Source organism: Protomyctophum bolini, assembly GCF_963924005.1.
Source record: "Protomyctophum bolini genome assembly, chromosome: 18".
Classification (NCBI taxonomy): domain Eukaryota; kingdom Metazoa; phylum Chordata; class Actinopteri; order Myctophiformes; family Myctophidae; genus Protomyctophum; species Protomyctophum bolini.
In genome coordinates this window covers 11112677-11401034 of record NC_137879.1, presented here as the reverse complement: position 1 = coordinate 11401034, position 288358 = coordinate 11112677, and the positions used below count along the sequence as shown (strand labels likewise).

The following is a 288358-nucleotide window of genomic DNA, read 5'->3' as shown; positions in this document are numbered from 1 at the left end:
GCTGTGACTACATTAAATTGTGCACGTGTGCGCGCGCATGTGTGTGTGTTTGCATTTGTTTGAGTTTTGAAGAGAGAAAAATCCTGTGTGTGTGCGTGCGTGTGTGCGTGCGTGTGTGTGTGCGGGTGCGTGTGCGTGCGTATTTGCGTGCGAGTACGTGCCAGCACAGCCACGCTATTCAGACCGAGCCAAAGAGAGTTGTCTCGGGAACAACAATGGTGGCGTAACATGATCTTTCATTACACATTGTGTAAACAGTGTAACCTATCACTGCTGCCAATCAAGATGATTGATTGTGGCCTGTCACAGGAGAAGAGTGACACGTCAGAAAAAAGTTTTTTCCCCTCCTCCTTCCCCCTAACAAAGGCCAGCGCATTCAGGCTGCCACAGAAAGTGGTGATTAATGTGTTCTCACTGGGTAATCCCACACCCCTGGCTAATGAAGGAGGAATCTATCATCTGAGCACTGGGGTGGCAGATGTCGCGAGGACAGCAATCCAAGTGCCTGGGAACAATTTGGTTTCTTTTCTCTAATTGTTCCTGAGGAGTGTGACAGGGCCTGGAAAGAAACACTCCAGTATACGACAGCTCCTTGGGGCAAACACAGGAACGAGACGAACGACTGCCACTTCAGCACGAGACGACACGGTTCTGCATTCTCTCTACCTGAAGTCACCGCTCAGCCCCGTACCGTACACGCCGCAGCCTCTCGAGAGGACGACAATCACGTTGTCTTGTTTATTGCTGCTTTCTAGTACCTAAAAGGCTCTAATCCACAATGTAAGAGATATAGCAGAACATAGACCCCACTAAATATATTACAACAGGAAGAGAGAGAGAGAGTGGGAGCTCATAAACAAGCCATATGCGCTTAATTAAGTCAGCTACGTGACTACGTCTTATGATCAACAGAGAAAAGCCATAAATGTAAATTTGTAATTAGACAATAAGAGCCCGAAAACTGAGGAATTATTCTCCCCAGAAGAACGCTGTGTTTCGCCCCAAACAGCAAGCGGTGCAACGGCTCACAATATGAGCAGAGCACTTGAAAACACAGCCTTGGACTCTTTGTTATGCCGTTTCTGTCGTCGCGTGTTCCGCTGAAAGTACCCGTCGTTTCATTAAAAATAAAATGTTGTTGACTAGGCCACAGTCCATAGTGTTCTTTAATGTTGGGAATCATGTGGCACGATTAGCAGCCGGAGCGCCAGCGTCCAAATGCTTCACAGCTGTCAGTGCACACATCATTTGATTTAATCTGGGTTTCATGCCTGTTCGTATTACAGGGCCGATAAAACTGCAACACTTTGGGAACATCTGCTTCCTCGCGGAGGGAGCCTGTTGATTATTCATTCAGCTGGAGGTCAGATGCATGGCGCTCCCCTCGCACAGCCTCGACACCCAAGCTAATAAATCAATTTCTGGAGCAATTATGAGTAATCGCGTGTGCTTTTAAGTTTTACGGTCTGTTTTTTATGAGGTGCTGCTTCGTGTGAATTAATGCGAACAAGGAAGAGTCATCACTCTAATTGCACTTGTTGTTGTGAACGCTGCCCTGGACATGACCTCATCCCCGCAGAGCCCATACACATACGCTGGCACTGACAGAGATGCAGAGATTGCACCTCTACGCACGTACAGTATATATACTGTAGCCACCCCCCCCCATCTACTGTAAACCATATGTGGTGAAGATTGTAGCTATACCATGTCACCCACCATAACTAAAGGATATGCCTCCACATAAATGCACTGCAGTTTCAATTTAATAGTGTAAAATTGAACCCGTAGTCAACTTTAGTCTCATGCTTTGATTTACAATTAGTATACACACAGTTATTAGTATAACTGTGTTAATTTTGACAGCAAATTTATATTTAGTTTTACTCATACTTTTGTCATCTGATTTATTTTTTAGTTTTAGTCGAATACATTCGTGCCGTGGCCCTTTGCAATTTGGAGGCTTCCCATTGGCCATTTGGCGATCACTTTCATCAACCCCTACTGTCTGCTATAAGTGTCACTGGACTGGCATTCTGAGAACTCATCGTCTTTAACGGCCTGTCTCGAGAGACAAACTACTGCACTGGTGATAGCTGGTTGTGACGTGTGCACTAGGGTACTCAAGCGCGGAATCCCACGTCTGGTGTTCAGAGCATGTGTGGCGAGCTGCTACGCAACTGGCTGCATGGTGCCTTCATGGACAAAATGCACCCTCTCCCTTTCCATGGGAATTGTCCCCTCATGCTTCAAGTCAGCATTCATTGTGAAGAAGTGAAGAAGACACAGCAACGACACTGACAGGCAATGCTGTTAGGCTGGCCTGCTTAGACCTTCTTTTTGCTCTTCCTGAACCTACTGTGGATTATACCAGCTGGGACTAGTTGACTTGGACTGTAGCTCTTCTTGAATGATCTATACGCCCCTTGGACAATGTTGCACCTTGAATAACGTGGCACCTTGAATAATGTCCTGCACCTGACCACCTTATAAATACATACAAAAATAAATAAATAAATACATATATTGCACAGTAATATATACTGTGTGTGTGTGTGTGTGTGTGTGTGTGTGTGTGTGTGTATTAATTATCCCCTTAGTTGTATTGTAAATAAGATAAGAGAGACCCTACGAGTGTGCTGTTTGTAAATGAGATAAGTGAGACCCTACGAGTGTGCCGTTTGTGGAACAAGCTTCTAAGTTTTCTTTCCTGCCTTGATCTCCTTACAAAGCCCCCCTCCCTTCTTCCCTTTCTTTGGAGTAATAACACGCTGGGATGCAAAAACTAATTTCACCCACTTTTTTACTGTAAAACTGTGATGTGACAATAAAGGTGATTCTGATTCAATGCCTCTGTCATCTTGCTGTAGGTGGCTGAAGACGTTTTATTATATGATGGTGTCACACCTCGCTCCTCTGCCTTTGCATTTGAACAGTGACTTAGGTCTTAACCACTGGAATAATATTTGGCTTGACCTTAATAGTTATGTGTTTGATTTATGTTCTGTTTTTGCTTAAGTCAAGAAAGGAAGTTATTAGTATTGCCTTTGTAGATGATGTAATACTGCAGTCCTAATACTGCAGAGGTTTTGGACTTAATTCTGTTATTTTCTGTATGTTCAGTATTTTGCCTTGTCTTTTCTGTTCTGTTTGGTTTTGTGTATCTTATTTTGTAGTATTGTTCTGTGCCTTCCTGCCTCCTCTTGTTGGTGTTTCCTGTTTTGTCTTACCTACCTGATTATTGTTGCCTTTAGTCACCTGTGTTCTGTTTGCCTGTAGCCTATCCTGTGTTTGATTGTATTTTGAGTTCACCTGTGTCTTGTTACCCCAGTCTATTTAAGCCCTGTGTTTGGAGCGTGTTCTTGTTGGTTTGTAAACCTGTCAAGTGAGTGTATGTGATATTGGTGTAAGCCTTTGTTTTGCCCCATCTTGGAAGAACCTTGGTTTAGTTAAATAAACACTTTGAAGATAGTGTTTGCTTTGCATCCATGGAGTCCAAGTAGGGACGGGGACGACGACGACGGGGGAGATATGGTGATGAATATCGTCGGGACGAAACAATGTCTCCACGATAGGCCGTTTCAGAGATATAGTACAGTGAATGCACATTCTATGATTTGCAGTTCTATACCTAATTTATACTTCCTATGTAGAACAAGGATTTCGGTCTAAATCGTCTTACTCCTTTTTCTTTTCGTTTTTGTTACATTGTAGGTGGTTTTACTGTTAAGTAACTTGAAAAATAACCATAAAAACAGATTGAAAAAATATCGTGATAATATTGTGTAGGATTGTGATACTGCTTGAAAGCAATATCGTGATATAATATTTTTCCATATCGCCCATCCTTAGGTCAAAGATCCTACGTGTCTTCCACGGATGGCGGAGACACCAATGAGTGCATCCTGACCAGCTGCGTCACCACTTGCTGTGGGAACTGTACCGCAATGTGCTGCCTAGGGTAGTACAGGCAGCCCAGAGCATCAGTGGACGTGAGGTTCCCTCCGGCCGTTGTGTGTGAGTAAAGCTGGTTGGATTTTCTCAAGCAATATCCTTTTTGACTGACTGATTGAAAATGTTACTCACACATCACATAGAATGGGTACATTTCAAACGAAAGCGGGTGCAGTACTTAGTTTAGACAGTTTTTGGTTTAGACTAGTCATTGGTTAGACCAGTCATTAGTCCTACAACTACAACCAATCTCAAACTCTCACCCTATAAACCTAACCTCCCACGGGGCAGCACACCTAAACCTAACCTTAACCCATGTCTAACCAATGACTAGTCTAAACTAAGTATGCACCCCACGAAAGCACAAGTCAATACAAAAACTGTTATGAGGATGAAACCAGAGAAGTACTAAGACTTGTTTACTTCAGGGTCCTCCACATTTAAAGATGGGTTCTCTTTGAGACCGGTTTTGAAGGAGTCGAGGGATTCACATTTCTTAATGGCTGTTGGTAGGGCATTCCACATTTTAGTTAGCCTGACACATTTCGTTTCACTTCATTATTCAGACTGAAAGCCCTCCCCACGGCAGCAGTTTATGGGATGGGTGTCATAGGGAGAGACTCCAGACCTGAATCGCCAGAACATATTTTCTTAATGGGTGTGGCTAGCCATTCAGGGCTGGAGCCAGGCTACATTTTAGTGGCATAGGAGCGAAATGACTGTTTTAGCTGCTACTGTCTGGCAAGCGGTTCTGCATTTTCAAGCAGAATATGTTAACGATTCGACCTGACATCAGGTTGACTGACTGAAATGTGTTCTTGTTCGCGGATGACTCTGCACTCCTGGTCTCGGACAAGGACAAATACATTGCTGGTTGAAAAAGCCTCGGTAAAATCTGCACATGGCTCGCTGATGACAAACCGTAAACCTGGGCAAAACGGAATACATCATTTTTTACTGCAAAATTAACCTCAGTATAAGGCCTAAGTCAGAGTGGGTGACACGGTTTGATGTGAGAACATTCTTTCCAGTGAAAAAATGGCCAAAAAGGTATTCAAGAAAGTCAACCAAAGAACACGATTTTGGGGCAGGATCTCCTCGTTTTGATTGATTGATTGATTGATTACTTTATTAGACAGAAATGTAAAGCACAAGGTACAGTCCGACAGTTTCCATTGCTTTCATTGTGGTCCTATAAATATAACGTTGGTCAGTAGGAATGCACTGAAGACACTATAGCTGGAGCACTTCATTTTAGACTATGCATGGTATCCCACTCTAGCACCTCAAAGGCATTAAAAGCAAAACTTCAGACCTCTCAAAACAAACTGATCGGGTTGCTGCTAAACCTCACACCTATAGGACTCTCCTAACCCCTGCTCATAGGGTGGATGGCTCATGCAGGGTAAGGACAGAGTACAGCAACTTGGGCAATGGGCCTATACGTGAGAGACAACACCAGAGCTCCACTGAGCTCGTTCAACCCAGATTCGGCACAAACACGGGGTTAAATTCGTTAACCGTTATGCCACCAAAGTGTGGAATGCCCCACCAACAGCCAGCCATCAAAAAGTGTGACTCCCTTTACCCTCCTTCAAAACCGACATAAAAGAGCGCCTGTCTGCAATTTGCAACTGGTCTTCTAAGCTTGACACCATAAATTACACCCCTACCCCAATCAATATCTTATATTCATAGTTTTATTGCTCCTAGTGTTGATGTTATGCGTCTTTAAATGTCTTGATGAATTGAATACATAGGACGACAATGGAAATAAGGGCTTTTTTCCCCCCTCACGGCAAAATCTTGCGTCCCCTGCCGACAGAAGGTAGAAAGTAGAAACGTATACACTGTAATACACTAAACCATATGCACACATGGATGTGCATGCACATAATGTAAATATATGCTGTTGTATAGAATATATTTAAAGCATACCGTATGCATATGGACACGCGCACGCACACTCGCACACAAACACACACCGAAAATAGCCTCCAAGTCACACTTTTCATGGGGTCAGTCAGAGTGGTTAGTGGTGAGGTCTATACTGTCAAAGAAGATGGACTGTATGTATTTGCAGAGAACGGCTTTTCCACAGTGTGGACTGCTGTCAGTTTAAAATAACTTCATCCTGCATTGACATTTATTGCCTTGTTTATTCCAAATGGTGGTTTATACCAGGTCTGTGTTTATATTTGCCTGAACCTTTGAGCACGTCTAAAAATGGTTTCGAGTACAAACCGCCGCCATGTTGACTCGCTCACGGGGACATAATGCTATTATTTGGCAGTAGTACGTGGCACATGCAGTGGAGGAGTAGTATTGATTTAGTTAGACTAAAACTATGACAAAAAAATGTTAGCCGACTAATCTTTTTTTCATGATTTGTTTTAGGCTTTTGTGCCTTTGATATAGTTACAGTGAAGACGGACAGGAAAGAGGGAGAGAGAGACATGCAGCAAAGGTCGTCATGAACAGGCCAGAGCCTTTTTTCAAGGTAAGCTATGGTGGCTAAGACTAAATATATTTTCAAATGACCGAAATGAAGTGGCAAATGTATGTTTTGTAATAATAATCAAAATCTACAAAGTAACTAGTAACTAAACTAAAAAAGTTTTCAAATAAATGTAGTGGAGTAAAAGTACAATATTTGCATTCGAGATGTGTAGCGGAGTAATGGTAAAAGTAATGGAAATTGGAAATACTCCCAGTAAAGTAAAAGTACCTTAAAATGTTACTTATGTACAGTACTTGAGTAAATATACTTTGTTGCGTTCCACCGCTGACCATGAGCGTGTCGTAACATGGTTTTGAGCACTACAAACCGCCATGTTGACTCACTGGCGCGGACATAATGCTATTATTTGGCAGCAGCCGCACATGGCAGTGCAGGAGCCTCTTCCTTCCTTGTGGGCATGAAGGGATAAAATGGATTATCTTACATCTTCTGAGTGTCAGTGGTGTCTATAGCTGTCCTCTTCTGGTGACACGCTCTATTCAGAGCGCTAGAACTGCATATCCCCACCCCCCCCCCACCCCCCCAATCATTTGATACAGTGAAGTAGCTGTCTGACCCAAATGAAGGTGTGATGCTGATACGTCCTTCCAGACTTCAGACAGCCACGGAGATTGGGTTTTGCGGAAATCTGATGAGGCGACATAAACCCCACGAACTCATTGTCCCCTTTAGTTCTTGCAGAAAAGCTTTGTGTTGGAGTCAGACCGCTGTCCACGTCTCGCACGCTGCCCGGTAACCATTTATTCCAGTATCTAGATGAGCTTTCATTTTGTTGTCCACTGCGGTGCGGAAATATGGCCTCCTCTTGAACCCAGACTAGTGCATTATGCATTTTGTATCATATAGCATCATTCTTACTATACCTTTTAAGACCCTTTCAAACTGCAAGCAAAGCACACACAGTAAAATCCAGTGTGTTCGTTTACCGGATTTTTTTGTTTGTTGAGAAATTCTCATGTCCAACAACCTCTCGACTTCAGAGTCAAGATGTTGAGAGACCTTTTATCTGACTGCATGGCTAACTGACCGGACTGTCTTTTTATATACCTCCTCACGCAGCGTTGGGCTGTACATTTAAGCCGTGTGTGTGTCTCACGTTTTATGGCCTGGCATATTCGTCCATGGAGAGATTAGAGTCCACGAGACAGGTTTGGAAAGTGACTCCGTACTAGCCGAGGGGGGGGAGGGAGATAAGAGGTACCGGGGGCCGTATGAAATAAACCCAGCTCGTTCCCACACACATGGCCGCAGGGACAATCATCAATTCGCGCCTGTCATCCTCGCCCTCCGGTATACTGTCTCATTATGATTATCTCTCAAATACACATAGTGCATAAAAGTGCCAGTAAATCAGATGCACTTCTTTATGGCTGTATAGGTTTCAGGCTTTCACGGCGTAATGAAATTCAGTGATCCTTCATGGAGAGGAGACGGGGCGCCGGCGCGGAGTCATCGAGACTGTTTGAATTATCTCTGGGTATACATAGAGATGATTATTATTATATATTTCTTGACCCATTTAACAACAGACAGCATAATATTCAAGTACGGATTAACCGCGTTGAAAGTGCGCAGTAAAACCCGGAGCGTCAATTTAACTCATTTCAGGGTTTAACCACTTAAGCCCTATATATTGCACTTTGTTGCACAGCGGTGTTGCGTGATAAGAATAGCAGACCTACAAGCTCACAACGCATCGCATCGAGATGCGTTGTGAGCTTGTATATCTGCTGTTTTCCCATAGTAGGGAGACCAGGTTGAGAAAGTAGTTGAATCGACGCTCCGGAAATTGATAGTGTGGTTGTGACAAGTGGGAAGACCTTCCCTCTCACCGATCTTGGGTGGTCTCCACTCTTCCTGTTACATTGCACTCTTCCGTCACCCCCCCCCCCCCTCTCTCTACTATACTATTAAACTATACCCTCTGCCTTGACGGCCATTTGTAAAACTTCAACGGAGCACGACAGAGAGACGTGCGCTGCCGAGCAGAGAGCAACAAAAACGCACGCGGAGGCTCGAAGATCTCACTCCTCTAAAGAGACTGTTAAATATGAGTCAGCTGTTGTGCTTGGGAGTCCGACAACAACTTTAATTCCTGGTCTCCAAGCCGCCTCCCCTCCCCCCCCCCCCCACCCATCCCCACGTCATCCCCCGCCCCTCCTCCTCCTCCTCCTCCGCTTAAAAGGGGGCTTTGTGGCTGCAGGGCCCCCATCAGTTACCTGCTGACAGGCCGAGCATGAATGATGAGCCGCCCGAGGCGCCCCAGCATACTATGTCAGCTGCTCATAATTTATACATCTTATCTCCGTCAGAACAAAAGACAGAGCGTGGCTTTATGGAAATGAAAACAGAGACTTGTTTAGACTCCAGCGTGTGGAGTGAAGTGGAGTGATCCCATTGATAGCCCTCCCTCCATCCCTCTCTCTCTCTCTCTCTCCTTCTGTCTCTCCTTATAGCCTAACCTCTCTTTCTCCCTCTCTCTTCCTATCCTTCTTTCTCTCTCTCTCTCTCTCTCTCTCTCTCTCTCTCTCTCTCTCTCTCTCTCTGTCTCTCTGTCTCTCTCTCTCTCTCTCTCTCTCTCTCTCTCAGGGCTAGGTTCTCTGCCTCGTCTGGCACTGAGTTCCCCACACCCAGTATGTCTGCCTCACCTTGAGCCTGTGGCGTGCGTGCATGTATGTGTGTGTGTGTGTGTGTGTGTGTGTGTGCGTGCATGCGTGCGGTGAGTGGTGACCCTCAGTCATGTTAGCTCACGCTGCTTGTGTGCGTGTGTACGCGTGCGTGCGTACGTGTGTGCGTGCATGCGCATGTGTGAGTGGTGACCCTCAGTCATGTTAGCTCGCACTGCATAGTGCGTGCGTGCGTGCGTGCGTGCGTGCGTGCGGTTCTGTCTCTGGGAGGGAGGTGACAGAGACATGATACAGAGAGGCGTAGATGAAGCAGCTCATGTTATTCTTTGATATCCAGGTTGCTTTACATGTGAGACTATTTATTTTCACAACCTCTGACCTGGAAAATTAAACCACTCCGCGGCGTGCGTGCTCACAGACCGTGAAAGCATACGTATTGCTACTCGCCGTGCACTGTTGGCAGTGCGGAAAGAAGGGAAAAATAATACGTTGAGGATGGGGAAAATATTCATAGAGTGCCTCTTATTTCCTGGCAGCTTGTCCTTTAAAAAAGAATAACTAGGTAAGATATGATAGCTTAAGTGCGGGGGATATTTAGTTTCCTCACATTCTCTCATGGAGAGGGATGATTTGTTATTAGGGGCGGAAGATCAGTTGAAAACATTCTGAAATGTACATTAAGGATACCTGTAATGCGAGTCACAATGGATGGGATATTGATGAGAAGCATGTGGACGGCAGCCGCGGTGAGGAGCAATTTATCACCGCCGTCGGAATGCTCCCCTACCGAGAGAGAGACGATTCCTCTCCATCGGCTGTGCTTTGGTCCGTAATATCCCGAGTGATTCATTCACTGACTCATCCTCGGCCGCTTTGTCAGATTCAAATTGTCCTCCTGGCCCTTTTGTTTTGCTTTTCTCATGGCCTCGAATCAACAGGGTCCGCGGGGGCGGGGGGGGGGGAGGGAGGGAGGGGGGGGGGGGGGGTGTGGTACTTGCAGCAATTGACATAACTGCCATAACACAACATTCATCACAGCACGAAATATATTTGTTCTGCTTGTCAAAAGTAAGGAGATACTCTGAGTATCTCGTGAGTGCAGCGATAGCTTTTGTGTCGTTCAGCCCCACGGTCTTTATAGTTGTGTGCAACAACATAGGCCTGCAAAGCACATAATCCTTGGCATGGGGATGTTCTTACACACGATATAGACTTTAAGCTAAAAACAACAACAACACTGCGCGCACACACACACACACACACACACACACACACACACACACACACACTACTATTGGCTTTCCCATTTCCTACACACACACGCGCGCACAGACACACGCACACGCACGTCTTTTGCTGTCCGCGCTGATTCCACGGAGGGTTAAACATAAGCAGGAAACAAAACGCTCTAAACACACAAAAGGATGATACCCAAATCTGGTGTGTAATGAGAGAGAGATAAGTCCTGAACAAACAGTGACTCTGACTGAGAGGCCTTGCCCAGACAGGTGTGTCTGGTGAGGCGATGAGAGACTATTACCCACCTTCCTTCCCCCCCCTCTCTCCCTCTTCTCTTCTCTTTTTTTTTTTGCATGTTATCTCCAGCCAGCCCGTTGTGTATGAGTACACCTCTCATAGTTTCCTGGTTCATGACTGCAACAAACAAGCCAACTGTAACTATCAAGGTGAGGAACACGAGCGGATATCTAAAACGGTTGGGCTGATATCCATATCTTTGTGTGTGCGGTCGGGTCGTCTATTCATTGCACTTTGGAAAAACGGGTCGGGCTGGCAGTGGATCATTTGCACTCCAATGACAAGTACATCATCATCCTGCCTGTAACCTTAGCTCTGAGAGACGATGCCGGCTTTGTTCTTTGCCAGGCTCACTTGGGGATGTTTGGCAGCGTGCTGATAGATATGATTATCCTTAATGTCAGTGCATAGCACCGTCCCTGATAACAGATTCTCTCAGTAGAACCCAGCCCGCTTATCTCGGCTGTTATGCCGTCAGGCGCTCAGCGCTAGTCACATTCTGTGTGGGGAGATGTTATGCAGACTACGCTGGTTTAAAAAGAACATTTCTATTTGATTTTTTTGGTATCTTTATGCCAGTGGCCCCTAGAAAACAAACAAACAAACAAAAAAGGGGGGCATGTGTCATTCAAATGGTTAGCAGCAAGTTTCCTGGCAATCCACCCAATAGGTTTTGAGATATCTTCTATGCAACTAGAAATGTTAAAACTCAATCTAAAATCGGCGAAAGTGGCCATTTTCAAGAGGTTTTGGCCATTATCTCTGGAACAGAAGGTCCAATCTGTTCAGTTCAAAGCTTGTTGGATGCATGACTTTGAGGACATATTTGGGGCCTCTAGCAACTCCCGTGGCTCTATAGGCATATTACTGTAGTTTGCGTATATTGTGGGCCGGCACTGTACTGTGGTTGCTTGCAACTACATGCAACTACTCACAACCGTTTGGTTGCAACTAGCAAGGAGTTGCGACTAGTTGCATTGGTGTGGTTTGGGCCTTAGAGCCGCGTCACTCGTTGGGCTGCATAATCCATGAGTAGTACATTACGTTAGGTCTATCTAGAGTTTAGCTCAACACGACAGGCGTCATGTCAAAATGTCCACAACAGGGTCGCGAAGGTTTGACAGTGGTTAAATAGTGTATAACTACCCTGGCAGGAGATAGTCAAAATCCTCACCTGACTCACGGTCAAAATCCTCACCTGACTCACACTGGTGACAGGGAGGGACGGTATGGGGGTGGGTGTGGTGATTGTAGTGGCCGACGGGGGTAGTTGGGGGGGGGGGAGTAGTGTGGGCCCCCAAAGGGGCCACAGGATCCTATTCAGCTCCACTCAGCAGCAAAGTGATGATCCTTGAGGGAGGGGACTGTATCTGCAGATTATGGCTAGGAGATGAGACAGGGCCAGGAAGAGGTGTGTGTGTGTGGGTTTGTGTGTGTGGGTGTGTGTGTGGGGCGGGGGGGATGCAGACGCGGGAATGCCAGCTGCCAGACAGTTCCCCATGTGCAACACATGTCTCTCAGCACCTACTGTTCCGCTATGCGAAGCCCCCCCTTTTCGCCATTAGGATGACAGAACAGTTCATATCCTGTGCTGGGATGATAGATATGTCATATCTCTGAAAACCTCTGTTTGTCTTCCACAGGTGTGTGTGAGTGAGCGCCCCTTTTTTCTCCCCGGCAGACAGACAGCGCAGTATAAAGCGCACATGGCGCTTTCCCCCCCTATAGTGATTTGGCATGCAGAGACAGTATCAAAGGGGAGATCTTTCCCATGCAATTATGTCAGAGAATAAAGGTGATGAGGTGTGTCACACAGGGGATCAAACAGTCTGCAGTGAAAGCTGATTACAATAAGGGGCAAAGCTTCCGCACACTGAATGGCATGGCTTAAAGGTAGATTCAGTGATTTCACTTAATTCAAATATCACTTTTTATTTTATAATCCTCCCTACTATAGAGTGTGCTGACCATATAATTAGTTCCTCCCTATCCCCAGTGAACCGCAGGGGTCAAAAAACCCTAGTTTCGGCTTTGGTGGTGGGTGAGAAAGCCTTCATCCAATCAGGATAGAGGAGGCGGGCCTTGGTGCGCGTGCTGTTGGCCTGTTGTGAAAGTACTTGCGCGCTCTGCTTGCGCACTAGTTGGCCATTTATGGCCTACTAGTGTGCAAGTATGCACTCGACAGAGTGCAGTTCTAGTTTCATTATATTTCTTTTCAATATATAATATATCTACATCGATAAAACTGTATTTCTTATATAGATAGAAACTTGAACCATACTTAATAATACTAGGTGTTTATATGCATAAAGTAGGTAGGTAGCAAATAGTTACACCTAATAATTAGACATTTCAAACGTTCCTTCACAGAGATACTGAGATTTGACAGTTTACAGCGGTCGAAAGTACTTGCGCGCTCTGCACTCGACAGAGTGCATTTCTAGTTTCATTATATTTCTTTTCATATTCCATCTGAATTAGTTAAGTCCCGATCCCGACGGCCTTTACTGCATGTCACTCCCCCATCTCTCTCCCCATTTCCTGTCAGCCTACTGTCTGTCCCACTATACAAAATATAAAATAAAGCCACAAAAAAACACAAAGAGAATAATGTTTGTTTTGGCACCGTTTGTTCTTCTTCACCATTACATCACCTAATCATAGAAACATGAGTTAGACTTTAATAGCGCCCCTCACTTCACACGGGTGTGATTTTTAAGGTTATTGTAGCTGCCAGTTTGTATTTGGTGCGTTTTCATATATGTGCAAAATAGGGATGCCAGGTTGATAGCAGTTAAAATGTAATTAGTTATTGTTTTTGTATTTTTTATAACTACTGTTCATTTGTATGTTCACTAATAACATTGATAAGGCATAAAGGCATACTGTTCTTATAGCACTGGGAAGCTGTTGATAATGATAGCACAAATACAGAATAGCACACATAACGTAGCTACAGTATTGCACAGCTGCTGGTCTGTTCCACAAGTTGATATTATTGTATTACACGTCCCAGCTGCCTACGACTCAAAGGCTAATCCTTGTAATGATATTGTACACTGTGAATGAAGACAGTCTGATTGTGACCTGGAAATACTCATTCTCAACGTTTGTTGCCGTTTAATAAGCAGTGAAGGTAAACATGAAATGGAATCTGGAAGAGGATTGCTGGCCATTATTCCCGGCTGCCATAATACGGCTAATTGGTAATGAGTGGCCTCTCTGAAATGTTTCCTCCTGATAATGTGTGATTGTTCCCCGTTTCTCTTTCATCTCGACGATGAGATAAGTAAAAAGGAGATTTGTCGGCCAGGCGGCCACGCTTAGGCAGCTCAGCACTCTCAAAGGGATTGTTGTTATGTTGCAGTTATGACTAATTCTCTGTGGATTACATTCCCTGTGGAATATTGAGTTAGTGAGAGGTCACTGCTGTTTTCTCTGAGTGGGACCATTTCAGCGCTTTCGCTCTCACGCAGCACTGAAAAGTCCTGTGTGTTGAAATTACGAATGATGGTGTGCGCGCGGGTGACATGCAATCACGGTACAGTGTCCAACTTCAACCTCAACGCAGGTTTACACCAGATATAAAGGAGTGGGTCTTTTGTGCAAGGTTCCAACAAATTCCAAATACATTAAATTACTCTGGAATGATGCTGGGGAATCTATGGTCCATGCAGTTATGCAATACCCATTGTGTATCCGTTTCAACTTGAATACCCGGTGCGGTACCCTTTACCATACTATGTAGAGGTCTGGTAGAGGTTAGTCTCTGATGTCATATAGAGATGACATAAGAGACCTTGACTGTGGCTCAGGAGGCTCAGGAGGTAGAGCAGGTCATCCAATGATCCATGGCGGTTGGAATCCCGGGTCCTCCTGTCTACATGTCGAAGTGTCCTTTGGCAAGACACTGAACCCCAAATTGCTCCCGATGTGCTAGTTGGTACCTTGCATGGCTTCCGCCGCAATCGGTGTATGAATGGGTGAATGTAATGCACTAATGCACTATGTAAAGCACCTTGGATAAAGGCGCTATATAAATGCACCATTTACCATTTAGATCTCCATATACGTATGGTTGTTCAGTCTGACGGTTTTGTGCATGTATGCACTGTCCAGCGTAACATTGGTCAACTATATGGCTCTGTATAGTAAAATAATGGATGGAGTTGTATTGTACACGCTATTATCAGACTGACATGCAGACAGGCAAGACATACTGTACATCCGTGGATTCTGGATAAAACGCCTGGCGGACCGAATTGTCACATGTATGAATGTATTTATTACTGTACTGTATCTTGTATTTTGATGAGGTGGTACTAAATTATAGGCTACTAGTTGTTTAGTTGTTTCTAAGGGCAAACTAGACTGTAGTATACTGTATGCATACAACAGATCAGTTTATTTGATGCATATCAAGGATTGATGCATATCAAGGATTTTACTATTTAGATTGGGGTACATTAAAAACAACTTGGGATCCGTGGTCTAAATGCATATCAAACTGGGTGTCCTGGAAATTAAAATATTACTGCTTTAACTCAAAGCAGGAAAACTAGACTTGCTGAAGTAATGAGTGAGGCTGATGGACAGAATCATAACGCTCTGGCTTCCACGCCGCCGTCCGATGACGCACATGGCTCCATTGCTCCTGAGCGTTCTCTGTGATTTAGCACCTCGCCAGGGAAAGATGAAGGACCTGAATTTATTCACAGGAAGGTGACGGCTATAGCAGTGACTCACTGCCGCGATGCGGTGAAGCAAGAGCTAATTTATCAATGAGCGCGTCCTCCCTCGGAAAGGGCGGAGGAGGCTAGGTTCATAGATTACAAGCGGTTACTTATTTGTGAAATTGTGAAGACGACAGATTTAGAGATGTTGGTGTCCCATTAGATAATAACAAACTATACAAAATAAGCTTAACTGAATGGACTGTACTGTAATTCACATTGCACTGCAGTTGTCGGTCTCCCGCAGTTTGCTGGATTCTTCGCCGACAATTTGTTGCTTCATGCCGTCTAATCATCATGAATTCTCGGAGTGGTGTCGGCAGAGTGTAGTTTCTGGCCTCCGGTAACCCTCTTAGCCCCTCTCTCGAAAAACAGTCAAGTCCTTTAAGGGCTGATAGGTTGTGGGCCGATGCTTAGCAACAGCATTCCTGCGCCTTAAGTAGTAATAAGCCCTTGGCTGCACCCTTTGATGTGGCTGTCAAGGCAGATTTATTTCCTCTTAGCACATTGTCTTCTTGTCCCACATGCATAATGATATGAAAGGAAGTAGTGTTTACACTTTTTTTTGGGGTTGTAATTAAATTGTGTTCCTCATGATTGTGCAGGTGATGTGAGCCATGTATACGGGTGGACTGTGAGTGAGGCGCCCTGCTAAAGCGTGCTTAATGTGATTCTACCGGCTGACATTTCGATAACTGTCACCCTGATGGATGTCTAATCTCATTTTAGGGCAACAGGTCTTTTTCTGCTGTCACAATGACTGAGATATTAGCCTAATTTCCGAATGGTTTATAATAATTAATAAAGCTAATGATTGTATATACTTTTTGAGTAATAACAAACTACACGAAATAAGCTTAATTGAACGGACTGTAATTCACATTGCACTGCAGTCGTCGATGATTATAGTAATTGCCCGACTTTATTATAGAGTGACCCCAAAAAGTCTGCTCGACTACTTGTCTCACAGGTTCTGTGGCATGCACCCGAGCCATAATGTAAAATCAGGGTCCATGCGACTTCATGTGGGTCAATACATCATCATCATCATCATCATCATCATCATCATCATCATCATCATCATCATCATCATACATCATCATCATGCTGTACTTAGCGAGGAGCCCACACTGTTTCCCATTCCTTGAAATACACAGATATGAACCATGATTATTTATTTATGGCTTGGCTTGACTTGTCAACATATTATGCAGTTTAGCAAAATTGCGTATTTTCCAGTATATTATATTTGTGCCCCGTTTTGGGCATGTCATCATCGGCGTACAATACATTTTCAAAAACAATGGTACAGTATCACGTGAAGAAGAACACAGTTTGCTGGCCACTGCTACAGAGCTGATCATGAGGTTATATATCTTCCCTTCTTCTCTGGAATCCTGCCTCAAAGCAGACCAGAGGAAAACTGTCGTTCCCTGATGTCATCGCTAGGGACATATGCATCAGTAAGCAGGAACTGGGGATGGCAATGAAGGACCAGGAAGTCTGGCATCCGCGGACCAGCCTGTGATGTCATGTGACCAGCCTGTGACGTCAGTCATCTAGATTAGAATGACTTCATGTGACCAGCCTGTGACGTCAGTCATCTACATTAGAATGACATAAATGTATGACTTATTATGACTCCAACTTGAGTTTGAGATAAGGTTTCAGCCCTGATCAAAGCCCCCGCATTGATTTCCAGTATTCCAACTTTCCAAGTATATTAACTATTTACAATTTAGGCTTTCTCGTCTCCGCGCGGCCGGAGACCGTGTGTGAGCCCGTTGGAACTGTTTGGAATAAAGTGTTTGTTCCATGCGTTAAGTCCTACCAGGGAATCTCTCCCCCGACTCCCATACACTTTAAATTAGATTAGATTAAATTTATTGTCACTGCACATAGTATACAGATTACTTTGACAATGAAATTAATAGTGGCGTCTAGCCAGAGTGCAATACACTAATGCAGTAATGGGAATAATACACTTTTGTTTTGAATGTACAGAATGTACAGTATGTACAGTAGTATATAAATAATAGTATATAATAATAATAGTAAATTGGTAAATAAATAAATAAGTATAAATATAAATAAGGAGTATGAGAAGAACAATATCCTGTACAAGTGCAAGCAATGCATGAAGATATAATCTAGAATCTGATTTATAGTCAAAATAATCACCTGTGTGAAGTGAGGGGCGCTAATATATTAAAGTCTAACTCATGTTGATTAGGTGATGTAATGGTGATGTAAAACAAACGGTGCCAGCACAAACATTAAACGCCATTAACAATAAAGAGCCAATATGACGTAATGAGGGACAATATGACATTGATGATATTTTCCCTTCATTGTCAATAGCGTCTTTAAAACAAACATTGAACTAAAAACAAAAACACAACTTTTGGTTTGAGGGGCTTTGTCTGTTTGTGTGTACCCCATTGCGATGAATTGATTGGCTGAGCACCCCCTTGCGATGATTTGATTGGCTGAGCACCCCATAGCAATTATTTCATTGGCTGAGCAATGTACGTACTATTGAGGATAAAAAGTGAGGACAGAAAAGTGAGGATGTGATTGGCCGGAATGTGATGATGTATGACGAAGGAACGGAAAGGAAAGGTTCTATGTTTACCCAGGGTAACTGGACTAAGCTCAAGAACTTGTTTACAGCCAGGCCCTGCTCATAGAACATTTCATGGTAGAGGTTCAATGCCTTGTCCAAAGGCACTTCAGCGGTGGTCATTTTAACGTGCCGGTCCGGGGATACGAACTAGCGACCTTCCGATATCAAGACCGCTCCGCAAACCGTTCGGCCACCGCTGCCTTTCATAATGGCTCAGTTATTTTTTACTGATATTTTGGGTCTTTTTTATGCCTTTTTATTGGTAGGTAGACAGTAGTGTGACAGGTAATGAGGAGAGAGATGGTGGAGTGACACGCAGCAAAGGTCGTCGGGATCGGGACTCGAACCCCCGACATGCTGTCAGGCTGGATTACCAGACTAGGTGCCCCGAGTTAAAGTTAAACTTTATTTAATAATAATCCCGTGTGGGAAATTCTGTTTCAGCTTCACAAGCTGATGGCTACTCAGACAGTCATGATGACTGAGCGCACATGGGGGAGCTGTCGGGGTGAGTGTCTCAGTGACAGTTCCGACACGTATACGGTCCCGGGATGCGAACCGGTGACCTTCTGATTAGCAGACGTAACATAACCCCCCTGTAACCACTAAGCTACGGCGGCCCCACATGCTTTGACTTACACTTAATACATTCGGGACAACAGGACTCTTCCTCCCAGTGTGGAGATGATTGAACGTTTTCATATCTGTTGTATTGTTGCAAACAGGCCACCAGTTACCACATCTGTACACGCCAGTTGTTGTTAGCCATGTGGATCGCTTTTGAGTCATATTTTTAGTACACATGACAAAATTGTGGGTGCTTGATCGAGACAAGTGGTGGGGGTTTGCAAAAGGCCTTCAAAGATTGTTCCGCTTGAAGCACATTGCACTGGCAGTGTCTCTTGAGTATCTCTTTTTTTTGTGAAGTACAATGATTATATTCAGTAGAGAAATGAGCCTGGCTTGGATTTTAACATATTAGATATGGAGATCAGAGCGAGAGGTGGTATTGGCGTGTTGTATATTACTTTCTGACTATACTTGGAGGCCTAACCTCTTTCCTTGAAACAAGTAGCCATGATGTTTTATTTTATTTTGATATCTTTTATATTTTGTCTATGCAAAAGTCATCAAGATCAGAGCATGAACTATTCTTTTCAATATGCTACCAAACGGGGACCTTCCAAATCCCCCCATAGTACACAAAACAACAGGTGGTTGTGTGAGCAGCAAGTCCTGGAAGGGCAGCAGCGGCGTGGATAAAAGACAAACAACCAAATGAGCAATGCAAACTTCCCCATTTAAATAGAGAGAAGTGGATACTGTATGTGAATGGCTGAGAATAGAAGCATGCAGAGTTGAGGCTTAACCGCCCACCATGCAACGGCAATGAGTTTCCTGACTGAACACTTGCTCTGCACATATCATGTGTGACATTCATATAGATCTGACTCAGTTTGCAAATAAACGTTGTTCTGCGTGTAGCTGAAAACCCTGCCTGCTCCAATGTGCTTCATGGCCCATCAGCTGATTCATGGATTCAAGTCGAACATCCTAATCAGCTAGCTGATCTCCTGATTGATCTGCTATGTTGCCTGACAAGTTGATAGTGTGTTCAGCCAAAGATGAGAGCATCATGTCATGCCATCTGGAGTTACTAGTGGACCTCAACAGAAACCACAACTGAGAACACATGCAAATGCATTAGTTGCAGAGAAACCACAACCAGGACTACATGTGCAAATGCATTAGTTGCAGATCAACATCATGCAACCACTCCTATAGACAGCTATGTGTGTCCCTGGGCCCTGGATTGACAAAACCAGAAGGCAATCACCTTTTCCGCCGCTCACAATGCATATCAACGCAAATCATCTACTACTGTATCTGTGCAATTTTTTTCAACAAATAAAATAAAATAATAATAATTACAATGACATGCCCAAAATATAGGGTTAATCATTGTAATGAGAAAATAGCACGTTTTATTTAGTATTTTTTTATAATTTTGTAATTAACAACATGCAATGTGCTTTCTATAGGAGAGTTCCTGTCAGTGAGTCTTCGTGGGTCGGCCATAATCAGAGCCGTATAGTTTGAGAGCGCGTTGTCTTGCTTCAGCTGGAACATCCCCTGTCATTTCTCACCACTAACAAAGCGCCCGGTCCCCTTCTACCCTGAGTGAAGCCTTTAACATTCACATCTTCTAAAGGCCTTATTTGAAAGTGCTGGTCATGCATGCAAACAAGGGGCTGCTATGAAACCATGTCCTTTGTCCGACTCACAATAGCATTTCAACCAGCGGGTAACAGCTGGGATCTCCATAGAACTGGCATTACTTTCATGTCAAGTGTCACCGAGGGCAATGGAGTGGCCAAATCTTAGAAGAAAAAGAAAGAAATCTCTACATGTTCAGATCCTGTTTATCCTGTTCATCCTTGCCTCTACACTTTTTCCAGTTTAGCCCTGGTTAACTATTTTGGGCATGTTGGTATGGATTCTAAATTGTTCAAAATAATAATAATAAAAAACAATAGCCAAAATAACAGTTCTACAAGATACCAATGCATTGCATATGTACTTCGTCATACAACAAATAGCTAAAATAGCAGATCAGCGATCTCAAACTGGTTGATTGCGTAGTCGTTTTGACATCATTTCATGTTCTTTCAAAGTCAGGCTATAAAGCTATGCTGTCTGTAGGGCTTTGCAAAGGATACTAGGTTGTGTCTCTGCTTCGCAAGAGAAAGGCTGAGCCTAGCAAAGCTAACACCAAAAGATGAGTAATCACCTGTCTTTAAAACAACAAAACCAGACTGTGGGTTTGTCTGTGTTTACATGACAGATGATTCAGTGTCCTCCTATAAGCACAAAGCAGCCGATGGGGTTTTTTATTATTTCTGTTTTAAAAATCTCAAAGGGCACGTTCCAAGCTGTGTGAAGTCCTACACGACTTGACATAAAAATAAATGGTTCAGCCTTCATCTCGCTATATTACTCTTAATGAGCAGGCCTCTTCCTTCCTGGTTAAGACGATGGGTCATTGGAGAGAGGGAGGGGGGGGGGGGGGGGGGAGGGAGGAGGAAGGGAGGCCTTCACTGAGGAGCGAAAGTATAGAGATAAACAAAACCCTAACGTAACCCTAACCCACAGAGGTAAAAGCGGAAAAAAGAAGCACAGAAGCACAGAAGAGTAAAGACAGGAAGTGAAGACGGAGAGAGAACCATGGAAGAAGTAGAGATAGAGGAGGGATATGCGAGGGGGGGGGGGGGTGGGGGGGGGCGGCAGAGAATAGGGAGGGGAGGATAGGGGGGGGTGGGGGGTGTCCTGGAGGTCTAGGTTGTTTGATCAGCAGACAGAAGGGTGGATGAAAGGCCCTCGATGCTGATAGTGGAACGCAGACTGAGCCCCCGGAGTGATTGACATCCTCGCTGCTCCGCTGTAGGCCGAGGGGAGGGGCGGTGAGGGAGGGAGGGGGGTCACTCACGCATGCACATGTGCACACACACACACACGCACACGCACACGCACACGCACACGCACACACACATATACACACACACAGAAGCCTGTGCCTGGTTTTTACGTTTGCATCCTCTGCTGCCCGTGGGTGGTTGTGTTAATAATGTGGCAACTGGGAAGATTAATTGTGGACAAGCAGCAGGATTACGAGGGTCTTTGTGGGAGCAAAGGGAGCGCTGGGTGGGAAAGGCCTGTGATCTGTGAGGCTCAGAGGAAATTAGTCAGGGCAGACTGGAGCTGCCTTTTAACAGGGTACTTAGGAAATGAAAGCCCTGCGCAAAGAGGATATTGAAATAAGTATAAGCAGGAAGAATTGTTGACATTCTCGAGGAGCCAAAATGCGGTTTAAATGCACGGCGTCCGGCCCGGACACAACACAAACATCTCCACGGGTGACGCAAATGTGTCCAATCAATCGGTACCTTTTCAATGATGTTTTAAACAAAACATAAACCGAGTATTAATTACATAACATCAACAAATGAAATAGAACAATGCCCCCCCCCCCCCCCCCCCCCTCCGTTTTCCCTAAAGAGAAATAGAATAGAAAGAACAAGTTGGCTCTTGTCTTGTTAACACTGAATGTGGTGGTAGAGCAGGGGTTGCTAACATTAGCTTGCTAAACTAACACAACAAAAGCATCATGGCACAGCTGCAGCTGTCCTCACAGCAGCATCATCCACCATGCTCTGTGGAAAGTAACTAAGTACATTTACTCAAGTACTGTACTTAAGTACTTCACTGGAGTATTAACAATTTCCAATACTTTTACTTCTACTCCACTACATCCCGGATCCAAATATTGCACCTTTACTCCACTACGTTTATTGAACACTTTAGTTACTATAGTAGTTATACTTTGTAGATTTTGATTAGTTTTTGCAAAACATACATTAGCCACTTAATTTTGGCCATTTGAAAATAGCCGATCTACAAGCTCACCGTGTGTTATACATCTGAAAACTAAATGGCACATTCTGCATAATGACTACTTTCTACTTTTGGTACTTTAAGTAGACTATACATTTTGAATTCCGGACTTTTACCGGTTCTACATTGCAGTATTGATACTTTTATTTGTGAGTACTTTTCCCCACCAGTACTGCTCTGCCTGTGAAGGAAGGTTTGAGCAGCAGGAAGGGTAGAAGTCTCATGTGAAGGAAGGTAGAAGGGTAGAAGTCTCATGCCACCTGTTGGATCGTCCTCACATAGCAACAAAGCACACATAGGAACTCATCTGCTGCATGACCCTCGTGTGACCCTCGCACCACATGGCCACATGTGGCAGTGTCAGCGGTTCAAAGAAAAGAGATGATTTAACACAACGTTATTTTTCTGTGTATCATTATCACCTACTGTAGCAGACGGTTACTGTAAAACCTCGGTGTAACTGTATGAAATGCTGGCCAAACCGTTAAAAAGAATTACAGTTATTTAATGGGAACAGGGGAGTGGAGAAAGCCTAGTCAAGCGATGCACGGCTCCGATAACTGCGTTTCAAACTGCATACAGTCGTGGAGCCAAATGACTTAATTGTGTAAAATTGTGTGGCCCCAATGCAGACGAAAGACCCGTGACAGTCAATTTCCAGCACAAACGCAAGAGAATTCACTTTGGCTTCATCGATGTTTCGAGCCTTTTTGCACATGGCTCTCTCCATCAGTAATCATTTAAATAATAGGCAAGCATCTGGACATTTAGGCCTCTTAATTGAAACAGTGGTTGTTTTCCAGAAGAAGAGAAATCATGAAAAATGGGCCTGTCAGCGTGGAACTCGGCGGCCAAAAGACAAAGCGGCGGAGCCGTTACAAACATAAACATGTAGGTTAGTTTGTAATGATGTCAATTATGAAATAATGATGCTCTGAAACTGAAGACAAAGAACTAGAACCCTTGATCCTACAAATAAATTCATGTAATAATATGCATCTAACATAATTATCTACTACAACTTTATTCCTCGCGTTAAGAAGGAAAATAATCATACAGTTTAATTTGACCTCTGTGCCAGATGGGAGAATAAAAATAAAATAAAAAGCCATATATCAAAAACATGTTGGTTACGAGGCCATTCTAATTCAAGATGTGGTGTTGCAATGTAAGCCACTTGATCTATGTGAGCCTTAGCAGATTCCCAGTATCGCTTGCCAATATCTGGAAAGATATACAATTGCAAATGTGTGTGTGTCATGATGTGCTTTGTAAGAAATTCCTAATGCTCTGAGCCGTGTGTGATTTGTGGTCTCAGAATTGAGCATCTGAAATATTGTCTTGTATTTCAAGTATGTTTTTAGTTGTGCCAAGATGTTGCAGCGCTCATTATTCTCCTCTTGACTTTTGAAGCTCCACGATCGTTTATCAGTGAGATTTACTGGCAGACGGGCTTCCAGATGTTTTACGTATCTTTTATCGTGGACTCATAATCCTCTTTGCAAAGTTGGGTCACGACGGTTGTTGCAGACGTTATCTGGTTGTTTTAAATCATTAAACAATAGAGCCGCTACTCTACGAAGGACTGGGCATGACGCTAATTTAAAGATCATCAGGGCTCTATATGTCATTGGCTCCTTTCTTCCCTCTGCACGGAATCTGTTTGCTCAAAGAAAACCGCTCTACAAGCTTGAAGATTGTCTATTTTCGCCAAATGTTAGCGAATGGACGCTGTGGTTCGTGTGGTTGAATCCAGTCATTTACATCTGATTCCTCTCTGCAGTTGGCCATCCAGCACTATAAGTAATAATAGACTATTGGGACCGAACCCATTTTTTTCCACCGCGTGGAACAAAGATTTCTCTACTGCTGTCCTATTGCATTAAGACAACTCTTCTCGCTGTCATAACTTATATATAAATAAACCATAAAAAAGCATAAATTATGGAGAAAAAAAGTATTCTGTTATCAATCCACTTCATCTTCATCATAACCGGAAGTTATGCGGGAGCCGGGAACGCGTACTCAGTGGCAAAAAACTACTTTCTGGCATTGACATCCAAACAGAAAAGTATCTGATTGCATTAAACGATGTTAAAGGACGTTTAACTTACTTGGCCACTCACTTTGCCACTCGATTTACCACTCGCTTTATGCATGTGCATAGGCATACCCTCTACAGGGATGCTAGGGTTCGTGCGGTTTAAAAACGTTGGACGGGGCAGTACAGTAAGAACCTGGAGACCACTGGTAAAAATAGTCTTAATCATGGGAGTATAAGTGCATGCATATTACATTAATAGGTTCTTTAAGCAATGAATCACTGCAAATGAGCGGGAAAAACCATCGCTTCTGCATGACTCTATTAACTCATTTTGGACTGAGGTCGATTAAAAAAAAATGCTTCTAAAAACCCATGTTTCTATATGTCAGTGGTGTTCATGTCAAGCACCCCCAGAATTATCTCTATTGGGCCACGGACCCCCATCTCAAAATATGTAGTTCTAGGGACCCCCCCAGAAGCAAATATTTTAGTTAAAAATGTTCGCTCTGAAATATATATTCAATGATTTGCGCCTCATTTTAACGGTTTTTCAAAAATAGCAGACCTACAAGCTCGCAGCGTGCCACTCGGTGGCGCGCTATGAGCTTGTAGATCTGCTATTTTTCAATGGCTAAAGCATTACATAATGCTAACACCAAAAGGTGTTCCCGCCCAGAATGGATTAAACCAACGCTAACTGCGCTGACCCCGGGGATTGCTCACAAATCGCAGTTACTCGCAGCACTTATCATGAACCCTTGATGAGATTATAATACTCTGCCATGGCCGGATTCTGGGGGGGAAATGTGCTGTGAGGAAAATGGGAGAACTGGCACGACAAATGAGCGAGAGCAGATGTCGGGAGTGTCATTGATTTCATCTCGTTATCTTCGCTGGGGGGGGGGGGGACGCACAACGTCGGAGCTCTTTTCAAGTTCTGGTCATTGTTGTGTCACTTGTCCTCTATGTGGATAATGCATCACTGTTTTGGCATAAGTGACTGAAGGAGAAGGAGGACGTATACTGATTCCAGGAGAGATATAGCAGAAATATAGAAGCTTTTCCGCTTGTGTCTGGTGATAGCGAGATACCGTAGCCATGGGAATGCAGATAAAAAAAAGAAATCCGCCCCGCCCCCGCCCCCCTACTGTTGCTGCGAACAGCACATGGGATTTTGGATATTAGAGCTGTTTCCAAACATCAGTGGGTATTTGGACAACTGTGTTCACACTGACTTTTCTTGAGTGCTCATGCTTTCAGTGAGAGTAGAAACCTGTGTGGCGCGGCGATGCTCGCGGTGAACACATCCATAAATGATCGCCTGCGCACTGCGCACGCCTCTTACATCCATTCTACAGCCTGAGCCACTCCACATTAACTTTCATATCATGTTCCTCTCTTCTCCCCATATCTCAGCTGCGACTTTGTCATGCAGCCAAGCACATAATATGCTCTGAGCCCCTGTATCATGTCCAATTATAATTAGCTTTGTCAGTCCTGAGCCCTACAACCCTCATGCAGATAATATGATAATATGTCTTCATAACCGAGTGACCTTACATGCGCAATATTTCTCCCCTTCTTAAGATTGCATGTCAATAAAGTAATGGAGTCTGGGCGGAGGTGGCGGGGGATGATTTAGATGATTGGCTCTCTCAGGTGCAGTGATGTATAACCGTTATTATTCTACCTGTCAGTGTTGTATACACAGCTGGGCACCGCATGGTGGTGGCCAGGGAGGGAGGGAGAGAGAGAGAGAGAGAGAGAGAGAGACGGCCTTTCAAGGGAGTTCTTTGTTAATAAGCCTTTTATTCTCGTTAACCACTTAAGCCCCTGAAACACAGTCCGATTTCTCAAAACGAGCGTGCGCTTCTCTATGACCTGTCGTTGCACACCTACTCCATAATTGTCGTCCGATGAGTGGCTGGGATGAGGCATCCTGCAATCTGTGTGCAAGCAGGGCCTTAAAACCAAATTACACTCCGGTAGAGTTTGGGGTTTTGTTGTTACCTTGCCATGATGTCCTGCAACAACAATATTGGTTAGATTCCTTCAATAGGTTCTTGGTCGAGAAAAATATATACAGTATTTGATGACGGCAAAATATTTATATGACGGCGGATATATACATATTACATTTGTTTATTACTAGAGCTTCACACGACTTCGGCACGCTCACATCTAGCTGTAAAAAAATCGTTTTCCCATCATGCACCTGTAACCCAACATGCCTTGCACTGCGTTGATGTGCGTGTCACGTGATCGGCCATAGCCAATCGGAAGAAGGAAACACAGCAGTCCAGTTCCTGTTTCTGGGCCGTTTTAAAAGGCTGTTTTCTCTGAATATAGGCTGCATCCGCGGTGATTGAACAGAACGCATTCTGCTAGATGTGCAGCAGGGAACTCTATCAATGTGTTAAATACATAAACTACACAGTGATCTACGTATCTATGGTGTTACATTTATACTTCAAGTAATAGTTAGGACATAAAGAGAGGGTAACATAGATGCAGTGTGTCAGGGAGTGTGTGCGCGTGCGTGCGCACTCTGTTCTTTTGGGCACATAGCGGAGGCACAGCGATATGTACATCCGATATGTACTGTACTCCCATTGATGATCTGATCATCATATAATATTATTATGCATGTGACATGTTAAAGCTACAGTTACATAGATCATGCTGAGCTAAACACATTTGTTTAATTTTGAAGTATTTATATAGAAAGTCCCCACTCTCCACACACAGTGACAGCGCTCCATGTTTACGCACAGACAGACACAATATTCTGTACACTGCAGTGTGTTATGTGTTTCCTTAAGCAATTGATTAATGTGCTCGTCTGACTATATTTCGATGAGGGCTTCGGTCTCCTCATTCAACTACATCTATCCACGGTAACGGGACATCTTTGCGCTGCGTAAATTATGCCTTCTCCGCCCCTAACTGTGTTTACTCCTCTCATTCATCCGCCACTTTGTTTGCTTAATTTCCTTTATTTTATGCGTATTGCATTCACTTAGTGAATTGAAGTCAGGTGCGCTTGGAAGCAAAGCGAAACCCGCGTTTTTTGGCGAATAAGAATGTGATTGATGTGATTGTTTGCCAGAATTCAAATGTTGCATTGTCAGAATCCACTTTGTCATTCTTTGTGTGCTAAGAGTGACTTTGAGACCTGTTTCACTGTGCAATGCCAATAGGGAGAATATTTTGAACTATATTCCTTATGTAAAGAAATCTCGCCAATATTCTACCCAAAAGTCTACCAATTTTCGTTTAAAGCCCTATTTTATACTTTGTCATGCGATGGTATGGATTGTAGATCCACAGTTTTTTTGGACAAGTTTTGCCGTTAATTCCCTGCGATGCAAGGTTTAAAGTGGTTAATAGAGCAAGCCAACAAGCAATGCTCTCTCATTTTCTCTGTCCCGTATGCACAGATCTTGGCTTTCCTGAATGGACAGCGGTGTCATGGTTTCAGTTAGATCATGTCAGCAATATTAATGACCATACTACCGTTCATTATTTGGGATGTCAGCAATGCACGCATGCATGTCATTTGGAGCAGAAATGCGGGCCTTTATGTCACAGCGTAATAGCGGGCCTTTGTCATGAGTGATTGGCTCAGAGTATTTGCCCCTGGCTTATGGGTGTTGATGTGTGCAGCCATGCAGATGCTTTGCGTTTTGGGAAGAAGCAGCGGTCAGCGAAAAACACCAAACATATCCATGTGCAGTAGCTCGGAAAAACCTCCACACACAATTGCATCGCACGACACTGTTCTCGCCCATGCTGTACCACGCCGCGCCTCCTCCGTAGCAGGAAACGGACCTATTTAGTGTGGACTAAATAGTGGACTTAAATCCTTGACAGAGCGGGGTTTCTCTAACACTGACGCACCATAATGAGAGAGCCAGAGGTGAGGCCTATCTCGCTGCGTCAGTGCGGATTACGCTGAGTGATTGATGTGTTCCAGTCAAATGAAGCACCGAGCTGAGTGATATGACACTTGTCTCACTGTGACACGCGTGTTCGCGGCTAACGGTTATTGGTGTTGATGGGCCCCACTCCACTCAGCGAGCTAGGCACGGGTTATTTTGATCCCTTGTTCTTTTATTTCTGTCCCCCTCCTTCCCTGTTTTCTGTCTCCTTGCCACATCAAATCACATGTGTGGCAGGCAGAGGCAGGACCCTCAGGTATTGCTTTATCAAGCGTCAGGAGCCAAGACAAGATGAAAGTAATAATGGCGACCAGACAGTAGAGGCGATAATAACGGGGACCAGACTGCAGTGGTGGGCAGCTAGCATGTCATGCAGGAAGTGACACCCTATATATGCGTTGGCATCTTCGCCGAAAGTAGCCGATCTGCAGTACAACGCAACACGTTGTGTGCTTGTAGATCTGTTTAAACCCTATATAAGGGTGCGCAGAGTTAGTCCGACGACCGAGTAATCTGACATTACTAAACCTACCTCTAACCCTAACCGAACGTGTGAGTCTTAGCCGGTCACATATGTCGGCCTATTGGTACTTCGGACTAACGTATGCTCCCCATATATATATATATAGGCCTACTTCATTGACCCGGAGTCCACCGGGTCTATTAGTATGCTTTTTTCCCCCTCACATCTTTGCCAAAATTAGCCCGTCTACAATTGTCAGCTTGTAGATCGGCTAGCCTATTATTTCACTGAATGTTTTTACCAGAATAGGGATAGTGTTCACGTGGCTAACAGAATGTAAATGTTTTAAATTTGAGATATAAGCAAGTATTGTCAGTATTCTTTATTCCTCAATGGAATTGAATTCATGTCTTGAAAGAAAAGCTTTGTCTTTTCATTTGTGGTTTTCTTGTCCCTGTGAGCCCTCGAGACAAGAGGCCTTTGATTTGATTTTATAAATCCACAATAGGTTTCAGTTTTACATGAAAGTAATCAGCACTTAGCGCTTACACACACATTTTGATAACAATCATCATCATAATCTCTCTTACTTCAAGAGGATTAGCCCTGCAAAAGACATTGTTAGCCAATTGGTGGAGTTTATCATTTAATTGATTAATTACTGAGTTCTATACGAGACACTGGTGTGCTGAAACGAGTTTAAGGACAACCAGGCTCATTTTCTTCATAGATGTAAGCATACATTTATATCTCCATGATCAAACTGACTGAAAACATTTCAGTTTACCCTCATATCAGCTCTATGAATTAAATCGCAATATACTCTAATGCTCTATGGATTAAAAACATAATTACATGAATGGTTCTACATTGATTGTCTTTTTAGGACGGCTGTGAACATGAACTCTTTTTTCTATATATTATTTTTCCTTTTTTTCTTTTTGAGGACATGTTCCAGTGGTCACAAGATGGCCGCACAAACATCAGCCATTCCGGGGCCTCTGTGACAGCTCTCATTATTGGAGGCTGGCAACTAGCTACCCAACTGATAAAGGCATATCGCGCCACGGAGGAAATTGAATTCTGGAGGACATAAGTTCTGACTGCGAGAGATCACAGTTGGAAGCTAATTTAAGGAAGATTAAATTAATTTCAATGACATCCATTCTATCTTGACAAAGTCTTTACATAACGCAGTGTCGCTCTGTTGCCTGGAGATAAGAGGATAGTCATTTTAGACTGGGCACAGCACTAGCTAAGGATCAAGGCCTAATCCCATTGCTGCAGCCATTTTACAGAACATCATGGCGGATACAGAATGTCTGACAGCTATTATTCAGTAAGGGGATTTTCAAACTCTTTTTACTGTGTGATAATTTAATTGACTGTTGACCCAGAGCCTCAGGACACACATTGCCGTTTCATCCAGCTCAGTTTGTATTTTACACTCCTGTCATGGCTGGCTTGTTTCCTGCGTTTCCTTTCCTGAACACTTTATAGGTACTTCAACTTGTAGTTGTAGCATCAAATGCTGCCTTTGAACGATAGAAAGGAATCGCATGTAGTGTGACAGAGTTGTCCTATAATCTCTTGCCTCGGCCATGGGGATATTCCTCTTTGCCTGAGCAGTACTGCAAAGGTTTGACTCCAGGTGATGCATGCTGTACACATGCACTCATGATAAAGCTTTTTCAACACGGATTAAAACGCCTCTGCATGCTATTGTAGATGCATGTGTTTGTTAGCTACAGTACAGTATGTAGCCTACCTAAATAGCACACAGACATGCAAATAATGGTATATAGTTGATCTATTATTAAGTCATATGAAAGTGTAGAATAGACATGATGAATCACATTTAACAAGTCTGAGAATGCATGTCATAGAATGCTGCATTACACATTTTACACACGGGATAGTCCAGATCTGCAGTACATTAGTTTTGTTTTAATGAAAAGTCATTTACATTCTGCCGCTACACACAAGTACACAATGCACATTAATTCAGCTGAATTTAATTGTTATTAGTATGTAGTTTGCTTTTCAGTCTCCATCCTCCACAGAGCTCCACAGAGTGAAAAATGGCCCGTTCCTTCAAGATATAGCCCATGTGGTTGTGCTGTCTAAATGGCTAATGAATTACAGATGAACATTGACGCAAATTAATCTCCCAGAAGTCCCTGGGTAATATGGCAACCATTTAAAACTTTAATCAATAACCCTGTAGTTGAAAGCATGCAGGCACTGCACTTGTTTGGTCACAATAAACAGAGCGGGGACCGCGGCCCACTCTAAATCATGGTGACAGGCACAGTCACACTAAATCATTGGAATTGAAAAGTAAATGTTCGCATAACTTTATCAGCTGTGCTTCTTGGTTTCCTCTGAGAGCAGAGGATGAATGTTTGGCAAACAAAAATAAAGAATACAGTATGTACTGTATATATTGTCGGGCGGAAACCTTGTATCTCCCCCATTTCCCCTCACTGTATATGTATCTTTTCCCTTTTTGCTTCCCATATGATGAATTCCTGTTCTGTTCTTTAGCTACATAGAAGTGTCTATTTGTATGTCTCTGAATGTTTTGATGAATTGAACAATGTGGACCCTGTTGTAAACAAGTGTAATGCTTAATTGGGTCGTCCACTCACAGTTAACATTCTTTGTATTGAGTTTGTGCTTGAAATGTACTGTAATTCTGCAAACTGTTAATACATATTTCAATCAATCAATCAATCCACATTTAAACGTATTATGTTGTTGTTTTTTTCTCTGTGAATTAATGCCTTTTACGTCGTCATACTGCAGTGGCAGAAGAATAGCTGATGTACAAGCCCACAATGTGTCGCATTGTGACACGTTGTGCACTTGTAGATTGGCTCATTTTGCTATCTTTGTGTTCTGATTTTCTTTTTTAAACTAAACTGAAGCTGGTTAAGTCTTTCTGTGGATATTATAAATATAGGCTGTGTTTCCGGTAGGAGACTCAAACAGTCTATACTTTGAGTCTCCTACTACAGTACCAGAAACACAGCCGGTCATCACATTATTTGCCTCGGAAACCGCAGGCATTTTGTTTTCAAAGGAGAGGAAAAAAAAGCCTGGGCGAGCAGGAAAAGTGTCATAGGAGTGGGAGTGAATTAACCTTGTATTTTGCTAAACCAATAACGGTGCAGAGGGGCGTCGCTCCATTATTTGGCAACGTTAGCGTTCTCCACTGCTGCGTTCTACTGGGAAGGGGAGGAGGACGACAGCGTGGGTAGGGGAGGCGGGCTCATAGGTTGGTGAACCAATAGGACGTTTTCAACAAACCAAAAAATACCTTCACCGCTTCACGGGTTGTTTAATTGATAGAAAATAATATTTTTGACTGTGAACTATTCCTTTAACAAGAGCTGGTGACCAAATAATAACGCCTGCTGCTAACTGGTGTGTTTTGTCTTTCCTAATAATGAAACAATGTGTCTCTCCACCATATCTGGACATGACACATTGTGGAACTGTACTGTAACATCATCATTATGATGGAACCCACCCACTCCTCTGCTGTACGTGACGATCACCACATGTAAAAACACTGTCAACTTTATGACTAAGCATCGCATTACATTAGAGCAAACATTTTTTCCACTGAGCAAACGTTTTTCATACACGTCGAGGCCTGTCACTGTTTAAATATTTACCAACTTGTAATGGTTAAAGGTTGTAAATTCAACGGCATGTCCATTAACGGAATGAATATTGACATTTGGCGATGTGAAAATCTTCTAAACAGATTGAACCACTGTCAGTTTTTGAAGTAGCACCATGACTAACGCTATCAAAGGCAACTCATAATTCTTTCCCTGTTACAGTAACGTTATGCACTGCCTTTGAGGGACCAGTATATCTCTTCTCCATATGGACGCTGCTTAAGCTGTTAGTGACGATAACAAAAGTGTAATTGCGTTGTTAATTGATTTTTTGCACACCATTATGACCCCCATTGATTGTTCTGCTACCCACAAGGAGAAAGTAGACCACGCAAAGAGCAAGGGGTGTTGCAGCCGATAGATAACCTTGGTTCCAACCAAGCATTATATCCTTTGGCTATGTCATCCCTTGACATATTGATAGCCCTTGAAAGGCTAAAAGCTGATTGTATGCATAATGTAATTATTAGGACTCACCGTTGTTTGTCCTGTCTCACAGGTCTGCGGGGCTGCGTCGTTACGTTGACAGCTTTGTTTTTCTCACGCAGGCTACAGCAGAGTGCATGTATAGATCATAAGATGCACGATAGTTAACCAATTAAGCCCCATACACTTGAAGTGAGGGGCGCTCATCATCACATTCCGTGCTCAGCAAATCAAATCATCACATTCCGGTATACGGACACACAAAGCTGTGCATAGGAGGGGTTAGCGCCCCTCAAAAAAAAACTAGACCAAACTAGTGCCACTGGCCTACTCAGGATGTCTATCTGTGCCCCTTTTACACCTATTTATGGAGTTCTGTGTCAGTCATGCCCATTGTCGCGTTATATCCGTACACCCATATACAGTATGGAGTATAGATAGATAGATAGATAGATACTTTATTGATCCCTGAGGGGAAATTCAGATGATCCCATAGCTCATACAGGCATACAATCTTACGCCATAGATGTTGTTTTATTTTTATATAATTATTATCTTTTTTGGATATATCCGCTGATCTGACCGGCTTCCCACTCGGCTCATACCCTCTCCGTCAATTTTGAAGTTGGCCGGGCCCATATATGGACATGCCAGTGATGCGCACACCGAGTCCATAGATCAGATGTTTCTCGAGATATGTAAACTATAGTACAGATGGACGGACAGAGATTTTGCACTTTTATAGTATATAGGATAAAAGAATTACAAAACAGGGACACCAGGGTTAATGTGTTTATTATGCTTCATGTCATTTGTTTGTGGCGTTATGCAAGCAAGCATTTAATACTATTTGTCAGTGTTGAGTTTAAGAACTATTAGTTGTTCAGACACATAGGATATAACTTAACATTGCCTTGCTTGCACCTGTGCAATTTTATTGCACTGATGACAGAACAGTATATCACTTGAACGTTTTCTTAATCTCCAGCCTGTAACTGTAAAAAAAAGAAGAAAAAAAAAAAGAAGAGAGAAAAAGATCCAAATTGCATCCAAATTGCCTCCATCCTATTCTAATGGCTCTTTAATTGTCCGCAGACCTTCACATGAATGTCAGAGAAGAGCGCTCACTTTTTCCTTTATGGGCTCAGACAGCCCTGGAATGCTCAACACACTGACACAACTGCGTTTTATTGCCCTCTCATCTTCCAGCTCCTTCCCATGGATTTGGACATGATCCTCCATTCCACCTCCAGACGGATGATGATGTGTGGAGGCCAGGTATGCACTTCCCTCATCGCTCTTCTCCTCCCACCATCCCCTTTCCTGTGCTCCATCTTTCACAACTGTAACTTGGGTCGCCAGCTGCGCGGGGAGCCCCAGAGTGTATTTATGGTGAGCTGCACTTTATCACGCGCACACACACACACACACACACACACACACACACACACACACACACACACACACACACACACACACTCGGAGCATATACTCCAGCCTCTGGCCACGTCTTTGTGGTACGCTGTGATACAGGCTCCACCGCATGGATGCCACTTCTGTGTATACCCAGCAGGCTCTCTGGTGGAGAGGCGAAGGGAACTGTTAACTGCCTGGAGTGAAGTTGAACGCAGAACGGTGCCTGGTGCCGCTGGGCAGCTAGACCCCCGCGGGCCCCACCCTGCTTCCAATAAACACATGTAGCTAGTATAGCTAAAAACAACAATACTGCACTGACAGAAAACACCAGGCGAATTAGTGGATTTGAATGTCATCAATCCATAATCACCAGGTTACTTATCAAGGCCATGCAATGGAGCCTACTGGACATTTCCTACCGTTGTTGCTTGTTTTTTTATGGGTTTTTTTGTTGCTGCTTTCGCCTTTATTTTATCATTTATTTTTAGACGGACAGACCGTTAGCTGACAGGAAATGGGGGAGAGAGATGGGTGAGTGACATGCAGTAAAGGCCGACGGGATCAGGAATCGAGCCTGCGTCACACTGCCAGACTCGGACTACCGGCCAAGGTGCCTGGACCGCTGAGCCACGGCCCAGGCCCCGTTGTTGTTGTTGTTGTCAGCCATTGTCCGATTGGCGTTTGGCGCGTTGTCCGACTACTAGTGGGTGGGTGAATTATAGCTCAGACTTAAGTCTAATTACTGATTAGACTGCTAATTACTAAGTTGTATACCTTTCAATGAAAACGTTATAGCCATTGCTGAATGTTATTCAATGCCTGAATGCCTGTCGATATTATGATTATTGAAATGTTTGGCTCTTGTCTGGCCTCGTGACAGCATAGATCTATGATCTGTCCTGGCCTGGGACATTATGCTGCAGCGAGAGAGGGCTGGTGATGAGCTGCCCTCTGGGTGGAATACACCCCATCCCCCCCTGCCTCCTATCGGGTCCCCAGTGTCCGCATGGCCTATCAGGACCCGCCCCGCCTCCCGCCTCCCAACATGATGAGGATTGAGCCATGCGTCCTCTGCCGGCGGAGAGCTTTATGCAAGGTGACAGCCTCTCACACTTCAGTGTTCAGATCACCTCAAGTAGCTCCGATATCGGAAAAAATGAGCACACTTCCCACCACGGCGACCAAATGTAGATTGACTGAGGGTATCCGCAGGCCCATGCATGTGCCCCATGTCCTCGTCTCCTGACAGAACAGGCCTGCTGGTAACTCTCTTCATAAGAGAGACTCGAGTCTGGAGAGACATCAGAGAGGAATGCTGGCTGCAAACAAGAGGAGTGGGTGGGTGGCGTGGGGGGGGGGGGGGGGGGGGGGGGGGGATGAACACTTTGAAGCCATTGGAGGTGATGTCAAGTTTACTTACACTCAAGGTTGGTGTTTGAATATGCTGGCCACTAATATGGCACCAGTATCTCTGTCCTCATCTCTGGTTTCTGTCACCATGTACAATTCTGGGCCCTGTCTCCGTCGTCCTCGGCTCCTGACAATGTCCTTTCACATCACGTTATTGCACACTCGGAGCTGCAGTCAGCAAAGCCGTCACTCAGCTGCTTTGTCTAAAAGTGAGGGTCTGTTTGTTTTGCCATTATTGGACCAGGTTTCTGTTAAAACGAGCGACGTGAAGAAATCTGCTATCTGCTGTGCTGTCAGGGGATCATTGGACAGTGGCGTTGTTCACCACTCACTTGGTTTGCACTCCGAGATTCTGACAGGTGGCAGCCATTGCTCAGGGAGTTTAATATATACTGTATGTAAAAGCCATAGCCTGCTTTACAAAATACCTCCATTTCCACAACAGTGCATTTTAAGGTTTACTGCCAACATATTTTCACGGCGATGCCTTGCCATCTATGAGAGAGTGGTCTGTCTGTGACTCTGCGTGTCTGTTTTTTGTCCAGAGCTAATCTCGCAAACCGCTGGACCGATCAGTGCCACGCACATTTTGTACGCACACTACCAGTAGGCCACAGTATTTTAACTGAACACATTTATTCCACATGTTTTAGATAGGGTTGTCACGAACAGATCACATGATCAGAAATCGTGGTCGATCACGTCATTTTCAAATGATCGGAATTGGATCAGGAGCAAAAAAATGTGATCGTCATCGTCATCTCTAGTATGAATATTATTTATATCCATATGATATTCGACTGGATATTCTCTGTGATTTTGGATATTGTACTATTGTGATATGGCATAAGTCTTCTATAAAAATATAAATATAGGATTGGGAAAAATCGGTATCGGCAGATACTCAAAATCAAATGATCTAAATCGGATCGGGAGCCAAAACTGGCTAAAATGTGATCGGACATTTTAGACCTTTTGAAATGTTAACTGTAATTAATGTAAGTCAATGGTAGTCTGATCAGGCTGAAACCTAAGTTGGAGTGCTATGTCATAGATATGTCACATAGATCAGTGGTTCCCAAAGTGGGGTCCGGGGACCCCCAGGGCTCCTTGAGGGAGTTCCAGGGGGTCCCCAGCTAAATAGTTAGGAACTAAATGGACCCTTATGGCTCTGTAACTCAGAGTGTACAAATGGAACCAAATGGACCCTAACCCTGACAACCAAATGGACATTTGGTTCCATTTGTACACTCTCAGAGGAATTGTCCAATATAAATTGGGTTCTCAGAGATAGAAATGCCATTAATTGGGGGTCCGCAGACTAATACATGTCAAACTGAGGGTCCTTGAAATTAAATCACTGCTAGAGCCACAGAGTCTGTCTGTGTGCCCTTTGTGCCCATATATGGAGCTGAGTGAAACACACTCCATATTTGGACGTATAGCTGCTTTGGGGACTCCTTATATGGTTATGGCTAAGTTAAAAACATAACTTAAAAATAACTTAACTTAAAAAAAGAATAACTTTTAAAAAAATCTTAAAAAAACCCAAATATGTACGAGCTGCGTTCGCTTCCCGCGTTTGCGCGTCTTACTGGTGTATGACATCCACACTGTTCCTGTGTGGAGCCAGAGTTCCACATGATTACATTTTTAATGTACAGTATATACTGTATGGTACAGTTCATCAGACCCATTGCATGCCCTGAGGAAAAACGCACTCATCCACCAAATTTTCCCGAGCATGTAAATGTGTTTTATTCCCACTGGGGTATTCTAATTTTCATTGTACCTATGTAAGGTGGAAGGTCGGCTCAATTTTAAAGCATGCACTAGACTAGAACGACATCTGAAATAATTGAATACTCCAGATTACATGGCGAAGGTGCCGTTCTTCCCTATGGCTATTCAGTCAGTGAGTTTACAGAATATATTGATGATCGCTTGTGAATGTCAGACCTTTACGGTTCTATTGATCGGCATCTAACAAACAGACCTCCAACCTGGAGTTCTAGACATTATTGTCCTTATTTTATTTGTTTAAGCTCAGGCTCAGGGAATAGTTCATGTCTGTAGTTGTTATACCTTACACTACAGCATGTGTACACATTGTACAATATCTGAGTGTTACACAAAGGCATTCCTTTCATCAAATCACACATAAACATTTCAAGCGAGTATTTTTCCATGTAGGGGGAAAAGCCAGAAATGTAACCATAAAACACTAAACCTGTGTGATTTTCACCCGGACAATTATGTTTATGTGATTTTCATAATGCTGATGTCTGAAGTGGGTGGGTCCTTGGGTAGTTTCATGATGCTCAGTGACATCATAGAAGGTAGGTTTGTTTCCCTGATTTTTTCTACAGACAGGTGTTCGGGTGAATTCTCACATGTCCAAGGAATGGGTGGACCAAAGGAGAAATTCTCAGTTTTTAAGGAATACTTAAATAAATAATATCCACATTTCGGATTTCGGCTATTGGCTATTCTAATTTAGTTCGTGAAATTTCATGATGAAATATTAATCATCAAAAATTGCCATGTATTGCTGTACTGTTAGCAACATAACATTTCAGTCCTAAATGGATTAATATATGTTGATGAGAAAAAATTTATTTTTATGAATATATTACATCGGTTAAAATATACATGGGTTTAGTGATGGTTTGACAAAAGTTGGGTTTACTTTTAGCGACTTAAACCCATATGCTATAGGGACGCAATGTTCTGCCTCAAACTAAGGATGCTAGGGTTCATATGTTAACAGACAAGCAAATCTGAGCCTTTGCTGAATCCTTTCCCTCAGTCGGAATATTCCACTTGTTCACAGAGGATGAAACCAGCCATCACTCCGTGGCCGTGGAGCAGCAATCAGACACAGCCCTCCAGTGTGTTCAGCCGACTCTTCTGGCCCTGTCAAGTCCTTCTTCAGTCGGGGAGTGTGAGCAGTCGCGTGGAGGTTGACATGATTGCCTTTAAGCAGCCCCTCTTAGCCGGTGACACGCAGCTGCAGCCAGGCACCTCCTCTGACAGTAAGAGCACCATGATGGATTGCCTTGCCAAAACTGCTGATCAAAGGGGTCGAAGTTCAGATCTGTGGCTGGCTCGCACTAGGCATGTGCAATCACCAGAGATGGCTTTTCCTGTCCAAACATCACGAGGTATGAGCTTGGATTCCTGCTCCGGCACGAACCGACCGGGTTCAGCGTAATTACGTTGGTTAATTTCTGTAATTTGTCGAGCATAAAGAATGGCTTGCCCGCGTAATAAAAAAATATGAAAGTGAGTTAATTGATTTTTAGGTGTTGCAACGAACGCAACCCCCAAGTGATGGATTACCTCGTCAGACAAGACGCAGAGTGCAAGCTCTTGTTCTGGCCCCGTGTATTTTCAATGTATAATGTATTTACAGTAAATACTGCAGTTCTGTTTCTCTGCTACACTCATACAAATTATAATGCACACTAAATGCCAGCATCTTTTCTCCAATACGTCCGGGCTGCAGTGAGTGCAGCAGAGGTGCTCTGCTGAAAAGAGCAGACATTTAAAAGTTTCTGACATGTGTCAAACTACTATTGAGACACTGCCACTGATGTAGGCGGAGTTGACAGCGTCGCAGCCGCTGAAGATGGCTTTGGGACATTCCACGTTTGGTCCAGTGTCAGCTCCCATTGTCGTCAAGATGCATCTCTCTGTGAAGCTGGGATATGTAAACAGCATCATTAAAGGGAGACTGGTTTTAGCTGAAACATTTTGTAGTTGTGTGGACTACACAAATATATTGGATTAAAATAAGTGGAATATACTATATTTAATACAGGGCAGCACGCACCTCACTCTCGAAGTGGAACAGAAAATACATAGTGTCTGTTTATACGGTAGCCTATGGAATCTTGCTTTTTTCGTCACTCAAAATCCCCATACATGGGGCGCTTTTTGTCACTCAAAATCCCCATACATGGGGAAAGCCCCCATATATTGTGCCCAGGTCTCGTGACATCAGGTCATCAGGCATGATAGTAAATTAGGGATCATAGCATACTGTAGTATATGCGACCTGCTGTCTGTTGCAATTAAGACCATATACTGTATGGAGTTATATTGGTATATGGATATATGTCAGAACGAGAACCTTTTCTGACATTCCATATGTTGATCCTTCCCCATCCATCCTTCCTCTTTGATGTCTCCCTTTTGACTGATACCTGTCCATTCAAACTCTAGACGGGCCTTCCCAAAAGTTATTAGTGCAGCCACGCCCGGCAGACTGGCGAAAACTAGAGTTCTCAACAGGCCTGGAAATGAAGGCCCGGCCCTACCTGGGCCCTCATCAAACCCCGTACACTCAAGACACTGCCACCGCTGCCACCCTTAGATCTCCATATATGGAGCTGACCTGACATTCCATATGTTGATCTGACCTCATCAAACCCTGTACACTGAGTCAAGACACGCTCCATATATGGTTTAGGGCGAGGTCGCTCCTCGCCCTCAGTGGCCTTACAAATGAAAGACGCCCGCCGAGGTCCATAGTGGAGGGTGATTTCATGATTAAGGGGTTGATGGGATTCTGTAATTCTGACTTAATTTAAGTGGAAATGCAGAATTACAGAATCCCAAGCATCTAATGGTGCTCCCTATCTGTGGATATTGGCTGGAATGAGGTACATTCGAGGTTGGGGAGTCTTATTTCAGGACTAGCTTCAGATTAGCCACATTTTTCATTGAGAGGGAAGATGGTATAATTATCTTGTCAGTAGTTTCGGCTGAGCTAGCGCTCTGAGCGGGGAAAGAAGGATGGACCACATGCCAAAGGAACTGACAGCCAGTCGATAATGTGGCAATTAATGTCATAAATAATTCTAAAACCAATTATATCAAAATGGACCTCACACTCTAAAACAGCACTGCATTTCTTCTCATTTTATGGTAGGGGAACCCCTATCAAACAGCAGGAGCAGATTAAATTCTTTATTTCAACATATGGCAAACGCATATGGCAAAGCCATTGCACCAGGCATAAAAACTAGTACGGTTCTTGCAGCATGTTTTTATTTGTTGATTTAGTTTGCATTTGACTTACGAACACCTTCCCTTTTTCTGTGCCGAAGCATCATCCTTGGTAAAAGGCAAACAAAGTGCAAAACCACTTTTAATCAAAGTTATATTGCTTTCATGTTGCTAGCCATATAAAATGGCAACAGCTCATAAAGAATGTAAGTAATTTAACGGCAATAGTGGTTAAATATATCAAATGTGCCTACTGGCCTTCGAAGGGTCAAGCCCCATGTAATATATAGAGCGGACTGTGATGGCTGAAGGTCATGTCATCTTCTTTTACATAATACATGAATCCTGTAAGTCTTTCTGACTCCAGTCTTCTGAACCCGAACCTTGGGACGAACATTTTACTAAGTAAATCAGCAAGCATGCTGGCATTTCTATTAACCTCCAATGTGCAACTGACAGAAACATGAATCACGGTCAATAATATCTTGCAAATTATAAATCATGTTTACAACTCGGGCTGAGAGCGGTAATGTTGTTGCATACTGCCATATGTTTGTGGTTATGGATTATTATAATCTATTTTATTTTTTAAGGGAAGTATTCAAAAAAATAGGGTTTAATATGAATAAAAGACAGCGGAAAAATGCAATTATAATTTTACTGAAAATTGGTGTTTGGGTAACAGAATCATACCACATTTAAAAAACAAACAAAAAAACTATCTTGGCTACAATTTAGACATTGACTATGAATATACTATTTCAGTATAGTTATTGAACTTCTACACTTAATATTTTAGTCTCAAGATACAGTAGGACTTTTACAGTGTTGATTCTGTTTTGATCTTTAGTAATATTGCAGCATATTCCGTTTCAAGCATTGAAATACCCACCAGCTTTGATGTATGCATGCGTGGAGTGAAACAAATTAAAAGACAATGTTGACATTTACTAAGAATAAAGGGTAATGCAGCAAGCATGCCTTAAAGGCTAATTGCCTCCCAGCGAAGCATCTTCCCTGGCCACATTAGAATTGCTTATCGTTTGCCACTGGTTTGGTAACAAAATAATAGCAAAATGGACACTTCACAGGCAGTATAATGTTCAAATGGGGGAAAACATATCAACAAAATGTAAGTAGTCAGTGAATTTTTTTACATGACCACACTTGTAATCTTGTCTTTGTTCAAACCCTGCGTGCAAGTCTGTGGGTTCCTCTGCCCACATTCATTTCTGTATCAAAGGGTAATCTAATGCAAAATGTATGTGGCCCTTGGCGCAAAAGATGGCATACAGCGTGGCACAGAAAGATCTGTGTTCTAAAAGCTTTGAAACATCTGTGTCAACACATGGCCTTTTTCCAACCATGTAGGCAATATTCTCATAGCCTTAAGATAGATGTCCAAGGAAATGTACCTTGCCCTGGGGCCATGCTGGGATGGCTTATTTGAACATCTGAAAACCCTGGCTGAACTTCATCTGATACCCACAGTCAATGTTCAAGCTTTGAAGTAGAGCAAAGATGAGTCAAATTTTATGGTCAAAGTTGTATGTTAACCCATTTAGGAATTTGGACTGAGGCCAATTCTAAAAACAACTTCTAAATCCTGACCTCAGTTTTCTGAAAACCTTGAAATATTTAATCGTCATGATGTTTGGCTGTGCTTTTGTAGCATTAGGATTAGGCTATAGAATCAGACCTGTAATGAGAAAGAGCACATACTGTACTGTATCTCCACCGGGATGGGTGGTCTAAACAGGACTGTGTAAGAGGCAGAATGTGACATTGACAGTAATGACACAAAACGGCACAATACGGTTACTGAAAAATGTATTGTCCACTGGATTTTGTAGAAATGCTAATGTGTGCCAGTTTCTGGCACTATCTGACGAGATGGCGTGTGCAAAATCTAAACCAAATGTAAATAAAATAGTATGAGACGTTGTTACCAACTGTGCTACTAATACACAGAACTGGCAGTGCCTGGTATCAAACACGGAACCTTTTTCGTGATTCAAAGGGGAGTGCTTTACCAACTGCTACCAAGGCACACAACACAACCTAGTAGCTACTGTAAAAGAATAAGAAAATAGTGCTGCTGACAACAGAAACATACACCACAATGAGCACCTGTCATTTCTGATTTATGTTCTACCCGGGATTCAAACCCTGTGTTTCTTACGTGCCGAACTACGTCGTGTAGCTGGTGTAGGTAGAGCCACCACGAAGCCAATTGGGTGAACTGGCTTCCTTGGGAGTAGTAGTTTTTGAGACAGACAGACATTGCACAGACTGGAGTGCAGGGTCACATTGTGCCCCTTACACAGACATCTAGAAATAATTATATGGCAACCAAAAGTAAATGAACAGAGCGGAGTGCTCCCTACCCCACTGACGGCCCGCCTCACACAATCACAAGCCGCGGTGCTCCTTCCAGCACCTCCCTTCGTGTGGCAGAAGTGAGGCAGAAAACGGGGTCGCTTAATTGACATCTTTCTATATATACCACAGCCCCCGAATTACTGGCCACACCCATTCACACCAGAATTAAATAATTTTGTAGTGAATAATGGAGTGAAACAAAATGGAAATATAGGCGGCTAATGCTATCTATGCTGTAAAGAAAAGGTAGTGGAACAATCAAAATAGCCGATCATAATAACAAACAAAAGGATCTTCTCCCATTCTTTTAATTCTGTTAATAGCCCAAGGTGAAAGATGTATCTGCTCTTGTCAATTTACCTCAACTCCAATATAAAAGCACCAAGGTCACTTTTCCTCGCCTGGCCCACAGGATTAAATTGTCATGTTGCTCTAATAGGCAGCACAGGGAATCATTAGTCCAGCTCAGCTGCCTGACTGATAGGCATTTCAGTCCAATCATGGCAGTGTTCCGCCACAGGCCAGCCACTATTGACACTGTGTCAGGACCGAGGGGGGACACCTTAATCAGCCAAGACACTCTCAACATTGATTTGACAAGCTGCTGTAATGACCCCCTTGTTTTGGTAAAGGATCACTGTTTATCCACACTGGCATTGATGCACTCAATGGAGTGCTGCATTGTCATGGAAACTATTATCACTGGCCCAGCCTTCGCAACTGGGGATCTCTCTCTCTCTCTCTCTCTCTCTCTCTCTCTCTCTCTCTACTGCATAATGTGGGTATAGTGTGTGCGTGGTCATAATCTTTTGGGATTGTTGTTGTTTTTTACTAATAATGTTATCCTTTTCTTATGTGCCCTCCCCTGGCCCCCACACATGTAAAGCGTCTTTGAGTACCATGAAAAGTGCCAATCAATTCGTTTTTGAGCACAGTTTCCAGCATTGCGCTCCAAAATCACACCTGTGTGAAGTAATTGCATTCCAAAGCAATACACCTTGTGCAACCCAGATTCGGCACAAACAAGGGACTAAATTAATTTCGCTCCTATACCACCAAAATGTGGAACGCCCTACCAACAGTCATTAAGACATGTGAATCCCTAGACTCCTTCAAAACTGCTCTCAAAGGGCTGCAATTTGAAACTGGCCCCTGTAAAATCTGAATCCCCCACCCACCCCTTTTTTCCCTTTTTACCTCCTATGACGATTTCCTGTTTTTGGCTATATAGAAGTGTGTATTTGTACGTCTCTAAATGTTTTGATGAATTGAAAATGGTGGGCCCTATTGTAAACAAGTGTAATGCTTTATGGTGTCGTCCAGTCACAGTTAACAGTTTTTGTATTGAGTTGTACTTGAAATGTTCTGTAATTCTGCAAACTGTCAATCAATCAATCAATCAGTGTTGCATGAATAGACCATTTTCTAACATGACAATCCAAACGTTTGATGATGTATGAGATGTTCTGGTGAGTTTGTGAACACAGAGGATTGTTTATTATATCAAACTTGGATTTTATAATAGGCTATAAGTTGTGTGCTTCTGTGCTATCTCTAACAGATTGTCCATGCTAGACAAAATAGCCTAATAATCGAATCTACAAGCTTCATTGTAGATCAGCACATAGCTGATTTTGTCTAAACTCATTCCCCGCCACCAGGGGGCACCAAAGGTCCCAGACCACCTATATATATATATATATATATATATTTTTTTTTTTTTCATATTTTTTTTTTCAATTTTGTCAAATCATCAAAAATGATGAGAAACGGCGCGCTATAGTATGCCGTACGATATAGGCTATAGCCCATGGTCCAAAATGATGAGAAACGAGGATAACTTTTTTTTCAAAATTTCAAAAAACATGGGCTATAACCCATCGTTTTTTTCATTTTTTCATTTTTGTCAAATCATCAAAAATGATGAAAAATGGCGCGCTATAGTATGCCGTACGATATAGGCTATAGCCCATGGTCCAAAATGATGAGAAACGAGGATAACTTTTTTTTCAAAATTTCAAAAAACATGGGCTATAACCCATCGTTTTTTTCATTTTTTCATTTTTGTCAAATCATCAAAAATGATGAAAAATGGCGCGCTATAGTATGCCGTACGATATAGGCTATAGCCCATGGTCCAAAATGATGAGAAACGAGGATAACTTTTTTTTCAAAATTTCAAAAAACATGGGCTATAACCCATCGTTTTTTTCATTTTTTCATTTTTGTCAAATCATCAAAAATGATGAAAAATGGCGCGCTATAGTATGCCGTACGATATAGGCTATAGCCCATGGTCCAAAATGATGAGAAACGAGGATAACTTTTTTTTCAAAATTTCAAAAAACATGGGCTATAACCCATCGTTTTTTTCATTTTTTCATTTTTGTCAAATCATCAAAAATGATGAAAAATGGCGCGCTATAGTATGCCGTACGATATAGGCTATAGCCCATGGTCCAAAATGATGAGAAACGAGGATAACTTTTTTTTTCAAAATTTCAAAAAACATGGGCTATAACCCATCGTTTTTGTCATTTTGTCATTTTTTTCAAATCTTCAAAAATGATGGAAAACGGCGCGCTATAGTATGCCGTACGATATGGGCTATAGCCCATGGTCCAAAATGATGAGAAACGAGGCTAACTTTTTTTTTCAAAATTTAAAAAAACATGGGCTATAACCCATCGTTTTTTTCATTTTTTCATTTTTGTCAAATCATCAAAAATGATGAAAAATGGCGCGCTATAGTATGCCGTACGATATAGGCTATAGCCCATGGTCCAAAATGATGAGAAACGAGGATAACTTTTTTTTTCAAAATTTCAAAAAACATGGGCTATAACCCATCGTTTTTGTCATTTTGTCATTTTTTTCAAATCTTCAAAAATGATGGAAAACGGCGCGCTATAGTATGCCGTACGATATGGGCTATAGCCCATGGTCCAAAATGATGAGAAACGAGGCTAACTTTTTTTTTCAAAATTTAAAAAAACATGGGCTATAACCTTTCGTTTTTGTCATTTCGTCATTTTTTTCAAATCTTCAAAAATGATGAAAAACGGCGCGCTATAGTATGCCGTACGATATGGGCTATAGCCCATGGTCCAAAATGATGAGAAACGAGGCTAACTTTTTTTTTCAAAATTTCAAAAAACATGGGCTATAACCTTTCGTTTTTGTCATTTCGTCATTTTTTTCAAATCTTCAAAAATGATGAAAAACGGCGCGCTATAGTATGCCGTACGATATGGGCTATAGCCCATGGTCCAAAATGATGAGAAACGAGGCAAACTTTTTTTTTCAAAATTTCAAAAAACATGGGCTATAACCTTTCGTTTTTGTCATTTTGTCATTTTTTTCAAATCTTCAAAAATGATGAAAAACGGCGCGCTATAGTATGCCGTACGATATGGGCTATAGCCCATGGTCCAAAATGATGAGAAACGAGGCTAACTTTTTTTTTCAAAATTTCAAAAAACATGGGCTATAACCTTTCGTTTTTGTCATTTTGTCATTTTTTTCAAATCTTCAAAAATGATGAAAAACGGCGCGCTATAGTATGCCGTACGATATGGGCTATAGCCCATGGTCCAAAATGATGAGAAACGAGGCTAACTTTTTTTTTCAAAATTTAAAAAAACATGGGCTATAACCTTTCGTTTTTGTCATTTCGTCATTTTTTTCAAATCTTCAAAAATGATGAAAAACGGCGCGCTATAGTATGCCGTACGATATGGGCTATAGCCCATGGTCCAAAATGATGAGAAACGAGGCTAACTTTTTTTTTCAAAATTTCAAAAAACATGGGCTATAACCTTTCGTTTTTGTCATTTCGTCATTTTTTTCAAATCTTCAAAAATGATGAAAAACGGCGCGCTATAGTATGCCGTACGATATGGGCTATAGCCCATGGTCCAAAATGATGAGAAACGAGGCAAACTTTTTTTTTCAAAATTTCAAAAAACATGGGCTATAACCTTTCGTTTTTGTCATTTTGTCATTTTTTTCAAATCTTCAAAAATGATGAAAAACGGCGCGCTATAGTATGCCGTACGATATGGGCTATAGCCCATGGTCCAAAATGATGAGAAACGAGGCTAACTTTTTTTTTCAAAATTTCAAAAAACATGGGCTATAACCTTTCGTTTTTGTCATTTCGTAATTTTTTTCAAATCTTTAAAAATGATGAAAAACGGCGCGCTATAGAATGCCGTACGATATGGGCTATAGCCCATGGTCCAAAATGATGAGAAACGAGGCTAACTTTTTTTTTCAAAATTTCAAAAAACATGGGCTATAACCTTTCGTTTTTGTCATTTCGTAATTTTTTTCAAATCTTTAAAAATGATGAAAAAAGGGCGCGCTATAGAATGCCGTACGATATGGGCTATAGCCCATGGTCCAAAATGATGAGAAACGAGGCAAACTTTTTTTTTCAAAATTTCAAAAAACATGGGCTATAACCTTTCGTTTTTGTCATTTCGTCATTTTTTTCAAATCTTCAAAAATGATGAAAAACGGCGCGCTATAGTATGCCGTACGATATGGGCTATAGCCCATGGTCCAAAATGATGAGAAACGAGGCAAACTTTTTTTTTCAAAATTTCAAAAAACATGGGCTATAACCTTTCGTTTTTGTCATTTTGTCATTTTTTTCAAATCTTCAAAAATGATGAAAAACGGCGCGCTATAGTATGCCGTACGATATGGGCTATAGCCCATGGTCCAAAATGATGAGAAACGAGGCTAACTTTTTTTTTCAAAATTTCAAAAAACATGGGCTATAACCTTTCGTTTTTGTCATTTTGTCATTTTTTTCAAATCTTCAAAAATGATGAAAAACGGCGCGCTATAGTATGCCGTACGATATGGGCTATAGCCCATGGTCCAAAATGATGAGAAACGAGGCTAACTTTTTTTTTCAAAATTTAAAAAAACATGGGCTATAACCTTTCGTTTTTGTCATTTCGTCATTTTTTTCAAATCTTCAAAAATGATGAAAAACGGCGCGCTATAGTATGCCGTACGATATGGGCTATAGCCCATGGTCCAAAATGATGAGAAACGAGGCTAACTTTTTTTTTCAAAATTTCAAAAAACATGGGCTATAACCTTTCGTTTTTGTCATTTCGTAATTTTTTTCAAATCTTTAAAAATGATGAAAAAAGGGCGCGCTATAGAATGCCGTACGATATGGGCTATAGCCCATGGTCCAAAATGATGAGAAACGAGGCAAACTTTTTTTTTCAAAATTTCAAAAAACATGGGCTATAACCTTTCGTTTTTGTCATTTCGTCATTTTTTTCAAATCTTCAAAAATGATGAAAAACGGCGCGCTATAGTATGCCGTACGATATGGGCTATAGCCCATGGTCCAAAATGATGAGAAACGAGGCAAACTTTTTTTTTCAAAATTTCAAAAAACATGGGCTATAACCTTTCGTTTTTGTCATTTTGTCATTTTTTTCAAATCTTCAAAAATGATGAAAAACGGCGCGCTATAGTATGCCGTACGATATGGGCTATAGCCCATGGTCCAAAATGATGAGAAACGAGGCTAACTTTTTTTTTCAAAATTTCAAAAAACATGGGCTATAACCTTTCGTTTTTGTCATTTTGTCATTTTTTTCAAATCTTCAAAAATGATGAAAAACGGCGCGCTATAGTATGCCGTACGATATGGGCTATAGCCCATGGTCCAAAATGATGAGAAACGAGGCTAACTTTTTTTTTCAAAATTTAAAAAAACATGGGCTATAACCTTTCGTTTTTGTCATTTCGTCATTTTTTTCAAATCTTCAAAAATGATGAAAAACGGCGCGCTATAGTATGCCGTACGATATGGGCTATAGCCCATGGTCCAAAATGATGAGAAACGAGGCTAACTTTTTTTTTCAAAATTTCAAAAAACATGGGCTATAACCTTTCGTTTTTGTCATTTCGTCATTTTTTTCAAATCTTCAAAAATGATGAAAAACGGCGCGCTATAGTATGCCGTACGATATGGGCTATAGCCCATGGTCCAAAATGATGAGAAACGAGGCAAACTTTTTTTTTCAAAATTTCAAAAAACATGGGCTATAACCTTTCGTTTTTGTCATTTTGTCATTTTTTTCAAATCTTCAAAAATGATGAAAAACGGCGCGCTATAGTATGCCGTACGATATGGGCTATAGCCCATGGTCCAAAATGATGAGAAACGAGGCTAACTTTTTTTTTCAAAATTTCAAAAAACATGGGCTATAACCTTTCGTTTTTGTCATTTCGTAATTTTTTTCAAATCTTTAAAAATGATGAAAAACGGCGCGCTATAGAATGCCGTACGATATGGGCTATAGCCCATGGTCCAAAATGATGAGAAACGAGGCTAACTTTTTTTTTCAAAATTTCAAAAAACATGGGCTATAACCTTTCGTTTTTGTCATTTCGTAATTTTTTTCAAATCTTTAAAAATGATGAAAAAAGGGCGCGCTATAGAATGCCGTACGATATGGGCTATAGCCCATGGTCCAAAATGATGAGAAACGAGGCAAACTTTTTTTTTCAAAATTTCAAAAAACATGGGCTATAACCTTTCGTTTTTGTCATTTTGTCATTTTTTTCAAATCTTCAAAAATGATGAAAAACGGCGCGCTATAGTATGCCGTACGATATGGGCTATAGCCTATGGTCCAAAATGATGAGAAACGAGGCTAACTTTTTTTTTCAAAATTTCAAAAAACATGGGCTATAACCTTTCGTTTTTGTCATTTCGTCATTTTTTCAAATCTTTAAAAATGATGAAAAACGGCGCGCTATAGAATGCCGTACGATATGGGCTATAGCCCATGGTCCAAAATGATGAGAAACGAGGCTAACTTTTTTTTCCAAAATTTCAAAAAACATGGGCTATAACCTTTCGTTTTTGTCATTTTGTCATTTTTTCAAATCTTCAAAAATGATGAAAAACGGCGCGCTATAGTATGCCGTACGATATGGGCTATAGCCCATGGTCCAAAATGATGAGAAACGAGGCTAACTTTTTTTTTCAAAATTTCAAAAAACATGGGCTATAACCTTTCGTTTTTGTCATTTCGTCATTTTTTTCAAATCTTCAAAAATGATGAAAAACGGCGCGCTATAGTATGCCGTACGATATGGGCTATAGCCCATGGTCCAAAATGATGAGAAACGAGGCTAACTTTTTTTTTCAAAATTTCAAAAAACATGGGCTATAACCTTTCGTTTTTGTCATTTCGTCATTTTTTTCAAATCTTCAAAAATTATGAAAAACGGCGCGCTATAGTATGCCGTATGATATGGGCTATAGCCCATGGTCCAAAATGATGAGAAACGAGGCTAACTTTTTTTTTCAAAATTTCAAAAAACATGGGCTATAACCTTTCGTTTTTGTCATTTCGTCATTTTTTTCAAATCTTCAAAAATTATGAAAAACGGCGCGCTATAGTATGCCGTACGATATGGGCTATAGCCCATGGTCCAAAATGATGAGAAACGAGGCTAACTTTTTTTTTCAAAATTTCAAAAAACATGGGCTATAACCCATCGTTTTTGTCATTTCGTCATTTTTTTCAAATCTTTAAAAATGATGAAAAACGGCGCGCTATAGTATGTCGTACGATATGGGCTATAGCCCATGGTCCAAAATGATGAGAAACGAGGCTAACTTTTTTTTCAAAATTTCAAAAAACATGGGCTATAACCTTTCGTTTTTGTCATTTCGTCATTTTTTTCAAATCTTCAAAAATGATGAAAAACGGCGCGCTATAGTATGCCGTACGATATGGGCTATAGCCCATGGTCCAAAATGATGAGAAACGAGGCTAAGTTTTTTTTTCAAAATTTCAAAAAACATGGGCTATAACCTTTCGTTTTTGTCATTTTGTCATTTTTTTCAAATCTTCAAAAATGATGAAAAACGGCGCGCTATAGTATGCCGTACGATATGGGCTATAGCCCATGGTCCAAAATGATGAGAAACGAGGCTAACTTTTTTTTCAAAATTTCAAAAAACATGGGCTATAACCCATCGTTTTTGTCATTTCGTCATTTTTTTCAAATCATCAAAAACGATGAAAAACGGCGCGCTATAGTATGCCGTACGATATGGGCTATAGCCCATGGTCCAAAATGATGAGAAACGAGGCTAACTTTTTTTTTCAAAATTTCAAAAAACATGGGCTATAACCTTTCGTTTTTGTCATTTTGTCATTTTTTTCAAATCTTCAAAAATGATGAAAAACGGCGCGCTATAGTATGCCGTACGATATGGGCTATAGCCCATGGTCCAAAATGATGAGAAACGAGGCTAACTTTTTTTTTCAAAATTTCAAAAAACATGGGCTATAACCTTTCGTTTTTGTCATTTCGTCATTTTTTTCAAATCTTCAAAAATTATGAAAAACGGCGCGCTATAGTATGCCGTACGATATGGGCTATAGCCCATGGTCCAAAATGATGAGAAACGAGGCTAACTTTTTTTTTCAAATTTTCAAAAAACATGGGCTATAACCTTTCGTTTTTGTCATTTCGTCATTTTTTTCAAATCTTCAAAAATGATGAAAAACGGCGCGCTATAGTATGCCGTACGATATGGGCTATAGCCCATGGTCCAAAATGATGAGAAACGAGGCTAACTTTTTTTTTCAAAATTTCAAAAAACATGGGCTATAACCTTTCGTTTTTGTCATTTCGTAATTTTTTTCAAATCTTTAAAAATGATGAAAAACGGCGCGCTATAGAATGCCGTACGATATGGGCTATAGCCCATGGTCCAAAATGATGAGAAACGAGGCTAACTTTTTTTTTCAAAATTTCAAAAAACATGGGCTATAACCTTTCGTTTTTGTCATTTTGTCATTTTTTTCAAATCTTCAAAAATGATGAAAAACGGCGCGCTATAGTATGCCGTACGATATGGGCTATAGCCCATGGTCCAAAATGATGAGAAACGAGGCTAACTTTTTTTTTCAAAATTTCAAAAAACATGGGCTATAACCCATCGTTTTTGTCATTTCGTAATTTTTTTCAAATCTTTAAAAATGATGAAAAACGGCGCGCTATAGTATGTCGTACGATATGGGCTATAGCCCATGGTCCAAAATGATGAGAAACGAGGCTAACTTTTTTTTCAAAATTTCAAAAAACATGGGCTATAACCTTTCGTTTTTGTCATTTCGTCATTTTTTTAAAATCTTCAAAAATGATGAAAAACGGCGCGCTATAGTATGCCGTACGATATGGGCTATAGCCCATGGTCCAAAATGATGAGAAACGAGGCTAAGTTTTTTTTTCAAAATTTCAAAAAACATGGGCTATAACCTTTCGTTTTTGTCATTTTGTCATTTTTTTCAAATCTTCAAAAATGATGAAAAACGGCGCGCTATAGTATGCCGTACGATATGGGCTATAGCCCATGGTCCAAAATGATGAGAAACGAGGCTAACTTTTTTTTTCAAAATTTCAAAAAACATGGGCTATAACCCATCGTTTTTGTCATTTCGTCATTTTTTTCAAATCATCAAAAACGATGAAAAACGGCGCGCTATAGTATGCCGTACGATATGGGCTATAGCCCATGGTCCAAAATGATGAGAAACGAGGCTAACTTTTTTTTTCAAAATTTCAAAAAACATGGGCTATAACCTTTCGTTTTTGTTATTTTGTCATTTTTTTCAAATCTTCAAAAATGATGAAAAACGGCGCGCTATAGTATGCCGTACGATATGGGCTATAGCCCATGGTCCAAAATGATGAGAAACGAGGCTAACTTTTTTTTTCAAAATTTCAAAAAACATGGGCTATAACCTTTCGTTTTTGTCATTTCGTCATTTTTTTCAAATCTTCAAAAATTATGAAAAACGGCGCGCTATAGTATGCCGTACGATATGGGCTATAGCCCATGGTCCAAAATGATGAGAAACGAGGCTAACTTTTTTTTTCAAATTTTCAAAAAACATGGGCTATAACCTTTCGTTTTTGTCATTTCGTCATTTTTTTCAAATCTTCAAAAATGATGAAAAACGGCGCGCTATAGTATGCCGTACGATATGGGCTATAGCCCATGGTCCAAAATGATGAGAAACGAGGCTAACTTTTTTTTTCAAAATTTCAAAAAACATGGGCTATAACCTTTCGTTTTTGTCATTTCGTAATTTTTTTCAAATCTTTAAAAATTATGAAAAACGGCGCGCTATAGAATGCCGTACGATATGGGCTATAGCCCATGGTCCAAAATGATGAGAAACGAGGCTAACTTTTTTTTTCAAAATTTAAAAAAACATGGGCTATAACCTTTCGTTTTTGTCATTTTGTCATTTTTTTCAAATCTTCAAAAATGATGAAAAACGGCGCGCTATAGTATGCCGTACGATATGGGCTATAGCCCATGGTCCAAAATGATGAGAAACGAGGCTAACTTTTTTTTCAAAATTTCAAAAAACATGGGCTATAACCTTTCGTTTTTGTCATTTCGTCATTTTTTTCAAATCTTCAAAAATGATGAAAAACGGCGCGCTATAGTATGCCGTACGATATGGGCTATAGCCCATGGTCCAAAATGATGAGAAACGAGGCTAAGTTTTTTTTTCAAAATTTCAAAAAACATGGGCTATAACCTTTCGTTTTTGTCATTTTGTCATTTTTTTCAAATCTTCAAAAATGATGAAAAACGGCGCGCTATAGTATGCCGTACGATATGGGCTATAGCCCATGGTCCAAAATGATGAGAAACGAGGCTAACTTATTTTTTCAAAATTTCAAAAAACATGGGCTATAACCCATCGTTTTTGTCATTTCGTCATTTTTTTCAAATCATCAAAAACGATGAAAAACGGCGCGCTATAGTATGCCGTACGATATGGGCTATAGCCCATGGTCCAAAATGATGAGAAACGAGGCTACGTTTTTTTTTCAAAATTTCAAAAAACATGGGCTATAACCTTTCGTTTTTGTCATTTTGTCATTTTTTTCAAATCTTCAAAAATGATGAAAAACGGCGCGCTATAGTATGCCGTACGATATGGGCTATAGCCCATGGTCCAAAATGATGAGAAACGAGGCTAACTTTTTTTTTCAAAATTTCTAAAAACATGGGCTATAACCTTTCGTTTTTGTCATTTTGTCATTTTTTTCAAATCTTCAAAAATGATGAAAAACGGCGCGCTATAGTATGCCGTACGATATGGGCTATAGCCCATGGTCCAAAATGATGAGAAACGAGGCTAACTTTTTTTTTCAAAATTTCAAAAAACATGGGCTATAACCCATCGTTTTTGTCATTTCGTAATTTTTTTCAAATCTTTAAAAATGATGAAAAACGGCGCGCTGTAGTATGCCGTACGATATGGGCTATAGCCCATGGTCCAAAATGATGAGAAACGAGGCTAACTTTTTTTTTCAAAATTTCAAAAAACATGGGCTATAACCTTTCGTTTTTGTCATTTCGTCATTTTTTTCAAATCTTCAAAAATGATGAAAAACAGCGCGCTATAGTATGCCGTACGATATGGGCTATAGCCCATGGTCCAAAATGATGAGAAACGAGGCTAACTTTTTTTTTCAAAATTTCAAAAAACATGGGCTATAACCTTTCGTTTTTGTCATTTTGTCATTTTTTTCAAATCTTCAAAAATGATGAAAAACGGCGCGCTATAGTATGCCGTACGATATGGGCTATAGCCCATGGTCCAAAATGATGAGAAACGAGGCTAACTTTTTTTTTCAAAATTTCAAAAAACATGGGCTATAACCTTTCGTTTTTGTCATTTTGTCATTTTTTTCAAATCTTCAAAAATGATGAAAAACGGCGCGCTATAGTATGCCGTACGATATGGGCTATAGCCCATGGTCCAAAATGATGAGAAACGAGGCTAACTTTTTTTTTCAAAATTTCAAAAAACATGGGCTATAACCTTTCGTTTTTGTCACTTTGTCATTTTTTTCAAATCTTCAAAAATGATGAAAAACGGCGCGCTATAGTATGCCGTACGATATGGGCTATAGCCCATGGTCCAAAATGATGAGAAACGAGGCTAACTTTTTTTTTCAAAATTTCAAAAAACATGGGCTATAACCTTTCGTTTTTGTCATTTCGTCATTTTTTTCAAATCTTCAAAAATGATGAAAAACGGCGCGCTATAGTATGCCGTACGATATGGGCTATAGCCCATGGTCCAAAATGATGAGAAACGAGGCTAACTTTTTTTTTCAAATTTTCAAAAAACATGGGCTATAACCTTTCGTTTTTGTCATTTCGTCATTTTTTTCAAATCTTCAAAAATGATGAAAAACGGCGCGCTATAGTATGCCGTACGATATGGGCTATAGCCCATGGTCCAAAATGATGAGAAACGAGGCTAACTTTTTTTTTCAAAATTTCAAAAAACATGGGCTATAACCTTTCGTTTTTGTCATTTCGTAATTTTTTTCAAATCTTTAAAAATGATGAAAAACGGCGCGCTATAGAATGCCGTACGATATGGGCTATAGCCCATGGTCCAAAATGATGAGAAACGAGGCTAACTTTTTTTTTCAAAATTTCAAAAAACATGGGCTATAACCTTTCGTTTTTGTCATTTTGTCATTTTTTTCAAATCTTCAAAAATGATGAAAAACGGCGCGCTATAGTATGCCGTACGATATGGGCTATAGCCTATGGTCCAAAATGATGAGAAACGAGGCTAACTTTTTTTTTCAAAATTTCAAAAAACATGGGCTATAACCTTTCGTTTTTGTCATTTCGTCATTTTTTTCAAATCTTCAAAAATGATGAAAAACGGCGCGCTATAGTATGCCGTACGATATGGGCTATAGCCCATGGTCCAAAATGATGAGAAACGAGGCTAACTTTTTTTTTCAAAATTTCAAAAAACATGGGCTATAACCTTTCGTTTTTGTCATTTCGTCATTTTTTTCAAATCTTCAAAAATGATGAAAAACGGCGCGCTATAGTATGCCGTACGATATGGGCTATAGCCCATGGTCCAAAATGATGAGAAACGAGGCTAACTTTTTTTTCCAAAATTTCAAAAAACATGGGCTATAACCTTTCGTTTTTGTCATTTCGTAATTTTTTTCAAATCTTTAAAAATGATGAAAAACGGCGCGCTATAGAATGCCGTACGATATGGGCTATAGCCCATGGTCCAAAATGATGAGAAACGAGGCTAACTTTTTTTTTCAAAATTTCAAAAAACATGGGCTATAACCTTTCGTTTTTGTCATTTTGTCATTTTTTTCAAATCTTCAAAAATGATGAAAAACGGCGCGCTATAGTATGCCGTACGATATGGGCTATAGCCCATGGTCCAAAATGATGAGAACGAGGCTAACTTTTTTTTCAAAATTTCAAAAAACATGGGCTATAACCTTTCGTTTTTGTCATTTCGTCATTTTTTTCAAATCTTCAAAAATGATGAAAAACGGCGCGCTATAGTATGCCGTACGATATGGGCTATAGCCCATGGTCCAAAATGATGAGAAACGAGGCTAAGTTTTTTTTTCAAAATTTCAAAAAACATGGGCTATAACCTTTCGTTTTTGTCATTTTGTCATTTTTTTCAAATCTTCAAAAATGATGAAAAACGGCGCGCTATAGTATGCCGTACAATATGGGCTATAGCCCATGGTCCAAAATGATGAGAAACGAGGCTAACTTATTTTTTCAAAATTTCAAAAAACATGGGCTATAACCCATCGTTTTTGTCATTTCGTCATTTTTTTCAAATCATCAAAAACGATGAAAAACGGCGCGCTATAGTATGCCGTACGATATGGGCTATAGCCCATGGTCCAAAATGATGAGAAACGAGGCTACGTTTTTTTTTCAAAATTTCAAAAAACATGGGCTATAACCTTTCGTTTTTGTCATTTTGTAATTTTTTTCAAATCTTCAAAAATGATGAAAAACGGCGCGCTATAGAATGCCGTACGATATGGGCTATAGCCCATGGTCCAAAATGATGAGAAACGAGGCTAACTTTTTTTTTCAAAATTTCAAAAAACATGGGCTATAACCTTTCGTTTTTGTCATTTTGTCATTTTTTTCAAATCTTCAAAAATGATGAAAAACGGCGCGCTATAGTATGCCGTACGATATGGGCTATAGCCCATGGTCCAAAATGATGAGAAACGAGGCTAACTTTTTTTTCAAAATTTCAAAAAACATGGGCTATAACCTTTCGTTTTTGTCATTTCGTCATTTTTTTCAAATCTTCAAAAATGATGAAAAACGGCGCGCTATAGTATGCCGTACGATATGGGCTATAGCCCATGGTCCAAAATGATGAGAAACGAGGCTAAGTTTTTTTTTCAAAATTTCAAAAAACATGGGCTATAACCTTTCGTTTTTGTCATTTTGTCATTTTTTTCAAATCTTCAAAAATGATGAAAAACGGCGCGCTATAGTATGCCGTACGATATGGGCTATAGCCCATGGTCCAAAATGATGAGAAACGAGGCTAACTTATTTTTTCAAAATTTCAAAAAACATGGGCTATAACCTTTCGTTTTTGTCATTTCGTCATTTTTTTCAAATCATCAAAAACGATGAAAAATGGCGCGCTATAGTATGCCGTACGATATGGGCTATAGCCCATGGTCCAAAATGATGAGAAACGAGGCTACGTTTTTTTTTCAAAATTTCAAAAAACATGGGCTATAACCTTTCGTTTTTGTCATTTCGTCATTTTTTTCAAATCTTCAAAAATGATGAAAAACGGCGCGCTATAGTATGCCGTACGATATGGGCTATAGCCCATGGTCCAAAATGATGAGAAACGAGGCTAACTTTTTTTTTCAAATTTTCAAAAAACATGGGCTATAACCTTTCGTTTTTGTCATTTCGTCATTTTTTTCAAATCTTCAAAAATGATGAAAAACGGCGCGCTATAGTATGCCGTACGATATGGGCTATAGCCCATGGTCCAAAATGATGAGAAACGAGGCTAACTTTTTTTTTCAAAATTTCAAAAAACATGGGCTATAACCTTTCGTTTTTGTCATTTCGTAATTTTTTTCAAATCTTTAAAAATGATGAAAAACGGCGCGCTATAGAATGCCGTACGATATGGGCTATAGCCCATGGTCCAAAATGATGAGAAACGAGGCTAACTTTTTTTTTCAAAATTTCAAAAAACATGGGCTATAACCTTTCGTTTTTGTCATTTTGTCATTTTTTTCAAATCTTCAAAAATGATGAAAAACGGCGCGCTATAGTATGCCGTACGATATGGGCTATAGCCTATGGTCCAAAATGATGAGAAACGAGGCTAACTTTTTTTTTCAAAATTTCAAAAAACATGGGCTATAACCTTTCGTTTTTGTCATTTCGTCATTTTTTTCAAATCTTCAAAAATGATGAAAAACGGCGCGCTATAGTATGCCGTACGATATGGGCTATAGCCCATGGTACAAAATGATGAGAAACGAGGCTAACTTTTTTTTTCAAAATTTCAAAAAACATGGGCTATAACCTTTCGTTTTTGTCATTTCGTCATTTTTTTCAAATCTTCAAAAATGATGAAAAACGGCGCGCTATAGTATGCCGTACGATATGGGCTATAGCCCATGGTCCAAAATGATGAGAAACGAGGCTAACTTTTTTTTCCAAAATTTCAAAAAACATGGGCTATAACCTTTCGTTTTTGTCATTTCGTAATTTTTTTCAAATCTTTAAAAATGATGAAAAACGGCGCGCTATAGAATGCCGTACGATATGGGCTATAGCCCATGGTCCAAAATGATGAGAAACGAGGCTAACTTTTTTTTTCAAAATTTCAAAAAACATGGGCTATAACCTTTCGTTTTTGTCATTTTGTCATTTTTTTCAAATCTTCAAAAATGATGAAAACGGCGCGCTATAGTATGCCGTACGATATGGGCTATAGCCCATGGTCCAAAATGATGAGAAACGAGGCTAACTTTTTTTTCAAAATTTCAAAAAACATGGGCTATAACCCATCGTTTTTGTCATTTCGTCATTTTTTTCAAATCATCAAAAACGATGAAAAACGGCGCGCTATAGTATGCCGTACGATATGGGCTATAGCCCATGGTCCAAAATGATGAGAAACGAGGCTACGTTTTTTTTTCAAAATTTCAAAAAACATGGGCTATAACCTTTCGTTTTTGTCATTTCGTCATTTTTTTCAAATCTTCAAAAATGATGAAAAACGGCGCGCTATAGTATGCCGTACGATATGGGCTATAGCCCATGGTCCAAAATGATGAGAAACGAGGCTAACTTTTTTTTTCAAAATTTCTAAAAACATGGGCTATAACCTTTCGTTTTTGTCATTTCGTCATTTTTTTCAAATCTTCAAAAATGATGAAAAACGGCGCGCTATAGTATGCCGTACGATATGGGCTATAGCCCATGGTCCAAAATGATGAGAAACGAGGCTAACTTTTTTTTTCAAAATTTCAAAAAACATGGGCTATAACCCATCGTTTTTGTCATTTCGTAATTTTTTTCAAATCTTTAAAAATGATGAAAAACGGCGCGCTGTAGTATGCCGTACGATATGGGCTATAGCCCATGGTCCAAAATGATGAGAAACGAGGCTAACTTTTTTTTTCAAAATTTCAAAAAACATGGGCTATAACCTTTCGTTTTTGTCATTTCGTCATTTTTTTCAAATCTTCAAAAATGATGAAAAACGGCGCGCTATAGTATGCCGTACGATATGGGCTATAGCCCATGGTCCAAAATGATGAGAAACGAGGCTAACTTTTTTTTTCAAAATTTCAAAAAACATGGGCTATAACCTTTCGTTTTTGTCATTTTGTCATTTTTTTCAAATCTTCAAAAATGATGAAAAACGGCGCGCTATAGTATGCCGTACGATATGGGCTATAGCCCATGGTCCAAAATGATGAGAAACGAGGCTAACTTTTTTTTTCAAAATTTCAAAAAACATGGGCTATAACCCATCGTTTTTGTCATTTCGTAATTTTTTCCAAATCTTTAAAAATGATGAAAAACGGCGCGCTGTAGTATGCCGTACGATATGGGCTATAGCCCATGGTCCAAAATGATGAGAAACGAGGCTAACTTTTTTTTTCAAAATTTCAAAAAACATGGGCTATAACCTTTCGTTTTTGTCATTTCGTCATTTTTTTCAAATCTTCAAAAATGATGAAAAACGGCGCGCTATAGTATGCCGTACGATATGGGCTATAGCCCATGGTCCAAAATGATGAGAAACGAGGCTAACTTTTTTTTTCAAAATTTCAAAAAACATGGGCTATAACCTTTCGTTTTTGTCATTTTGTCATTTTTTTCAAATCTTCAAAAATGATGAAAAACGGCGCGCTATAGTATGCCGTACGATATGGGCTATAGCCCATGGTCCAAAATGATGAGAAACGAGGCTAACTTTTTTTTTCAAAATTTCAAAAAACATGGGCTATAACCATTCGTTTTTGTCATTTTGTCATTTTTTTCAAATCTTCAAAAATGATGAAAAACGGCGCGCTATAGTATGCCGTACGATATGGGCTATAGCCCATGGTCCAAAATGATGAGAAACGAGGCTAACTTTTTTTTTCAAAATTTCAAAAAACATGGGCTATAACCTTTCGTTTTTGTCATTTCGTAATTTTTTTCAAATCTTTAAAAATGATGAAAAAAGGGCGCGCTATAGAATGCCGTACGATATGGGCTATAGCCCATGGTCCAAAATGATGAGAAACGAGGCTAACTTTTTTTTTCAAAATTTCAAAAAACATGGGCTATAACCTTTCGTTTTTGTCATTTTGTCATTTTTTTCAAATCTTCAAAAATGATGAAAAACGGCGCGCTATAGTATGCCGTACGATATGGGCTATAGCCTATGGTCCAAAATGATGAGAAACGAGGCTAACTTTTTTTTTCAAAATTTCAAAAAACATGGGCTATAACCTTTCGTTTTTGTCATTTCGTCATTTTTTTCAAATCTTCAAAAATGATGAAAAACGGCGCGCTATAGTATGCCGTACGATATGGGCTATAGCCCATGGTCCAAAATGATGAGAAACGAGGCTAACTTTTTTTTTCAAAATTTCAAAAAACATGGGCTATAACCTTTCGTTTTTGTCATTTTGTCATTTTTTTCAAATCTTCAAAAATGATGAAAAACGGCGCGCTATAGTATGCCGTACGATATGGGCTATAGCCTATGGTCCAAAATGATGAGAAACGAGGCTAACTTTTTTTTTCAAAATTTCAAAAAACATGGGCTATAACCTTTCGTTTTTGTCATTTCGTCATTTTTTTCAAATCTTCAAAAATGATGAAAAACGGCGCGCTATAGTATGCCGTACGATATGGGCTATAGCCCATGGTCCAAAATGATGAGAAACGAGGCTAACTTTTTTTTTCAAAATTTCAAAAAACATGGGCTATAACCTTTCGTTTTTGTCATTTCGTAATTTTTTTCAAATCTTTAAAAATGATGAAAAACGGCGCGCTATAGAATGCCGTACGATATGGGCTATAGCCCATGGTCCAAAATGATGAGAAACGAGGCTAACTTTTTTTTTCAAAATTTCAAAAAACATGGGCTATAACCTTTCGTTTTTGTCATTTTGTCATTTTTTTCAAATCTTCAAAAATGATGAAAAACGGCGCGCTATAGTATGCCGTACGATATGGGCTATAGCCTATGGTCCAAAATGATGAGAAACGAGGCTAACTTTTTTTTTCAAAATTTCAAAAAACATGGGCTATAACCTTTCGTTTTTGTCATTTCGTCATTTTTTTCAAATCTTCAAAAATGATGAAAAACAGCGCGCTATAGTATGCCGTACGATATGGGCTATAGCCCATGGTCCAAAATGATGAGAAACGAGGCTAACTTTTTTTTTCAAAATTTCAAAAAACATGGGCTATAACCTTTCGTTTTTGTCATTTTGTCATTTTTTTCAAATCTTCAAAAATGATGAAAAACGGCGCGCTATAGTATGCCGTACGATATGGGCTATAGCCCATGGTCCAAAATGATGAGAAACGAGGCTAACTTTTTTTTCCGAAATTTCAAAAAACATGGGCTATAACCTTTCGTTTTTGTCATTTCGTCATTTTTTTCAAATCTTCAAAAATGATGAAAAACGGCGCGCTATAGTATGCCGTACGATATGGGCTATAGCCCATGGTCCAAAATGATGAGAAACGAGGCTAACTTTTTTTTTCAAAATTTCTAAAAACATGGGCTATAACCTTTCGTTTTTGTCATTTCGTCATTTTTTTCAAATCTTCAAAAATGATGAAAAACGGCGCGCTATAGTATGCCGTACGATATGGGCTATAGCCCATGGTCCAAAATGATGAGAAACGAGGCTAACTTTTTTTTTCAAAATTTCAAAAAACATGGGCTATAACCCATCGTTTTTGTCATTTCGTAATTTTTTTCAAATCTTTAAAAATGATGAAAAACGGCGCGCTGTAGTATGCCGTACGATATGGGCTATAGCCCATGGTCCAAAATGATGAGAAACGAGGCTAACTTTTTTTTTCAAAATTTCAAAAAACATGGGCTATAACCTTTCGTTTTTGTCATTTCGTCATTTTTTTCAAATCTTCAAAAATGATGAAAAACGGCGCGCTATAGTATGCCGTACGATATGGGCTATAGCCCATGGTCCAAAATGATGAGAAACGAGGCTAACTTTTTTTTTCAAAATTTCAAAAAACATGGGCTATAACCTTTCGTTTTTGTCATTTTGTCATTTTTTTCAAATCTTCAAAAATGATGAAAAACGGCGCGCTATAGTATGCCGTACGATATGGGCTATAGCCCATGGTCCAAAATGATGAGAAACGAGGCTAACTTTTTTTTTCAAAATTTCAAAAAACATGGGCTATAACCCATCGTTTTTGTCATTTCGTAATTTTTTCCAAATCTTTAAAAATGATGAAAAACGGCGCGCTGTAGTATGCCGTACGATATGGGCTATAGCCCATGGTCCAAAATGATGAGAAACGAGGCTAACTTTTTTTTTCAAAATTTCAAAAAACATGGGCTATAACCTTTCGTTTTTGTCATTTCGTCATTTTTTTCAAATCTTCAAAAATGATGAAAAACGGCGCGCTATAGTATGCCGTACGATATGGGCTATAGCCCATGGTCCAAAATGATGAGAAACGAGGCTAACTTTTTTTTTCAAAATTTCAAAAAACATGGGCTATAACCTTTCGTTTTTGTCATTTTGTCATTTTTTTCAAATCTTCAAAAATGATGAAAAACGGCGCGCTATAGTATGCCGTACGATATGGGCTATAGCCCATGGTCCAAAATGATGAGAAACGAGGCTAACTTTTTTTTTCAAAATTTCAAAAAACATGGGCTATAACCATTCGTTTTTGTCATTTTGTCATTTTTTTCAAATCTTCAAAAATGATGAAAAACGGCGCGCTATAGTATGCCGTACGATATGGGCTATAGCCCATGGTCCAAAATGATGAGAAACGAGGCTAACTTTTTTTTTCAAAATTTCAAAAAACATGGGCTATAACCTTTCGTTTTTGTCATTTCGTAATTTTTTTCAAATCTTTAAAAATGATGAAAAAAGGGCGCGCTATAGAATGCCGTACGATATGGGCTATAGCCCATGGTCCAAAATGATGAGAAACGAGGCTAACTTTTTTTTTCAAAATTTCAAAAAACATGGGCTATAACCTTTCGTTTTTGTCATTTTGTCATTTTTTTCAAATCTTCAAAAATGATGAAAAACGGCGCGCTATAGTATGCCGTACGATATGGGCTATAGCCTATGGTCCAAAATGATGAGAAACGAGGCTAACTTTTTTTTTCAAAATTTCAAAAAACATGGGCTATAACCTTTCGTTTTTGTCATTTCGTCATTTTTTTCAAATCTTCAAAAATGATGAAAAACGGCGCGCTATAGTATGCCGTACGATATGGGCTATAGCCCATGGTCCAAAATGATGAGAAACGAGGCTAACTTTTTTTTTCAAAATTTCAAAAAACATGGGCTATAACCTTTCGTTTTTGTCATTTTGTCATTTTTTTCAAATCTTCAAAAATGATGAAAAACGGCGCGCTATAGTATGCCGTACGATATGGGCTATAGCCTATGGTCCAAAATGATGAGAAACGAGGCTAACTTTTTTTTTCAAAATTTCAAAAAACATGGGCTATAACCTTTCGTTTTTGTCATTTCGTCATTTTTTTCAAATCTTCAAAAATGATGAAAAACGGCGCGCTATAGTATGCCGTACGATATGGGCTATAGCCCATGGTCCAAAATGATGAGAAACGAGGCTAACTTTTTTTTTCAAAATTTCAAAAAACATGGGCTATAACCTTTCGTTTTTGTCATTTCGTAATTTTTTTCAAATCTTTAAAAATGATGAAAAACGGCGCGCTATAGAATGCCGTACGATATGGGCTATAGCCCATGGTCCAAAATGATGAGAAACGAGGCTAACTTTTTTTTTCAAAATTTCAAAAAACATGGGCTATAACCTTTCGTTTTTGTCATTTTGTCATTTTTTTCAAATCTTCAAAAATGATGAAAAACGGCGCGCTATAGTATGCCGTACGATATGGGCTATAGCCTATGGTCCAAAATGATGAGAAACGAGGCTAACTTTTTTTTTCAAAATTTCAAAAAACATGGGCTATAACCTTTCGTTTTTGTCATTTCGTCATTTTTTTCAAATCTTCAAAAATGATGAAAAACAGCGCGCTATAGTATGCCGTACGATATGGGCTATAGCCCATGGTCCAAAATGATGAGAAACGAGGCTAACTTTTTTTTTCAAAATTTCAAAAAACATGGGCTATAACCTTTCGTTTTTGTCATTTTGTCATTTTTTTCAAATCTTCAAAAATGATGAAAAACGGCGCGCTATAGTATGCCGTACGATATGGGCTATAGCCCATGGTCCAAAATGATGAGAAACGAGGCTAACTTTTTTTTCCGAAATTTCAAAAAACATGGGCTATAACCTTTCGTTTTTGTCATTTTGTCATTTTTTTCAAATCTTTAAAAATGATGAAAAAAGGGCGCGCTATAGAATGCCGTACGATATGGGCTATAGCCCATGGTCCAAAATGATGAGAAACGAGGCTAACTTTTTTTTTCAAAATTTCAAAAAACATGGGCTATAACCTTTCGTTTTTGTCATTTTGTCATTTTTTTCAAATCTTCAAAAATGATGAAAAACGGCGCGCTATAGTATGCCGTACGATATGGGCTATAGCCCATGGTCCAAAATGATGAGAAACGAGGCTAACTTTTTTTTTCAAAATTTCAAAAAACATGGGCTATAACCTTTCGTTTTTGTCATTTCGTCATTTTTTTCAAATCTTCAAAAATGATGAAAAACGGCGCGCTATAGTATACCGTACGATATGGGCTATAGCCCATGGTCCAAAATGATGAGAAACGAGGCTAACTTTTTTTTTCAAATTTTCAAAAAACATGGGCTATAACCTTTCGTTTTTGTCATTTCGTCATTTTTTTCAAATCTTCAAAAATGATGAAAAACGGCGCGCTATAGTATGCCGTACGATATGGGCTATAGCCCATGGTCCAAAATGATGAGAAACGAGGCTAACTTTTTTTTTCAAAATTTCAAAAAACATGGGCTATAACCTTTCGTTTTTGTCATTTCGTAATTTTTTTCAAATCTTCAAAAATGATGAAAAACAGCGCGCTATAGTATGCCGTACGATATGGGCTATAGCCCATGGTCCAAAATGATGAGAAACGAGGCTAACTTTTTTTTTCAAAATTTCAAAAAACATGGGCTATAACCTTTCGTTTTTGTCATTTTGTCATTTTTTTCAAATCTTCAAAAATGATGAAAAACGGCGCGCTATAGTATGCCGTACGATATGGGCTATAGCCCATGGTCCAAAATGATGAGAAACGAGGCTAACTTTTTTTTCCAAAATTTCAAAAAACATGGGCTATAACCTTTCGTTTTTGTCATTTTGTCATTTTTTTCAAATCTTTAAAAATGATGAAAAAAGGGCGCGCTATAGAATGCCGTACGATATGGGCTATAGCCCATGGTCCAAAATGATGAGAAACGAGGCTAACTTTTTTTTTCAAAATTTCAAAAAACATGGGCTATAACCTTTCGTTTTTGTCATTTTGTCATTTTTTTCAAATCTTCAAAAATGATGAAAAACGGCGCGCTATAGTATGCCGTACGATATGGGCTATAGCCCATGGTCCAAAATGATGAGAAACGAGGCTAACTTTTTTTTTCAAAATTTCAAAAAACATGGGCTATAACCTTTCGTTTTTGTCATTTCGTCATTTTTTTCAAATCTTCAAAAATGATGAAAAACGGCGCGCTATAGTATACCGTACGATATGGGCTATAGCCCATGGTCCAAAATGATGAGAAACGAGGCTAACTTTTTTTTTCAAATTTTCAAAAAACATGGGCTATAACCTTTCGTTTTTGTCATTTCGTCATTTTTTTCAAATCTTCAAAAATGATGAAAAACGGCGCGCTATAGTATGCCGTACGATATGGGCTATAGCCCATGGTCCAAAATGATGAGAAACGAGGCTAACTTTTTTTTTCAAAATTTCAAAAAACATGGGCTATAACCTTTCGTTTTTGTCATTTCGTAATTTTTTTCAAATCTTTAAAAATGATGAAAAACGGCGCGCTATAGAATGCCGTACGATATGGGCTATAGCCCATGGTCCAAAATGATGAGAAACGAGGCTAACTTTTTTTTTCAAAATTTCAAAAAACATGGGCTATAACCTTTCGTTTTTGTCATTTTGTCATTTTTTTCAAATCTTCAAAAATGATGAAAAACGGCGCGCTATAGTATGCCGTACGATATGGGCTATAGCCTATGGTCCAAAATGATGAGAAACGAGGCTAACTTTTTTTTTCAAAATTTCAAAAAACATGGGCTATAACCTTTCGTTTTTGTCATTTCGTCATTTTTTTCAAATCTTCAAAAATGATGAAAAACGGCGCGCTATAGTATGCCGTACGATATGGGCTATAGCCCATGGTCCAAAATGATGAGAAACGAGGCTAACTTTTTTTTTCAAAATTTCAAAAAACATGGGCTATAACCTTTCGTTTTTGTCATTTCGTCATTTTTTTCAAATCTTCAAAAATGATGAAAAACGGCGCGCTATAGTATGCCGTACGATATGGGCTATAGCCCATGGTCCAAAATGATGAGAAACGAGGCTAACTTTTTTTTCCAAAATTTCAAAAAACATGGGCTATAACCTTTCGTTTTTGTCATTTCGTAATTTTTTTCAAATCTTTAAAAATGATGAAAAACGGCGCGCTATAGAATGCCGTACGATATGGGCTATAGCCCATGGTCCAAAATGATGAGAAACGAGGCTAACTTTTTTTTTCAAAATTTCAAAAAACATGGGCTATAACCTTTCGTTTTTGTCATTTTGTCATTTTTTTCAAATCTTCAAAAATGATGAAAACGGCGCGCTATAGTATGCCGTACGATATGGGCTATAGCCCATGGTCCAAAATGATGAGAAACGAGGCTAACTTTTTTTTCAAAATTTCAAAAAACATGGGCTATAACCTTTCGTTTTTGTCATTTCGTCATTTTTTTCAAATCTTCAAAAATGATGAAAAACGGCGCGCTATAGTATGCCGTACGATATGGGCTATAGCCCATGGTCCAAAATGATGAGAAACGAGGCTAAGTTTTTTTTTCAAAATTTCAAAAAACATGGGCTATAACCTTTCGTTTTTGTCATTTTGTCATTTTTTTCAAATCTTCAAAAATGATGAAAAACGGCGCGCTATAGTATGCCGTACGATATGGGCTATAGCCCATGGTCCAAAATGATGAGAAACGAGGCTAACTTATTTTTTCAAAATTTCAAAAAACATGGGCTATAACCCATCGTTTTTGTCATTTCGTCATTTTTTTCAAATCATCAAAAACGATGAAAAACGGCGCGCTATAGTATGCCGTACGATATGGGCTATAGCCCATGGTCCAAAATGATGAGAAACGAGGCTACGTTTTTTTTTCAAAATTTCAAAAAACATGGGCTATAACCTTTCGTTTTTGTCATTTCGTCATTTTTTTCAAATCTTCAAAAATGATGAAAAACGGCGCGCTATAGTATGCCGTACGATATGGGCTATAGCCCATGGTCCAAAATGATGAGAAACGAGGCTAACTTTTTTTTTCAAAATTTCTAAAAACATGGGCTATAACCTTTCGTTTTTGTCATTTCGTCATTTTTTTCAAATCTTCAAAAATGATGAAAAACGGCGCGCTATAGTATGCCGTACGATATGGGCTATAGCCCATGGTCCAAAATGATGAGAAACGAGGCTAACTTTTTTTTTCAAAATTTCTAAAAACATGGGCTATAACCTTTCGTTTTTGTCATTTCGTCATTTTTTTCAAATCTTCAAAAATGATGAAAAACGGCGCGCTATAGTATGCCGTACGATATGGGCTATAGCCCATGGTCCAAAATGATGAGAAACGAGGCTAACTTTTTTTTTCAAAATTTCAAAAAACATGGGCTATAACCCATCGTTTTTGTCATTTCGTAATTTTTTTCAAATCTTTAAAAATGATGAAAAACGGCGCGCTGTAGTATGCCGTACGATATGGGCTATAGCCCATGGTCCAAAATGATGAGAAACGAGGCTAACTTTTTTTTTCAAAATTTCAAAAAACATGGGCTATAACCTTTCGTTTTTGTCATTTCGTCATTTTTTTCAAATCTTCAAAAATGATGAAAAACGGCGCGCTATAGTATGCCGTACGATATGGGCTATAGCCCATGGTCCAAAATGATGAGAAACGAGGCTAACTTTTTTTTTCAAAATTTCAAAAAACATGGGCTATAACCTTTCGTTTTTGTCATTTTGTCATTTTTTTCAAATCTTCAAAAATGATGAAAAACGGCGCGCTATAGTATGCCGTACGATATGGGCTATAGCCCATGGTCCAAAATGATGAGAAACGAGGCTAACTTTTTTTTTCAAAATTTCAAAAAACATGGGCTATAACCCATCGTTTTTGTCATTTCGTAATTTTTTCCAAATCTTTAAAAATGATGAAAAACGGCGCGCTGTAGTATGCCGTACGATATGGGCTATAGCCCATGGTCCAAAATGATGAGAAACGAGGCTAACTTTTTTTTTCAAAATTTCAAAAAACATGGGCTATAACCTTTCGTTTTTGTCATTTCGTCATTTTTTTCAAATCTTCAAAAATGATGAAAAACGGCGCGCTATAGTATGCCGTACGATATGGGCTATAGCCCATGGTCCAAAATGATGAGAAACGAGGCTAACTTTTTTTTTCAAAATTTCAAAAAACATGGGCTATAACCTTTCGTTTTTGTCATTTTGTCATTTTTTTCAAATCTTCAAAAATGATGAAAAACGGCGCGCTATAGTATGCCGTACGATATGGGCTATAGCCCATGGTCCAAAATGATGAGAAACGAGGCTAACTTTTTTTTTCAAAATTTCAAAAAACATGGGCTATAACCTTTCGTTTTTGTCATTTCGTAATTTTTTTCAAATCTTTAAAAATGATGAAAAAAGGGCGCGCTATAGAATGCCGTACGATATGGGCTATAGCCCATGGTCCAAAATGATGAGAAACGAGGCTAACTTTTTTTTTCAAAATTTCAAAAAACATGGGCTATAACCTTTCGTTTTTGTCATTTTGTCATTTTTTTCAAATCTTCAAAAATGATGAAAAACGGCGCGCTATAGTATGCCGTACGATATGGGCTATAGCCTATGGTCCAAAATGATGAGAAACGAGGCTAACTTTTTTTTTCAAAATTTCAAAAAACATGGGCTATAACCTTTCGTTTTTGTCATTTCGTCATTTTTTTCAAATCTTCAAAAATGATGAAAAACGGCGCGCTATAGTATGCCGTACGATATGGGCTATAGCCCATGGTCCAAAATGATGAGAAACGAGGCTAACTTTTTTTTTCAAATTTTCAAAAAACATGGGCTATAACCTTTCGTTTTTGTCATTTCGTCATTTTTTTCAAATCTTCAAAAATGATGAAAAACGGCGCGCTATAGTATGCCGTACGATATGGGCTATAGCCCATGGTCCAAAATGATGAGAAACGAGGCTAACTTTTTTTTTCAAAATTTCAAAAAACATGGGCTATAACCTTTCGTTTTTGTCATTTCGTAATTTTTTTCAAATCTTTAAAAATGATGAAAAACGGCGCGCTATAGAATGCCGTACGATATGGGCTATAGCCCATGGTCCAAAATGATGAGAAACGAGGCTAACTTTTTTTTTCAAAATTTCAAAAAACATGGGCTATAACCTTTCGTTTTTGTCATTTTGTCATTTTTTTCAAATCTTCAAAAATGATGAAAAACGGCGCGCTATAGTATGCCGTACGATATGGGCTATAGCCTATGGTCCAAAATGATGAGAAACGAGGCTAACTTTTTTTTTCAAAATTTCAAAAAACATGGGCTATAACCTTTCGTTTTTGTCATTTCGTCATTTTTTTCAAATCTTCAAAAATGATGAAAAACGGCGCGCTATAGTATGCCGTACGATATGGGCTATAGCCCATGGTCCAAAATGATGAGAAACGAGGCTAACTTTTTTTTTCAAAATTTCAAAAAACATGGGCTATAACCTTTCGTTTTTGTCATTTCGTCATTTTTTTCAAATCTTCAAAAATGATGAAAAACGGCGCGCTATAGTATGCCGTACGATATGGGCTATAGCCCATGGTCCAAAATGATGAGAAACGAGGCTAACTTTTTTTTTCAAAATTTCAAAAAACATGGGCTATAACCTTTCGTTTTTGTCATTTTGTCATTTTTTTCAAATCTTCAAAAATGATGAAAAACGGCGCGCTATAGTATGCCGTACGATATGGGCTATAGCCTATGGTCCAAAATGATGAGAAACGAGGCTAACTTTTTTTTTCAAAATTTCAAAAAACATGGGATATAACCTTTCGTTTTTGTCATTTCGTCATTTTTTTCAAATCTTCAAAAATGATGAAAAACGGCGCGCTATAGTATGCCGTACGATATGGGCTATAGCCCATGGTCCAAAATGATGAGAAACGAGGCTAACTTTTTTTTTCAAATTTTCAAAAAACATGGGCTATAACCTTTCGTTTTTGTCATTTCGTCATTTTTTTCAAATCTTCAAAAATGATGAAAAACGGCGCGCTATAGTATGCCGTACGATATGGGCTATAGCCCATGGTCCAAAATGATGAGAAACGAGGCTAACTTTTTTTTTCAAAATTTCAAAAAACATGGGCTATAACCTTTCGTTTTTGTCATTTCGTAATTTTTTTCAAATCTTTAAAAATGATGAAAAACGGCGCGCTATAGAATGCCGTACGATATGGGCTATAGCCCATGGTCCAAAATGATGAGAAACGAGGCTAACTTTTTTTTTCAAAATTTCAAAAAACATGGGCTATAACCTTTCGTTTTTGTCATTTTGTAATTTTTTCAAATCTTCAAAAATGATGAAAAACGGCGCGCTATAGTATGCCGTACGATATGGGCTATAGCCTATGGTCCAAAATGATGAGAAACGAGGCTAACTTTTTTTTTCAAAATTTCAAAAAACATGGGCTATAACCTTTCGTTTTTGTCATTTCGTCATTTTTTTCAAATCTTCAAAAATGATGAAAAACGGCGCGCTATAGTATGCCGTACGATATGGGCTATAGCCCATGGTCCAAAATGATGAGAAACGAGGCTAACTTTTTTTTTCAAATTTTCAAAAAACATGGGCTATAACCTTTCGTTTTTGTCATTTCGTCATTTTTTTCAAATCTTCAAAAATGATGAAAAACGGCGTGCTATAGTATGCCGTACGATATGGGCTATAGCCCATGGTCCAAAATGATGAGAAACGAGGCTAACTTTTTTTTTCAAAATTTCAAAAAACATGGGCTATAACCTTTCGTTTTTGTCATTTCGTAATTTTTTTCAAATCTTTAAAAATGATGAAAAACGGCGCGCTATAGAATGCCGTACGATATGGGCTATAGCCCATGGTCCAAAATGATGAGAAACGAGGCTAACTTTTTTTTTCAAAATTTCAAAAAACATGGGCTATAACCTTTCGTTTTTGTCATTTTGTCATTTTTTTCAAATCTTCAAAAATGATGAAAAACGGCGCGCTATAGTATGCCGTACGATATGGGCTATAGCCTATGGTCCAAAATGATGAGAAACGAGGCTAACTTTTTTTTTCAAAATTTAAAAAAACATGGGCTATAACCTTTCGTTTTTGTCATTTCGTCATTTTTTTCAAATCTTCAAAAATGATGAAAAACGGCGCGCTATAGTATGCCGTACGATATGGGCTATAGCCCATGGTCCAAAATGATGAGAAACGAGGCTAACTTTTTTTTCCAAAATTTCAAAAAACATGGGCTATAACCTTTCGTTTTTGTCATTTCGTAATTTTTTTCAAATCTTTAAAAATGATGAAAAACGGCGCGCTATAGAATGCCGTACGATATGGGCTATAGCCCATGGTCCAAAATGATGAGAAACGAGGCTAACATTTTTTTTCAAAATTTCAAAAAACATGGGCTATAACCTTTCGTTTTTGTCATTTTGTCATTTTTTTCAAATCTTCAAAAATGATGAAAAACGGCGCGCTATAGTATGCCGTACGATATGGGCTATAGCCCATGGTCCAAAATGATGAGAAACGAGGCTAACTTTTTTTTTCAAAATTTCAAAAAACATGGGCTATAACCTTTCGTTTTTGTCATTTCGTCATTTTTTTCAAATCTTCAAAAATGATGAAACACGGCGCGCTATAGTATGCCGTACGATATGGGCTATAGCCCATGGTCCAAAATGATGAGAAACGAGGCTAACTTTTTTTTTCAAATTTTCAAAAAACATGGGCTATAACCTTTCGTTTTTGTCATTTCGTCATTTTTTTCAAATCTTCAAAAATGATGAAAAACGGCGCGCTATAGTATGCCGTACGATATGGGCTATAGCCCATGGTCCAAAATGATGAGAAACGAGGCTAACTTTTTTTTTCAAAATTTCAAAAAACATGGGCTATAACCTTTCGTTTTTGTCATTTCGTAATTTTTTTCAAATCTTTAAAAATGATGAAAAACGGCGCGCTATAGAATGCCGTACGATATGGGCTATAGCCCATGGTCCAAAATGATGAGAAACGAGGCTAACTTTTTTTTTCAAAATTTCAAAAAACATGGGCTATAACCTTTCGTTTTTGTCATTTTGTCATTTTTTTCAAATCTTCAAAAATGATGAAAAACGGCGCGCTATAGTATGCCGTACGATATGGGCTATAGCCTATGGTCCAAAATGATGAGAAACGAGGCTAACTTTTTTTTTCAAAATTTCAAAAAACATGGGCTATAACCTTTCGTTTTTGTCATTTCGTCATTTTTTTCAAATCTTCAAAAATGATGAAAAACGGCGCGCTATAGTATGCCGTACGATATGGGCTATAGCCCATGGTCCAAAATGATGAGAAACGAGGCTAACTTTTTTTTTCAAAATTTCAAAAAACATGGGCTATAACCTTTCGTTTTTGTCATTTCGTCATTTTTTTCAAATCTTCAAAAATGATGAAAAACGGCGCGCTATAGTATGCCGTACGATATGGGCTATAGCCCATGGTCCAAAATGATGAGAAACGAGGCTAACTTTTTTTTCCAAAATTTCAAAAAACATGGGCTATAACCTTTCGTTTTTGTCATTTCGTAATTTTTTTCAAATCTTTAAAAATGATGAAAAACGGCGCGCTATAGAATGCCGTACGATATGGGCTATAGCCCATGGTCCAAAATGATGAGAAACGAGGCTAACATTTTTTTAAAAACATGGGCTATAACCTTTCGTTTTTGTCATTTTGTCATTTTTTTCAAATCTTCAAAAATGATGAAAAACGGCGCGCTATAGTATGCCGTACGATATGGGCTATAGCCCATGGTCCAAAATGATGAGAAACGAGGCTAACTTTTTTTTTCAAAATTTCAAAAAACATGGGCTATAACCTTTCGTTTTTGTCATTTTGTCATTTTTTTCAAATCTTCAAAAATGATGAAAAACGGCGCGCTATAGTATGCCGTACGATATGGGCTATAGCCCATGGTCCAAAATGATGAGAAACGAGGCTAACTTTTTTTTTCAAAATTTCAAAAAACATGGGCTATAACCTTTCGTTTTTGTCATTTTGTCATTTTTTTCAAATCTTCAAAAATGATGAAAAACGGCGCGCTATAGTATGCCGTACGATATGGGCTATAGCCCATGGTCCAAAATGATGAGAAACGAGGCTAACTTTTTTTTTCAAAATTTCAAAAAACATGGGCTATAACCCATCGTTTTTGTCATTTCGTCATTTTTTTCAAATCTTCAAAAATGATGAAAAACGGCGCGCTATAGTATGCCGTACGATATGGGCTATAGCCCATGGTCCAAAATGATGAGAAACGAGGCTAACTTTTTTTTTCAAAATTTCAAAAAACATGGGCTATAACCTTTCGTTTTTGTCATTTTGTCATTTTTTTCAAATCTTCAAAAATGATGAAAAACGGCGTGCTATAGTATGCCGTACGATATGGGCTATAGCCCATGGTCCAAAATGATGAGAAACGAGGCTAACTTTTTTTTTCAAAATTTCAAAAAACATGGGCTATAACCTTTCGTTTTTGTCATTTTGTCATTTTTTTCAAATCTTCAAAAATGATGAAAAACGGCGTGCTATAGTATGCCGTACGATATGGGCTATAGCCCATGGTCCAAAATGATGAGAAACGAGGCTAACTTTTTTTTTCAAAATTTCAAAAAACATGGGCTATAACCTTTCGTTTTTGTCATTTCGTCATTTTTTTCAAATCTTCAAAAATGATGAAAAACGGCGCGCTATAGTATGCCGTACGATATGGGCTATAGCCCATGGTCCAAAATGATGAGAAACGAGGCTAACTTTTTTTTTCAAAATTTCAAAAAACATGGGCTATAACCTTTCGTTTTTGTCATTTTGTCATTTTTTCAAATCTTCAAAAATGATGAAAAACGGCGCGCTATAGTATGCCGTACGATATGGGCTATAGCCCATGGTCCAAAATGATGAGAAACGAGGCTAACTTTTTTTTTCAAAATTTCAAAAAACATGGGCTATAACCTTTCGTTTTTGTCATTTCGTAATTTTTTCAAATCTTTAAAAATGATGAAAAAAGGGCGCGCTATAGAATGACGTACGATATGGGCTATAGCCCATGGTCCAAAATGATGAGAAACGAGGCTAACTTTTTTTTTCAAAATTTCAAAAAACATGGGCTATAACCTTTCGTTTTTGTCATTTTGTCATTTTTTTCAAATCTTCAAAAATGATGAAAAACGGCGTGCTATAGTATGCCGTACGATATGGGCTATAGCCCATGGTCCAAAATGATGAGAAACGAGGCTAACTTTTTTTTTCAAAATTTCAAAAAACATGGGCTATAACCTTTCGTTTTTGTCATTTCGTCATTTTTTTCAAATCTTCAAAAATGATGAAAAACGGCGCGCTATAGTATGCCGTACGATATGGGCTATAGCCCATGGTCCAAAATGATGAGAAACGAGGCTAACTTTTTTTTTCAAAATTTCAAAAAACATGGGCTATAACCCATCGTTTTTGTCATTTCGTCATTTTTTTCAAATCTTCAAAAATGATGAAAAACGGCGCGCTATAGTATGCCGTACGATATGGGCTATAGCCCATGGTCCAAAATGATGAGAAACGAGGCTAACTTTTTTTTTCAAAATTTCAAAAAACATGGGCTATAACCTTTCGTTTTTGTCATTTTGTCATTTTTTTCAAATCTTCAAAAATGATGAAAAACGGCGTGCTATAGTATGCCGTACGATATGGGCTATAGCCCATGGTCCAAAATGATGAGAAACGAGGCTAACTTTTTTTTTCAAAATTTCAAAAAACATGGGCTATAACCTTTCGTTTTTGTCATTTCGTAATTTTTTCAAATCTTTAAAAATGATGAAAAAAGGGCGCGCTATAGAATGCCGTACGATATGGGCTATAGCCCATGGTCCAAAATGATGAGAAACGAGGCAAACTTTTTTTTTCAAAATTTCAAAAAACATGGGCTATAACCTTTCGTTTTTGTCATTTCGTCATTTTTTTCAAATCTTCAAAAATGATGAAAAACGGCGCGCTAAAGTATGCCGTACGATATGGGCTATAGCCCATGCTCCAAAATGATGAGAAACGAGGCTAACTTTTTTTTTCAAAATTTCAAAAAACATGGGCTATAACCTTTCGTTTTTGTCATTTCGTCATTTTTTTCAAATCTTCAAAAATGATGAAAAACGGCGCGCTATAGTATGCCGTACGATATGGGCTATAGCCCATGGTCCAAAATGATGAGAAACGAGGCTAACTTTTTTTTTCAAAATTTAAAAAAACATGGGCTATAACCTTTCGTTTTTGTCATTTCGTAATTTTTTTCAAATCTTTAAAAATGATGAAAAACGGCGCGCTATAGAATGTCGTACGATATGGGCTATAGCCCATGGTCCAAAATGATGAGAAACGAGGCTAACTTTTTTTTCCAAAATTTCAAAAAACATGGGCTATAACCTTTCGTTTTTGTCATTTTGTCATTTTTTCAAATCTTCAAAAATGATGAAAAACGGCGCGCTATAGTATGCCGTACGATATGGGCTATAGCCCATGGTCCAAAATGATGAGAAACGAGGCTAACTTTTTTTTTCAAAATTTCAAAAAACATGGGCTATAACCTTTCATTTTGTCATTTCGTCATTTTTTTCAAATCTTCAAAAATGATGAAAAACTGCGCGCTATAGTATGCCGTACGATATGGGCTATAGCCCATGGTCCAAAATGATGAGAAACGAGGCTAACTTTTTTTTTCAAAATTTCAAAAAACATGGGCTATAACCTTTCGTTTTTGTCATTTCGTCATTTTTTTTAAATCTTCAAAAATGATGAAAAACGGCGCGCTATAGTATGCCGTACGATATGGGCTATAGCCCATGGTCCAAAATGATAAGAAACGAGGCTAACTTTTTTTTTCAAAATTTCAAAAAACATGGGCTATAACCTTTCGTTTTTGTCATTTCGTAATTTTTTTCAAATCTTTAAAAATTATGAAAAACGGCGCGCTATAGAATGCCGTACGATATGGGCTATAGCCCATGGTCCAAAATGATGAGAAACGAGGCTAACTTTTTTTTTCAAAATTTCAAAAAACATGGGCTATAACCTTTCGTTTTTGTCATTTTGTCATTTTTTTCAAATCTTCAAAAATGATGAAAAACGGCGTGCTATAGTATGCCGTACGATATGGGCTATAGCCCATGGTCCAAAATGATGAGAAACGAGGCTAACTTTTTTTTTCAAAATTTCAAAAAACATGGGCTATAACCTTTCGTTTTTGTCATTTCGTAATTTTTTCAAATCTTTAAAAATGATGAAAAAAGGGCGCGCTATAGAATGCCGTACGATATGGGCTATAGCCCATGGTCCAAAATGATGAGAAACGAGGCAAACTTTTTTTTTCAAAATTTCAAAAAACATGGGCTATAACCTTTCGTTTTTGTCATTTCGTCATTTTTTTCAAATCTTCAAAAATGATGAAAAACGGCGCGCTATAGAATGCCGTACGATATGGGCTATAGCCCATGGTCCAAAATGATGAGAAACGAGGCTAACTTTTTTTTTCAAAATTTCAAAAAACATGGGCTATAACCTTTCGTTTTTGTCATTTCGTCATTTTTTTCAAATCTTCAAAAATGATGAAAAACGGCGCGCTATAGTATGCCGTACGATATGGGCTATAGCCCATGGTCCAAAATGATGAGAAACGAGGCTAACTTTTTTTTTCAAAATTTAAAAAAACATGGGCTATAACCTTTCGTTTTTGTCATTTCGTAATTTTTTTCAAATCTTTAAAAATGATGAAAAACGGCGCGCTATAGAATGCCGTACGATATGGGCTATAGCCCATGGTCCAAAATGATGAGAAACGAGGCTAACTTTTTTTTCCAAAATTTCAAAAAACATGGGCTATAACCTTTCGTTTTTGTCATTTTGTCATTTTTTCAAATCTTCAAAAATGATGAAAAACGGCGCGCTATAGTATGCCGTACGATATGGGCTATAGCCCATGGTCCAAAATGATGAGAAACGAGGCTAACTTTTTTTTTCAAAATTTCAAAAAACATGGGCTATAACCTTTCATTTTGTCATTTTGTCATTTTTTTCAAATCTTCAAAAATGATGAAAAACTGCGCGCTATAGTATGCCGTACGATATGGGCTATAGCCCATGGTCCAAAATGATGAGAAACGAGGCTAACTTTTTTTTTCAAAATTTCAAAAAACATGGGCTATAACCTTTCGTTTTTGTCATTTCGTCATTTTTTTCAAATCTTCAAAAATGATGAAAAACGGCGCGCTATAGTATGCCGTACGATATGGGCTATAGCCCATGGTCCAAAATGATAAGAAACGAGGCTAACTTTTTTTTTCAAAATTTCAAAAAACATGGGCTATAACCTTTCGTTTTTGTCATTTCGTAATTTTTTTCAAATCTTTAAAAATTATGAAAAACGGCGCGCTATAGAATGCCGTACGATATGGGCTATAGCCCATGGTCCAAAATGATGAGAAACGAGGCTAACTTTTTTTTTCAAAATTTCAAAAAACATGGGCTATAACCTTTCGTTTTTGTCATTTTGTCATTTTTTTCAAATCTTCAAAAATGATGAAAAACGGCGCGCTATAGTATGCCGTACGATATGGGCTATAGCCCATGGTCCAAAATGATGAGAAACGAGGCTAACTTTTTTTTTCAAAATTTCAAAAAACATGGGCTATAACCTTTCGTTTTTGTCATTTCGTAATTTTTTTCAAATCTTCAAAAATGATGAAAAACGGCGCGCTATAGTATGCCGTACGATATGGGCTATAGCCCATGGTCCAAAATGATGAGAAACGAGGCTAACTTTTTTTTTCAAAATTTAAAAAAACATGGGCTATAACCTTTCGTTTTTGTCATTTCGTAATTTTTTTCAAATCTTTAAAAATGATGAAAAACGGCGCGCTATAGAATGCCGTACGATATGGGCTATAGCCCATGGTCCAAAATGATGAGAAACGAGGCTAACTTTTTTTTCCAAAATTTCAAAAAACATGGGCTATAACCTTTCGTTTTTGTCATTTTGTCATTTTTTCAAATCTTCAAAAATGATGAAAAACGGCGCGCTATAGTATGCCGTACGATATGGGCTATAGCCCATGGTCCAAAATGATGAGAAACGAGGCTAACTTTTTTTTTCAAAATTTCAAAAAACATGGGCTATAACCTTTCATTTTGTCATTTCGTCATTTTTTTCAAATCTTCAAAAATGATGAAAAACTGCGCGCTATAGTATGCCGTACGATATGGGCTATAGCCCATGGTCCAAAATGATGAGAAACGAGGCTAACTTTTTTTTTCAAAATTTCAAAAAACATGGGCTATAACCTTTCGTTTTTGTCATTTCGTCATTTTTTTCAAATCTTCAAAAATGATGAAAAACGGCGCGCTATAGTATGCCGTACGATATGGGCTATAGCCCATGGTCCAAAATGATAAGAAACGAGGCTAACTTTTTTTTTCAAAATTTCAAAAAACATGGGCTATAACCTTTCGTTTTTGTCATTTCGTAATTTTTTTCAAATCTTTAAAAATTATGAAAAACGGCGCGCTATAGAATGCCGTACGATATGGGCTATAGCCCATGGTCCAAAATGATGAGAAACGAGGCTAACTTTTTTTTTCAAAATTTCAAAAAACATGGGCTATAACCTTTCGTTTTTGTCATTTTGTCATTTTTTTCAAATCTTCAAAAATGATGAAAAACGGCGCGCTATAGTATGCCGTACGATATGGGCTATAGCCCATGGTCCAAAATGATGAGAAACGAGGCTAACTTTTTTTTTCAAAATTTCAAAAAACATGGGCTATAACCTTTCGTTTTTGTCATTTCGTAATTTTTTTCAAATCTTCAAAAATGATGAAAAACGGCGCGCTATAGTATGCCGTACGATATGGGCTATAGCCCATGGTCCAAAATGATGAGAAACGAGGCTAACTTTTTTTTTCAAAATTTCAAAAAACATGGGCTATAACCCATCGTTTTTGTCATTTCGTAATTTTTTACAAATCTTTAAAAATGATGAAAAACGGCGCGCTATAGTATGCCGTACGATATGGGCTATAGCCCATGGTCCAAAATGATGAGAAACGAGGCTAACTTTTTTTTTCAAAATTTCAAAAAACATGGGCTATAACCTTTCGTTTTTGTCATTTTGTCATTTTTTTCAAATCTTCAAAAATGATGAAAAACGGCGCGCTATAGTATGCCGTACGATATGGGCTATAGCCCATGGTCCAAAATGATGAGAAACGAGGCTAACTTTTTTTTTCAAAATTTCAAAAAACATGGGCTATAACCTTTCGTTTTTGTCATTTCGTAATTTTTTCAAATCTTTAAAAATGATGAAAAAAGGGCGCGCTATAGAATGACGTACGATATGGGCTATAGCCCATGGTCCAAAATGATGAGAAACGAGGCTAACTTTTTTTTTCAAAATTTCAAAAAACATGGGCTATAACCTTTCGTTTTTGTCATTTTGTCATTTTTTTCAAATCTTCAAAAATGATGAAAAACGGCGCGCTATAGTATGCCGTACGATATGGGCTATAGCCCATGGTCCAAAATGATGAGAAACGAGGCTAACTTTTTTTTTCAAAATTTCAAAAAACATGGGCTATAACCTTTCGTTTTTGTCATTTCGTCATTTTTTTCAAATCTTCAAAAATGATGAAAAACGGCGCGCTATAGTATGCCGTACGATATGGGCTATAGCCCATGGTCCAAAATGATGAGAAACGAGGCTAACTTTTTTTTTCAAAATTTCAAAAAACATGGGCTATAACCTTTCGTTTTTGTCATTTCGTAATTTTTTTCAAATCTTTAAAAATGATGAAAAACGGCGCGCTATAGAATGCCGTACGATATGGGCTATAGCCCATGGTCCAAAATGATGAGAAACGAGGCTAACTTTTTTTTTCAAAATTTCAAAAAACATGGGCTATAACCTTTCGTTTTTGTCATTTTGTCATTTTTTCAAATCTTCAAAAATGATGAAAAACGGCGCGCTATAGTATGCCGTACGATATGGGCTATAGCCCATGGTCCAAAATGATGAGAAACGAGGCTAACTTTTTTTTTCAAAATTTCAAAAAACATGGGCTATAACCTTTCGTTTTTGTCATTTCGTAATTTTTTCAAATCTTTAAAAATGATGAAAAAAGGGCGCGCTATAGAATGACGTACGATATGGGCTATAGCCCATGGTCCAAAATGATGAGAAACGAGGCTAACTTTTTTTTTCAAAATTTCAAAAAACATGGGCTATAACCTTTCGTTTTTGTCATTTTGTCATTTTTTTCAAATCTTCAAAAATGATGAAAAACGGCGCGCTATAGTATGCCGTACGATATGGGCTATAGCCCATGGTCCAAAATGATGAGAAACGAGGCTAACTTTTTTTTTCAAAATTTCAAAAAACATGGGCTATAACCTTTCGTTTTTGTCATTTCGTCATTTTTTTCAAATCTTCAAAAATGATGAAAAACGGCGCGCTATAGTATGCCGTACGATATGGGCTATAGCCCATGGTCCAAAATGATGAGAAACGAGGCTAACTTTTTTTTTCAAAATTTCAAAAAACATGGGCTATAACCTTTCGTTTTTGTCATTTTGTCATTTTTTTCAAATCTTCAAAAATGATGAAAAACGGCGCGCTATAGTATGCCGTACGATATGGGCTATAGCCCATGGTCCAAAATGATGAGAAACGAGGCTAACTTTTTTTTTCAAAATTTCAAAAAACATGGGCTATAACCCATCGTTTTTGTCATTTCGTCATTTTTTTCAAATCTTCAAAAATGATGAAAAACGGCGCGCTATAGTATGCCGTACGATATGGGCTATAGCCCATGGTCCAATATGATGAGAAACGAGGCTAACTTTTTTTTTCAAAATTTCAAAAAACATGGGCTATAACCTTTCGTTTTTGTCATTTTGTCATTTTTTTCAAATCTTCAAAAATGATGAAAAACGGCGTGCTATAGTATGCCGTACGATATGGGCTATAGCCCATGGTCCAAAATGATGAGAAACGAGGCTAACTTTTTTTTTCAAAATTTCAAAAAACATGGGCTATAACCTTTCGTTTTTGTCATTTCGTAATTTTTTCAAATCTTTAAAAATGATGAAAAAAGGGCGCGCTATAGAATGCCGTACGATATGGGCTATAGCCCATGGTCCAAAATGATGAGAAACGAGGCAAACTTTTTTTTTCAAAATTTCAAAAAACATGGGCTATAACCTTTCGTTTTTGTCATTTCGTCATTTTTTTCAAATCTTCAAAAATGATGAAAAACGGCGCGCTATAGTATGCCGTACGATATGGGCTATAGCCCATGGTCCAAAATGATGAGAAACGAGGCTAACTTTTTTTTTCAAAATTTCAAAAAACATGGGCTATAACCTTTCGTTTTTGTCATTTCGTCATTTTTTTCAAATCTTCAAAAATGATGAAAAACGGCGCGCTATAGTATGCCGTACGATATGGGCTATAGCCCATGGTCCAAAATGATGAGAAACGAGGCTAACTTTTTTTTTCAAAATTTAAAAAAACATGGGCTATAACCTTTCGTTTTTGTCATTTCGTAATTTTTTTCAAATCTTTAAAAATGATGAAAAACGGCGCGCTATAGAATGCCGTACGATATGGGCTATAGCCCATGGTCCAAAATGATGAGAAACGAGGCTAACTTTTTTTTCCAAAATTTCAAAAAACATGGGCTATAACCTTTCGTTTTTGTCATTTTGTCATTTTTTCAAATCTTCAAAAATGATGAAAAACGGCGCGCTATAGTATGCCGTACGATATGGGCTATAGCCCATGGTCCAAAATGATGAGAAACGAGGCTAACTTTTTTTTTCAAAATTTCAAAAAACATGGGCTATAACCTTTCATTTTGTCATTTTGTCATTTTTTTCAAATCTTCAAAAATGATGAAAAACTGCGCGCTATAGTATGCCGTACGATATGGGCTATAGCCCATGGTCCAAAATGATGAGAAACGAGGCTAACTTTTTTTTTCAAAATTTCAAAAAACATGGGCTATAACCTTTCGTTTTTGTCATTTCGTCATTTTTTTTAAATCTTCAAAAATGATGAAAAACGGCGCGCTATAGTATGCCGTACGATATGGGCTATAGCCCATGGTCCAAAATGATAAGAAACGAGGCTAACTTTTTTTTTCAAAATTTCAAAAAACATGGGCTATAACCTTTCGTTTTTGTCATTTCGTAATTTTTTTCAAATCTTTAAAAATTATGAAAAACGGCGCGCTATAGAATGCCGTACGATATGGGCTATAGCCCATGGTCCAAAATGATGAGAAACGAGGCTAACTTTTTTTTTCAAAATTTCAAAAAACATGGGCTATAACCTTTCGTTTTTGTCATTTTGTCATTTTTTTCAAATCTTCAAAAATGATGAAAAACGGCGCGCTATAGTATGCCGTACGATATGGGCTATAGCCCATGGTCCAAAATGATGAGAAACGAGGCTAACTTTTTTTTTGAAAATTTCAAAAAACATGGGCTATAACCTTTCGTTTTTGTCATTTCGTAATTTTTTTCAAATCTTCAAAAATGATGAAAAACGGCGCGCTATAGTATGCCGTACGATATGGGCTATAGCCCATGGTCCAAAATGATGAGAAACGAGGCTAACTTTTTTTTTCAAAATTTCAAAAAACATGGGCTATAACCCATCGTTTTTGTCATTTCGTAATTTTTTACAAATCTTTAAAAATGATGAAAAACGGCGCGCTATAGTATGCCGTACGATATGGGCTATAGCCCATGGTCCAAAATGATGAGAAACGAGGCTAACTTTTTTTTTCAAAATTTCAAAAAACATGGGCTATAACCTTTCGTTTTTGTCATTTTGTCATTTTTTTAAAATCTTCAAAAATGATGAAAAACGGCGCGCTATAGTATGCCGTACGATATGGGCTATAGCCCATGGTCCAAAATGATGAGAAACGAGGCTAACTTTTTTTTTCAAAATTTCAAAAAACATGGGCTATAACCTTTCGTTTTTGTCATTTCGTAATTTTTTCAAATCTTTAAAAATGATGAAAAAAGGGCGCGCTATAGAATGACGTACGATATGGGCTATAGCCCATGGTCCAAAATGATGAGAAACGAGGCTAACTTTTTTTTTCAAAATTTCAAAAAACATGGGCTATAACCTTTCGTTTTTGTCATTTTGTCATTTTTTTCAAATCTTCAAAAATGATGAAAAACGGCGCGCTATAGTATGCCGTACGATATGGGCTATAGCCCATGGTCCAAAATGATGAGAAACGAGGCTAACTTTTTTTTTCAAAATTTCAAAAAACATGGGCTATAACCTTTCGTTTTTGTCATTTCGTCATTTTTTTCAAATCTTCAAAAATGATGAAAAACGGCGCGCTATAGTATGCCGTACGATATGGGCTATAGCCCATGGTCCAAAATGATGAGAAACGAGGCTAACTTTTTTTTTCAAAATTTCAAAAAACATGGGCTATAACCTTTCGTTTTTGTCATTTCGTAATTTTTTTCAAATCTTTAAAAATGATGAAAAACGGCGCGCTATAGAATGCCGTACGATATGGGCTATAGCCCATGGTCCAAAATGATGAGAAACGAGGCTAACTTTTTTTTTCAAAATTTCAAAAAACATGGGCTATAACCTTTCGTTTTTGTCATTTTGTCATTTTTTCAAATCTTCAAAAATGATGAAAAACGGCGCGCTATAGTATGCCGTACGATATGGGCTATAGCCCATGGTCCAAAATGATGAGAAACGAGGCTAACTTTTTTTTTCAAAATTTCAAAAAACATGGGCTATAACCTTTCGTTTTTGTCATTTCGTAATTTTTTCAAATCTTTAAAAATGATGAAAAAAGGGCGCGCTATAGAATGACGTACGATATGGGCTATAGCCCATGGTCCAAAATGATGAGAAACGAGGCTAACTTTTTTTTTCAAAATTTCAAAAAACATGGGCTATAACCTTTCGTTTTTGTCATTTTGTCATTTTTTTCAAATCTTCAAAAATGATGAAAAACGGCGCGCTATAGTATGCCGTACGATATGGGCTATAGCCCATGGTCCAAAATGATGAGAAACGAGGCTAACTTTTTTTTTCAAAATTTCAAAAAACATGGGCTATAACCTTTCGTTTTTGTCATTTCGTCATTTTTTTCAAATCTTCAAAAATGATGAAAAACGGCGCGCTATAGTATGCCGTACGATATGGGCTATAGCCCATGGTCCAAAATGATGAGAAACGAGGCTAACTTTTTTTTTCAAAATTTCAAAAAACATGGGCTATAACCTTTCGTTTTTGTCATTTCGTAATTTTTTTCAAATCTTTAAAAATGATGAAAAACGGCGCGCTATAGAATGCCGTACGATATGGGCTATAGCCCATGGTCCAAAATGATGAGAAACGAGGCTAACTTTTTTTTTCAAAATTTCAAAAAACATGGGCTATAACCTTTCGTTTTTGTCATTTTGTCATTTTTTCAAATCTTCAAAAATGATGAAAAACGGCGCGCTATAGTATGCCGTACGATATGGGCTATAGCCCATGGTCCAAAATGATGAGAAACGAGGCTAACTTTTTTTTTCAAAATTTCAAAAAACATGGGCTATAACCTTTCGTTTTTGTCATTTCGTCATTTTTTTTAAATCTTCAAAAATGATGAAAAACTGCGCGCTATAGTATGCCGTACGATATGGGCTATAGCCCATGGTCCAAAATGATGAGAAACGAGGCTAACTTTTTTTTTCAAAATTTCAAAAAACATGGGCTATAACCTTTCGTTTTTGTCATTTTGTCATTTTTTCAAATCTTCAAAAATGATGAAAAACGGCGCGCTATAGTATGCCGTACGATATGGGCTATAGCCCATGGTCCAAAATGATGAGAAACGAGGCTAACTTTTTTTTTCAAAATTTCAAAAAACATGGGCTATAACCTTTCGTTTTTGTCATTTCGTCATTTTTTTTAAATCTTCAAAAATGATGAAAAACTGCGCGCTATAGTATGCCGTACGATATGGGCTATAGCCCATGGTCCAAAATGATGAGAAACGAGGCTAACTTTTTTTTTCAAAATTTCAAAAAACATGGGCTATAACCTTTCGTTTTTGTCATTTCGTCATTTTTTTCAAATCTTCAAAAATGATGAAAAACTGCGCGCTATAGTATGCCGTACGATATGGGCTATAGCCCATGGTCCAAAATGATGAGAAACGAGGCTAACTTTTTTTTTCAAAATTTCAAAAAACATGGGCTATAACCTTTCGTTTTTGTCATTTTGTCATTTTTTTCAAATCTTCAAAAATGATGAAAAACGGCGCGCTATAGTATGCCGTACGATATGGGCTATAGCCCATGGTCCAAAATGATGAGAAACGAGGCTAACTTTTTTTTTCAAAATTTCAAAAAACATGGGCTATAACCTTTCGTTTTTGTCATTTCGTCATTTTTTTCAAATCTTCAAAAATGATGAAAAACGGCGCGCTATAGTTTGCCGTACGATATGGGCTATAGCCCATGGTCCAAAATGATGAGAAACGAGGCTAACTTTTTTTTTCAAAATTTCAAAAAACATGGGCTATAACCCATCGTTTTTGTCATTTCGTAATTTTTTACAAATCTTTAAAAATGATGAAAAACGGCGCGCTATAGTATGCCGTACGATATGGGCTATAGCCCATGGTCCAAAATGATGAGAAACGAGGCTAACTTTTTTTTTCAAAATTTCAAAAAACATGGGCTATAACCTTTCGTTTTTGTCATTTCGTCATTTTTTCAAATCTTCAAAAATGATGAAAAACGGCGCGCTATAGTATGCCGTACGATATGGGCTATAGCCCATGGTCCAAAATGATGAGAAACGAGGCTAACTTTTTTTTTCAAAATTTCAAAAAACATGGGCTATAACCTTTCGTTTTTGTCATTTCGTAATTTTTTCAAATCTTTAAAAATGATGAAAAAAGGGCGCGCTATAGAATGCCGTACGATATGGGCTATAGCCCATGGTCCAAAATGATGAGAAACGAGGCTAACTTTCTTTTTCAAAATTTCAAAAAACATGGGCTATAACCTTTCGTTTTTGTCATTTTGTCATTTTTTTCAAATCTTCAAAAATGATGAAAAACGGCGCGCTATAGTATGCCGTACGATATGGGCTATAGCCCATGGTCCAAAATGATGAGAAACGAGGCTAACTTTTTTTTTCAAAATTTCAAAAAACATGGGCTATAACCTTTCGTTTTTGTCATTTCGTCATTTTTTTCAAATCTTCAAAAATGATGAAAAACGGCGCGCTATAGTATGCCGTACGATATGGGCTATAGCCCATGGTCCAAAATGATGAGAAACGAGGCTAACTTTTTTTTTCAAAATTTCAAAAAACATGGGCTATAACCTTTCGTTTTTGTCATTTCGTCATTTTTTTCAAATCTTCAAAAATGATGAAAAACGGCGCGCTATAGTATGCCGTACGATATGGGCTATAGCCCATGGTCCAAAATGATGAGAAACGAGGCTAACTTTTTTTTTCAAAATTTCAAAAAACATGGGCTATAACCTTTCGTTTTTGTCATTTTGTCATTTTTTTCAAATCTTCAAAAATGATGAAAAACGGCGCGCTATAGTATGCCGTACGATATGGGCTATAGCCCATGGTCCAAAATGATGAGAAACGAGGCTAACTTTTTTTTTCAAAATTTCAAAAAACATGGGCTATAACCATTCGTTTTTGTCATTTCGTCATTTTTTTCAAAACTTCAAAAATGATGAAAAACGGCGCGCTATAGTATGCCGTACGATATGGGCTATAGCCCATGGTCCAAAATGATGAGAAACGAGGCTAACTTTTTTTTTCAAAATTTCAAAAAACATGGGCTATAACCTTTCGTTTTTGTCATTTCGTCATTTTTTTCAAATCTTCAAAAATGATGAAAAACGGCGCGCTATAGTATGCCGTACGATATGGGCTATAGCCCATGGTCCAAAATGATGAGAAACGAGGCTAACTTTTTTTTTCAAAATTTCAAAAAACATGGGCTATAACCTTTCGTTTTTGTCATTTTGTCATTTTTTTCAAATCTTCAAAAATGATGAAAAACGGCGCGCTATAGTATGCCGTACGATATGGGCTATAGCCCATGGTCCAAAATGATGAGAAACGAGGCTAACTTTTTTTTTCAAAATTTCAAAAAACATGGGCTATAACCTTTCGTTTTTGTCATTTTGTCATTTTTTTCAAATCTTCAAAAATGATGAAAAACGGCGCGCTATAGTATGCCGTACGATATGGGCTATAGCCCATGGTCCAAAATGATGAGAAACGAGGCTAACTTTTTTTTTCAAAATTTCAAAAAACATGGGCTATAACCCATCGTTTTTGTCATTTCGTCATTTTTTTCAAATCTTCAAAAATGATGAAAAACGGCGCGCTATAGTATGCCGTACGATATGGGCTATAGCCCATGGTCCAAAATGATGAGAAACGAGGCTAACTTTTTTTTTCAAAATTTCGAAAAACATGGGCTATAACCTTTCGTTTTTGTCATTTCGTCATTTTTTTCAAATCTTCAAAAATGATGAAAAACGGCGCGCTATAGTATGCCGTACGATATGGGCTATAGCCCATGGTCCAAAATGATGAGAAACGAGGCTAACTTTTTTTTTCAAAATTTCAAAAAACATGGGCTATAACCTTTCGTTTTTGTCATTTCGTAATTTTTTTCAAATCTTTAAAAATGATGAAAAACGGCGCGCTATAGAATGCCGTACGATATGGGCTATAGCCCATGGTCCAAAATGATGAGAAACGAGGCTAACTTTTTTTCCAAAATTTCAAAAAACATGGGCTATAACCTTTCGTTTTTGTCATTTTGTCATTTTTTCAAATCTTCAAAAATGATGAAAAACGGCGCGCTATAGTATGCCGTACGATATGGGCTATAGCCCATGGTCCAAAATGATGAGAAACGAGGCTAACCTTTTTTTTCAAAATTTCAAAAAACATGGGCTATAACCTTTCGTTTTTGTCATTTCGTCATTTTTTTCAAATCTTCAAAAATGATGAAAAACGGCGCGCTATAGTATGCCGTACGATATGGGCTATAGCCCATGGTCCAAAATGATGAGAAACGAGGCTAACTTTTTTTTTCAAAATTTCAAAAAACATGGGCTATAACCTTTCGTTTTTGTCATTTCGTCATTTTTTTCAAATCTTCAAAAATGATGAAAAACGGCGCGCTATAGTATGCCGTACGATATGGGCTATAGCCCATGGTCCAAAATGATGAGAAACGAGGCTAACTTTTTTTTTCAAAATTTCAAAAAACATGGGCTATAACCTTTCGTTTTTGTCATTTCGTAATTTTTTTCAAATCTTTAAAAATGATGAAAACGGCGCGCTATAGAATGCCGTACGATATGGGCTATAGCCCATGGTCCAAAATGATGAGAAACGAGGCTAACTTTTTTTTTCAAAATTTCAAAAAACATGGGCTATAACCTTTCGTTTTTGTCATTTTGTCATTTTTTTAAATCTTCAAAAATGATGAAAAACTGCGCGCTATAGTATGCCGTACGATATGGGCTATAGCCCATGGTCCAAAATGATGAGAAACGAGGCTAACTTTTTTTTTCAAAATTTCAAAAAACATGGGCTATAACCTTTCGTTTTTGTCATTTTGTCATTTTTTTCAAATCTTCAAAAATGATGAAAAACGGCGCGCTATAGTATGCCGTACGATATGGGCTATAGCCCATGGTCCAAAATGATGAGAAACGAGGCTAACTTTTTTTTTCAAAATTTCAAAAAACATGGGCTATAACCTTTCGTTTTTGTCATTTCGTAATTTTTTTCAAATCTTTAAAAATGATGAAAAACGGCGCGCTATAGAATGCCGTACGATATGGGCTATAGCCCATGGTCCAAAATGATGAGAAACGAGGCTAACTTTTTTTTTCAAAATTTCAAAAAACATGGGCTATAACCTTTCGTTTTTGTCATTTTGTCATTTTTTCAAATCTTCAAAAATGATGAAAAACGGCGCGCTATAGTATGCCGTACGATATGGGCTATAGCCCATGGTCCAAAATGATGAGAAACGAGGCTAACTTTTTTTTTCAAAATTTCAAAAAACATGGGCTATAACCTTTCGTTTTTGTCATTTCGTCATTTTTTTTAAATCTTCAAAAATGATGAAAAACTGCGCGCTATAGTATGCCGTACGATATGGGCTATAGCCCATGGTCCAAAATGATGAGAAACGAGGCTAACTTTTTTTTTCAAAATTTCAAAAAACATGGGCTATAACCTTTCGTTTTTGTCATTTCGTCATTTTTTTCAAATCTTCAAAAATGATGAAAAACGGCGCGCTATAGTATGCCGTACGATATGGGCTATAGCCCATGGTCCAAAATGATGAGAAACGAGGCTAACTTTTTTTTTCAAAATTTAAAAAAACATGGGCTATAACCTTTCGTTTTTGTCATTTCGTAATTTTTTTCAAATCTTTAAAAATGATGAAAAACGGCGCGCTATAGAATGCCGTACGATATGGGCTATAGCCCATGGTCCAAAATGATGAGAAACGAGGCTAACTTTTTTTTTCAAAATTTCAAAAAACATGGGCTATAACCTTTCGTTTTTGTCATTTCGTCATTTTTTCAAATCTTCAAAAATGATGAAAAACTGCGCGCTATAGTATGCCGTACGATATGGGCTATAGCCCATGGTCCAAAATGATTAGAAACGAGGCTAACTTTTTTTTTCAAAATTTCAAAAAACATGGGCTATAACCTTTCGTTTTTGTCATTTTGTCATTTTTTTCAAATCTTCAAAAATGATGAAAAACGGCGCGCTATAGTATGCCGTACGATATGGGCTATAGCCCATGGTCCAAAATGATGAGAAACGAGGCTAACTTTTTTTTTCAAAATTTCAAAAAACATGGGCTATAACCTTTCGTTTTTGTCATTTCGTAATTTTTTTCAAATCTTTAAAAATGATGAAAAACGGCGCGCTATAGAATGCCGTACGATATGGGCTATAGCCCATGGTCCAAAATGATGAGAAACGAGGCTAACTTTTTTTTTCAAAATTTCAAAAAACATGGGCTATAACCTTTCGTTTTTGTCATTTTGTCATTTTTTCAAATCTTCAAAAATGATGAAAAACGGCGCGCTATAGTATGCCGTACGATATGGGCTATAGCCCATGGTCCAAAATGATGAGAAACGAGGCTAACTTTTTTTTTCAAAATTTCAAAAAACATGGGCTATAACCTTTCGTTTTTGTCATTTCGTCATTTTTTTTTAATCTTCAAAAATGATGAAAAACTGCGCGCTATAGTATGCCGTACGATATGGGCTATAGCCCATGGTCCAAAATGATGAGAAACGAGGCTAACTTTTTTTTTCAAAATTTCAAAAAACATGGGCTATAACCTTTCGTTTTTGTCATTTCGTCATTTTTTTCAAATCTTCAAAAATGATGAAAAACTGCGCGCTATAGTATGCCGTACGATATGGGCTATAGCCCATGGTCCAAAATGATGAGAAACGAGGCTAACTTTTTTTTTCAAAATTTCAAAAAACATGGGCTATAACCTTTCGTTTTTGTCATTTTGTCATTTTTTTCAAATCTTCAAAAATGATGAAAAACGGCGCGCTATAGTATGCCGTACGATATGGGCTATAGCCCATGGTCCAAAATGATGAGAAACGAGGCTAACTTTTTTTTTCAAAATTTCAAAAAACATGGGCTATAACCTTTCGTTTTTGTCATTTCGTCATTTTTTTCAAATCTTCAAAAATGATGAAAAACGGCGCGCTATAGTTTGCCGTACGATATGGGCTATAGCCCATGGTCCAAAATGATGAGAAACGAGGCTAACTTTTTTTTTCAAAATTTCAAAAAACATGGGCTATAACCCATCGTTTTTGTCATTTCGTAATTTTTTACAAATCTTTAAAAATGATGAAAAACGGCGCGCTATAGTATGCCGTACGATATGGGCTATAGCCCATGGTCCAAAATGATGAGAAACGAGGCTAACTTTTTTTTTCAAAATTTCAAAAAACATGGGCTATAACCTTTCGTTTTTGTCATTTCGTCATTTTTTTCAAATCTTCAAAAATGATGAAAAACGGCGCGCTATAGTATGCCGTACGATATGGGCTATAGCCCATGGTCCAAAATGATGAGAAACGAGGCTAACTTTTTTTTTCAAAATTTCAAAAAACATGGGCTATAACCTTTCGTTTTTGTCATTTCGTAATTTTTTCAAATCTTTAAAAATGATGAAAAAAGGGCGCGCTATAGAATGCCGTACGATATGGGCTATAGCCCATGGTCCAAAATGATGAGAAACGAGGCTAACTTTTTTTTTCAAAATTTCAAAAAACATGGGCTATAACCTTTCGTTTTTGTCATTTTGTCATTTTTTTCAAATCTTCAAAAATGATGAAAAACGGCGCGCTATAGTATGCCGTACGATATGGGCTATAGCCCATGGTCCAAAATGATGAGAAACGAGGCTAACTTTTTTTTTCAAAATTTCAAAAAACATGGGCTATAACCTTTCGTTTTTGTCATTTCGTCATTTTTTTCAAATCTTCAAAAATGATGAAAAACGGCGCGCTATAGTATGCCGTACGATATGGGCTATAGCCCATGGTCCAAAATGATGAGAAACGAGGCTAACTTTTTTTTTCAAAATTTCAAAAAACATGGGCTATAACCTTTCGTTTTTGTCATTTCGTAATTTTTTTCAAATCTTTAAAAATGATGAAAAACGGCGCGCTATAGAATGCCGTACGATATGGGCTATAGCCCATGGTCCAAAATGATGAGAAACGAGGCTAACGTTTTTTTTCAAAATTTCAAAAAACATGGGCTATAACCTTTCGTTTTTGTCATTTTGTCATTTTTTCAAATCTTCAAAAATGATGAAAAACGGCGCGCTATAGTATGCCGTACGATATGGGCTATAGCCCATGGTCCAAAATGATGAGAAACGAGGATAACTTTTTTTTTCAAAATTTCAAAAAACATGGGCTATAACCTTTCGTTTTTGTCATTTTGTCATTTTTTTCAAATCTTCAAAAATGATGAAAAACGGCGCGCTATAGTATGCCGTACGATATGGGCTATAGCCCATGGTCCAAAATGATGAGAAACGAGGCTAACTTTTTTTTTCAAAATTTCAAAAAACATGGGCTATAACCATTCGTTTTTGTCATTTCGTCATTTTTTTCAAAACTTCAAAAATGATGAAAAACGGCGCGCTATAGTATGCCGTACGATATGGGCTATAGCCCATGGTCCAAAATGATGAGAAACGAGGCTAACTTTTTTTTTCAAAATTTCAAAAAACATGGGCTATAACCTTTCGTTTTTGTCATTTCGTCATTTTTTTCAAATCTTCAAAAATGATGAAAAACGGCGCGCTATAGTATGCCGTACGATATGGGCTATAGCCCATGGTCCAAAATGATGAGAAACGAGGCTAACTTTTTTTTTCAAAATTTCAAAAAACATGGGCTATAACCTTTCGTTTTTGTCATTTTGTCATTTTTTTCAAATCTTCAAAAATGATGAAAAACGGCGCGCTATAGTATGCCGTACGATATGGGCTATAGCCCATGGTCCAAAATGATGAGAAACGAGGCTAACTTTTTTTTTCAAAATTTCAAAAAACATGGGCTATAACCTTTCGTTTTTGTCATTTTGTCATTTTTTTCAAATCTTCAAAAATGATGAAAAACGGCGCGCTATAGTATGCCGTACGATATGGGCTATAGCCCATGGTCCAAAATGATGAGAAACGAGGCTAACTTTTTTTTTCAAAATTTCAAAAAACATGGGCTATAACCTTTCGTTTTTGTCATTTTGTCATTTTTTTCAAATCTTCAAAAATGATGAAAAACGGCGCGCTATAGTATGCCGTACGATATGGGCTATAGCCCATGGTCCAAAATGATGAGAAACGAGGCTAACTTTTTTTTTCAAAATTTCAAAAAACATGGGCTATAACCCATCGTTTTTGTCATTTTGTCATTTTTTTCAAATCTTCAAAAATGATGAAAAACGGCGCGCTATAGTATGCCGTACGATATGGGCTATAGCCCATGGTCCAAAATGATGAGAAACGAGGCTAACTTTTTTTTTCAAAATTTCAAAAAACATGGGCTATAACCTTTCGTTTTTGTCATTTCGTAATTTTTTCAAATCTTTAAAAATGATGAAAAAAGGGCGCGCTATAGAATGCCGTACGATATGGGCTATAGCCCATGGTCCAAAATGATGAGAAACGAGGCAAACTTTTTTTTTCAAAATTTCAAAAAACATGGGCTATAACCTTTCGTTTTTGTCATTTTGTCATTTTTTTCAAATCTTCAAAAATGATGAAAAACGGCGCGCTATAGTATGCCGTACGATATGAGCTTTAGCCTATGGTCCAAAATGATGAGAAACGAGGCTAACTTTTTTTTTCAAAATTTCAAAAAACATGGGCTATAACCTTTCGTTTTTGTCATTTCGTCATTTTTTTCAAATCTTCAAATATGATGAAAAACGGCGCGCTATAGTATGCCGTACGATATGGGCTATAGCCCATGGTCCAAAATGATGAGAAACGAGGCTAACTTTTTTTTTCAAAATTTCAAAAAACATGGGCTATAACCTTTCGTTTTTGTCATTTCGTCATTTTTTTCAAATCTTCAAAAATGATGAAAAACGGCGCGCTATAGTATGCCGTACGATATGGGCTATAGCCCATGGTCCAAAATGATGAGAAACGAGGCTAACCTTTTTTTTCAAAATTTCAAAAAACATGGGCTATAACCTTTCGTTTTTGTCATTTCGTCATTTTTTTCAAATCTTCAAAAATGATGAAAAACTGCGCGCTATAGTATGCCGTACGATATGGGCTATAGCCCATGGTCCAAAATGATGAGAAACGAGGCTAACTTTTTTTTTCAAAATTTCAAAAAACATGGGCTATAACCTTTCGTTTTTGTCATTTCGTCATTTTTTTCAAATCTTCAAAAATGATGAAAAACGGCGCGCTATAGTATGCCGTACGATATGGGCTATAGCCCATGGTCCAAAATGATAAGAAACGAGGCTAACTTTTTTTTTCAAAATTTAAAAAAACATGGGCTATAACCTTTCGTTTTTGTCATTTCGTAATTTTTTTCAAATCTTTAAAAATTATGAAAAACGGCGCGCTATAGAATGCCGTACGATATGGGCTATAGCCCATGGTCCAAAATGATGAGAAACGAGGCTAACTTTTTTTTTCAAAATTTCAAAAAACATGGGCTATAACCTTTCGTTTTTGTCATTTTGTCATTTTTTTCAAATCTTCAAAAATGATGAAAAACGGCGCGCTATAGTATGCCGTACGATATGGGCTATAGCCCATGGTCCAAAATGATGAGAAACGAGGCTAACTTTTTTTTTCAAAATTTCAAAAAACATGGGCTATAACCTTTCGTTTTTGTCATTTCGTCATTTTTTTCAAATCTTCAAAAATGATGAAAAACGGCGCGCTATAGTATGCCGTACGATATGGGCTATAGCCCATGGTCCAAAATGATGAGAAACGAGGCTAACTTTTTTTTTCAAAATTTCAAAAAACATGGGCTATAACCCATCGTTTTTGTCATTTCGTAATTTTTTACAAATCTTTAAAAATGATGAAAAACGGCGCGCTATAGTATGCCGTACGATATGGGCTATAGCCCATGGTCCAAAATGATGAGAAACGAGGCTAACGTTTTTTTTTTCAAAATTTCAAAAAACATGGGCTATAACCTTTCGTTTTTGTCATTTTGTCATTTTTTTCAAATCTTCAAAAATGATGAAAAACGGCGCGCTATAGTATGCCGTACGATATGGGCTATAGCCCATGGTCCAAAATGATGAGAAACGAGGCTAACTTTTTTTTTCAAAATTTCAAAAAACATGGGCTATAACCTTTCGTTTTTGTCATTTCGTAATTTTTTCAAATCTTTAAAAATGATGAAAAAAGGGCGCGCTATAGAATGACGTACGATATGGGCTATAGCCCATGGTCCAAAATGATGAGAAACGAGGCTAACTTTTTTTTTCAAAATTTCAAAAAACATGGGCTATAACCTTTCGTTTTTGTCATTTTGTCATTTTTTCAAATCTTCAAAAATGATGAAAAACGGCGCGCTATAGTATGCCGTACGATATGGGCTATAGCCCATAGTCCAAAATGATGAGAAACGAGGCTAACTTTTTTTTTCAAAATTTCAAAAAACATGGGCTATAACCTTTCGTTTTTGTCATTTTGTCATTTTTTTCAAATCTTCAAAAATGATGAAAAACGGCGCGCTATAGTATGCCGTACGATATGGGCTATAGCCCATGGTCCAAAATGATGAGAAACGAGGCTAACTTTTTTTTTCAAAATTTCAAAAAACATGGGCTATAACCTTTCGTTTTTGTCATTTCGTCATTTTTTCAAATCTTCAAAAATGATGAAAAACTGCGCGCTATAGTATGCCGTACGATATGGGCTATAGCCCATGGTCCAAAATGATTAGAAACGAGGCTAACTTTTTTTTTCAAAATTTCAAAAAACATGGGCTATAACCTTTCGTTTTTGTCATTTTGTCATTTTTTTCAAATCTTCAAAAATGATGAAAAACGGCGCGCTATAGTATGCCGTACGATATGGGCTATAGCCCATGGTCCAAAATGATGAGAAACGAGGCTAACTTTTTTTTTCAAAATTTCAAAAAACATGGGCTATAACCTTTCGTTTTTGTCATTTCGTAATTTTTTTCAAATCTTTAAAAATGATGAAAAACGGCGCGCTATAGAATGCCGTACGATATGGGCTATAGCCCATGGTCCAAAATGATGAGAAACGAGGCTAACTTTTTTTTTCAAAATTTCAAAAAACATGGGCTATAACCTTTCGTTTTTGTCATTTTGTCATTTTTTCAAATCTTCAAAAATGATGAAAAACGGCGCGCTATAGTATGCCGTACGATATGGGCTATAGCCCATGGTCCAAAATGATGAGAAACGAGGCTAACTTTTTTTTTCAAAATTTCAAAAAACATGGGCTATAACCTTTCGTTTTTGTCATTTCGTCATTTTTTTCAAATCTTCAAAAATGATGAAAAACTGCGCGCTATAGTATGCCGTACGATATGGGCTATAGCCCATGGTCCAAAATGATGAGAAACGAGGCTAACTTTTTTTTTCAAAATTTCAAAAAACATGGGCTATAACCTTTCGTTTTTGTCATTTTGTCATTTTTTTCAAATCTTCAAAAATGATGAAAAACGGCGCGCTATAGTATGCCGTACGATATGGGCTATAGCCCATGGTCCAAAATGATGAGAAACGAGGCTAACTTTTTTTTTCAAAATTTCAAAAAACATGGGCTATAACCTTTCGTTTTTGTCATTTCGTCATTTTTTTCAAATCTTCAAAAATGATGAAAAACGGCGCGCTATAGTTTGCCGTACGATATGGGCTATAGCCCATGGTCCAAAATGATGAGAAACGAGGCTAACTTTTTTTTTCAAAATTTCAAAAAACATGGGCTATAACCCATCGTTTTTGTCATTTCGTAATTTTTTACAAATCTTTAAAAATGATGAAAAACGGCGCGCTATAGTATGCCGTACGATATGGGCTATAGCCCATGGTCCAAAATGATGAGAAACGAGGCTAACTTTTTTTTTCAAAATTTCAAAAAACATGGGCTATAACCTTTCGTTTTTGTCATTTCGTCATTTTTTTCAAATCTTCAAAAATGATGAAAAACGGCGCGCTATAGTATGCCGTACGATATGGGCTATAGCCCATGGTCCAAAATGATGAGAAACGAGGCTAACTTTTTTTTTCAAAATTTCAAAAAACATGGGCTATAACCTTTCGTTTTTGTCATTTCGTAATTTTTTCAAATCTTTAAAAATGATGAAAAAAGGGCGCGCTATAGAATGCCGTACGATATGGGCTATAGCCCATGGTCCAAAATGATGAGAAACGAGGCTAACTTTTTTTTTCAAAATTTCAAAAAACATGGGCTATAACCTTTCGTTTTTGTCATTTTGTCATTTTTTTCAAATCTTCAAAAATGATGAAAAACGGCGCGCTATAGTATGCCGTACGATATGGGCTATAGCCCATGGTCCAAAATGATGAGAAACGAGGCTAACTTTTTTTTTCAAAATTTCAAAAAACATGGGCTATAACCTTTCGTTTTTGTCATTTCGTCATTTTTTTCAAATCTTCAAAAATGATGAAAAACGGCGCGCTATAGTATGCCGTACGATATGGGCTATAGCCCATGGTCCAAAATGATGAGAAACGAGGCTAACTTTTTTTTTCAAAATTTCAAAAAACATGGGCTATAACCTTTCGTTTTTGTCATTTCGTAATTTTTTTCAAATCTTTAAAAATGATGAAAAACGGCGCGCTATAGAATGCCGTACGATATGGGCTATAGCCCATGGTCCAAAATGATGAGAAACGAGGCTAACGTTTTTTTTCAAAATTTCAAAAAACATGGGCTATAACCTTTCGTTTTTGTCATTTTGTCATTTTTTCAAATCTTCAAAAATGATGAAAAACGGCGCGCTATAGTATGCCGTACGATATGGGCTATAGCCCATGGTCCAAAATGATGAGAAACGAGGCTAACTTTTTTTTTCAAAATTTCAAAAAACATGGGCTATAACCTTTCGTTTTTGTCATTTTGTCATTTTTTTCAAATCTTCAAAAATGATGAAAAACGGCGCGCTATAGTATGCCGTACGATATGGGCTATAGCCCATGGTCCAAAATGATGAGAAACGAGGCTAACTTTTTTTTTCAAAATTTCAAAAAACATGGGCTATAACCATTCGTTTTTGTCATTTCGTCATTTTTTTCAAAACTTCAAAAATGATGAAAAACGGCGCGCTATAGTATGCCGTACGATATGGGCTATAGCCCATGGTCCAAAATGATGAGAAACGAGGCTAACTTTTTTTTTCAAAATTTCAAAAAACATGGGCTATAACCTTTCGTTTTTGTCATTTCGTCATTTTTTTCAAATCTTCAAAAATGATGAAAAACGGCGCGCTATAGTATGCCGTACGATATGGGCTATAGCCCATGGTCCAAAATGATGAGAAACGAGGCTAACTTTTTTTTTCAAAATTTCAAAAAACATGGGCTATAACCTTTCGTTTTTGTCATTTTGTCATTTTTTTCAAATCTTCAAAAATGATGAAAAACGGCGCGCTATAGTATGCCGTACGATATGGGCTATAGCCCATGGTCCAAAATGATGAGAAACGAGGCTAACTTTTTTTTTCAAAATTTCAAAAAACATGGGCTATAACCTTTCGTTTTTGTCATTTTGTCATTTTTTTCAAATCTTCAAAAATGATGAAAAACGGCGCGCTATAGTATGCCGTACGATATGGGCTATAGCCCATGGTCCAAAATGATGAGAAACGAGGCTAACTTTTTTTTTCAAAATTTCAAAAAACATGGGCTATAACCTTTCGTTTTTGTCATTTTGTCATTTTTTTCAAATCTTCAAAAATGATGAAAAACGGCGCGCTATAGTATGCCGTACGATATGGGCTATAGCCCATGGTCCAAAATGATGAGAAACGAGGCTAACTTTTTTTTTCAAAATTTCAAAAAACATGGGCTATAACCCATCGTTTTTGTCATTTTGTCATTTTTTTCAAATCTTCAAAAATGATGAAAAACGGCGCGCTATAGTATGCCGTACGATATGGGCTATAGCCCATGGTCCAAAATGATGAGAAACGAGGCTAACTTTTTTTTTCAAAATTTCAAAAAACATGGGCTATAACCTTTCGTTTTTGTCATTTCGTAATTTTTTCAAATCTTTAAAAATGATGAAAAAAGGGCGCGCTATAGAATGCCGTACGATATGGGCTATAGCCCATGGTCCAAAATGATGAGAAACGAGGCAAACTTTTTTTTTCAAAATTTCAAAAAACATGGGCTATAACCTTTCGTTTTTGTCATTTTGTCATTTTTTTCAAATCTTCAAAAATGATGAAAAACGGCGCGCTATAGTATGCCGTACGATATGAGCTTTAGCCTATGGTCCAAAATGATGAGAAACGAGGCTAACTTTTTTTTTCAAAATTTCAAAAAACATGGGCTATAACCTTTCGTTTTTGTCATTTCGTCATTTTTTTCAAATCTTCAAATATGATGAAAAACGGCGCGCTATAGTATGCCGTACGATATGGGCTATAGCCCATGGTCCAAAATGATGAGAAACGAGGCTAACTTTTTTTTTCAAAATTTCAAAAAACATGGGCTATAACCTTTCGTTTTTGTCATTTCGTCATTTTTTTCAAATCTTCAAAAATGATGAAAAACGGCGCGCTATAGTATGCCGTACGATATGGGCTATAGCCCATGGTCCAAAATGATGAGAAACGAGGCTAACTTTTTTTTTCAAAATTTCAAAAAACATGGGCTATAACCTTTCGTTTTTGTCATTTCGTAATTTTTTTCAAATCTTTAAAAATGATGAAAAACGGCGCGCTATAGAATGCCGTACGATATGGGCTAGAGCCCATGGTCCAAAATGATGAGAAACGAGGCTAACTTTTTTTCCAAAATTTCAAAAAACATGGGCTATAACCTTTCGTTTTTGTCATTTTGTCATTTTTTCAAATCTTCAAAAATGATGAAAAACGGCGCGCTATAGTATGCCGTACGATATGGGCTATAGCCCATGGTCCAAAATGATGAGAAACGAGGCTAACCTTTTTTTTCAAAATTTCAAAAAACATGGGCTATAACCTTTCGTTTTTGTCATTTCGTCATTTTTTTCAAATCTTCAAAAATGATGAAAAACTGCGCGCTATAGTATGCCGTACGATATGGGCTATAGCCCATGGTCCAAAATGATGAGAAACGAGGCTAACTTTTTTTTTCAAAATTTCAAAAAACATGGGCTATAACCTTTCGTTTTTGTCATTTCGTCATTTTTTTCAAATCTTCAAAAATGATGAAAAACGGCGCGCTATAGTATGCCGTACGATATGGGCTATAGCCCATGGTCCAAAATGATAAGAAACGAGGCTAACTTTTTTTTTCAAAATTTAAAAAAACATGGGCTATAACCTTTCGTTTTTGTCATTTCGTAATTTTTTTCAAATCTTTAAAAATTATGAAAAACGGCGCGCTATAGAATGCCGTACGATATGGGCTATAGCCCATGGTCCAAAATGATGAGAAACGAGGCTAACTTTTTTTTTCAAAATTTCAAAAAACATGGGCTATAACCTTTCGTTTTTGTCATTTTGTCATTTTTTTCAAATCTTCAAAAATGATGAAAAACGGCGCGCTATAGTATGCCGTACGATATGGGCTATAGCCCATGGTCCAAAATGATGAGAAACGAGGCTAACTTTTTTTTTCAAAATTTCAAAAAACATGGGCTATAACCTTTCGTTTTTGTCATTTCGTCATTTTTTTCAAATCTTCAAAAATGATGAAAAACGGCGCGCTATAGTATGCCGTACGATATGGGCTATAGCCCATGGTCCAAAATGATGAGAAACGAGGCTAACGTTTTTTTTTTCAAAATTTCAAAAAACATGGGCTATAACCTTTCGTTTTTGTCATTTTGTCATTTTTTTCAAATCTTCAAAAATGATGAAAAACGGCGCGCTATAGTATGCCGTACGATATGGGCTATAGCCCATGGTCCAAAATGATGAGAAACGAGGCTAACTTTTTTTTTCAAAATTTCAAAAAACATGGGCTATAACCTTTCGTTTTTGTCATTTCGTAATTTTTTCAAATCTTTAAAAATGATGAAAAAAGGGCGCGCTATAGAATGACGTACGATATGGGCTATAGCCCATGGTCCAAAATGATGAGAAACGAGGCTAACTTTTTTTTTCAAAATTTCAAAAAACATGGGCTATAACCTTTCGTTTTTGTCATTTTGTCATTTTTTCAAATCTTCAAAAATGATGAAAAACGGCGCGCTATAGTATGCCGTACGATATGGGCTATAGCCCATAGTCCAAAATGATGAGAAACGAGGCTAACTTTTTTTTTCAAAATTTCAAAAAACATGGGCTATAACCTTTCGTTTTTGTCATTTCGTCATTTTTTTCAAATCTTCAAAAATGATGAAAAACTGCGTGCTATAGTATGCCGTACGATATGGGCTATAGCCCATGGTCCAAAATGATGAGAAACGAGGCTAACTTTTTTTTTCAAAATTTCAAAAAACATGGGCTATAACCTTTCGTTTTTGTCATTTCGTCATTTTTTTCAAATCTTCAAAAATGATGAAAAACGGCGCGCTATAGTATGCCGTACGATATGGGCTATAGCCCATGGTCCAAAATGATAAGAAACGAGGCTAACTTTTCTTTTCAAAATTTCAAAAAACATGGGCTATAACCTTTCGTTTTTGTCATTTCGTAATTTTTTTCAAATCTTTAAAAATTATGAAAAACGGCGCGCTATAGAATGCCGTACGATATGGGCTATAGCCCATGGTCCAAAATGATGAGAAACGAGGCTAACTTTTTTTTTCAAAATTTCAAAAAACATGGGCTATAACCTTTCGTTTTTGTCATTTCGTCATTTTTTTCAAATCTTCAAAAATGATGAAAAACTGCGCGCTATAGTATGCCGTACGATATGGGCTATAGCCCATGGTCCAAAATGATGAGAAACGAGGCTAACTTTTTTTTTCAAAATTTCAAAAAACATGGGCTATAACCTTTCGTTTTTGTCATTTCGTAATTTTTTTCAAATCTTTAAAAATGATGAAAAACGGCGCGCTATAGAATGCCGTACGATATGGGCTATAGCCCATGGTCCAAAATGATGAGAAACGAGGCTAACTTTTTTTTTCAAAATTTCAAAAAACATGGGCTATAACCTTTCGTTTTTGTCATTTTGTCATTTTTTCAAATCTTCAAAAATGATGAAAAACGGCGCGCTATAGTATGCCGTACGATATGGGCTATAGCCCATGGTCCAAAATGATGAGAAACGAGGCTAACTTTTTTTTTCAAAATTTCAAAAAACATGGGCTATAACCTTTCGTTTTTGTCATTTCGTCATTTTTTTCAAATCTTCAAAAATGATGAAAAACTGCGCGCTATAGTATGCCGTACGATATGGGCTATAGCCCATGGTCCAAAATGATGAGAAACGAGGCTAACTTTTTTTTTCAAAATTTCAAAAAACATGGGCTATAACCTTTCGTTTTTGTCATTTCGTCATTTTTTTCAAATCTTCAAAAATGATGAAAAACTGCCCGCTATAGTATGCCGTACGATATGGGCTATAGCCCATGGTCCAAAATGATGAGAAACGAGGCTAACTTTTTTTTTCAAAATTTCAAAAAACATGGGCTATAACCTTTCGTTTTTGTCATTTTGTCATTTTTTTCAAATCTTCAAAAATGATGAAAAACGGCGCGCTATAGTATGCCGTACGATATGGGCTATAGCCCATGGTCCAAAATGATGAGAAACGAGGCAAACTTTTTTTTTTTAAATTTCAAAAAACATGGGCTATAACCTTTCGTTTTTGTCATTTTGTCATTTTTTTCAAATCTTCAAAAATGATGAAAAACGGCGCGCTATAGTATGCCGTACGATATGGGCTATAGCCCATGGTCCAAAATGATGAGAAACGAGGCTAACTTTTTTTTTCAAAATTTCAAAAAACATGGGCTATAACCCATCGTTTTTGTCATTTCGTAATTTTTTACAAATCTTTAAAAATGATGAAAAACGGCGCGCTATAGTATGCCGTACGATATGGGCTATAGCCCATGGTCCAAAATGATGAGAAACGAGGCTAACTTTTTTTTTCAAAATTTCAAAAAACATGGGCTATAACCTTTCGTTTTTGTCATTTTGTCATTTTTTCAAATCTTCAAAAATGATGAAAAACGGCGCGCTATAGTATGCCGTACGATATGGGCTATAGCCCATGGTCCAAAATGATGAGAAACGAGGCTAACTTTTTTTTTCAAAATTTCAAAAAACATGGGCTATAACCTTTCGTTTTTGTCATTTCGTCATTTTTTTCAAATCTTCAAAAATGATGAAAAACTGCGCGCTATAGTATGCCGTACGATATGGGCTATAGCCCATGGTCCAAAATGATGAGAAACGAGGCTAACTTTTTTTTTCAAAATTTCAAAAAACATGGGCTATAACCTTTCGTTTTTGTCATTTCGTCATTTTTTCAAATCTTCAAAAATGATGAAAAACGGCGCGCTATAGTATGCCGTACGATATGGGCTATAGCCCATGGTCCAAAATGATGAGAAACGAGGCTAACTTCTTTTTTCAAAATTTCAAAAAACATGGGCTATAACCTTTCGTTTTTGTCATTTCGTAATTTTTTTCAAATCTTTAAAAATGATGAAAAACGGCGCGCTATAGAATGCCGTACGATATGGGCTATAGCCCATGGTCCAAAATGATGAGAAACGAGGCTAACTTTTTTTTTCAAAATTTCAAAAAACATGGGCTATAACCTTTCGTTTTTGTCATTTCGTCATTTTTTTCAAATCTTCAAAAATGATGAAAAACGGCGCGCTATAGTATGCCGTACGATATGGGCTATAGCCCATGGTCCAAAATGATGAGAAACGAGGCTAACTTTTTTTTCCAAAATTTCAAAAAACATGGGCTATAACCTTTCGTTTTTGTCATTTTGTCATTTTTTTCAAATCTTCAAAAATGATGAAAAACGGCGCGCTATAGTATGCCGTACGATATGGGCTATAGCCCATGGTCCAAAATGATGAGAAACGAGGCTAACTTTTTTTTTCAAAATTTCAAAAAACATGGGCTATAACCTTTCGTTTTTGTCATTTCGTCATTTTTTTCAAATCTTCAAAAATGATGAAAAACGGCGCGCTATAGTATGCCGTACGATATGGGCTATAGCCCATGGTCCAAAATGATGAGAAACGAGGCTAACTTTTTTTTTCAAAATTTCAAAAAACATGGGCTATAACCTTTCGTTTTTGTCATTTTGTCATTTTTTTCAAATCTTCAAAAATGATGAAAAACGGCGCGCTATAGTATGCCGTACGATATGGGCTATAGCCCATGGTCCAAAATGATGAGAAAGGAGGCTAACTTTTTTTTTCAAAATTTCAAAAAACATGGGCTATAACCTTTCGTTTTTGTCATTTCGTCATTTTTTTCAAAACTTCAAAAATGATGAAAAACGGCGCGCTATAGTATGCCGTACGATATGAGCTTTAGCCCATGGTCCAAAATGATGAGAAACGAGGCTAACTTTTTTTTTCAAAATTTCAAAAAACATGGGCTATAACCTTTCGTTTTTGTCATTTCGTCATTTTTTTCAAATCTTCAAATATGATGAAAAACGGCGCGCTATAGTATGCCGTACGATATGGGCTATAGCCCATGGTCCAAAATGATGAGAAACGAGGCTAACTTTTTTTTTCAAAATTTCAAAAAACATGGGCTATAACCTTTCGTTTTTGTCATTTCGTCATTTTTTTCAAATCTTCAAAAATGATGAAAAACGGCGCGCTATAGTATGCCGTACGATATGGGCTATAGCCCATGGTCCAAAATGATGAGAAACGAGGCTAACTTTTTTTTTCAAAATTTCAAAAAACATGGGCTATAACCTTTCGTTTTTGTCATTTCGTAATTTTTTTCAAATCTTTAAAAATGATGAAAAACGGCGCGCTATAGAATGCCGTACGATATGGGCTATAGCCCATGGTCCAAAATGATGAGAAACGAGGCTAACTTTTTTTCCAAAATTTCAAAAAACATGGGCTATAACCTTTCGTTTTTGTCATTTTGTCATTTTTTCAAATCTTCAAAAATGATGAAAAACGGCGCGCTATAGTATGCCGTACGATATGGGCTATAGCCCATGGTCCAAAATGATGAGAAACGAGGCTAACCTTTTTTTTCAAAATTTCAAAAAACATGGGCTATAACCTTTCGTTTTTGTCATTTCGTCATTTTTTTCAAATCTTCAAAAATGATGAAAAACGGCGCGCTATAGTATGCCGTACGATATGGGCTATAGCCCATGGTCCAAAATGATGAGAAACGAGGCTAACTTTTTTTTTCAAAATTTCAAAAAACATGGGCTATAACCCATCGTTTTTGTCATTTCGTAATTTTTTACAAATCTTTAAAAATGATGAAAAACGGCGCGCTATAGTATGCCGTACGATATGGGCTATAGCCCATGGTCCAAAATGATGAGAAACGAGGCTAACGTTTTTTTTTCAAAATTACAAAAAACATGGGCTATAACCTTTCGTTTTTGTCATTTTGTCATTTTTTTCAAATCTTCAAAAATGATGAAAAACGGCGCGCTATAGTATGCCGTACGATATGGGCTATAGCCCATGGTCCAAAATGATGAGAAACGAGGCTAACTTTTTTTTTCAAAATTTCAAAAAACATGGGCTATAACCTTTCGTTTTTGTCATTTCGTAATTTTTTCAAATCTTTAAAAATGATGAAAAAAGGGCGCGCTATAGAATGACGTACGATATGGGCTATAGCCCATGGTCCAAAATGATGAGAAACGAGGCTAACTTTTTTTTTCAAAATTTCAAAAAACATGGGCTATAACCTTTCGTTTTTGTCATTTTGTCATTTTTTCAAATCTTCAAAAATGATGAAAAACGGCGCGCTATAGTATGCCGTACGATATGGGCTATAGCCCATAGTCCAAAATGATGAGAAACGAGGCTAACTTTTTTTTTCAAAATTTCAAAAAACATGGGCTATAACCTTTCGTTTTTGTCATTTCGTCATTTTTTTCAAATCTTCAAAAATGATGAAAAACTGCGTGCTATAGTATGCCGTACGATATGGGCTATAGCCCATGGTCCAAAATGATGAGAAACGAGGCTAACTTTTTTTTTCAAAATTTCAAAAAACATGGGCTATAACCTTTCGTTTTTGTCATTTCGTCATTTTTTTCAAATCTTCAAAAATGATGAAAAACGGCGCGCTATAGTATGCCGTACGATATGGGCTATAGCCCATGGTCCAAAATGATAAGAAACGAGGCTAACTTTTCTTTTCAAAATTTCAAAAAACATGGGCTATAACCTTTCGTTTTTGTCATTTCGTAATTTTTTTCAAATCTTTAAAAATTATGAAAAACGGCGCGCTATAGAATGCCGTACGATATGGGCTATAGCCCATGGTCCAAAATGATGAGAAACGAGGCTAACTTTTTTTTTCAAAATTTCAAAAAACATGGGCTATAACCTTTCGTTTTTGTCATTTCGTCATTTTTTTCAAATCTTCAAAAATGATGAAAAACTGCGCGCTATAGTATGCCGTACGATATGGGCTATAGCCCATGGTCCAAAATGATGAGAAACGAGGCTAACTTTTTTTTTCAAAATTTCAAAAAACATGGGCTATAACCTTTCGTTTTTGTCATTTCGTAATTTTTTTCAAATCTTTAAAAATGATGAAAAACGGCGCGCTATAGAATGCCGTACGATATGGGCTATAGCCCATGGTCCAAAATGATGAGAAACGAGGCTAACTTTTTTTTTCAAAATTTCAAAAAACATGGGCTATAACCTTTCGTTTTTGTCATTTTGTCATTTTTTCAAATCTTCAAAAATGATGAAAAACGGCGCGCTATAGTATGCCGTACGATATGGGCTATAGCCCATGGTCCAAAATGATGAGAAACGAGGCTAACTTTTTTTTTCAAAATTTCAAAAAACATGGGCTATAACCTTTCGTTTTTGTCATTTCGTCATTTTTTTCAAATCTTCAAAAATGATGAAAAACTGCGCGCTATAGTATGCCGTACGATATGGGCTATAGCCCATGGTCCAAAATGATGAGAAACGAGGCTAACTTTTTTTTTCAAAATTTCAAAAAACATGGGCTATAACCTTTCGTTTTTGTCATTTCGTCATTTTTTTCAAATCTTCAAAAATGATGAAAAACTGCGCGCTATAGTATGCCGTACGATATGGGCTATAGCCCATGGTCCAAAATGATGAGAAACGAGGCTAACTTTTTTTTTCAAAATTTCAAAAAACATGGGCTATAACCTTTCGTTTTTGTCATTTTGTCATTTTTTTCAAATCTTCAAAAATGATGAAAAACGGCGCGCTATAGTATGCCGTACGATATGGGCTATAGCCCATGGTCCAAAATGATGAGAAACGAGGCAAACTTTTTTTTTTTAATTTCAAAAAACATGGGCTATAACCTTTCGTTTTTGTCATTTTGTCATTTTTTTCAAATCTTCAAAAATGATGAAAAACGGCGCGCTATAGTATGCCGTACGATATGGGCTATAGCCCATGGTCCAAAATGATGAGAAACGAGGCTAACTTTTTTTTTCAAAATTTCAAAAAACATGGGCTATAACCCATCGTTTTTGTCATTTCGTAATTTTTTACAAATCTTTAAAAATGATGAAAAACGGCGCGCTATAGTATGCCGTACGATATGGGCTATAGCCCATGGTCCAAAATGATGAGAAACGAGGCTAACTTTTTTTTTCAAAATTTCAAAAAACATGGGCTATAACCTTTCGTTTTTGTCATTTTGTCATTTTTTCAAATCTTCAAAAATGATGAAAAACGGCGCGCTATAGTATGCCGTACGATATGGGCTATAGCCCATGGTCCAAAATGATGAGAAACGAGGCTAACTTTTTTTTTCAAAATTTAAAAAAACATGGGCTATAACCTTTCGTTTTTGTCATTTCGTCATTTTTTTCAAATCTTCAAAAATGATGAAAAAATGCGCGCTATAGTATGCCGTACGATATGGGCTATAGCCCATGGTCCAAAATGATGAGAAACGAGGCTAACTTTTTTTTTCAAAATTTCAAAAAACATGGGCTATAACCTTTCGTTTTTGTCATTTCGTCATTTTTTCAAATCTTCAAAAATGATGAAAAACGGCGCGCTATAGTATGCCGTACGATATGGGCTATAGCCCATGGTCCAAAATGATGAGAAACGAGGCTAACTTCTTTTTTCAAAATTTCAAAAAACATGGGCTATAACCTTTCGTTTTTGTCATTTCGTAATTTTTTTCAAATCTTTAAAAATGATGAAAAACGGCGCGCTATAGAATGCCGTACGATATGGGCTATAGCCCATGGTCCAAAATGATGAGAAACGAGGCTAACTTTTTTTTTCAAAATTTCAAAAAACATGGGCTATAACCTTTCGTTTTTGTCATTTCGTCATTTTTTTCAAATCTTCAAAAATGATGAAAAACGGCGCGCTATAGTATGCCGTACGATATGGGCTATAGCCCATGGTCCAAAATGATGAGAAACGAGGCTAACTTTTTTTTTCAAAATTTCAAAAAACATGGGCTATAACCTTTCGTTTTTGTCATTTTGTCATTTTTTTCAAATCTTCAAAAATGATGAAAAACGGCGCGCTATAGTATGCCGTACGATATGGGCTATAGCCCATGGTCCAAAATGATGAGAAACGAGGCTAACTTTTTTTTTCAAAATTTCAAAAAACATGGGCTATAACCTTTCGTTTTTGTCATTTCGTCATTTTTTTCAAATCTTCAAAAATGATGAAAAACGGCGCGCTATAGTATGCCGTACGATATGGGCTATAGCCCATGGTCCAAAATGATGAGAAACGAGGCTAACTTTTTTTTTCAAAATTTAAAAAAACATGGGCTATAACCTTTCGTTTTTGTCATTTTGTCATTTTTTTCAAATCTTCAAAAATGATGAAAAACGGCGCGCTATAGTATGCCGTACGATATGGGCTATAGCCCATGGTCCAAAATGATGAGAAAGGAGGCTAACTTTTTTTTTCAAAATTTCAAAAAACATGGGCTATAACCTTTCGTTTTTGTCATTTCGTCATTTTTTTCAAAACTTCAAAAATGATGAAAAACGGCGCGCTATAGTATGCCGTACGATATGGGCTATAGCCCATGGTCCAAAATGATGAGAAACGAGGCTAACTTTTTTTTTCAAAATTTCAAAAAACATGGGCTATAACCTTTCGTTTTTGTCATTTCGTCATTTTTTTCAAATCTTCAAAAATGATGAAAAACGGCGCGCTATAGTATGCCGTACGATATGGGCTATAGCCCCATGGTCCAAAATGATGAGAAACGAGGCTAACTTTTTTTTTCAAAATTTCAAAAAACATGGGCTATAACCTTTCGTTTTTGTTATTTCGTAATTTTTTTCAAATCTTTAAAAATGATGAAAAACGGCGCGCTATAGAATGCCGTACGATATGGGCTATAGCCCATGGTCCAAAATGATGAGAAACGAGGCTAACTTTTTTTTTCAAAATTTCAAAAAACATGGGCTATAACCTTTCGTTTTTGTCATTTCGTCATTTTTTTCAAATCTTCAAAAATGATGAAAAACGGCGCGCTATAGTATGCCGTACGATATGGGCTATAGCCCATGGTCCAAAATGATGAGAAACGAGGCTAACTTTTTTTTTCAAAATTTCAAAAAACATGGGCTATAACCTTTCGTTTTTGTCATTTTGTCATTTTTTTCAAATCTTCAAAAATGATGAAAAACGGCGCGCTATAGTATGCCGTACGATATGGGCTATAGCCCATGGTCCAAAATGATGAGAAACGAGGCTAACTTTTTTTTTCAAAATTTCAAAAAACATGGGCTATAACCTTTCGTTTTTGTCATTTCGTCATTTTTTTCAAAACTTCAAAAATGATGAAAAACGGCGCGCTATAGTATGCCGTACGATATGGGCTATAGCCCATGGTCCAAAATGATGAGAAACGAGGCTAACTTTTTTTTTCAAAATTTCAAAAAACATGGGCTATAACCTTTCGTTTTTGTCATTTCGTCATTTTTTTCAAATCTTCAAAAATGTAGAAAAACGGCGCGCTATAGTATGCCGTACGATATGGGCTATAGCCCATGGTCCAAATTGATGAGAAACGAGGCTAACTTTTTTTTTCAAAATTTCAAAAAACATGGGCTATAACCTTTCGTTTTTGTCATTTTGTCATTTTTTTCAAATCTTCAAAAATGATGAAAAACGGCGCGCTATAGTATGCCGTACGATATGGGCTATAGCCCATGGTCCAAAATGATGAGAAACGAGGCTAACTTTTTTTTTCAAAATTTCAAAAAACATGGGCTATAACCTTTCGTTTTTGTCATTTCGTCATTTTTTTCAAATCTTCAAAAATGATGAAAAACGGCGCGCTATAGTATGCCGTACGATATGGGCTATAGCCCCATGGTCCAAAATGATGAGAAACGAGGCTAACTTTTTTTTTCAAAATTTCAAAAAACATGGGCTATAACCCATCGTTTTTGTCATTTCGTAATTTTTTTCAAATCTTTAAAAATGATGAAAAACGGCGCGCTATAGTATGCCGTACGATATGGGCTATAGCCCATGGTCCAAAATGATGAGAAACGAGGCTAACTTTTTTTTTCAAAATTTCAAAAAACATGGGCTATAACCTTTCGTTTTTGTCATTTTGTCATTTTTTTCAAATCTTCAAAAATGATGAAAAACGGCGCGCTATAGTATGCCGTACGATATGGGCTATAGCCCATGGTCCAAAATGATGAGAAACGAGGCTAACTTTTTTTTTCAAAATTTCAAAAAACATGGGCTATAACCCATCGTTTTTGTCATTTCGTCATTTTTTTCAAATCCTCAAAAATGATGAAAAACGGCGCGCTATAGTACGCCGTACGATATGGGCTAAAGCCCACGGTCCAAAATGATGAGAAACGAGGCTAACTTTTTTTTTCAAAATTTCAAAAAACATGGGCTATAACCCATCGTTTTTGTCATTTCGTCATTTTTTTCAAATCCTCAAAAATTATGAAAAACGGCGCGCTATAGTATGCCGTACGATATGGGCTATAGCCCACAGTCCAAAATGATGAGAAATGAGGCTAACTTTTTTTTTCAAAATTTCAAAAAACATGGGCTATAACCCATCGTTTTTTTCATTTTTTTATTTTTGTCAAATCATCAAAAATGATGAAAAACGGCGCGCTATAGTATGCCGTACGATATGGGCTATAGCCCATGGTCCAAAATGATGAGAAACGAGGCTAACTTTTTTTTTCAAAATTTCAAAAAACATGGGCTATAACCTTTCGTTTTTGTCATTTCGTAATTTTTTTCAAATCTTTAAAAATGATGAAAAACGGCGCGCTATAGAATGCCGTACGATATGGGCTATAGCCCATGGTCCAAAATGATGAGAAACGAGGCTAACTTTTTTTTTCAAAATTTCAAAAAACATGGGCTATAACCTTTCGTTTTTGTCATTTTGTCATTTTTTCAAATCTTCAAAAATGATGAAAAACGGCGCGCTATAGTATGCCGTACGATATGGGCTATAGCCCATGGTCCAAAATGATGAGAAACGAGGCTAACTTTTTTTTTCAAAATTTCAAAAAACATGGGCTATAACCTTTCGTTTTTGTCATTTTGTCATTTTTTTCAAATCTTCAAAAATGATGAAAAACGGCGCGCTATAGTATGCCGTACGATATGGGCTATAGCCCATGGTCCAAAATGATGAGAAACGAGGCTAACTTTTTTTTTCAAAATTTCAAAAAACATGGGCTATAACCATTCGTTTTTGTCATTTCGTCATTTTTTTCAAAACTTCAAAAATGATGAAAAACGGCGCGCTATAGTATGCCGTACGATATGGGCTATAGCCCATGGTCCAAAATGATGAGAAACGAGGCTAACTTTTTTTTTCAAAATTTCAAAAAACATGGGCTATAACCTTTCGTTTTTGTCATTTCGTCATTTTTTTCAAATCTTCAAAAATGATGAAAAACGGCGCGCTATAGTATGCCGTACGATATGGGCTATAGCCCATGGTCCAAAATGATGAGAAACGAGGCTAACTTTTTTTTTCAAAATTTCAAAAAACATGGGCTATAACCTTTCGTTTTTGTCATTTTGTCATTTTTTTCAAATCTTCAAAAATGATGAAAAACGGCGCGCTATAGTATGCCGTACGATATGGGCTATAGCCCATGGTCCAAAATGATGAGAAACGAGGCTAACTTTTTTTTTCAAAATTTCAAAAAACATGGGCTATAACCTTTCGTTTTTGTCATTTTGTCATTTTTTTCAAATCTTCAAAAATGATGAAAAACGGCGCGCTATAGTATGCCGTACGATATGGGCTATAGCCCATGGTCCAAAATGATGAGAAACGAGGCTAACTTTTTTTTTCAACATTTCAAAAAACATGGGCTATAACCTTTCGTTTTTGTCATTTTGTCATTTTTTTCAAATCTTCAAAAATGATGAAAAACGGCGCGCTATAGTATGCCGTACGATATGGGCTATAGCCCATGGTCCAAAATGATGAGAAACGAGGCTAACTTTTTTTTTCAAAATTTCAAAAAACATGGGCTATAACCCATCGTTTTTGTCATTTTGTCATTTTTTTCAAATCTTCAAAAATGATGAAAAACGGCGCGCTATAGTATGCCGTACGATATGGGCTATAGCCCATGGTCCAAAATGATGAGAAACGAGGCTAACTTTTTTTTTCAAAATTTCAAAAAACATGGGCTATAACCTTTCGTTTTTGTCATTTCGTAATTTTTTCAAATCTTTAAAAATGATGAAAAAAGGGCGCGCTATAGAATGCCGTACGATATGGGCTATAGCCCATGGTCCAAAATGATGAGAAACGAGGCAAACTTTTTTTTTCAAAATTTCAAAAAACATGGGCTATAACCTTTCGTTTTTGTCATTTTGTCATTTTTTTCAAATCTTCAAAAATGATGAAAAACGGCGCGCTATAGTATGCCGTACGATATGAGCTTTAGCCTATGGTCCAAAATGATGAGAAACGAGGCTAACTTTTTTTTTCAAAATTTCAAAAAACATGGGCTATAACCTTTCGTTTTTGTCATTTCGTCATTTTTTTCAAATCTTCAAATATGATGAAAAACGGCGCGCTATAGTATGCCGTACGATATGGGCTATAGCCCATGGTCCAAAATGATGAGAAACGAGGCTAACTTTTTTTTTCAAAATTTCAAAAAACATGGGCTATAACCTTTCGTTTTTGTCATTTCGTCATTTTTTTCAAATCTTCAAAAATGATGAAAAACGGCGCGCTATAGTATGCCGTACGATATGGGCTATAGCCCATGGTCCAAAATGATGAGAAACGAGGCTAACTTTTTTTTTCAAAATTTCAAAAAACATGGGCTATAACCTTTCGTTTTTGTCATTTCGTAATTTTTTTCAAATCTTTAAAAATGATGAAAAACGGCGCGCTATAGAATGCCGTACGATATGGGCTATAGCCCATGGTCCAAAATGATGAGAAACGAGGCTAACTTTTTTTCCAAAATTTCAAAAAACATGGGCTATAACCTTTCGTTTTTGTCATTTTGTCATTTTTTCAAATCTTCAAAAATGATGAAAAACGGCGCGCTATAGTATGCCGTACGATATGGGCTATAGCCCATGGTCCAAAATGATGAGAAACGAGGCTAACCTTTTTTTTCAAAATTTCAAAAAACATGGGCTATAACCTTTCGTTTTTGTCATTTCGTCATTTTTTTCAAATCTTCAAAAATGATGAAAAACTGCGCGCTATAGTATGCCGTACGATATGGGCTATAGCCCATGGTCCAAAATGATGAGAAACGAGGCTAACTTTTTTTTTCAAAATTTCAAAAAACATGGGCTATAACCTTTCGTTTTTGTCATTTCGTCATTTTTTTCAAATCTTCAAAAATGATGAAAAACGGCGCGCTATAGTATGCCGTACGATATGGGCTATAGCCCATGGTCCAAAATGATAAGAAACGAGGCTAACTTTTTTTTTCAAAATTTCAAAAAACATGGGCTATAACCTTTCGTTTTTGTCATTTCGTAATTTTTTTCAAATCTTTAAAAATTATGAAAAACGGCGCGCTATAGAATGCCGTACGATATGGGCTATAGCCCATGGTCCAAAATGATGAGAAACGAGGCTAACTTTTTTTTTCAAAATTTCAAAAAACATGGGCTATAACCTTTCGTTTTTGTCATTTTGTCATTTTTTTCAAATCTTCAAAAATGATGAAAAACGGCGCGCTATAGTATGCCGTACGATATGGGCTATAGCCCATGGTCCAAAATGATGAGAAACGAGGCTAACTTTTTTTTTCAAAATTTCAAAAAACATGGGCTATAACCTTTCGTTTTTGTCATTTCGTCATTTTTTTCAAATCTTCAAAAATGATGAAAAACGGCGCGCTATAGTATGCCGTACGATATGGGCTATAGCCCATGGTCCAAAATGATGAGAAACGAGGCTAACTTTTTTTTTCAAAATTTCAAAAAACATGGGCTATAACCCATCGTTTTTGTCATTTCGTAATTTTTTACAAATCTTTAAAAATGATGAAAAACGGCGCGCTATAGTATGCCGTACGATATGGGCTATAGCCCATGGTCCAAAATGATGAGAAACGAGGCTAACTTTTTTTTTCAAAATTTCAAAAAACATGGGCTATAACCTTTCGTTTTTGTCATTTTGTCATTTTTTCAAATCTTCAAAAATGATGAAAAACGGCGCGCTATAGTATGCCGTACGATATGGGCTATAGCCCATAGTCCAAAATGATGAGAAACGAGGCTAACTTTTTTTTTCAAAATTTCAAAAAACATGGGCTATAACCTTTCGTTTTTGTCATTTCGTCATTTTTTTCAAATCTTCAAAAATGATGAAAAACTGCGTGCTATAGTATGCCGTACGATATGGGCTATAGCCCATGGTCCAAAATGATGAGAAACGAGGCTAACTTTTTTTTTCAAAATTTCAAAAAACATGGGCTATAACCTTTCGTTTTTGTCATTTCGTCATTTTTTTCAAATCTTCAAAAATGATGAAAAACGGCGCGCTATAGTATGCCGTACGATATGGGCTATAGCCCATGGTCCAAAATGATAAGAAACGAGGCTAACTTTTCTTTTCAAAATTTCAAAAAACATGGGCTATAACCTTTCGTTTTTGTCATTTCGTAATTTTTTTCAAATCTTTAAAATTTATGAAAAACGGCGCGCTATAGAATGCCGTACGATATGGGCTATAGCCCATGGTCCAAAATGATGAGAAACGAGGCTAACTTTTTTTTTCAAAATTTCAAAAAACATGGGCTATAACCTTTCGTTTTTGTCATTTTGTCATTTTTTTCAAATCTTCAAAATTGATGAAAAACGGCGCGCTATAGTATGCCGTACGATATGGGCTATAGCCCATGGTCCAAAATGATGAGAAACGAGGCTAACTTTTTTTTTCAAAATTTCAAAAAACATGGGCTATAACCCATCGTTTTTGTCATTTCGTAATTTTTTACAAATCTTTAAAAATGATGAAAAACGGCGCGCTATAGTATGCCGTACGATATGGGCTATAGCCCATGGTCCAAAATGATGAGAAACGAGGCTAACTTTTTTTTTCAAAATTTCAAAAAACATGGGCTATAACCTTTCGTTTTTGTCATTTCGTAATTTTTTCAAATCTTTAAAAATGATGAAAAAGGGCGCGCTATAGAATGACGTACGATATGGGCTATAGCCCATGGTCCAAAATGATGAGAAACGAGGCTAACTTTTTTTTTCAAAATTTCAAAAAACATGGGCTATAACCTTTCGTTTTTGTCATTTTGTCATTTTTTCAAATCTTCAAAAATGATGAAAAACGGCGCGCTATAGTATGCCGTACGATATGGGCTATAGCCCATGGTCCAAAATGATGAGAAACGAGGCTAACTTTTTTTTTCAAAATTTCAAAAAACATGGGCTATAACCTTTCGTTTTTGTCATTTCGTCATTTTTTTCAAATCTTCAAAAATGATGAAAAACGGCGCGCTATAGAATGCCGTACGATATGGGCTATAGCCCATGGTCCAAAATGATGAGAAACGAGGCTAACTTATTTTTTCAAAATTTCAAAAAACATGGGCTATAACCTTTCGTTTTTGTCATTTTGTCATTTTTTCAAATCTTCAAAAATGATGAAAAACGGCGCGCTATAGTATGCCGTACGATATGGGCTATAGCCCATGGTCCAAAATGATGAGAAACGAGGCTAACTTTTTTTTTCAAAATTTCAAAAAACATGGGCTATAACCTTTCGTTTTTGTCATTTCGTCATTTTTTTCAAATCTTCAAAAATGATGAAAAACTGCGCGCTATAGTATGCCGTACGATATGGGCTATAGCCCATGGTCCAAAATGATGAGAAACGAGGCTAACTTTTTTTTTCAAAATTTCAAAAAACATGGGCTATAACCTTTCGTTTTTGTCATTTCGTAATTTTTTTCAAATCTTTAAAAATGATGAAAAACGGCGCGCTATAGAATGCCGTACGATATGGGCTATAGCCCATGGTCCAAAATGATGAGAAACGAGGCTAACTTTTTTTTTCAAAATTTCAAAAAACATGGGCTATAACCTTTCGTTTTTGTCATTTTGTCATTTTTTCAAATCTTCAAAAATGATGAAAAACGGCGCGCTATAGTATGCCGTACGATATGGGCTATAGCCCATGGTCCAAAATGATGAGAAACGAGGCTAACTTTTTTTTTCAAAATTTCAAAAAACATGGGCTATAACCTTTCGTTTTTGTCATTTCGTCATTTTTTTCAAATCTTCAAAAATGATGAAAAACTGCGCGCTATAGTATGCCGTACGATATGGGCTATAGCCCATGGTCCAAAATGATGAGAAACGAGGCTAACTTTTTTTTTCAAAATTTCAAAAAACATGGGCTATAACCTTTCGTTTTTGTCATTTCGTAATTTTTTTCAAATCTTTAAAAATGATGAAAAACGGCGCGCTATAGAATGCCGTACGATATGGGCTATAGCCCATGGTCCAAAATGATGAGAAACGAGGCTAACTTTTTTTTTCAAAATTTCAAAAAACATGGGCTATAACCTTTCGTTTTTGTCATTTTGTCATTTTTTCAAATCTTCAAAAATGATGAAAAACGGCGCGCTATAGTATGCCGTACGATATGGGCTATAGCCCATGGTCCAAAATGATGAGAAACGAGGCTAACTTTTTTTTTCAAAATTTCAAAAAACATGGGCTATAACCTTTCGTTTTTGTCATTTCGTCATTTTTTTCAAATCTTCAAAAATGATGAAAAACTGCGCGCTATAGTATGCCGTACGATATGGGCTATAGCCCATGGTCCAAAATGATGAGAAACGAGGCTAACTTTTTTTTTCAAAATTTCAAAAAACATGGGCTATAACCTTTCGTTTTTGTCATTTCGTCATTTTTTTCAAATCTTCAAAAATGATGAAAAACTGCGCGCTATAGTATGCCGTACGATATGGGCTATAGCCCATGGTCCAAAATGATGAGAAACGAGGCTAACTTTTTTTTTCAAAATTTCAAAAAACATGGGCTATAACCTTTCGTTTTTGTCATTTTGTCATTTTTTTCAAATCTTCAAAAATGATGAAAAACGGCGCGCTATAGTATGCCGTACGATATGGGCTATAGCCCATGGTCCAAAATGATGAGAAACGAGGCAAACTTTTTTTTTTTAAATTTCAAAAAACATGGGCTATAACCTTTCGTTTTTGTCATTTTGTCATTTTTTTCAAATCTTCAAAAATGATGAAAAACGGCGCGCTATAGTATGCCGTACGATATGGGCTATAGCCCATGGTCCAAAATGATGAGAAACGAGGCTAACTTTTTTTTTCAAAATTTCAAAAAACATGGGCTATAACCCATCGTTTTTGTCATTTCGTAATTTTTTACAAATCTTTAAAAATGATGAAAAACGGCGCGCTATAGTATGCCGTACGATATGGGCTATAGCCCATGGTCCAAAATGATGAGAAACGAGGCTAACTTTTTTTTTCAAAATTTCAAAAAACATGGGCTATAACCTTTCGTTTTTGTCATTTTGTCATTTTTTCAAATCTTCAAAAATGATGAAAAACGGCGCGCTATAGTATGCCGTACGATATGGGCTATAGCCCATGGTCCAAAATGATGAGAAACGAGGCTAACTTTTTTTTTCAAAATTTCAAAAAACATGGGCTATAACCTTTCGTTTTTGTCATTTCGTCATTTTTTTCAAATCTTCAAAAATGATGAAAAAATGCGCGCTATAGTATGCCGTACGATATGGGCTATAGCCCATGGTCCAAAATGATGAGAAACGAGGCTAACTTTTTTTTTCAAAATTTCAAAAAACATGGGCTATAACCTTTCGTTTTTGTCATTTCGTCATTTTTTCAAATCTTCAAAAATGATGAAAAACGGCGCGCTATAGTATGCCGTACGATATGGGCTATAGCCCATGGTCCAAAATGATGAGAAACGAGGCTAACTTCTTTTTTCAAAATTTCAAAAAACATGGGCTATAACCTTTCGTTTTTGTCATTTCGTAATTTTTTTCAAATCTTTAAAAATGATGAAAAACGGCGCGCTATAGAATGCCGTACGATATGGGCTATAGCCCATGGTCCAAAATGATGAGAAACGAGGCTAACTTTTTTTTTCAAAATTTCAAAAAACATGGGCTATAACCTTTCGTTTTTGTCATTTCGTCATTTTTTTCAAATCTTCAAAAATGATGAAAAACGGCGCGCTATAGTATGCCGTACGATATGGGCTATAGCCCATGGTCCAAAATGATGAGAAACGAGGCTAACTTTTTTTTTCAAAATTTCAAAAAACATGGGCTATAACCTTTCGTTTTTGTCATTTTGTCATTTTTTTCAAATCTTCAAAAATGATGAAAAACGGCGCGCTATAGTATGCCGTACGATATGGGCTATAGCCCATGGTCCAAAATGATGAGAAACGAGGCTAACTTTTTTTTTCAAAATTTCAAAAAACATGGGCTATAACCTTTCGTTTTTGTCATTTCGTCATTTTTTTCAAATCTTCAAAAATGATGAAAAACGGCGCGCTATAGTATGCCGTACGATATGGGCTATAGCCCCATGGTCCAAAATGATGAGAAACGAGGCTAACTTTTTTTTTCAAAATTTCAAAAAACATGGGCTATAACCTTTCGTTTTTGTCATTTCGTAATTTTTTTCAAATCTTTAAAAATGATGAAAAACGGCGCGCTATAGAATGCCGTACGATATGGGCTATAGCCCATGGTCCAAAATGATGAGAAACGAGGCTAACTTTTTTTTTCAAAATTTCAAAAAACATGGGCTATAACCTTTCGTTTTTGTCATTTCGTCATTTTTTTCAAATCTTCAAAAATGATGAAAAACGGCGCGCTATAGTATGCCGTACGATATGGGCTATAGCCCCATGGTCCAAAATGATGAGAAACGAGGCTAACTTTTTTTTTTCAAAATTTCAAAAAACATGGGCTATAACCTTTCGTTTTTGTCATTTCGTAATTTTTTTCAAATCTTTAAAAATGATGAAAAACGGCGCGCTATAGAATGCCGTACGATATGGGCTATAGCCCATGGTCCAAAATGATGAGAAACGAGGCTAACTTTTTTTTTCAAAATTTCAAAAAACATGGGCTATAACCTTTCGTTTTTGTCATTTCGTCATTTTTTTCAAATCTTCAAAAATGATGAAAAACGGCGCGCTATAGTATGCCGTACGATATGGGCTATAGCCCATGGTCCAAAATGATGAGAAACGAGGCTAACTTTTTTTTTCAAAATTTCAAAAAACATGGGCTATAACCTTTCGTTTTTGTCATTTTGTCATTTTTTTCAAATCTTCAAAAATGATGAAAAACGGCGCGCTATAGTATGCCGTACGATATGGGCTATAGCCCATGGTCCAAAATGATGAGAAACGAGGCTAACTTTTTTTTTCAAAATTTCAAAAAACATGGGCTATAACCTTTCGTTTTTGTCATTTCGTAATTTTTTTCAAAACTTCAAAAATGATGAAAAACGGTGCGCTATAGTATGCCGTACGATATGGGCTATAGCCCATGGTCCAAAATGATGAGAAACGAGGCTAACTTTTTTTTTCAAAATTTCAAAAAACATGGGCTATAACCTTTCGTTTTTGTCATTTTGTCATTTTTTTCAAATCTTCAAAAATGATGAAAAACGGCGCGCTATAGTATGCCGTACGATATGGGCTATAGCCCATGGTCCAAAATGATGAGAAACGAGGCTAACTTTTTTTTTCAAAATTTCAAAAAACATGGGCTATAACCTTTCGTTTTTGTCATTTTGTCATTTTTTTCAAATCTTCAAAAATGATGAAAAACGGCGCGCTATAGTATGCCGTACGATATGGGCTATAGCCCATGGTCCAAAATGATGAGAAACGAGGCTAACTTTTTTTTTCAAAATTTCAAAAAACATGGGCTATAACCTTTCGTTTTTGTCATTTCGTCATTTTTTTCAAAACTTCAAAAATGATGAAAAACGGTGCGCTATAGTATGCCGTACGATATGGGCTATAGCCCATGGTCCAAAATAATGAGAAACGAGGCTAACTTTTTTTTTCAAAATTTCAAAAAACATGGGCTATAACCTTTCGTTTTTGTCATTTCGTCATTTTTTTCAAATCTTCAAAAATGATGAAAAACGGCGCGCTATAGTATGCCGTACGATATGGGCTATAGCCCATGGTCCAAATTGATGAGAAACGAGGCTAACTTTTTTTTTCAAAATTTCAAAAAACATGGGCTATAACCTTTCGTTTTTGTCATTTTGTCATTTTTTTCAAATCTTCAAAAATGATGAAAAACGGCGCGCTATAGTATGCCGTACGATATGGGCTATAGCCCATGGTCCAAAATGATGAGAAACGAGGCTAACTTTTTTTTTCAAAATTTCAAAAAACATGGGCTATAACCTTTCGTTTTTGTCATTTCGTAATTTTTTCAAATCTTTAAAAATGATGAAAAAAGGGCGCGCTATAGAATGACGTACGATATGGGCTATAGCCCATGGTCCAAAATGATGAGAAACGAGGCTAACTTTTTTTTTCAAAATTTCAAAAAACATGGGCTATAACCTTTCGTTTTTGTCATTTTGTCATTTTTTCAAATCTTCAAAAATGATGAAAAACGGCGCGCTATAGTATGCCGTACGATATGGGCTATAGCCCATAGTCCAAAATGATGAGAAACGAGGCTAACTTTTTTTTTCAAAATTTCAAAAAACATGGGCTATAACCTTTCGTTTTTGTCATTTCGTCATTTTTTTCAAATCTTCAAAAATGATGAAAAACTGCGTGCTATAGTATGCCGTACGATATGGGCTATAGCCCATGGTCCAAAATGATGAGAAACGAGGCTAACTTTTTTTTTCAAAATTTCAAAAAACATGGGCTATAACCTTTCGTTTTTGTCATTTCGTCATTTTTTTCAAATCTTCAAAAATGATGAAAAACGGCGCGCTATAGTATGCCGTACGATATGGGCTATAGCCCATGGTCCAAAATGATAAGAAACAAGGCTAAGTTTTCTTTTCAAAATTTCAAAAAACATGGGCTATAACCTTTCGTTTTTGTCATTTCGTAATTTTTTTCAAATCTTTAAAAATTATGAAAAACGGCGCGCTATAGAATGCCGTACGATATGGGCTATAGCCCATGGTCCAAAATGATGAGAAACGAGGCTAACTTTTTTTTTCAAAATTTCAAAAAACATGGGCTATAACCTTTCGTTTTTGTCATTTTGTCATTTTTTCAAATCTTCAAAAATGATGAAAAACGGCGCGCTATAGTATGCCGTACGATATGGGCTATAGCCCATGGTCCAAAATGATGAGAAACGAGGCTAACTTTTTTTTTCAAAATTTCAAAAAACATGGGCTATAACCTTTCGTTTTTGTCATTTTGTCATTTTTTTCAAATCTTCAAAAATGATGAAAAACGGCGCGCTATAGTATGCCGTACGATATGGGCTATAGCCCATGGTCCAAAATGATGAGAAACGAGGCTAACTTTTTTTTTCAAAATTTCAAAAAACATGGGCTATAACCTTTCGTTTTTGTCATTTCGTCATTTTTTTAAAATCTTCAAAAATGATGAAAAACGGCGCGCTATAGTATGCCGTACGATATGGGCTATAGCCCCATGGTCCAAAATGATGAGAAACGAGGCTAACTTTTTTTTTCAAAATTTCAAAAAACATGGGCTATAACCTTTCGTTTTTGTCATTTCGTAATTTTTTTCAAATCTTTAAAAATGATGAAAAACGGCGCGCTATAGAATGCCGTACGATATGGGCTATAGCCCATGGTCCAAAATGATGAGAAACGAGGCTAACTTTTTTTTTCAAAATTTCAAAAAACATGGGCTATAACCTTTCGTTTTTGTCATTTCGTCATTTTTTTCAAATCTTCAAAAATGATGAAAAACGGCGCGCTATAGTATGCCGTACGATATGGGCTATAGCCCCATGGTCCAAAATGATGAGAAACGAGGCTAACTTTTTTTTTCAAAATTTCAAAAAACATGGGCTATAACCTTTCGTTTTTGTCATTTCGTAATTTTTTTCAAATCTTTAAAAATGATGAAAAACGGCGCGCTATAGAATGCCGTACGATATGGGCTATAGCCCATGGTCCAAAATGATGAGAAACGAGGCTAACTTTTTTTTTCAAAATTTCAAAAAACATGGGCTATAACCTTTCGTTTTTGTCATTTCGTCATTTTTTTCAAATCTTCAAAAATGATGAAAAACGGCGCGCTATAGTATGCCGTACGATATGGGCTATAGCCCATGGTCCAAAATGATGAGAAACGAGGCTAACTTTTTTTTTCAAAATTTCAAAAAACATGGGCTATAACCTTTCGTTTTTGTCATTTTGTCATTTTTTTCAAATCTTCAAAAATGATGAAAAACGGCGCGCTATAGTATGCCGTACGATATGGGCTATAGCCCATGGTCCAAAATGATGAGAAACGAGGCTAACTTTTTTTTTCAAAATTTCAAAAAACATGGGCTATAACCTTTCGTTTTTGTCATTTCGTAATTTTTTTCAAAACTTCAAAAATGATGAAAAACGGTGCGCTATAGTATGCCGTACGATATGGGCTATAGCCCATGGTCCAAAATGATGAGAAACGAGGCTAACTTTTTTTTTCAAAATTTCAAAAAACATGGGCTATAACCTTTCGTTTTTGTCATTTCGTCATTTTTTTCAAATCTTCAAAAATGATGAAAAACGGCGCGCTATAGTATGCCGTACGATATGGGCTATAGCCCATGGTCCAAAATGATGAGAAACGAGGCTAACTTTTTTTTTCAAAATTTCAAAAAACATGGGCTATAACCTTTCGTTTTTGTCATTTTGTCATTTTTTTCAAATCTTCAAAAATGATGAAAAACGGCGCGCTATAGTATGCCGTACGATATGGGCTATAGCCCATGGTCCAAAATGATGAGAAACGAGGCTAACTTTTTTTTTCAAAATTTCAAAAAACATGGGCTATAACCTTTCGTTTTTGTCATTTCGTCATTTTTTTCAAAACTTCAAAAATGATGAAAAACGGTGCGCTATAGTATGCCGTACGATATGGGCTATAGCCCATGGTCCAAAATGATGAGAAACGAGGCTAACTTTTTTTTTCAAAATTTCAAAAAACATGGGCTATAACCTTTCGTTTTTGTCATTTCGTCATTTTTTTCAAATCTTCAAAAATGATGAAAAACGGCGCGCTATAGTATGCCGTACGATATGGGCTATAGCCCATGGTCCAAATTGATGAGAAACGAGGCTAACTTTTTTTTTCAAAATTTCAAAAAACATGGGCTATAACCTTTCGTTTTTGTCATTTTGTCATTTTTTTCAAATCTTCAAAAATGATGAAAAACGGCGCGCTATAGTATGCCGTACGATATGGGCTATAGCCCATGGTCCAAAATGATGAGAAACGAGGCTAACTTTTTTTTTCAAAATTTCAAAAAACATGGGCTATAACCTTTCGTTTTTGTCATTTCGTAATTTTTTCAAATCTTTAAAAATGATGAAAAAAGGGCGCGCTATAGAATGACGTACGATATGGGCTATAGCCCATGGTCCAAAATGATGAGAAACGAGGCTAACTTTTTTTTTCAAAATTTCAAAAAACATGGGCTATAACCTTTCGTTTTTGTCATTTTGTCATTTTTTCAAATCTTCAAAAATGATGAAAAACGGCGCGCTATAGTATGCCGTACGATATGGGCTATAGCCCATAGTCCAAAATGATGAGAAACGAGGCTAACTTTTTTTTTCAAAATTTCAAAAAACATGGGCTATAACCTTTCGTTTTTGTCATTTCGTCATTTTTTTCAAATCTTCAAAAATGATGAAAAACTGCGTGCTATAGTATGCCGTACGATATGGGCTATAGCCCATGGTCCAAAATGATGAGAAACGAGGCTAACTTTTTTTTTCAAAATTTCAAAAAACATGGGCTATAACCTTTCGTTTTTGTCATTTCGTCATTTTTTTCAAATCTTCAAAAATGATGAAAAACGGCGCGCTATAGTATGCCGTACGATATGGGCTATAGCCCATGGTCCAAAATGATAAGAAACAAGGCTAACTTTTCTTTTCAAAATTTCAAAAAACATGGGCTATAACCTTTCGTTTTTGTCATTTCGTAATTTTTTTCAAATCTTTAAAAATTATGAAAAACGGCGCGCTATAGAATGCCGTACGATATGGGCTATAGCCCATGGTCCAAAATGATGAGAAACGAGGCTAACTTTTTTTTTCAAAATTTCAAAAAACATGGGCTATAACCTTTCGTTTTTGTCATTTTGTCATTTTTTTCAAATCTTCAAAAATGATGAAAAACGGCGCGCTATAGTATGCCGTACGATATGGGCTATAGCCCATGGTCCAAAATGATGAGAAACGAGGCTAACTTTTTTTTTCAAAATTTCAAAAAACATGGGCTATAACCCATCGTTTTTGTCATTTCGTAATTTTTTACAAATCTTTAAAAATGATGAAAAACGGTGCGCTATAGTATGCCGTACGATATGGGCTATAGCCCATGGTCCAAAATGATGAGAAACGAGGCTAACTTTTTTTTTCAAAATTTCAAAAAACATGGGCTATAACCTTTCGTTTTTGTCATTTTGTCATTTTTTTCAAATCTTCAAAAATGATGAAAAACGGCGCGCTATAGTATGCCGTACGATATGGGCTATAGCCCATGGTCCAAAATGATGAGAAACGAGGCTAACTTTTTTTTTCAAAATTTCAAAAAACATGGGCTATAACCTTTCGTTTTTGTCATTTTGTCATTTTTTTCAAATCTTCAAAAATGATGAAAAACGGCGCGCTATAGTATGCCGTACGATATGGGCTATAGCCCATGGTCCAAAATGATGAGAAACGAGGCTAACTTTTTTTTTCAAAATTTCAAAAAACATGGGCTATAACCTTTCGTTTTTGTCATTTCGTCATTTTTTTCAAAACTTCAAAAATGATGAAAAACGGTGCGCTATAGTATGCCGTACGATATGGGCTATAGCCCATGGTCCAAAATGATGAGAAACGAGGCTAACTTTTTTTTTCAAAATTTCAAAAAACATGGGCTATAACCTTTCGTTTTTGTCATTTCGTCATTTTTTTCAAATCTTCAAAAATGATGAAAAACGGCGCGCTATAGTATGCCGTACGATATGGGCTATAGCCCATGGTCCAAATTGATGAGAAACGAGGCTAACTTTTTTTTTCAAAATTTCAAAAAACATGGGCTATAACCTTTCGTTTTTGTCATTTTGTCATTTTTTTCAAATCTTCAAAAATGATGAAAAACGGCGCGCTATAGTATGCCGTACGATATGGGCTATAGCCCATGGTCCAAAATGATGAGAAACGAGGCTAACTTTTTTTTTCAAAATTTCAAAAAACATGGGCTATAACCTTTCGTTTTTGTCATTTCGTAATTTTTTCAAATCTTTAAAAATGATGAAAAAAGGGCGCGCTATAGAATGACGTACGATATGGGCTATAGCCCATGGTCCAAAATGATGAGAAACGAGGCTAACTTTTTTTTTCAAAATTTCAAAAAACATGGGCTATAACCTTTCGTTTTTGTCATTTTGTCATTTTTTCAAATCTTCAAAAATGATGAAAAACGGCGCGCTATAGTATGCCGTACGATATGGGCTATAGCCCATAGTCCAAAATGATGAGAAACGAGGCTAACTTTTTTTTTCAAAATTTCAAAAAACATGGGCTATAACCTTTCGTTTTTGTCATTTCGTCATTTTTTTCAAATCTTCAAAAATGATGAAAAACTGCGTGCTATAGTATGCCGTACGATATGGGCTATAGCCCATGGTCCAAAATGATGAGAAACGAGGCTAACTTTTTTTTTCAAAATTTCAAAAAACATGGGCTATAACCTTTCGTTTTTGTCATTTCGTCATTTTTTTCAAATCTTCAAAAATGATGAAAAACGGCGCGCTATAGTATGCCGTACGATATGGGCTATAGCCCATGGTCCAAAATGATAAGAAACAAGGCTAACTTTTCTTTTCAAAATTTCAAAAAACATGGGCTATAACCTTTCGTTTTTGTCATTTCGTAATTTTTTTCAAATCTTTAAAAATTATGAAAAACGGCGCGCTATAGAATGCCGTACGATATGGGCTATAGCCCATGGTCCAAAATGATGAGAAACGAGGCTAACTTTTTTTTTCAAAATTTCAAAAAACATGGGCTATAACCTTTCGTTTTTGTCATTTTGTCATTTTTTCAAATCTTCAAAAATGATGAAAAACGGCGCGCTATAGTATGCCGTACGATATGGGCTATAGCCCATGGTCCAAAATGATGAGAAACGAGGCTAACTTTTTTTTTCAAAATTTCAAAAAACATGGGCTATAACCTTTCGTTTTTGTCATTTTGTCATTTTTTTCAAATCTTCAAAAATGATGAAAAACGGCGCGCTATAGTATGCCGTACGATATGGGCTATAGCCCATGGTCCAAAATGATGAGAAACGAGGCTAACTTTTTTTTTCAAAATTTCAAAAAACATGGGCTATAACCTTTCGTTTTTGTCATTTCGTCATTTTTTTCAAATCTTCAAAAATGATGAAAAACGGCGCGCTATAGTATGCCGTACGATATGGGCTATAGCCCCATGGTCCAAAATGATGAGAAACGAGGCTAACTTTTTTTTTCAAAATTTCAAAAAATATGGGCTATAACCTTTCGTTTTTGTCATTTCGTAATTTTTTTCAAATCTTTAAAAATGATGAAAAACGGCGCGCTATAGAATGCCGTACGATATGGGCTATAGCCCATGGTCCAAAATGATGAGAAACAAGGCTAACTTTTTTTTTCAAAATTTCAAAAAACATGGGCTATAACCTTTCGTTTTTGTCATTTCGTCATTTTTTTCAAATCTTCAAAAATGATGAAAAACGGCGCGCTATAGTATGCCGTACGATATGGGCTATAGCCCCATGGTCCAAAATGATGAGAAACGAGGCTAACTTTTTTTTTCAAAATTTCAAAAAACATGGGCTATAACCTTTCGTTTTTGTCATTTCGTAATTTTTTTCAAATCTTTAAAAATGATGAAAAACGGCGCGCTATAGAATGCCGTACGATATGGGCTATAGCCCATGGTCCAAAATGATGAGAAACGAGGCTAACTTTTTTTTTCAAAATTTCAAAAAACATGGGCTATAACCTTTCGTTTTTGTCATTTCGTCATTTTTTTCAAATCTTCAAAAATGATGAAAAACGGCGCGCTATAGTATGCCGTACGATATGGGCTATAGCCCATGGTCCAAAATGATGAGAAACGAGGCTAACTTTTTTTTTCAAAATTTCAAAAAACATGGGCTATAACCTTTCGTTTTTGTCATTTTGTCATTTTTTTCAAATCTTCAAAAATGATGAAAAACGGCGCGCTATAGTATGCCGTACGATATGGGCTATAGCCCATGGTCCAAAATGATGAGAAACGAGGCTAACTTTTTTTTTCAAAATTTCAAAAAACATGGGCTATAACCTTTCGTTTTTGTCATTTCGTAATTTTTTTCAAAACTTCAAAAATGATGAAAAACGGTGCGCTATAGTATGCCGTACGATATGGGCTATAGCCCATGGTCCAAAATGATGAGAAACGAGGCTAACTTTTTTTTTCAAAATTTCAAAAAACATGGGCTATAACCTTTCGTTTTTGTCATTTCGTCATTTTTTTCAAATCTTCAAAAATGATGAAAAACGGCGCGCTATAGTATGCCGTACGATATGGGCTATAGCCCATGGTCCAAAATGATGAGAAACGAGGCTAACTTTTTTTTTCAAAATTTCAAAAAACATGGGCTATAACCTTTCGTTTTTGTCATTTTGTCATTTTTTTCAAATCTTCAAAAATGATGAAAAACGGCGCGCTATAGTATGCCGTACGATATGGGCTATAGCCCATGGTCCAAAATGATGAGAAACGAGGCTAACTTTTTTTTTCAAAATTTCAAAAAACATGGGCTATAACCTTTCGTTTTTGTCATTTCGTCATTTTTTTCAAAACTTCAAAAATGATGAAAAACGGTGCGCTATAGTATGCCGTACGATATGGGCTATAGCCCATGGTCCAAAATGATGAGAAACGAGGCTAACTTTTTTTTTCAAAATTTCAAAAAACATGGGCTATAACCTTTCGTTTTTGTCATTTCGTCATTTTTTTCAAATCTTCAAAAATGATGAAAAACGGCGCGCTATAGTATGCCGTACGATATGGGCTATAGCCCATGGTCCAAATTGATGAGAAACGAGGCTAACTTTTTTTTTCAAAATTTCAAAAAACATGGGCTATAACCTTTCGTTTTTGTCATTTTGTCATTTTTGTCAAATCTTCAAAAATGATGAAAAACGGCGTGCTATAGTATGCCGTACGATATGGGCTATAGCCCATGGTCCAAAATGATGAGAAACGAGGCTAACTTTTTTTTTCAAAATTTCAAAAAACATGGGCTATAACCTTTCGTTTTTGTCATTTCGTAATTTTTTCAAATCTTTAAAAATGATGAAAAAAGGGCGCGCTATAGAATGACGTACGATATGGGCTATAGCCCATGGTCCAAAATGATGAGAAACGAGGCTAACTTTTTTTTTCAAAATTTCAAAAAACATGGGCTATAACCTTTCGTTTTTGTCATTTTGTCATTTTTTCAAATCTTCAAAAATGATGAAAAACGGCGCGCTATAGTATGCCGTACGATATGGGCTATAGCCCATAGTCCAAAATGATGAGAAACGAGGCTAACTTTTTTTTTCAAAATTTCAAAAAACATGGGCTATAACCTTTCGTTTTTGTCATTTCGTCATTTTTTTCAAATCTTCAAAAATGATGAAAAACTGCGTGCTATAGTATGCCGTACGATATGGGCTATAGCCCATGGTCCAAAATGATGAGAAACGAGGCTAACTTTTTTTTTCAAAATTTCAAAAAACATGGGCTATAACCTTTCGTTTTTGTCATTTCGTCATTTTTTTCAAATCTTCAAAAATGATGAAAAACGGCGCGCTATAGTATGCCGTACGATATGGGCTATAGCCCATGGTCCAAAATGATAAGAAACAAGGCTAACTTTTCTTTTCAAAATTTCAAAAAACATGGGCTATAACCTTTCGTTTTTGTCATTTCGTAATTTTTTTCAAATCTTTAAAAATTATGAAAAACGGCGCGCTATAGAATGCCGTACGATATGGGCTATAGCCCATGGTCCAAAATGATGAGAAACGAGGCTAACTTTTTTTTTCAAAATTTCAAAAAACATGGGCTATAACCTTTCGTTTTTGTCATTTTGTCATTTTTTTCAAATCTTCAAAAATGATGAAAAACGGCGCGCTATAGTATGCCGTACGATATGGGCTATAGCCCATGGTCCAAAATGATGAGAAACGAGGCTAACTTTTTTTTTCAAAATTTCAAAAAACATGGGCTATAACCCATCGTTTTTGTCATTTCGTAATTTTTTACAAATCTTTAAAAATGATGAAAAACGGCGCGCTATAGTATGCCGTACGATATGGGCTATAGCCCATGGTCCAAAATGATGAGAAACGAGGCTAACTTTTTTTTTCAAAATTTCAAAAAACATGGGCTATAACCTTTCGTTTTTGTCATTTCGTAATTTTTTCAAATCTTTAAAAATGATGAAAAAGGGCGCGCTATAGAATGACGTACGATATGGGCTATAGCCCATGGTCCAAAATGATGAGAAACGAGGCTAACTTTTTTTTTCAAAATTTCAAAAAACATGGGCTATAACCTTTCGTTTTTGTCATTTTGTCATTTTTTCAAATCTTCAAAAATGATGAAAAACGGCGCGCTATAGTATGCCGTACGATATGGGCTATAGCCCATGGTCCAAAATGATGAGAAACGAGGCTAACTTTTTTTTTCAAAATTTCAAAAAACATGGGCTATAACCTTTCGTTTTTGTCATTTCGTCATTTTTTTCAAATCTTCAAAAATGATGAAAAACGGCGCGCTATAGAATGCCGTACGATATGGGCTATAGCCCATGGTCCAAAATGATGAGAAACGAGGCTAACTTTTTTTTTCAAAATTTCAAAAAACATGGGCTATAACCTTTCGTTTTTGTCATTTTGTCATTTTTTCAAATCTTCAAAAATGATGAAAAACGGCGCGCTATAGTATGCCGTACGATATGGGCTATAGCCCATGGTCCAAAATGATGAGAAACGAGGCTAACTTTTTTTTTCAAAATTTCAAAAAACATGGGCTATAACCTTTCGTTTTTGTCATTTCGTCATTTTTTTCAAATCTTCAAAAATGATGAAAAACTGCGCGCTATAGTATGCCGTACGATATGGGCTATAGCCCATGGTCCAAAATGATGAGAAACGAGGCTAACTTTTTTTTTCAAAATTTCAAAAAACATGGGCTATAACCTTTCGTTTTTGTCATTTCGTCATTTTTTTCAAATCTTCAAAAATGATGAAAAACTGCGCGCTATAGTATGCCGTACGATATGGGCTATAGCCCATGGTCCAAAATGATGAGAAACGAGGCTAACTTTTTTTTTCAAAATTTCAAAAAACATGGGCTATAACCTTTCGTTTTTGTCATTTCGTAATTTTTTTCAAATCTTTCAAAATGATGAAAAACGGCGCGCTATAGAATGCCGTACGATATGGGCTATAGCCCATGGTCCAAAATGATGAGAAACGAGGCTAACTTTTTTTTTCAAAATTTCAAAAAACATGGGCTATAACCTTTCGTTTTTGTCATTTTGTCATTTTTTCAAATCTTCAAAAATGATGAAAAACGGCGCGCTATAGTATGCCGTACGATATGGGCTATAGCCCATGGTCCAAAATGATGAGAAACAAGGCTAACTTTTTTTTTCAAAATTTCAAAAAACATGGGCTATAACCTTTCGTTTTTGTCATTTCGTCATTTTTTTCAAATCTTCAAAAATGATGAAAAACTGCGCGCTATAGTATGCCGTACGATATGGGCTATAGCCCATGGTCCAAAATGATGAGAAACGAGGCTAACTTTTTTTTTCAAAATTTCAAAAAACATGGGCTATAACCTTTCGTTTTTGTCATTTCGTCATTTTTTTCAAATCTTCAAAAATGATGAAAAACTGCGCGCTATAGTATGCCGTACGATATGGGCTATAGCCCATGGTCCAAAATGATGAGAAACGAGGCTAACTTTTTTTTTCAAAATTTCAAAAAACATGGGCTATAACCTTTCGTTTTTGTCATTTCGTCATTTTTTTCAAATCTTCAAAAATGATGAAAAACTGCGCGCTATAGTATGCCGTACGATATGGGCTATAGCCCATGGTCCAAAATGATGAGAAACGAGGCTAACTTTTTTTTTCAAAATTTCAAAAAACATGGGCTATAACCTTTCGTTTTTGTCATTTTGTCATTTTTTTCAAATCTTCAAAAATGATGAAAAACGGCGCGCTATAGTATGCCGTACGATATGGGCTATAGCCCATGGTCCAAAATGATGAGAAACGAGGCAAACTTTTTTTTTCAAAATTTCAAAAAACATGGGCTATAACCTTTCGTTTTTGTCATTTTGTCATTTTTTTCAAATCTTCAAAAATGATGAAAAACGGCGCGCTATAGTATGCCGTACGATATGGGCTATAGCCCATGGTCCAAAATGATGAGAAACGAGGCTAACTTTTTTTTTCAAAATTTCAAAAAACATGGGCTATAACCCATCGTTTTTGTCATTTCGTAATTTTTTACAAATCTTTAAAAATGATGAAAAACGGCGCGCTATAGTATGCCGTACGATATGGGCTATAGCCCATGGTCCAAAATGATGAGAAACGAGGCTAACTTTTTTTTTCAAAATTTCAAAAAACATGGGCTATAACCTTTCGTTTTTGTCATTTTGTCATTTTTTCAAATCTTCAAAAATGATGAAAAACGGCGCGCTATAGTATGCCGTACGATATGGGCTATAGCCCATGGTCCAAAATGATGAGAAACGAGGCTAACTTTTTTTTTCAAAATTTCAAAAAACATGGGCTATAACCTTTCGTTTTTGTCATTTCGTCATTTTTTCAAATCTTCAAAAATGATGAAAAACGGCGCGCTATAGTATGCCGTACGATATAGGCTATAGCCCATGGTCCAAAATGATGAGAAACGAGGCTAACTTCTTTTTTCAAAATTTCAAAAAACATGGGCTATAACCTTTCGTTTTTGTCATTTCGTAATTTTTTTCAAATCTTAAAAAATTATGAAAAACGGCGCGCTATAGAATGCCGTACGATATGGGCTATAGCCCATGGTCCAAAATGATGAGAAACGAGGCTAACTTTTTTTTTCAAAATTTCAAAAAACATGGGCTATAACCTTTCGTTTTTGTCATTTCGTCATTTTTTTCAAATCTTCAAAAATGATGAAAAACGGCGCGCTATAGTATGCCGTACGATATGGGCTATAGCCCATGGTCCAAAATGATGAGAAACGAGGCTAACTTTTTTTTTCAAAATTTCAAAAAACATGGGCTATAACCTTTCGTTTTTGTCATTTTGTCATTTTTTTCAAATCTTCAAAAATGATGAAAAACGGCGCGCTATAGTATGCCGTACGATATGGGCTATAGCCCATGGTCCAAAATGATGAGAAACGAGGCTAACTTTTTTTTTCAAAATTTCAAAAAACATGGGCTATAACCTTTCGTTTTTGTCATTTCGTCATTTTTTTCAAATCTTCAAAAATGATGAAAAACGGCGCGCTATAGTATGCCGTACGATATGGGCTATAGCCCATGGTCCAAAATGATGAGAAACGAGGCTAACTTTTTTTTTCAAAATTTCAAAAAACATGGGCTATAACCTTTCGTTTTTGTCATTTTGTCATTTTTTTCAAATCTTCAAAAATGATGAAAAACGGCGCGCTATAGTATGCCGTACGATATGGGCTATAGCCCATGGTCCAAAATGATGAGAAAGGAGGCTAACTTTTTTTTTCAAAATTTCAAAAAACATGGGCTATAACCTTTCGTTTTTGTCATTTCGTCATTTTTTTCAAAACTTCAAAAATGATGAAAAACGGCGCGCTATAGTATGCCGTACGATATGGGCTATAGCCCATGGTCCAAAATGATGAGAAACGAGGCTAACTTTTTTTTTCAAAATTTCAAAAAACATGGGCTATAACCTTTCGTTTTTGTCATTTCGTCATTTTTTTCAAATCTTCAAAAATGATGAAAAACGGCGCGCTATAGTATGCCGTACGATATGGGCTATAGCCCCATGGTCCAAAATGATGAGAAACGAGGCTAACTTTTTTTTTCAAAATTTCAAAAAACATGGGCTATAACCTTTCGTTTTTGTCATTTCGTAATTTTTTTCAAATCTTTAAAAATGATGAAAAACGGCGCGCTATAGAATGCCGTACGATATGGGCTATAGCCCATGGTCCAAAATGATGAGAAACGAGGCTAACTTTTTTTTTCAAAATTTCAAAAAACATGGGCTATAACCTTTCGTTTTTGTCATTTCGTCATTTTTTTCAAATCTTCAAAAATGATGAAAAACGGCGCGCTATAGTATGCCGTACGATATGGGCTATAGCCCATGGTCCAAAATGATGAGAAACGAGGCTAACTTTTTTTTTCAAAATTTCAAAAAACATGGGCTATAACCTTTCGTTTTTGTCATTTTGTCATTTTTTTCAAATCTTCAAAAATGATGAAAAACAGCGCGCTATAGTATGCCGTACGATATGGGCTATAGCCCATGGTCCAAAATGATGAGAAACGAGGCTAACTTTTTTTTTCAAAATTTCAAAAAACATGGGCTATAACCTTTCGTTTTTGTCATTTCGTCATTTTTTTCAAAACTTCAAAAATGATGAAAAACGGCGCGCTATAGTATGCCGTACGATATGGGCTATAGCCCATGGTCCAAAATGATGAGAAACGAGGCTAACTTTTTTTTTCAAAATTTCAAAAAACATGGGCTATAACCTTTCGTTTTTGTCATTTCGTCATTTTTTTCAAATCTTCAAAAATGATGAAAAACGGCGCGCTATAGTATGCCGTACGATATGGGCTATAGCCCATGGTCCAAATTGATGAGAAACGAGGCTAACTTTTTTTTTCAAAATTTCAAAAAACATGGGCTATAACCTTTCGTTTTTGTCATTTTGTCATTTTTTTCAAATCTTCAAAAATGATGAAAAACGGCGCGCTATAGTATGCCGTACGATATGGGCTATAGCCCATGGTCCAAAATGATGAGAAACGAGGCTAACTTTTTTTTTCAAAATTTCAAAAAACATGGGCTATAACCTTTCGTTTTTGTCATTTCGTAATTTTTTTCAAATCTTTAAAAATGATGAAAAACGGCGCGCTATAGTATGCCGTACGATATGGGCTATAGCCCATGGTCCAAAATGATGAGAAACGAGGCTAACTTTTTTTTTCAAAATTTCAAAAAACATGGGCTATAACCTTTCGTTTTTGTCATTTTGTCATTTTTTTCAAATCTTCAAAAATGATGAAAAACGGCGCGCTATAGTATGCCGTACGATATGGGCTATAGCCCATGGTCCAAAATGATGAGAAACGAGGCTAACTTTTTTTTTCAAAATTTCAAAAAACATGGGCTATAACCCATCGTTTTTGTCATTTCGTCATTTTTTTCAAATCCTCAAAAATGATGAAAAACGGCGCGCTATAGTACGCCGTACGATATGGGCTATAGCCCACGGTCCAAAATGATGAGAAACGAGGCTAACTTTTTTTTTCAAAATTTCAAAAAACATGGGCTATAACCCATCGTTTTTGTCATTTCGTCATTTTTTTCAAATCCTCAAAAATTATGAAAAACGGCGCGCTATAGTATGCCGTACGATATGGGCTATAGCCCACAGTCCAAAATGATGAGAAATGAGGCTAACTTTTTTTTTCAAAATTTCAAAAAACATGGGCTATAACCCATCGTTTTTTTCATTTTTTTATTTTTGTCAAATCATCAAAAATGATGAAAAACGGCGCGCTATAGTATGCCGTACGATATGGGCTATAGCCCATGGTCCAAAATGATGAGAAACGAGGATACCTTTTTTTTTCAAAATTTCAAAAATTGGACCATGGCTATAGCCCATATCGTACGGCATACTATAGCACGCCGTTTTTCATCATTTTTGAGGATTTGAAAAACGTTGTCCAGCATATGTGTCCACAGTAAGCTGAATTATAAAAAGTGTGAATGGTTCTAATTCTACATTGCAGTAGATACTTTTACTTGAAACATCTGAGTACTTTTCCCATCACTGTATAGGCATGACACTCGAATGACAAGCTTGCAACACTTTGCAGATGTGTCTGAGTCTGTTTGTAGACCTACATTTCTTTTGGTGCGACACCCCGGATTGCATACTGTATAACATACAGCATACTGTATAACTAGACAATACAATACTGAATTGAATTATAGGACACAATACATCAGCTTTTATTTTGTGAAAATACAAAATGAAATCATGTACAAGTTATTTACATACCTATTTTTACAAGACAATATAATGTAATTATTATTGAGTATTGTGACATAGTCAGAGATATTAACTTAGCACTGTCATTGTATACACAACTCAATGTGCTAAAGAAAAATGCACACACAAAATAAAACAAACTGGACTGCAATGCTGAACGCCTTTTCAATCCCACAGATATTATGTCAAACAAGTATACACTAAAAAGGAATATTTTACATAAAGCTATAGAGACTTATTCGAACATTATATAAATGCCAACAAACAAGTTTATTAGATTCTTCTTGATTAATTATCATATTTTAAAAACAGCTTTAAGACTTTATTCAAATTAAATGCAACAGTTCCAGTCGTCTCCAGCGCAACACGTGACCTTATTTTACAGCTGAAAAACAAGTTTCAAAGATTCATTTTATAATTACTGCATAATAAAAATTAGCTGGCAAGATGGAAAGTAAAGAGTAAAGTACATTTCTGAATGTCAATGTAAAAGTAACACCACAAAGCCTCTTTTCGCAGCAGTGGGTCTATAGAGCCCTCCTTTGGCTTGGCATTGCCTGGCACATTAAACTTAAGAAAGTAGAAATTAGCCCTTAATGAAAAAGGGAGAGAGAGCTGAGATGTGTCATAAAAAGTCATACCTCACCACGTTTCAATCTAAGGTTGGTCGGTAGATTACACCGTGAACTATTTTCGATCAACATTTGAGTTTACAGATTTTGGTGTTTGCGTGTGCTGCCTCATGAAGCTGCAGTAACTGGCCACAGTGCCAACGCAGCAGGATTCCATTACTTTAATAAGACATGATGAATAACTATTCTTGGCTGAGCATTGTGTTCTCATTTGCAAAAAATCCCCAAACCATAAATGATCAGCGCTTCAAGTTCAACAGACGTATGTAAATAATTTGTTTTATGAGTATGACCATGCAGCAGTGACTGATGACCAGGCTGATTTATCTGAAGCCGTCAACAACACTGTTGATAGAGGCCAATATGATGGAGCTGTTTTTAGAGTATAGAGGAAACCATGAACAATTGCTGATGATATGGCATTAGGGATTGGTTCGTGGAAAAGGTACTTAAATGCCTCTAAAATAATACTGTGTCAGGCAGTGCTTATAGCCAAAGGAGGACTCCTGAAATGCCCACTTCATGCGATTTGTGGCTTTCACGTTGATTCAGCACATGGTTTGAGATGTCATAACGGTATGAGGCAATATCAAAGTAGTTGTTGACGTGGCTGTCGTGTGGTATCTTAGCAGGTTAATGGCTATTCTCTTAGCAAATCAAGCATTTTTCATGGCATCACAATAACTCATTGAAACAGCTCCATCACATGGGCTATGGAATTGACTGGACATCGATCAGCACCTTAAAAAATCTCGTTCCTGGAAGAGAACTTCAGGAATATTCATGTTCTATTGCCTTCCAAACCTAAGAAGATTGCATTGTTGTTGTTGTTTTTTGGACATCACAACCAGACAAAGAGATATGAAAACATTGACATCCTAACCCAATTTAGAAAAGCAAGGGTAGGACAATGAAATGCTCGAAAGTGGGGCCAAATACCATTTTTAAATTAACATTGTGACAACTGTGACAAATGTTGTGAAGTAGGCCTACAGAAGCTTAAAATGGCCAAGGATTTACTGAGAGTCAGTCACGTACATAATGTAGGGCCTGCAGCTGGATGTAACATACTGTACAGAATTTATCTGGATAAAATATGCTATACTTGTTAAGTGACAGCAAAAAAGGCAACATTTACAATCACAAAAATGTAACCCAGTAATCATATTAATCATGTGTAGTGAGACAAAATACCTTGCATTGCTATCATCATTGAAGTGACCCGCCCAGAAAAATAAATAAAAATAATAAAAAATGAATAAAAATGAAATAAAAACGTTACATTAAAAAAGAGATCATGGAATCTAGTCACTGGTAATAATACAGTTGTGCAAAAGAACTGCAGAATGTTTGTGACATTAGGCTATGATTGTCTTCATTTCCATTGTACTATTAATTGTGATTATGAGTATAATTCGAGAACTGTACAGGGGAATGAGATGAGATGGGGGGGGGGTGAAGTGTTATTGTGTTGCGTGTCATTGTGTTCGTGGCGTATCCCTTTGTGACATCGATATATGATTGGTGCAGATAATAAGACGGCGTTGCAAAACGCTTGATGAGTGTGCCTGGTGCATTCTGGGAGTCTTGGCATCTGTGTGTGTTCAGCCCTCGTCTTCCAGTTCTTGGACGGTCGGGATCAGGCTGCTTGTGGACTTGTACTGATTGACATGGTGGTCGGCGGGGAGCATGTTCACAGACTTGGTGATCTGTACTGTACAGTATGTCCCTTGGTAGGTGTGTGTTCTCTTCATCTGTAAACCATGTCTTTTCTGAGGACAAAGAGAACAAATCATACAGAGAGAGGGGGACATCAAAAGGTGAATGTGACATGGTGGTTCACTGCGATCTCGCTGTTTTAAATGTATTGGGAGAATGTGTGTACACTTCAATCAACAGCAAACATTTTAGTGACCGTGAAATATTCTGAAAGTAAAAAGATGGAGATGGAGATTGGTGAATAGGATAATTACTAATTAGTAGGCATCTCAATAACCACTTGAACCCTAGAATCCTTACTCTTTTAGATAGCTATTTGCGACGTGGAGATTTAGTGTAGAGGTAAAAGGGAGAACAAGCACAGGGCCAACTCAGATCAAGTTTATAAAGTATAGGAGTGTTTGAGTGGATTAGCAGAAGCTCCAAGCAGCCGCCTTGCATCCATGTTTCCAAAGCAAATGGACATGTTTCAGCTGCAATTGACCATAAACATGCGATTCGGAACCCAATGAGCCACATGCAACTAGCATACCGAACCCATGTCTTGCACTTTTGGAATAGTGAAATTCGCACAGAATAAACGTTTTGCATTGTCGTGTGGGACATACTTAGCCTGTGTTTCTGCAAGACATGATACAATGGAGATTAATATTGTGTACATTAACAAAACACAGTATAGTTGTTCTCACTAGCAATATCATTGAGCAGTTGTTCAAAACAGAACATGTTTGATGTTTAAGCCTCAAGTCAAATTTAGTCCAGCATGTCAATATGTCCACACAGATGTCCAGATGAACAGGTGGAATTTCACCTACAGTACTGTATTAGCATTTATTTGCCGATATATAGACAGCGAATAAATGCTAATAATGTAGGTGAAATTCCACTGTTGACAAGATTTTTTTGTATGTTATCTATTGTCAAAGCTATTTAAAAAGTATTCCATACAGACATAGTTCCACACCACCACAGGGAGTGGCCGTCCTTGAGTCGGTCAGATACACGATTGTCCAGAACTGCCACAAAAGGCTCTGGTCAGGCTCGGCCAGTGAGCTAATGCCGGTATTGCATACTAGGTTCCCAACTTGCATCGTTCCCAAGTAGGCCGGTGGCCAACGGGCACAGGTCTAGTCAATTACAAATAGCACGTTAACATTACGAAGATAAGGTATAGATGGATCTTTATTTGGAATGGTTGCAGTTTGTCACTTTTGGAACCAATTCTTTTAAATAAAATTCATATATCGATGTTTATCGCCACGGAGAATACTCAATTCTGATTGTCCGGAGGGAGAGTGAGCAGTTTTCTCTGTCACCAAACCTTTGGGGGAACATGCTTGTGTACAACGTGTGTGTGTGTGTGTGTGTGTGTGTGTGTGTGTGTGTGTGTGTGTGTGTGTGTGTGTGTGTGTGTGTGTGTGTGTGTGTGTGTAAAAGACCTGGAACGCATCTGTGTCACTTTTGTTGTTTAACCACATTAACCATTATTTTATACTTAGCTATTGAAAAATAGCAGATCTACAACCTCATCATGCGACTACAACCTTGTAGATCTGCTATTTTGATTATATTCTTTCACAGCAAACGTTTTTAACTCAAATATTTTCAGATGGGCCGGGGTCCGCAGCCAAATTGAGATACTACTGGGGGTCCTTGAGCACTACTGATATGATATAGAAACACAGGTTTTTCAGAAAACTGTCAGGATTTAGAAGACATTTCTTAAAAGTATGTATTTTTGAAAGCATGTACTTCAGTACTTTAACTCATGTACAATGAGTTCCGCCTAACAGTCTTCAGAAGCTCTGAAAATGCATAAATATATCATGACAAGTGGAAACCAAATTATTAGTCTATGCCTAGTAGTTAGCTAGCTATCTAGCTAGCTAGCATACATGGACGTTTGAAAATATATTTTAAAGATGTTTTAAAATCGGTTTTGTGACCGGTCAAATCCCCTTCCAGTCTGAAGAGCAGATGACAGGGTTAGGGATGACTTTTACCATGTGGAATTACAGACTCTCTTTTAGCTTTTGAAGACTGTGGAAGAGGCAGTCTGGATTGAGATTTTATTCTGTGTGCAATATTGAATCCGTCATGATGTTGCTGATAGGAATGTTACATTTTGAGCGAATGCATCAAGAAGACTCGTTGGACGGCTCTAAATCACGCCTCAAGACATATTTTTATTCTTTGGCTTTTCCAAGCATAGTAAAAAACGATGGGTTATAGCCCATGTTTTTTGAAATTTTGAAAAAAAAAGTTATCCTCGTTTCTCATCATTTTGGACCATGGGCTATAGCCCATATGGTACGGCATACTATAGCACGCCGTTTTTCATCATTTTTGACGATTTGACAAAAATGACAAAATAAAAAAAACGATGGGTTATAGCCCATGTTTTTTGAAATTTAAAAAAAAAAAGGTTATCCTCGTTTCTCATCATTTTGGACCATGGGCTATAGCCCATATGGTACGGCATACTATAGCACGCCGTTTTTCATCATTTTTGACGATTTGACAAAAATGACAAAATAAAGAAAACTATGGGTTATAGCCCATGTTTTTTGAAATTTTGAAAAAAAAAGTTATCCTCGTTTCTCATCATTTTGGACCATGGGCTATAGCCCATATGGTACAGCATACTATAGCACGCCGTTTTTCATCATTTTTGACGATTTGACAAAAATGACAAAATGAAAAAAACGATGGGTTATAGCCCATGTTTTTTGAAATTTTGAAAAAAAAAGTTATCCTCGTTTCTCATCATTGTGGACCATGGGCTATAGCCCATATGGTACAGCATACTATAGCACGCCGTTTTTCATCATTTTTGACGATTTGACAAAAATGACAAAATGAAAGAAACGATGGGTTATAGCCCATGTTTTTTGAAATTTTGAAAAAAAAAGTTATCCTCGTTTCTCATCATTTTGGACCATGGGCTATAGCCCATATGGTACGGCATACTATAGCACGCCGTTTTTCATCATTTTTGACGATTTGACAAAAATGACAAAATAAAAAAAACGATGGGTTATAGCCCATGTTTTTTGAAATTTTGAAAAAAAAAGTTATCCTCGTTTCTCATCATTTTGGACCATGGGCTATATGGTACGGCATACTATAGCACGCCGTTTTTCATCATTTTTGACGATTTGACAAAAATGACAAAATGAAAAAAACGATGGGTTATAGCCCATGTTTTTTGAAATTTTGGAAAAAAAAGTTATCCTCGTTTCTCATCATTGTGGACCATGGGCTATAGCCCATATGGTACGGCATACTATAGCACGCCGTTTTTCATCATTTTTGACGATTTGACAAAAATGACAAAATGAAAGAAACGATGGGTTATAGCCCATGTTTTTTGAAATTTTGAAAAAAAAAGTTATCCTCGTTTCTCATCATTGTGGACCATGGGCTATAGCCCATATGGTACGGCATACTATAGCACGCCGTTTTTCATCATTTTTGACGATTTGACAAAAATGACAAAATGAAAGAAACGATGGGTTATAGCCCATGTTTTTTGAAATTTTGAAAAAAAAAGTTATCCTCGTTTCTCATCATTTTGGACCATGGGCTATAGCCCATATGGTACGGCATACTATAGCACGCCGTTTTTCATCATTTTTGACGATTTGACAAAAATGACAAAATAAAAAAAACGATGGGTTATAGCCCATGTTTTTTGAAATTTTGAAAAAAAAAGTTATCCTCGTTTCTCATCATTTTGGACCATGGGCTATAGCCCATATGGTACGGCATACTATAGCACGCCGTTTTTCATCATTTTTGACGATTTGACAAAAATGACAAAATGAAAAAAACGATGGGTTATAGCCCATGTTTTTTGAAATTTTGGAAAAAAAAGTTATCCTCGTTTCTCAACATTGTGGACCATGGGCTATAGCCCATATGGTACGGCATACTATAGCACGCCGTTTTTCATCATTTTTGACGATTTGACAAAAATGACAAAATGAAAGAAACGATGGGTTATAGCCCATGTTTTTTGAAATTTTGGAAAAAAAAGTTATCCTCGTTTCTCATCATTTTGGACCATGGGCTATAGCCCATATGGTACGGCATACTATAGCACGCCGTTTTTCATCATTTTTGACGATTTGACAAAAATGACTCATGTACAATGAGTTCCGCCTAACAGTCTTCAGAAGCTCTGAAAATGCATAAATATATCAGATGACACGTGGAAACCAAATTATTAGTCTATGCCTAGTAGTTAGCTATCTAGCTAGCTAGCATACATGACGTTTGAAAATATATTTTAAAGATGTTTTAAAATCGGTTTTGTGACCGGTCAAATCCCCTTCCAGTCTGAAGAGCAGATGACAGGGTTAGGGATGACTTTTACCATGTGGAATTACAGACTCTCTTTTAGCTTTTGAAGACTGTGGAAGAGGCAGTCTGGATTGAGATTTTATTCTGTGTGCAATATTGAATCCGTCATGATGTTGCTGATAGGAATGTTACATTTTGAGCGAATGCATCAAGAAGACTCGTTGGACGGCTCTAAATCACGCCTCAAGACATATTTTTATTCTTTGGCTTTTCCAAGCATAGTATGAGCTTTTGATGTTGAAAGTGACACAGTGTACTGTATGTTGTTTGTTTTTAAATTAAGTTGTGATTTTTATTATTTTATTGTAAAGCACTTTGGTACAACTTGTTGTTATTTAAATGTGCTATAGAAATAAAGATGGTATGGTTTGGTATGGTACAAGCGTCAGATAATGTCCAGTTTGTTTTGGGAGGTGCTGTACACACAGTACGCATACCGTACATAAGACGTTCACGTTAACAAACACACCCATAAGCATGACATGCTGGGACCGATATGAAAAAGGACACACACACAGGCACTGTTCACAGACACAGAGAGAGAGTCAGACGGACGGACAGACGGACAGGGGTTGAAGGGGAACATACTTTTGTTTATCCCGTGAGTCTCTTTTGGCGCGGTTGCTGCGGTTGGTGACGGGGATGGAGTGGACGGAGGAGCTTTTTTTGCTGGAGGAATGAGACGAGTGGGACAGGTGTGACAGGCTGGTCCGCGTCTGGCCGGCGTTGTGGTCGAACTGCATCAGGCAGAAGATCAGGTCGGAGGGAACCAGCTCGAAGGCGTACGGGGGGTTGGTGATGACGTACCTATGGAGGAAAGGCAGAAGAAGAGTGCTGAGTTAATGGAGTTTACAACACGGTAAAACTGAGTGTTCATTTCACTCTGAAGGCCTGAAGAAGGCATTTTTTTGGTCGAAACGTTGGTACTATAATATACGATATTTGCATCGTGACTACGAGTTGTGCGACCTCTCTTCTTTGTCCAAGTTTAATTGTCACCCGTGGTCAGCACCGCCCCACTATTGGTGTGCGCTCCTACCTCTTTGTTGGTTAATGTTTATTTTCAGACATTTAGCCACTTAAACCCGCAACATTTTGCAAACTTGACATTTGGCTCTGTACTTATCTGGTCTTTTTGTCCCCTCTACACCAATAATAGATTGGCAATTGTTGGCGAATGTCCCCCCCCATCCCAGAATAGGGATGCTAGGGTTAATAATAATAAATAAAAATAATAAATCTAATTAAGTTCTTATCACACAAATATTTGGTGGCCCCCCCAGCAGTATTTCCAAGGACCCCCTGTTGAAGACCCCTGAGGGACACCAAGTTGAATGTTGGCAGACAATGGAACTCACCGTTTGGTACACAGGCTTTGTTGGTTCAGATGTGCATCTCGTAGTCGATAGATGCCGAAGCACAGCATGTTATATGTTTTTAATGCTTTACAAAACAGGTCACCGTAACATCCACCATCCTGGAAGACAAGGACAGACATACAGTACTGTACACACACAATAAAAACACAGTTTCTACAAGCATAGACTGTTCTGTTGGAGCAAGCGGTTAATAAAAAGGCCTACTGCACAAATAATAAACGCTGTGCCACTTTGACTACTTTCTTGTCACATTTCAATACCAAAAAATATAATATATATTTGTGTAGCCTCGAAATAGTGTTGCAAATAGAGAGAGTATGTTTTGATTGTGTATTTGTTATAGACTATTTGAAATCATTTTAGCAGCGTTGTATGGGTTCTACAAATATATAAAATAAAAAATATATGAGTTCTTAATCTCCCTCGCCAAGGTGTTGGATCTCCACATCATAGCTAGCTCCCCCTGCTGGAGAACATGAGCTTGTAGATCGGCTATTTTCAAATGGCTGAAATGTATATAGGGCTGAAGTGTTTTGTAATAATAATCTAAATCTACAAAGTAACTAGTAACTAAAGTTGTGGAGTAGAAGTAAAAGTACTGGGAATTGGAAATATTCAAAGTACAAATACCTCAAAATTGTACTCAAGCACAGTACTTAAGTAAATGTACTTTTGTTACTTTTCACCACTGCCCGCAGGTGACACAGGACCAGTCAGTCACTTACCCCCAGGTCGGCGAAGGGCCCGTCGTACAGCGCTAGCTGCGCGACACGACACCTGTCCCTGTTGGCCAGCGTCTGTGGCGTGCTGTAGCCGCCTCGCAACGCGTTCTCCTCCGCCAAGAGCCCCTCCAGCTCCGGAGTGGCCCCGCCCGTTACCAGCGTCCGGATCAGGGTGAGGATATTATCGTTGAAGTATGTCTGAAGAGATGAAGGTGAGGAGGAGCAGAGACATCCTTAAGCAAACACCACCAAAGTCACAACTGAATCTACTCAAAGTGCCAGCCCGGTCTTGAGCGGTGCTATCGAGCCCCCGCGGCCCGTCGTGTCACATTGCCCCGCGCGCAGAGTGAAAAGACAGCGGAATCCAATTACCGCGGGTTACTCTCACTCCCGTCGGAAAGAGACAAGAGCGTCCTCCTTACACACGTTCGTTCTGTCCAGGTATCTCTTACGGCCAAAACAGCAGGGGACACTGATATGACAGACGAGTGGGCAAGGATGGAACAAAAGTGGATTAAGTCCGCATTAAATCTGTGGATATGTGTGACTGTGCATTTCCTTACTTAATGCCTGCTCATAACACGCGGGACATTACTTTGTTTTCCATTAACACGCAAGGGCAAACGCCTGCCCTTTCCCTTGTGGTGCAGTCCTCTGTCTCTCCCTGCCTGTGCAGCACAAGTGACATCTCCCTCGGCTGCTGACAGCACTATTGACCAGGATGATGGATGAGGCCTGTCCATTAGGTAGCATTACCTTTGTCTGCACCGGGGTGCACTTGAAGGCAGCTTTGTTCTAACCTCACTCAAAGTGAAAGGCGGACAAATGAAGCTATCATACCCGGTACAAGTGCCAGTCTTGTCTCCTATTGTTTCAACAGGCAGCAGAGGATACCAACATTAGTTTTTAGGCGTTTTGTTTTTGTGTGCGTGTAAGATCTACCTACATTACTAAAATCCTGAGGGTTACTATTTCTGGGTGCCTGCCATGCAATGGCAGAAACACAGGTTGAAATCCGAAACACATACTTAATCGTAATCGCAATAGAGACACAAAACTTTGACGTCTATGGCCGGTTTACCAAAGCCCCACAATATATACATTGAAACGTGCGGCTCGGCCGGGAATGGTGGACCGATTCAAGTCCAAGTCAAATGAAGTGCGAGACAGAGACGAGACAGAGTAAATGGAAATGTGGAAAAGGACTGGAGTACTACAACACTAACTTACAGCACTCATTAGAGAGTCCAGAACACTGACAGCGAAGGCCGTCCCGCAGGCGAATGGCTGAGTGAGGTACAGCTCCGTGTCGGGATCGTCGTCGTCATCTTGATCCAGGAACTGAACGTTGGAGTCATTCACTGCACGGAAATTATAAACACAATACAAAGGTTACAACCACATAATGTATGGACACTCGCATCCCTACTCTGGGCGTGTCAAAATAGTGGAAACATTCGGCGAAGATAGCTGATCTACAAGCTCACAGCACGCCATGACGCCGCACGCTGTGAGCTTGTCTATTGGCTATTTGCGGTGAAGAGATATGATGGGGAAAAAAGGAGAGGACCAAGTATAGATCCTTGGGGGACCTCGGTCGGTGAAGAATAAAGGGGTTAAGGCAGCAGTCAATTGCACAGTTTGACTTTGCTTGTGCAAACTCTGTGCAATGAACCAGACGACACAGAATGAAATCCAGAAACGGCATCATGCATGTCTACTTCAGTGTGTAGACACTTTCGTGTCATTTCGTACACAGAAATCATCAACAGTGGAGTTGCAGTGAAAGACAAAATGCTCGAATACACGTCAATAGATTCAGATATGGACTGCATTAAAAAATCACTATAATGATTTGGCAGTGTTTTGATAATTTTGCCAAGATCTCCAATCGTGCTCTTACATACTGAAAAACATGTCTGTTTTGTTTTGCGTTAGGCACTGCTTGGGGGCCAAATTGCCTATGCCACATTCCATATCCCGGCAATTCATGCACACGCCGATGACACCATGCATATTGTCAAAGCTCCCAGGCTTTGATTCAAAGCAATAAGTCCTCCCGAGGTCAATATCAGCAACGCCAATATGCCATTGTTTGTCTTGTAAATCCATGACAGGAGCTCCAATTACTTGTACCAGTGTGTCAAAACAAATGAAAGTATCCCATTGCCCTAGAAGGCTTTTTCTCTTCTTTATTTTTCTCCCTCCCCCTCTCTCTCTTTCCTTTTTATAAAAAAACATCTTTGAGCACGGATTAAAAGAAAAAGAAAGCATATACAGAAGCCGGAAGAGTATAATGATGTCAAAATTAGTTTGAGGAGTGCTACTTTTTATGAGGCATGCTGCGATTATTATTATTTTAATGTCAGTCATATTGACATGGCTGAGATGAAAGAAAGGCGCTGGCCGCACAGAATATGATCCGACAGATGATGTTATGAAAACAGCCCACAAGGATTTCTGAGGGATCAAAGGCTTGACAAAAATAAAAGAGGGGAGAAAAAACAAAAAAATATAAACCCACCATACACATAGTGTATGACTTGAGATAGCGTTTCAAAACAAGACGAGGCAATTTCAACCAGAACCAAGGGTGAAAATGTGTTCCAAGTGGTGCTGCGGTTATGCAAATGTGGACTCTGCTTCTGTTGCAGCCAGCCAATCAAATGGGAAGCTGAAATGGCGGCTAGAGCCAAACAGACATATCGGTCTGGTTGCTAGAATACAGTATGGGCAATTCTTTTTTACTTTTTTTGACGAGGACGGTATCAGGAATTATACTGTTGTGTCCCAATTTTAACCACTTTCAACCTGGCGTTTCTTTTTTTTTGTATGTCATTATAGGCAAACAGATTCAGACCTGCAAACTCACAATGCATGATTCGTGATACAATGTGAGCTTGTGGATAGGCCATCTTTTGATTTTCCCATTTCTTTATTAAACAATGTCCCTTCATCAAATCCAAGTTGATCAAATCGATTAGAATTAATTTGGTACTTTTTGACAAAATATCTGTCCAAACGGTTGGTGCGCCGGTAAAGAACAGTGGTTCTCAAAGTGGGGTCTGGGGGAACCCCAAGGGCCTAGAACAGTGGTTCTCAAAGTGGGGTCTGGGGGAACCCCAAGGGCCTAGAACAGTGGTTCTCAAAGTGGGGTCTGGGGGAACCCCAAGGGCCTAGAACAGTGGTTCTCAAAGTGGGGTCTGGGGGAACCCCAAGGGCCTAGAGCAGTGGTTCTCAAAGTGGGGTCTGGGGGAACCCCAAGGGCCTAGAACAGTGGTTCTCAAAGTGGGGTCTGGGGGAACCCCAAGGGCCTAGAACAGTGGTTCTCAAAGTGGGGTCTGGGGGAACCCCAAGGGCCTAGAACAGTGGTTCTCAAAGTGGGGTCTGGGGGAACCCCAAGGGCCTAGAACAGTGGTTCTCAAAGTGGGGTCTGGGGGAACCCCAAGGGCCTAGAACAGTGGTTCTCAAAGTGAGGTCTGGGGGAACCCCAAGGGCCTAGAACAGTGGTTCTCAAAGTGGGGTCTGGGGGAACCCCAAGGGCCTAGAACAGTGGTTCTCAAAGTGGGGTCTGGGGGAACCCCAAGGGCCTAGAACAGTGGTTCTCAAAGTGGGGTCTGGGGGAACCCCAAGGGTCCTTGAAGAGTTACAGGCGGCCTGTTAATGCCGAGAGTGTTCAAATGGAACGGGTCCATTTGGTCCCATTTGTACACTCTCAGAGTTAAAATATCACTATGGATTTTACAGTTTTATACGTAGTTTGGGGTTCCAGAGGATTTTACAGTATACGTAGGTTGGGGTTCCAGAGATTTTTCATAATCAAGTGATTGTGAAATCCACCTGGGATCAATGGCCCTAACACAGTATTTATTGGTATGTTATGCGATCATTCAAATCGTAGTGTTTTGCCAATTATTTGGGGGGTGTGGCCCTGGCAAATCCCTCACAGCCCCAGCCCAGACCCCACAGGTTGAGAACCAAATCCCTCACAGCCCCAGCCCAGACCAGACCAGACCAGACCAGACCAGACCAGACCAGACCAGACCCCCAGCCCAGACCCCACAGGTTGAGAACCAAATCCCTCACAGCCCCAGCCCAGACCAGACCAGACCAGACCAGACCAGACCCCCAGCCCAGACCCCACAGGTTGAGAACCAAATCCCTCACAGCCCCAGCCCAGACCAGACCAGACCAGACCAGACCAGACCCCCAGCCCAGACCCCACAGGTTGAGAACCAAATCCCTCACAGCCCCAGCCCAGCCCAGCCCAGACCAGACCAGACCAGACCCCCAGCCCAGACCCCACAGGTTGAGAACCAGCGATTGAAATTACAACCACTGTACAAAGATCTCCAAATCGCGATCGGCTTCGGACCCCCCAAAAAAACGGTGTGATCGGTCGGGCTCTAATGGCGACGGTGGCGGTAAGAACTGTGCAGTATAGAGGACAGAGGCACACTCCTTCTTACCCAACTCGGTAATCATTTGTATGTTGGTCCCACTGCATTTATCCTGACCGAATGAAATCACAGGCACTACTTTGCCTGGTTTTACTAATGGTGCTGGACAAAGTGTTAGGGGGGAAAAACACAAGTTACTGAGGCAACGAGGAGAAAGCAAAACAACATTGAGGAGACTTACTGCATCTTTAGTGTGGTTAGTGATATGATCAAACTGATGATCAAACTCATCTACGTATACATTGTACATTAAGATTTTAACTGGAATACACATAGGTATACCGTATACATATACTCTAAGTATACATCACACAGTACATATCATTTACATATAGATACTACAGGCCTACTGTATAGAGCACCACAGTCCGACGTAATTTACACATCCTACCTGGGTCGCGTTATTATATTTTTTATATTGAGTCAAATAAAGTACTTGTTCCAAAAATAACAAATGAATCCCAGTGGTTTGACTTGGATATGAAGTATCAATATTGACGGCGAGAAAACGCTAATGTTACCGCCACCGGATTAGCTGCATTTTCGGCAGAAACAGACAAATACGAGTGACTGACTGTTTTAAGATGACCCAATGTTATTCTCCAATTAATCTCCATAGAGGAAAAAAGGTCCGCGGCCCAGGGGATGAAATGGAGTGACGTCAGGACTTCGGTATACTCTATGGTTTTTGATAATGGCGCTGTGAAATGTGTGTGTGTGTGTGTGTGTGTGTGTGTGTGTGTGTGTGTGTGTGTGTGTGACTAGTCGACTAGTTGTTTAACTACCTATTATGTAAAAAATGTTTTATCAACTAGTCAACTAGTACCAACAAGGTCAACTAGTGGATTTACTAGTCGACTAGTTGCTTAATACCCTAGTGTGTGTGTGTGTGTGTGTGTGTGTGTGTGTGTGTGTGTGTGTGTGTGTGTGTGTGTGTGCACATGCCAAAGAATATCCATATAGTTAGTTAGTAGGCAGGTATACCTAGTTCTGTAATGATGGGGATGTTCGCCCCGGTAGTGATGGAGCTCTGTCTTACTAATCCATGGACCGGACTGCTCTCTGGAGAAGATCTATCCATACCTGGTGGTGTGAAACCTAAACGCACGCACGCACAAACACAGTGACACACACATACACACACATATACACACACACACATGCACGCAGAGATCAGGAGGACACATCTCTCAGTGCATTATTCATTACTTTATGAAAGGATACGACACTGGTATCTCTAGTGGTGCGCCGATTGAACAAATAGGTTGGACTGTTTCATCCATTCTTGGTTATTTGTAAGACCAAAAGTTGCTGAGTGAGGTGTTACACTGTCGTCTTTGAGAGGGTTCGCTATTAGTATACGGCATGTATAACCCATTCTGAACGGGAACCCATTTTGGTGTCAGCACTGTGTTATGCTTTAGCTATTGAAAAATAGCAGATCTACAAGCTCATAGCGCGCCACTCGGTGGCGCGCTATGAGCTTGTAGGTCTGCTATTTTAGAAAAATCGAAGAACGACTGACATTTTTAGAATCTGATCTCAGGTCAGAATGGGTTCATCAGACCAGTGTGTGTGTGTCCAGTGGAAATCTCGTATGAATCTGATCTCAGGTCAGAATGGGATAATAGATGTGACATATTGCTCATGTTGTTTCCTTTAGAATGTCTCAGCGCAGACTCTCAAAACCCTTTTATGCGGAAAAAAACATAAACAAGAAGAGGAGGTACATACAGTATGGAGCCATGAAATAGAAAATAAGTGACACAAGATGGAATATAAATTGACTTGACAGTCCCTGCTTCCCTCAGACTGACAGGTAAGCACATTAAACCGGTGATGCTCTATGCATTATACATAGGCCATGTTTGACATCCATCATTTACTGCTGACTAAGACAAATGCTAGGTCATACATGTATTAGATGAAAAACTAAATTGGCAGGACTCCTCCCCCCCCCCAACCCCCCTCTCCCCCACCCACCCACGCCTCACCCCCGGTCAGAAGGTTCTCTAAAAGCATTACACGGAATGACCATTAGTGAAGAGGGCCATCCTACATCCACACGCGAGTGTCCTGTTTTCGTGGCAGAGATGCATCAATATTCATTGTAGAAATAACTCATAAATTACTCACGCGGCGTTATATCCTTATTTTTGTTATTCTTTCCAAATGAGCACCATAAGGGTTTCCTACGAAGCAGAGGCCCATCATCGACTGTACTGAGTGCCAGACTTTGTGACACCGCCTGTGTTTCGTTGCACACCAATTAGGCTTCGTGAGGAAACCGGTTGTTACAGTAACCTGAGGAATAGTCACTAGGGTTTACTGTCAAAAACAATGACACCAGGTCAGGCCACGGACGGCAGTGAGGGATATTCTCTCTGCCAGGGCCCTGTCCCTTCCAGGCAGTGCAGTGAACTATGATAGGGCACACTCCTTACCTTGGGAATTAGCCTGCAAGACCCCGATGCTGTCGTCAAACAGCATGGACTTGATGTTGAGCGACGCCAAGATGCACTCTTTGTCCTGCAGTGACGCGTCGTCAATATTGTTCTGATTGGCCGACAGGATGACACACATGTCGCAGAGGTTGATGTTGACAGCCCGAAGATCGGCGCGACTCAGCGGCGTGCCCTTTGAGAGGAGGAAGTGGGGAGAAGAGATGTCAGCAAACTTTCTTACGTACTCCACCGGCATATATACAGACAAATGACCTGAGCTTATTTCAGTTCTGTCTACTGAACTGAGAATCAGAACCAGCTTTATTGTCACATCACAGTTTCACAAGTAAAAGTGTGTGAAATTATGTTTTGTGCCTAGTTCCCAACGTGTAATTCTTTCAAGAAAACTAAAAAAGGAATAATAGAGAGAGAGGGGGGGGGGGTAAGTAGATCAAGGCAGGAAAGGAACTTTTACCACAAAAGTACAAGTAAAGGTTTTCAGATATTAGAAGCTTGTTTCTACAAACGGCACTGTGGAGGTGAACACCGCACCGTTGTGACTCCATTGTACTACTCACAGGCAGGATTGAGATCTTTGGGAAGTTGTGAAGGGTCTCCCACTCTCTTTTCAAGTACTCCAGGGATCCCACGAACACAATGGGCTTCAGTTCGTGGTAGTGGAAGTTGCTCGCTCTCAGAGGCATCACGAGGTTCCGGAGGCCGACCAGCGCCGATTTCACGTCGCCAAATATGCAGACGACCACATGGCCACTCAGGACGGTCATGGCCGCCTCGCTCCGCGTCTGAGTGGAAAGAGGAAATGCGGGAGAAGGGCATGAAATAAATAATGTCTTTCCTCTTTGACAGGAAATATTCACCGTAAATTGGTTTTATGATTCTTCCAGGGTGGATGTTTGAACGTTCGCTCCCCTTTCAGTCGGCATATAGTGTTCACAAAGTCAACGTCCGATGGAAAATAGCACACAACATATGACTGTAATAGGCTGTGAAGGTAATTTGCAAAGTGGCATATGTATTAGTGTAAGAAATGTTCTACGTACGGGGCCCCCGTTATTGCAAATGACATGTCAAACACCTCATTACGAAGTGTTTAAGTGCCCTGTCAACCTCTGCTGGTGCTTTGTGACATGACACATCTGTCACCGGGGAGAGAGAGAGAGAGAGAGAGAGAGAGAGAGAGGAGTGTCGGGGACAAATGGCGTGCGTGCGGACTGCGGAGGGAGAGTATACTGTACCCACCAAGATGACCTTCTCGATGTCTTTGGACGGGCACCAGTGAAACATCCCTGTGGAGTCGTATTTCTTTACATTCATGTCCACGCTGTCCATCTGCTCGCCACCGGGGATGAGTAAGGGGTCATGCCTAATCAAACAAAAAGACACACACACAGTGTCACACACACACACACACACACACACACAAAACACACAGAAAGTGATCTTATCACGCGTTTTGACTAAATTAAACCGCAGCTCGGCATTTGAATGCCGCAGTGAGATTATTACACGATAAACCATAATTTATGGGGTGGCCAGAAATGATTACGGAAACATTGAGGACTGGTTATGTGCCTGAAATAAAGAATTTCATGCAGACAGTTCACCTTCAACATGGATATAAAACAATATCATAATATGATGACTATGCACAGAGTAGCATCATTTGGTCACATACCGTGAAAAGCTATAGGCCCAAAATTGAACATTAGTTCAGATCACGTGTTTCCTTTGGCGAGGGTGTTAGACCACTTAACTCACACCATTGACTGCAACTTATTCACTGTCGGATGTAGCGGGGACTTTTATTTTGAAGACCCCAAAATTCACCCCAAAATTAACCGGAGACAAAATCTCCTTCAGTTAAAGGAGAATTCCATGCTAGAAGGCGTTCTTACCTTTATTTGTAGTTGTTACGTCCCCACCAAAGAGGTCCAGGTGTTATTTTGTGCAAAAGTGCATTATTGGCTATTTCCCCTACCATAAGCCCTCAATGGGGGTTGTGCTTTTCTGCTAATTCGCTTATTTCCATCGAAAATAAGTAGTAAAGTGTGTCGCTTGGGATACTATTTACATTATGAAGAGATGATATATTTAAAAAAAAGATTTTGAGCGATGGAAATAAGCGAATTAGCACAACACCCCATAGACCCATTCAATTAAATGCAGTTCAATGCAATTCATTGAGGGCTTATGGTAGGGGAAATAGCCAATAATGCGCTTTTGCACAAAATAACACCTGGACCTCTTTGGTGGTGACGTAACAACTACCGGTACAAATAAAGGTAAGAAAGCCTTCTAGCATGGAATTCTCCTTTAAGACCAATAGATCTACATGCTCAGTACACATGGTGAGGGGATGTGACGTGAACTTGTAGAAGATTGACTTGACTATTTTTAACAGGTTTGAATTAACATTAAATAAAAAATGTTCACCAATAACTCGAGATGCCCAAAATACGGACGCCTGGGTGAAATTCTTCTGTACACGGCATCACACACCCTTCCCTTATTCATGTTAACACAACGCAGTGGACCAGCAGGCGATGGAAAAAAACCCTCATCAATAGAACATTAGAACGTTTGTGGGCCTTCAAACAAATCACTCGTACACAAAAAGTTGGCTTTTATATTTTGTATATTCCTGTCAGAAGCCATCTGCAGAAATGCCAACAAAAGTGCCTCGTCATCAAGTCGACTGACATCAACGGCGGCAGCCAGGCGGACGGAGATGGCAGCAACACACCGCCTGCCTTGACTGGCGCGAGCACGGAGAAGCAATTACGCTCCCCTCACTTCGTACAGCTTTTGACGTGTTGCGCTGCGCGGTAAAAGCTTTAACAGTCCACACTTTAAATATTGAAGCGGTTTGCCCAATCATATTTGCTTTCACGAACCCAGAGGGCCATTAATGTTTTAGAGGAGCGGTCATAGCCACACAAAACTAATTTCAACCACCACACACGCCGCTGTAAGCCGCTGAGTTTAATTCTGTCCAACACTAGACCGGACCGCGGTTTTGCCGCCGTGAATGTTTCTGTGGGAGAGATAGGATAGTATTGAAAACTGATGCCATTATTCAGACCTCAGGTAAGCTAAGGTAGTCATGAAAGGTGCAATATTAAAAGGTATTTGATCTCAAAATTGGTCTATATTACATTTGTAATTTATTTTCTATGCATAATTAAGGCAACCAAATATAGGCTTACTGTAGCCTATTATGTGGCTACAAACACACTACCTTCCATAATCAACACTCCCTTTGCACTAAATCGACGCCAACAGATTGATTTGAAGATAATGCCTCCTGAAACATCGGACGCAGCCTACTCTGTCTCCGTCCCAAGCCCTTTAAATAGTTCATATCTTTTCTCCAAGAAGAGCATTCATTTAATCCATGTGGGTATTTCAGAAGAATGACACCTTAAGTAACATGTTAAGTATGCATGAAAGTGTCAACTGAAACTAGCATCCCTAAGGCCCCAACAGGCTGACGCCAAATAGTAAGCCTTTGGGCTTATACCCCCAGGCAAAACCAGGATGTCCTTTCAGAAATGAAAGCAGTCTGATAAGGTAAATGTCTTCCTTAATGCGTTCCATTTCTTAGCCTCCAATCGTGTCAAGAAAATTCTAATTTGAAACGACATCCACATCCACATTTGAGTGTAGCGCTGTATGTACACAGCATATGAAAGTCCTGAAATGTTGTTCGATTGCAGTATGTGTAGTAGCAATATTTATAACACGAAACAATATACTCTTTATGTAAAAAAAAAAACCAAATCTATGAACATGAGTGCATGAGTGCATGAGTAACATAATGCAACATTCCCCTATATTTGCTTTCCAGCATCATTGAACTAGACACCAGCTTCCTTAAGCTAAAAATCACACTATGTTTACAGATTAAAACATTTGCTGCGTATACATTTTTCTGTAACTTTATAAGTATAAGCCTAGACATTTTACAGGTTTTCCAGGACTGCGAGGAAACCAAATTGACACCATACTGTACAGTTGGTTGTCACCGTCTAGTCACAAAAAAACCCCTAAAAAAAACAATAACCAATTTTCAAGTTTCAAAAAACGTAGCGTGACTATTAGCAGGTGCTAATAAAAGCTAAAGCATTTAGTAGCTTTACACCTCAGCTTAATATTTCATTAAGAGGGGAATGTTTCACCGCTCACTCAGTGGCGCCCCTGTCACTTCTCTCTGTCCTTGCGGACATGACTGGCGAGGCAGCGAGCTCTGCCAAGATCGCTATCTTTCACAAACTGTCAGCCATGATGGCCTGTCACTCTCCGGCACCGCCGGCTGCCTCTCTCTCTCTCTCTCTCTCTCTCTCTCTCTGCGCCGTCGTAGCTGACATGACGCGCGTGTCACGCTGTGGACGGACGGACGTGAGCAAATGCAATGTGACTGGCCACAATTAGACCGGTTGTCTTGTGACCCATCAAGGAGCCTATATGGAAACGGTGTTAATTTCAGCGGCAGAGTGCAAGACGGTACTTGTTACTGTGCAGCTATCAGAGGTGGACACCGTGGGGTGGCTGTAGTCGCATGGCTGAATGCTCCCACGGTAAAAAAAAAAAAACTGCGTTATCTACACTGTAAAATCTTCGGCGTTGTGACTGCAGATTTTACAGTGTACAAATCTCACAATATTCGAGTGCGTTTTCTTGACAAGCTTAATAATTAGGAAACTAATTAAAATCTCATACTGCACTGTTCAAAGACTCGGGACTGCAAATATACAACAAAGTGTCTTTTATAGCAAATGATTAATATTCTCTCTCTCTCTCTCTCCTTGTCCTTTTCTAGCCAGCACTCCTGTACTAGTTGAGGCTTACCACACTGTCCCACTCCAGCAGGCAGTGAGAGCAGGCAAAGCCTTTGAAAATTCTCCCCCATCATGCAAACTGACAAAGGCTTGCTTTTCAGAAACCCACAGCCAATCTGTTGATCATTACTTATTTACAAAGGCCTTGAGGCCCCAGGTCCTGTAAAAACACATTTGATATAGTATACACCCAGATGTTTTTTTCCCCCCTCTGCTTGTAGAAATAAAGTATCCCTTAGGCTACCTTAACAAATCCCTCTCCATAGTGTATAGGCAATGCACCCTGCAACCCTAACTATATGAAACAACACATCCACCTGTATAATACAGTATATTAGCATAGCAAATAGATGGATTGTTGTTGATGGGTTGATGTTTTGGCTGAAGGCTATGACATGAAACAGCCTGATTTCTGTTACCCATGGGTCAGCAAATCACCTCGAGCAATTCAACTTTGACACCAGTCTGAACCGAATCAAACAAAAGGCAAATGGCTCCCGGACAAATCGGAAAGCCGGAGATCAAAGAAAAGATGCCAAATTACTGTACGCACTAAGAAAAAAACAACCTTTCCCTGTGCAAAGATCATTTCCTTTAGCATGGAGTTGAAGTTTACTTGCAACTTGCTGTTATTAGATGATGATGAGTAGGCCTATATGCCGTTTAGAATATGGGTATGCTTAAACACTGTAGTCTGAGAGCATTTGTTCCCAAACTTTTAATTAAAAACTAAATGTAAGAAACAAAAAATAAAAGGGACCAATAACAATAGGTCCCGACCCACTGTTTGGGAAACAGTGTCTTAGAGAACTGCATGGAGTTGAGTCACAACTGTACTTTGATGGCTGTATTTTGACAGATTTCTTCCGTCTACAGTACACACCAAATCTCCAAAAATGGCAGATCTACAAGCACGTTGTAAGCCTGTAGATCTGCAATTTTTTGCAAATGTTTCCCCCTGGGTTCAAGTGCTCAAGTGCTTAAAGGACCATGCAAACATCAATACATGTCATTGTATATTCACAGCTTCAGGCAAATATCATACATAAGCATACTGTCGACCATTTCTCCATCAATGGCTTTATTTTAGATCACGTTATTTTAGATAGATTCCATTTTCTCCAATGTCATTAAAACGTTACTGAACTTTGCGAGCCAAGGAATCGACCGAGTCAATGTTGGCTAAACATCTTCGCATGGTTAATAAGTCATAGATTTAGAATTTATTTCATGAATCAATGTTTTCTCCAGGGATTATTTTCAGCTAGACTTTGGAAATCAATCTGCAATCTCGCACATGCATAAAAACCCAACGATAATGTAACTCTGACAAACGAATAGACAAATAGTGTTGGATTACCATGTCAAGTGAAATCAATGGTCCGGCTAAACATGTCAAACCACATGTCATCGATAGGTGCAGCCCTGATTGGTATGGTCTAGAGATGCACCATATAATCGGTAACGTACCGAAATCGGCCATATCGGTACCGAACCGATCTCGAAATAATCCTGTTTATTTCCCACCGATATTGTTGACGCAACAATAATGTGAGCGCCAATGGCTTCGTACTCTCAGAGCAGCCAGTCAGCCCGTTAGTGGGGACAGCTTGTGCTCGGCTACTTTCACCAGCTAAACAAACATTAAAGATCATTAATTCAGCAATGAGTTCAATATAAATACAATATATGTAATATATCAGTATCGGCCGATATGACCCTGCAAATAATCGGAGATCGGTCATAATTTCAATATCGTGCACCTCTAACTATGTTCCGCGAATTGTACTGCACACAATCCATTGAACGACGCAGATAAATAGGAGTGTCATTCGAGAATCAAGAGTGATACGTGAACAGCAGTGCATGTCCACAATGGAGAAAATATAGTAAATACATCAGTTTACCAGCAATTACAGCTAGCATCTCCATTTCCACTGTGTAAAACCTTACACACGATCCATATGACTTCACTGTGGCCCGGCTTATTCCCTTTTACACGTGCACTTAACGACGCCGCTGATTATGGCGATGGTCTGTCGTAACTAGTAACGCTCCCACGACGTCGACCGACTGCACAGCGCTAACCTCCAGTCAAAATCAATAAACGCCCGTGTAATTTCAGGGGACAAGATAAAAGCAAGGTAGCATTTTGAATTCACTTTTGATGGCGACGGTACACATCATCTATGGTTCCTTTATGTGCTGTAAAGAAGAAGAAGATCTCTACAAAAGATGAACAGCCTCAGGCTATCTATGCTCCTGGGGCCGTTCTGATTGGCTGCTGCAGTCATTAGTGCCAAGGCCGCTTAAGAGATACACACCGCTGTACTGTGTGGATGGAGCTGGGAGGGTGTCACTTGAAACCACGCAGTACAAGCCCTTTCAAACAACCTGACAACAACCCCCGCCCCGTCACAGAGAGACAATGGCATTAAGTGGACTGGGAAGAGAATATACAGTTTAACGACTTAAAACCTTGTTGTGCGTCCAAAGGCGAAAATAGACAATCTACAGGCGTGAGCTTTTAGGCTTCTTGGTTTTTTGTTTTTGATTAATGTTTGTTCATTTTTACGGGATGTCCACGAATTATGACATGTCCAGAATCGGGCTGCTAGGGTTCATGTGGTTAAAGGGACACTTCACTGCTGGAAGAAACTGCAGTCACTCGATGCATTCAATAGTATTTGTAGTAGATAACAGTAGCACAATTAGACATTTGCACCTTATGGCCAGAAAAGTAATGTGTGTTTGTCTAGTGTTTGACTGGATTGCTTAATTCCTACAATAGCCATAATGCTTTGGTGCACTCACCCCACCTTGTGGAGAGGGCATTCAAAACCGCACGTTGCACGCTGTACAGTACCTCATCATTTTGGGCGAAGAGTTCGGAGAGCTTCTCATGCCTCCGTTCCGCTGCTTCTTCTTGGGTGACAGCGCCGAGTGCTGCTCCTCTTCGACTGCAATGTGCAGGAAAATGTATTAGTGAGAGAATCGTCCAAATTAAACGCTCTTGTCTAAAGCAGTGGTTCACAAACTTTTTCATGTCAAGGACCCCCAAATTGACACTAATTATAGCCCACGGACCCACATTTGAAGAGATATGCCAGGGACCCCCAAAAGTGAAGATTTTTACGGCTCTAGCAGTGATTATCAACATGTCTAATTTCAAGGACCGCCAGTTAGACATGCATTAGTCTACGGACCCCCCATTTAATGGCATTTCTATCTTTGAGAACCCAATTTATTTTGTAAAATAAATGTTAATTTAACTCTGTGAGTTAAACAAAATGGACCCATAAGGGTCCATTTGTACACTCGCAGAGTTACAGACCCATAAGGATCCATTTGGTTTCAAACTATCATTGAGCTGGGGACCCCCTGGAACTCCCTCCCTCAAGGACCCCAGGGGGGTCCCCGGACCCCACTTTGGGAACCACTGGTCTAAAGTATTGACAAGAGGGGGGACAAACTAAACAACAACTGTGAATACAAACACAAACAACCACACACAGTTAAGAGGGCGGCGAGAACCCCAAACAACCGACGAGGAATGCTGGAATGACAGACAGAGAATGGGTCAGTGAAGGTTGGGTCGTACACACTACAGTATACAATGACAGACAGAATGACAGACAGAGAATGGGTCAGTGAAGGTTGGGTCGTACACACTACAGTATACAAAAAACACGGACTGAAATCTATTATGCTCTGAAAACATCCTGATGGCTGTATGATGACAGCTAGATGCATTAGAGCACAGTGTGTGTGTGTGTGTGTGTGTGTGTGTATGAGGATGCAAACATGCTGCGGTGCCATCATCATCGACCATCATGCCAAGTACAAACTGCCAAGCTCTAATGGGCTCTATGCACACACGCCATTTTGGAAAGAAGTTGGGCACTTCCCTACTTCCTTCACAGGTGTTACCGATGATACTAATGAAGGCTCTGTTCCATTCTGGTCAAACAGAGTCAGGGTGCTGCTATGGTGCATGGTGGCTCTGTTCCATTCTGGTCAAACAGAGTCAGGGTGCTGCTATGGTGCATGGTGGCTCTGTTCCATTCTGGTCAAACAGAGTCAGGGTGCTGCTATGGTGCATGTTGGCTCACTGGAAACACTCGTTTGATGATGGGTGTAACTCTGAGAGTGTACAAATGGAACCAAATGGACCCGAAATTTGGTTCCATTCGGAGTAAAGGGGTTCCTTGAAATTAAAAAAAGTTTTAGAAGCACTGTTAACTAAAAGGAACAGAGCATTCATTAGTAGGAAGACCTATTCTGTGTGCATATAGACCATTACTTGGGGCTGATGTTTTCCCACTTTCTACCCGTTATACCAGATCCAAGTAAACATGCACAGGAGCGATTCTTCTCAAACGTCTTCATTTCAAGTTATCAGCATACTGTAACTCTCTGAGTTACAGACCTGTGTCGGGTCCATTTGGACAAGAGATTCCATATTGATGCATCCCTATATAAATTGATTTGCCTATGAATATCCTTGATTGTATTGCTTTCAATATTTCAACAATCTCATTAGTACCACTTTCGTTGTTACAATCAAACACATTTCAGATCCGCTGACTATGCTAATGACTCACATGGCCATTTAATTAAGATAATAAACCACGAATATTAAAAAAAAACACATCATAAATTAGGTCTCTTTGTGCCAATTCTGATTGCTGCTGATCCTTCCTCATCTCGGGAGCGATGCCCTTGGCTCATGTAATTAGGTTGGTCCTAGTGCCAGTTTGATTTATGCACAGCCCAGAAGCCCCTTGGACACTGTCTTTGCCGCTACAGCACTCTGCACTGCGGTCTTCATTGAAAATGATTCACAAGTTTTTGCCCTTGAGTGAGAATTGTCAGGCAAATATTTTCACAACCATTATCATCATCATCCGGGTGAAGCGACGACGAACAACAAATATGACAAGTAAGACAATTCGAATTGAACACCAACTAGCTTTGTGTAGCGATAGCAATATCACTGCGTAGGATAGATATTAGTCTCGTCCTCGACCCTCTCAGTGTTCGATTTTTGTCTGCAATGTCCCGCCCCATACTTGCTCTGGTTGGTTATAGCCTGGTTCCAGACGGATCTGGTTGGCTCATCACAATTTCGGCCGTGAAGTCCTCCCACAATCGAGAGGGGCCAGACATGATCTGCCTGGCGCAATATGCATTGCAAAGGCAGATGAAGGCTGGCTACGCGACACTAAATCAACCCAGCCTGCCCAAACATTTCTGTGTTGACCCTGCTATTGTACCCTACTGGCTCACCCGTCAGTGAGGAGCCCCCTGCTGTAGTAGGACATTCAAACACAAGCTCGCACTGACCACCCCCAGCCCGTAGGAGCGACACAACAGCAACAAACATCACCCTTCCCAGGGCCATCACTGGTTAGCTCACAACATAGCGTCCGTCCGGGGGCCCTCAAAGGGGTTCCAGCTAAATGATTGGTAGTTATAGGAACCAAATGGACCCGTACCATAGTAACTCAGATAATGTGCAAATGGAACCGTTGCACTTGAAAATGTAGACTCTCAGACCCAAAACATAGAATATTTTGTTGTTGTTGGATAGGATTTTGTCCACATTGATGTTGGTACGATAGGAGAGATAACAGGCCAACGTTGATCAAAATAACAATTATTCTACATTCTCAAATTGTGTAGACTTCTTATAATTAAGTAACAATTATTTAACTATTTTTTTTTTTACAGACATTTTACACTCTCAAGAGTTAACAAACTCTCCTATTTAGCTGAGGACCACCTGGAACCTGCTCAAGGGCCACTAGTGGTCCCCGGACCACTGGTTGAAAAACCACTGATCTACGTCTACGAGATCAAAATAAATAAACAATAATAATTGGCGTCTCAGAGAAACAAACTGTATCAAATGTGGCCTAAAGCGTATCAAACTGAGGTCCTTGAAATTAAAAAAGGTTGAGCATCACTGGGTTAGACACATTGGGCTGTAGATCTTGCCAGGTAGCCCCACTTTACCCCAGCGCCACCCGAGCGCCAACTCAGGATGTTTGCTTGTTTTGTTACACGTCACGCACCATGGCAAATAAGCCTGTACGTACTGTACGTGGGCCGTGGAGTGGACTCCGGCTTGGTTTCAACATGCCGGCACAGACCGCCAACGCGTGTTTCAAACGGGGTACCCTATACCCCTCGCTACAAACTGTACAAAGATACCAGAGGAGATTTTCTATAAAATGAATCATGTCCTCAAAGATGGCAGGTCCTCCTCTCTAGAGATGAACTATTTGCACCCTTTCAGGACTGCAAGCATGTCTGGTTGTTTACGTTGCGACACCAGTGTGTCTGACGGGGGGTGGGGGGGATAGGGGAGGGGAGGGGAGGGGGTCTTCTAGTGGAGAGAGAGGGATGCACCACCACCAGTAACACTGGTCTTTTCACATCCTGCATGCTAGCTAGGCGGCCCTGTTCAATATTTAATGTCTCACAGCTGACAGCTGCACACACTGGGGTCATTAGTAAGGAATGCTACACATGCAACCAACTTCCAGCTTCACACAACACATGCTGGCTGTTGTGGGGGCGTTCGAGCTCACTCAGGGGCCTGTCGGTCGCACACAGTAGAGAGATGCATGGCGGCGGGGGTTGGGGGGGATGTTTGACTGTCTTACGGTGCCTGTGATGGAGTGTGGCGTTACTGCCGTGACTGGGGTGGTATCTGTACTTCATGGGCAGACTGCGCGCCCGCTGGAGTCGGGAGGCCTCGTCCGCCTTGGCCTTGGCCGCCACCGATGCCGCCCTGGCCTGCATCTGGCCCAGCTCCCCCCTGGAGCCCATGAGGCTGCGTCTGAGCGGGGGAACGGGGGGCTCGCTGCCGCCGCCGCCGCCCGAGGACAGCAGGCTCCCCTTACGGTTGTTCACCAGCGGGACGGAGAGAGCCGCCGCGTCTCCGCCCCCGCGGGGCACCGCTCTATAGACCTCGTTTGCCGAGTTGTGGTTCAGTTTGTGGTGGGACTGGTTTTGGACAAGGGGTTCGTCCTTTACTGCCCGATAGGGATGGAATGAGGTCGTCAATGACTACAGTACTGCAGTGGGTCTCAAACTTTATTTTATTTTATTTTATTTCAAGGACCCCCAATTTGGCATGTATATTAGGCCACGTAACCCCCGCATGACTCTTAACAGAGTACAAATGGAAGTAATTTTGGACCACATTTGGTTCCATTTATATACTCTGTCAAGAGTTACAGAAATGTATAAGGTTATATCCTACCTAGTATCAACCATTTAGGCTGGGGAGTGGGGACCCCCCGTGGAACCATCTCATGGACCTCTGGGGGTCCCCGGTACACTACTTTGGGTACCACTGCTGTACTGTATACACACTTCATAAGGGATATGTCACTAATTAACTCAATCATGTGATAATGACTTTTAACGTATTTAAATAAGACTTGATAATGTTAATAAAACACACAGTGTCATTTATTGTTATTCCGAACATAGGCCTACTCACCCCCCCCCCCCCCCCCCTCTTTTGGCTGGGGTGGGGGCTAATTCTTTCAGGCACAATAATGCTAACAGTTGAATAATTAAATAACCTCATTTTTATTAAAAACCACTTAACCACTTGCTATACGGCTCGAATGAAATGTTAAGGGGTTGACGTTTACTTGGATATTCATAATAAACATAAATTAATAAGCATGCTTTCAGGTGTCTCCACCGGTAATTGTCCCACCGAAAAAAGACCATGCGGGGAGATGACAATGGAAGCTTACAACTTATACTTCCATTAATTTCTATCACTGCACAGTTAAACCCTGAGTGTTACTTTACCTCGAGTGGAAAGATTGACCTGTATAGATCCACCGTTAATGAATGAACACTCTCAAAGGTAAGGCAAGTACACAACGCGCAGCATTGTTGCGGCTTTGTGTGTTTATTTGCCTCTTTCTTGATCTATTTTCCTCCATTTTTGCCGTTATGTGCGGTTATTTGCCTATTGTTTGGGGCATTTTTCAGTTCAGTTCAGTTCATTTTATTATTTTATTTTCCCCCTGGAGCCAGGGTATGGCAGCTGCATAGCTTGCCATACCCAATTATCCATGACCCCATGCACTGTAAGCAACATTGTATTTTAGAAATCATTCCACAAAAGAAAGCTGCAACCACACACTCAAATACTATGTTTTGAGTGTGTGAGGTTGCTGCTTCTGGTTTGTTCAACGTGAAATAATTCAGCTCCAGCACCGTGTTTTGCTAACGCGGATGAGCAGTACTCACTCATACAACGACTAGCAAGAATTGCTGATCTACAAGCTTGCATATGTGGCAATGTGTTGTGACCTTTTTTAGTGTATTTTTTGAGTGAAGATTTGTGTGATTAAATGTACAGCATAGGCCTACTAACAAAAACAACAGCTAGCTGAAGTGAAATAGTTGTAGCTTATTGTCGATGTGTAACAGACAAATCTAGTACAAACCTATTATCTAACAAACGTAGTATCTAACAAAGCTAGTATGTAACAAAGCTAGTATCTAACAAACCTAGTATCTAACAAACCTAGTATCTAACAAACCTAGTATCTCACAAACCTAGTATCTCACAAACCTATAGTATCTAACAAACCTAGTATCTAACAAAGCTACTGTAAGACTGTGGAGAGAAAAAGGGGCAGAAAAAATAAATAAAAAATGTCTATGCTCTTCTGCCTGGGAGCTAAAAGTGGAATATAGAGATGATTATTTCAACAGTCAGCTGTCTGGCAGATTAGGATCCCTGCTTCTCCAAACCTCCACTATTCATCTGGCCCGTGTCAAACACACACACAACACTACACGTCTGTCTGTGGACCAGCCCCAGTGCTGGGAAGAAGTAACACAGTACATTTATTTACTCACGTACTTGTACTCTAATTGCAATTACTCATTTTGAAAGTCTACTTTGGCACATTTACTTTGGCACTGTATATTTTGACTGCAATACTAAGCACTTCTTCTACCACTGTCTGCCCCAGAGCCTGATGTTGTAGTGACTTAGTGCATGCGTGGTAAACTGGTGGCCCGGGAGCCACATGCGGCCCCCACCATCACGTAATGCAAAAATAGCTAAATATTATTCAGGATTTCAATTCAAATATAGCAAAAATAGCTGATCTACGAGATCAAACCGTGTCATACTGCGGCACGTTTTGAGCTTGTAGATCGGCTATTTTTGCTACGAATATGCAATGTGGCCCTCTGGAGTGAGTGTGGAAATATAGTGGCTCTCTGGAGTGAGTGTGGAAATATAGTGGCTCTCTGGAGTGAGTGTGGAAATATAGTGGCCCTCTGGAGTGAGTGTGGAAATATAGTGTCCCTCTGGAGTGAGTGTGGAAATATAGTGGCCCTCTGGAGTGAGTGTGGAAATATAGTGGCTCTCTGGAGTGAGTGTGGAAATATAGTGGCCCTCTGGAGTGAGTGTGGGAATATAGTGGCCCTCTGGAGTGAGTGTGGGAATATAGTGGCCCTCTGGAGTGAGTGTGGGAATATATGGCCCTCTCCATTGTCAAAGCTGCCCACCCCTGAGTTAGTGGATGAGGGCCCTCGGCGATCTCGCTCTTCTGCCCAAATTATGCTCCGGAGATCTACAAGCTCACAAGGATCACATCTGCATCCGAGGTGCCTCACAAGCTTTTACAGTAGATAGGCTATTTTGGAGCGAGGCACCACTGTACGATAACGTAAAATGAGAACTTCAATGAGAAAACATATCATTATCAACACATGACTTTATAGTAAAACGCAACCAACTCCCTATGGATTTATTTCTATACATTTTGTTGCAGCAGCTCTCTATCCGTAGCACATTCTGTGATTCTGTCTGTTTAGTGATGTGTGTTCCACAAAATACAACCCCATATTAAAACTCCAGTCACACTGGAGCAGTAGCACCATCTACTGCCCAGTTACAAAATGACACCCAGCGTCTTGTGTGTATAATAACTCAGCATCACTTTCCTGGTAAAAATCCTTAGTGTCAATTTAACTCGGCCACTGTGTGTACAAATGGAACCAAATGGGTTCCACATTTGTACACCCTCTAAGTTACAGACCCATAAAAAGTCCATATTGTTAAATGTTGTACTTATCTCTGAATTAAGGCTCTTACTGTACGATGCTTTGCATTGTATAAATTATAATCAACAGACCTATTTGTGATGTGCAATGTCAGGAGGAGGGATTGATAAATTAACAGAGCCACGAGGGAGCAAACGAGAAAATATGGAGGGTTCAAAAACAGTGTCAAATGGATGATAGGCAGAATCACAGGTGGAAAGACTTGGAAACAAACAAAGGACAAACAAAAATGTAAAGAAAAACTTACTTGCTTTGATATATCCGTTATAGCTATTTTTAGCTGAGAGGGGAAAACAAAAAGCAAACGTAAATGAGAGGTTACAGGCAGGAACAGGTTGCAAATTATGAATGACAAACTGGAAAACTGAAGATTGGAATGGTTATAAGATTCCTATTTAAGGCACTTGAAGTAAAAGAAAAAAACAGACAAAGCGATGGAAAACAAAATCAAAAGTCAGTTTAACTGGTGGCAGTAAAATGTAGACACACATCCACATCCATATTAACCTTCAGATCCAAGACGACAACAACAAAGCAGATCTTAATTATTATTATTTTCTCTCTTTATTACACTTATCTAAAAGCAATATTTAATGTAATCACGAGACGAGAGTGCAGTGCTGCCACAATGATGTTGTGTGATGATAAAACCATGGTCTTCATGTCCCAAATCTGAGAAAAGGCCTCAGCTAGCCTACTGTACATCATCTGGGGCTAGTGCTCTAGATATTCTAATGCCCGATTAGTGTACTTAGTTGAACACAGCAGATCTACAAGCTCACAACGAATGGGCAGGGCTCCCTGTGAGTCAGCTTTTGCACCCGAGCACTCAAGACTTTATTAGTACAGTGTCTTATTCCACAACAAACATCATGCTTCATATAATTTGGTCCTCACTAATGCTCATTATAAGATGGAAGTTGGAACCAGATTTCAGTGTATTCATTCTGTGTCTCATCAGTGGGCTGTGGACAGTTCAGAGACCTGGCAAATGCCTATATTATCCAATCTAATAGAAACTATTGTCTTACTGGAAAGTCAGCATGCCGAAATAGAAGCCATTGCTCTTAAGAAAATAAAAATAAAATGTTGAACAGAAATGGTTCCACATTATAATGAACAGCATTGCGGTTAAATTATACGAAGATGGGGTTGAAAATGGGCGAAGTGGCCCTTTAAGGCAGGACAGTGACAGTCCATGTTCAATTTTGTGGGGGGGGGGGGGGGGGGACCTTGGCATCTGTCGCCTGTGATTGGTGGGTGTGAGCCAGAGTCGCACGACTAACAGGCTAGCATCTGTCCTGCAACCAAAGAGGAAGAGAGAAGGGGGCATGGGGTGGGGTGGGGTGGGTGGTGTGGGGGGCTATACTTGCCTGGTGGTTAGGAACTGTCAGGCCGAGTTTCATGACAACCGGTAGCACTCCGAAAAATGAAAATGCAAACATAACTTCCATGTCAGGCCACATAAGGCCTCGCTCTGTGCACGTCGCGCTCCGTGTCGACAGCCAACCGCGGAGCTCTCCTCTAGCCTGTGGCTCTACTGGCTAGCCGGGGCATCCCTGTAAGCTAATAACCCCGCGGGAGACATGTTCCGGGCTAGGATACATATAGCCCTGAAACTGCATTCTACTGCTGAATTATGCAGAATTGTTTTGGGTCAGGAGGCATGTACGCTAAAAATACACGACAGCCTACAGTGTATTGTTGCCAATTGTGAGGAGCACTTTGAGGGGGAAAAAAGCAAGAAATAAAAACGAGCATGGTTTTCATGCCCAGACTCAGATACTTTGATAATATTTAATGTCCCTATTGCATAATGCCTCTGGCTTTAAAGGGGAATGTTTACATACTGTGATATTGAGTTAAATTTCTGGGCTCTGCTACACACAACAAACTGAACCGAATAATAATATTAATAATAATAATAATAATATCATTATTATCATCATTATTATTATTATTATTATTATAAAAAAATATTTTGTATATACCGTCAGGGTTTAAAATATAGTAATTATATATTATTTTGAAATGTTATTTAGAGTCACAGACATTACGTGTAGCCTAATTATTTTCACCTGTCATAATCCCATTCATAACGGGGAAACAAGCTGGGAATGAACAGCTGTCTCTTTTTTAGTTTTACCGGGCAGGAAACAGCTGCCTGTAAGTCTTTGAAAAGGTTTCGATCGTTGAAGAGGTCATTGGAAGTATAGCCTTCGTATGTGAATGAGGAGCGAATCACTGTAAGGCCCACTCCAGAATGTCATGTCACCAAGAACATTAACGCGTTTGTTTGCCGTGTTTATATACCAGCTCAGTGGCCTTGTGGTTAGAGTGTCCCCCCTGAGACTGGGATGTTGGGGTTCAGCCGGGTCATACCAAAGACTGTGAAAAATGGGACCAAATGCCTCCCTGCTTGGCACTCAGCATCAAGGGTTAGATCGAAGTAAGTCCCTGCGACATACCAATGTCATGTCCAGGGGTTGTACTTACAAGCTGCCTCACGCTACAGAAACAGGAGATAGGCTCCTGAGCTACGGGCCTCATGGCTACAGCAACAGGAGATATATAGGCTAGGCTCCTGCTCCTATGGGCCTCATGGCTGTTGTGATCACACGGGCAGATGCAAAGATGCAGTCTACTATTCATTGTCAATGGAAGCCAGTGACATGACGATGCAAAGACGCAATGATGCATGCAGCTGCTCCAAATCAACTCACAGCACGTCTTTGGCATTCTTTGCATCTGCCCATGTGAACGCACCAATAGGCACCTGCCCCTATGGACCCTGTCTCGGCAGGGCTTACTTGGTCTGCTGTGTGTTCACAGCAAAACAGCAGTCTTGAATTAAAAGAAAAATCCCATTTGTGTGAAGTGAGGGGCGCCCACTGTATTTATATCGGCCACATGACGTCGTCTCACTTCATTACTGCTGCCCTAAAAAAACATTAGAATATAGACTTGGCTGCCATTTGATTTACGCCATAAGTGCTCTAAAAATATTAAAAAGACTTGCGACACTCAAAAATAGGAATCCGGTTGACCTTATAAGGCATGCCAGGTGGCAAGCAAATGTTTGCCCATGGAATGCATCATGGGAAATGTAGGAACCTAGAGCAAGGCCAAAACGGACGGAAACAGTAAATTCCACTGTCGATATTATTGTTGTTTCTATTGACATCGATAACCACCAACAATTACCTGAGTATGTGATAGGCTGTTTAAATAATTTTGTCACCATTTTAGTATTAACATTGGTGTTCAAACTGTCCATATGTCCAATGAATCACATTATTCAATGATTAACCACTTGAAGCTGTACACTACAGGTAGGTTGATTAGAGTGTGATACGACAGCAAACATGAATATTAGAGCATGCTTCACAACAACACCTTCAGCAGTCATCCGCAAAACAGTGACAGTGGTAGCTATAACGACACAGCTAAAACACCCAAGTAAAGCCACACACCGAGACCCATGACAGCGACACTACTGGTGCTACAGACAGTACACCCAAGACAGCGACACTACTGGTGCTACAGACAGTACACCCAAGACAGCACATGATCTGTAGAAAACACTGTGCCATTGCCTAATTTATGCTCCATCGTACCGACGGTGCCGGCGCACCAAAAATAGCCGCTCCGGTACAGAACTGTGGACCGGGCTATTTCCGGCGCACGATGCCGTCGCACGACAAAGTGTAATAAATCAGGGCACACTGTCGTGTACACACACACAACGAAACGAGGAACAGCAGAGATATGTCAACGATGACAACTTACAGGCACGTAATGTGGCCGAGTAATCATTAACAGAGACAGGAGAGAGTGGGATGCCGCGTTGAGGGGTGTCCACTTTACAATGCACATTAACCGGCATGCAAGAGCAGTCGCGCTCCGAACGGCCGCAATCAAAACAACATGCCAGCTTCATTCTCTTGTAGGTGGACTTCCTGGCTACACAGTCCATGACGGGTTCATATGAGAGGAAGAGGGAAAAGCAGGTTAATGCCGAGGCTCGCGGTATGCACCTGGTAGAGGAGGAGGGGAGGGGTAGAGGAGGGGGGAGAGGGGGGTGCAGGCAAAAAATAGGGGACAAAGGAGTGGTACTTCTTTGATATATGGGGGGGAAAGATTGTAACTTTTTACTGTCTTGAGTCAGTGCATAGTGAAATCAGATTTAGGTCATATGAATTCATTCACATGGGATCGGAAGAAGAAAAGCATGCACATTCAGCGCACTCGTACGGGAGTTATCGTTATACGGGACGAGCTTCTGGCTGGCTTCGTTAGTGGGAGCAGGTGATGGAAATGCCATTAGGTCAGAGGGCCACGTTAGTTGGAGGGAAAAAATGTGACATGAGTGAATATATAGGAAGTGCATGGGAGCAGTTCAAGGATATTCCCCTTAGAAGAACAAGCAGCAGCCTGCAGGGACCTTGTTCCACTGGCTTCAGTTCACATGCCTTTCAGTTCTGTACACACAATGCGCCGCGGGGCCTTCGCTTGGGCATTTGGCATCACCTACTCTTGAATATTTTTTTACGCCGTGGCTCTGAAAGAGACCATCTGTCTGTAGACCTGTCACAATTATTACATAATTGCCTAATTGCAATACCGGTAATTGAAATAATGGCAATTATTTTTGCATAATCGCCAATCGTTTCCAAAAGTTTTCAAAAATAGTAGAAATAGTCACGAAGTAGATCAAGAAAACAATATACAAAATGATGAATGTGTCAGTAATTTCTATGTATATATTAAAGTCATATCTGCCCTGTGCAATTTGTGATTACAAAGCCTCCAAGGCGAACAGAAATACAAATTGTAACGTTCCAATGTTCAATGAAAAACAAAAACACCGTTAAATCATAAATCGTAATCATTTGTGATAATTAATCGTCAACTTAAATTTGTAAAAGTGACAGGCCTATCTGTATATAAGTGGGTCGGTCTGTCTGTCTGGAGCTACTATTGCAAACCGCTGGATTGATCGATCAGGGCCAAGCCACTGATACCGCCACCATACTTTTAGAAATATTTAAGGAAGTCGATGGCGGTCTAATCGAGCTGAAATCTTGTACAAATTGGCTGTCATACATCTTATGAATTATTTTATAGATGACTGACATTACAGGTTGGCGGAGGGAGATACACCTTAAATGCTTCTCCTTGGGTCTAAGAATTGGAACTGAACAGGATTTGGAAATAAATAATAAATAAGTCACAGTGGCTCACATAAAACTGTGTCGAGGGGGAAAAAACGAAACTAAATAAACTCACACTAGAACTAAACACGTACTGGAGGTTATGATAATATCATCGGAAGAGTTGCCATTGTTCAATCATATTGAATAACTATATGGAATATAAAATAACTTTTTTTTGTTGCAGTCCTCGACTCTGTTTTGTTCATTTCTAAGATAATAGAAAACAGATCGGGATACAACAAAGCAAGATGTTGTGGACGATTTTAAATAATCATTTTAAACGCAGCACTTAGACCATTTGGGGTTATATGCCTAATGTTAGATGTTTCTTAAAAAAGTTTTTTTTTTAATTTAAAAATTAAATACATATAGGCCTATATTAATTTTGTGACAATTTCTCATCCACTTTTCACAGTAATGTTGTGTTCTAAACTGTACTGTATTCATTGGACTGGGAGGACACCTGGTGGTCAGCTGCAGTATAACACATCCAAGCACTGATACAGTAGTGTTAAAGCTAGTAGTAAGTGTAGATGTGATACCTTATTTAAGATCAGTGGTGGACACCAATTAAGTCCATTTACTTGAGTACTGTACTTAAAGCTAATTTTAGTATCTGTGCTTTACTTGACTATTATTTATTTATTTTTGTTGGATACTTTGCTTCTACTAAACATTTCCACTACAAATTTCATTGAGTATATATATATATACATATATATATATATATATATATATATATATATATATATATATATATATATATATGTGTCATATATATATATATATAGCTCTACAAGCTCACAATGCATCGCTACACGTTGTGAGCTTGTAGAACTGCTACTTTTACTATTTTGACATTCAATTTAGTTGGGGAAGATTTTAATACTTCATCATTTCCAAAACCATGTACTGTACTCTTGAACACCCAAACACGGAGAAACTATCATTGTAGTTGAGTAATGCGATGCGAGAGTGCGGCCTAGCCAACATCAACTACATTGCTGCGGTACTGTGACCTCCACACTCTCTCCTATCTAACACCAGGGTCTTGACCTCTACAGTGCCCTGCCATGTAGCCTCATCCTTATGTCCCTGGCCTTGTCTGTGACCTGTGTTAGGTTCCCGTAGCAGGAATATTGAGTAATATTGTACCAGGAGTATCAATTCTATACTTTGACTCAAGTACTGGTGTTGATTACGTTGTCCACCATTTTTTAAGACTGCAGGAAGTGTCTCGTTTGTTTTAGTTTTTTCTTTTAATTTCAGGTTAATTTGTTAACTGCATTGTCACGCTCAACAAGTTTGTATCATTTTGTTGTCTTCTGCCTCTTTCAATTGTTGTTTTGATTATTGTCGTTGATGTTGTAGTGTTTAGGGATGTCTCAATTATTACATAATTGCCTTATAGCAATTATTTGAGATAATTGAGAAAATTGCAAAATTTTTTCAAAAATATTTCAAAAAAGGATTAAACATGGGACTATTTTGGCCATAATACATTATATATTGTGATTGTTAGTATCAGTCAATGTCAGTCATTTTGTACATAGGCCTATAGTCCTACAACAAGTCATTTGTCCTATGCAGTAAAGTTTTTGTTTACAACGCCTAAACAATGACAAACACACAATTTCAACCGTTAATCGCAGTTGATTGCAGAACAGTTACGGTTGTAGAGTAAAACGTCACGACACGGTGACAGCCCTAGGTAGTGTTTGTATGAGGTGGTGAATGTTTGCCTTCATCCCAGAGCAACGTGCACATCATCATACAGTACTGTGGCAGGCAGCGTCAGTCAGTGTTACGGTACATGCAACACGTACAATACAGTCAAACACGCGCTGGCTTTGTATCAGGGCTATGTACAGTAGCAAGCTGTGTTTTGGCATAAAAATGAATCCATGTTACTCACAATAAATCACTATAGAGTGAGAGTTTAAGAGAAAAATTAAATGTGTGTAGTTCCAAGCAGCAGGAAAGAAATACAATGTTAGGGTTAAGCAGTATAGTTCTCTTGGCAACTCCTTTTGAAAGGAAAGGAAATGATGGTTTTAAAGTGCATTCAACAGGGCAGTTCAGGTGCTGTACTTTGCAGGATACAAGTCTCTCTCTATGCATTTTAGTGTTACGACAGTTCAGTTCACAGTTCAACAGCAGGAGACAGCCAACTATTAGAAAACTAACCTACTATTCTAGCTTTATTACAAGCAATAAACAATAATAATGTCAGATTTGTTCACAAATGATGCAAAGAAAAATATGGTATACCTTAAAAAAATTAAGTTGGTGGGGGAAATATTTCCTATTATTACCTCTCGGTGTATGGTATGCTCACAGCGAAAAGATTATACGCTTTTAAGCTGGATTAATTTTCCTCTATAATGCTCAGAATTCCAATCAGGAAGGGACATTTACTTACATGTTAAAACATGCAACAATGACCCCGTTTGTGGTCATGTACAGAGAAATCCAATGACCTCACTCTTGGTGCCCAGGTTACAAGGTTTCATAAAGGTGAATTATTAACGCGGGTACTGAGTGGTTTAGACAGGTGGTTAAGTAGGTCACGTAAAGACAATGTCACCCCTGCTTGCTATGCTAATGAGTAATGACGCTCCCTTCCGTCGGCAGCATTCAGGTAAAAACAAGACTTGATGTGTTTAGCATCAATATGTTATAAAGACTAACAGCCCTTCGGAAAGACATCATGTTTTTGACTGTACAGTAAAATCTTAGGCACTTACATTTCTTGCAGCCACATTTCTTTATCCTTTTCGGGTCTGTAATGTCGTCGTGGCAGGCCTTACAGTAAAATAATGCCCTTTGGAGAAAAAAAGAGCAACATGTCAGCCAAATCTGATTTTAACCCATTTTGGGCGGGAACCCCTTTTGGTGTTAGCATTATGTTATGCTTTAGCTATTGAAAAATAGCAGATCTACAAGCTCATAGCGCACCACCGAGCTTGTAGGTCTGCTATTTTTTTTAAACGGAAGAACCACTGACATAGAAACATAGCTTTTTCAGAAAACTGTCAGGATGAAGACATTTTTTAAATCTGATCTCAGGTCAAAATGGGTTGTTAAAGGTGCATGTAAAGTAATATTATTTTGTTAAAATAAGTGTTAAATCGTTCTAATGTTTATAGAATGTTTGTTTGGTAACAGGGGTCGCCTAGTCTATTTGGTAAACAGAACATTCTCAGGTCAGGATGCCCACTGGACAGGGAGGAGTTTCACCAGGAGGACGACATAATTAAGTCACTTTCACACATGCACTGTATTATGGAAGTTTAGCTCATGTGCATGAATTTTACTATAATGGTAGGAAAGATGTTCTGTTTGTGTTCTGCATGGGTGCGTCAATGGGACCCGCCTGAATATAGATTTTCCGTTTAGGGTTAGCTGGAGAGAGACAGGGACTGAACAAATATATCACTACCTACCCTTTAACGGCATTTGAGTTTACAGTAAGGTAGCCAACATAAAATAAAACATAGCATACAGTATGTAAATGCATAAACACTACAACTGAGGTGTGCCGCAGTGGCTCAGGGATAGAGTCGCCGGTAGAGCAGCCGGATGGGAACCATGAGGTTCCCAGTTCGATCCCGGGCTCCCCCAGAGTTAGTGTCGAAGTGTCCTTGAGTGCCTTGCATGGTTTACTCTACCATGTGTGTGTTAGTGTGTGAATGGGTGAATGTAATGCACATCTATGTAAAGCTCTTCGGATAAAAGCGATATATAGAAATGTCTTACTACCGGTAATACAAATATAGCAATGGGTACATGAGTGATGTTTTTATGGAATTGCTACTTTTACTTAAGCAAACAATGTTACTTAGTGCTTCTTCCAGCACTGATAATGATTGACGTCTATGCTGACTGAAGCATTGTTGACATGTCATATGAACAGCTGCACAGTTCATAAGAAAGCATCACAACATGTTGGCTAAACAATTTCAAATGATCTCCTTGTTGCTATTCAGGCATGCATTCAGGCTTTCAATAGGGTCTGGGATTTAATAGCACAAAGCTGAAATTCACTCAAGGTTGATTATTACGTCCTTTGTGCATTTTAGAATTTCGGAATATGTCAGGCTGTCTTGTGAATTATTAAAAAACAATAAGAAGTACATTTTATATTATTGTAATATGTACCTCTTCACTTCTTTGGCATCACTGGCAATGAAGAAGCCCAAAGTTCCTTCTTGCATTTTCACATGGTTCCCAGGATTTATGAGGGTGCTGCAAGAACAAACACGCAGGTTATTACAATGTCCCTGCGACATACTAGCGTCATGTCCAAGGGGTGTACTTGTACATCAGGTCTCGTACTGTAGTGTACTCTGTGCCACTTTACGCTGTGCTGTACTCTACTGTACTCTACTGGCCACTTTAGGGATACACGTATCCATCCATCCATCCATCCAAACATCCATAGAGACACATAGTTGCGTAATGGAGCGGAAGCGCCGCTCAAAAAGATTGCAGTTGATGATCCTCCCTCTGTGTTATATTTAAGTGGGAGTAGCTAATGTATGCGTCTTCTACTCAGACTCCTCCCCCCCCCCACCGTATCAAACGGACCATTTACCTTCATGTGTGAGTGAATGCATCTGAATGCAGACATTAATGAATGAATGAATGAATAAATAGTCTCCTGTTGCATGCTGCATGTGTGACACCGGACAATGTCCACACCTGATTCGCTGGACATTTTCCAGTGCGGGGCTATACACTCAAATCTAATGTGCGGAGAAACACGCCCATCTCTCCTGGTTCTGTTCCCTGCTTAACGGGTGTAGCTACCCCAACCAACCTGTAGTATAGGCGCTATAGTGCACTGACAGAGAACACGGCTAATTATGGGGGGGGGGGGGGGTACTTAAAATGTGCCACTGCACCTGGATGCCCTCAGTGCCCCCACACACTCTTACTGTAAGTAAAAACAACGTACGCCTTACCTGCTTTCCCTTATATCAGACTTGTATTCAATAGCTATCAGTAGTAGCTTTAGCTTCACATAGCAGAGTCTGCAAAGGAGCATACGACAGATCATACATTAGAGCAGGGGTTCTTAACCCGTGGGTCGCGACTCCCGACCTCTGGGGGTCACCACATTATTTTGGGGGGTCCCCAAATTATATATATAAAAATAACAAATCATTTCCGGGGGTCCCCAGCCAAAAACGTTGAGAACCCCTGCATTAGAGGTGTGCAAAAATACGATATTATATAACAATATTTTACGAAACATCTTAAATATATATATTTTAATAAACCCTTTTAATGTATATGGTAACTAATGGTAACAGAGCTCTACAGTACTTGTCAGTTGTACTTACTCACAAATGACGGGGAACGACAAACCCACGAAGGCACTAGAAAGGTACTCGGTGTACATTTCATTGGATACTCCCTCCAGGTAGTACTTCTGCCATGTGTCCTCCTCAATCTACAGCAGAAGGAAAAGACATGCACACCTCAATCTACAGCAGAAGGAATAGAAACACCTCAATCTACAGCAGAAGGAATAGAAACACCTCAATCTACAGCAGAAGGAATAGAAACTCCTCAATCTACAGCAGAAGGAATAGAAACTCCTCAATCTACAGCAGAAGGAATAGAAACTCCTCAATCTACAGCAGAAGGAATAGAAACTCCTCAATCTACAGCAGAAGGAATAGAAACTCCTCAATCTACAGCAGAAGGAATAGAAACACCTCAATCTACAGCAGAAGGAATAGAAACTCCTCAATCTACAGCAGAAGGAATAGAAACTCCTCTATCTACAGCAGAAGGAATAGAAACTCCTCTATCTACAGCAGAAGGAATAGAAACTCCTCAATCTACAGCAGAAGGAATAGAAACTCCTCAATCTACAGCAGAAGGAATAGAAACACCTCAATCTACAGCAGAAGGAATAGAAACACCTCAATCTACAGCAGAAGGAATAGAAACTCCTCAATCTACAGCAGAAGGAATAGAAACTCCTCAATCTACAGCAGAAAGAATAGAAACACGTCCTCAATCTACAGCAGAAGGAATAGAAACTCCTCAATCTACAGCAGAAGGAATAGAAACACCTCAATCTACAGCAGAAGGAATAGAAACTCCTCAATCTACAACAGAAGGAATAGAAACACCTCAATCTACAGCAGAAGGAATAGAAACTCCTCAATCTACAGCAGAAGGAAAAGACATGCACACAAGCTATAGCACTGTAAAATCCACCGTGTCCATTTAACTCTGAGAGAGTGCACCAACATGGACCTGTAAAGGGGCCATTTGGTTGCATTTGGACCCGGACCTGCATTTTGAGAAACTAGAAGCACCAGAAAGAGAGGTTCTGATACTTGATAGGGGGGGAAATTAAGTGGACTGGTCAAGTAATCAAATGACAGGTTGCCATGGCAATCAATTGACTGAGGCAGAGGCTGGGAATTCTACAGCCGAGCAGCCTTTTGTGGCGGTTCTGGACAACCCTGAATCTGATTCTGACAGACTCTAGGCCGGGCACTTGGTGCACAGCTCCCTGTGGTGGTGTGGAACGCGTGTGCCAAATGTGAAGTAGTCAGTGGGGCGAACGGTTCCCCACACAGTCATTTTGGGGGTGCACTACTAATGTAAAAGTGTGTGGCGGGACAGGATGAGCGGCGGGGCACCTTGATGAAGGAGCGCATGGAGAAGAGGTTGGCAAGCATGGTGGAGAGGCCCTGGGCCAGGCAGCTCTGGGCGATGAAGCCCAGCTTCAGCTCAGCAAGGCAAATGGCATCGTCCCCCTCCTTCCACGTCCAGCTTGGAATGTTCAAAAGGTGGGCCTGAGAAAGAGAGAGAGGGGGGGAGTGAGAGAGACAGAGAGTCAGAGAGAGAGAGAGAGATATGATGACTAAAACTAAGACTAAATGTATGCCAATTCAGTCAATAAATAAAAACTAGACTAAATGTTAGGGAGGGACTAGTGGAGAAGAGATCCCTAAAAGACATTTTATGTTTCCACTCAGGTGACACTACAGTGCAACCATTTCACTTCACTTCTTATTTGTAATGTTACATTTTTCAAAAGGTGGGTGGATAGTCAATCATCCATAGCATCGTGCTAGCTATGGTTTTCTCTTGCAGGTTTCTAAGCAAAATGATGGAAGTCAAGTCAATTAGGGAAGTCAATTAGGGAAAGTGGGCACCCACAAAGTAGGCTATACATGTACATCTGCTATTTTTGAAAAATCTTCAAGTTTCATGGACCCATCTGTCATTCTAAACTACCGATTAGAATCGTCCTCAGGTCTTAATGGCATACAGAGACTATAAGTGTTTACATACCTTGTTGTGATACTGTAACATCTGGGTGATTATTCTGATCTTCGGATGGTAGTTCTTGATTGATATTACTCTAATGTGAGAAATTAAAATAAAATGGGAACACTTCATTAACTGTTCATACAGATAGAATAGAATATTATAAGTAGTTCATTTACTTTATTACATGGCTTGGTGGATTGCTTGATTCCGATTGGTCAATCGCATAATTCAGCGGTGTGTTATTTCTTGATAACAGACCGCTCCGCTCTATGCCAGGCCGATGCCTAATCAAACCCTCTGAGCACCTGCTGTGCCCCGCTTGATTTACTGCCGTTTCCAACATGACAGCCATGTAAACACACACACAATGTCATTCATAGCTAAACATGGCTCTCAAAAATGTTTTTGAAAACATTTGAGCGAGAAATAGACAAAGCAGTACCAGAAAATGGAAAATGGATTCTATTTCACTCACTTCCTTGTTTTCCGACCGTGCTGCAGCTGGGCAGACGGCGGCCAGCACCACACTTATGGAATACTTTCATTACCGCAAGGAAATAGTTTTGTGTTTTGGGTCAATTTATTAATTTATGCATCAAGTAGCCATGTAATAAGCGGGATACTATCTGCCTAGGTGGTCATTGTCAGGATATAATTCACCTTCAGGGTGATTAACCACCTCCGCTTCACGTCGGTGGTTAAACCCCGTTGGTGAATTATCTCCCGACAATGACCACCTAGGCAGATAGTATTTATTACTTAATAACAACATTTCGGAATAAACGGAGTAAAGCATTATAAAATGTATTAAATAGAAGAAAGCTTCCAGAAAGATTTAATTTAGTTATAGCAGGAAGGACCTGCACACCGTCAACTTTATAGTATAAAGGCAAAGGCAGCATCTATTTTGCATCTACAAAGTTCAATACTTCATATTCAACGGTGTTACATTTCAATAATAAACACGTTGATATCCTTGAACCAGGTACAACACTGACTGAGCATAACCGATAAGTGACATGTTGAGCTATTTTTGAAAAAATGTTTGAAAATGTATGGACATTTTTCAACATGGAAACGATTATGCAAAACTAATTGTGATTACTTCAAACAATTGCGATTAGGTAATAATTGCCGCTGGCCTAGGTAGGGACTAGGGATACACAGAGATAGCAAGGGTGTACCTGATCTGTAAAGTGAGCCGAAAGTGACTAGCACAACTGTGGCCACATAATCTATCTGCTCATGTGACTCTACATTACAACCATGTAATGTTACATTTTTCAAAGGTGGGTTGTCATTCATGCATAGCATAGCTACAGCATGGTTTTCTCTTGCAGTTTTCTAAGCAAAAATGATGTACAGTAGTCAGGTGAAGGGGGTACTTGGATTCAAAAATCAGGGAAAGAGGGCACTGAAGCCCACCCGAAAAAGTCTCAGAACCACTGTTGTACCTCATGATATTGGACGCGTCTTCAGCATCTGGGTCTGCGCAGTATTTATTGGCTAGGATCAGACAGGCGTCTGCGTTCTCAATCTGAAAACAGGAACAGAGGACCGTGAGAACAGAGGACACAGACGGTGCCTCTGGAGAACAGTCGATCTGTACAAGATTACACCACGCCTCACACACTGGGACGCATTGTGAGCTTGTATTAGATTGTCCGTTTGTGTTGCGTGCCGCCCACACGCAACTGATCGAAATTCGGCTTTAACAGCATAACAGCAGCACGGCACAGATTATAGGGACATAATCAAAACAATAGGACGGTGAGGGATATTACAGATTACAACCCCATGCACCCATCTGTCATCCGTTACCTTGACTCTGGCCAGATCGTGTGGATTGAGGACAGACCCCTGGTAGAATTCCACCTGGGTGAAGTGACGCTTGAACAAGGCTTCCAGCTCAAGATTAGGGGAAATACTATGGAAATAAGAGGAACACACATCTTCCTTAAATGGGCAGTTCAACCCACAATACAAAAGTAAAACGATTAATTCTGAAAATTATAATATAGCTGCATGTAGTTGTACACAGAATTTGTACAGGGTTCAAGTGGTTACACGTATCGTTGTTGAATCAATTTGAATCTACTCCTCAGAGGGTGTGGGAGTAACAAACAAACAAACCAGACACAGATACATAAAAATAGCATTTACTTACTTATGGAGAAAAACTATTTCTACATTGACATCATCCCTGTCCTTGTGGAGGAAGTCTTTTAGAAAGTTGGACACACTCTCAAGTGTAATATGTCCACAGACCACGATGTGCCTGCAAAATCAGGGGCAGAACAATAATCACACCCTGGAACAAAACAATGACATGCTGCCTTTTCAACTTCAACATCTTTATTCTGCATTCTGAAAAGTTGCACGCGAGATGGCCTGGGTATAATAAGAAATGAAACGTCACCAGACAGTGTTAAACTGAAGGAGGGATAATGTGATTTTGAACCGTAATTTGTGGAACTATAAATGTATGTAGAAATAATGCAAACTATTACAATGGGTGAGGGGAGAAAACCTTTGACATGTTTTTGTTGTACAGTACGTCAGACTTTGCAATAATGCTGTCCTATGCACTGTAGGGACTGAATGATGAGTCACAGGGTTTGATTCGTAAGACGGGGGACATTTTCGTAACCTTACATACTTGTTCGGATGACAAATATCGGAATTAGCCAATCAACAAGCTCACAGTGCGTCGCTGGAACCAAAACATTATGGTATTAAAATAATGTAAATATTTAACTTTTATTTTATTTGTTATATTTGCCTGTTCTGGTTAGCATACATATAGTATTTACAAAAGTAAATACATATGAGGACTAGAGGTTCTCTGGGAATCATAAGGTCCCCCGTCTACTGCATGTATATGTCCCTGAGCAACGCACTCAACTCCTAATTGCTCCCTGAGTGCTGTGTTAATGGCACCCTCTACTCCAAATAGTTAGGATGGGTAAATACAGAGGGCACATTTCACCTGAGAATACCCAAGAGTGCATGAGGTATGTATGCATGTTTTTCATTCAGCCCGACCAGAAGCAGGTATTAAAAAAATACATCTCGTCTCTGTCAGGGTGGAAACCTCTTGATCTCCAACACTGAAACTTTTCAGGGTTTTTTTTTAAATAAATAAAATCGACGCGTTTCTAGCTTCTCGGATGTGCTGCTTTTTGTGACGCTGTATTGTGTTCAGGTAGGGCGTTAATTTGTGAAAGAGGACACTATGGATTTCCATGTCAGATTATAAAAGATAAGCGTTTAAGTAAATAGATTATGAAAATGTCCACTGGGTCTATCTATACTGCATCAGAAGTTACAGTAGTTCCTCCACACTGCATAACGGTGATGAAACACCATATGTATTCATTTTTGTATAATTTGTTCATTACGGATATTTACGTCCTTTCCTAGGGCAGCAGCTTATTTATTCACCCGATTCCTAGGCTGTGTGTGCTCCACTTCCTGTCGATTTGATCCAATGAAACTGGTCAGATGACCAATGATATCCAATGAAATCGACAGGAAGTGGAACACAGCCTAGGAAAAGGGTGAATAGTGTAGTCTTCATTTAGGCCTAGGTGGTCCGCAGCTAAATGACTTTGAATTTGTAACCAACCCTTATTAGATCTTTTGTTAACTATTGTTAAACATCTGCATTACTTAATTTACAAGAAGTGTACGCAATTAGAGAATGTAAAATAAATAAATGTTATTTTGATCGTTTGCCTTTTGTCTCCCCCTATTACGGTACCAACATCAATACAGCATGGAATTGTGCAATACAGCATGGTTTTGGGTCTGAGAGGCTACATCTCATCAAATGGTGGTTGGTGGGTCAAATGCAGAATAAACAATGGATCTTGATATGAAAAAGGTTGAAAACCACTGATTTAGGCCACAGGTATCATGACATAGGACAAAGAAGACCTGAACATCATCCATCCATTGTGGAGGAAACCGGTGTTCAGGTGTGGAACATTCCATCCCCATATCAATAGGTCTCTTCTCCAATTGGATCGTTACCTTAACATTTCTCTTTAAAGCCTTTGCAAAGACAACTAGAATTTACTAGGGCCATAGTTGAATCTACAGTAGGCTATAGCGTGAAGCCGTGAATGTGCGAGCTTCTATATTTTAATAAAGCTTATTTTGTCCTCTTTACTATTATTTCAAGCTAGTTATATTTGTCATATTTTCCCTGTGCAATTTGTGATTACGAAGCCTTAAAGGCAAACAGAAATACAAATTGTAACGTTCCAATGTTCAATGCAAAAAACACAATTAAATCGTTAATTGCATTAATTTGTGTGACAATTAATCGTTGACTTAAATTTGTAATCGTGACAGCCCTAAATACAGTGGTGATAATGACAGCACAGCACATCCAGGAAAAAGCCAGAAGCAATTATAGAAAAACAGAGAGAAAACGAGAGGTATCACTATAGTCAATATAGCCATACTGTAGGATATAACATCAATAATTTACCTTAGACAACTTACATAATGGGATTGTTGACTGTATGTTCTTGAAAAAACATACAGAGCTAAATGTGACAGGTGAGTGTGTGTGAGAAAGTGTATTGACTTCCGCCCTAAATCTTTATTTGGTTTTAGCCTTTGTGGTGATCGTGGTTAAATTCTCTAAAAATGTATTGTTTTAGCAATGATCACACAATGATTAACACCACAAAGGACATCTTGTATAAATATCAGTAGTCAAACATTTCTGTTTCTAAGCATGAGGTTAAGAGAGACTGTGACCAAACAAACCTGACTACACAACAGACGAAACGACTATATACTGTACAGGTACGAGCAAAAAAGCAAGTGTAAAATCGATTCGGAAGGCTGAGCTATCCATGTGTCTGTGGCAGAATCTGATCCGTCTTTCTTGAGAAACAGCTGCATAGCTTGAACGTCTGCGTAAATCATGCATTGGATACAATGACAGATTTACATGAAGTTTCAAGTAATAGCTGTGTGCTTATCTCAAGGTTAAAATGCAAGGTGTAGGTCGGACTGAAGACAAAGGCCAAGAATGTACAGCAGCAACTCTGGGAGAACAGACTAGCAGAGGTTTGTGTTTATTCCAGTAAGGAATAAAAAAGCAAGAAAGCAATACAGAACCAGCGAGAAGCAAGCGAAGGCATGCAAAAATACAGAGCGGATGTGTTCACTGTTCACTAGGTATTCTCCTCACAATGATTATTTTACATACCGGTGGTTGGATTCATTGAATAATTTAGAAGTGTTTTTATTTTACAGAAATGGAACTAGAATAGAACTAAATCAATTCGTCTAATTAACCACATCCAATTGCATACACTGTGTACAACGGTATCACACAAAAATTGTGAAAATGTCCAAGCTTGTAGATTAGATTTTGACTAAGTAGCCTGCCCTGAATACATGATTTACCTTTGGGGAGAGAAGGTCAAGCCACGCCCAAGCACTCCCAGCTGTATTTGCTTAATTTCATTATGATCGATTGTGGTATTCATTGTTCTGCAGCTCTTTGGCGTCTATGATTAAATCAGTGATTTCCAACCTGTGGGCCAGGGACCACTGGTGGGCCGTGAGGATATTGCAAGTGGCCCCCAAACGAACACTGAGATTGTAATGAAAATACGTTAATATATATATATATTTAAAAAGAAAGTCATTGCATTTTTCCTTTAAAACCTTGAAGAATTTGTTGGTATTGTGATACTGATAAATAGGAACTTTATCTATACTATTGTTGATTGATCCTTAAAATAAACATGGTCTGAAAATGCACGTGGCCCACCCATCTGACGCACATGGCCCACCCATCTGACGCACATGGCTCACCCACCTAAACCAATATGACACACAAGGGGAGTATTGAACCGTCTGCATAGTCAGATTATTGACTGACATGACACCTGCCTCTCTATACATTAAAGGGGATTTACCCCGTTAAACATTAGCATGCTAACTTGACACACGATCATTAGTCTCTTCAATGTATGAGTGGAAATGAAATGATATAAAGTATGGGATATTGTGTGGATTGTAAAGATGTAATGTGTGATTTACAAACACAAAATACAAACACGACATTGTAAGCAGCCTGCCAGGCAACGCAATGTTTAACTGATCTGTGCAGTGTTTTCTCCAGATTGTCAAATGAACTATGATAGCAGCACCCATCAGTTTCCAGTCAGCTGGTTTCTGTTGAGTTATGATGATGATGACCACTAGAGGATGACATTTCATCTGGATTCCTGCGGGTCCCGTGGGATTCCAGCAGGACAGGATAAATAAAATGTAGTGGGACGGGACGGCAATGAAAAGTCAACGGGAATCACATCTAGCCTCATTATTTTACTTACCACAGATGAACTGTTCCTAGTGCCATATATTTTGAATTAAAACTGCATGAAAACAGAAATCTAAAAAGAAAGGAACACTGCCTTTCCTAATGACTAACTTATTAGTAAAAAAACACGGGAGCAGGATGGGAGTCTTTTTTTAGTGCGAGCGGGATAATTTTTTTTACTCTGGCCCGGGATTGGGACGGAATGGGATTTTTTCTGTGGGAGTGGATTAAGTGGAATAGGACGGGAGTGAGAATCCACTCCACAGTCCACACGTGTTCAGTCTCTAATGACCACCATCATTATCTTACTTCTTTACTGCGTGGTGCATAGCAGTATACATAAGACATTTTACGTGGAAAATCATGAATGAAGAAACATGCGTATGTTGGTTCCAATAATTATTAGATGCCATCAGCTGATTCCACAGTGGTTAAGAGTAAGACTGAGAAAACCCTGCACACATCATCTCTGAGCATGGCAAATGAATAAGCACTTCTAAGACTAATTACAGCAAACATTACATTTACCACAAGCAGCCATGACAGCATACATAGCACGTGACATGAAGCAATAGCATACACAATTATGCATTTCTTACAAAATGCATGGCCCAGTTCTTCAGTCACAGTGTGACTTATTCACTTTAAATATTTGAGGTCTTTAAGCACTTGTGTACTTGTCATAATGATGAATAGCGGAAATAGCCAATCTACAAGCTCGCAGCGCAGCACGAGGCAACATGTGGTGAGCTTTTAGATGAGCTTTTTTCGCTATTTTTTGAAAGATTTGAACTTTTTTTTTGTAGCTCGTGTTGTGAGCTTGAATTCATTTTTCGACTATAATGGCATGGGCCCAAAACAGGGATGCCAGGTTTAAAGTGGTTCATTCTCAGACCACACAGTTTCCATATTAATATTTCTGTGACATCAGGGTACAATCATTGCCTCTTAAATTGTCTCTTAAGTCACACAAAACCACACCATTTTCAATTGACTTACTTTCTGCCTCTGGTCGAGTTATAACTCCCTCCATATTTCTTCCGATTAAGGATGAGAGCGGCAATTTCTGGCACGTAGCGAGCAAACATGGCCTACATGCATGGAACAAGACAAAAAAGAAAAGAAATGCATGCAAAGAAGGTTCTACTGCGGGCGGAGGCAGCAGAACCTCCCAGAATACTTACTTTCTCCCACTAACCGCACTATAGGAACCACCATATTTCTTGCGGTTTCCTATTAACTCTATGATTTCAGGGACGTAGCTTGCAAACATGGCCTAAGGAGAAGATAGGAGACAGAAGAAGAGACTAAAAAAAGATAGGAAAGAAGAAAGAGCAGCTCCACTACTTTTCCTTTTTTTGCAAAAAAAGAAACAGGAGAAGTGTTTGTTAACAGAAAAAAGGGATAAAGAAAAGAAAAGAAAATGAATCAAATCATGTGAATTAGTCAGTTAAGAAATCCATATGAATGTAGGTCGGAAATTATGTCCAGATTACATTTCAAGTAATGAGGAATAAAAGAATGGGAAATGAATAATAAGGAATTTATCCAACTACTGTTTACAGATATTAAGAGTACAAAATGAAAATGGAAAATAGAAAAGGCAGAAAATGTTAGACAGATCACCAATTGGCATGTCAATCTGTGATGGAAAATGAAGAAACAGCCTTATGCACCATGTTCGTCCAACAAACACATGCCTGGGTTGATTTGAGTAGCAGTACTTGAGTAACATTTTGAGGTACTTTGTCTTTACAGTACTTCCAAGTATTTCCAGTATTTCCAATTCCCACTATAGCTCCACTACATCTCAGATACAAAATATTGTACTTTTTACTGCACTACAATTATTTGACAGCGTAGATTTGGACTATTATTATAAAACATACATTAACCAAATAACCCATTCTGACCTGAGATCAGATTCATACGAGTTTTCAACTGGACACACACTGGTCTGATTTAACCAATTCTGACCTGAGATCAGATTCTAAAAATGTTCTTCGATTTTTCAAAAATAGCAGACCTACAAGCTCGTAGCGCGCCACTCGGTGGCGCGCTATGAGCTTGTAGATCTGCTATTTTTCAATAGCTAAAGCATAACATGATGCTAACACCAAAACGGGTTCCCGGTCAGAATGGGATAAGCCCCAGGATAATTGAAAATAGACGATCTACAAGCTTACATCTGAGCTTGTAGATCAGCGCAAAAATATCTGCTCTTTTCCAAAAGATTTTGGCACATTTCTTTGTACTTTTACTTTACTGGTGGTACTGTAAGTATTTTTAACGCCAATACTATATTTTGAAGGCAATACCATTGTACTTTTACTGAAGTACAAAAACAAATTTAAAATTTAAAATAGCCGATCTACATGCTCACAATGCATGCGAACGATGCGAAGCATTGTGAGCTTGTAGATCTGCTATTTTCAAAAGATGTGTATATTTGTAAAGATTTAGATGGGATATTCTGCAGAATGAGTACTTTCTACTTTTGGTACTTTATGTACTTTTACTCAAGTACACTTTGAGTATTTCTATACTGCAGTATTGATACATGTATTTATTACATTAAATTATCCACCACTGACATAAATAGTAGCTTTAAAATGTGACGGTGTGGACTCGGCATGCTGTTGGGCGCATGCCGTCCGGTTCTATTTTTATCATTTTGTGAATTAAATTCTCTTGTATTGTATTGTTTGTGACTGAACAACACACATCTCTGTGAAATTAGGTTTAAAGCCTCTCCGAGATAATACTCTGTGATCCTGTCCAATGGTAAGCCGAGGAGATAGGATAACATCCCCCCGGCCTTCAATGTCCCTAAAAATACTACCTTTTTCCACCTGGGTGAAAACAAGTATTGTACGCAAGTACAATTTTGAGGTACTTTAGTGGAGTGTTTCCAATCCTAGGTTCTTTTACTTCTACTCCACTACACAGTAACAGTACATCTCGGACGCAAATATTGAAATTTTTACTTCACTACAATTATTTGAAAACTTTAGTAAAGTTACTTAGTACATTTTGATTATTATTACAAGAGAAACATTATTAGCACTTCAGGCCTAGATACATTTCAGCCATTTGAAAATAGCTGGTCTGGCCCAGGCCGGCCGAGCGGTCCAGGCACCTAGGCCTGACAGCGTGTCGTGGGTTCGAGTCCCGATCTTCTCCCCATCTCTCTCCCCCTTTCCTGTCAAACTACTGTAGTCTATCAATTCTGGACTTTTTACTTGTAACAGAGTATTTCTGCACTGCAGTATTGATACTTTTACTTAATAAAACAATTTAGTACTTTTTGGTGAAACACTCCTGCAACAGCAGAACGGTTTTGGTGCAATGGTTTCATCAACATGTTTAATACACTGTGGCATCTGTGCATATGCCTGTGCATATGCCTCGCTGTGCCATAAATATATACAGCATATTCATGTGTGAGACTGTGGAGCGACGCTACTTCAAGATGCTTCTACAAATCATCACCCATTCATTGTGTTTGTTGGAAAGTGGATAGGAAAGCCACCTGAAACCACAGTACTTATACCATTAATAACCACATTGAATATTGAACATCCTTCGGCAACACTTTAAGTGGAAATAACTAACATACTAACAGTAACAAAGTGCTACATGGAGTACATGCTGTACAATACTGCACAAGATAACCTGAACTGTGGGCACCAGAGAACTCTGCATGGGAACCAGCATTGCTTTTTTCTAAATTACATGCTACAAATTGCAAATGCTCTAAAGATTGTTACAAACCCAGTGGATATAGGCAGTCATTTTGGGGCATAAACCAGAGGTTGAAGGGTAAATGTTGATCTGACATTGATGTACTGTGCATGTTCTTAATCAAAGCATACATTTATTCTAAATGTCCTTACATTTTTGGAAGAAGAAAATGGCCAATTAAACATCGACGTGCCCACAATGTTTAGGTGCCCACTGCCCACTCTGCCTGTATCCCTTCACAATTCACTAACATTCAACATACAGTACAGTACAGTCAGTGTGCAATACAGGAGCTGAAGTGCTTCTTCTATACAAGTTAAAGGTTCCATGATGATTATCTCTACTCTGGGGCGAACATTAAGGGAAAATGGCCAATCTACAACTCGCAGCGTATGATCTATTTTCGGTGTCGAGATTTTGTGTCCTAGAGGTCACGGTCTATTCCCTACAAAGCCAAAGTGCAGTATAAACTACTGGAAAGAATTACTGGAAAATGGCCGATAGTGGGTTTAAAAGTGTTTCAACTTTTCAACTGGTCAGCCAAATGACATTATTGGCAAATAAGTGATATTACACTAATGGTAAATATGTTCTTGAAGAAGTTGAGGTAATTGTTGATCCACCAAAATCACAAAGGGATACACAAATAAGTCGGTGTGTACAAAAATGTAGTTACTGCACTTTTGTTGCAAAATATGCAAAGATGAATGTCGGATGCATCTTCATGTCGCTGGCTTACATTGACAATGAATGGTAGACTGTAATCTTTGCATCTGCCCGTGTGAGTGCACCTTGTGGCTAAGTTTGTAGGGCTTTTTTTCCTCCTCGACACCAAACATATTCGAAAGGAAATAGTCCTATAGTCGCGAACATCACAATGCAATAATGCATCACCTAATGCGTTATGAGCTTGTAGATCTGCCATTTTCACAGAACGTTTACTTTATGCAGTAGGGAGGCTAGTAGTGTTCTGACATATGGTTGATGTGAGTGAGCATTCACGCAGTAATAAAATAATTGTTTGTTTGTTATATTTTACCAATCCACCGAGGATGAAGAAGACCATGAAAAGACGTCCCAGGGTGGTTTTTGCATAGACGTCTCCGTAGCCGACGGTGGACATGGTAACCATGAGTAAGTAGACACATTCCCAGTAGGAAAGAGACTGGGAATTCTGGAAGTTCTCCCATGGATCCCCTGAGTTCTCCACCTGGAACAAGAGGTCAAGATTGATACGGCACACATGGATGGACACAACCCCTACAAACTACCGTAATCCATTGAATCCATTAGAAACAAGAATGACTCATAATTGCCAGCTGCAGTAAGCTCTTGTTTATGAACCTCTATAATCAGTTTGTGTGCCGCAACCTCTGCCTCAGCTCACGGCTTGACGTTGCGGCGTGCAGAGTATGTAGCCAACACGGCTTCACGTTGCGGCGTTCAGTGTATGCAGCCAATACGGCTTCACGTTGAGGCGTATATAAGTATGGGATTTATGCCGTTCAGACTATGGGGTTTATGGGTAAGTCTCCCATTGGTTTAGCGGCAGCCTAGAGGCAGAGGTAGATCAACATGTTGTCCAGCCGCTTCTCAAGCAGCTGGCAAAAAGTATCGATAATTGATATGTTGAGGTAAAGTCAAATCAATTCCTATTTTGGGAATGTCATTATATACTAGGCAAAAACATCTAAATTCGAAAAAAAAGTTAAAATAGCAGATCCACAAGCTCTCAATGTGTAGATCTGCAATTTTCGATATTTAAAGGGTTCAAACAGGCAACCTTGCGGCAGTGGCGTATGCAGGAATGAATTATTACCTTGGCCTGGGAATATCTGCCTGGGAATTTTTAATTATATAATTAATTATTAATTCAATATTAATGCATATAATAATAATGCATAATAATGCATATTCATTTTTGCCTTCAATTTCCTAAACATGTCAGGTGTCAGAACTGCATTTAAATGAACTATTTACTGGACAACACACCAACCAATACAACTGCACAACACACCAACCAATAGGCCTACAACTGGACAACACACCAACCAAAGAATACATACTACTGGACAATACACCAACCAACCAAGAGGCTTTGATTTGATTGTGAAGAAATTAATTACAACCAATAAGGAACCAATGTGTTGCACTGTGTGGTATAAACTAGTGGTTCCCAAAGTGGGGTCCGGGGACCCCCAGGGGTACCTGAGGGAGTTCCAGGGGGGACCCATCTATTTTGTTCATGTTCATAAAGTGCTAAAGTGTTTAAAGCAGTGGTTCCCAAACTTTTTCATGTCAAGGACCCCCAAATTGACACTACTTAGCCCGTGGACCCCCATTTGAAAAGATATGCCAGGGACCCCCATAAGAGAAGACGTACACATTTAGACGTCTACATTTAGACGTCTACATTTAGACGTACACCTTTAGCGTCTACATTTAGACGTCTACATTTAGACGTATACATTTATTTGTTATCCGTGTTGCGAGGATGAGGGGGTACCCCCGGTACCTGGAAAAATATCTACCCCAAAAGGGGTACCTGGTCCAAAAAAGTTTGGGAACCCCTGGTATAAACACTAGTTATTTAAGCTGCTTTAGTCCTGTTACGGTGTTACCTTATCTGTGTAGGAATCATGTTTTGGTTCCAAACTTCCATACGATGGACAACACACAGTGAAGGCAGCCTCCTTTTGAGCAGCAGCACGTCGTTTGTTGAGTCTTGCACTGGCTTCACTCACAGATAAATACTTTCCCAGTCCTTGTTGTTGTAACTGCATTCCCTTTTCTTTGCCGTGGTCTTAGTTTCTCCTCCATGTTTCTCCACAATTTTCGCTAACTTCGCTAACGCTAACTTGTGTTGTGTTTGTTGTGAACTCGTGTTGTTTTCTTTCGGTGGGCGTTAACTAAACTAGCGTGCCTGGCTGTTTGATTGACAGCCAAATGAGCCAATCCTATTCCCTACACACGCACGCACACACACGCCTCCTGGCACTGTGGGCGCTTTTGGAAATAGCACACTGAGCGCACTGTGCAATGCAAACTAGGCGTACAAATACACGCACCCACTATTTTTCGCCTGGGCCGAGTTCAGAAATACCTAGGCCCAGGCCCAGGTAGAGGACCAGGTGTGCATACGCCCCTGCCTTGCGGTTACCATCCAGCCACTCTACCTCTGAGCCACCGCCGCCCATATTGTGATTATGACACGAAGTGGTCTTTTTTTTGTCCATATTTCCCAGGCTCACAGCGGCTATACCTCACCCACTGAGGGGCAGCAGTGGCTGAGGGGTCCCAGTTCTAACCCGGGCTCCCCCAGAGTGTCCTTGAGCAAGACTCTGAACCCCGGGCCTAATTGCTCCTGATGTGCAGGTTGGTGCCTTGCATGGTTTCCTATGCCATCGGTGTATGAAAATGTGTGTGTGAAACTGTGAATTGGTGAATGTAATGCACAATCTATGTAAAGTGCTTTTATATAAATGCACCATTTACCGTTTTAATGTGAATGACTTACCAAATGGATGAAGCCAGCTGCTGTAAGCCATGTGCTTATGAAGATTGAACATAAGTTCACCAGTTTTATCGAGTTGCTATCAGAAAAGAGAGACAGAGGATAAAGATTGACATGATTTGTGCCATCCGTACAACAAACAAACCGGAAGCTTAGTTAAAAGATGCTAGTCCGCCTACAGTGAGTATAACATGTCACCATTGTCAAAATATTTCACATGGGCTTTAGGCTATTGTGAAAAATAATTATAAAAAATTATAATTATAAAAATAGAATAATAGAATATATTCTAAAATAGGGGTTAAGTAGTTAGCATGTGTTGTGTGGGTGGAAATGATGTATGCCGAGCTCTAAGCTTTTAAATGAAATTTGCTTTAGTTTTTTATTCATAAAGCTACACCTGCTGTTCCATTAAATAATAAAACAGGAATATTCATTCTGTTTATCATCATCATCATCATCATCATGGCCTCGCTCCATTCATGATTTATATGCTTTTGAGTGAATGAGCGAGGAGATTATTATAAAACATTATTTTGTTGATCTATACAGTATAAGCTTTTCCTGGACAGCTGGACACAAATATGCCCCAAGCAGCAGAGGCATAGATCTGTAGATCCCTGTCTCTCACCAACACCCGGTGGTGGAAGATAAGTACATTCTACTCAAGTAATGCACTTAAAAGGGGGTTTCACTTTTTTTTTAATCGTCTACTCAGGCTTTTGTGAACACGCAGGACAGATATAATTATTATGTCTGTTTTTAATAGAAGTAAATAGTGTGTCTGATAAATTAAACATCAAATATCTAAATACTGAATCGAGCAGTATGCCTGTGTAGCACTGTATAATGTAAAACATATCAATAGACATTACTGAAATGAACAAAGCCCCAAATGGGCTGTTAAAAGTGAAAGCATGGCAGATACTGTAAAATAAAAGAAGTAAAAAATACACTTACCTTGTTTTTAGTATATTCAAAAACTGTAAAATTTCTGAGAACTGTATCAACCGTAATGCCCTTAAAAACCTCAAGCCTGTGAGAAGAAGAAAAAACCACACACCATGAAGAATTATTATCCAACAAGGTGAACAAGTATTCAAAACATCTTCGAAACTAATTCACTTCTGGTCTGCACACCCAAAACAATACCTTGTTTGTTGTAATGTTCATCCATCTTTATCATCTTCACTGGATTTGTATATAAATAATGTATATGTATCTTTTTTGTAATAAATCTAACAATAGAGTAACACGTCCTTGCATAAATTGTTGAAATCAACAAAGACAAAAAAATGTTAAAACGGTTACAGAAAACAAAAAAACTACTAGTATCTGAGAGCTCTGCCTGACTTCTATTCTTCAACAGAACAGTCGTACTGTATGCTTTAATCTCAGGAGACTGACATCTATATCATCTACCTGCAATACATTTTTTCATTACTGTGGACTGAAGGAGAGGACATATGACAGCAATGAAAACCTGGATTAGGCCCAATTTAAACTCTGTAGTGCCACAGTGTATAAATTAAGCTTTAGATTAGAGAGTCAGGTGGAGGGAGAGGAGACATGCCCAGTTGAATGAGTAAAAACACATGACACCAAATTCAAAATTTGAGGGTATTTAGACAACAAAACAAGTGGTATTCAAATGTTATGGCCGCGTCCTGGACACAGCAAGCATGGCCACTGAACCTCTGAGAGTCAATACCAGAAACTTGTTCAAGTCTAAACTTGTAGACCGGCGTTGGCCTACACCGTACTTTGTGCTCTATTGTTTCCACACAATCTCTTCTCTGAAAATAGCCGATCTACAAGCATTAATACATTAGTGAGTTTGTATAATGTGCTATTTTAGCTGAGTGTTCACTCCCAGGTGATGCTAGGGCTCAAGTAGTCTCTCAAGACAGATCGTTGACTCACGAACAGGATCGCTGTTTTCCCGAATATGTGACGATGGGATTCTCAGATTGGGGCTCAAGTGGTTAAACGCAAGATAAATGTCATTCTCATCGGTGAAGTGATGACGAAAGATACATTTTGACATCACTAAGCTTCTGTAGCTTGGCATGCAAAATTCCACGTCTTTACTCTGTCCAAAACACCCTGATAATCAGCAATTGTTTACCTATACTACTACACAGAGGACACCCCACCTAACTGTGAAGACCACAGGATCAAAACATCCTACTCAGTATAAAAATAAAGAACTCATCCATATGATAATCCTAATCCCATGGGAAACACTCAGCCAGCATATAAAATAAAAATTGACATACATGTATCATAAACATTGCCACGGAAATGTCTGGCTATCAAGATGTGAATTCATGTCAAATCAAATCCAGAGGAAATCACAGGAAATACACCAACGCAAATAGTAGCATTTTCTCCAGGTGGACAACGCTACCATATGCCGGCTTTATACCTGTACGTTGTTGTGTGCGCGACACCCGCACGCCACCACATATAACTCAGGCTTTGGGGAGTGAAAGACATCCCACAGCCTCCTGGTCTTACCCCAGTAGGAGATCAGCTGGAAGCATGAGCAAAATTTATGGCACATGCTGTCCGGCTCTTCTTCTCCCTCAGTGCCGTGTCCATGGCCAATCCTGACCCTGTACCCATTTTGGAATAGGTCCCCGGTTGACTTCTTGCGCCTTCTCGTGTTTTGGAGCGTCTCAGAGTGCGTGCCCCCGTCGGGCCCCGTGAACACTAACATTTTGTTGGGTAACATTTTTAGAATAGCTGGCAAACAATTTAGGCCACCCCAGAAAAGTCGGTCAAGTCACGTCCCCGACTGAAATCGTCCAAACTTCAGCGAGTTTGAGGCGTTCCAAGATTCAACGGCTTGAAGTGTTCCTTTTCCTTACATCCACTCATTCAGCAGTGTGCACCTTAAATATACTGCACGAGGAAAGAAAAATTAAGAAATCTCCTAAATAAAACATTCGGGTAGTCTCGTGATATTGGCACCTAGCAGGGTGGGGTGGGGGTGTGTAAGAATCGAAGGATGCTCATTCAACAGGAACGTGGTTCTGATCTGATTCGCCGCAGCCCCTCACAGGCATCCTCACTGCGATCAGTCGTGGACAGCAAGCTTAAGGCAAACTCTTTTCCCATCAGGATATTACAGCGGTAAGCTCCTTTAGCATTCATCCACGGAAGGAAGAGGCCAGGCAGACAGAGAGTGTGTCCGTCAGCTCAGCTGGCTTGGCAACGTAACCCACATCTCATCCTCATCGCATCCTCTCGACAATGAAAACATCATTAGATAAGAACACAAAGTCGTCTTACATTCATACCGGGGAGAAAAGTCACACACGGTCACTGTCTGGCAAAGCTGGCCGCGTGCAGAAAGATGAAAAGATTTGTCAGTCCTTGTATTTTGGCTCTATTGGATTTAGTGAATAATCGGTAATCCTAAATTAATCACAGTTTATGCAAGTGCGATTGTCGTTGCTCTTTAAGCTGAATGCATGGTGTGTAAATGTCTCCTCATCGTAGCAAACAACTGAGTGAAATCTCTCAGCCTGCAAATTATGTTGACATGGGCAAGACAGCTGTCTCTGTCAATGGAATGGAATGAACTCCAAAACTTCTTAAAACTGAGCTCCCTGCCATCCTACGGTCAGTACAAAGGATTGCTCCAGAATATTTTTCACCGTGATTGCTCCTGCTTCAATTGATTTATTTTACTGATGGTTGCTCTGTATAAAGTTCCTTTGTAATTTACCCTGATTTATAATGTTGTTTGATGTATTGTTTTGTGACTGTATTTCATGTATTGTAACCTCGGCTACGTTGAAAATGAGGGCTTGCCCTCAACTGTATTCCGAGTATAAATAAAGGTTGAGAATTTGAGGATTTGTTAACTTTCATTAAAAAAAATGTGAATGTGAATCAAATTAATTTCTAATTTCTAATCAAATGCATTCAGTTCCTCTCACAGAAGTTTCATCTCTGATGCTAATTTCTCTTTTTATGTTTACATATCGAGCTCAAAGAGCTATGGGTAATGCGATGTCAATGGCACTATTTGGAAAATAGTCTGTATGTGTGTCTCTGTCAAACTGTATTGGCTGGCAACACAGCTGGAGGAATGTGCTGGAGCAATTCAATTTGTGTTATTCTAAAAAAGTTTTAATAAACATGGTTATTATGACATATGGAATTATGTTATTTTCTTATGTTATTTCTTCATTCAGAGCATGCCAACACATTACAGAGCAGAAGAGAGAGGTGATGGAGCAATCGGTGTAAATGTATGACAGATTATTTCAATAAACATGGTTATTGACATGGCGTAGTAGGAAGGGCTGCGACGGCAAGCAGGTTTATCTATCGAGCACTGATCCATTTCCGGTTGCTGGAGCGGACTGCCGTAGCCGTTGTTCCTTAAAGTCCCTAATGATGCGATGATAATACTCTTTAAACAACCCAGAGAGGGCAGTGCTAGTCACATGTTTGTCACTGCTGGAGTGAGGACCTTTAAAGCACTTTTAAGAAATATCAGGTTCAAGTTCATGCAACGGCTGGATGTGGGCCGTGAGACCTTCGTCAGGCAAAAATAATAAAATAAGTAATTATGATGGCATATGATTTATTCATATGTATGTTGGACTGTACTGTATGTGGTTTGTGGACAATTTGTGGGGTGGGTGGGTTGAAGGGTAGTATGTTATGAATTGTGAATGTCACCATTTAAAGAAATGTGCCAGAACATTTTCAATACAAAAATAATAAATGATGTACAGTACATAATGGAAGCAAAGGCTACAGTGCTCCATAAATGAACGACTGCACAATACTAACTTTGCCAACATACAGTATGAATCATAATTCTGAGTGACTTTCCATCAGGCCTTTCCCCACACATACAGTGCCATCAGCACTGCATCGGCTTCTGTTAAATGACATTTAAAAGAGAGGCCCATTACGGATAAGACACGTCTGTAGCTTTATTATGAATATGATCACTCTATTCCTCTGGAAGTAACCTGCCCGCCCACCACTGTGGGGTTTAGGCCTGGGCTACACCTACGTATATGGATCTTTTCCAAAAGCAAATTATTTTGTGCGTTTGGGCCTTTCAGTCACATGCAAACGGCGTTTTCGGCCACTCAAACGGAGGTTTTGGAAACTTAGTTCACTTAGTAAATGAAGATTTTCCAAAATATCCGGATCAGTGGATCAGTGTAGTCATGCAAAACGGAGCTTTTGAGAAACAATGACGTCACCGCTCATTAGCGCATTTCATTCTTACTATAATATAGGTGAGAAACACAGCTTGCGCCTGGAAACTACTCTGACTATCTGTCCGATTGTTAATGTTTTTATATCACTGTGTTACTAACTTAGCATTGTTGCATCAACTGCACCACGTCACCAGCAAGCATAGGCTCTGCATGCTGCATCCAATAATAAATAATATCAGCCTACTAATCCACTCCACAGTGGCCACCAGATGTTTGTATTTGTATTGGTGCGGAGGGCAACCGGATGTTCTACGTCACACTCAACAATACAGGGCAGCGTCCTGGCACCTCTCCTCTTCAACGTCTACACCAACGACTAGCCCCTACCAGAAGGATGCAGCAGGTTCATCTACGCATACCTTCCCAGAAGTGGAGTCAACCTGGAACAAGGACTGACAGATATGTCCACATACTATCTGGAAAACCACAAATTTTGGGTGTACACCACGTTGATAAATAAGGGCCTGTGTGTGCACACACCACACAAAGCGGAGCTACACTTTCTAAGCACTGTGCACACTGTACCAAGATATCAGAGACGAATACTTGCTACAGATTACAAACGCCCAAGCTAGAGCGACAAATAACAACAAAACTTCATATGTGCTGGGTGAAGTACAACAACGTGTAAACACGGCAGCAAGATGTGTGAGCTGTTGTATCGAAAAACAAATTGTATGTACTGTAGCTGTTTATACTGTTTATTTTTGACACTTGTTTTGGCACTGAAAACGTTTCCTATGCCAGTATGGCCAGTAAAGCCATTTCGCTAAATTGAATTGCACTGAACAGAATTAATCATTTGTGAAGGTGTTATTATTATTATTTTTACTTCATTCATCATTATTTTAATGTTGTACTTAACTGTAAAGTGGACATGTTATACTGAGTGTAGCCGTTTTAACCCGTTTATACATGTATTGACACTTGTTTTGACACTGTAAACATTTCCTATGACAGTAAAGCCAGGAAAGCCATTTGACTAAATTGAATTGCACTGAACGGAATTAATAATTTAGAACACTGATCCTTTGTGTGCCATCTTGTGAGTTTTTTGAGACTGACTATCTGTTATGTTTCTCTCAGTCTGTGCATTTTTCTGAAATAAATCCTCATCTTTTTATTACGTCTTCCTTTATGCTATTTTGAGCCATTCCTGACTAAATTGAATTGCACTGAATGGAATTAATAATTTTATTATTATTTAATTTTGTACTTGACTGCAAAGTGAAAACATTATACTGTAGCCGTGTATACATTTATTTATTTTTTGACACTTTGACACAGTTTTGGCACTGAAAACGATTCATATGCCAGTAAAGCCATTATTTTTGGCTAAATTGAATTGAACAGAATTAATAATTTGTGAAGGTGGAAGCTTATAAATTTCCCACACTTGTTTTGTCACTATAAACGTTCCCTATGCCAGTAAAAGCCAGTGAAGCCATTTGGCTAAATTGAATTGGACTGAAAGGAATTAATAATTTGTGAAGGTGGAACTGCAGGGTGGAGGGTGACTGGAGCTGGGGTTGAGGTGCGTACAATTAATATCTACAGCAAGAAGACAACCACAAGATCCTGCATCAAACAGCTGCAATCCACAGTACTTAATCTGCAGTCTCTTTATGGTGCGTTCAGACTTGGATGGTTAGAGCGGCGTGATTACATACAAAGTCAATGGAAAGACGAGAAGTTGCGTGAACGGGCGCGGAGCACGACCTGGACGAAACGGGACGAACCGAGGCGAATATATATATTCAGGTCTAACGCAGCTTTAGTGATGAGATTCACACATTTTGCAGATTGATTTCGATTGGAATGCCAGAGCCACCGTCAAAGCCTATTCACTTTTCATCCATTTGTGTACTTTCAATCATAGACTGATTTCAACGGAGTGGTATTATTATAGGTAGGGCTGGAAAGGTGAAAAGGGTGAAGGGCATTTCAATGACCCTGAGCAATGCCTGGAAACCAACCTACACGTGACAAAACTACTGGGAACGACATTACCATTCAACAAACGTGTCATTTTTAGGTGGAAATTGTCAGATGCACGAGGCTCAGAGAACTGATTTAGATCAGTCTTTAAACTGATTGATTCCCTGCAAATATGGACTGAGCTGCTACTCACATAATTTCCACTGGGTGGCACCACAGACAATCAGAATAAAATAAAATAAATCCTTCAGGTGCTTACCAAGCCAGCTCCTGTTCAGATACACAGACACGAACACAGGAGGAACTGTGAAGAAGTCCACCACCGAGTTGACCTCCAACCAGAACCACAGCTTGTCGTTGGCAGCAATGAACTGTTAGAGTGAAGAAACAAAGCACCAAAGTAGTAAACTGAGTAGAACAGATTGCTCCGGGTCAGTGTTGAACCGGTACCTCCATCCATGGGTTCCCGGCTCCCACCTTAATGGAATTATTGCAATGTTGTTTTTTTGTTTGTTTTCAATTAAACACCATTTTTTCATGTAATTGCAGCTAAATACTGTATTTCACTAGAGTCGTCGGAGCTCCTCCTACATGCACATGATTTCTTAAAAAGTTTAACATACTCGTGTGGTATCACGACAATGTCCGGCAGGGTTTGATTTGTAAAAAGAAATAAAAAGAAACAGATCCTTGACATTTCCCAAAAGGAAATAATTCAGTAAGGCCAGATGCAGGAATAAAACATATCCCCACTGGCCATAAACATTAATGATATGGTGGGGATTATCAAGAGCGGGAAATCAAACCCTGACTTGGTATCGCGTGCCAAGCTCGTGTTTAGAGAACCCAGACAGACATGTTAAGCACTTTCACATTCAAATTTCTTTCAAACTAGTGAAAGCAAAAGCTGATCTACAACACGTGCCGTTTTGTGAGTTTATAACTCTGCTATTTGTGATACTTTCGCCACGTGACACTGTTGTACGACACAAAGGAATTTCACCCACCCTTTTACTTGTAAAACTGTGATGTGACAAAGATTATTCAGATTCTGATTCTGTGGATTTTAATGAAACAAAAACTTTGCAGATAGAGCTTTCCCTACAGCTGCAATGTTGTGTTGGTGAGTAGTTTACAATCAGATAGGACTTTACTGTTTGGATGCATGGGCTGTCAAGGCCAGAAAGTAAGTTTTTTTGCCAGTAAGTGCTCAGTAAGCGTTCCCGGAAGATACAGTATCTTCCGAGCACATTTTTTACCAATCAATTTCCGAAACTTTTCCAGAATATTTAACCCAATTTCCAGGCCTATATAACAATCATTCAGCGCAATAATGAGTTTCTTACTCACTCGAATGTCACATAGGATGCCGCAAAGATAAAGCATAGAATATAGAATATAAATTATAAATTCCATTCGAAATTTCATGGCAAGTTTTTGCTACACCACCTATCCTAGGGCATAGCATAGCATCATGCTACGTTGTGAGCTTGTAGATCTGTTATTTATGTCATGTCCGGTACACATTAGGCTGCAATCACACAGCTAGCCCCTTCGGCGAAAAACTATTTACCGGTATGTTACATATTTTGTGTAATGTTTTTCCAGGACTCTTGATAAATTCGAACCCTTTTCCAGGACTCGATTTTTTTTTCTAAATTCAAAATATTTCCAGGAATTTCATGGCCGTGGGAAACCTAGTATAAAGGAATATATACCTGAGGGCAAGAGCGCTGGCGCCTTGGAATGGGGGGCCAGATCAACATATGGAATGTCTAAACAGGTCAGCTCCATATATGGAGATCTATATGGTATATAGATCTCTATAGAGCGGGGGCAGTGTCTTGAGTGTACAGGTTTTGATGAAGGTAAATTTTCGGGCCCGTTGAGAACTCTAGTTTTCGCCGGCTGTCGGGCGCGGCTGCACTAATAACTTCCGTCTAGAGTTTAAATGGACAGGTATCAGTCAAAAGGGAGACATCAAAGAGGAAGGATGGATGGGGAAGGATCAACCTATGGAATGTCAGAACAGGTCAGCTCCGTATATGGAGATCTAAGGGTTTGAGGTCAGATGTAGATTTGCTGGCCAATATTGATGACATCAGGGATCTCCATATATGGGCTTAATATTGATGACATCACGTGTTGTCACGAGGCATGACCATGCGTGGGCGTGACTGACTGACTGACTGACGGGAAATGCACAATTTCATAGTAAATGCGACCTGCGGTTTCAAATAATAAAAAATAAACGATTTTGGACATACAAGGTTCCTTCCCTACAGCAACTAAATCAGATTTCACTGTAACAGTGGCAGTATACTTATTACTCACACGAAGGCCGAAGTACAGCAGGAAGAACACGTTGAAGGCCATGTCGATCTGCAACGTGAAGTCTTTGTAGAAGTTCTGACAGGACTCGATATCGCTGTGGGACGGAGAAGAGACATGAGGCCCGTCAATGTGCAACAACCGGTGATCCAAAGAGAAAAGAATACTGATCAAAATAATATGACATGTGATTTCATGAGAACATAAAAAAGATGCATTCTTCTTTTCCTGAAAATGCATTTTTTTAAGAGAGTATAAAGTAAGTGTTCACAATCAGTGCAAAATTGTGATTTATTGTTTTTCCCCAAAGTTTTTTCTGTTGAGAAAAAAACCATGCATTCATTGTCACACAAGCAATAATGTTGTTATGCCTGATTAACCCTTAAATAACTGCAAAGAAAAAATATTTATTTGAATTTGCAGAACTTATTTCTGCTTCCTGGGGTACGTGCAATATCATTTTCATGTTGCCGATACGATATTGCAGGACTGCGTTCCCCCTGTCTCGAGGAAGGCATTTCAGGTATATAAGCACAGGGTTGAGCCTGATGGAAATAATGCAAGAGCCATAAGCAGTAGTTTAAGGGTTAAACGCATGCAGGGTGCGTCACGTCTCCTTTCATTGACGCCAAGCAGCCATAGCAAATACTAGCAATGTAGTGAAGTCTCACCCTCAAAAAGCTTGTATCTGGCACTAAGAATTCAAATGAAGAGAAATATAAGTAAATGTAAGGACTTCGTAATGAGGCTATCTTTTAAAGAAAGAAAGAAAAGAATAAGTAATAATAAGCACAACCTGGGAATTAAACAAGACACCCTCAATGTAATATGATAATATCATAGGCTTAGGACTAGGACACATAATAGGGACTTTAAGCAACGACTGTTTTCAGGACGGCTCCGCTAGGCGGAAGTACGGCAGCTGTGACGCAATCGGCGTAGCTGTCAAAATCGTTAAGCAAACAGCCTTGGACAGACATTGGTTCCCATGGTGACGCGTCTATGCAGCATGTGTCAAACCTTTTTTTCTTAAACACCCCGTTGCGCGTCAGCTAACTTGCCGATATTGCTTAATTCTTACATGCGCTGGACATGATCAGCAGACAGCAGTGGAAAGAGGAAGATGCTGCAGCAATCTGTGTTATTCTAAAACAGTTTTAATAAACATGGTTAATATAGGACATATGGTATTAGTGTTATTTCTTCATTTAGAGCATGCCAACACATTTCACAGCATAAGAGAGGTGTCAGGTGATGGAGCAATCGGTGTAAATGTATGACAGCTATAATTTCACATGGTTATGACATGGCGTTGTGTAGGTTCTGCCGCAGGGCAGCGACGGAGAGCAGGTTTATGTATCGAGCACTGATCCATTTCCGGATGCCGGAGCCGACTGCCGTAGCCGTCGTTGCTTAAAGTCGCTAATGTAGCCTACTGTACATCCTGAACTTACCATAACCATTCAGAGAGACAACAGTTAGTAGGCATAATGTGTAACTTTGCCCTTTGTTTACATAATAACAGAACAATAAAAAAAGAAATATAATTTTAACCAATCATTTCGCTCTATGCCAGAAGCTAGCAGCAGTCACTGGACTAGTGTGGTGGTGTTTACCGTGCAGAAACTAGGGGTGGGACGATATGGGTACCTCACGATATGTCTGTGAGGCCTGGGCCGTGGCTCAGCGGTCCAGGCACCTTCACTAGTAATCCAGTCTGGCAGTGTGGCCGCGGGCTCGACTCTCGATCCCGACGGCCTTTACTGCATGTCACCCCCCCATCTCTCTCCCCATTTCATGTCAGCCTACTGTCTATTCCTCCATAAAAAATATTAAATAAAGGCGAAAGCCACAAAAAAAACATTAAAAAAAAAAGAATACAAAAATAAAAAACAAAAGGCAAAAACCTGGAATTATGTATTTATTCCAAAATCTTACAAGATTTTTTTGTGTCACAAACTGGCCAATAAGTACATGAATCTTGCCTCCTCCAAACAGTAAAACACTGACAGCAACTTTGCAAATTGTCCACCAAATTGTCTGTCCACAACAATGGTTAGCCTACTACTAGTAGTACTAAGAAATCCATATCACGGTATTGGGAGGACAATACAAGATATATATATTATATTTTGCTGGAGGAAGCATCGCGATGTATCTCGATATCAATGTATTGGCACACCCCTAGCAGAAACACACTGCCTTCTTGATGTTGTTGATGTTCATTTTCTCATTTTATGTTTTTTGTACAGAAGACGGGGATGTTTTTTTGGTCCCCATCAGAAACAAACAGTGAAAACACCAAACACCCCTTTTGTTTTGGTAGACAGGGAGTTGTTTTTTCATCATCCATCAGAAACAACATAGTGACAACACCAGTGTTTGTCGTTTGTGTTGTCACCGGTGTTTTGGTAGATAAACGGGGACATTTTTGCTACCCGTCAAAAACAAACAGTGACAACACCAAATTAAAATATAGCGAGGGGAAGGGGACAGTGCACGGCAGGTAAACACACCACAAACCACCACACTACTCCAGTGGCTGATGACTGCTGATAAAGACGGAAATGATCTGGTAAAAAAATGCCTTGAATGTAATAGACATTAAATATAACTTAAAATAAATATATAAAGTCAATGACAGAAATATATAAATAACACAAATAATCTACCTTTTTTTAAAGATTAACTAATTATTCAGCATCCTTTCGGACGGGGTTAGATTGAGTTTAGAATGGAGCTTGGCACATCATGGTTATTCGTGAATCATGCAGATCGTTATTCCTTTGCTTTGCAGAAGGATCACACATTTCTGCAGCATCGTGTTAGTTAGGGGGTCGAGGCAGACTTGTTATTCAAAGGAAAAAAGGGTGCTGTTTTTCCTCGGTTTTGCCAATGGCTACCCAGATTGGGGGCAAGCACACATTAGTAAGTGGTACTCAAACTGGAGCTACAGTACATGATTTTTATTTATTTTTGATTGATTGATTGATTGATTGATAGATAGATTTTTTTCCCCAGGGGTGATGACCGTAATGTGACAATTTAAGGATCTTTTGAAAGTAGCCGATCTACACGCTCACAATGCGTTGCATCGTTGACACATTGTGAGCTTGTAGATCTGCTATTTCCAAGTGGCCGTGCGTAATCTATATACAGTAGGGCTGGTGTGGTTAATGTATGTTTTGTAATAATAAGTAAAAGTACAATATTTCGATCCAAGAGTAGAAGTAATTGGAAATTGGAAATACCCAAGTAAAGTAACATAATACTTAAAAATTGTACCCCTTTTGGTGTTAGCATTATGTTATGCTTTAGCTATTGAAAAATAGCAGATCTACAAGCTCATAGCGCGCCACCGAGTGGCGCGCTACGAGCTTGTAGGTCTGCTATTTTTGAAAAAAACGACTGACATACTTTTTTTTTTTTACATCAGAAAACTGTCAGGATGTAGAAGACATTTCTAGATTTTGATCTCAGGTCAAAATGGGTTAAGTACAGTACTTAATTAAATGTAGTAATGTTCTTCTCTCTCTCTCAGCCCATTATTCGCAGACATTGTTTATTTTATTATTATATATATTTTTAACGGTACAGTACAATAGAGCATGACCACCGTTCTAACTGGCACCTCTTTCTATGAATAGTCCAAATGGATGGTTCTGCCCTCATTCACCCTAATAATGAAGCATCAGCCAACCGAGTCGCAGCAGTCATAGCCGGGTGGGTGACAGGGCCAGAGTAATGGCCGCCGCAGCGCGAGCGGCCAGACCTGCGCTAGCACTAAATAATTGAGTTCCAGTGGGCCTGGACAGGAAGGGACTGAGCCTGTTACTTATGGGACCCAGGCAGCAGAATCCATGCGCCCGATATCGCTCTCCATCCATCGTGGCTGTAATCAGTGGTGGAAAGAAAGTTTCTCTTTTGTTTTACTTGAGTAAAAGTATCAATACTGCAATATAGAAATACACCGGAATTCAAAATGTACTTGAGTAAAAGTGCAAAAGTATTGGCATGCATACTTTTGCAATGCATGGCAATGCATACAAATCTTTAGAAAATAGCAGATCTACAAGCTCACAATGTGTCACATCGCGACACATTGTGAGCTTGTAGATCGGCTATTTTCAAATGGCCGAAATGTATATAGGGCTGAAGTGGTTTTGGAATAATAATCTAAATCTAAAAAGTAACTACTAACTAAAGTTTTCAAATAATAGTGGAGTAAAAGTACATTATTTGCCTCTGAGAAGTAGTGGAGAAGTGAAAGTATTGAAATTTTTTAAGTGGTGCAACCACTTCCTTAAGTAGCTGTGTGTAGCTTTTTGTGGCTGCCTAACACACATACATATTAGCTGTATATATGTGTGTGGTTTGGTCCTGGGGATTTTGTCCTTCAGTGCTAAATTATATTGGACAAAAAAGGTTGACCTCAAAGTTGAGACCCAGCACTGGAGCCAACCATAGCCAACAGTGGTACTGCCGGCATGACTACCGGGTGCTTCAAACGCCATTGAGAAACTTCCATTGGAATGAATTGCAGGAGGTAGAGCTGTCCGCCCTCTAGATAGATTATAACTCTAAGGCCCTGACCAACCTGTAGGAGTCACTAGTACAGCGACAGAGATCTCCCTCCCTGTCTGGCCAATTGTTTTGTTGGAGGAGCAGAGCACCTGGTCAAGCCACACCCCTAGGGCAGGAACATTACCCCTGCACTTTACCCCACCTCCACTTTTATGGTGTAGGACGGCAATTCACCCTTTGGGAAGTCACTACTCTATTTTTGCCAAGTTAGCTCAATTGGTACAGCACTCGCCTTTGAATCTCAAGGAGAGTGCTTTGATCCTGGAAGCCACTCCGTGTATAAGAGTAACACGCAGGGCTTGGCCATGGGAGGTAATGTAAGTACTGGGAGCTGACCATACACTGTAGGTGTGCATGGTTGCTCCAGTCAGCAATACATTTTCCAGGGCTCCTTGCTACTTACTATACTATACTAACACTAGTATAATTATATCTAACTAAAATTAATTACTGCATTGCTAAATGCAGTAATTAATTACAATTACAATTAATTACAATTTAGGCATTTAGCAGACGCTCTTAATCCAGAGCGATTTACATTAAGCAAGAACAAAAAAGCATGGGAATACATCACATAAAAAGCATTTATCATGAAACGTGTGTAAGCTACAACAGAGGTTCTCAACCGTTTTGGCTTTGACCATGTCTCGCTAGAACCCCAAAATACAATAACCTTAATAATAGAGAAAATACATCATGAATAAATACTGAAACCAGATATAATCGTTAAGGAACGTTTATGCATGTGCATAGGCCATCATGTGTGACGTGATGTAACTGCAGCTTTACGGAGGGAAAAGTCATTTTCTTGGTCAAGTGACAAGGAAAACATCCTGCTGAGTGTTTAAGTTTGACTGGGCAATACCCCGTTATCGCACTTCTCTAACGTTGTTGACAGTTCCCACAAGTTTCCTGGTAGAGCCCGACTGACCGCACATTTTTGGGTCCGCTGCCGATCCTGATTTTGGAGTCGTAGAATTCCGATTAGTGATGTTTTGAGTGGTGTTTTGTAAAATAAATAATGATAATGAGGATTTTCTAATCTAATTTGAAAAACTTGATTAAAGTTTCCATTTGACGTTTCACCTATAAGCATAATAATAATAGCATCAAATAATAAACACAAATAACTTTTTTATAGATGAAAAATAAATGCATACACCTTAATCAATTTAAAGCGGAACTGTATATATTATATACATATTATATAATATATATATTAATAAAATGTAATTATGTCCAATCTGTATGGTAGGGTATGTTAATACAATATAACTTATGAAATCAAAGGTCATGTCTCACCTAGACACAGGATCTGACACGCCTAAAATATGGATTCCAGGTTGAAAGTTTTAAACATAATAATAATGGCCGATATATGACTTCCTGGTATCTCGCATTGAGCTGACCGCCATCACAATACGATGGTCGGGCATGTTATGCAGGCCTCACACAGGTCAGGACTAATTACAGGAAGGGCTCTATCCGTTACAAGCCCATTGTTACCGACGAGGCACGCAAGAGAGCAACTAACTGGTTTCTCTTTGCCACCACGGATCAGGCTCATTGGAGGACAACAGGTAGTGCAAAAACACTCCTTGAATAATAGAAGGACCTGCAAAGGTCTGCTATTAAGACGAGAAACAGGACAAAGGTCCTCCAGGGTGACAGGGTTTTTTCTTCATGTTTTCTTTTTGTGTGACCTGTTCTTTTTGTTAATTTTTTTGTTTTGTTTTTTTAAGAGATTGAGAAAGTGATATGATTATGTGTACATTGTCAATAATTATTAAAAAGAAGAAGAATGGAGGAAATACAATAAACAGCCCTAATTAGCAGTGGTGTAAAAAGTACTCATATAAGTATCAATAACTGCAAGTATCAATACTGCAATGTAGAAATACTCAGTTACAAGTAAAAGTCCGGAATTAAAAGTTTACTTGCGTGAAAGTACATAGGTAGGCCTATTGGTATCAAAATGTACTTAACATACCAAATGTAAAAGTACTCATTATGCAAAATGCAAGTAATGTACTGTATTAAAAGAATCATTTGAAAATAGACAATCTACAAGCTTGTAGATCTGCTTTCAAAAGGCCGGAATGCATATAGGGCTAGTAACTATAAGTAAAGTTTTCAAATAATTGTATTGTATACATTGTATATGTAGTGGAGTAGAAGTAAAAGTATTGGAAATACTCCAGTAAAGTACAAATACCTCAAAATTACACTTAGCCTAAGTACAGTACATAAGTAAATGCATTAGTTACTTTCCAACACTGCTAATTAGGTGCCGCTGTGTCTCCATTCTCCATCTGCCATCAGTGTGTATTTAACAAACAAAGCTGGTGCTCGTGGAGAAGGGAAATGGCCAGAGTGAGATCAAAGGTCATCCTTCATCAGGTGAAAAGGTATTGGACGACACTGCGAGCAGCATGGGAGCACGGAGTACAGATGGCACTACAGAGAGAGCCTGTACGGTGACTCCACCCATGGGGACATAATGAAATGAGACCACATGTCACAACAAGCCAAACAATAAAACACTCTATATGTCATCTTATGAAAGAACAACATAGTGCCTGGTAGTGCTGCACAATTCTTGCTCAAATGTGGATCTCGATTTTTCCTCCACACGAATTGAGATCGCGATGAAAAGGCGTGATGTCACGAGGCGTGACCATATATAGAGGCATGATGTCACGAGGCGTGACCATATATGGAGGCGTGGCCATATATGGAGGTGTCATCATGAGCTGTGGACAGCCAACTAGTGCTGCTCGATTCCTGCTCAAATTTAGAAATGAGATCACATACTGTAGGTGTCTGAATCTATAGTTTGCGTTCTTTTGCAGGGCTCTGGGAACGGAACACAGATCAATTTGAAACTCACTCTCTCTCTCTTTGTCCCTGGGCGCTTTGCAGTGTTTTGAGCTTGATAAAAAACAGCATACTGCAGCTTACGTTTCTACAAGGGTGTTCCACTTCCCCCAGCTTAATGAGTGAGGACGATTGTTCTGGAACCGGAACCTTTGCCTTTCCTGTCGCTTTGAGAGTCCAATCCTTTCTTTACCGAGATTAAGCCATTTTCATCTGTAAAGCGAGTCACTTGTCATCAGAAATCGCCTAGTAAACCCAGGGTAGAACTTTACCTGAATGGAGATCAGATGAAAATCCCACGTAACCCAGAGACAAAGTTTATCAGGACAGCACTTTATGTGCACGCATACTTGTCTCTAACGCGAATGAAAAACCGGTAAGAAATGTTCAATGTGAATTTCATTCCACAGTGTCAAAAGTACATGTATTTTGCCAATTGGGAGTTAATTTAGTTTTCAGAAATTGTCTGATATTGGAGCATCCTATTAATATAATAATTATGGCATGGAGCGGCAGTGGCTCAGGGGTAGAGTGCCGGATGGGAACGATGAGGTTCCCAGTTCTATCTCGGGCTACCCCAGAGTTGGTGTCGAAGTGTCTTTGAGCAAGATGCTGAAACCCTAATTGCTCCTGATGTGCAGGTTGGTGCCTTGCATGGTTTCCTCCGCCATCAGTGTATGAATGTGTGTATGAATGTGTGTATGAATGGGTGTATGAATGGGTGAATGCACAATCCACGTAAAGTGCTTTGGATAAAAGCGCTATATAAATGCACCATTTACGGCATAATTAGTAACATCACTTATATATCACTTACAGAGATGTGATTCAACCTGCATAATTTGAGATGAATTTTCAGTCTGTATGTGTCTGACTCTAGGCCACTGTGTTTCTTTCTTTCTCTCTTTCTCTCTTTCTTTTCTTTGTGTTTGTTTTCCAGCCACATTTCATTTGACTCCCCACCTATTCCCCAATGATCCACCAGATGGCCTCTGTTTCAGGTTATCCGAGTGCTCTCTCTCAGTCCCTGTAATTATGTTCTGTGTTTCTGGTTACCCGAATCGTCTCCGGAAACCTGTGTTTGACCTGTGCCTGTTATTTGGACTTTGGATAAGCTACCTGCTCCTTATTTGGATTACTCGTCTGTGTTGGATCGCTATTCTGGTTTTGACCTCTTCCAAAAACAAATTAAAACGTTCAAACATATAGCAAATCTACAAGTTCACATCATGTCGCGTCATGTGACACGTCATAAAATAGAACCTTGAGGTTCCCTGTACCACTCTTTGAGAAGCACTGGTCGTCAATGAAAAGGTTTGAGCACCACTGATTATAGTTTTTTAGAAAACTCTGCCTCCACTCTGCCCTCCATCCGGTGGCCTTAGGGACCTGGAGGCCAGTTTGAATACCAAATACGAGGCCCCCATATCACTCCCAACAATTACACAGCAACAACACCTCTCCTCATCCTGACGTCCGTCCCTTCACAATAAAGTGTCTACCCTTTACCTCCCAATTCCGCACATTTTACCCAGGTTATTATTAACAGGAAATAGGTGTAATTGTAATTTAACAGCACAGGAGAGAGCACGGCAGCGAGTGAGCGAGAGAGACAGGGAGGGAGAGAGAGAGAGAGAGAGAGAGAGAGAGAGAGAGAGAGAGAGAGAGAGAGAGAGAGAGAGAGAGAGAGAGAGAGAGAGAGAGAGAGAGAGGGGGGGGGGGGCCTCCGTGCAAGGGTGTGGATGCCGTTTCAATTGAAACGGTTGAAACATCACCACACAGATAAGTAAGGTATTCAACGTTATAAGTAGCCTGTCCTAGAGCAATGTCTCCAAACACTGTCAATGTCGATCGATCTGCAAGCTTGTATACAGGCTGTATCGATACTAGGTTTCTAGTAAACCAAAAACTTGACTAGAATAAAATTGCACATTATTTGAACATATACCGACATCAGACTGGACTTACCGAAATGTTATGGCCACAGTTCAAAATAAAACTGCTCAGGAGGCACTAATTGCAACTCTTTCACTCCATTTCTTATTTGTTATTGTTAATGTTATCATTTTCAAACGGTGGGTTGTCATTCGATCATTCATAGCTTCATGCTAGCAATGGCTTTTCTCTTGCCGTTTTCAAAGCAAAATGCTGTAGTCGGGTAAAGGGTACTTCAGAAATTAAGGGAAAGGTACCGAGGCTAAAAACACACCTAGAGGGTAGAAGAAGCTGAGATCTCACAGCTGGATAACTAAGCTTTAACATGGTCAGTGCATAATAGCAAGGTCGATAGAAATATACTTACTCAGAGGAATCTATGAAGTATATTACAAGGGCGCCGATGCTGAGAGCAAATACGAGCACCACCTGAAACAAACAAAAACAAACAAACACAAAATGCTCATTAAATAATTGATTTGAACATGTATTCTTGTATGTATACATTCTTAAAGAGCTTGATTCATAGTTGGAAAATATGCTCCTTGGAAATGTCTTACCACATTATAATTGAAAATACGTTTGCAAACATTACAGATACAAACTAACCTAAAGGTGCGTTCAGACTTGGATGGTTAGAGCGACGTGATTACATTAGTCAATGCAAAGACGAGAAGTTGTGCGACCTGGCGCAGCACAAACGGAGTGAACCGAGTGAATAAATATAGTCAGGTCTGAACGCAGCTTAAGTGTACATTCCCTGAATACACCAATCTATACAGTATTTAATTTGTTAGAATCAAAGTCTTCAGTGTACTGCTTTAAAAATAAAAATAAAAAAGTATGTTTGTTTGTATCATTGATTGAGCCTTTAAACCATAATGTTCTGTGCACAACTCTGTCATACGGTAAAATGTAAATCTGGCTTAATACAGACTCACAGACAACCTACTTTCCATTTTGGTGTTATAGGCCTATAATAGTAGATAACGTTATCAAACCAACAGAGTGCCAACTTCACAACTCTGGTGACACCTCTGTTGTTTTGATATTACATTTCAAAGCTCTAGTCTACAGGCACTAACAAGAGTGAGTCTCAACAATGGCCCTCCCTCTCTCTCACACACAAAGGATCCCTGGCTAATCCCTATAGTGGTTCAAGAAAGGCTTTAAAAGAAAATGTGAAAACATGTCTCTTCTCTACCTTGTATGCTTGCCATAAGCGTAACAATTTCAACTTAACTGTGCAAGAGTAAATATGAAATTAGGCTATGTGACATGACAAACTCAATCATACCCATGAGATCAATCTGACAGATAAACTGGTGTGTGTCACACACGCACACGCACACAGTATTTAATTTTCTGTTTATCATAACGTAATTTCATACTCAACATTCCCACATGTCAGTATTACAATAATATATTCTCCTTAACCCGTTTTATTCTCCATATTTTCTGTCAGAGTCCATGGTCATTATCAAACACTGTTTGCTAACTTAGCCGGCATAGTTAGAAATCAGTTGATCTTAACTTGTGCTACAGTTTGATATGCATATATCATTCATTTCATTTAATAAATGGGACAGAGACAATTGGTTGGTCAAACATACTTTTATTCCTTTCAAAGTCAAACCGTTTTAAGTTATCATTACTATATTGACACACTACTCACACCATCCTCATTTCCTGGTCAAAGTTTCACAAAAGAGTCACCACTGAATCCACTGCTCCTTTTATAGGTGGAGGATTCAAATTGGGTTGCACCATTTTACAGGGGTGCATGTGTCTGACAATGCATACTATTTAGTATGATTGCAAAGAGACGGGTTGTTTAAAACCTGGGTTGTTAATTACTTTAGGATTGACAAGGATACTGTAAAGGTTGGGAAATGTTTTCTGTGTTACATGTTCACTATATTTACAAGTGAATACTTTGGGGAAACCTGTCTCTAGACAGATGGTTTGGGCCACTATAGTCAGAGGCCTGGGTTTGAATGGACAGTGTTAGGACTTGCATTGTCCAGACTGGGTGCTTGAATTGAAGCATATATATAATGTAAGTTGGTTATTTTAATTTTTGGAAGTTATATTTTATTTTGGTGAAATAAATATTTTTCCTGATAAATTATTTTGAACATTATTTTTGGAAACCTTTTGAAGAAAATAAATCTTTGGAAACAATTGAGATTTTTGGTATGTGTACACACACACACACACACAAATTAGTAGATCAGTCACTCAGGTGGCCGCAGTGGTAAAAGTGCCTACCCACCACCACAGATGTTGTGGGTTCAAATCCACTGTGGTGCATCCAGCTTTGTCAAACGTCTATATGCGAACACAATTGGTCCGTGTTCGAGGGAAGGGAAGCTGGGTGGGGAGAGTGATATTTGGCACACTGGCAGATTCAAAGGTCCAGATACAAAGCATCACATCACATCATATTTGTAGCTTTGTATCTTGGCAGCTGAAGTTGAAACCAGCTCAACTGTTGTGTAGCTTTGTAGATTCTGTTGTAGATTTAGCAGTAGCTAGCTACAAACGTCGGATGCATCTTTGTAGCTTCACATGGCTGGCTTCCATTGAAAAAGAAGGGTAGACTGTGTCTTTGTACAGTGATCTGCCGGTGTGAACGCAGCAAGAGACTGCAAGGTAACAAACACCAGCGATGTCGAACAAACAGGAGTGGTCAGGTAACTCCCCCCGACAGATGAAACCCAATCACTGTGGAAGTACAGCACAGCAGCAAGTGTCAAAGTTAACTGGGATCAACTGTGTGTCAATTGAGAATTGAGGGGGGGGGGGGGGTGGCAGGTAACACCTAGAGTGGAGTAGACTCATGTCCCCGTCTCTCAATCATGCACACACGCACGCACACATGTACGCACACACACGCATGACATGCACGCACACCCCCCTTCCTGAGAGTTGTCAAGGCGATTAATTCTTGTGCTTACAGTGAGTGGGTTTTCTCTTTTTTATTGTATCTTTACACACACATGGCACACTAGCCTGAAAGAGCAGCCCTGTGCTTTTCTGGGGATAGAGGGGCGGATCCAACAAGCCCTGGAAACCGACGCGCACTTCCTATTAGTGCTGCACGATTCTTGCTCAAATGTGATCTTGATTTTCCTCCACAAGAATTGAGATCACACATCACGATTCTCACACGATTCAAACATTTTCCATGAGAATTTCCCCCCAAAAAAAACATATGAGTAACTCAATGAATTGGACAGCCAACTAGTGCTGCACGATTCTTCACAAAATGAGATTGCATATGCAGGTGTCTGAATCTACAGTGTAGATCTCCATCATTTTTCGATGAATTGTGCAGCACTAATTCCTATTGGTTCACCAACCTCTTTCCTGTTCCGGTTCAGTTTCTCATAGCTTAATTTCATTGGCTCAGCAGCCAATTTGGACCAAAAACATCAAATGAAGACACATGCTGGTGGTCTACATTCACCCATATGACTCTAGGCCAGGGGTTAGCAGAGACAACCTACACAGCTACCCCCTTTTTTAAACCTTGACTTGAAATTCTCTCGGGAGGTTCCTTCTTCAGGAAGTGCCCCTCCAGCTGAATCAAGTTCTCTTGATTAGGGTGCTGGGTATGAAAAACAGTTTGGAAAAGCACTCGCCGTCCTTGAGCAGAAACAGGAAACGGACACCATTCGTTGCCATGGTTACCGTCATGCCATTGTGTAACCTGTACAGTTATATTGCATTGCATCGTATGCGTTTGTGTGACATGTGGATTTCATTAATATGGACATTTAAAAGGAATTACAGCGTGACTGTCAAAAAGGACATTTCATATACATCCATGGTGTTTATAAATCATTGTGTTAAAAGGTGTTTTGTTTGTGTGGTTTCATTTATAGTTTTTCACGGTGGGGTAAATAAAGAGCCCTTGTGAACAATTGGAGCGTTGTCTATTCTGCATCAGATGAAGATTGTTTAGGAGCAGTTTAAGTATCATTTATTTGTAGGTCGCGGTTTCCATGCGGACACAGAGCAGGGCTGCACAGCAAGGCAATCGAGTTTAGATCGGCATAGACTCGCCCTTGAGGGCTTTATAAGCCACTTCCACTCAAGACTGAAGGGCCCTAGTGTGTGGAGAATTTAGAATTTGGATAATGACCAGCCTACATTGGGTGAGAAAAGTTAAGAGAGAGAGAGAGAGAGAGAGAGAGAGAGAGAGAGAGAGAGAGAGAGAGAGCATCACACATTTAACACGATGCACAACCTGGTTCCTTGTGACCTTAGCTGGCATTTAGTGCCAGCTAAGGACACAATGGCCATCCATAACAAGCAGGCAAAAGGTATCCATAATGAATGAGATGAGCACAACTCATTTCCATGATGTGAAATGTAATTGTCACCCGGCCGCTATTGATAGCGCCATGATGGGAAAACACCTCCATGCATTTTGTATGTGGCCTTCCTCTTTGAAACTTGAAAGCCGGTAAATCTCTCCGACTGGCTTGCGGTTATGGAACAGCAAAGCGACAGCCGCAGTGAGTGGCAAACAGGATGATGACAACAAATGAAACACAAAGTGGCACTACAAATCTATTAAGCTTTAGTAATGTATGTATATTTTGCTGACAGATGTACAGTATGTAAAGGGACACACACTTTTCCCCCCCAATGGCCCTCGCTGCATGCCGTTGACGTGTTTCACGTGTTTTTAGGTTTTTATTGATTCAGAATGGTCATATCCACCACCTACTGTAGCAGCGTCCCTGTCGCTAGGTAGCCTATAACGCTCTGCTACGCTGTGGTCCGGCAATAAAATGATTCCCCGCCGTTCCCCACCATTAATGGGTTAGTATAGTCTGAGCAGAATTAAGCAGGAATAAAACAGATCCCCACATGGAGGTTATCAAAAGCAGCAGCAGGAAGGGTGTCTGACCCGTGTCTGACCGCCTGGCCAGTGGCTCAGTCAGACTTATAACGCCAACCCTGCAGTGACAAAAACACTTAGCACCTTCACTCAGAACCAAAGTTTCCCCGATGCATCACACATATGGTGGCATGTTGTTATTTAGTGTCGTATACTGTACAAGAATGTCCAAACTACAGTATCTATTCTAAACCATGTGCTGCGTAAACAGCCTCCTGGGGGCTTGGTTTGTTCCGTCACACCTTCAGCACCCGTGGGGCGAGCAGCCTGGGATCAACGCTCCCTTCGGCGGAAGGCCAGAGATTTGTGTGGGCTCAGCTGAGCTCAGTCAAACGTTGCTTAGGAAAGCTTGTCTACTTTGTGCGGCTTCCATTTGGGTCCATGGCATGGCCTGGGATGGCCTGGGATTTCAACAAGGGGACCAGAGACCCTTCGTAGTCCTCAGAGTTGCTATAGGGGGGAGGTTCGCCAAGTCTTTGTGCGATAGGAAACTTTTTTACATTAACCACTTGAACCCTAGCATCCCTATTCTGGACGGAATATTAGCCAGAAATCGCAGATCTACAAGTCGACAACATGCCACGCTGAGACCCGTTGTGGGCATGTAGATCAGCTGTTTTTGGTGGAGAGGTTTGGTGTAGAGAGGGACAATAGAGCAGACAGGTCATGTTTACAAAGTACTATAGGGGTTTAATGAAGTGGATGAATGCAACATAATAGAAAAGATACTAATTCACAAACAGTGGTGTTCTGTCAAGTTATAGTGTATGACATTCAGTCAATCTTTTTCCAGATTACAAAGACAGATATGTTGTCTTGTCCAAGACTCAACTCAACCACACAAATATTAACCACACTAACACCATCACCCCCTTTCCTCCTGAGCATTCTCTGCTCAGCAAAGAGACTGAACCAGAGAGAGAGAGAGAGAGAGAGAGAGAGAGAGAGACAGAGACAGAGAAAACATTGCCAGTGCAAATAAGGTGTACTTTGTGTGTATTGTGAAAGACACCTTGGACATAATAAATGTCCTTGCTAACAAGCCTGGAATGGGAGAGATGCACTATGAACAGCTGCTCTAGCCTTTCACTGTGCTTGCAATGCTTCTTCTTTGCTTAAAACCCCAAGGTGATAACAGCACATTAGTACGTTTATGGCAAAAGCCATAAATTTGATCGACTGGAGCCACCACGCAGTGAACGTTTGAGACATTTACAGTGTCGTTACAGAGACCCCGTGACGTGTCCTCACTGGGCATAATATTTTAAGGCATAACTGCTGTTGGTTCTCTCCTTCGTGGGTCTATTTTTACACTCAGATTTAACCACTTAAGCCCTAATTTATACCTTTGCTATTTGAAAATAGCCGATCTGTGCAGCTGTGAGTTATTCGAAGACGGCGAACTGTGAGCTTGTAGATAGGCTATTTTCAAAGGGTTTTGAAAAGGCGAATCAAAGTTCTTTATAATTGCCACAATCACATGCCCAATGGCAGAGACGACAGGGACGATCCCGCGACAAGTGGGCGCATAACGGAGATCTGTCATTAACGCCAGGCTTTGCTTTTTAAAGAAACCAAACAAAGCTGCCGCCATGCTTTTACATACATGGCATTCCGGCGTTCCATAAACAGAGGAACGCACAACAGTGTCAGTGTCTAGGGTTTCACTATACTGTTGACAGCAGTTGTCACTCAGTGGATTCTATACATTTACAAGGTACAGTACAGCTGAGCCTATGCATCTTATACAGTATTTCCTAGAAACAAAATGGACCGACAATGTACGTAGCAGAGCAGTCCAGTGCTGAAGCATGTACAGGCTGCTTTCCAATTAAGACAAGCATGCTCTAAAGCTAGTTGTTGTCAAAAAGATCATTCTGAAGTTAGTCGTCTAGATCAGAACGCCGGTTCTCAACATCTGATCCGTCTAAATAGCCAGGGGACCCTTACGGGTCGGTAACGTTGTCCCGATCCGATCATTTATGATCGGAAATCGGGGCCGATCACCTCATATATAAATCATGATATTAGACTGGATATTGTGATATGGCATATGCGTTCTATAAAAATCGGATCGTGAAAATGTGGTATTGGCAGATGCTAAAAATCAAAGGATCGGAATCGGATCGGGAGCAAAAACAAAACCTGATCGGGACATCCCTACTTGAGTTGAGAGTATACAAATTGAACGCGTAACACAGATTTTACAGTGTCGATTTGTGAATCTAAGAGCTGGTGGTCCTCGGACCCGACACTCTTCCCGGTGTTTGTGCATGTGTGTCCATCTTTACTGTCATAATTACCACTGGACCAATCAGTGTTTGGCACACACCGTCAGTAGGCCAAATATTTGCGTGCATATTTCTCACATCTTGTGAATACATCTCAAATCAGAGGTAGGTTCGAGGCAGAAAGGTGCACAGACCTAAATAATAATACAAATAAATTATATTTATTTGTATAGCACCTTTCAAGCCATGAAATGCAGCTCAAAGTGCTTTACAGAGCAATAGAGAAAAAAATATAAAATAATAATAAAAGGCATAAAACAAGATTAAAATAATAGCAGTAAATAAGCCAATACAGTGAGGACATGAATAACAACAAAAGCAAGAGTGTAGAAGTAGGTCTTGAGCTGTGCTTTAAAAAATGTCTACAGAGGCTGCCTGTCAAAGGTATCGTGAGAGTTTGTTCCACACCGTCAGCCCATAGAAGCAGAAAGCTGCTTCACTGTGTTTTTTTGATTGAGCAGGCCAGCAGTGGAAGACCTGAGGGGGTGGTTTGGGACATATCTAGGCAGGGACTCATGTAGGTATCCTGAAAACACTTAAGACGCTACACCCCTGTCCAGCCTTGCCCAGCTGTCCCATGTACACAGATGTTGTTTCGGTTCTGTGACTACCTCCGACGGCGGCTCAAAGCTGGCACGAAATTGGCCCCCCGTCCCCATTCTGTCTCCGTACCTTATACAGAACAGTGAGGAGGAATGATGATCACAACATTCTGGCCGTGTAAAAGGGGCTTATACAGTACCAAGAGTGCTTTGACACTTCAGTGATTCTCAATCACCAACTTGTCCGAGGCAGGACCCCCCAACTCCGGGTCAGAGTGGTCTTAAAAAAACTCTTGACAACCGCGTCAGGGAACAGACATGTTTGTGGAAATGCCCGTGGCCTGGCCGTCAGTGTTTAAACATAGTTACAGTAAGTATCTTAAGTCACTTAAGGCAGTGGTTCTCAACCTGTGGGAAGGGACGCCCAGAAGGGTCCACACATGATTTGTTTTGGGAGGTCCCCAGATGACAGTGATGTGACAATTTAAGGCCCTTTTTAATACCGTAACCTTAAAAAAAAAGTGGGAAAATGAAATGAAAGAAACTACATGAAAAAAGACCATTGCTGCATCAAAAGTAATCAACCATCGATACTGTAACAAACTGGTCAAACATTGAAAGAGGCAAAGATTTTGAAAATAGCTGATCTACAAGCTCACAACGCCTCACAACGCGATGTGTTGTGAGCGGGGAGGTGTCCCAGGCTCCGAGGGGGGTTATAATATGATTAATTTGGGGGGTCACTACGTGTTTTTAGATATTTTAGTATTTCAAAGTGCCAGTGATGTCATGGACACTGGTCTCACTTCCTTCCTGGACTACATGTTGTCTCAGTAAGACTAACCTCTCCCTCTCCACAAGGTGGGGTGAGTGCAGCAAAGCATTATGGTCATTGTAGTAATCCAGCAGTGAGACCAATTGTGTCCATGACATCACAGACACTTTGAAATACTAAAATATCTAAAAACACAAATTACCCACATACAGTAACTAAGAACTAACCCTAACCCGATATAGCAACATTCCTTCCATTCAGAAAACTCTTAGGATTTAGAAGACGTTTAAGTGAGACAGCTGCAAAACCCCTCCAGAGCTCAGACTGTCATTTAGACTGAGAGGTTCCCACTGGTACTAGTACCACTGGTACTAGTACCAGTGGTACTAGTACCAGTGGTACTACTAGTACCAGTGGTACCACTAGTACCAGTGGTACCACTAGTACCACTGGTACCACTAGTACCACTGGTACCACTGGCGGTACTTGAGACCCCCTCTGGTGGTACACAGAGGAGTCGCCCAGAAAAGGAGAAAAAGACAAAAGTGGAATACTACAGGTATGGTTCTTCTGACCAAGCAATTGGTTGAAATAGGCTATCCAGCCGTGCTGAAATGAGCATGACAGCACACCTAGCCGTTAATAGAAGATTTGAGAACGGATTAATCACATTAGAAATATCACCAGTTGTGCCGATTAGAGCTTTGTCAGAGCAGCAGCATTATTATTGGCTTAGGAATGGAACAAAAAGGGCCTGTATTTTGACATCAGTTATTATGGTGGTACATGCCGGAGAGCCACATATTTTCTGAGGTGGTACTTCAGTATAAAAAGGTTGGGAACCAATCTACATCTGCCCCGGCCGTCCTCCTCGCACGCATGACAGTAAAGAAAAGCATGCATCGTAATGAGGCCCTGGCTGGATGGATGGATGGCATCATCTGAAAGCTGGCATCCTCCTCCAGCATGCTCTTAATATAACCACCCAGCATGTGTTTCATAAACACCTATTCTTCCGTAGCATCTGCTTGAATGACGAATTATGCTAGAATTGTGTGGGCCTATAATTAAAAAGGTAGACGGGGGAAGTACTATTATGGGGTGCCTGCCTGGTGGCGGTGGCACATACTGTAACATGATCCTTGTCGATCGGGAGTTGGAGTCTGATTGACTCGCGTTGACACACGCACACACACACACCATGGCTCAATGGTCCAGGCACCTTGGCTGGTAATCCAGTCTGGCAGTGTGCCGCGGGTTCGACTCCCGATCCCGACGGCCTTTACTGCATGTCTTCCCCCCATCTCTCTCCCCCTTTCCTGTCAGCCTATACTGTCTGTCCCTCCATAAAACATATAAAATAAAGGCGAAAGCCAAAAGAAGTAAATAAATCAAATAAAAACGGCCTCTATACAAAAGAAGGGCCAAACACTTGGCAAGGTACGTACTGCTCTATTTGGAGGAGGCATTGTTTCCTTTAACCCAAGATTGTTGTCTGCCATAACATAAGTATGCCAAGAGATTTCTATAAGATTGAACGATATGTAAATTGGTCAGAGTGACTTATTGTTGGCATCAGTTACGAGGGTGTATCCCTTTACAAGGTGTCCAACCAGGGAGCAGTAGCGTTGCTCAATATCCCAAGGCCCCCCTGCAAGGAGGAGGGTGGGGCCCTTAATTTCACCCTGCAAGGAGGAGGGTGGGGCCCTTTCACCCTGCAAGGAGGAGGGTGGGGCCCTTTCACCCTGCAAGGAGGAGGGTGGGGCCCTTTCACCACAGTACTGTAGCCTATAACATCACGGAAGACTCACTTACCATCTTCCATCATCTACCATCATGTTGCTTATTCTACCACAGGTCGTTTCGAGGAAGCAATTTGATTGGTTGAAACAGCCTTCTAGCCGGTGGTTAAACCACTACACACCACCACCTAATCAAAACAAAGAATTCAGCCGCTCTGTTCTCCCAGAGCGCTAGCAAACTCGGTGGCTAGGCTAGCTAGTTTATTGGGACATTTGTGGTCGTAGTGACTACATCTGTCATTAAAAATATATATTCTTTCAGCGATTTTCTTTGTTTTAAGGGTAACTGTGGTAGAATTGCAATATTACACTCGAGGGTGTGGGTTAACGTGACTATTGCCACTTCAGTGATGCTTGCGGAACTCGACTCCGTCTCGTTCCTGACCGCATCCCTGTCGTGGCAATAATCACGTTAACCCACACCCTCTCGTGTAATATTGCTTAAATAGCCCATTCCGCATTAACCTGACGCTGCCAGATGAGGGCGGTATTGCGGAAACATATTCCCCAACACAACACTCATCTGGGATCTCTGACGGAGTTGAGCCCTGAGTCAGATCTGCTTCGTACCGAACCAATCAGCGTGAGCTAAAGGCGGGATGCGGATGTGACGGTATATAGACACGTCGATATGATTGGTTGTGTTTGCACGCCCACACGGTGATAGACAGACGCTCCCATCCAATCATCTACCATGTATCTTGAAAAAAAGGAACAGCCCCGTCATCGAATTTGCTTCCGCGATCCCAGATCCAAATAAGCTGTGAAACAAATTTGTGTAGCAAGCTTTTTGGATCTGGCAGCGTCAGGTTAATTCCGCATGGCTCTGCCCGTAAATCCATGCTCCCGACTGGGAGCAACAGGACAGATGTAAACATTGAAGCACATGGACCTCCCACAGTCCAACAGCAATGCTGGACAGCGATGATGTCACTCCCCGGGCTGATCTCAAATGTAAAATGGGAGGCCAACTAAGATCTATTGCAGAGTTAGTTATAGTTATAGTTTGGCTATAGCTTTATAGCTTACTCAGTAGGCGTTCCCGCATAACTTCCGGGTAGATGATGTCACGTGCATTCTGCTTACCCGCTATTGCTGATGTGTGCCATGCATATACCATCAGCTCCCAGTATACCAAAGATGTGATACTAACATGCTGTTTGGGGATGATCCTCCAGATATGATATGAAACGCAGAAACTTGTGTTTCAGTGTACATCACTGCCTGAGCTACTGTACCTGGGCAGTGCATGGCCACCTTTTTATTTTTCATTTCTAATAACTAACTTTTAACCTCAAATAATTAAGAATGATGCTTGCATGTAAAACTAAAAAAACTAAAAACATAACCGTAACCATGCAGGACTTCATCAAAATCAGTTTTGTCACTAAATGGTGCATTTATATAGCGCCTTTATCCAAGGCGCTTTACAGAGATTTTGCATTACATTCACCCATTCACACACACTTCATTCATACACTGATGGCGGCAGAAACCATGCAAGGCACCAACCAAGCACATTAGGAGCAATTAGGGGTTCAGTGCCTTGCTCAAGGACACTTCGGCAGCAACTCTGTGGGAGCCCGGGTTCAAACTGGCAACCTTGTGGTTACCATCCAGCCACTCTACCCCTGAGCCACCGCCGCCGTCACTCTGTCATGGCCACGTACCACGCCTTGCTGTGTTCACAGACACATTATCCACCCTAATGCCTCTTAATGAGGAGCGTTGTCAATTTGACACACGCCACTGTTTCCTGGATTCATCTTACTCTTTGAGCAGGGCGGGGGAGGGGGGATTGATGACCGAGTGGGCCGCATAGCCTTCATTAGATTTGTCAGAGCGGCAATCATCAGCATCGTTTAGATACATGGATGCATTATAGGACCCATGCAGGGAAAGCCCACACGCCTTCTGGCAGAAAAGTGTGTGAGATTACTCATCATCAGGCAAAGATAACAAATAGGTTTATGTAATGGCCTTGAGTCATTGACAAAAGCGTCAGGCAGATGATACAATCCCCAGACAAACGGGGCTTTATCACGCGTCATTCATTCATCGTGCCAGCTATAGCCCAGAGCTGCTTTTGTCTCGACCTAAACGCTCGTGTCAACCTGGCCCTGTTCCACGACTGGGGAGTAAAGCGGGAAGATGCAGTGGGGCGACTGAGTGGTTTAAATGTGTCACATGGTCCACTCTGGGACAGGCCGCACAGTGACAGCCATGGAGCAGAAACGCTGCAACATCAGTGACCCTGTCAAAGTGCTTTCTTCACCCCACCCCTCTGGACATGGCGGTTTATAAAAGGACTTTTTTGTTGTTCTATTCGAAGAGATCCTCCCAGTTCGATGCCAGGAATTTGGAATTCCTGCATTAATTCAACTGTCAGGATGCGGATGGACAGACTGTGCTGTATCTGAATGTGAACTGGAAAGGGGAGCTCCACAGACACAACAGAGTGCATACATGTCTGCTTTTTTAAATGTAGGGAAATGAAAATGTGTTACTGTGCCACATGCCGTTCTGACTAATAAAGTATTCAATAAATACAAATAAAATGACACAGAGACACACACACAGTGGCCAAAACAACTCTGCCTCCCGCACTTCCGCACCAGCTTGGAGGAGGTAAAGATACCATCTACAATCTATTATATTTTGGTTAATTTTGATATTGCACATAAGCCTGTAATGGAGTGGGGTTTAACCCACTGGGATTGTAAGCACATGGCCCTACCCAAAACCAAAACACTCCACAGATGATAGATTAGTGTTACAGTACACTGTTACAGGCATCCATTACAAACCACAGGCCACAATCCTCAGTGGAGGATTCTCTTTTGCATTTAGGCTTACTAGGCCAAAATATGAAAGAGCAGTGCTGGGGAGATCTTTTCACAATCTACACAGTACTACATACAGTAGCAGTACATACAGTAGTTTAAATTTAAATAGTAAGATTATGCTACAATAAATGCGTTATTATGCATTATAGACCTTATGCAGGCCATCTTGCCATTAAGTCAATGGCAGGGTGGCAACTCTAGCCACAATTTGCCATTGACAGTCCATAGATCCAAACAGAAAAGTCCTATCTGATTGTATTAAACAACGTCAAACTCACCAACATTGCAGCTGAATTATCCTCTTTCTATCTGCAAAGTGTTTGTTTAATAAAAATCCACCGTAGACGACGTGTTACTTTCTGTCAAGAAATTCGTTGCAGGTGATAATTTGTGTCAGAGTTTGGAAGCGCTCACTTTCAGCAAAGCGACATCCTGCTACCTCCTGCATTATGTGCAAATTCATAACAGATGGCACGCAGGGACGTTGAGTGATATAGAATGAGCACTTCCAAACTCTAACACTTTCTTTAACCCATTCTGACCTGAGATCAGATTCATACGAGGTTTCCACGGGACACACACTGGTCTGATTAACCCATTCTGACCTGAGATCAGATTCTAAAAATGTCAGTCGTTCTTCGAATTTTTCAAAAATAGCAGACCTACAAGCTCGTATCGCGCCACTCGGTGGCGCGATATGAGCTTGTAGATCTGCTATTTTTCAATAGCTAAAGCATAACATGATGCCAACACCAAAATGGGTGCCCGGTCAGAATGGGTTAACAGAAAGGAGCTCATAACACGTCTACAGTGGATTTTTACACTTTGCAGATAGAAAGAGGATAATTCAAGCATTTCGTACAGCTGCTGCAATGCTGGTGAGTTTGACATTCGTTTAATACAATCAGATAGGACTTTTCTGTTTGGATGTATGGGCTGTCAATTGCAAATTGTCAAATGCCACCCTGCCATTAACTAAATGGCAAGATGGCCGTGGTCTGCATAAGGTCAATTGCGTTACTCGACGCCATCAAATTAAATTTTAAAGGGCTAAGCTGTGTATTGGTGTAGCACGTGCTGATGCGTACTGCCCACAGTAGTCAGCTGCGCTGCTCTGCATGCAAAGAATACAACGGATAATTCTAACTTGTGGTCGTGGTAACCCTGTTTGTTTTGTATTTAATACTACAATTTGCCTACTTGGACTGTAGGATATATATATATATATATACACCGGTATATATATATATATATATATATATATATATATATATATATATATATAGTGTGAGGGGCTATATACACATCATCTCATTCTGGCCAATCACAATTTGCATTTACACAATGTTTGTGTTTACACAAAACACCCAAATTGGACACCTCCTTTATGTCTGTGTGTTGGTTAAAAAAAATATTGAACCTTTGATTCTGTGAAAAAAGAAAAAACACTAAACAAAGGTAATGTATTAATTAAAGTATAATAAAATATAAAATTATTTATTTTCACAGAATCAAAGGTTTTATGGTCATGATTCACCAGGATCCTGGATGGCTTGATTCTAGGCTTACAATCAATTATATCAATATTTGTGTAAATCTCGATTGGAAAAATTAATGATTTTTTTATCCCACTGCTATGCCCCTACTGTATATCCTAGCAGCTTTTTATCGGTGGGTTTCCCCCCCTTTATGCCTGTGACGCACACAATACACGTGGTACGGTAAGGGTACAACACACAGCTCAGGGGGATAGTGAGGGATTTCTCTCTCATCTTGTCAATGGAAGTTGATCATTATTTTGTCTGCTCCATGCTTCCCATGTACGTAGCTGCATCCAGCTTCTCCCACAAGATTAGGGATCACTGTCAGCATTAAGCCTGGTTTATACTTCTCTATACAAGCTCACATTCGCGTTGCGCCACGACACGTTGTGAGCTTGTACATCAGCAATGTTCTGCGTGGGATACCCTTGTACAACAAAGTACTACAAATCAGGCTTTACTCGGTGGCTGCAGAAAGAGCCATTCAGTAATGACTCCATCCTTCCCAGACGGGTATTGGATTCGCTTCTACAGTAAATCTACAGCTGTGACCTCATCTATCCATCTAGATATGCACTACATTCAAAACATTTGCCCTTTGCTCCATTAGAGGCACCAGCACTGTTCTATACTGTACTTTACGCCTATCTTTAACTACCTTTTAATGCCGTTTAAATGACAGTGTGCAAACATTTCAACCCCAACCCCCGCTAATTACGGGAGGCACCACAGGGGAAGGTCCCCGGAAGCATTGTTTGTAGCGGCATTCTGTCCATCAGGAGAGCAAAAGGCCTGTAATTGCTGCGGAGCATCCTAATGGCCCCTGGCTCTACTTTCACATGCAGCGTATACGTGTGCACAGGGACCTTAACCAAAATACAACAGAAGCCCTGAATAACGTCATGGCAACAAAGACCCATGGGAGAGGAAGAGGGACTCGTATGTGACGCAGACTGGAAAATGCATTATGTATTCAGGTTGCTATGTGGCCCACTCTGTTTTTCTGATTATGATCATGATCGATGCATCGACGAAGTACATCATTTGTGCAGACGTATCTTTAACTCCCCCCCCCCCCCCCCCCCCCAGGCCATATTTTGTTTAGGAATCTAAACCGCTAACAATTATTGTAATCTCTTTGATTTAATGCAGGAGGTAAACAACAGCTGGCCCAACTTTGCGAGTTATTTTCAGAAAATAAACCAATTTAGCTTTTCACAGAAGCCAGCTATATGCCAGAAAGATGCATGAATGTTTATTGAACAGTGTCAACCAATATGGACCCTGGACCCTGCAGCCATATCGGACCAGAGAAGCCGCTGCCTCGGTGAGATGAAAAACAGCCATGTTTTATAGCATCAACGAGAAGTCTTCAACCAGGCAATATTACAAACTAAGAGGTAAATTGGTCTCAAATAAATTTTATTTAATAGCATTGCAGTGCAACTCATTTTCAATCTAAAAAAGTAAGAATTTTAATTGACACTGACTGGATGTAACCTTTTTTTGCGTGAATAAAACATTTTAGTGCCGTGATCCCCCCCCAATAAAAACATGATCATCAGGACCTAAAAGGTCTTCATCAGGGCAAGAAAGGCAGACCTTGTAGGTCGAAATATGTCGGCTGTTGCCTTTTTAATTTAATAAAGGCGTATCCTAATTTTTTTACTTTGTGTGCCCGGATCCTTCTCTTTTGATGTATGTCTTGTTCCCGTTTTTGATCCGTGTGAGCACCTTTGAATCATTATCATGTTTTGCTATCTCCATTGATCACCTGGTTAGTTCCTCTTTTTTCGCTGCTGTTCATTTGTTTGATAAGGAATAGAGAAACTGTAACTATGTTCTCCAAACAACACAGCATTTTTTATATTTTTACAAGACAGCTTTCAAATCAAAGCCGTTTTTTTCCCTCCCATTAAATGCACAAGCCTCACGTGGTAGGCTACGTGTGTGCCGTGTTCGGAAAGTTAGCACCATGTTTGACTTTTTGACCCATTAACAAGATTGCAAATGGCAAAGAAAATAATAGAGGTTAAAGCACTTAGAAATTGGAGCCCCTCCGTTATGCACTCTTGGCAGATGAACCTTCAACTGTCCCAGGTTATGTTTCACATGGACATGCCCTGCAGTCTGTAACTATGCTCAGGGACCCGCGCTGCAACCCGAGCCTCCGTTTGTTATGGTGTATAGTGGTGATCCAATCTATTAGTGGTGACGACATTTCTCTGAGCCGTGAAAACAATGGCCGCAGTGGAAATTTGAAATCATCCCAGGGAATGTCTCACGGTTACGCAGCACGTTCTATTTGAGGGGTCCTCTCTCTCTGTTGCATCTCACTTTGCATGCTCTTGCATGGCTTCTTGTGGTCTCCACCAGGCCGAAAGGCACCATGATTTATTTATATTACTCATCCAGATTTTGATATCACGCAAATTGTTACACATTATCTCTATAGGGGACGAGATATGGGCACAGACACAGACCATGTTGTTTGTCATGACTACAGTAACTACAGTTAAAGTACAGTTAGCCAATAACTACAGTTAAAGTAAATAAGGAAGTGCGGTGTCAGTAAAATGATAAAGCAGGCCACCCATCCGCAATTATACAACAGTTGCCATAAATAAAGACGTCAGACTACAGCGATAGTCAAAGATAGAAGAGAAATGGAAGATAGTGTTGTACACAGTCCACGTAGAAGTAGTTGCTTGCTCGAGAGAGTTTACAGTCCGAATTAGTAGCTTGCTTGACAAGAAGCATAGGACTACATACAGCTTGACAAACAAGCTAGTTTACAAACAACATATGGCGCCAAAAGTGGGCAGAGTTATGGCCAAATCTCAACTCTCTCGTCACGCTCGTTCTCTATAGTCAAATGATCAAGACCGATCCGTCCGATTTTTCATATTCCATCCCGATTAGCAAATTCCAAATATCACTGGCCCACAATAACCTACCTGACCAGGCAGAGACCTGTGCTCCGAGGAGGACTTTTTCTAGTTTCATCTGCAATTGATTTTAACGTCCAACTGATCTTTGAAAGGTCTATAGCGTCCTCCTGACGTAAGGTCTATTATGTTCCTAAACTTTGGCCCTGGTGAAACATATTCATGAGCACACACCGTTTCTGAAGAGATGTCTATTCATCTGTTCTACTGATGGAGCTCCAGACAGACGTGATCGTTAATGTTGATTCTGCCTTTGCAATAGACGGCAGTGTGCAAGCATCATTGTTTTATTCATTCATTTAATCTACACAAGCATCCTGTGTGTGTGTGTGTGTGTGTGTGTGTGTGTGTGTGTGTGTGTGTGTGTGTGTGTGTCTGCGTGTGCGTGTGTGTGTGTGTGTGTGTGTGCGTGTGTGTGTTTTTAGTCTGCTCAATAGTGCCACTGTTCATACTCCACAGTACATAGGGACACACGTGGCCAGTCATTGGGGCGGTTAATAATAATAATAATATTTGTGATGCATTGTGAGCTTACAGATCTTACATTTTGACTATTTGAAAAGTACGAAATAGAACTTTAAATGGTTAACTCTCCCAGTGACTCAGGAACATGTTCGGTCTATTCTCTGACTGTAGCTGTATTGTGCATGTACTGTAAGCTGCCATATTGCCGTAAAGCAGCTGTTCGTTTGGACACACTTATCACATTTATAGCCCTTGTGTCTTCACCAGACTGCTGCAAACGGCGCTGTGAGCCTGCCCACACTCCAGACACATAGTAGAACACCCCCCCCCCCCCCCCAAAATCCCATATTGGCTAAGCCGTGATATAAGCCCCTCGTGGATGCCCTCCGAACACACTCTTAGTGGAACATAAAGAGCTTAATAAGGGACAGAATACTGTAGATGTGGTCTTCCCCCATGCAGCCCCGCCGCGCTATGCGTTTAAGCTGGAGTATAATGTCCTATAATCCACTCAGGACTGGGACAAGACGACACGGAGCTACTGAAAAACCATTTACTTGGAGAAATGTACAGATGTGTACAGAAACTGGGTTATTTTCTATGAGAAACATAATCCCATTGAGGAGAAAATGGACAGAAGATAAACAAAGCTTTCTCCATTGATGGACTGTAGTGTATAGTAGGAGCTATAGTAGGATAAGGACAGCCCTATTAGTACAGTACAGTACAGTACAGTACAGTACAGTACAGTACAGTACAGTACAGTACAGTACAGTACAGTACAGTACAGTACAGTACAGTGTTTTAACACCCCTAAACCACTGACAAGGAATTGTAGGAGTTGAGTCATTACTTTTAGCCTAACTCGGTTTCACAGCTAAATAGTGTCGGGGGAAAAATCACGCCCGTGTGAAGTGAGGGGCACTATGATCATCATACGTCATCATACATCATCTCATTCTGGCCAATCACAATTTGCGTCCTCACTTTTGTCTTCGATGTTTGTGTTTACACAGACCCTGCTGGACGTAGGAGGGGCTAGTGCCCCTCAATAGCTGATCTGGAAATAGCAGAGCTTGTATAGATCTATTAAAAAAGAAATACCCCTTATATTATTTGACAATTTGGACAGTGTTTGACCAATTTTTAATAGTATAGCTTGATGCTTACTCTTAAGTTTTGATGCAGTAATGGTCTTTTTACTTTTATTTCTTCTGTTTTTATTAAGCGTTAAAAGGGTTTTAAAATTCCTGCGTGTGTACAGCAGTGGTTCCCAAACGCTTCAGGTCGAGACCCAATAAGCGAGATTAGACCGGGACCCAAACTAGTGACTTCGCGCCACGTTCTGAGCTTGTAGCGAACTAGCGATCAGCTATTTTCACTACTTCTTAATCATTTGTTGTTAGAATTTATGGCATGCATTTGATTTCTTCATGAAATTATTGAAAAGAATAATTTAATTTAGTTTTTAATTCATGATTTTGTTTTAGTAACCAAAATAAAAATGTGTCCGGCGACCCACAAATGGATTTGGGAAACCCACCGTTTAGGAAACAGTGACTCACCACTCAGCAGCTCTTTAGAGAGGAGGGTCTTTAGAGAGGAGGGCTCTTTACTGGGAAAGACCAGGCTATGCCCTCATGGCTGGGCTAACAATGGCAATGGAAATTCCCTTCATGTGTTGAAATGCTAATCACGCTCTGGTTCTTGGTATACTGTACCTGGTCACAAATATAGCAGCCACGTGCATTTCCAAGGGTCAAGGCGGGTCGCGTAAACATTGCATACATGACGTGCGGGGTACAAGCGATGACTTGCGGGGTCAGGCACTGAGGGGTTGAAGAACAGGATGGGAATCATTCCACTGGTTCTGATGGAAATAATTAATTACTTAACCCATTTAGACCTGAGGACGATTCTACAAATGTCTTCTAAATCATGACAGTTTTCAGAAAAACCCATGTTTCTATGTCAGTGGTTCTCAACCTTTTTCATGTCAAGGACCCCAAAAATTATATGTATTTGGCCGCCGACCCCCATCTGAAAATATGTTGTTTCAGGGACACCCCCAGAAGCAAAGATTTGAGTTAAAAATATATATATATTCCAATTTTGCGACACAAGCATTTTCACGATTTTTCAAAAATAGCAGACCTACAAGCTTGTAGATATGCTATTTTTCAATAGCTAAATTATGACATAATGTTTAAAACACCAAAAGGAGTTCCCACCCAAAATCATTTTCAACTTTGCCACATATGCCACAAAATGCACACATGCTGCGACAAGATTCCTACCACTGTGCAATAGAAAAATAATAAATACTAAGTCATATCCAGACTATATCTGCAATGTTGGACCAAATATTAATGTTTTCCTCGTTTGCTCCATGTAACCTTGCCGTTGACAGCTCTAGATAGAGTATATCTAAAAAGGTCAAAGCCCTTTGGCGTAGCAACCATCTTCGTTGCCGCTGTTACAGTATGCCAGCAAAGAAGACACGCTTGCGGGTATTATTTAATTGCAATTGGGATACATCATTTAAAATAAATAACGATGGAGAGGGTGTAATGTTAATTCGTAAAAGCAAATTGGATGTACCATCACTAAACAATTAAACATCATTCAATTGCGATTAGCAAGGAACCTGGGATAACCTTAAAGGGTAGCTGGCAAAATGATGTGCGCGGTCACATGGCTGCAATACTGCAGTGGCAGCTATTAACCGTCTGAATGTTAATTCTCACTAAGTGGCAGTGGCAATTAATTTAATTCAACTTGCGAAGGGAAAGCCTAACTTTCTCTGATGCTATAGGTGCCAGCATAAAGCACGGTGCCAGCTGCTAAATCAAGAGTCACCTCGTTTGCACCTTCTATTGGTTGGAGTGAGTTTATAAGATTCATGTCCGAGTCCTTCACCAGGATCCGAAACACATAAATCTTCCACGCAGACGACAGCAGGCGGATGTAATCTCAGGTCCTCTCGACTCACAAGAAGCATATGTGTGTGTGGACTATACTGGCTGAGTCACAGGGCACCAATGGTGGGGGAAAATAAGTACTCAAATGTTTGACGTTACTCAATAATAGCCATACACATTGCAAATATCGACATTCCTGTCAGTTCCGGATTCTGCTGGATTGAGAGCTGTTAATAGTTTATACCAGTAAGACGCCTGAGGTCGCGGTCACGCATCCCATCCGGGTGACAGCAGAATGCTGGGCGAGCCTTGGCGCTTTGGAAATGGGGGGTCAGATCAACATATCCGCCTGGGTGACAGCAGACTGCTGGGAGAGCGCTGGCTCTTTGGCATGGGGGGGTCAGATCAATATATGGAATGAATTCTGTACTGGCCATACAGTATATGGAGCGTGTCTTGAGTTTACAGGGTTTGATGACGAGGTCAGATCAACATACAGTATGGAATGTCAGAACAGGTCAGCTCCATATATGGAGATCTAAGGGTGGCAGCGGGGGCAGTGTCTTGAGTGTCAGGGTCAGGGTTTGATGATGGCCCAGGTAGGGCCAGGCCTTAATTTTCAGGTCTGTTGAGAACTCTAGTTTTTGCCGACTGCCGGGCGTGCATGCACGAAAGCCTTTGGGACAGGCCCGTCTAGAGTTTAAATTGTCAGGCATCAGTCAAATGGGAGACATCGAAGAGGAAGGATGGAATTGAATATCAGAACAGGTCAGCTCCATATGGAGATCTAAGGGTTTGAGGTTTTAGGTCAGATGTAGCCAATATGAATGACATCAGGGTACTCCACATAATTTATATGGGCTTAATATTGATGACTGGCGGGAAATGCACTAACTAACTGACGGGAAATGCACGTTTTCATAGTAAATGCGATCTGCAGTCGCAATAATACATTTTATTTCATTAGTGTAATGTTGTGGAGACATAAAGTCATGGTGAGTCTGATGGATTGAGAGCTGTTATAGTTCAAATTATTTTATTTCATTAGTCTAATGTTGTGGAGACAAAGTTATGGTGAGTCACAATCATCACACTGAAATACTCTGTTACAAGGAAAAGTCCACAGTTCAAAATTCCCTTGAGTAAAAGTACAAACGTTTTTTTGGTATCAAAATGTACTTAAATACCAAAAGTAGAAAGTACTATAAAAGATATTTTGCAGATATAATAGCAGATCTACAAGCTCACAATGCGTTGCATGGCGACACATTGTGAGCTTATAGATCGGCAGAAATGTATATAGGGCTGTAGTGGTATAATGTATGTTTTGTAATAATAATCCAAATCTGCAAAGTAACTATACGTTTTCGTGGAGTAAAAGTACAATATTAAGCCTCTTTGGAAATACTCCAGTAAAGTAAAAAATATATATACCTCAAAATTGTACTTAGGTGCAGTACTTACTTTATAGTTTATATATGCACCTAGTTACTTTATACCACTGCAAGACACCCCCAATAAGCAGAGTATACAGTAAAGAATGCTGGATGGAATCAGGTTTTAACTTGGAACCCCGATGTCTCCATGTTGGGCTCTCGCAACGCGTAGACAATGATATTATGATAATATACCGTAAATAAATGATTGCTATGGAGGAGGACAGATTTCTGTTTGTTTGTGTTCTTTCTTTCATCTTGCCCTCGCAATTATGCCAATTACGGTCCCTGCTTTGCAGTGAATTAAAAAAAATGTACTGGCAGTGGTTGAAAATTCCAAATTTACTTGAGTAAAAGTACAAAAGTATTGGTGTCAAAATAAGATATAGATCATGAAAAACCTGCCCCTATCCACATGTTTCACACAGATTTCATATATTTTCTAAATATAGCTACTAATATCGATTTCAAATCACTGAATCGTATCACCATGAATGAACCAATATCGCCCATGTATCGTATCATCAACCATGTATAGTGACAGTGTTTCGTATCGCTGTTCAAATACCCTATATATACTGTATATCTCACCAAATTAGAGCTGCCAACCCCCGCTCCCAGGTGAATGGTAATTATCACACCTGACACCAATATGAGTTGACACAACAAGGCTTTGTGTCTCCGTGAGCACGGTGAGGTGAGGCTCGGATGACTCATCTTCAACACGCACCCTGCAGCAGGGTTGTTTTCGTCGACTAATACTAGTCGACGAAAACGAATGAATGTTTTTACTGACGAAAACTAAAGGGAAACTAAATTAAAACTATAAGCTATGATGACTAAAACTATATAGACGATTTTGTCAAAAAATAAAAACTAGACTAAAATGAAGTGACTAGTGGACAAGAGATCCAGTATAAGTCATTTTACACTTTGCAAAAATAGTCGATCTACAAGCTCAAATACATTTTAGTCGACTAAATCAACTGTAGATTGTAAATTGTACTTAAGTGCAGTACTTAAGTAACTATACAGAAGTATATGAGTCAAGAAGACACACGCACAACGTCGGCCGGAAACCTTGCATGTCCAAAACTGCAATTTTGTGTTATTAAAATCACACCCGTGTGAACTGAGTGGTGCAATCATTTACCCACTAGTGGGTAAACTAATAATTTAAACTAATGATAGACTGTACACACACTAAACCATTCCTTAAGAGACACATGCAGTGTCTTGTGTCATAATCAAAGTCTGGATGTTTTATTTGATCTTTATTACATTGTTTTTATTGTCTCTTAACCTGCTCCCGTGTGTCAATCTAACTGCTGTTGCAGCTACGACGCCTGTTCCCCCCCCCCCACCCCCCCAAGGGATCAATAAAGGTTTATCTATTTTATCTTATTTTAATAAAGCTCGTTCATCTTGTTCAGATGGTGCCATGAGGCAGACAATGGCAGACTGAAGCAACGTAAGTTACATCACCACCAATCCAACCATAACAAATGCAACGCCATAGTTTCCTTAACTTTATAAACGGTACCAGACTGACACGGTTTATCTTTGGATGAAGATAATAACACATAATATTGATGTAACTTTAACATAAGGGTGATGCATGGGACAAAGTGATTGAAGTCCCACATGGCATTGTTCCCCTCTCAGTGGGGCCCTGAGAAAACAGGGGCAGCAAAGGCAGCTGCCGTCGCCCTAAAATAGCGACGGCATCGCAGCCAGGCGACGAGAACCGCACTGGCACCGCCACGGGTCTTTATTTGTTACGCCGCGAGAGGCTTTAACCCATTTTGGGCGGGAACCCCTTTTGGTGTTTTAAGATTATGTTATACTTTATCTACAAGCTCATAGCGCGGCACCGAGTGCCGCGCTATGAGCTTGTAGGTCTGCTATTCTTTTGTAATCGTGAAAATGTGGCACAAATCTTTGAATATATATTCTTTCAGAGCGAACGTTTTTAACTCAAAACTTTGCTTCCGGAAGGTCCCTGGAACAACATATTTTCAGATAGGGGTCGGCAGCCAATTACATATGATATTGGGGGTGCTTGAAATTAAATACTTTGAGCACCACTGACAGAAACATAGGTTAAGACATTTGTAGAATCGAACTTAGGTCTAAATGGGTTAAGAGAAGTGAAAGTCAACGCACGGCCCTGGCACCATGCATGGGCCACAGGTGGCATGCAGCTCTCGCGTCTGCGCCAAGGAGGGGGAGGCGTGCATGTTGTGGCGTGGGCACACCGGGATGGCATCGGCTCGGTATCCATTACATATGATGCAGGGCTGGCAAAGAAGAACGCCAGGAATGAAGCGGGAGTGGTGGCGTTCTTTGTGGCTTCATGGGGGGAAAAGGGGAAAGGAACGCCGTTTTATCACACACACACACACACACACACACACACACACACACACCCTCACGTTGCGATACTAATATACCACTGCGCTGGGCTACGTGGGATCCTCGGGGCATATGCATATGCAATAGGGGTGGGTTAAGTATAAGTGTGGCTGTGCCAGGCTAACACACACACAGCTCGATGATGATAAACCGGCAACTTGTAAAGGCGTGTAAGGTTAAGGGCTCCTAAACCGCTTCTGGCTGGCTTATCAGAGTCAGACACATCGGCTTGAACAAGCTGTGCCATGTTCACTCCTAATAGAGAACAGAAACAAAATAGGTCTTGCAAAATGATTAGCTCTGTTGCTCTCTCTCTCTCCCTCTCAGTCTCACGTACGCACGCAGTACGTACACCCACACACACACACACACACACACACACACACACACACACACACACTTTCATCAGACAAAAAGCTTTTCCATGTAGCGTTGTGGCTATTTGCAATTGCTCATTCAGGCTCTCCAAAAGAGGAGCGGGGGGCTTGTTCACTCATGATGAAAAAAAACCCTTCTGGTCCACCCTTAATTTAGTTTTGCGAGGGACATGTGGGCTAAGGCCTCTCGTCTCCTGCGTGACATCAAAGTCGGGAAGCAGCAACAGGCACGCCCTGAACGTGACTCTGATGTTCCCCGTCACCTAATATGACAATCAACATATCGACGCCTTGTAATGTGACCCACGTTTGAATCCTGAGCACGTCTGGCTCGACGTGAAAACCGCTTCGTTCGTCCGGCAGCAGCGATATGCTGGAAGTCCACCGGTCAGAACCGCTTTGCCTTTGCATATCAGTACATGCACAAATGCATGGCACACAGTAGTGGTGTGTGAGGCAACGGCGCGGCCACGATTGACTGCTATAGCGCTGGGTCTATCCAATGGGAGCGGACCAGGGGTTAAGGGGGTGTGCACGGCAGGTGGGCTGCCATGCAGGGTGGAGGTGCCAGAGGGTTATAGCTCCATGCTTCCATTAATAGCCCACCTTTCAATGGCCAGCATAATAGATATGTGACGTCCCAGTGCCCCCCATGGAGCTCCTAGCGCAGGCGGCCTAAATGTCACTCAGCAGGGGGCTGTCATTTGAGAGGAAACACATTTCCCTCCCCAAAACAATGCACGAGTTTGTGTAAGGTAAAAACACATGCGTGCGCACACGCAGACACAAACATGCGTGCGCGCACACACACACACACACACACACACACACACACACACACACACTAACACTCTACTGTCTTCACGATCGCATCGCAAAGCAACAGTCTGATTAAACAGCAGATGGTTCTCTGTGTAACAAATTTACAGACGACAGCAGAGGGTTTCTTTCTGCTGTGAGGTTCAAATAGCAGACGCCCTTTTTTGTCTCAAAGCGAGCATTGTTTGTTTGGACGCGAGCAAACACAGCAGCGCGATGACACCTGTGATGAATAATCTGGACTAAGGCGGCACTCACATCTCACACGCCGCGCCACACTGGCTCTTGTGTCGGCGGGAGGGAGAGTCTAATAATGCATAACTAACCGACAGATGGGATCTTTCTGGGAACCCTGACCTCAGGGAAGCCCCGTCTTTGCACAGAGCCTGCATGTCATTGGTTCTGTAATTAGAAAGTAAACACACCGAGGCCCGGCCTTTTGCGTTTTTTTATTTTTATGGTAGCGCACAGTGAGGGAAGTGCTGATCCCCAACAGATAAGCTTTAAAAGGCAGAGAGAGATTGGGAGGGAAGTGTCCTCTGCTAATCAAATAGACCAAAGGGCCTATGTTTGATCTTTTGCCACAATCTGCTGCCTGCAACACGACAGAGGGGGGTGGACAAGCCAGAAAATGAACAAAGACTTTCTGGACTGTCCACGGTGGGTCGGCCAGCACCTGTTTTTTATCTATCAACATGCAATATCCAAGTAAGTAAACAACACCATGGCATTTGCATTTGATTATAGAAGTGGTTCTCAACCTTTTCTGGACCAGGGCTCACTTGAACTAGTAGCTTGACACTTTCTTTGAGTGGTGCAGCCACTCCAAGGAACAATATTGTCTGTCCTTATGTACTGTATGTCCCTATGTTTAGGGTACCAACAGGTGCCAAAGTGGAGCTGTTGACCGTTGCCTCCTAATTACAATGTGGAGCGTGCATGCGAGACACACACCTATATTGGTTCACACCAACCAACCAAAATAGTAGCAAAGCAGATGATGTCGTTGTCAATGTGGCTAACCCGGTTGCTGCTAATCAAACAAACTACTACGAGGGTTACTAGCATGCAAACAAAATATGTCAGATTATGATTATGAGGTTTCTAATACCTTTCGTTTCTGTAAAGAAACTATTTATCATAGGGCGATGTAATAGCCAGATCGATGCGGTCTCATCGTTACCACAGTGGGGGCAGCCATGTTTGTTGTTTGATGTCATCGAGCTGAAACGGCGCCGATTGGCCGTAGCCGCAGATTGTTCAGATCAGGTTTTCAACGGAGGCTGCTGTAGAGTCACCAGACCTGAAGGAACATAATGTTTTGTGGCTAGCGATTCAGGGGCTGGAGCCAGGCTATAGACTTTAACTATCTCAAAAGGTTCAAGGTGTTTTATTGTCGTTCCATACAAGTAGGCCTACAGAACGAAATTTGTTTACCCAGGTCCTCCTAGTCAGGAAAAGAGATCAAATCACACCCGTGTGAAGTGAGGGGCGCTCTTATCGTCGTACACATCTCATTCCGGCCAATCACAATTTGCGTCCTCACCGCCGTCATCAATGTTTGTGTTTACACTATGACGTAGAATTGTCAAAGGGAATTTAATGTTTGTGTTGGACAAAGTTTGTGGACAGATAATGCACTAAAAGCTGGACATGGGGACATTTCATAAGGATTCTCTAAAATGATTAGGGGAAAAAAAGCAATTGCACGACGTACGTGGCCATTAAAAGCAGCAGCAGCATTAAAGAGAAAGAGTTCATGTGTCACAGTTCAGTTCATAACGCGAGTTCAAATATAATCTCACAAAAAATCACTAGTAGTGCAAAGGTCACAGTTCACCCATCTGACCACTTAAAACACGGACCACTTAAATACCAGGAATACCACTCATATTCAACATTGAACTTCCGGTATGTTATTAATATACCTTAGAGTTGTTGCCATGTGATCAGTGACATCACGCTGGTGTACTCTGCAGGCCAAAGAGCACACCGAGTTCCACACAGCAACTGTATTAATGTTGAAAATTTGCGGTATTACCCTTTTTTCTTTTCTTTTTTAAAATATATTTAATCCCACGATTTTGCAACACATTTTTCCCCCCAGTGTCAATTATCTAATGTAATCCTGGGCGCTACACTTCCTCTGCCAACCAGGGGGGGGGGGGGGGGGGGGGACAGTGGACTGACCTCATGCTTCCTTCTATGCATGAGGAGCCCAAGCTGCTTCTCTTCACCTGACAGGGGAGGATTTCCCCGGCCGGACGTAGCGCGTGGAAGGAACACGTTATTCCGACCAGTTCCTTTCCCCTCCATCAGGCGCCCCAGCTGGCCAGGGGGAGGTAGTTTTATAGACCAGGATTACTGCATGTTTTTTGTGAGGGTACCTACCCTAGGGGACATGAGGAGAACATGTAAACTCCACACAGAAGGGCCCTTTCGCCAACCCTGCCTTGGGTATGGGCACTGATGACACAGAGGAGGGAACACGCCGCCAGCACCCACAGTGTCCCCAGCGTGAATCGAACCCAGGACCTTCTAGCTGTGAGGCGACAGCACTACCGACTGTGCCCCTAGCAGTATTCCCCTTTAGTCAAATGGGTGGGCCGCAATGCATTTTCAGAGAATGTTTATGTCAGAAAATGCATAAATATATTAGCGATCAATCCAATCGTGTTCCTGCTTGGACCAATGTAAATAACATTATATGTTTTAAAGAAAACAATTACCATGAAATTGGTTTTATAGTCATTAAACAATGGGTTTGCCATTAATATTAGAAGGCCCAGTTCAGAAGCATTAGGTTAAAAATATGTGAATGACACCCAGAGTGAGTTGTAAATGGAGAGTTCTTTGAGCTTTAGGTCATGTGGGAATGAGAGATATCTAGGAATATAGCTCATCCCTTCTGCACACGCACACGCGTATACACACAATTTCATTTAGGTTTATGTCATGCTCTTAAAACCCCCAAGACTAATATACCTTCTCAGATCAGATGGCCCAGAAACAGGCTTTAATGCGGCCTTCTAAACAAGCAGACGCTGAGCGCACACATCTGCCATGCTTAGGTAAGCTGCCGTTGCCATAGTTACAGACGAGCGCTCTAAAAAAAAAAGAAAAAAAGGGTGAAAAAAAGGGAAAACTGTGTGTGCCGAGCATGGATGTTAGGTGCCGAGCCATCAGCCAGACAGCAGGATGTTGAGCCTCATTATGCACACGCACGCCACACACACACACACACACACACACACACACACACACACACACACACACACACACACACACACACACACACACACACACACACACACACACCACCCCCCCTGGGTCCACTGCATGGTCAGCGGATGTGATTTTTACAATAATGCAACAATTGAACACAAATCCTATAAATACATTTTTTTAAAGTGCTCTAGCCGTTTAATTGATCCAAGCCAGAGCTCAATAGCTTGCCAATTGCCTAAGCTGTAATCATGGGCACTATACTCTCCCTCTGCCAACCTGGGGAGAGTCCTGAACTGAGGAGTGAGTCACCTGGCAGGAGGGAGTTTCCCCGGTAGTGAGGGTATACCTACCCTAGGAGACACGGGGAGAGCATGCAAACTCCACATAGAAAAGCCCTGTTGACAACCCCACCTAGGGTATTTATTTATTTATTATCTCGACCAGGTGATTATGTAATAACTGTCACAGGCCTATAAAAGAGCTGACATGGACTCATCAGAAAAGGGTTGTAGGCTAGCTTGTATCTCCATATTACAACTTTTCGTGTTTTGTTTTTATTTAACGCCTCACTTCATCACACTACCTCGTCACAAAACGGCAGCCGACCTAGTGTACTAGCTCACAACGTGCCCCGTTGCGCATTAGCCACGTTCGTTTTTATTATTATTTCGTTTTTTGTGAAAGTGTAGCAGTTTTTTGGACATACAAGGTTTTCGACAGAGACGACTTGCTGTACGTCAGCCTGCTCACTACAGTGCGTGCGTGCGTGGGTGCGTGCGTGCATGTGTGCTCCAGTGAATGTGTACACTATGTCCAGGGCACAAACCATGGAAACCTTTTAGCACCTTTTGAGCAAACCTAACCCATTGAGAGCTGAGACCACATTCTACAAATGTCTTCTATATCATAACAGTTTTCTGAAAAACCTACAGAGATATTCGAGTTAAAAAACGTTTGCTGTGCCCAGGCAGTGGCGTAACCGTCTGGGCACCCGACTGGTAATCCAGTCGTAGTGTGCCGCGGGTTCGACTCCCGAGCCCGACACGGCCTTTACTGCATGTCTTCCCCCATCTCTCTCCCCTTTCCTGTCAGCCTACTGTCTGTCTCTTCAAAAAACCAATAAAAAGGCGTAAGCCGCAAAAAATATCTTAAAAAGAAAAAAAGAAAAAAAACGTTTGCTGTGAAAGATAAAATATATATTCAAAGATTTGCACAAGTTTTCACGATTTCTCAAAAAGAGCAGATACGAGCAGGGGGATTGGGGCAGGGGGATTCTTTTTTTTTCTTTTTTACCTTAATTTTTATCCCACGATTTTCCAACCCAGTTTTTTCACCCAGTGCCAATTATCTAATGTAATCCTGGGCGCTACACTTCCTCTGCCAACCTGGGGGGGGGGGGGGGGGGGGGCAGCGGACTGACCTCATGCCTCTTTCTATGCAGGAGGAGTCCAAGCTGCTTCTTTTCACCTGACAGGGGGGAATTTCTCTGGCCGGACATAGCGCGTGGAAGGAACACGCTATCCCGACCAGTTCCTTTCCCCTCCATCAGGCAGGGGGATTATTCTTGTACTCTTGAGAGCAAGAAGCTATAGCTATAAAAATTAAAATAAACATTTCTTTGCTCATGTGTCTCCTTGGGAGTCACCTAGAGTGTAAAGTACACCGTTTATCATCTAAAAATATCTGATGATAACACCAACAGCTCCTGTCTTGGCTGGAGATCTCCCATTTATTTATTCCTATTATATTTAACAACTGCCATTCGTTTTCATCTCAGCACACCTGACACTAATGGCCACTGACCCCCCTGACAGATCAAATTGTGTTGTTCCAGGGACCCCCCCAACCCCCCCCCCACCCCCCACCACCACCCCACATTGAATGATTTTTCACCAGATAAAATAAAATGGAAAATAAAATGAAATAATAATAATGAAATCAAATTAAATTCCACCACAACCGACCGGGTACCCCTGGGGTATCATTTGGAACTGGTTTCCTGACATGGAGTTATTATAATATGTCTAGATGTCTAGAGGGCCCTCCCCCAGCTATTCATTTCAATGAAGATTTGCTCAGAGGTGTTTGAAGCACGCGGAAGAACGCTCTGTTTCCGCATTTTCCACGATTTGGGCATCAAATGTTGCTGTCGGAAGTGTTGCTGCCAAGCTAACCTCCAGGAGTACGCCTGAATCCATTCATGAACGAGCGCTCTGTGTTAAACCCAGTGGGGGTGGGGGGGGGGGGGGGGGGGGGGGTGAAGCAACACATCTATGATCAACAACCTCCATGCACTATGCCAGCCAGAGAAAGGGGGGGGGGGGTACACTGAGCACTGCGGCAGGTCTTTGGCACGCCACTCCTACTTGCACTAATTCATTTTCATTATACTGCTCGCACTTAAACTAGCTTTGCTAAGCACTTATGACCAAAACAACCCTCTCATAACAACAGGGGGAAAAAAAGGGAAACCCGTAGCAGCAACTCAGCTAGGGGAAACCACCGGCGAGAGTTTGTCCTTCACTGGATTATAGATCCCCTCCTCACCCCACCCGCAGCACCACAGCACTGCATGGACAGAAACGGGTTAAACTAAATTACAACGGGTAGCCACTAATCTCATGCCCTCTTTTAATCCTACTGTAGAAAATGTCATCGCTGTTGGGCGCAAACCATGTAGAGTATACAATATTTACACTGTATACAATAGGGCATTCATTTATGAAGAATACAGACACGGTAACCATGGCAACAACTTCCGGCAACCTAAAGCAATCGGTGGGCTGTAAGCCCTCCCGTCCTGCCAGCATTTATTTGTATTTTTTGGTCCCCGCCGCCTGTCTGTGTCTGGCTCTCTGTCAGCTGTGGGCCTTATGGGGTCCATGGCCTTAATATGCTCCTCAAATCTTCTCTCGTTTGCTTTTTGACGGCTCGCCTCCAAGCTCCATTGCTCCATAATGGTTTTGATTATTCATCAGGCGAGAAGAAGCAGACGTAAATTCAATTTGGCATCCCATGGTGATATTCCACAGCTTGTCAGATGCTCGATATAATTTAAAGGATTTCTACATCTATTAGCAGACCTTGTTTGAACATAAAAGTTGTTTTCCTTTCCTTGCGTAAGAACACCATAGGACAGGTAAAAAATAATAATCCTGTGACTATATTGATTTCTGTTTAGTTTTTTTCTGTGATGATATTGGATTTTGTTGTTATTCTTCATGTCTATGAATTCATTGCATAGGGCTTAAATGGAAACAAGACCACTTTCTTTTTTGGGGGGGGGGGGGGGGGGGGGTTGTGCTTTTGGACTAAGTGTTTGGCTGTACTCTGTTGCTGTTTTTACATTGCTGTCTAATAAACTATTCAATCAAACTATTCAATCAATCAAAATACAAAAAATAATAAATGAGGTCTACAAACAATCTTTTAAATCTTTAAAATCACACAAACATAATGCCTAGCAGCCTCAGTTATCTTATCTATCATTGACATCATTCATGTCAATGATTCAAAATGTTTACTGACATGACATAGCCTTTGACATCCCAACTATGAAACCCAGAAATCCATCACATTATACAGCCATTCATTCACACCTTTAATACTGCAAATTAATGTTTACATGACAGCAATAGATTCAAACACCTTCTCCCTGTTAATATGAACACATCCAAAGTACTGTAACTACACAGACTCGTGGAAAAACACAACAAACATTTACCTTGTTCCCATTCTAGATAGACGCTAAATCAACCGTAAATCAGTGGACCTCTGGCTTATTTCATTGCGCTTTTGCCTTCTTCCTTCCATATGAAATTCACGCCAGGTAAGTCACCCCTAATATGAAACATTCACTTCCTTGCATGGCTTCAAAATAAAAGTATTGCCGTAAAGAAAACTGAACCTGATGAAAAGAGCTCTAGAGCTTACGGAGTCGATCTTTCAAAATAAAATACCCATAATATAAGAGGCCAAAACATTAAGAATTGTTACCTTATCAAAAGGGCCCTTTGAGGGTCCTTTACTTTACAGCCATCAAGGCGTGCCAAAATATGTTTAGTCTGTGACAAAAATACGACTAAAACTGAATTAAATTTGTATTCAAAAGACTGTCTATGACTAAACTAAATCAACATTTGCTGTCGACGTGAACACTGCGACTGACGCATATACAATTATGTGGAGCCGACTACAGTGACCAGTCCAGATTAGAGTAGGAGGCACAGGTGAATCATCGTACTGTACACAGTCATTGTACAAAAGCATTATTCAACCTGTTATGTTGTACTTTCCAGTATTACCCGTGTTGCTTCCAAAGATCATCAGAATCCCGGGCCTACACTCACACTTTCTGATAAGAACAGTAAGGCCATCACACGGCCTGAAATAACACTGATCATCCCCTGTGTCGCTTTTTTAACCTCGTGCCACCTGGACAAAGATACAGAACCTTAGCATGCAAAAAGGAGTAGGAGTTTTGTCCACTCAGCCATCGTGGCATTAAACAAACAGCCCCGCCGATAGGATGGTTCTGTGTACATGTGGGGACCTCATGTTTTAGTATTGTTTTTCTGTACCACTGTATGTGTTGTTTTGTTGTGCGTGTTGAACAGACTGTGAAGATGAATATCCTTCGGGACAATAAACATTATTATTATTATTATTATTATCACGACTTGCTAATCAGAACGTTTACCAGGAAGAGGCCGAGGGGAACGGTAAAAACCTGGAACCGAACTCACCAGGACTCTCTCTCTGAGCAGATACCATGACCCCTAACCCAGGGAACGGGAGAAAACCCGGAACGGAACTCACCAGGACTCTGCCTGTCAGGGTCTGAGCAGATACCATGACCCCTAACCCAGGAAACGGGAGAAAACCCGGAACGGAACTCACCAGGACTCTGCCTGTCAGGGTCTGAGCAGATATCATGACCCCGGCCCAGTCTTTGACGGAGGTCATCCATCCCACCTCGCTGGCCGCCGGGTCTTCCTTTCCCGTGTGCTTGATGCCGTCGCCCGAGATGACCCGATGTACGTCCTGCAGAAAGACGGTGGGGAGGGAGGATACGATTAGACGGCTTAGAAAAGTAGAACATCAGTTAAGCCGCACGACTATTGTACGACAGACCGCCATCACCGCACTGTGTACTTAGTTGCCCGGGATCACCCAGGGGTTATATTGGCACCCTCAATTTCACAAAACTGTACAGTACTGCAGAAAATACACACACACACACACACACACACACACACACACACAAACACACAGCAGTGTATCCATGGCAGCCACAGACCGAGCCACTGGTCTCTGTCCTCCAGTGGGGATGGGTGTCTGTCTGTCTGTCTGCTGGGACTGGCATGAATCACAGAACACAGGGCAGGAAATGGAGACAGGATGAATGAAATGAATGATGAGATGAGGCGCTCCACCATGCACCGGCCACCTCAGGGCTCTGCAACAACCACCATAGACATAAACGTAGACGCCCATTCCGGCTCTGGAGCTTCAATGTGCTCCAGGGAGGGCCAAACTTTCCCCAGATTCCTTGTGAAGCCCCGCGGAAGCATGAGCGTGCGTCACAGAGCGCATGTTTCGGCTCTGTAAGTCCCGGAAAAGATGTGCCGTGATTGGCCAGTAATCCCGCGAGTGGCAGCGTGACGCAACGTGCCTTCCACACTTTGGGCGTACTTCCTCTCCCAGTGTGAATGCTTCCGCCCCTCCTTCAACACACATCGCTCCAACGAACTGCAGCGGCCAATGAGATCGCTCCAACGAACTGCAGCGGCCAATGAGGCATTCTTTTAATATCCGTCTACAACACCATCACTCACTGGTGGAAAGTAACCAAGCATATTTACTTGCAGATGGAGTAACGTTCTGTTAACAATTAGTTAACAATTTACTATAATAGACCCCCAGGTGTGGTTAGAATAGGCTATTAAAATATGTCTTCCCTGTGTATTTTTGGTTTCTTCCTGAAAGCTGGAAGCCTTTGAGTGGAAAGGCCAAATGGATATACAGCGCTTTAGTGACATCAGAACCCTAACCCCTCCTCTAACCAAAAGAAGCTTTAGTGACATCAGAACCCTAACCCCTCCTCTAACCAAAAGAAGCTTTAGTGACATCAGAACCCTAACCCCTCCTCTAACCAAAATAAGTAGATCTATACGCCAATGGCGGCAGATCTGTTAAGTACAATTTTGAGGTGTTTACACATTACTTGAGTATTTCCAATTTCCAGTACTTTTAATTCTACTCCACTAGGCCTGCATCTCAGAGCCAAGAGAATATTGTACTTTTTACTCCACTACATTTATTTGAAAACTATAGTTACTTGATTATTGTAACCACTTCAGCCCTATATACATGAAAATAGACAATCTACAAGCGACGCATTGTGGGCTTGTAGATCTGCTATTTTCTAAAGAGTTTTAAACTTGAAAAGAGACGTTCTACATAATGAGTCCTTTTACTTTTGGTACTTTAATTACATTTCGATGCCAATACCTTTGTACTTTTACTGAAGTACATTTTGAATTCCAGACTTTTACCATTAGTATTTCTACGTTGCAGTATTACTTCTAGTAGACGACGAACGTTCATATTCAGACCCCAGGAAGAGTAGCTGCTGTGATGCACAGTCAGCAAGCTAAATAAATCAAAATACTCCAGCATCAACCCGGCGCGTCACGCAAACAATCACTTGGGAGTGGGACAATTCACATTTCACACTCACCACCAGAGGTGATGGCAATAATAAATTATAATAAAGAAAAGGAGTCCAGCACTAGGAGGGGAAACATTAATGGCTCCATAGGGATGGACAGGTCTGTCTGAGGCAATCCTTTTATTGTCCAACTGGAGGATTAGTCTGAATATGTAATGGTGCCGCCACTCGCTGCTGTGTTTTATTAGCATGCATGTCATCCTCCAACAGCCAGCTCTGATCAATATGTTCTGGCCAGATCCGGGCAGGGGCCAATAAGAGTCCATTTCACTGACTGACTGACTGACTGACTGACTGGCTGGCTGGCTCAGTCAGCCAGTCAGGCAGCCTGCCAGCCAGCCTCACTGACTGGCTGGATAGATGGATGACTGACTGACTGGCTGGCTGACTGGCTGGCTGGCTGGCTGGCTGGCTGACTGCCCATTGTTGAAACATGTACTGTATGCATAGACTGATTGATAGATGCAGTTCGGCATTGTTCAGCCGGATGGCCTAGCAACGAAATTAACCAATCGCAGAGCAATCATCCCGCCAGGCTATGGGATGTACACAGTGTAGTCTATAATCTTCCGTTGTGTCATAGATACCACTATATGGGTAATAATTTGGTATAACAACCTCACTTCCAGGCGTCTGGAAGCAATTTCTATTTCAACTACATAGTTTAACTACAACAGCCTGGCAATCATAATTAATCAAAGTAAGTCAGAGGATTCATACATTATCTTGCTATAATTCAAATATTATGGGTATGTAGGAGCAATGATAGATTGTTCAGATGCTAAACCCAATGTACTGTCTCCTTATGACAAGTCAATATGTGTTGAGAACTATATTTGCATGCAGTGCACCTGGTTTGAAATTTTTGACTTTATCACAAAAACTGTAGTCAGTGTATTGTTTCTCGTAAACCGATAAACTGGCAAAGTGAAGCTAATAAATATGGAAAATCCAATATATCCATCCTGTGCTTCAAGCAAATCAGATACTAGAGACATCCTCATCATACCCAAGGAAGCTCTGAGAAGGAAGGGAAGTGGTCACGTGACTGGGCTGCGCCATGACACTTTCATGGACACTTTCATGGGAGCCAAACTACCCGGAAGTTCGGCAGAATGCACTGGAGTCAATGAGAGCTCAGTGACCAGCTCATGAACAAACATTATTTATCAACAATTGAGACCTTTTGTAATCACTTCTGGAAAATAACAGAAGACATGTAACACATTATTGTCTGCTGTGTTGTTATTCGATGTGCACTGTGTAATTTTTATAGAGGTATGGTATCTAAAGAGCACAAAGTACCTTTCTGAACGCACCAAGTATCGCAAGGCTTCCCACCGTTTCCTGTCTGGCAGCCAAATCTCGCGATACTTCGGAGCCAGAAACGATACCTGCTGCCGTTTAGATCCTCAGATAAAATGATATACTATGCACTCTGTGCACAAGTAATCACAAGTAAGTGATTAGAAAAAAACCTGTGATATGTCTTTTCCAGAAGTGATTACTTTACAAAAGGTCTCAATTGTTCATAAAAAATGTTTGTTATGAGCTGGTCCAGCCGGCTCCATTCACTGCCATGTATTCATTGCACTTCCGGTGTGAGTTTGGCTCCCATGAAAGTGTCCATGAAAGTGTCATGGCGCAGCCCAGTCACGTGACCACTTCCCTTCCTTCTCAGAGCTTCCTTGATCATACCCGGAAGTTATGCAGGAACGCCTACCGAGTGGCAAAAAATGACTTTCTGGCCTTGACAGCCCACACATCCAAACAGAAAAGTCCTATCTGATTGCATTAAACAACATTAAACTCACTTTACAGTTTGCACCTCGATTTGACACTCTAAAGTGTCACACTAAAGTATTGACAAAATATACATAATATACAGAGCGCAGCACTACGAGCTTGTAGATCTGCTATTTTTGAAACATCTTGAAAATGTTGCACAAATATTTGAATATATATTCTTTTAGAGCGAACGTTTTTTTTTTCTTCGTTAGTTACTCAACTATAATAACCTGCATCTGGAAAAACAAAAACACCTGTAACTACGGCCGGATTGTGTTTGACTGGAGCTCTGGTTTCAACAACAACACAACCATTACTCAACAGCTGGCTGTGCTGTACTGTGGAGAGGACACGGTGGTCACCTGCAACTGGATCTAGCATTTCCTGACATGGAGACGCCAAACTGTCAGCGTTTGGCATCATCAACAACTGGGGAGGCCGTAGCTTAGTGGCTGGAGAGCAGTAGAAAACTTACTCACATTTTTTACTTCAGTAAAAGTATCAATACTGCAATGTAGCACTACATTGCGCACGCGCACACACACACACACACACACACACACACACACACACACACACACACACACACACACACACACACACACACACACACACACACACACACACACACACACACACACACACACACACACACACACACACACACACACACACACACTTTTAAATGACCAGAGTATACCCTGCCCTTCCCCAGCCCCCATTAATTTATTCACACACAAATTACATTTACTTTATGGACACAAGATAAATCAAGTAAAGTGCACTTTATATGGACTGGAAAGCCTTTTATGGACTTTAAAATGAGACTGTTCCGTAAAGGTTATTTACTATTAACTTTATTGAACAGTTTATTGCATTGACCATATTTTGTATATCGATTTTGCACTGTTTTGATCTGTGTTGTTTTAGTTGGAAACAGCAGTCCGTTTTTAACGTTGTGTCTATTTGCGCCGGGTTAGTGTGTGTGTGTGTGTATGTGTGTGTGTGTGTGTGTGTGTGTGCACGCACGCGGACAGAATATATAGAGAAAGCTTGGGACATATGGACAAAGAAAACTTATATGTGATGTATTATTATTTTATTTTATGATAATGTTTATTTCTGTTTTTGTTTTGATCAATTGTGTAACTTCTGTGTGGGAAGTGAACGTGAAATTGTTTATTTATGTTGTTGGTGTCTTATAATCCCGTAAGGGATGGGTCTTAAATGACAATTAAGACACGAAAATAAAAATGCATTCATTCATTCATTCATTCATTCACACAACCTCATTATGTCAGAAACTGTTACTTTTCAGGATTAAAAAAAACATAGCAAGAGTAGCAGGTGTACAAGCTCAAAACGATGTGCGTCATGTTTCGAGTAGAGCGTTAATTTGTGTGAAAAAACAACACAGAAAATATGAATATGGGGATAAGAGGTTTCTGCGACTGCTACAAAACATCCCAAACTTCTCAGCAAAAAAGAAAAATGTACCACCGGAAAAAGAAAGAAAAATCACCAGTAAACCAATAGACAACGCGGGGAATTGTTCAAAAATAATGGCGCTAGAGTGCCAGCAGATGAGGCAGATGTTACTCTGAAAAGCCCCGCCTTCCATTACCCCCAAAAACCGGGAGGCATAATCTTCCGTTCTTACCTCACGCCGTCACATCTAAAGTCTCTCTAGAAGTGTTTACATTCTAAACGAGATGCATCCTGAAGTCAGAAATTAAGACAGAATGTTGCCCTTTTGGTCAAAACCTGCATGGAGAGCGCCATAAACAAGAACGTCAGCGCACATGTGCGAAACACAAGGACTATGCTGAAGAAGGAAAGGCCAAGCCAAAAAATAATTATATATTTTTTTATACAGTATATAAATAAAAAAAAGACCTAAAGACTCCTATACACGTCCAAGGCACCCGTGGTTTTCCTTCTAAAGATGTGTATACACGTCATTAGCATAATTAGTGTTAAGAGCTCCTGGGCAGTGTAGAAATGAACCGAAGACCTGCAATCATGGTACTGACCAGCAGGGAAATTATACCCAGTAAGGCTTTAACGGACAATATAAATGTGTCAACATGGACTGTGGTCACTTAATTGGGGCGATGTTAAATAGGTTTAATTGGCATCACACTGTTACTATTCCAGCCGTTTAATGACCAAATCTAAAAATGTACTCGTTCACTGTGAATCTTTTATGCGAGAGAAGGGAAAGTTCAACTATAAATGGCCATGGGTGATGTAGTATGTGACATGCCTCTGTCCAATTATTCTTGCCAAGATTCCTTTGTGAAGCAGAGATGACAGAGTTTCAGCTTAAGGCTACAGGAAATGAGGTATCTTTCATGTGAAGACATTAAAGGGCCCTATTTTCCCCAGTGCCTTACCCCTTATCCCTAAACGTCTTCGCCTTTATTTATTTTATTATTATCATTTTTAAAAACATTTCTGAATAGTTCAAATAGCCGATCTACAAGCTCACAATGTGTCGATGTAGATCGGCTAGTTGAACAATTTTAAGATGTTTTTCAAAATAGTAAAAGCTATGCCACATGAACTTTACAACTATCAGACAGCAAGTATATGAATAGTCATTGGAGCCATTCATTCATGCAGCACAGCATTTCCTCTCTGACATTTTGACCATAGTCAATACATTTGTAGACCGTCTTTAACTTTATAAGCACAATGCTCTGTGTGTAGTATGTGTGTGTAGCCATTCATTCATGCAGCACAGCATTTCCTCTCTGACATTTTGACCATAGTCAATACATTTGTAGACCGTCTGAAACTTTATAAGCACAATGCTCTGTGTGTAGTAATTCCTCAAAGGGTACATTATTAAGCTGGAATAGGACATGTGGCCCATGACACATTTTCAGCAAGTCAATGAATTATTAAAAACATGTATTAATACTCATCACTGCGTCTCAATAATGAATCAAGACATTATCCACGGGGTAAGACGAGACAAAGGACACATCCAAATTTAGAGTAGTGATATATTGCAGTCTAGGCATGCGTTCTCCGTCTACTCTAACTCTGCTGCTTCAAAAATTAACCAGCTTATGCGCATGATGTGAGTGCGGTCTATAGCCGACACCAACCCGGGACTCCTGAATCGCTGCCCTCCACACCATCTAAAATCAGGGTAAGCTGCAAGCTGGTATAAGTGCATACTGTAGGTGCTGTGCTTCTTGCCTTTCCTGACTTTGCCCTGGGTTGCTGGCTCACAAGCCTCCCATAATGTCAGTCTTCTTGCCACTAGTTCCGGGTGCCTGATGCAGTGCCCTGCCAGCCTCATCCTCATCTCTCTGACTTTTGTTCTGTGACCCGTGGTAGGTCCCCGTAGACTCAGGACCACATTTCTAATGCTGTCCGTCCATGTGCCATTCACAGCATTCGTGTGTACTCCATCCAGGGCCGGCTTAAATACCTAATGTAATGGCTTTTTGCGACCATATTGTGACATATTTCCTATTATACAACACGTCGTTCTGAGGAAGCAATCTGGATATGGTTGAAACAGCCATCTAGCTGTGCTTAAACGAGCATGATGGAACACTTATCGGTTCCTGCGAGCCGCCCAGTGTCCGAAACACGTCGAGAAATGACAGAGTTCCCGGTGGTGCAGCTGTCCGTGCTTATCCAATCCAATCCAATCCACTTTATTTATATAGCACGTTTCAAAACTCAGAGTTTACAAAGTGCTGTACAGGAGAAAAATAAAAACAAATGCACTACAGCTACCACACAGAAAAACAACAGCGAGAAAACAAAGTACAAACAGTGAAAACAACTGAGACACATTACAGAAAAACAACAGAAAAGCATCACAGTGAGACAAACATATGTCTCACTGTGACAAACATATACAAGGACCGAAGGAACTCAAGCAGGGTTAAAAGCCAAGGTATAGCGGGTCTTCTTTGCTTAGACATACATACATACATACAGACATACATACAGAGGCACCGCTCAAAAATCAGCTGTGCTGAGTCTCGCTGCTCTCCCAGAGGGGTGGCTAGGCCAGTGATTTTCTTGGTACATTTTCAGTCGTAGTGGCTGTCAGACCTGTTGTTAACTGCCATTAATGATGGGTAAAGGACACCCTCTCGTGTAATATTACTTGAAATATTACGTGAAAGAGGCTGGGTGTGTCTCAGCCAATCAAAGTCTCAGCTCACCGACCGTCCCCTCGCGCTATGGGATATAGCCTACAGTAGATGCAACTACACTAACTTGTTGCAGTGTGCAATGCACCGCAGGTACACAGAATGCACACTGCAACAAGGTAGTGCCAAATCACGTTTATGTTGATCGGATCCAATGCCTATTTCTCACCTCAAATGTTTTCAAATGCGTATTTTAGTGCAACAGTTGTAATGCACCGTCCGACCAACATCTTGAATTAGATTCAGAAAACAGTAGCAGTGGCCCGGAGAGAGGCATATCGGTTCGGGCACCTACGCTCAGTGTAGCCTCACAGAGCGTTGCGGGTTCGAGTCCCGATTCCGACGACCTTTGCTGCATGTCACTCTCCATCTCCCTCTCCCCTTTCCTGTCAAACTACTGTACTAGGCACAATAAAGGCATACAAGCCCCCCCCAAAAAACGTAAAGATGGAGTGCCATAGTTTTCAACTTTTTCTGTTTTGTCTGTGTCTGCAGAGTAAACATTATTCTAATAGAATACACCCCCGGGTGTGGTTATAATATTTAAATATGTCTTCCCTAAGCTCCCTGTGTATTCTTCCTGAAAGCTGAAAAGCCTTCGTCTAATCGAAATAGACCTTTTTAGTGACACACTAAAAATCATCCCCTCCAATAACCCCTCCTCCATTATCATGCTGTACAACAGGTTCAACCTTTTAATCAGCATCATCGTCTAATCAGCAGCTGTGGCTTCAGTTCAGGTGGGTGGTGTTTAAGGTGATAACCAGGCATACTTAATTAACTGGTGGATGTGGCCACTTTCTGTACACTTTTTTGAATACCGTAAATAAATATTCATGCATAATGGTGACTTGATTGATTGACATAAAAAAGGGCCCATCATCTCAAACACACAATACAATACTTTGTTTTCAAGAGTGTTGCGCACAAACATCAGCAGTACTACAAAGAGTTATATACAAAAACAAAAACCCTGCCACCCCATAATTTTATTTTAAGGATATTTTTTCGGCTTTTATATATATATATATTTATAGGAGGGACAGACAGTAGGCGGACAGGAAATGGGGAGAGAGATGGGGGGGAGACATGCAGTGAAGGCTGTCGGGATCGGGAGTCCCGCATGACCCGTGGAATCACATGCTAAAATTAGATTCTACTAATAGGCATGGTGTGTTATTAATGAAAGGCTCACCTGCTGGTGATGGACAATATATCCATGAATGGATTCAATGGTGTTAGTGAACGAATGTAACAGAGCTACTGTAGTATCACTGGTGGACATCTTACTCGCTAAAAGGTTGTTGACTAGCAAGTTATTATTCAAGTATTACAGGACCATATTGGTGGTCTTGCATGTTTACTGAGATGGGACATATACTTGACATGGGATGAAACTTTACTGCAAATAATCCAGCACATTGAGCTTGATTTTGTGCTTGTCTCCCTGATATATTCTGCAAATCCGTTTAATCTACAGACAGTAGACAATTCATCCTTACTGACTGGCTCCTAATTTGGGCATTTAACAACAAAAGACCAATCCACCCATCCAATGATTCGCAATGCAACTCCTTGCAATTTATGAAAGTACTTGAAACATTATTGGTTGTGTTCAGTGGCGTTTCCAGGAATTATATTTTGGGCAGGCAAGATGTTTTAATTGTCGTCGTCCCACACACAATCAGTAGCTTTAAAGGTTTTCAAAGAGATATACCTGCCAGACAGTAGGATACAAAGAGATATACCTGCCAGACAGTAGGATACAAAGGCTGAAAGGCATGCATTTGCATTCCAATATGTGATTAAGGGTCACGCTCTATATGCACAATCCGCTGTCCACTAATAGTTCTCAGGTCTTGTTTTTGTCCTCAGTGTATGGATTTTGGCCAGGTAGAAATTGTAGATACGCTACTGGTTGTGTTGCAAGGAGTTGCGACCAGTTGCATTGGGGCGGTTTGGGCTTTAATGGACTCGGCCCCTAACTGTGTAATAATGTTTAGAGAGCACTAACTCAACTTTTCGGGTGAGATCGGTAGTTTTGTTATATCTGGACAAAATGTCAATAAATGCGATACAAGAAAATATAAGCCACTAATGGGAAAATGGTCTCTTTCTGTAGGATGTATGGCCAAAGCTGTGAATAGACGACATGCACTGACGCCAGTATGGTCCTTTAAGGTCCACTATGTATGGTCCTCAAACCTTTTAATTTATAGAGCCTTTCTCCAGAGCGCTTCAAAATGTGTGTCACATTCATTCACACATTCATTCACACACCGACAGTGGAGGAAACCACGCAAGGCACCAACTTGCTCATAGGAAGCAGTTAAGTGTCTTGCTCAAGGACACTTCAACAAGCAGCAAGAAGGAGGCGGGATCCTTCCGATTCCAAGACAGCCACTCTACTTCCTGATCCACTGTCATCTATCTTTTTCACTCTTTCATGGTCATTTAAATCTCAACCCTAATGTACATTGTATATGTGTACAGTATACACTATACACATTACCATAAGTCAGCTACAGCAGGGCTGTGTCACAGCCCTATGATTGAAAATATGGTCTTTCCATCAGTGGCGGAATAAGTACTGAAATATTGTACTTACTGCAAGTAAAAGTATCAATACTGCATTGCAGACATAAAAATACACTATATGTACCAAAAGTAAAAGTACTCGTTATGCAGAAGTGTTCAAAATGTATAAAAAATATTTTGAAAATTGCCGATCTACAAGCTTACAACGTGTTGCTACGTTGTGAGCTTGCAGATCTGCAAATAGCCAAAGTATATAGGGATAGTGGTTAATGTACGTTTGGTAAAAATAATAAAATCCCACCCGTGTGAAGTGAGTGGTGCAACTCCGTGTGGGGGTCTCCGGGCGGTCCCCGGAAGTTCCAGACCCCAGGAACGCGCCCAGGGGGCCGGACAAAATCCGGCGAGCCGCCCCACGTCCGAAACGGTTGAGAAATGACAGAGTTACCGTGTGGGGGACGGTCCCTCTACTATACTGTACTGTCACTGTACTGGCACACCCAAAATCATCATATATACAGTTAACATGTGCGTGTGTGTTTGTTTGTGCCATGCTGTTTTCGTGCTCAGACCCAGGCCCCCACATAGCTCCGTAAGGGAGTGGTTCTTGCACCACTCAAAAATCTACGAAGTAGCTAGTAACTAAAGTATTCAAATAATCTGGAAATGCATGTAGCGGAGAAGTAAGTAAAAGTCAATTGAAACAAAAACCCGGTAAAGTAAAACTTCCCTCACATTTGTACTTAAGCACAGTACTTGAGTAACTGCCTTCCACATGTCGGCAGACCGCTATTGATTTACAACAAACACTGTTTCCCTTTCCCAGACAGATAATGGCCGTCATTCATCACCATCTTCTAAATATTTCACCTTCCATCGATTGGCATCGGACTGGGACGGCACAGACATATGGGTATAGCCACTACACTACTACCTATGGAGGATCAATCTCAGGCCTGGAGATGATGGAAGAGCACAGTGTGGGTTATGGCAGCGAGCTTCCCACAGAGCTGCTGCAGGCCATATAGCGGCTAACCAGCAGAGACGGAATACAGCAAGGGGCAGGAAGCAGATTATCAGCTTCCATCTATGAACAATGCACTAAAAGCACTATGTTTGGGATGATAATGCCATGCGCAGACTGGGTGTTCCTACAACACAGCCCAAGAGCCGAGACAATTGCATGATGAGTGGAGATGTTGTTTTTTTTTTCTCTTCCTCTTCAATAATGAAAATACTTTGCTTAGCTAGTTGCTTAGCAACAACAACAAAAATATGGTTCATATGGTCTATATTATAGTGTATGAGCCTGACGTTCTGAGGGGGTGTTATTGTCGGAAACGCAAGATGGGGCAGAGGCTGCCAAAATACAAACAACGACTAGGGAAGACAAAGTATGGAGGGTAAGGTTTGATGTGATGTGAGTATAAGATTAGTACAGAAGCACACTCTGTCTGGCCCCATGAGGAACACAACAGGTTGGTGAAATTCACCATCTTCCCGTGGTAATGACAAAAAAGAAAAAAAAACATGCCAAATGCGTGACCACACCACAGTCTGATGAGATGGCGGACATGCAATTCCATAATTACCACCAATATGTGAAACATTTTAAGTTCCAGACTTAAGTTTGACTTGCAACTCATTTATGAATAAAATACGTATCCTCCTTGTAGATCCTTGATCAATGATTTGTTGGCTATCCGCTAGTATCCATTTAGAGCAAATGGAGTACACAAGTTGACAGTAACTAATACGCACAGGAAAGTGACATCAAGTCATCAATAAATTATATTGGAGCAGATGAGTGTGTGGGTTTATTCTTCTTTTTTCAGTAAGCTGACAGAACCTTCAAAAAACTAGGCTACAGGAAGCACAGTCTAATATGAAAGAAACATCTCTCGTTCTCTCTCTCTCTCTCTCTCTCTCTTCGAAGGTCAGAGCCTTATCCGTGACGCAGCCCTATGCCATCTCCCTCCTACCTTGCTTGTCTGCCTGAGATGAATGCTCAATGCATTTAGGTTCAGATGAAACTCTGGGCCTATCTCAAGCATCATTATCAGGCCAGAGACATTCTTTGTCCTTCCATGTAGGAGGAAGGATACAACAAGGATAAAACCTTGTTTTATTTTTAATCAGAGTTCATCATGTGAATGCTCAAACCAGAAACAAACAAAATCAAAGCGCCTTTCAAAAGCCCAAGGACACTTTACAGTACAAAAATAAAATAAACAAACTATAATTGCCAAAAGCCTGAAGTGTCTCTTCAGTGCCTTAGTAGGTCGGGAGTGACTTATTTTCGATTTGTCGGAATCAGCCGGTAACAGGCGGGCAGTACTATTCGTTTGGGAACTATGCACAATTTAAACAAATGCTGAGTTGGCAGTGACCAGGTTCTAACCCATGACCTTCTGGTCCAAAGGTGAGAGCTCTACCAACTGAGCTACATGGACACATGAAACACATGGGAGTTGTGCTGTCAGTGGGAAATGGGGGGTGCTACATCCTCCCGGTGGGGGCTCCTTACTGGAAACTGAATCAGGGTACAAGAGTGGCAAGCAGTGGGAGGATTATATATAAAAAATGATTGGCTGCTCCAAAATGTTGAGAAGAAAAAAATAGAAAAGGGCCCCACAACTGCTGAAAAGGTATGAAAAATCATGACGTCTTGAGTGGAGGAAGTTCCTACAGTAGGTGTAGTGTATTGACTGTACCTTTTATAATATTGGCATATAAATGTACATTGTAAATGTTTTGCATAGTACTGTACATTTCCTATAGGATTTGTTAATACAGTATGGAGCTTGTGTTAGTTGACCAGGGTGGACTTCTTCCATTCCTAACGTCACAACACGTTATAGGCTATGGTCCTTATTACTGGATGTGTTCTTGAAATTGGTTGGTGTGAGTGGTATTCAGCTCTTCGAACACCAATTTCCAATATGGAGCAGATCTAATATATCGTTATCGATATAATAGATATCAGTATTGTTTTTCCACATGGATTTATATGATCTGTCATCCTATGTTCTTAAGCTTTACTCTGACTCTGAGTAAACTGAGTTATGCTGATAAAAACACAGGATCTTCGGTTTAGAAAGTACATAAGTGGTGCAGCAGTGAGATTACATCCACTCGTCACACTACCTTAAGTTTAGGGTTATGATTATGGCATGAGCGTTGACCGCTACACAACGCTAGTGTAGATGCAGCACCCTGTTGGCAAAACAATGTCCCTGAGACGTCCAACAATGTTTGACTCGTTGTTGACGCAGCAGCAGCTAGCAGCAGCTGCAGGGCTTGGTGTGTGTGCAGCCCACAGCCTCTGACTGGCAAAAAGACTATTTCTGACATTGGACGCCTGACAAACAATACTAAAGTTCAGCATTAGTACTAGCCTATTGTTTCAGGCACAAGGGGGAAAAACCAAATCCTCATTATGATAGAGTACATCATGTGAAGTTACAATATTAAAATGTAATGTCAAGGGTTTAGTGACAAGACACACCAATGAAAAACAACAGGTGGGCCAAATGCCAACTTTCCTCATTTTCAATCCAATTAAAAATGTCAGGTGTATAGTGCTTATGGTACTGTAAGACATCAACAAGTGTATCTGAAAAGTTGATTTTGCACCGAAGACCTACATATGATTAGTGCTACTGATATTATGAACAAGTAAAAACTGAAGAAGAATATTAAAGAACACAACGACGTGTTCATGGAATTTATTCAACAGGTGAGTTCATAATAATAGGCTGCCACAATGGAACAAACTATTTAAACCAAATCTAACTAATGCTAGCTGGTATACAGTATCTAATTAATAGAGGCCTAGAAGATTTAGGCTAGTACCCTCTATAGTCAGCCACATCATGCAGGGCGAGCGCAAGTAATTTTAGATGAACCAGATAAATATGGAACTAACACAACAGGTGTCATGATCTGCATTATTTGCAGCTATATGGCAGACCACTCTCAAACTCTTATCCATTTATATAATATAATAAGTTAGGCTACTACATACAGTTCAGGAGCAAAAGTACTTGCATGCAGATTGATTGTATAATTAGCTACATGACTGTACAATAAACTATAGTCCCATCATAAAAAAACATGCACACACAACGTTTAGATCATGCTTATTTAGAGATAGGCCTATTTTTTCAGGTTATGTTTTCCACATATTTCACAAACCCACCCACAACCACACCTAAGTCGAATATGCACATTAGTAATGTCGCCATAAATAGATATGCAGCTTTAAAATACATTAGCCTGAGTGAGGTTATGAATGTGTTTCATACAGTAGCCAGCTACTATACGTGATGAAAACATACCTTCTTTTTGCCGTTACAGTGGCAGCACACGGTCCACAGGTACTTGAGAGTTCTCCACAGGAGGATGATGAAGAGGCCCCCGAAGAAAGTGACCATGGACGAGGCGAGGAATGCCCACCACATGCGCTGGCCATTGCTGTCACAGGGCACATCTGGCGATAAGGGGATCTTGATGACATTCATCTTGGACATGTGGACAGACGAGTCCGGGTATTTATCTCTGTTTCTCTGCATTGTTGTTGTTGTTGTTGTGTGCTAGTCTAACTGTGTGAACGACGCTGCCCAGACAGTGAGAACTAGAGCTTTGGGGAGCTTTTTCCTTCCAGCGCCCCCTCATGCCAAGCGGCTCAGCCATATTGTGTCAGCCACCTTCCCATCATCGGCGTTTTACTCATCCCTCTCTTTCTTTATCAATAAATAAATACAATTGATCGGTTGTCGACTGACAATGTATCCAAACTTCTCCTTTAAAAAAAAGGGGATCTCGGCTGTCTGTCAGCGTGCCTTACGATGCTTCTTCATGTCCAAAATTATGCGCGTCGTAGTTATAGGAAGTGCGTAAAGAAAACAAGAAATCACATAAGGTTGTAAACTCTTCTTGCGCGCTGCGTTAACGATGGTTATCGACGGTCCCGGTTGGTTTGTGCAGTGGAAGATAGTATGTTGATGATGGAAGGCAAATGACGTTGATTATTATTATTATCATGTCCAAAGAAGAGCTTTAACCGCTGTCATCTGCCTTTCTCTCTCTCCCCCTGACGGCTGACGCCAATGAATCGATGGTTAGATCTCTTGTCTCTCACGGTGCTGCACCTTGTTGAAAGAGCGCAGCTGTCATGATGAGGTCCGTTACTTATTGTGCCCGTCCACAAAGCGCACTAGCTGTTGAATATACTCCTCCTCCTACTCCTACTCCTGGAATAATACGAGCCTCCTGGCGCTCCCCGTTTCTTTCATGTAAGGCTCACACACCCACCCTGATCCCGTCCGTTCTTTTATTTATTTCAACACTATAGTTTCGTGGTCCTCCTCCTACTACTACTACTGCGCTGATCTGATCGCGGCTGTCTGACTGTCAGCTGTGTTTGGATTGAAGAAGATGGCTCTGATCGCAGATTTACAGGTAGCGGCCGGTGGGGGTGGAGCCATCAACAAATATCACAGACGGATCCCGACAGCCGGGTGTTGATCCGTTTCATGATTTATATACACTGGCTGGGCGTTCCATTGTCTTTAATGCTATATAGGCTATAGGGCACCGTCCGGCGGTATAGGACGGTAGGCCTATACACTTCAATTTATACCTAATAATTCCTAGAGCAGATCAGCCTTTCCATTTTGTAAATTATTTGTACAGGCACCTATTCCTGGAAAACATGAAGTAAATACGGTAAAACCCCTATGAGACGATGGATGCACGGGTCAGGTGTCAAAACCTGTTGATCTATTTAGCAAATTGCCATTGTTCGTTGCACCTGGAAACAACTTTGAACTTAGCTACCCACCGCGTAATCAAAGCCTGATTCAATATTATACATTAAGTAGGCTAAAGCCTAATAACGGTAAATATATAATAAAAACATGAATTAGAAAAGTCGGGTAGGAGTCTATAGAGTAGGGCCAGGCAGTAGGACAAGAACTATGAAGTCACAACTACAGTGGGGATTTACTCCCCCTGGTGGACACAGTGTATATGGATCACATTTTCCTCATTCAATCCATCCCTTTCCCCATAATACACGGGGAACATAGTCTGCTTGGTTTTCTTTGTTTGGTTCCATTTAATTTGCTTTCTGCACTCGTGCATACAATAGATTTTCAAACAACCACTACACTACTGATCTCACTGATGATTCACACCTCATTGTATTTTTAAGTAGGGCCTAAAGTAAAAAAGTTGTGTGTCATCATCTCCATTGTTTAAACTGTCGTGATTGAGACAGTTCATGTTTCCCTCCCAACCTATTCTGGATCAGGGCAGATTTGAACATCTTGACAGTGTTTGTGTCGGGTCCAGCCATCTGACCACTTGGATGTTGATCCGGCTTTGATCAACATAACTAATGTAGCATCGACGCTTGTATCACAAAATGTCATCCATCAGACCTAACATTTTTATTTTAAATACAGATACAGCACAAATTATAGACATACTTCTAATGTACTGTGTGCCAATGTAGCCTGGATATCAAAGTAAAAACATATAATATATTATTATAACATCAGTATTGCAATAAAATAAAAATACTAATACTTTTCAAATCAATTTTATTAAAGTGTCTGCCTCGACCGTGTGGTGTAATTCAATACTACGACTATGTCTAGGCTTGGTTTTGACAGTGGCCTTGTGGCCAATTCAAGGAGGAGAGCAGTATCGGCCGGCAAACAGGATGCTCATGGAGGGGTTGTGTCGGATGAAGAAGAGGAAGGGGTGGTCAGCCACGAACGGGGTCATCTCACTACTATCACTGCCAATTCTTTTGGTCGCAGCGCCCGGAGCCTTTGTTCCCTCTGCGTTCACCTCTACGACAGCCTTGTGAACCACCTTGGAAAGCCCCAGGTCTTTGGCTGGAGACAGGCCTGGAGAAGACAAGAGAGAGGGCAAGCAAGATAAGATGAAAAACACATTGGTTGAGGTCAATTTATTTATGCTAAACCTGTGTCAGTCAAACAATACATTTCATTACGTCTCTCACATAATGAAATGAGCGAGACATGTTCTGGAATCATAATTTTAGGGCCTACTCAATAGAGCGTCGCAGTCCCGCCCCCTTTCATGACGACACCAGGCCCAGAAAATGAATGCCAATGCATTTTTCCCAACTCGAGTCGTGACAAATCATGACAACAAACACAATATTTTGGACCAAACAAATAATTACAAAGAAGAAAAACAACAAAAAAAAGTGTTGTAACCTTCCGTTTTTTTCTACTTCCTAATTATTTGTTTGGCCCAAAACATTGTGTTTATTGTCATGATTTGTCACGACAAGAGTTGGCTTTGTCGTGGCTTTGGCGTAAACATCTTTAAATAAATACTTTCTGAAAAGTCTATGAGGAAAATTAACAGGGATTTCTTTTCCGGGTCTCTCGAGGGGGCGGGTCTGCAACGCTCTATAAAAGCCTTGATGCAGCGTATGAATCTGAAACGTTTCTTCAAGTACTTCTTGGAATAGTTTGTTTGGTATAAGCATATTTTATTCAAAACTTTATTCCAACTCGTAGCGACTGGCAAGACTAAAAACAACGGCGGGGGGACCAAAAAAACCAAAGCGACGCCGAAAAAGCCGGAAAGCCCAAACAGGCCAGGCTTTCCTCCGAGGTGGAAAGCCTGGTGACGCGAGGTTAGCACCATAGACGTACCAGAGAAGTCGCTCTTTGTGGCATCAAAGGCGTCCACCATGCCCATCTTGGTCAGGATCTCCGTCATGTCGTACGTCTGTTCAATCTTGAACTGAGGCAGGCCCAGTTGAACCTTCACTTCTCTATGCCCGCGTGGATTGGTCCAGTTCACAAAGTTTTTATATGTCAGCGCCTTTTCCAGCTGGGGATATAATGGTTACATTAGGAGATATAAGAGAGGAGCGAGAGAACTGACCTACTACTATTTGAGACAATATACATTATGTAGTGGGTCATAATGTGGGTGTATGAGATTTTTCACTCTATCACTAAAATTCACCCGAACACCTGCCTGTAGAAAAAAACAGGGATGTGGGCAGGGCAACAAACCTACCTTCTATGATGTCACTGAGCATCATGAAGCTACTGAAAGACCCACCCACCTCAGACATCAGCAACATTATGAAAATTACAAAAATATAATTTTAAACCCCAATTAGATCTTTAACTCTTGAGAGCGTAAAATGAAACCATTAGGACCCATTATTTCACACTCTCGAGAGTTACATAATATTATTGTTAAACATCTGCAATACATAATTTACAAGAAGTCTACACAATTGCAGAATGTAGAAGAATTGTTATTTTGACAACATTTGCCTGTTATCTCTCCTAATGGTACCAACGTCAATTACGACAACTAAATACTCTAAGTTTTGGGTCCGAGAGGCTGAATCTAATCAAATGGTGGTCCGTGGCTCAAATAAATAATGGGCCTTGATATGAAAAGGGTTGAAAACCACTGTTCTAAGGTTAAACCCATTTAGACCTGTTGCAACCTATATGTTGTTTCAACCCGGTTGAGCTGTCCTCACAAGTGTAATATAAGCGTGTGTGCATGCGTGTGTGTGTGTGTGTGTGTGTGTGTGTGTGTGTGTGTGGGGGGGCCGCGTACGCGGGCGTGTCCATGCTTGAGTGTGTCCTACCTTCTCCAGGCCTGTCGTATTGTCCTCCGGTATCTCAACAGGCAGAAAAATAATCATGCTCATGTGTCTCCCTGTGTAAGGCAGCTCAAGTACCTGATAAAAAAAAGTCAAAAACACAGTGGGCCGTATCACTTAACCCATTCTGACCTGAGATCAGATTCATACGAGGTTTCCACTGGACACACACTGGTCTGATTAACCCATTCTGACCTGAGATCAGATTCTAAAAAATGTCAGTCGTTCTTCGATTTTTCAAAAATAGCAGACCTACAAGCTCGTAGCGCGCCACTCGGTGGCGCGCTATGAGCTTGTAGATCTGCTATTTTTCAATAGCTAAAGCATAACATGATGCTAACACCAAAACGGGTTCCCGTTCAGAATGGGTTAATACACAATAGTGTAACAATTTAGATAGAAATGAACAAATCTGTCACAAGTTTTTCCATAAAAAACAAAAGACATTACTTGCAGGCCTATGCCTAGAAACGCCCATGCAAGACATCTTCAATAATTTCTCTGTTGATTAAGAAACGTAGTCAGTCTCTCTCTTCTCAAAGTTGCTCTTTGTAGCACAAAAAGGAACCCAAAACAAAGCATATTCTATATATTGGCAGAATCCGCTTTGTTTATATGCTAAACGAGTGACTTTGAAAGTTGTTTCAAACTTTCACCGTGAAACGTAAGTCAACGAGGAGAATAATCTTTAATATCAATTTGTAATCAACAGAGAAAGTACTGAAGATATTATACCCCAATATTTGGAGTTGGCAAGGTAACTACACAAATCTCTAAGTGTAACTTTGCTTTAACACAAACAAAGAATAACTGATTGATTACCTGACAGTTCATATCAGGGATTAAGGTAAGGGGTAACTTGGCGTTCTTGTACATCATCTTCACCGGTTTGGTTTCAGTCTGTCGACAAGGTAAAAAAAACAACACACATTCAGCCATGACGACAGTATGGCATTCACATTCACCAATTCAATCCTGAGTATCACTGATGTTACCGGATTGATTCTGAACTCAGCGTCAACAATGCTGCCCTCCTTGAACGGCTTGTCCCAAGTGCCTTTGAAGTAGATGGCATTGACCAGCAACAGCCTGGTCGTCTCATCCACCACACCTGCAGCCAGCAACTCCTTGATTTGAGCTAAAAGAACACATACAGGACAAAACAACATGGACTCAAGCTACACTAGAGGTTGGGGCTGCTAATTGATTGAGAAAAGACTTCATGATTATTTTCTTTTTGTCAAAGTTACCGTATAGCTGAAAATCATCAGGAAAATGTTTCTGTATGTGTTTTGTATTGTGTGTACTGTATGTGTGCGTGTTTGTTTGTTTGTTTGCGTGCGTGTGTACCTTGTGTCTGTTTCTCCACCCAGCGGTTGATGTCGACCCTGGCCGCCTCTGCCTTGTTCTTGAAGTCCACAGACTCCGAGACTGCATTGTATTTCTTGATGGCACCTATGAACTCCTGGGAAACACCAACACAACAGCTCAGCTACATGACATTCACAATGAACTGAGTGAAAAGTTAAAACGTACATTTATAAATCATCCGTGTCAAATTAACCCAGAGAGTAATATGTTTACTTTCTCAGAGCAAGAATGGATGAACTAACACAGTGTTACTGTGTATAATATTAACCAGTAAGACGCCCTGATGGCGAGAAGCGACATATGGCATGTTTTGCACTCCGTCCGTGTGTGTGTGTGTGTGTGTGTGTGTGTGTGTGTGTGTGTGTGTCTGTGTCTGTCCGTCTGTGTACAGCTAATCTCTGGCACTGTTAACCCGGTCGATGCCAAATTTTGCACACACACTCCCTGGATGCCAACGATGCCCCAAATTTCCCAGAACGGCCTGTTATAGCGCCACCAGGAGGCCAACTTTTGAAATACATTTTCTTTTTTATTACTCCTCCAGATTCCGTCCAAAAATCCCGCAAATCATTACACATTATCTCTATAGTATATTTCATATTCCATCCTAATTGGCCAACATTGGCTAGATTATATATAACTCTATGCCCCTACCGCATCAAACTGGTAGGAGTGGTCTCCATAGAGCCGGTTTGCCACACTGAGGGTGAAAGACGGTCCCGTCTTGTTCAGGTCACTCATGAGCTTGGAGAAGTCTGCATGGACGTCACCCTTGATGTTCTGGAGGCACAGCGACTGTGGATGATCAAAGCACACAACGTTAGACCATCTGTCCAGAAAATAGATGATTCATCAATTTAAATAGTGGTTTGAATACTTTTGAAAGAAAGAAAGAAAGAAAGAAAGAAAGGAAGGTTTAATTCACATCAATTAAAGTGTTGGTTCTATAGAAAAATACATTTGAGAATGGAATTAATAAAGATACTGTACTGTACTGTACTGTACTGTACTGTACTGTACTGTACTGTACTGTACTGTATGTGTTTGTGGTTATGAGGTCAAAGTTAACAGACGGACTAACTGATAAAACATACAGGCGGTAAGTGGACTGATTAGTTTATCACATCCTACACACTATAGGACTTTGTATCTGTAACTGTTGGCAGTTCACTAGTAAATAAACAGGGCAGGAACAGTGTTCCCAAACAAAGTATCCAATCTCAGTTTCTTTTTTTATAATATATTTTTTATCCTACGATTTTGTAACCCATTTTTCACCCCTGTGTCAATCATCTACTGTGATCCTGGGCTCTACACACCCTCCACCAACCTAGTCCCCATATATGGTGGACAAGGGGAGAGCAACGGACTTGAACTCATGCTTCCTTCATGCCCGAGTGTCCAAGTTGCTCCTTTACACCTGACAGGGGGGAGTTTCCCTGGTTGGACGTAGCGCATGGAAGGATCACGTTATTCCGACCAGTTCCTTTCCCCTCCATCAGGCGCCCCGGCTGGCCAGGGGGAGGCAGTTTAGTGACCAGGATTACTGCATGTTTTTTGTGAGGGTACCTACCCTAGGGGACACGGGGAGAACATGCGAACTCCACACAGAAAGGCCCTTTCGCCAACCCCGCCTTCGGGTATGGGCACTGATGACGCGGAGGAGGAAACACGCCGCCAGCACCCACAGCGTCCCGAGCGGGAATCGAACCCAGGACCTTCTAGCTGTGAGGCGACAGCACTACCAACTGTGACATTTGTTTTTAAATCATCTTGTGACCGTATAGAACTCACAAGTTAAATGTGCCCGCATGACAGTGACAATTATCTGTTCTGTCTGAACCGTCAGTCTCTTTGAAAGTCAGAAAACCCTCCCGTGCGGTCTTATCAGTGGATGGGGGATGTGCAGTGCCCACATGCACACACCCGTCTGGCACGATTAGGATAGGAAACAAGGGCGTGACTCGACACTGACACTCGCATTTCACTCACATATTGTACTCTACAATGTAGTATTTTGGCTCAATGTCCATGACAAGACCGAGATGTAATTGTGAAAGTGAAAGTAGATCCCATTTGCCGGGAGCTATTAGCTAGGACACTGAGCTGGCGTGCACACTAGCGAGTAAGCCAAACATCATGACAAAATGAAATGTGCGTGCATGCGTCTGCGACTGTGCGTGAATATGCATGCGCCCACCTGTGCCATCTGCGCGGCGGTGTTTCCGCGGGCTCCCAGCAGCACCATGGCCAGGGCAGAGGAGACGCTGACGGGAGAGTAGAGGACGTTGCCCGTGCCGTTGTCATTCTCCACCAGCCGTCTTAACAGAGACAGAGAGAAGGTGGTGCAGGCAGCTGCCAGGGGGGTGGAGGCTGACATGGTGATCTGCTGCTACTGCTGTGAAGAAAAAAGAAACAGACACAACCTTAAGACCCAGACCAGATTCTATCAAAGCAATGCCTTCTAAATACTTACTTAAAATTTTATCCCATGATTTTGCAACCAACTTGTGTCAATTATATAATGTAATCCTGGCGCTACACTTCTTCTGCCAATCTGGAGGGGAAGCGGACTGACCTCATGCTTCCTTCTATGCATGAGGAGTCCAAGCTGCTTCTTTTCACCTGACAGGGGGGAGTTTCCCCGGCCGGACGTAGCGCGTGGAAGGAACACGTTATTCCGACCAGTTCCTTTCCCCTCCATCAGGCGCTCCGGGGGGGGGGGGGAAGTAGTTTAGAGACCATGATTACTTTTATTAATTATTATGTTATTTGTGAGGGTACCTACACGGGGGTACTGACATTTTTCTGAAAAAAAACGTATGTTTCTATATCAGTAGTTTTTCATACACTCTCATGTCAAGGACCCCCAGAATTTGTATCTGAATTTGGCCTCGGACCACCATCTGAAACCCCAGTAGAAAATATTTGAGTTAAAAACGTTCACTGTGAAAGAATATATATTCAAAGATTTGCACATTAATTTTTTTTTATCTACCAGCTTGTAGCACGGCACTCGGTGCTGCGCTATGAGCTTGTAGATCTGCTATTTTTCTGTATGAGCTTTAGATCTGCTATCTTTCAATAGATGAAGTATAAAAGGGTTAGTGGTTAAAAGCTGTACTAAAAGCGCAATATTTACATAGTAGTTAATTTACCCTGCGTAGGCTATACACACAATCAATCTTGACAAACTGCAATTCATTCACTGTAAATTAAATCTTTACATTATTAAACTGTCATTCCTGTACCATGTGTATAATTAATTATGCACAATCGTTAGGCTACACAGTTGCATACAGCTGCATGGCTTTTGGAAGTCATAGACGTGGGCAGCAGGAGAAACTCCTCATTCCTGGTTAGAATTTTTGTTCAGTGAATTATGCCCTTTTTAGATACCTATACGTACTAAAATTGGCATTTTAGGCATTTCTGAGGAGCTCATTCCCCAATTTACAGAGAGAGCTCAAGGAGGTGCAATGAAAATGTTGGCAAACGGGGGGTATAGTGGTCAAAGAAAAACAAATAAACAAACCTGACTAAATTATCATATACTGTACCTGAAGTCCAGGTGGTTTAGCGGATCTAGCGATTTAATGATGAATTTGATTAGGATTATTAAATAAACACGTCACCATGTGGCAATTCACCTTGTGTACAATCATGACAAAATGAAACAAAACACTATTTCTATGAACTTTCTGCATAATATGCTGTAAATGGATGAGGTGTTTGAAGTGTAACTTACCAGTGTGATGACCAACGTCCTAATGAACAACTTTACACATCAAAAAGACATGAAGTCATGATGCGTACGTTACACCCAAGACGACACAGCCTGATTACAAATTGCAGTTCTAGGCCTGCCCTGCCTACCTCTGATTGGCTTGTGCATAGGCGAAGGGCCCCCCTGTGTTAGTTTTAATGTTATCAGTGCCACATTGCTCAACGATGCACATTTTAGTTAGTGGGTGACATTGACAGTTCACTCACTGGCATTAAGAGTGGCACCATACCATACCATACCATACCATACCATACCACCACTTTACTGTCCACACAAAGTGGAAAAGTGTATTTTTGGCAACTTTTTAAATAGTCCGGCAGCCGACAGGCTTCTTTTGTTTAAAGTGGGAAATTTGTCTTTTTTTATTGGCCTAAAATATTATCATACATTCATGAATCCACTTGCTGACCGGCTGTCGGTATTGAGCAATTAGTTTTATAGGGGTTTATAAGTGATCCTACCATTAACATCCTATATAAGGCAAGATTTTCTAATTTTCATTATGCTTTATAGGCCTATAGCACGTGACATGTCAAACTAGGGGGTTTTCATGATTCTGAATCCATTCCAAGCATTCGTTTTGCACAAAAAACACCCCTTAAACACCCCTTATATGATGTTAATGGTAGGATCACAGATACTGTATAAACCCCTATAAAACAATTTGCTCAATACAGACGGCCGGTCAGCAAGTGGATTCATGAATGTAATATAGACAATATTTTAGGCCAATAAAAGAGTAAAAGAATAAAAGTGATGATGGCCAAATTAGCAAAATTTTGGACCAATCTGGAAAATAAATGCTTACCAATAGCTTTCTTCATAAAAGGTGTCTACCATCACCTCTGAATTTGTTCAAACCCAACTCCCACTCCCTTGGGAAACTTTGTGACAGCTGCTGAAAGCAGGCAAAAATCATTCTACCATTCTAGCTGCATTTTACTGTGGGAGGGTTGGGGAAAATTGAGAACAGGGGGCATCTATCAAACAATTCAAGGCATGTAGGCCTACAGTATGTTGGGACAGGAATCAGGATTATAGGCTTATTCGTGAGTACACGTGTTTTGGTCTGGATTTCTCCTTTAAAACACGTCTTGCAAGAAAAGAGACGACAGTACTTTACAACAAAAATCCAACTATTAGGGCATTTGAACACTTGATGCATGTCCGTCACAATGTGGGACAGGGTCTCAATTTGTGGGACGTCTAAAACATCTTGGAAATGACAGAGGGACTATCCCACGCAAAGGGGGACATCTGGTCACACTATGGTGAGTCTCTGGAGTCTGACTGACTTGAAACTGGGAGTGATGACTGATTGAGTCAGTCAGTGTATTGTGTGACAAACAATACACACCCTTGCCTTTCTTACCCAAATCCACTAAATTGTATGCACTATGCAAGACAAAGGACGCACCTGCCACCTCGTATTGGCCATATTGGCTGGATCAGTGTCCTGTCAGCCCTCGTGGAACTGGATAGCGATAGCGCCTATAGGGGCATCAGGATGTCATCCTCACTCAGCAGGCCCAAGCAGCAGCAGGACGTTCTATAGGGGCATCAGGATGTCATAGAAGACTTCTACACAATTAGAGAATGTAGAATAATTGTTATTTCGATCACCGTTTGCCTGTTATCTCACCTAATGGTACCAACATCAATACAGCATGGAATTGTGGACAAAATCCTATCCAACGATAAACAAACATATTCTCAACACCTTGGTAAAAATGCTGTCAGGTGCAGCCATGAGGTAATGTATAGCCTGGCATGGCCAGACTAACAGAGAGAGTCTCTCTGAGAGACCCATGACCCAGCTTGGCTTCACAGTAGAAGAGGAGACAAAAGCTATTTGATCATTTGTTATGACCCTCCGTGACTTTAAGGCCCAGGCCACACTACTCTGGGTCTTTTGCAAAACGGATATTTTCGTCCTCCGTTTTAGAAAAAAATCCCTGGCCATACGACAGAGATATCTATGTCCACACACAAACGCAGAAACGCATTGAACACAGGATAAAATCACTGCAGTAGCAGGTTTCAATTGTAGGCTATATTATATTTGATTTTATATTTACACTTGATTACAGTATAGCCAGAATTCTTCAGATTACTTACCAGGAATCAATTGTTGATGACACCCAAATATCCAAAGAAAGTTTTGTGTTGAACGCCCCCTCCAGACATACCCAGGGGGAAATCTATCAATAGTGTAGGTTACAGGTTTAGACTACTAATTCAATACACCTTTGACAATTAAAACAGTTTCATTGCAATCAAATATCTATTTAAATATGACATACAAGGAGTGTTTTATAAATGACCCATGCCCGTTATTGAATATAAAACACAACTAGCCGAACATTTTGGTATAGAAATGTGAACACTTTCCTTTATATTAACAGTATTTATTTTCTTTTAACATTTGATGCAAATTTTAGATTTCATTCAGAAGCAATCAGGACTGCTTCATCCAAGCTGAAAAGATGAAATGTTGACAATGTTGACGGACAAGCCAAAAGTCGTGCTTGTAAATACAGTTGACAGACAGCCATGAAACGAGACGCTGTCGGGGTGGAAACCTTGTATGTCCAAAACCCTTCCTTTTTTTAACCCATTCTGACCTGAGATCAGATTCATACGAGGTTTCCACTGGACAACACGCTGGTCTGATGAACCCATTCTGACCTGAGATCAGATTCTAAAAATGTCAGTCGTTCTTCGATTTTTCAAAAATAGCAGACCTACAAGCTCGTAGCGCGCCACTCGGTGGCGCGCTACGAGCTTGTAGATCTGCTATTTTTCAATAGCTAAAGCATAACATGATGCCAACACCAAAATGGGTTCCCGTTCAGAATGGGTTAAATTATTATTATTATTTTTAAATAGTGAAAATAGGGTTGACAATGTGTCGCGTTGTGAGTTTGTAGATGTGCTATTTTCACTGTGTTTACAGTTTGTGACTCTTGTATGATGATCAGGGCAGTGGTTCCCAAAGTGGGGTCCGGGGACCCCCAGGGGTCCTTGAGGGAGTTCCAGGTGGTCCCCCAGCTAAATGATAATTATGAACCAAATGGACCCTTATGGGTCTGTAACTCTGAGTGTACAAATGGAACCAAATGGAGATTTGTACACACTCGGTTAAATTTAAATTCATTTTACAATATAAATTGGGGGTCCAAGAGATAGAAATGCCATTAAATGGGGGTCCGTAGCCGCCCTAATGCATGTCAAACTGGGGGTCCTCTTATGGGGGTCCCTGGGCATATCTGGCTGATTAGTGTCAATTTGGGGGTCCTTGACATGAAAAGGTTTGGGAACCACTGAAGTAGGGCATTCATTATTAACCCATTCTGACCGGGCACCCATTTTGGTGTTGGCATCATGTTATGCTTTAGCTATTGAAAAATAGCAGATCTACAAGCTCATATCGCGCCACCGAGTGGCGCGATACGAGCTTGTAGGTCTGCTATTTTTGAAAAATTCGAAGAACGACTGACATTTTTAGAATCTGATCTCAGGTCAGAATGGGTTAATCAGACCAGTGTGTGTCCCGTGGAAACGTCGTATGAATCTGATCTCAGGTCAGAATGGGTTAAAACTGAGGCGGTTGAAATATGGAGATGAAAGGTTTCTACCCGACAGCAACGAAATAAAAGATCCCTTCTTAAATAATCCACTTCAGAAACAGGAGCAACGGACAAGTATTTAACCCATTCTGACCTGAGATCAGATTCATACGAGGTTTCCACGGGACACACACTGGTCTGATTAACCCATTCTGACCTGAGATCAGATTCTAAAAATGTCAGTCGTTCTTCGAATTTTTCAAAAATAGCAGACCTACAAGCTCGTATCGCGCCACTCGGTGGCGCGATATGAGCTTGTAGATCTGCTATTTTTCAATAGGTAAAGCATAACATGATGCTAACACCAAAATGGGTGCCCGGTCAGAATGGGTTAAATCAATATTGGTAATATCAGCACAATATTTAGATACAATTTAATCCATGAAGTGAAAACTAACGTACCTGTAACGCAAATTAAAATGAATAATATCTTGGTGTAAATACATGACTGGAAGGACATTATTGTAAAAAAAAAAAAAAGAAGTAAAGACACCTCTTTCTTTTGGCACAATGAGTTTCAAGCTTGAGGACAGAATCAGGCCATGGCAGATCATTAAGGAAAGGACATGCACATGCACGCTGCATGGACTGCAACAAAGTGGATGATTTAGATTTGCTCAAAATGTGTCTCGGAAAAAACGGAAAACGAGCTTCTTTCTAATAAACTACATAATATAACGCTATAATTTGTCTACCAAAAATAGGGATTCATAACCAACCGTCTGCGATGTGACTGGACAAATTAAATTATGGCAAAAACATATATAGGAATATACGAAGAGGGGAGACCCATTGTCCATTCTGTCCTCAGCTGTATTAACCACTTGAACCCCAGGATCCCAATTCAGGGGGGGGGCGGGGGGGGGGGGACGATGTTCCGCCAAAAATAGCAGATCTACAAGGTAATTGGTGCACCTGAGCGGCTGTGGCTCAGGAGGTAGAGCAGGTCGTCCAATGGGTCGGCGGTTCGAATCCCGGCTCCTCCGGTCCACATGTCGAAGTGTCCTTGGGCAAGACACTGAACCCTACATTGCCTACAATGAGTCGGTCGGCGTCGACTGTTTTCCGCTTCACCTCCCAATGTATGAATGAATGAACCATTGTAAAGCGCTTTGAGCACTTGGAAAAGCGATATAAAAATGCAATTCATTATTATCTATATAGCGCGGCGCCTTTATTCAAAGCGCTTCACAACGTTTCATTACATTCACCCCATCCACACACTGGCACCAACCTGCTTAGCGGGAGCTCTCGGGGATCAATACGTTGTTGTTTCCTCAAGAATACTTAGACAATACTGGGGCGCCACCACGCATAGGTGCTGTGTCAGCTTGTAGATCGGCTATTTGTAGAGATTTGGTGTTGGTATTGGAGAAAAATTAAATACAAAATGCGTACCAAGTACAGTCGCTACAAAGCTCTGTTTTACTATGCATAGAGGGATTAAGTGGTTACGTCTTGACTGACTTAAATGCATATTATCATCAATGCAGTCTACCTGTGGTCCTGAATATTCCTGGAATATAAAAAAAAGAATAAAAGGAGATGCCAGCGTTAGAAGGAAAACCAAAACATTCAAGTATGCGTTAACGTGAAATACTAGTGTAAACAAAAATGGCTACCGGCTGTACGTCACTACTGGAGTGGGGTTAATAGAATCAGTGCTATTACAAACCGGATATTGCTATAGTTGTGAGAACGTGTCGTACAGTAGCATTGTTTGTTTTTTGTCCAGGGCTGCGACGCCCTCACGGTGTACCATACTGCACGTCACGGCAGGTTCTCAACATCAGGTCCGCGGACCGCCAGGGGGTCCACATAACATGGACTCCTCTGTGTGTCTCTTGTTTTACTCTGAGAGCGAACCAAGGGAAACAACACTCAAGAGTGAAAAGTATTTTACAGCGAAGATCGGGTTCCCAGAGATGAAGACTTGCATGGGATGGTGGGGGCTCCGTGGTCTAGTAATGCGTTATCGCAGTGGTTCCCAAAGTGGGGTATAATGATAATTAGGAACCAAATGGACCCTTGGGTCTGTAACTCTGAGAGTGTACTAACGGGTCCATTTGGATCCATTCGTACACAGAGTTAAAATAAAATGGGGGTCCCAGAGAAATGCCATTAAATGGGGGTCTGTAGCCTAATTCAGGTCACACTGGAAATGAAAAATGGTTTTAAGAGTCTACTAGAGCCGTACAAATCTCTTATGGGGGACCCCTGGCATATATTTTCAAACTGGGGTCCGTGGGCTAATTAGTGTCAATTATGGGGGGTTCTTGACATGAAAAGGTTTGGGAACCACTGCATTCTCGAACTGGGGGGGGGGGGGGGGGGGGGGGGGGGGGCGAGAACCACCACCGCTGGTTGCAGACGATTCCGCTAAGGCGCTCCGTCTGGGATCCACAGGACCTTGTTCTGCTCCTGTTCCACGATGGTCAGGATCTGAGTGCAAATGTAGGACAGACTGCCTCCTTGTACGACACCTGAAAAACAACAGCACGGGGGGAGTGTTCCATTCAAATGGTGCAGTTATAGGTAAAGAATGTCACATTAGGCCCTTTCACATTAGCGTATTATAGTGCCACCAGGAGGCCACAACCTGACACAACCTGGTGGAGGAGACCTGTGCACCCGGCACCCCGAGGGGAACTCTTTCTAGTTAGATATGCCATGACTCACCTGTGAAGAACTTGCTGTAGTCCTGCTCTGTTTTCTGTGCAGTCTCAAACTGCTCCTTGGAATGTTTCTGAGAGACTTTATCCCGCAGGTAAAGAGGATCCTTCTGCTCTCTGAGAAGGGAAACAAGATCACAAACCATATCAAATAAAATACTGTAACCTGAAGACAATGGCACAGGATAGACACTGTAAGACATTGTTTCCCACTTTTTGGACTTGAGAACTATACTTTTAGAATGACCAGCTCAACAAGATCTAGCATTGTGGGTTTTCCTACTATAGAAGCCGTGAAGTGAGCCGACAGGCCCTTCTTGATGTCAATCACCAGTTCCTTTCCCCTCCATCAGGATTACTGCATGTTTTTTGTGAGGGTACCTACCCTAGTAGACACCCTTTACTGTACTGCCACTGTACTGTACTGTCAAGCCCCAAATCATCATATATACAGCCAATGTGTGTGTGTGTGTGTGTGTGTGTGTGTGTGTGTGTGTGTGTTAGTCTGCACAACAGTGACACTTGGTGATGAAAACAAACCACATGCTATTTTCGTGCTCGGACCCAGCCAGGGACACAGCCAGAGACACGCATAGCTCTACTGTACTGTACTGTCACTGTACTGTACTGTCACACCCACAATAATGTACACAGTTAATATGTGTGTGTGTGTGTGTGTGTGTGTGTGTGTGTGTGTGTGTGTGTGTGTGTACAACAGAGAGACACAAAGTTCTGTATAGGAGTGGTTGCACCACTCAAAAACACAAGAGTAGCTTGAGCATCTGTCTAAGGCCTCTGCGCGCGTATGTGTGCGTGCGTGCGTGCGTGCGTGCGTGCGTGCGTGTGTGTGTGTGTGTGCTAGCATGTGTGTGTGTGTGTTCTCCAGAACAATCAATGACATGAAATCAAATTGCAGAGAAACAACCACGACAACATGAGCACTTGACAGTAGACACAGCCGTGACATTTCTTTAGGTAGCAAAGAAAAGAAAATAATAATACAAAAACAACACAAACATCCATAATGGCGTGAACTACTCACTTTATCTGCTTGGCATTTTTGTAGCGAATGAATATGACGATTGGGTAGATGTGAACGCTGTGGAGTCGCTCGATGGCGTGAGGAGCTATGTCAAGCAAACAGTGACAGTTCTACGGGAGAAAATAGGACAAAACGTGAGAAATGGGCTGGGGAAATTGAACATAATCACCCCGACACACACAGTACACTGTCTTTTTTTACACTTGTTTCTAAAGTGTATCAGTGCTTACTTGGGCTTGTTTCCAAATGTTTTAAGCAATATTGCACGAGAGGGTGTGCTTTACGGTTGATTATTGGCACGACAATAATCAGCCTTGCTGCAGGAACGCTGCAGGAAGTGCCAATAGTCTATAGGTAAAGCACGACCCTCCAGTGTAACGTTGCGATCATACAGTTACCCTTCAAAAAAAGTAAAAAGTAAAAAAAAAACTCAATTTAATTAAAACTAGATTATTCGAAATTTATAATAAATCTAGCACCTTGATGAGACCTGATTAAAATGCCAAGTTAGTGCCAATTAGATTATAGAGAGTGTGCACATGCATAAAGTGAATGGCAGATCGAGTGGCAAAGTGAATTTAATGTCGTTTAAAGTCATTTAATGCAATCAAATAGGACTTTTCTTTTTGGATGTATCATGGGGCTGTCAAGGCCAGAAAGTAGTTGTTTGCTACTCAGTGGGCGTTCCCGCATAACTTCCAGGTATGATGATGATGTCATGCGCATACCCTCCATTGTATTTATTAATTTACTATATATTAAATGAATAAATACAACAAGCTAATGTTCAACTGGCCTGGGAATTATAAGCAATTAAATGATGTTGTTTTATTATCAACAGTGTGTAATTGAATCAGAAGTGTGCACTTTATGGAGAGATGGTCACAGTATTCTAGTTACTCAGTTCACACAGGCCTGCACACGGCGTACCCGCTCTGTGATTTCCTTAATTGAGGCGACAGTTGTCACGTCAAAGTGGCCGCTCCTTCGTTTGAAGTCGATGAAAACGCAATCCTTCACGCCTCGCTCAATGGCCTGCTGAGACGCCTTCATCACCTCTGGAAAGAAAAAACATGTTGAATAAGTTGAAGGGACTTTAAAACGTGTCGTTTTCAAGCGTATTTGCTTTGCTACCCTAATCCCGTTCAACTAACGAACGAGATGTGATGACCATAAATGACCCGAGACATTATAAACAAAGCAAACCGACACAGTGGTCCTTTCGGGTCGCGACGCCCCCTAAGAGAATCCCTGACAAGCACTTGAAATGTAGGAGTTGAGGCATTGCATTTAGTTTGACTGTGTTGAACACACAAATATTGTGATTTACAAACCGCGCACTGCGAGGCGTTTGTAGATCGATCAGCTATTTTCACAACTTTCTTTTATATTACTTTGGCCAATGTTTTACTAGTTTTTATAGTATGGTTTGTTGATTAGTTTTGATGCAGTAATGGTCTTTTTATTCTTTTTTTGTCATCTGGGGTGCGTTTCCTCCCCCCCCCCCCCACTCACTCACACACACACACACACACACACACACACACACACACACACACACACACACACCAAGCCAAGAGTCTAGAGCTCACCAGGCAGGCAGCGATAGAACTTCTCAGGGGCCTCTTTAACCAGCATGTCCTTACTGGCCTCCACCAGAGGCCCCAAGATCAGCACAGGTCTAGGGGACGAGCATTCCACCTTCTGCACCCGCTGGTACGCCAGGCTGACTCCCTCTGGACAGAGAGACAGAAAGAAAACACGTCAGTATCAGTGTTGCTTTTGTAGACCAAAACTATGACGAATAATGTTCGTCGACTACTTAATCTCCAGTTTGATCGATCCCCCGGTCGTTTCTTTGTGATTCTGCTTTTCTTTTTTTTTTGTCAAAGCATCCATCCGTTCTCTAGTTATGGCCATGTCTGGACAAAAATGTCAAGGAGAAGAAGAGAGCCGAGATACAGGCGTTTTCCCCAGAAAGAGAAAAAGGAAGCGAACGGCAGAGGAAATCTTGACGATCTCCTGGATTAGATTATAGAGGTGCTGCTTCTGCGCTGCTTACGGAACTCGCCTATCGGCCCGTTCCTGCCGCAACGCAGGCGTGCCATTAATGACGGTAAGTGCAATATTGCTTAAATTCCTCACCGTCCGTGATGGGGAAGGAGTCGGTGCTGATGGCGTCCAGCGCCATCATGTCCTTGCCGTCCTTGGACCCGCTGCGCTTGTGCTTCTGCTTCCTGCGGAAGAAGGAGCGGCGGGCGGCGGCCGACAGCGTCTTGCTGGCGCCGTTCTCGTCCTTCATGTCGGGCACGCTGTGCCTCCTGTACATCTCCTGGTCCATTCTGGTGGTGGGGAGAGAGTTGGAAAGTTAAGACATTAGATTACAGACCGTTCATGTGACATTAATTACACCATCGTTAGCCGATTTAAAGACCCCCAAAAAAAAAAAGGTCACCACAATCCTGGCTCTGCGTTGTCGCCCCTCAACTTCTCCGCTCGTCCAAAAATAAACTCACGCCTCTCATTGAAAATTAATTACTAGGCACGTCAGTCTCTCCCTGTCTGAAAAGGCCTTATATCTGCTGCTTTTGAACAGCCAAAGCAAAAATCTAAAATGACACAGATGCTTACAGAAGTGTTGGAAGAAATACTCAAGATTTGTTTTGCTCCATTCATACACTCTCAGAGTTAAATTAATACTGAAGATTGACATTTTTTAAAAGCGGTTGAGATCCACTGCTTCCTTACAGGTATTTACTAGGAATCTGCCCTTTCTCCATCTTGCGTGCGCTCTCGTCCAGCTGCCAGGCCACCCAGTAGCCAAAGTTTCCGCTGGGCAGAGTGTCTTCAACGTACAGGATGTCGTCTCTCTTAAAGCTCAGCTCCTGCTCCACCTCCGCCACCCGCTCATAAAGTGCTCTGTGTGGACAGACGGAAGGGGTTAGGGCTGGCACCATTTCAAATTAAAGACTACAATAAATTAATTGTCTCACAAATAATTGCGATTGACGATTTAATTGTGGGTTTTTTTTTGCATTGAACATTGGAACATATGAATAAAGAATACATTTCAGTTTGCCCCGTAATCAAGGGTAGATATGTCAAATAACTGAAATATACTAAGACATTTTTATACTTTTTTTTATACTTAAAAAAGGTTTTAAAACATAGCAGAAATAGCTGATGTACAAGCTCACAACACGTCTCAAAGTGACACGTATGAAAATGTTTCAACATGGTCTCAACGATTGTGACAATTATGCAAATAATGCGATTAGACTATTATGTAATTATTGTGACAGTCCTAGGGAGAGATTCATTCAAAGTGTCATCGATGTTTTTCCTGATGTCAGACGACGTGGCACGGTTATGAAATGGAAAAAACTAAAACATTATGGCGTGTGTCGTCGTGTTTACCTAACGAAGAACCCGTCTCCCGGGGAAGCTTTGACCATGGCCAGATCTTCCACACATCGTTGGACTTTAAACGTCGCCGTCTCAGCTGGTTTCAACATTTCCAGGTAAGCCTCCTCCGCTGTCTTCTTCTTCATGTGGACGCCATTGTACTGTTCGTAAAGCGCACACATTAATGAAACACAAACAGTGGGAAAAGTGGTCATAATTTACACAGCCAGACAGATAACAGACGCAGTGCAGATATTGGGTATTTGTCTATTGTTCCTTTATTTTTACTACTATTCCATCCATAATGCCAGTGTATATTACACAGTATGTGTGTCTGACAATATATATAAAAAATAGAAGTCTGCACACTGTAACTTTGTAAAACTCCTAGTCAAGGTTTTATTATATATTAACGCACTGTATTATAGAAGCGTTAATCTATAATAAACATGATGGCTTTGGACGGATGCTAAAAGGAGGATGACTCAATGCTGCTGCTGCTACCTCCAGTATCAGGTCTCCGGGCAGGAGACCTTCAGGGCTCTTGGCAGGGCTGTCGTCGTCCACACCTTCCACAAAGATCCCATGGAGGTTACCGCCACAGATCTGAACCCCCAGCTCCACCTGGGTCCTCTTCAGCCTCACCAGGCGGGGCGGCTCCGGGGCCTTGCGGGACCCTGTGCCAGGCAGCCTGAGAGAGAGAAGCAGACCATGTAAACACTCGCATAATATTGAGTTGAGTTAATAATTACTAACACACTTTTGCTGGGGAACTTTTAAGAATAAAAGGAACTAGAGTGCCAAGCAATGTTCCATTACTACCTCGTCTGATCTCTCTTTAGAAGCGTTAATATTCCAAACGAGATGCTTGGTTAAGTCAGAAATTAGGACAGAACATCAGCGTTCTGATCAAAACCATGGAGAGTGCCGTAGATTCAGAGATATAAAAGCAAGTCTTGCCGGCCCGAAAACAAGGAAGTGAAGTGGCTGCACGCATGCGCAAAACATGTCTGGGAGCTCTGACCAAGGCGTTTGGACGTTTACCTGAAGGAGCTGTGGGGGCGTGGTCTGTTTGGACGTTTACCTGAAGGAGCTGTGGGGGCTGGTGGCGGGCGTGGTCTGTTTAGAGTACGTTTACCTGAAGGAGCTGTGGGGGCTGGTGGCGGGCGTGGTCTGTTTGGACGTTTACCTGAAGGAGCTGTGGGGGCTGGTGGCGGGCGTGGTCTGTTTGGACGTTTACCTGAAGGAGCTGTGGGGGCTGGTGGCGGGCGTGGTCTGTTTGGACGGAGGCGTCATGGTGCCCTCCTCGTCCTGCTCGCTCAGCGTGTCGATGGCGGACATGTTGTCCGGGGTGGTGGCGCCGCTGTCTGCCGGGCTCAGCTGACTGCTGCCGCTGGACTCTATCTGAGAGCTGAGGGGACAAAAAAATAATAATCTTTTCCTTAATGGTCCATTAAGACCTTAAGGCTTATTAAGGCTGAGAACGTGAGAGTCTAGACCAGTGGTTTTCAAACTTTTTCATATCAAGACCCGTTATATTTTCGTTATTTGAGCCACGGACCACCGTTTGATGAGATTTAACGTTGCAGACGCAAGACCAATGAATTTTGTTATCGTTGGATACGAATTTGTTCACAATTCCATGCTTGATTGATGTGGTAACATAGAGAGATAACAGGCTAAATCTAAATAACAGAGCTGGAGTGGTTTCCTTAAGGCTCATACATAGTCTGGATTTACGGTGGTGGGGTGACCACCGAACTACAACATGACGTCACGAGCCGCGGTGAAGAGCAAACCACCGCCACCACTCCAGCCCTTCTCTCTGTTTTTACTCACCACCGCTCAACGTTATTTCAGCTCCGGTGGTCAGCTCACCACCGGAGCGGTGGTCACCTTACCACCGAAAATCCAGACTATGAATAGGCCTTTAGCCCGAGCGGGAGTGGTTTCCTTACCCCAAACGGGAGTGGTTTCCTTACCCCGAGCGGGAGTGGTTTCCTTACCCCGAGCGGGAGTGGTTTCCTTACCCCGAGCGGGAGTGGTTTCCTTACCCCGAGCGGGAGTGGTTTCCTTACCCCGAGCGGGAGTGGTTTCCTTACCCCGAGCGGGAGTGGTTTCCTTACCCCGAGCGGGAGTGGTTTCCTTACCCCGAGCGGGAGTGGTTTCCCAGCTGGAACATGTGAGGGTTGTACTGAGCCAGGATGGTGACGGTGTCACACTGCTGGCCAATCACCAGCCGCGCCTGCTGCTCGTTGGCGTTCCGCAGGTTGATCCCGTTGAACTGAAACCACAAGTTTTCAAATGTATAAAAATATATATTTTGAAAATAGCAGCAGATTGCGACGCATTGTGAGCTTGTAGATCGGCTATTATCAAATCGTAGAAACGTGTAGTGGGTAATGTATGTTTTGTAATAATAATCAAAATTACATACATACGTTACATACGTAACTAGTAACTAAAGTTTTCAAATAATTGTGGTGGAGTTTGGAAAAGATCAAACAATCTTACTTGAGTAAATGTACTTAGTTACTTCGCACCACTGGTCAGTAGTTAGTGTATAAGTACCTCCAAGCGGGCCTGGTGGGTAGTAGTTAGTAGTAGTTAGTGTATAAGTACCTCCAAGCGGGCCTGGTGGGTAGTAGTTAGTAGTAGTTAGTGTATAAGTACCTCCAAGCGGGCCTGGTGGGTAGTAGTTAGTGTATAAGTACCTCCAGTAGCTGGTCTCCGTACTCCATGCGGGCCTGGTGGGCGATGCTGCCCGCCGTCACCTTGGACACAAACACTCCGCCGTTCTCGCCGCTCACGATGGAGATGCCGAGTGGCTCCGCCCCTTTCTGCACCGTCACGTTGCGTGGTTCTTCTAAATACGGCCTTTTCGGGGGAGGGGGGGAGCAAGGGGGAGGGAACGGTAAAGGTCATTTTAACCACCTCCCTATTGCAGGGGACATACATTCGCAGAAAATATCAGATCTACCATCTCACAAGATCGGCAAAGAGGTTTTGGTGTAGAGGGAAATGAATAGCAGAGACCAAATACAGAGAGAACGGTACTGAGGGTTTGCAGATCATCTGAATCATGACAGATGAACCGAGTCATACTCATAATAGATATATTTCACTATTATTTGCACTGTTAAAAAACTGTTGCACTGTTTAAAACGTCAAGCAAGAACAAGAACATACCATATAATACTAAAAGGCAAAAGAGACTGCTATGAGAGTCAAAGCGATCATGAGCAGAGAAAAGCAACGCAGCTCCCTAGACCGACATAAATAAAGATGCGCTCCCTGCCGTCCGTTCTCTGTTACAAGGTTTCAACGTGCAGAAACGGAGACGAGCCCAGCATGCACGAATAATGGCATTCTAGATGATTCCAAGTCATGCGATCGTACAGTACAGATCATACAGTACAAGATTCAGCAGCACTCTGAATTAATCAGAAGCGCAGCAAAAATAATGAGGCCTTTCACAGGCAACGGCGTCTATTTGAACAAACGTTCAGGGCTGTCAAACCAAAAAAAATCGAGTACTGTGCTCAGTCTCTTGGAAAGCATGGTGTATGGAATGTTCGCAGGTATCAAGGGTGGGGTGCAACGTTTGCTCCGAGCAGCGCTTAACAAACACACCTCAAGCTTTTTAAAGAGAAGAACTTATCCTTAGCCTGCAGGGGGAGCCTGTGAGAAGGTAGAGATTGAGAAGGAAACGATGGAGAAGAGAGAAGTTATCATCTAGATCTACACCAGCGGTTCTCAAGCTTCTTTCATTTCAAGGACGACTAATTTGGCCAAGGACCCCCAGAACTCCCTGGGGGAGAGACCCCCTGGAACCCCTCCTCAAGGACCCCTGTGGGTCCCCGGACCACACTTTGAGAACCACTGATCTAGTACAGTGATGGAGGGGAGGAGTATCACATGACTGGCAGGTGGGTGACATGATTTGGGGCCATGATGGATAGATGGTGAACCTGCTAACGATGTGGCCTGCTAAGAAAAGTGGGACGCTGTTGTTTACTGTTTCAAAAGGACTTTATCAGGTTGGTGCCTTGCATGGTTTGCATCGGTGTGTGAATGGGTGTATGTAATGCACAATCTCTGAAAAAGCGCCTTGGACAAATAAATGCACCATTTACCATTTACGCTGATGCAGGCAAGTTATTCAATTATTATTAGAATAAATAAAAGCACGTTATTACTCTGATGCAGGCGGTTTCTGCAATAATTATTAGAATAGAGGGTATGCACTTGCATAATGTGAGTGGCAAATAGAGTGTCAAAGTGAGTGTAACGTTGTTTAACTTTGTTTTATGCAATCAGATAGGACTTCAGAAAGTAGGCGTTCCCGCATAATTTCCGGGTATGAAGATGATGTCACGCATACCATCTATAAGCCCACAGGGGTTCACAATTTTTTTAGCTCGAGACCCCAAAAGATAAAGTTTGTGTTTCACGGGGACACAAACTAACTTACATAATGAATTAAATCACTTCAGCCCTAATACTTAATAGGGCACTATTTTTCCTGAAATTCTTTTGAAAAGTAAAAAATGTCGCCCCGACCGCATGTCCGACCGCTGTGTTTCCGCATGTCGGACCTCCGGTGTGTCGGACCTGTGTGTGCATCCCGTGTGGGGGCATCTATCTGGGCCTGTACCTGTCGCTGCGCGGCCTGTCTCCGACCGGCGCGGGGCTGACGGAGATCCTGGGAGGCAGCGTCGTGGAGATGGAGATGGAGCTCTGCGACGACGGCGTGCTGCCGAAGGACGACGTCTCCATCATGTTGACGGGAGACATGGGAGGAGGCGTGGGGCTGCTGCACTCTGAGTGAGACAGGGAGCCTGGACAACACAACACCACCGTCATTTACACCCATGTCATCAACAATATGGTCCTTATCAAGACCATGCAATGGAGGCAATATGGACAACAATATGGTCCTTATCAAGACCATGCAATGGAGGCAATATGGACAACAATATGGTCCTTATCAAGACCATGCAATGGAGGCAATATGGACATTTCCTATGTACTATGTACTAGGGCTCTAAGCAACTAGTCGACTATTCAACTAGTCGACTAGTAAATCAACCTTGTTTGGTACTAGTTCACTAGTTGATAAGGAAAAAAAAGAGGCCTCAAGATCAGCACCAATGTCACCAATGTACACAGTTTTTAAATGTAAACTATTATTTAAAACATAATAATAGGTAGGCAAACTAGACAACTAGTCAAAATCACTAGAAGTGAAAGCCCTGCCATACTGTGTAGTGTGTACCATGAGTAGGCGACTAGGAAACGCGGAAGTGAAAACAACGTGAAACAGCGCTGTACAACAACTTTGCTTTATGTTTACTTATGTGGTCGGTAAAGACTGAGGTTAGAGTTAAGAGTCACTCCATAGTTACCTCTGTCAGAGCCAGTTGCACGTGGATACCGTGTTGTTGGGAGTTTAATGCGTTCCGTCCTGAACTGTAAAGTAGTGGAAGATCCTAGAGAGACAAAGTCAATATTCACAGCTCATGTTAGGCGAGGAAAGTCTGGTCGTTTAGGCCTACATGCAGTGCAGTAGAGCTGAGGGCTGCTTCTCCATTATTTGATTAAAATACAATCATAAAAATACAAAATAGAGCAGACGGACGTAAAAAATACACAATAATAATCAAATATAGTGTTTGAGAAATCTAGTTCAGTCCCTGCCGTCCCTTATGGAACTAATCAGGTGTTTTGGTGAATTTTCAGGCTACAAGGTGAACAACACCAAATCCTAAATAATCTGAGAGACTTAGGTAACAGTTAATAGGTTTTTTTAAAGGATTTACTTATTTGGGAAAAAAGATAACCGACAATGTAGGAGAGTTGATTCCATCAAACTATGACCCCATTATAACATCAGTTACATAATCTATTAATAGATGGACACTGCTACCCTTAAGTCAGTGGTTCTCAACCAGTGGTCCGGGGACCACCAGTGGTCCTTGAGGGGGTT

The 288358-nt window shown here is 40.1% G+C and overlaps 4 protein-coding genes across 12 annotated transcripts in view; 1 reads left to right on the top strand and 3 right to left on the bottom strand.

Annotated features, from left to right (window-relative positions):
* Positions 1 to 3892: 3892 nt before the first annotated feature.
* Positions 3893 to 39055, top strand: LOC308333157 (uncharacterized protein; the record flags this gene model as incomplete). Its single annotated transcript, XM_080789352.1, has 4 exons — positions 3893 to 4017; positions 6352 to 6454; positions 34225 to 34407; positions 38675 to 39055. Exons 2-4 carry the CDS (start codon positions 6428 to 6430, stop codon positions 39053 to 39055), a joined length of 591 nt encoding a protein of 196 aa, XP_080645478.1. The 5' UTR covers positions 3893 to 4017; positions 6352 to 6427.
* A 100492-nt stretch (positions 39056 to 139547) lies between these two features.
* Positions 139548 to 263137, bottom strand: LOC308332614 (calcium-activated potassium channel subunit alpha-1a-like). Of its 6 annotated transcripts, XM_080788592.1 has the most exons (31): positions 262121 to 263137; positions 247440 to 247583; positions 213587 to 213648; positions 203827 to 203920; positions 201752 to 201863; positions 195257 to 195332; positions 194300 to 194375; positions 191822 to 191992; positions 188223 to 188314; positions 182851 to 182961; positions 182505 to 182610; positions 182138 to 182220; positions 180705 to 180774; positions 180047 to 180202; positions 178727 to 178836; positions 178346 to 178414; positions 177540 to 177626; positions 176126 to 176202; positions 168410 to 168442; positions 164712 to 165083; positions 160907 to 161000; positions 154442 to 154565; positions 153760 to 153984; positions 153182 to 153374; positions 151722 to 151835; positions 150747 to 150839; positions 147508 to 147638; positions 146281 to 146475; positions 145535 to 145653; positions 144765 to 144983; positions 139548 to 139864 (listed from the first exon to the last, which is right to left on the bottom strand). In XM_080788592.1, the coding sequence occupies exons 1-31, from the start codon at positions 262352 to 262354 to the stop codon at positions 139843 to 139845; spliced, it is 3864 nt and encodes a 1287-aa protein (XP_080644718.1). In that variant the 5' UTR covers positions 262355 to 263137; the 3' UTR covers positions 139548 to 139842. The 6 variants fall into 6 exon arrangements, with proteins under 6 accessions (XP_080644718.1, XP_080644719.1, XP_080644720.1 ...); XM_080788593.1 differs by lacking the exon at positions 150747 to 150839; XM_080788594.1 differs by lacking the exon at positions 164712 to 165083.
* Positions 263138 to 264292: 1155 nt separating this feature from the next.
* On the bottom strand, positions 264293 to 271677 carry LOC308332839 (leukocyte elastase inhibitor-like). Its single transcript, XM_080788943.1, has 9 exons — positions 271583 to 271677; positions 270035 to 270232; positions 268489 to 268629; positions 267814 to 267928; positions 267459 to 267601; positions 267286 to 267363; positions 266449 to 266541; positions 265484 to 265664; positions 264293 to 264700 (listed from the first exon to the last, which is right to left on the bottom strand). Exons 2-9 carry the CDS (start codon positions 270212 to 270214, stop codon positions 264477 to 264479), a joined length of 1155 nt encoding a protein of 384 aa, XP_080645069.1. The 5' UTR covers positions 270215 to 270232; positions 271583 to 271677; the 3' UTR covers positions 264293 to 264476.
* A 2063-nt stretch (positions 271678 to 273740) lies between these two features.
* LOC308332613 (disks large homolog 5-like) overlaps positions 273741 to 288358 on the bottom strand; it is a 47172-nt gene continuing 32554 nt past the window's right edge. For 2 of the 4 annotated variants that reach the window (XM_080788589.1, XM_080788590.1), the window contains exons 24-38: positions 287778 to 287861; positions 287027 to 287210; positions 286003 to 286050; positions 285084 to 285246; positions 284520 to 284653; positions 283610 to 283780; positions 282874 to 283060; positions 282382 to 282530; positions 281713 to 281883; positions 281110 to 281306; positions 280557 to 280700; positions 279895 to 280022; positions 278965 to 279074; positions 277930 to 278039; positions 274423 to 277733 (exon numbers count right to left, since the gene is read on the bottom strand). In XM_080788589.1, coding sequence (XP_080644715.1) covers positions 277630 to 277733; positions 277930 to 278039; positions 278965 to 279074; positions 279895 to 280022; positions 280557 to 280700; positions 281110 to 281306; positions 281713 to 281883; positions 282382 to 282530; positions 282874 to 283060; positions 283610 to 283780; positions 284520 to 284653; positions 285084 to 285246; positions 286003 to 286050; positions 287027 to 287210; positions 287778 to 287861 — 2084 coding nt within the window. In that variant the 3' untranslated portion in view covers positions 274423 to 277629. Of the gene's footprint in view, positions 274373 to 274422; positions 277734 to 277929; positions 278040 to 278964; positions 279075 to 279894; positions 280023 to 280556; positions 280701 to 281109; positions 281307 to 281712; positions 281884 to 282381; positions 282531 to 282873; positions 283061 to 283609; positions 283781 to 284519; positions 284654 to 285083; positions 285247 to 286002; positions 286051 to 287026; positions 287211 to 287777; positions 287862 to 288358 lie in introns of those variants that run through there. The other 2 variants (XR_013965728.1, XM_080788591.1) reach the window with 2 other exon arrangements.

What these genes read in the sequence shown, in the direction of transcription:
- LOC308332839 (XM_080788943.1), bottom strand. Translation starts at nt 270,214, where the DNA reads ATGTCAGCCTCCACCCCCCTGGCAGCTGCCTGCACCACCTTCTCTCTG. An exon ending in GGTGGAGAAACAGACACAAG is followed by an intron (nt 267,602 to 267,813) that starts GTACACACGCAC and finishes GTGTTCTTTTAG; the next exon opens with CTCAAATCAAGGAGTTGCTG. An exon ending in TCCCTGATATGAACTGTCAG is followed by an intron (nt 266,542 to 267,285) that starts GTAATCAATCAG and finishes TTTTTTTATCAG; the next exon opens with GTACTTGAGCTGCCTTACAC.
- LOC308332614 (XM_080788592.1), bottom strand. Translation starts at nt 262,354, where the DNA reads ATGCAGAGAAACAGAGATAAATACCCGGACTCGTCTGTCCACATGTCC. An exon ending in GAAATAGTTTTTCTCCATAA is followed by an intron (nt 182,611 to 182,850) that starts GTAAGTAAATGC and finishes TTATTTCCATAG; the next exon opens with TATTTCCCCTAATCTTGAGC. An exon ending in TCTTCGCCCAAAATGATGAG is followed by an intron (nt 154,566 to 160,906) that starts GTACTGTACAGC and finishes TTGTTTGATTAG; the next exon opens with GCATGACCCCTTACTCATCC.